The 288,358-nt window shown below is 41.8% G+C and overlaps 2 protein-coding genes and 1 pseudogene across 2 annotated transcripts; 1 reads left to right on the forward strand and 2 right to left on the reverse strand.

The window, feature by feature from the left end:
- Positions 1-11,756: 11,756 nt before the first annotated feature.
- Positions 11,757-175,825, forward strand: fbxo11b (F-box protein 11b). The gene is made up of 23 exons (XM_072580606.1): positions 11,757-11,878; positions 71,027-71,154; positions 99,044-99,125; positions 125,408-125,552; positions 126,514-126,643; positions 130,949-131,032; positions 131,117-131,249; positions 132,073-132,179; positions 132,267-132,378; positions 134,400-134,506; positions 134,594-134,731; positions 149,789-150,006; positions 150,093-150,178; positions 150,263-150,357; positions 151,191-151,313; positions 151,401-151,486; positions 152,487-152,563; positions 152,676-152,819; positions 167,117-167,227; positions 168,837-168,944; positions 172,828-172,936; positions 173,035-173,133; positions 174,579-175,825. The coding sequence occupies exons 1-23, from the start codon at positions 11,797-11,799 to the stop codon at positions 174,706-174,708; spliced, it is 2,634 nt and encodes an 877-aa protein (XP_072436707.1). The 5' UTR covers positions 11,757-11,796; the 3' UTR covers positions 174,709-175,825.
- LOC140482626 (RNA-binding protein, mRNA-processing factor 2a pseudogene) lies at positions 81,962-84,221 on the reverse strand (annotated as a pseudogene).
- Positions 175,826-175,832: 7 nt separating the features above from the next.
- msh6 (mutS homolog 6 (E. coli)) lies at positions 175,833-195,412 on the reverse strand. Its single transcript, XM_072580605.1, has 10 exons — positions 195,056-195,412; positions 193,515-193,717; positions 190,592-190,773; positions 184,777-187,327; positions 182,332-182,612; positions 181,629-181,746; positions 178,676-178,765; positions 176,880-177,034; positions 176,516-176,715; positions 175,833-175,987 (listed from the first exon to the last, which is right to left on the reverse strand). Exons 1-10 carry the CDS (start codon positions 195,319-195,321, stop codon positions 175,906-175,908), a joined length of 4,128 nt encoding a protein of 1,375 aa, XP_072436706.1. The 5' UTR covers positions 195,322-195,412; the 3' UTR covers positions 175,833-175,905.
- Between the last annotated feature and the right edge of the window lie 92,946 nt (positions 195,413-288,358).

The following is a 288,358-nucleotide window of genomic DNA, read 5'->3' on the forward strand; positions in this document are numbered from 1 at the left end:
GTAAGGTTGTAGAAGTGTGTGGCAGTGTGACTCTGTTTCTCCAAATCGATAATCCTGGGGGCAAAGCAGTTATGGTATTGACCAGATTTAGTGGTCAAATCCTAGCATATCAATTAAATTCATTATGTGGGCTTGTGTGTTGGGGAATGGTGGGCTTGAAGGAGGATTCTGAAATTTCCATCATAAACTCTTTATTATTTCATATTAATTGTAAGCAAAAGGTAGGTATTAACTGGGGATTCACTTGTGCTCCCACAAATAGGAAAGACTCAGTCTGTAGTTGTTGGGTTATAGAGTGCGTGTCTTTAATCTGTATCTCATAAAATCATATCTCTGCAAATAAATTTAGTTTGGAGAAATTGGTTCCAGTTCTACCCTTCACCACTTGGCTTTCTGAAGTATAATGTTCATGCCTAAAATTTGAATGGCGCTAAATGATGTTTATGTCTACAGCACAGTAAAAGGTAATTCAGTCCAACTGTGGTTAAGGTGAACATCTATCTACTCTCTCCCTATCTAATTCTTTCAGCATACTTTCTATTCCTTTGTTCCTCATATCTATCGAACTTTCCGTTAAATACAGTCATGTTATTCACTTCAACAACCTCTTGTTATAACATGTTCCAGTCTATCCAACTTCCTTCTCTTTGAACTTACTATGTCTGAAAGAACAAGGAACTTTGTGAAGGAGGCACAGGATCTCTCCAATTCAAGCATTCAAATGCAAGATTGAGAACCTGGCCATGTACCAAGATGATCTCTGGAAAGGTTAGCCCTGCCATTAAGACAGGACTGCTCTTCACAAGAGACAGTAAATTAAAATGTACACTCAAAAGAATGTGCAGTGATTAATTTGTACTCCCACATCAACAGAAATAAATTTCCTGGCTTTTGACCAGCAACACCATGCACATTCCTATTGTGCTCGTGTAGTACTCAACATGCTTCCTCAAGGAGATGGTCCTTTCTTTGCTTTTGATGGGTCTGAAGATCGTACAAATGAAGGCACTTGGTTAGAAATGAAATGGCTGATTGGATCTGCATTGTGAGTCATTCTCCCATGTAGGTATTCAAAAGTAGCATGGGAAAGCAAGCTACAGGGTCTCTGGAAATGAAGCTTACACATTTCCGCTTCAACTATAGGGCAATGCTACATATGATGGTGGAAGTAGCTCAGCAGAAATATTGGTGGGCTGACCAGTAGAGTTGCAATAGTTGGTGATTTCAGTTACCCTCAGGGTAGACTAGGGAAAAGGTAGTGTGGAGCATGGAAGGGAAGAAATGGTTGCAATGTGTGTTGAAGAATGCTCTGGGACAGTACATTTTCAGTCCTATCAGGGAGGGTGTTGTGCTGGATCTGTTCCTAGGAAATGAGACAGGACAAGAAGGGGAGCATTTAAGACATAGTGATCAGAATGCAATATGGTTCAGTATTAATTTGGAAAAAGATAAAAATCAGTCAAGGATTAAGATCCCAGGCTAGGAAAGAGCACATTTGAGGAGTCTAAAAGTTGTATTTGAGCAAGTTAATGAGAAACACATTTTGGTGGATGAAACAGTGGATAAAAAAAATGAGACAATGTCAAAAGAGAGCTGAATAGAGTGTAAGCCATGTGCATACCTATGACAAATAATGGGGTATCCAAAACTAAAATATCTTGGATATCTGAAGATATTTGTGAGAAACTAAGGAAAACAAAGGAGACATATAATGCATACTGGAATAATAGTAAAAGCAGAAATCAGGAAGAGAATCTCAAATGTAGGAGAAAGGCTAAGGCTGGAATAGGGAAGGCTAAGGAAAAGCATGAAGAAAGAATAACAGGCTGCACTAAAGCAAATAGCGAAATTTTCTTTGAACATATTAATAAAGATAAGTGAAGGATAGAATGGGGCTCATAAGGAAAAAGCAGGCTGCTCACTGAAGCAAAGGATATGGCAGAGGTCCAAAATGAATATTTTGCTTCTGTCTTTACAAAAGTAAAAAATGGTGACAATGGCCGAGTTGAAAATGTGTGTGTTGAGCAACTGAGCAGTATAGTGCTAGATAAAGAAGAGATGCTAAAAAAGGCTGGCACTCCAGGTAGACAAATTACCAGGTCCAGGTGGGCTGCATTCTAGATTGCTGAAAGATGTAATGAAGCAAATTGTGGCATCATTGACAAAAATTTTCCAGTCCTCTCTGAACACTGGATTAGTTCCAAGGGATGAAAGGATTGCAAATGTATTACCATTGTTTAAGAAAAGGGCAAAGGATAACGTAGGAAACTACTGACCTGTCAGCTTGACATCAATTGTGGGATAACTGACGGAGGCCATATACAGGATAAGATGAAGATACATTTAGGGAAAAATAGGTTAACATCAGGCAGTCAATATGGCTTTGTCGAGGATAGGTCATGTCTGACAAATTTAATTGAATTCTTTGACAAGTTGATGTAGGCCGTGGATGAGGGTAATGCTGTAGATGTTGTATATTTGGAATTTGAGAAAAGATTTGATATGGCGTCACATGGCAGCTATGTTTAGCAAATTAGAAATGTTTGGGATTGATATATTTTGGCAACATGATTTTACATTGGCTAAAAGGTGGGAAACAGAGTGTAGATATATATGGGCATTTCTCACACTGGAAATGAGTTAAAAGTAGTATTTCCCAGGGATCGGTGTTGGGACCCTTGCATTTTCTGACGAGTATTTTGCATCAGTATTTACTGTAGAAAAGGACATGGAAAATATAGAATGTAAGGAAATAGATGGTGACATCTTGAAAAATGTCCATATTACAGAGGAGGAAGTGCTGGATGTCTTGAAACACATAAAAGCAGATAAACCCCCATGACCTAATCAGGTGTACCCTAGAACTCTGTGGGAAGCTAGGGAAGTGACTACTGGGGCCTTTACTGAGATACTTGTATCATCAATAGTCACAGGTGAGGTGCTGGAAGATTGGAGGTTGGCTAATGTGGTGCCACTGTTTAAGAAAGGTGGTAAGGACAAGCCAGGGAACTATAGACAGTGAGCCTGATGTTGGTTGTGGGCAAGTTGTTGGAGGGAATCCTGAGGGACAGGATGTGCATGTATTTGTAAAGGCAAGGACTGATTAGGTATAGTCAATAGGGCTTTGTGCGTGGGAAATCATGTATCACAAACTTGATTGAGTTCTTTTGAAGAGGTAACAAAGGGGATTGATGATGGCAGAGTGGTGGAAGTGATCTAAAAGGATTTCAGTAAGGCATTCGACAAGGTTCCCCATGGGAGACGGGTTAGCAAGGTTAGGTGACACAGAATACAGGGAGAACTAGCCATTTGGATACAGAACTGGCTCAAAGGTGGAAGACAGAGAGTGGTGGTGGAGGGTTGTTTTTCAGACTGGAGGCCTGTGGTCAGTGGAGTGCCATAAGCATCGGTATTGGGTCCTCTACTTTTCGTCATTTACATAAATGATTTGGATGTGAGCATAAGACAGATAGTTAGTAAGTTTGCAGATGACACCAAAATTTGAGTTGTAGTGGACAGCAAAGAAGGTTATCTCAGATTACAACGGGATCTCGATCAGATGGGCCAATGGGCTGAGAAGTGGCAGATGGAGTTTAATTCAGATAAATGGGAGATGCTGCACTTAGGGAAAGCAAATCTTAGCAGGATTTATACACTTAATGGTAAGGTCCTAGGGAGTGTTGCTGAACAAAGAGACTTTGGAGTGCAGGTTCATAGCTCCTTGAAAGTGGAGTTGCAGGTAGATAGGATAGTGAAGAAGGCATTTGGTATGCTTTCCTTTATTGGTCAGAGTATTGAGTACAGGAGTTGAGAGGTCATGTTGCGGCTGTACAGGACATTGATTAGGCTACTGTTGCAATATTGCATGCAATTCTGGTCTCCTTCCTATCGGAAAGATGTTGTGAAACTTGAAAGCATTCAGAAAAGATTTACAAGGATGTTGCCAGGGTTGGAGGATTTGAGCTATAGGGAGAGGCTGAACAGGCTGGGGCTGTTTTCCCTGGAGGGTCAGAGGCTGAGGGGTGCCCTTAAAGAACTTTATAAATTCATGAGTGGCATGGATAAAATAAATAGACAAAGTATTTTCCCTGGGGTGGGGGAGTCCAGAACAAGAGGGCATAGGTTTAGGGTGAGAGGGGAAAGATATGAAAGAGACCTAAGGGGCAACTTTTTCACTCAGAGAGTGGTACGTGTATGGAATGAGCTGCCAGAGGAAGTGGTGAAGATGAGTACAATTGCAACATTTAAAAGGCATCTGGATGGGTTTATGAATAGGAAGGGTTTGGAGGGATATGGGTCAGATGCTGGCAGGTGGGACTAGATTGGGTTGGGATATCTGGTCGGCATGGACAAGTTGGACTATAGGGTCTGTTCCCGTGCCGTACATCTCTATGACTCCATGACTCTATTTGGAGATGGATGTTGATGGCAAAATCTTTAAACTTGCAGCTGATTCTAAATTAGAGAGAATAGTGAATTGTGGGAAATGTGCTGAGTGTCTTCAGAAGGAGATTGATAGGTTGTCTTATAGGGCGGAGACCTGTGTTATGAAGATGTGAGTGTGCTGTACCCTTGGAAGAGTTAAAAGCTAGTAGAACTACCTGAAACAGCACCAATATTTCTGAATAAGGTAACAATGTAACACTTGGTTGAAAGCTAGATTCGCTGGTTGCCTGGAAATGACAAAACAGATTCGAATTAGGCCAATCAGTTTAAATTATACCCCCAAAAATATCAAATTCCAATCAAGTTTGAATTTGGTGTATTGACAATCTTAAAAGCCAATGACGTAATCCAATGCTGTGGGGATATACGACTGGGAAAAATTGAACAGTTGAGAGAAGAACTGCCAAGCCAACAGCCTCTGCAGACTGCCTGGAGAAGAGCTCTCTTAAAGGTGCCTATATCGATCAGTGACGTGTGAAGCATAATCCCTAAGAAGAAGAAAAGAAGACACAGGAAGCTCCAAATACAAAACTCGGCAGCTGGCTTGTTTTGAAAACTTAAGTTTTTGGTAAATCTTAATCAGGAGGGGGTTTTTATCGAACTAGTATTGTCGAAGGGAAGGTAAAAGATCGGTTAGAGGAAGGAGTTGTAAACAGTTGTTAGCTAATTATTCTCTGTTATACTTTAAGAAATAAAGTTGTAAATTTGTACTTTAAATTGTTCTTGGTCTCTCGAATTTTCACAGATTACTCCACAGGATAAATCTTTTCTGTGTTGCTAGTTTAAATTAAGCAGGAGGGTTTACCCTGTTTTGTAACATTTGGCAGTTGAATTTCAATGTAGAGAAATGTGAGGTAAAGCATTTTGGTAGAAGAAGCACAGAGAGATAATATCGGCTCAATGGTATAACGTCAAGGAAAGTACAGGAGCAGGTGGACCTCGGGTTTCATGTGCATGATGGTCTGAAGGTGGCCAGGCAAGTAGAAACACTTGTTAGGAAGGCTTACAGAAGTCTGGGGTTTATAAGTAGAGGCATGAATTATAGAAGCAAGAAGGTGATGCTATACCTCTACAAATTATTGGCCAGACCACATTTGGAGTATTGTGTTCAGTTCTGGGCATCTTATTTAAGAAAAGGTGTTAAAACCCAGAGGAAAGTTCAAAGGAGGTTGACTAGAATGATACCAGGAATGGGGGACTTTAGATGCAAGGAAAAATGAGAGAAACTGGGCTTATTCTATTGAAGCAGAGATTAGGAGGTGACCTTATTGAGCTGTTCAAAATTATGAACATTTTTGACAGGGTAAAGAAGGATATTTTGTTTACACTAGTTCATAGTTGGGGGTCACAATTTCAAGACTGTCGGCAAGACAGCTAGGAGAGAAATCAGGAGAAATACCTTTACTCAGAGAGACATGAGAATGTGGAATACACTGCCTGGGAGAGTTGTGGAGGGGGATTCCATAGAAGGTTTCAAAAGAGAGCTGGATACATATATTTGAAAGTGATGAAGTTAGAGAGCTGAAGAGATAGGGCTGAAGAATGGGACTAACTGGGTAGCTCTTTTGGGACCCAGTACAAACATGATGGTTTGGATGTCCTCCTTCTGTACTGTAAAGTTCTGTGATTACATAAAGCACTTTTGGAATATTGTGTGTAATTCTGGTTTCCTTCCTATCAGAAGGATGTTGTGAAACTTGAAAGGGTTCAGAAAAGATTTACAAGGATGTTGTCAGGATTGGAGGATTTGATCTATAGGGAGAGGTTGACGAGGTTAGGGCTGTTTTCCCTGGAGCATTGGAGGCTGAGAGGTGAGCTTAAAGATGGGGATGGATAGGATAAATAAACAAGGTCTTTTCCCTGGGGTGGAGGAGTCCAGAACAAGAGGGCATAGGTTTAGGGTGAGAGGGGAAAGATATTAAAGGGAACGATGGGGCAACGTTTTCACGTAGAGGGTGGTGCGTGTATGGAATTAGTTGCCAGAGGAAGTGGTGGAGGCTGGTACAATTACAATATTTTACAGACATCCGGATGGATATATGAATAGGAAGGGTTTGGGAGATATAGGCCAAGTGCTGGGAAATGGAATGAGATTAGGTTACGGTATCTGATTGGGAGAAAGTGAGGACTGCAGATGCTGGAGATCAGAGTCAAGAATGTGGTGCTAGAAAATCACAGCAGGCTAGACAGCATCCAAGGAGCAGGAGAATCAACGTTTCAGGCATGAACCCTTTCCTGATGAAGGGCTTATGCTCCTGCTGCTTGGATGCTGCCTGGCTTGCTGTGCTCTTCCAGCACCACACTCTCGATGAGGGTATCTGGTCGGTATGGAGGAGTTGGGCTGAAGGGCCTGTTTCTGTGCTCTACGTCTCTATGACTCTATAATTACAAAAATGTTGCAATGCAGGAGAAGAGCATTTGGCTTAGTGTGCCTGCAGATGCTCTTTAAATGAGCATCATAACTTGGGCACGGGTTAGGTCATTTAGGACTGACATGAGGAGATGTTTCTTCACCCAGACGATGGTGAATCTATGAAATTTTCTGCCACAGAAAATAGTTGAGGCCAAAACATTCAATGTTCTCAAGATGGAGGTAGGTAGAGTTCTTGAGGCTGAATGGATCCAAGGATATGGGAAAAAAGTAGGAATGGGGTACTGGGTTGATCAGACATAATCATGTTGGATAGTGGACTAGGCACAAAGGGCCAAATGGCCTATTCCTGCTCCTATTTTCTACATTTCTATGTTTTAGCAACATGGATTTTCCATATTATTGCTACTTCCCTATCTGCTCTCTCCATCCCTGAGAAGAAGCCTTTGTGAATCTTTGTTGCTTGACCACAAATAGAGTCGACCTCTTCGACTTTCCTTGGTCCAGTCGCACTTACTCGAAGAACCTAGGAGAATATACCTTGCAACAGAAATTTTCCAATGAAAATGTTCAGGGCCTAACAATCATTGGGCTGATTGAAAGAAACTTGAATGGGATTCAGCAGGTCTCCACAGATAGAAACATAGATGATAGGACCAGAAGTAGGCCATTCAACCCCTCAAACTGCTCCACCACTTGATATGATCATGAATGATCCTGAGCTCAATACCCTTATTTTGCCATCCCCCAGCAACCCTTGATCCTTTTAGCCCTAAGCTATATCTACTTACTTCTTGAAAACACATAATGTTTTAGCCTCAACAACTTTCTGAAGTAGTGAATTCCATAGGCTCACCACTTTCTGGGTGGAAAAATTTCTTCTCATCTCAGTACTAAAAGCTTTATCTCTCCTCCTTAAACTATGACCCCTGGTCCTGGGCTCCCCAAACATCAGGAACATCCTCCTTCATGTAATCTGTTGAGTACCTGTTAGAATTTTATAGGCTTCTGAGAGTCCACCCCTCCCCCATTCTCCTAAACGCTAGTGAATACAATCATAACCAACTCAAACTCTCCTTGTACATCAGTCCTGCCATCCCAGGAATCAATCTGGTAAACTTGTGCTGAACTCCCTCTATCGCCTTTCTCAGAAAAAGAGACCAATATTGCACACCATATTCCAGGTGTGGTCTCATCAATGCTCTGCCTAATTACAGCAAGAAATCCTTGTTCCTGAACTCGAATCCCCTTGCTATGAAGGTGAACATGCAGTTTGCCTTCTTTACTGCCTGCTACACCTGCAAATTTACTTTCAATGACTGTTGCACAAGGACACCCTGCTCTCATTGAACATTTCCCTTTTGAAATTTACAGCCACTCAAATAACAATGTCTTTCTATTTTTGCTACCAAAATTGATAAACTCATTTATCCTCATAACACAGCATCTGACACACACTTGCCCACTTACTCAGCCTGTTCAAATTACACTGCATCATCTTTGCATCCTCCACACAGCTCACCTTTCCACCCAGTTTTGAGTCATCTACACATTTTGAGATTTACATTTAGTTCCCTCATCTAAATCAGTAACATATTGTTATGAAGATGTGGGTGTACTGTACCTTTAAGAGAGTTAAACGCTAGCAGAACTACCTGACACAGCATCTAGTGTTCTGAACAAGATGTATGGAACATTTGGTCTAATAGCTCAATTAGCTGGTTGCTGGAGATGACAAAACAAATTTGAATTAGGCCAATCAGTTTAAATTACACCCCAAAAAATAACAAAATCCAATCAAGTTTGAATTTAGTATATTGACAATCTTAAAAGCCAATGACACAATCCGATCCTTTGGGGGAGTATAAGACTGGAAAAAAATTGAACAGTTGGGAGGAGAACTGCCAAGTCGTCAGCACGTACAGAATGCCTGAAAAATAGCTCTCTTAAAAGTACCTTTATCGATCAGTAACCTGTGAAACAGAAATCCATAAGAAGAAGAAAAGAAGACCGAGGAAGATATAAAGACATCTGGCTGGTTTTGAAAATCTGAGCTTTGGTAAATCTTAATCAGGGGTTTTATTGGACTAGAATTGTAGAAGGGGAAGGTAAAAGATAGGTTAGAGAAAGGAGTTGTAAATAGTTGTTAGTTAATTATTCTCTGTTATATTTCAAGAAATAAAGTTGTTAATTTTACATAAATAGTTCTTGGCCTCTTGAATTTTCACCAATTACTGCACTGGGTAAATCTTTTCTGTGTTGCTGGTTTAAATTAAGCATGAGCGTATACCCCATGTTGTAACAATATATTGTGAAAAGCAGGGAACTCGGAGCTATCTCTGCATTAGCCCACCAATTCATGCCTGGGAGAAAGTGAGGACTGCAGATGCTGAAGATCAGAGTCAAAATGTGTGGTGCTGGAAAAGCACTGCCGGTCAGGTAGTATCTGAGGAGCAGGAGAATCAATGTTTCAAGCATAAGCTGAAACATTCCTGATGAAGAGCTTATGTTTGAAATGTCGACTCTCCTGCTCCTCCTAACTGACTGGCTGTGCTTTTCCAGCACCACACTTTTGACACCAGTCAGTGCCTGCCATTCGGAAAAAGACCCACTTATTCCTCCTCTTGTCTGCTAACCAATTGGGCAGACAAAACAACATCCACCCCAAACAGACTCTCTTGGACAAAATTAAGGATATGTGGAAGTCAAGGCATTGGTCTTCTCGCACTTTAAATATCTGTTTCCTTATAAAATTGACAGATTAAGTACAGAATTGGCACATTAGTGGGTAACTACTCACCTTTCCGGGCCGAAAAGCAGTCATTTAGTTCTACATTTTCTTTCCAATTGTGTTTCCAGAGGAATTTCAAAACATCTGATTCAATGCTGATCTCAGAGACTTTAGGTCAGAAGCAATGATCAACAGCCCCCATTACCTTTCCTACATTTCTTCCAGCCAAGTAGTGGGAGATCTTCTATTGATGCCTGATTATGTAAGCTGCATTGGGCATTACAAACTCCAAATGGACAAATTCTCCCAAAGAGGCATTGTCAACACTCAGGGCTCATCCACACTAACTAAGCTGACTTTAGAAAATAGGGCAAGGTCTGCATTAGAGAAGGTGAACATTCATAAGTCTGAACACAATATATTTATAGCCTTTCCAGAAATGGAAACATTTTCTCTTTGACTGCCCTTTGATGCCTTTCACTGCATCTTAAGCCCCTTTATCATTTTCCTCCTCAGATTGTTGTTTTTATTGTCACAGCTATCATATATCAGTAAAATAAAAGTAAGATACAAGTGCTCTCAATTTAATACTTCTTGAAATGAACTTAATTTGTATTGTTTTGAATGTGTTACTTACATTGTCTCTTCAAAGATTTTGGTGTCTATACCCTTCTGATGTTCTGAACCCCTACCATTTTCTGTTTTGTAACTAACTTCTCATCTATTCTACTACCTGTGCCCTGACCTAGACTGTTCTGACCTCAGTCATGGATATGCCATATTAAGGGCCTTTTGAAAATACAAATATATTAATATTATAGTTGTGGCAGGTGTACAACTACCTTAAATCTTGGATTGTCATATATTTATCATATAGTAATCACTTATGCATTTTCTAAGAATATTTTTTGTTCACTCGTGGTTCATGGGCATCACCCATTTTTAGTTGCCATTGAGAAGGTGGTGATGAGCTGCCTTCTTGAAATGCTACAGTCCAAATGACTCACAATGCCCAGGGAATTCCGGGATTTTAGTACAGCGATAGTGAAGGAACAGTAATGAAAGTCACGACAGTGAGTGGCTTGGAAGGGAAGCGTTTGGTGTGCTAGGAATGGGAGATGTAACAGTTCTTCTTTTTATCTTAGAAGAAAAATACATTATCCAGGTGTCCAGCATTCACCTTGCACTGACAATTGATGTACTCTTTGAAGTGGCACATAAAGGTCAAGATGGAGTTATTTTACTTTTTGTCTTGTGTAAGTCATATTTCTGAAATGTGCCTCTCCACCTCTTTCAGTTACCCCATTCCATAGTGAGAATTATTTCGAGACGACCAAATATAATTTGCTATGAAGCACTTTACCGTACGCAAAGAGCCCGTGGAAAAAGCTGGTGAAACTCATGCACAGACGCTGCCAGAGACCTGCAGAGTTTCTCTTGCACTTTTTCTTCATATTTTCAGATTGTTAGCATCCGCAGTATTTTGGTTTTATTTTTCAGGTACCAGAAAAGGAAGGTGTGTGTCGGTTATAAGACCAGATCAATAATCCACACAGTTATCCAGTGCCTCTTGTTCCCAAATACTTGGAGCCAAAGCCCTGGACCGCGTCCCTCTCCATACCGCCCCCTGGCGCTAGCAACCTTAGCTGCCCAATCGCCGGAGAATGAGAAGCGCGTTTCTATTGGGCGCGGGCTGGGGGAAGTTTTGTAAGGCGGGCTGTGATTGGGTGTGGGCTGGGTTGTGATGCCGGAGCCTCGTTCCCATGCCCCGGTGGCTGCCTGGGCTCCGGACGCCGAGGGAGAGAGACATGGCAGCGGCTAGATCTGAGGGCGACTGTCTGGGGCCGGTCTGAAACCCGCCGCCGCCGCCGCTGCCGCTGCACGAAGAAGTAACCTGGGAGGAGTGGAAAGGCCGGCGGGGAAGGCCGAGACCACGGCGTCCGATCGCATCGAAGGAGAGTGCGGGCGGATTAGCCGCTGGGTAGCGGCCCGACGGAGGCGGATTGTTATTGGGGGAGAGAGCGAGAGGGAGAGATCGGTGCCGGCGGGCGCTTCAAACCAACATATTTCAACTCATAAATATTTCTCCACGTCCCGGCAGGAGGGAGGAGGAGGGAGGGGCGGCCGGAAATTTTTTTTGATATAATCCCACCGGCAACAACCCCCCCCCCTCCTCTCCTCCCCCCCAATCCCCCTCCTCCCCCTCCCCCCCCCCCAACCCCGGATCCTCCAAACCGCCTTCCGCAGGATGAACTCGGTCAGGGCAGCCAACAGGCGACCGAGGCGACTATCGAGGCCGCGCCCCGTGCAGGAGAGAAACAACGTCGCGGGTAAGGAGGCGAGAGCCTGGGGAGGGGGAGACACTGAGAGACCGTGTGTGTGTGTGTGTTTACCTCCCCCTCCCCCTCCAGCAGCGGGGGATGGGGGGGGGGGGGGAAGAGAGAAAATGTCCCGTTCCCCCCCCCCCCCCCAAAGGCTCCCCGTCCTCTCCCTCCCTCCCACCGCCAGTGCGACTGGAGAGACCGAGGCTTCCCCACCTCCTCGGACAGGCCAGGCCGCGCTTTGTTTGTGTCTTGGCATAATCCAGTGGTTTGGGAGCATGTTTGGTCTTTACACCACCACCACCTTCCTCCCTCTCTGCCTCTCTCTCTCTCTGGGGTGTACGTTGGATATAAAATGGAGCCGTCCGCTCGACACCTTTTTTTTTAAATGTTTATTTTTGCCAGAGATTGGGAGAGAGGGCCGAAGGAATATTTTGTTAATGGCTCACCGTTTTAAACATGTTTTAACTCAATATTTGAAAAAAAATTGATTGCACAATTCTTCCCTCTCTTCCCCCCCCCCCCCCCCCGCCCAAACAAAAAAACGTGAATTTGAAGAGTGCTGGACTGGATGCTTCTCTTTTTTTTAGATTGCCCCACTCCATTTGCCACTTTTCTCTTTAAATGATCTCTCGGTGCCTGATGTTTGCTGCGTAGTTGGGCTGAACGCGTGTTGTTGATAAGCGACCAACTGCAAGCCTGTCACTGTAACAAATGTCAAATACATATGGACTTGAAGTGGGTTTATTTAATTTCATTGGATGTTTTAAAAACCCAGTTGTATTGAAGTTTTCATTTGCAAAGTTGCTCGAGTTTGTGCTTTTTTTCATGACAAGGCCCTTTTGAGCAAACCAAAAACAGTCTTGTGTTTCACCACTGACCTCGAGGGGTATTGTATCCGCCAGTTACTTTTTACTCGATACATATCACTTGTATATAAGCATACTTAATTGCATTCGGTGAATTTAAATCTGTATGAAAACATCTTTCAAAGTGATTACAACACTCTTACCAAGTTATTGATGATTAGCATAATATTTCGTCAGGACTGTATCATGCTTGGTATGTACACTTCCATGTTATAGGAGAATGAAAGGTTCAGATTTGTCTATAATAACCAATGCTGATCAGTCTTGCTCACCAGATTGCAAAATCATGTCATGTGCAAAGTTGTAACATATTAAGTATAAAATAAACTGTATTAATTGTTAATTCATCTGACTTAAATATTAAGGCCCTACTTACCTAGTCATTTCATCATGCAGGTACTGAGTTAGCATTAACAATAAAGCTTAATCAAACATCCTACTACTATTTTGAAGATCTGGCTGAAGAGTGGCAGATAGTTTAATTTTGGTAAATGTGATATTGCATTTTAGTAAAACACATGAGGGCAGAACTTGTAAAAGTAGTGTGTTTTGTAGTGTTGTAGAACAGAGTTGGAGATAGCGAGAACTGCAGACGCTGGACAGTCTGTGGATAAAGAGTGGAGCTGGAAAAAGCACAACAGGTCAAGCATCAGAACAAGAGGAGACAACGTTTCAGGTTGGAACCTTTCGACCTAGTGGTTCAAGTACCTAATTCTTTGGAGTTCATGTCATATGTAGATAGGGTGGTTAAGTCATTTAGCATGCGTGCCTTTGTTGCTCGATCATTACGCAGAGGAGTTGGAATATTGTGTTAAGGTTGTGCACGATATTGATGAGATCTCTTCTGGAGTATTGTGTCCAGTTTTGGTTACCCTGCAGTAGGAAGGATATTAAGCTGGAGAGGGCTGAGAAGAGATTTACCAGGATGTTGCTGGACATGGAAAGTTTGAGTTACAGGGGAGACTGATTGGCTGGGACATTTTTCAATGGAGCATTGGTGTTTGAGGGGTGACCTTTTATAGAGTTTTATAAAATCATGAGTATAGATAAGGTGAATGGCAGATTTTTTTTTCCCCTAGGGTGGGGGATTTCAAGACTGAGGGGCATATTTTTAAGATGAGAGGAGAAAGATTTTTTAAAAAGTGAGTGAGCTCGGGCTTTTCATGCTGGAGAAGGAGGAAGAGAGGTGACTTAGAGGTGTAATAAGGTAATGAGAGGCATAGATAGAGTAGATAGCCAGAGACTTTTCCCCAGGACCGAAGTGGCTGTCATGAGGGATCATAATTTTAAGGTGATTGGAGGAAAGTGTAGGGGAGATGTCAGAGTGAGGTTCTTTACGCAGAGTGGTGGGTCTGTGGAATGCAGTGTCAGAGATGTTAGGGGCATTTAAGCGTTTGCTGGACAAGCACATGGACGGCAGTAAATTGAGGGGTGTGTAGGTTAGGTTGATCTTAGATTAAGATAAATGCTTGGCACAACATCATGGGCCGAAGGGCCTGTTCTGTGTTGTACTGTTCAATGTTCTATATGTTCTAAAGCCATGGGGACAGTTTATTTACACAGTGGGGTGAACTTCCAAAGGAAATGGTGGAAGCAGGTACAACTTTTGAAAGGCATTTAGGTAAGTACATGAATAAGAAATGTTTGGAAGGATATGGGTCAAGTGCAGGCGGGTAGGACTAGTTTAGTTTGGGATTATGGTCAACATGGACTGTTTGGAACAAAGGGTCTGTTTCCGTGCTGTATGACTCTTGTTTTCACTCGTGTGGATGGATTGGAGAAGCTGGGATTGTACTCCATGAACAAGAAGATGAAGGAAGATTTGGTAGTGGTTTTCAGAGGAGAAAGTGAGGACTGCAGATGCTGGTGATCAGAGCTGAAAATGTGTTGCTGGAAAAGCGCAGCAGATCAGGCAGCATCCAAGGAACCATTCCTGAAGAAGGGCTCATGCCCGAAACGTCGATTCTCCTGCTCCTTGGATGCTGCCTGACCTGCTGTGCTTTTCCAGCAATACATTTTCTGCTATTAGTTCTCAGAGCCATGAATATGGGCATAATGGCTAAAAACTTTTAGAATTGGTAGAAAGATCAAGAATCAGATAATCTGGATTTAGTGATTGGTAAAGAATCAAAAACAACAGAAAAATACTTGCACACACCTGAAATGCTCTGTGTGGTGGAGGTATATTTGACAAACAGGAAGAAAGCTAACCATCCGACTTGATGAGCACCAACTGGCAACCAGACGACATGAACCCTCTCCCTCATCTCTACACACAGACCAAGAAGGCCAACAAATCAACTATGATAAAGTAACTATTTCTGGGGCAAGCAAACCAGAGACACCCAAGAGAGTTCTTGGAAGCCTGGTTTCCTATCCAAAAAGCCATCAACAAACACACAGACCCAGTGTGCAAACCACTGCAGTGAAGACCCGCAAGTGACACGATCCGCAACAAACTGGACCACGCAAAAATGTAAGTGGATCAGAATACTGTGCTTCATAGAAGTTGCACTGATGTTGCTCAGCATGGTAACAAAACATCTGCACAATAACCCAGCAGCTTGGCGAGCTATCCAATTACCTTATCCACAACCTGAGCAGCAGATATCCTTGAAATCCGTGCAGATTTGATTCCAGCTTGCAAAAGGGAATTTAATGAACTTATAGAGAAAGAATATTTACAGGGCTATGAGAGTGAGGGTATGGGGTTAGCTAAATTATTCTTGTACAGAGCAGGGAGGGCTGAATGGACCCCTGCGCTTTAACTGTTGTGATGCTGCATCATGTCTTCCACATGAGTGAATGACAAGTTGGGCAGAAGTTTGAGTTGTTTTCCTGGTGGTATCAAACCAAATGAAGGCTTTCAAATGCTGGCTGGCATGCTTCTTCATGCATTATATATGGGACACTGTGAAATATGCATGTATTTAGGATATTGCATGATATAAGGGTTGAATGGTTGTTATTATTGAGTACTCTATATCTGATCTATCAAGTTTATCCATGCAACTGTACCCAAAACTAGGCAACCAAATTATATTGCAGGATTGCATTGTTAGTTTATCTTTTTCCAGCCAAAGCGGGTTAATGCTTTTGCTTTTATTCTTCCTGTGTGGAAAATTTAATGGAGCTTGATTCACTGACTAGTGACACTGGAATTAGCTTGGTCCTGGCAGCATGCATGTCTAACTGCTGAAATGAAGGACTCATCTATAAAAGGACTTTCCTATAAAATCATCGTCGTCTGTCTGTGAAAGATAATGGAGACAGCAGGAAATTCATTTGAAATGAGATTCCTTCATTTGGTTGTGAGCAAAGAGAGAGAGCGAGAGAACTTTTGTTGATGGCTGAGAAAGCTAATTTTTAAGAGGCAGCTCCTGCCATCAGTACAGCACATAAAGCTATCAGGTGTCATTGAGAGTTGTTTTCAGAACTGATGTCTGTTGCCAAGCTGCTGTATCTACTGGTCATCGTGGTTTTGCACACCAGGCCAGTGGAGATGTTTGCATTTTCCTGTTTAATCAGACATACTGAAAAGAAGTAATCGATGCTTAGGAACTCCTGGTCCTGTTCGTAATCAGCCTTGAAGCAGAACATTTGGAGCCAGGTGATCAGGAGGATCCTTAATCCCCACAAGACAGAAAGTCCTTTGATATGTGACTGTCTTCTATCCTGCTCATGTGCGCTGGAGTCAGTGAAGCTGCCACTGTTTGATTACAGACTTAGGAACTGTGCTTTTGAGAGAACTTTGCATTTGTTGCTTGGTCCTGTCAGGGTAGACTCATGATACACGGTACATCATAAAGATGGTAATTGTTGAGCTGCTTTTCTTAAATTGTGAATTAGTGCTATCATGGCCACACTACAAGCTGCTGAGAGCGTAGCTTTGGAAACCATCAACTTAGTCCCAAGGGTCAGGATGATGTTATTCCATGTGCTTTTCGTGAGTTGGCCAAAAGGGTGGTGGTTTTTTTAAAATCCCTCCAAGTTCTGCATCAAGGGATTGGTTGTAACCGTGAAAGCAGCGACCTCACATCCATGTGGTTGACTAGCACAGTACAGAGCGTAGAGAAGTTCCTTGATCAGGATGCACTGTTTCTGTCTTTGTTTTCAGTCTGATAGATTGTAGAAACTTGTTATTTGATCTAATGTGCAAGTCAACTCATATCTGCTGGGAAGGCAAAGGTCAGGTATGTGATGATGATGTCAAACAGAAAAGGGATTCGGGCATACCCTCTTGCACTCTGGTCCTCACTTTTGAAATGGTTGGCAGTAGAGCTATCAAACTCCAGAGTGCATACTGTCAGGGAAGGAACAGATGAAACAGAGGAACTTTGGACGTCCAGTTTTCCACAGAAGTCTTGTAGAGTCCTGCTGTATTGCCTTTGTCTCATGAAAGGCATTATGAAATTGTCTCATATGAAAGTAAGATAAAGAGGTACACCTTGTTCCCCACACGAGCTACAAGAGGTCATATCCCCTGGAGACTGTCAGCACTAAAACCAAATGCTACTTTTTGGTATGGGATGGCAGGATGTTTGTGATTAGCAGTACTGCCTTACGATGTCAATTCGATTTCAGCCTTGGTTGACTGTGGAGTTTGAATATTCTCCCCCTGTCTGTGTGGCTGTCTGCTAGGTGATCTGGTTTCCTCCCACAGTTCTAAGATGTGCAGGTTAGTGAATTGGCCATGTGAAATTGCTAGATAATTTCCAGGGCTGTGCAGGCTGGATGGGATTAGTCATGATAATAAGTAGGGATTGGTTGTGATGCTCTTTCGAGGGTCAGTGCAGATTTGATGGGCCAAATGGCCTTTTTCTACACTTGATGGATTCTATGATTCTTAGTCTGTAACTGGAATGGAGTCTTTTCAGTATGACCCCAGCAAAGTCCTTCCCTGTAATGTTGAGAATTGATTGTAGTTGTTGCAGTCTCCTCCACAATCTTTTTGTTTTTGTATAATTCTTTTAAGTTTGTATTTTTAAATAACTCATTGATTTCAGCCTTGCCTGACTGAATGGAGTTTGCACATTGTCCCAGTGTCTGCGTGGGTTTCCTCCCACAGTCGAAAGATGTGCAGGCTAATTGATTAGAGTTGAAAAATGTGGTGCTGGAAAAACACAGCAGACCAGGCAGCATCCGAGGAGGAGAATCGACGTTTTGGGCATAATTTATGCCCAAAACGTCGATTCTCCTCCTCGGATGCTGCCTGGTCTGCTGTGTTTTTCCAGTACCACATTTTTCAATTCTGGTATTCCAGCATCTGCAGTCCTTACTTTCTCCTAGCCTAGGTGATTAGCCTTGCTAAATTGTCAGTAGTGTCCAATGTTGCGTAGGCTAGGTGAATTAGCCATGGGAATTGCAGGATTACAGGTATAGGGTAGGGGACTGGGTGGGATGCTCTTTGGAGGGTCCGTGCAGACTTAATGGGCCAAATGGCACCTTGCTGCACTGCAGTGATTCTGTGATCTTGTGTGTAATTGAGAGCCTACTTCCAATGAAGAAAATCACGGTGTGATTATAGTTGGTCCCCCTGTTAAAACCTTCACATGTCAATCATAGATTTCTATTGTTATGGACAGTTTGGATTTTAGACGCAAGTTGATTTTTGTATAGTATCTCCCAATTTTCTGCACAGCTGTCTTGATTATGTACAGGTTGAGCATTGTACAGCTATTTGGGTGTCTGTTTTGCATTTGGTAACTTTTGTTTTATTTTGATGGTAGGTATAATCTCAGCTAAGTAGATCGAAAATCATCAGTCCTGTTTGTACAGGCTCTGATTTTACTAATTGCTGTTTCATAGATTGTGCTCAGCAACTTTCAAGCTTCATTGCTACTTCCTGGTATACCTTTGGGCAGCAATAATTCTGGCAACAGCGCTATGCAAAGTGCTGGGGTTTCGTGAAATGTATGATGGGCTGTCATGTTTGTAATTGGAAACTTCTAGAGAAATGCTTTTGCTCTGATTTGTGTGGTGTTGCATTCTATGCTGTGATGGGTGTGTGGAGAGCACTGAGTAGTTTATGCTTTCTTGCATTGATAATCTCAAGTTGGTGCCAAGATCCAGACCTTGTGTGATACCTTGTAAAGTCTGCCCTGAAAGAGGGTGTTGTCAACTCAAAGTTGATTCAGGTCACAAAGCTTCAATCATAATGGATTTTTCAAAAAAATGTTGCCCACCCCATGATGACCAGAAGTTGGACCATGAATCATTGTGCTCTGAAGTTACACAGGCTGAATAGCCTCCAACCATTTGAAATGGTGCCCAAATATTGTCAAGAAAGTTGTAAAAATGCTCTTTGTCTAAGGAGCTGGCATACAGAGTTAAGCACAAATGATGTTAACTGCACCTCCATTAAACAATAGCTGCAGGGAAATGAGGTGCTCTGAAGTTAATGTAGTCAGTTGACTATTAGCCAGTTGCTCCCTCTAAGCCTATGCCTTGCTCTTGGTCTTCAGTGCTCTTTCAATGCCAGTTGAAGGTGAGATTATCCTCCGGGAAAGAGCGTGTGTTGGTATTGCGGTTTATTATAGAACAGTAATGTTGACAGGAAGATAGTGCAGCTCAGTCAGTTAAATCTTATGAATGCTCAGTGAAATGTGGGTGGTTATTGATGCAAGGGGGCACATTCTCCACACTCAGGATTTCAAGCTAAGTGGTTATCTTTCTCTGTGTGGCATAGACATGGGTTTAGATGATGCAGGCTTGATGTTGATCTCTACCCCTCTCAGCCTGTAGGATGGTATCTAAAAGAAAGCCCATATGTCTTAAGGCCTAATTGGTTGCAAGAGTAGTTAAAAAGTGTTAACTTCAGAGAAATGTTAACAGCATATTGTAGTGACTAATGTTTTCAGTTATTGCATTAGCCATTAGCGTGTATGTTATTCGGTAGATCATACATATATTGGTTGTGGGTAATTGCACCCTTTAAATTATTTGAAAGATCTTTGAGTTCTTAAATGCACTTCAGCCCAATGCTCCTGATATTTGGGTATCCAGTGCAGAAGGGTTTAGACAAGTGGAAGGACCTCCTCTTGAGTCTACTGCTGTGCCTGGTCAAGTTGGCTATTAACAGGTCCAGACAGTGGGTTGTGGAAGGGGTCATTTCTGTTGACTGTCTGCCCCACCTCATTCATGCCTGGGTATCATTAAAGAGGAAGCAGTTCTCCGATAATTTAGAGAGATGTGGGCACTGTAGGATGTGGAGTGCTTTTTTTTTGTCCTTCCAGTTGCATTTCACTTTAGCTCATTCCCAGACTCTCAACCTGCCCCTCACTTGTTGATGGTTAGCATTGTTGTGAACAGACTTTGCATGTAAATATTCCATTGGCTATACGGATGATTCGCTGGTACCGGTCTCTAGAAAAAGGGTCAAATGTCGTGTGATGTGGTGAAGGGGTAAATTCAGTTGTGTTGTCAGAGTAGTTTTGTGTTTTTAAACAAAATTCTTGTTAACATTGAAAAGCATCAGCTGACAGGATTCCGATTCTACAAACTTGTCCCCCAGGTGTGGCTGGGTCCTCTTAGAGTGGACAAGGCATTCTCCACACCCCACCCTCTCAAAAGTCATTGCTAGTGAAACACACTCTAGCTTCTAATTCACCAGAGTCTCCTACTTCAGCAAATGAAGTGAAATTTAAAAACAAAACTAAATTGCTGGAGAAGCTCAGCAGGTCTGGCAGCATCTTTGGAGGGAAATCAGTGTTTTGGGTCTGCTGACCCTTCTTCAGAACTGATAGCTACAAAGAAGTATCTTATCGCCTCTTCATTTAATCCTTAACCCCTCTCCTACCTTCTGCATAGAGTCCAAAGAGAGAAAAGAACAGTTGGACATATAAAGGAGTGGATAATGGTTAGCCTAGTTGAACGAATAGCTACTAATGGCTACTATGAGTGGCTAACAATGTGTATGAGCAGACTGTGTGATAACAAGGCCTGGTGTCTGGGGGTTGGGGGTAAGGCCAAGGACAAGGACATGGGAATACGTGCTTCAAACTCCAAAATTGTTGAACTCCATATTCAGTCCAGAAGGCTGTAGAATTGCCAAGCATAAAATGAAGTGCTATTCTTCTTGCTTATACTGAGCTTTGCTGATGCACTGCAGCAAGCCTGTGACACAGATGTTGGCCAAAGAACAAGATAACATGTTGTGGTGGCAGGCAACTGAAAGTACAGGGTCGTCTTTGGTCACTTGGCCTATACTTCCTTTTCCCAATGTAGAGGAGGCTACATTGTGAGCAGTGAATGCAGCAGACTAGATTGAGTGAAGTGCAAGGTAAAGTGCTGCTTCGCCTGAAAGGTGTGTTTGGGCTCTTGGGTACTGAGAAGGAAGGAAGTAAGTGGGCAGGTGTTACTCCTTCTGCAGTTGTAGGGGAAGGGGAAGGTACTGTGTGGCTGCTGAAGGGTGTTGGGGACGGAGGGTGGGTGGACCAGGGTGTCCTGGAGGCAACAATCCTTGCAGAAGGCTGACAAGGGAGGGGAAGGGAATGTGTCTGGACATGGTGGAATGGTGGCTAATAGTCCTGTGGATGTGGATAATAGGTGAGGACAAGGGGGACCCTATAGCTTTTGTCGGAGGGAAGAGAGGGCGTGAGGACGGCTGTGTGGCAGGTGGGTTGGATCTGGCTGAGGGCCCTATCGACTGTGATGGGGAATTCTGGGTTGAGAACCAAGGTGGGCATTTTCCAAGACCCCCTTATTGAAGTTGGCATAATCATGTTGGTCGTTGCAAGATAGTGGCGGAGCAGGGTGCTCCAGCCGGAGCTTGTCTGCTCTGCCCATTCTTGTTTCTTCATTCTTCTGTCTCTTTTACTTCTTCTTAATGTTTTTTCTTTTTTCTCTGACTCACGGCAGTGAGCAGCAGCCTCCTCTATAGGGATCTCATGGCATGGTGTGGTGACCTTCTGTCCTCCTCCAGCGGCCTCCTGGTCTGGGGTGTCTGTCATAGTGTGGGAGCCAGAGCCCAGTGTGGTCTGTTGCACTGACCCTTTATTTCAGTAATGCTGGACATCTTGTTTCTGTATTATCTAAGATCTTGTCAGTAAAGAAGCTGTGCCTAGTACTTTTGTATCTAAGTCAGTGCTATAACTGGCAATGTAAAAGTGTTTCACTATACTCATTGAGTGTGTGACAATAAAGGTTGTTATATTCAGAACAGATTTGACAGAAACGGAAGAATTGAATTGATGCATTAGAGTCTTTATAGGAAGTAGGGTGTGAAAATGTATAGTCAAGGTAACTGTGGGAGTCAGTTGAGTTTGTAATGAATATTGGTAGCCAGCCTATCACCAGAAATGGAAACATGTTGAGAAAGGGAAGGGCAGAGTCAGAGATGGACTAGCTGAAGATGAGATCGGGGTGGAAGTTGGATGTGAAATGATAAACATTTCCAATTTCGAATGGGGGGAGGGGAAGTAGCACCAATGATATCAGTTTACCGAAGAAGGGTTATGGGTGGGGGCTGGAATAGGACTGGAACAAGGAACATTCCACTTACCCCACAAAGACGGGCATAACTGGGCTCTGTGCGGGTACCTATGACCACCTCTTTGACCTGAAGTGAAATTAAACCCCTCACTAGCCTTTCAAAACAACATAACACTGAGTAAACCCCATGGCTCCCACCATAGTAACAATTTATAAAATCCTTCACACACTGAATCTCCAAAAAATAATTCCGCTGTAAAATCCAACCAAAATAGAATAACCACTTAGTGTGGCACTGGATGCCCTTCATTTGTTATTAAAAGTAGTCTAGAAATCAAGTGCCCATTGGTTAAATGGTGAGGCCTCCTTCGGCCACATGGGACCTCAGGGTAGCTAATCCAAATGCTGGAGGAAAGGATACTCACATTGCACATAGTTGCCATTTCCTGATACATTCAATCAGACCTGCTTTCAAACCTTTCATCAAGTCTTAGGCTCCCTCCTGTATTCTCATGGCATAAACAAAACATAAAAATTGAAAAGATATAGCACAGGAATGGGGAACAGACCGTGCAGCTCTCTTTGAGTCTGCTGTTGTACGATCATGCTGATTCCCTGCCTTGGATCTATGTAATACAAAGTTTGTTGTTAAGTTGTGTGGAAATGCAGTCAAAGCGCCAGGAGTGTGTGTTTCTTTAATAAGGCTAGCTCAGAGTACTAAAGGAAACATGGGAGAGATGCTGAAGCATGCGAGGATAATATAAGAGGAGATCTAGCCATTTGGAGAAGCAGCATGTGGTGCTCTCAATCTACATGAACTCACACTTAGTGAGAATGGATTAGCTCTTTACAGAGTTGGTTGATGTTACAGAAATAAAGCCAGGGCTATCTCTTTTCAGTGAGGCACCACTGGTGCTTGATGGAACCTGACCAGTCCTGACAATTGGCTAAACCAGTTGTGTAGCAGATGAGCTGAAATTTGTGCCCATTTTACTTGGGAATGCAGTTGGATACAATTCCAGAGAGCAAACAGCTTGAAACTATCCTTTTAGGGACTGGAGCTGAAAATGTGTTGTTGGAAAAGCGCAGCAGGTCAGACAGCATCCAAGGAGCAGCAGGATCAATGTTTCGGGCATGAGCCCTTCTTCAGGAAGCCCTTCTTCCTGAAGAAGGGCTGATGCCCGAAATGTCAATTCTCCTGCTCCTTGGATGCTGCCTGACCCGCGCTTTTCCAGCAACACATTTTCAGCTCTGATCTCCAGCATCTGCAGTCCTCACGTTCTCCTTTTAGGGACTGGAGCATAGATGAGAGATTTGTGAATGAAAGCTGCAAGATTGCAAACTTGAGAGCTAAAGATACACAATTATAAGCTTGCAAATGCAGGTCTCTGTAATGGGAAAATGTCATTGTTGGGATGGTTGAAAAATAAAGTCAGATTCTTAGGGCTTGGATTGATTGGCCAAGGGGTTTCGCACCAAGCACTCACTGTCTGAATTGAAGAAGTCACAAATCAGCAGTGGGTTGGAATGTTCTCTACATTTCCTGAATGAATGCAGTTTCAGTAACGTGGAAGAAGTTTGATGCCATCCAGGACAAAGCAACCTGCTTGATTGTCACCCCAATCATGATCTTCACATTTATTCAATATCATTACACAGGGGGATCCGTGTGTGGCATTTACAGTAACGCACCAAGCTGCCTTTGACAGCATCTTCCAAATTAATAACCTGTAACACCTAGAAGAACATATAAATCAGGTGTAATGAAAACAACAGAACTTGTAAGTTTCCCTATGAACAGGTGGTCTTGACTTGAAACTACATCGTCTTTTTCTCATTACTGTTAAAATCCTGGAATTCCCTAACAGCACTTGATATTGTCACACTATGGCAACTGCAAGACAGAGGGTGGTGGTGGTGGGGGGTTGTTTTTCAGACTGGAGGCCTGTGACCAGTGGAGTGCCACAAGGATTGGTGCTGGGTCCACTACGTTTTGTCATTTGCACAAATGATTTGGATGTGAGCATAAGAGGTATGGTTAGTAAGTTTGCAGGTGACACCAAAATTGGAGGTGTAGTGGATAGCAAAGAAGGTTCCCTCTGATTACAATGGGATCTTGATCAGATGGGCCAGTGGGCTGAATGATGGCAGATGGAGTTTAATTTAGATAAGTGCGAGGTGCTGCATTTTGGGAAAGCAAATCTTAGCAGGACGTTTACATTTAAAGGTAAGATCCTAGGAAGTGTTGTTGAACAAAGAGACCTTGGAGTGCAGGTTCATAGCTCCTTGAAAGTGGAGTCACAGGTAGATAGGATAGTGAAGAAGGCATTTGGTATGCTTTCCTTTATTGGTCAGAGTATAGAGTACAGGATTTGGGAGGTCATGTTGCGGCATTGGTTAGGCCACTGTTGGAATATTGCGTGCAGTTCTGGTCTCCTTCCTATCGGAAAGATGTTGTGAAACTTGAAAGGGTTCAGAAAAGATTTACAAGGATGCTGCCAGGGTTGGAGGATTTGAGCTATAGGGAGAGGTTGAAATAGGCTAGGGCTGTTTTCCCTGCAGCGCTTGAGGCTGAGGGGTGCCCTTGTAGAGATTTGTTAAATCATAAGGGGCATGGATAGGATAAATAGAGTCTTTTTTTCCCTGGGGTGGGCGAGTCCAGATCTAGAGGGCCTAGGTTTAGGGTGAGAGGGGAAAGATCTAAAAGAGACCTAAGGGGCAACTTGTTCACGCAGAGAGTAGTATGTTTATGGAATGAGCTGCCAGTGGATGTGGTGGAGGCTACTACAATTGTAACATTTAAAAGGCATTTGGATGGGTTTATGAATAGGAAGGTTTTGGAGGGATCTGGGCCAGGTGCTGGCGGGTGGGACTAGATTGGGTTGGGATATCTGGTCAGCATGGTCAAGTTGGACCGAAGGGTGTGTTTGCGTGCTGTACATCTGAGAGTAGCTTACCATTACCTTCTCCAGAGCAATTAAGAATGAGCAATAAATATGGATTTGATTAAATAGAGTTTTTAAAAAAAACTGAATTGTAATATACAGGGAAACTAAGGTAGATGAGGTGATGAAAATTTCTATTTTAATGTTGTTTCTATCAGATTCATATTTCAGCAAGGCAACTTGTGTTTCTCTGACTGGAATAATTTCAGAATAATTGTGCCGATATTGCACGCGTGCAAACATATTGAGAAATGTTTTTGTCCTAAACATATTAATTCTTTGGGCTTAATACTTGGGAAGATTTGAAGACTTTCAGTATTTTCACAACAAGATTTATATTGCTTTCTGTTTGTCTTTGCATTCTCTTTGTCCTGTATTTGTCGCAACTTAATCCAATAGAGAAATGTCTCCACTCTGCAATAGAGTTGATTTAGAACCCCTTTTTTTGTGTAAATGTAATAGCTGGCCGAACCCCAAATTAGAAATGTAAAATGTCATTTAAATTTGATTCTGTTGTGATTGTAGGAGTACGTAGAATTTAAACTTGTGTGTGTCACACATGTTCCAAGAACATCACAGAATTTACCTTGAACTAACAAATAATTCGTTAACTTAGCAATACAGTGCCATTGGTGCAATTTTGCAATATGCTTTCATCAATTACTGTAAGTTACCCATGCCATTTAACTTTGGAAACCTGGATGGCCATCAAGGTTTGCAAGAAGTTTATTGAAACAGGCCTTAATACCTAATGCATATAATTTTACATTGGAAATTGCTGAACTGAAACCTGAAACCTGTTTGGTGCAAAAATGACAGGGTTTAATGCTTTATTTAAAAAAGGATTACATTACATCTTAATTCAAAAGGATAACAAAAATATTAGGATAATTTCATGTTGGACTTGTGTGTGGGATGAGAAAACCTTTGCAGGTTTATTTAGGTAAGTATTCCTTCGAAACAAACCGATCTTGGGTTCAATTCTGGTCATTACTCAGAAGGGTGTTCGGCCTGTGAGAGATCTCTCTACCTTCACGCCAAATAAGTGAAAGAGTCTATTATAACTAAAGAATTTGAGAATTAGTTTCACAGATACTGGTGCAGTTATGTCAGAAAGGGATATTTGTATATGTTCCGACAGATGTGTTAAAAAGTACGCTGTCATGCAAGATGTGAACGCAGATATGTCAAATGATTTTATCTGCAGTAAAATGCTCAATTCAAGTTATGTTTATAATTATAGGTGCGTGTGTTTTCATGTCATGGGAATTCAGTGCAACCATCTTTTGAAAGTGCTATGGAAATATTAATGCAGATGAGAACCCTGTGGAACTTCAACAAGGATAGTTTTTTTCACATAACCTTTTTGATAACAATAGCTGATTGGATGTGTGAAACATGACCCTGTAAGGATTTCATGATCTGTAGTACATGGTGTAAACTTATCAGCCACTCTTCAATTTGATTTCCTTTCCACAAGTGTGATAGTGATATCTTGTCAAATGTTGCATTTCAATATATGTCGTATTAGTGAGTGTTGAACAGGCTCTATTGTTTCACTTAGACATGGAAATATTTTGAAGTGTTATGGAACAACAAAGGATACAAGACCCCTGTGCAGACCACTGGTGTTGTAATTATGATGAACCATTTAAGTAGCATTAGTGCTGAGGTTACTGTCAGAGATTTTAGTTTTAGTTCACAATTTGATCTTGAGGGTAAATCCTGCAAGTCATGACTATGATATTATCGAATTTGATGTTAGGATTGAGATGGAGAAGGGAGATTTAAGGCAAATTTTAATGCAAGGAGAAAGGATTTGATCACAGTAAACTGTGCTAAAAGGCATTTAGACACTGACTGAATTTACATGATTAGAAATATTTAATACAATACAAAAACGGTAAACACTGTGAGATGATAAAGGCTCTGTTTGTATAGTTAAGTGTGGCCTACAAAGGAGTTGAGGCACTATCAAAGGAAAAGGAAAGGCTTAGACTAATAGTGATAAATAGTTATAGAAAGTTGCAAAGACATGCAAAAGAATTAGTATATAGTACAAAAAGGATAATTAAACAAAGCTTTTGAGAGATACTATTGCCAAAAGCATTTTAATTATAATAAATGGATGCGTGGTAAAAGGGTTTGTGGGTCTATTAAAATAAAGACACAGACCAGACCAATGTGGAAAATAAAGAAATGGTAGACTTGTTAATTCATTCCTCATCTGTTGTCACAGTGGAGAATGGATATAATAATTGATTACAAAGAAACCTAACAAAATAAGTCAGAGTATGGGAACTTTGTAGATGTAATTATTTTTTCAAAAGGTTGCACTGAAGGAAGCATTTTGAAGGGTTTAACAGGTTTAATTCCAAAGTATTGAAAAAATATTGATTAAATTGTAAATGTATGGTTCAAAATATCCCCAAAGCCTTTTGGATTCTGAAATTTTGCATTTGGATTGAAAGATTGCAAATGTCATTTACTTAAGAAGTGAACATTATAAATCCAGTTAATTCATTTTGAGTATGGGAAGTTCCTGTTCATTTTAGACTAGCTGTGCACTTGAACAGGCATGAGCTGATTAGGAAGTTTAGTTAAATGTTTTTGACACTAGCAAAATGAAGGATGTTGTCTGTCATTTTTTTTTGTCATGGACTATCAGAAGCGTTTTTTGATGGCACACCAGTTTTTTATTAGTGATTTTTTTTTTAATCAATCTGTTCAGACAAGTCATGACACACCACTGTTACAGGTTGGACTTGAACCCAGCATTCTGGCCCAGAATAGGGACAACTGTAACTGTGTCATAAGTATTACTAAATAAATGAAAGCAGTGAAGTGGAAACAATCCTGTTATATGGGTTAGTAGTTGATGGGAAGTGAGATAGGTGAAGGGAATGCGCTCTGGATGGCTTTGACAGATGGGGTTATAATGTTGATCATGTCTTTGTGTATTAATGACTTGGATGAAGTTGCAGAGAGAAGACTAAATTAGGAGGCAGGAGTAGTAAGTAGATGGGAGCAGGAAATTACATTAACAGGTGGAACGTACAAAAAAAATTACACAGTTCAAGGGTTCAGATTTTAGTTTTAGTGGTTTTCTGGAATTTTTTTAAAAGGCAGTCAATAAAGTAAAAACAAAAGAATTGCAGATGCTGGAAATCTGAAACAAAAACAAAAATTGTTGGTTCAGTTCTAAAGAACAGTCACTGGACCTGAAATGTTACCTCTGCTTTTTCTCCACAGATACTGCCAGACCTGTTGGTTTCTCTTCTTCTGTTGGTTTCTGTTTTTTGCTTTGATAAAGCGTGATACATAATCTTAGTTAGTTCCTCCTAGCTGTACATGAAATATATTTTATTTTCTGATCAGGATATGCAAACGTTAAGTCCTGTGTAGTCCTAATGGTTAGTAGTTGCTACTTTCCTAGAGTCATCGGGATGTACAGCATAGAAACAGACCCTTCGGTCCAACCCGTCCATGCCGACCAGATATTTCAACCCTATCCAGTCCCACCTGCCAGCATCTGGCCCATATCCCTCCAAACTCTTCCTATTCGTATACCCATCCAAATGCCTCTTAAATGTTGCAATTGTACCAGCCTCCACCACCTCTTCTGGCAGCTCATTCCATACACATACCACCCTCTGTGTGAAAAAGTGACCCCTTAGGTCTTTTTATATCTTTCCCCTCTCACCCTAAACCTACGACCTCTAGTTCTGGACTCCCCAACCGAGGGAAAAGTCTTTGTCTATTTACCCTATCCATGCCCCTCATAATTTTGTAAACCTCTATAAGGTCACCCCTCAGCCTCCGATGCTCCAGGGAAAACAGCCCCAGCCTGTTCAGCGTCTCCCTGTAGCTCAAATCCTTCAACCCTGGCAACATCATTGTAAATTTTTTCTGAACCCTTTCAAGTTTCGCAACATCTTTCTGATAGGAAGGAGATCAGAATTGCACGCAATATTCCAACAGTGGTCTAACCAATGTCCTGTACAGCCGCAACATGACCTCCCAACTCCTGAACTCAGTACTCTGACCAATAAAGGAAAGCATACCAAACGCCGCCTTCACTATCCTATCTACCTGCGACTTCACTTTGAAGGAGCTATGAACCTGCACTCCAAGGTCTCTTTGTTCAGCAACATTCCCTAGGACCTCATTCAATCCCCTAGGAAAGGGGATGAAGTTTCTTGCATATCTGGTCGGTTTAATGCTTCTCCAGGAAGAAGTACGTTGACTATGTGGAATATGTTGACCACAAGGATCTGTGTAAATGTGCCTCTGCTTGGAAAAACAGTGATTTTACATTTCAGTGTCCTGAATAATCACTTGCTCTTTGAGCAGAACTTAAACCTTTCATATCATCCATTTAGAGTCATATAGCATAGAAGCAAATCCTTTGGTCCAACTTGTCTGTGGCAGCCAGACATCCCAATATGACCTAGTCCCATTTGCCAACATTTGAATCATATCCCTTTAACCCCTCTTATTCATATGCGAGTCGAGTGTGTGGTGCTGGAAAAGCATAGCTGGTCAGGCAGTGTGAGAGGAGTGGGAGAAGTGACATTTCGCGCATAAGCTCTGGATGTAGGTTTGCTCGCTGAGCTGGAAGGCTTGTTTTCAGATGATTCGTCACCATACTAGGTAACATCTTCAGTGAGCCTCTGGCTGAAGCAGGTGATGTAGCCCACTTTCTATTTATATGTTTAGGTTTCTGACATCATTTCCTATGGTGATGTAATTTCCTGCTCTTTTTCTCAGGAGGTGGTAAATGAGATCCAAGTCAGTGTGTTTGTTAGATTTCCGGAATTCTAGGAATTCTCATGCGTGTCTCTTTTGGCTTGTCCTAGGATAGATGAGTTGTCCCAGTCTCAGTGGTGTCCTTCCTCCTCCATATGTAAGGATGCTAGTGAGAGTGGCTAGTTAACGTTAATGTATCCTGGTGGCTAGTTTTCTGTCTGTTTGTCCAATGTAGTGTTTGTTACAGTTCTTTTGAGATATTTTGTTAATGACATTCATGGGTTACACTACCAGTGCTTCATCTGGAGGCTCACTGAAGATGTTACCTAGTATGGTGACAAAACATCTGAAAACTAACCTTCCAGCTCGGTGAGCAAACCTACATCCAGAACCTCTACCTACGATACAAATCTCAAAACTCGCGAGCATAAGCTCTTCATCAGGAATGCTTCATTTCTGATGAAGAGCTTATGCTCACAATGTTCATTCTCCTGCTTCCTGGTTGTTGTTTGATTGGCTGTGCTTTTCCAGCACGACTCTTGACTCTGATGTCCAGCATCTATAATCCTCATGTTCTCCCTTGCTATTCTAGGTTTGGATTTCCTTTTTTTTTCCATGAGGTAAAAACAATGACTGCAGATGCTGGAAAGCAAATACTGGATTAGTGGTGCTGGAAGAGCACAGCAGTTCAGGCAGCATCCAATGAGCAGCGAATGATGAAGGGCTTTTGCCTGAAACGTCGATTTCACTGCTCGTTGGATGCTGCCTGAACTGCTGTGCTCTTCCAGCACCACTAATCCAGTATATTCTTTTCTTTTTCCCCCCCACCCCTGGGAAAAAGACCCTGGAAATTTACCTTAGCCATGCTCCTCATGATTTTATAAACCTCTATAAGGTCATTCTTCATCCTCAGATACTCCAGGGGGAAAAAAGCACCAACCTATTTAGCCCCTCACTATAACTCAAACCCTTCAGTCCTGGCAACATCTTTGTAAATCTTTTCTGCATCCTCGCCTGTTTCATCCCATCCTTCCTATATAAGGAAATTTGTGTGCAAAACCAGTTTAGAAAGTTATCATTAGGACACTTTTCTTGCCTTGTGCTAATGCTGCAGCTCATTTATGGCATTTGAATAACATTACTGCAAATGTAGCCCTGCTGTTTTTGATAAATTGATGCTTCAACTTGCTCAAATATCCCTCAAAATGTGTTTCCAGTGGTATAAAATTTTGGGGAGTATTGCTGTTAATTTAATGTACTTGTGTCCCTTTTTCACTTTACTTTAGAGGTTTGATTAGGGATAATCAGCATTTTTTTTTCCCCAGCAGGAGATCTTGGCTGACAAATCTAGTGACCTATTTCAAGGAGGTGACCAAGTGGGTAGATGAGGGTAGGGCAGTGGATGTAGTTTCACAAAAATTTCAGCAAGGCCTTTGACAAGGTCCTATATGGGAAACCGATGAAGGGAAAAACAATAGGATTGAGAGTTACTTGGCATGTTGGTTCTAAAATTACTTTAGTGGCAGGCGATAGATGGTACTGGTAGAAGGCTCATTGAGTGACTGAAGCCATGCATGCTAAAGTGATGGCATGCTAAAGGGATCACTTCTGGGTCCCTTACTGATTTTTGATATTCATAAATTATGTCGATGAGAGTGTGGAGGGATTGATAAGTTGCAGATGATGTAAAGCTTGTCTGATTGGATAACCGTGATGAGGAAGGTTTTAGTTTACAAGATGATATAAATGAATTGGGTGGATCAGTGGCAAATGGAATTTAACCTTGACAAATGTGAGCTGATGTACTTTGGAAGAAAGCACAAGACAAGGAAGTACTTAGTCAATGGCAGGATACTAGAAACTCAGAGGAATATAGTGATCTTGGCGTGCTTGTCCACAGGTCCTTGAAGTGGCAGGACAAGTGAATAGGGTGGATAAGGCATAGGGGGCGTAGATTTACAACAGCAGGGAGGACATGTTGGACCTGTACAAAACTTTGAGTAGAACATTGCTGAAGTAGTATGTTCAGTTCTAGTCATCACCCTATTGGAAGGATGTGATTGCATTGGAGGGTTTGGGCAAGAGATTCATCATTATGTAGCCTGTAATAGAAAACTTTGGCTAGGTAGAGCGGCTGGATAAGCTCAATTCATTTTTTTCAGAGCACGGATGATTGAGAGGGAACCCCTCGGGGGTATATAAGATTGAGGAGTGTGTACAAGGTGAATCAAAGCAGCTGTACCCTTGGTTGAAGGATCAAAAACCAGGAATCATAATTTTAAAGTGAAAGGCAAGAGATTTAGAGTGGATTTGAGGAAAAACTCTTTTTCTCCCAGAGGGTGATGGGGATCTGGAGAGATATTCATAAGGAGAGTAGTTGAGGTGGGTAACCTCAGAACCTTTTAAAAAGTACTTGGTTGAGCATTTGCAGTGTTATAATATTCAAGGCTATGGCCAAGTGAGGGAAAGTGGGGCGAATGTAGATTGACTCTATACCCCAAAAATACACAATGAGCTGGAGGGCCAAGTCTGTACAGGAGAAAGTGAGGACTGCAGATACTGGAGATCAATATGACATGAAATGTAATCCAATTCAGTCAGATGTCTTCATGATGATGATGGTAGTGTTCAGTCTTTTAATGAGAGTCAAGTAAGGTAATGGCAAAAACTACTTTTTAGGGGCTGTTAGTTTTTGCTCCTTATGTTATTGGATAACATGGACACTTATTTTACCCTCCCTGATTGCCGTATGTCCCCTTCCTTCTTTTAGGCACTCATATAAACCTTTGCTTATCAATCCTAATATTCCCTTACGTAACATAGTGTCAAATTTGGTTTGATAACATTTGTGAAGTGCCTTGTAATGTTTTAAAATCTCATAGAATTGACATTTAAGATACTGAAGTCACTGTTTGTGTGCGTTCTTCTGATGTTTTTTCTATCAACCCCATTTGTTCCTTTTTCTGTGGCATTGGGTACTTTGCACATTTGCACACATAGTGGTATTTCAGCTCAGATGATTATTAATTTGACAAGGAAGTGTCATGACATCACGTGGGGATAGTTTGACTTTCTTTTCTCTCCCTTCTTAGTTCAAGTGCGCTGTTCAAATGAGATCAAATTAGAATTTGATTCAAATCTTGAATCTACTTTGTATGCTTTTAGTAATATATCGAATGATGCTATATCCATTGGGCCTTTTAGCAGTGACGTGCTGCTTTTTAATTCAATATTTTTGCTTGTAATGTTCATTCACCATTTTATAGAACCATGAGTTCTTATCAACTATACCGGAGTATTAATTCTATGAATTGTCAGAAGTATCCTATGGTTGGTCTGATTGGAGTTCATTTTGGACAGTAATGAAAGATTGCAGCTGACTTAATTCATATTTTTGAATTTGAACTCTGCTAACAACTTAGAGAAAGAAAGCAGAAAATTATCAGGTAAGTTCAAGATAAAAGCTTTATCCAATACTCCCTTTTTATTGAAAAAATGCTGTACTTTGTTACTTTTTTAAAGAATTTAGTAGGTCTTAAATCATGAACTTTTGAAATATTAGCTACCTAGTCTGTAATCATTTGGGAAATAGCATGATTATGGTGAGAGTACCCAGCCATAAATGCATGAACAAAGCATTTATACTGTTAAATTGAAATAATTATCAATATTTCGGATCAGCTGTTACATATCTAATATGCTTTAATCTTTTAATACAAACTAAAAATCTTCCATCACTTATTAACTCTAGATTTTTGCTGCAGTTGTCTTTCTGATATTAAATGCTCCATTCACTGTAATCCTCTTCGTGAAACACATCCTGGTTTGATAGTCACCATCCTGGTAAACTTGGTGGGTTTCTTCTTTTCTCCCTGCATCAGTTTAAAACTCATTGTCCTTATCTTTAGATCCCTGCATGGAAATTATATATCTTCCACAGATATTTCTCTCCCACCACTAATTTTTGTCTTATGAGTTGTTAGCAAGTAGTGACAGAGCCATGAATGATCCACTGTCCTTTCTGCAACGTCTTCCCCTCAAATCCCTAGCTGTTTTCTTTTCTCTGTCTTTAAGAACTGCCTTGAAATTCAGTGTTAATAAATCATTATTGGCTCATGGGCATTTCATAGAAGGCCATTTGCAGTTCAGAGTTGAAAATGTGTTGCTGGAAAAGCGCAGCAGGTCAGGCAGCATCCAAGCAGTCCTCACTTTCTCCATTTGTAGTTCATCCCTAATTCTTAAAGGAAGTCATGAACTTCCAAAGTTCTGTTAAGTACAGGATTTTGACTTTGTGATGACAAAGCATGAATAAATCTCTAATTTAGGATAGCTTGTGACTTGGAAATAGTTTCGTTTTCATGCGCTTGCTGCCCTTTTCCTTCTTGGTAATGAAATTTGCAAGTTCAGCAAATGAATTGAAGAATGTTTGGCAAGTTGTTAGTATGTCTTGTGGATCGGATAAAGCTGTAGCGATAATGTGACGATGATGAAGGGGTTGGGTTAATTGCCATTCAGTTGGTTTGCCTTGTTGTGGAAGATGTTAAGCTTCTTCCAAGTTCTGCATTTGCAGCTGAATGGAAAGATATTTTCAGTTGTGCCTTTTGGAGAGACATTGGGAAACCGAGAGTGATTCATTTGCCACACATTATCCAACATACTTTTGTATTTGCAGTATTTATGTGCTGGATCCTGTTGAGTTTCTGGATAATGGCAACTTGCAGGAAATTAATAAGAACACAGCACTGGTTATGCCATTTAATGTCAAAGGCAGATGAATAAACTTGTTAGATGCTGGTCCAGTACAAATGTTACTTTTAATGATTAACCTGAATGTTGTCTACGTAATACTGCAGGCAAGCACAGACTGCTTCATTATCTGAAGAGTTAGCAACAGAATGGAGCCCTGTAATTTTTCAAAAGTGGGGACGCTTTTTACCTTAGATGGTGCTAAGGTCATTAATGAAGCAGCTGAGCATGGTTGTACCTATAATATCGTCCTCCAAATGTGGTGGAGCCAAGTATTTGATGTCCCAGACAGTAGCAAATATCGCTGTACAAAATGAGATTCTGGCTTCTGGGGTGCTCCTTTTCTATCTCTACCCTCATTGTATTTGTCCTTTTCTCTCTCTCCCTCTCTGTCCTCCTCCTCCCTCTCCCTCTTTGTTCTCGTCTTCTTACTCCCCCTCCCCCTCTCTGTCCTCCATCTCACCATCTCTATTCTCACACTCACTCTCTCCCTCTATTCTCCACGTCATCATCCTCCTCTCTCTCCTTATGTTCTCCTGCCCCACCCCACTTCACCTTAACCTAACATCATTGACTTGAGTTTTATCAGGGTTGCTTGATAACACCCTCTGTCAAAGCTGCTTCTATATCAAGCTGTTACTTGTACCATGTCAAGAATTTAACTATGATGTAGAGGTGCTGTTGTTGGACTGGGGTGGGCAAAGATTTTTAAAAATCACACCCTAGGTTATAGTCCAACAGGTTTATTTGGAAGTACAAGCCTTTGAAGTGCTGTAAATGTAAATTCTCCCCACCCCACCCCCCCCACACCCCCACACTCAGGTACACACCCTCTCGCAGACAGATACTTGATCACATTCACGCACACACTATTAAGCATGCACATGCACGAGCTCACAATCACACTCTATTTCCCTCTCTCCCCCCAACTCCCTCCCACACATGCACACACCCACCCACCCCCCCAAATGTGCACACTTATACGTCTATGGGGTGAATTTGTATTTGCAGGTACATTCTATTTTGTTAAAAAAATACACAATCTGTAGGCAGTCAGCCTGTGTGATGTTTTAGAAATTCCTACTTTAAAAATCGAACCAGTCTGACTCAAGGTTAGATTACAGACAGATTCTAACCTCATACCCGTTAATTTATTGTCTGAGCTGAGGTGCCCCCTTATTTCTAATAAAACCTTGAGTTATCTCAGGACTGTGACTTGAAAGAAGTTCTTGGATTTGCATATTAATTACTGGAACCTGCATCCCCATTTACGAATGTGTATAGGGTATGAGCAGGTAGGGAAAGAGTTCAGTTCTGAGTTTTGTGACACAAGAGGTTCAATTAAGCATGACTCAGATCAGATAAGAACTTACAGTTAATAATAGACACTGGAGGCAAGGGTAATGGGTTAATAGGGTGGAAAAGCATAATTACATAGAGCCATTTAACAATATTGGAAACAATCAGCATGTGAGGTCAGTTTAACAAGGTGAAAAGTCAGACCTTGCAGGAAATGCTTCCAAAGTGCTTCCCTCACTACTTGCAACTTGTCATCATGGAATTGAAGAGTTACATTCCTTAATCAAGGCTACCATTGTTGGTGGTGGAGTCATTCCTCACATTCACAAATCCCTGATTGGCCAGAACGGACAACAGAAACAGTGTTTGATGACAGAAGCTTCCTTTTTAGTTTATTATTCTCAGGATTCCATCTTCAAATAATCAACTGTAGAATGTCAGTGGATCTGACTGAAAAGCCACTGCAATTCTGAAAATATGATTGCAAGAACATTTTATCTCAATATTTGGGGCAGGAAGGGTGGTCTTTTTAAAAATAGAGTTCAATAATCAAACTTCCATGTGTACTAGTCTGGGAAAGCCAAATCTGGGACATATCGCCAAGGTGGAACCATATCTAAGTGACCTGAAGTTGTTTTCTGGTTACCACCTTTTCATAGCACCCTGTTGCAGTGTTTTAAATGGAGGAAGACCTCACCTCTTATATTACTTTTATTTTTGAAGTAGATTTAAATCTGTATGATTGGTTCTGACTCTTAGTTCTGTCTACGGTGTATGAAGTTTTCAATAAATGTATTAAATGTCAAAAAGATCTCAATCAATTCTCCCAGTGTCAGGCCTATGTGTCTGCTGGGATCAAGTATAACCTTGGTGGCACCCATCTCAGTGCTGCAGGAAACTTGTATGTTGATAGCCTGCTCTCCAGCATTGCCATATTGATGTATAACCACACACGTATACAGAAATCAAGACTGAATTCAATTTTGTCCAGGCCATCATCTTTACCACCCTGCGTCGTGGTAAAGTGTGATCGTAGGACATGAGCTCAACATTGTAATTTCAACTTCACTGGTCCGGACATGTTTCTCATGAGGATGGCTACAGAAAATGCAAAAGCAGATCTTCTATGAGGAAGTATGTTGATTCAAATTACATGTGTGTAGTGTGTAAGCAATATGAGGGAACCCTTAAGGGAAAAATAAGCTTTATGTACTTCTGCTTTGCAGGCCAGCCTTCCCTTTGTAAAATACTGTAACTAACAGGCCCACGTGGAGACTTAGCTCAGTCTGTTTTAATACCCAAAGAAATGCCAGAGGTGTTACACTGTCGGAGTTTCACCCAAGTACCAACAATGATACTATGAATCGCCAGTTTGTGAACATCTGTGCCAGTCCTGTATTGGACTCTGGCCGACCTGAAAGTGATGATGGTGATCATTTAGTTTCAGCGTACTTCAACAATGTCGATTCTACCCTGAGAGGTGTCTTGTTAAGTTTACATCAACACAGCAGTATTTATTAAAAATATGTTTTGGGGAAATGAGCCAAACAAATCCATACTGATTGTTATTTTGTTTTTCTGGAGACAACACATGTTTAATTGACCGTATCTCTCTTTTTTAAGGAATTATTAAAGAATATCATTTTTAGTTTCCATGGCTTTTAATTCCTGATTGTTCACTCTGAACTTTTAAAATTATTTAATAGTCCAAATTAAATTTGTGGTACCTGTTCTCAGTGTCTACATGCTGGACAATTCTGCACTTGCGTTTTTTTTTACAGGCGCACTGATCAATACTTCAAATTAAGTAGAATTTTAAACATACCATGGAATTTAAACAAAGAGAAAATGAGTTATTTCTAGTGTCTTGAGCAATGTTTATCGACATAATGAGCATTCATCAAAGAAGATTATCTGGTCATTTATCAATTTTGTACATTGGCTGATGTGTTCTCTCTTACAAAATGGACAGAAATACATCTGCAAAAGTAATACATCAGCTCTAAAACAAGTTGTGATATCTAGTCAGGAAGATGTTTTCATTAATCGGGCTTTTTTGCTGAAACAAAGGTAAAGACGGAAGGCAGTGCATGGCAGAAAGATTGATGTCGTCATACAATGGGTTGGTTGTCAAGTTCATGAGTCATCACATCCAGAGAAGGTGAATTCAAAAATACTGAGGGAATTGAGTCAGAAACTATGGAGGCGTTGACCATAATCTTGCAATTCTCTTCAATGAAGGGTTAATGCCAGAAGATTGAAGAATTGCAAAAGGCCCACCCTTGTTCACAATGAGGTGCAAAGATAAGCTCCAACTACATGCCTTCAATGACATAACAATTGGTTTGTCTTTGAGGGTTTTAAGTTGATAATTTGGGGCTCAATTAAATGTCATGTGGACAATGTGGATTAATTAAGGAAAACCAAGATGGGTTTCAGGGCAAGTTGCATTTAACTTTTTGAGGTAGCGGTGGGTCAATGAGTGTAATACAATTGATGTGAGATATAAGTTTTGATAGGTATTTGAAGAAGGCTTGCCAACAAAGTTATGGAGTCTGTAGCAGAATAGTTACGTAATTGTCAGTGATGGGTATTGGAATCCTGTAGAGACCAAGAACTTAAAAAAAAAGGTATTCTTGTGGCACCAAAGCAAATGGGTGGACAAGATTTCACTTAAAAACTTTTACTGTAGCAGCCAATTAAAATTTACGTAATTCAAATATTAAAAGTTGAAGGATATTTCAAATAAAAACTGAATTAGTTTTACTTGGGATACAACTGTGCCTCATACTTAGAAGCAGTCACATAGCTTTCTTAACAAGTGTAGGACAAGATGTTTCCAATTGTATGTTTGTTATGTAAGACTTTTGATTTCCTCCTGATTGTTTTGGCTCTTGAGTTGCATTTATCAGCAGTTTTGTTCCATCCAAAGTCTGTGTACTGACGTGGTGTACATTTATGAATGCTTCCTCACTTGTACCAACACAGCCCCGATGAACATATCTGGCAGTTTGTCAACTTTGTGTGTATGTTAACTGATGGGTACTCCGTTGTAAAATTTAACTATATCAGCAAAAGTTAAATAAGTTATGATATCTGGTCACGGAAAATGCTTTTCTTAATCAAGCTTTATTAATCCTTCACCATCCTTTCTGCCCAAGCTTTGCTATTCTGACTGTTCACTACTCTTTCCAAATATGTAACGCAGTCTCTGCTCTTAGAGATCAGCTTTCAACACCAGAATCTGCTTGAAGATTGCCAAACACACAGCATCAGACAACCAAGCCCACTGTAGTTAACTTTACCTATCTGTTGATTTTTAACTCTTCATCCCCATGACAACACCTGATTACAACAGCATTTCTTGGAGCCAAATAATGTAATCTCAAAATAAATCATCCTCATTCAGAATTTTCCCCATCCAACTTTTTAAAGGGAAATTGCATTAAACAAAATACATGTGTTTCCCAAAACAGATTATTTTCCAAAGCACATTGGTCATCACACAGTGAAGGGTAGTGGTGAGTACTTTTTGTTTTTATTGGTAAGGATTAAATTGGGAGGGGGGGGTCCCCAGGGGTTGGTGTTAAGGATGCTAGTTAGCTTGATATATATTGATGAGTTAAATATTTGTGCGTGACGAATGTTCAAGTGCTGTATGTAATGAGGAGGTTAGTGATAGACTTCATGAGGACAAGCTAAAGCAATGGGTGAAAACATTGCCAATTGTACTTTAATGCAGAGAAAGATGAAGTAAATAATTTTAATGGCAAGATCAATGGCAAAATAAAACCAAGGATATTAATGGTGCAAGAGCAGAGGCATTAAGGAAGTGCATGTATAATCTTTGGAAATAGTGGGGCAAGTTGAGAAAGCAATGGATGGGACACCATATCAGCAAAACAAGAAAGCTGTCAAATCCTGTATGAGAACACCTTGTTTTCGCCACACCTTGGAATACTGTCTACATACTGTACTCAGAAAAGGTGGGGTGACATTAGAGGGTACAGAATGGGATGATTTCAGATTTGGGAAGCTGGACCCATTCCTTGAAGAAAGAAAGATTTAGGAGGAAATTTAACATTTAAACAGAGTAGCTGGGCAGAAACCTTACAGTTAGTGGGGGGTCAAGAATCAGAGGGCATTGAGAGGATTTGATGGAAGAAGCAATTGGAAACTGAAGAAATCATTATTATGAAGTGCTGAGGATTTGAAATGCCCTGCCTGAGATTGTGGAGGCAGACTCACTAGAAGTATTGAGAAGAGAATTGGATAACTGTCTGATGAGAGAAAATATAGGGTCTGTGAGGTGAGGTCAGGTGAAATGGGATGAGATGTGATGCTTTGAAGAGAGCTAGTACATAAACCTTGGCCTCCCTTTGTGCGTGCATCTGGAACCATAATGTCTTAGCAGGGAGGAAGGAACAAAGTGCTGTTCCCCAGGAGTCTTTTTAACTGTATATTCATATTAATAATTTGAGTGTATAGCACTATATTGGAATTAGTAATAGTTTTCAAGAGAAAGATACGAATAGTTATGAGTTGTAAATCTACAGCAAGAAAAGGGCCTTTGGACCACTTTGTGTGTCAGTCAAAAACAACCATCTGACTATTCTAATCCCATTTTCCAGAACTTGGCCCATAGTCTTGTATGCCTCGGCATTGCAAGAACAGATCTAAAGACTATTAAAATGTTATGAGAGTTTATGCCTTAACCACCCTTACAGCTGGTGCATTTCAGATTCCCACCACTCTGGGTGGGAGGGAAAAAAAATTCCTTGCATCTCTTCTGAACTTTCTAGCCCAAACATTTTAAATTGATGCTATGAACAATGGTTGGCCAGATCTAATTTTAAAATAAAATACTATAAAAATTAAGTCTTCAAGGATCTGGTCTTTACCATTTCCAGTGAATATCTGATGCCTAGTCACTTGGGGGTTGATGAATTTGAGTGGAATAGATTTTCTAGACTGGAAGAATGGGAATTGGAACTGATGAAACAGCATGTAAGATAGTAGGGAAGCCAAGATAAGAGATTCGCTGTGGATCCACTGTTCAAAATGCCCTGTGCATTGCAATTGATGTATTGAGTCCCTGAAACACATTTCATTAAATTCAAACCTAACAGTCAATAACGTATTCCATAAGATTAGGAAACAAAGCTTTTGAAAATTGCGATGTGGTTAAGTGGTGAGCACACTTTATGTTGCCAAAGACTAGATGCTGATTTCTTTTGACCAACATCTCATTTTAACAGATGTGCAAATAACTAGGTAAGAATATTGGTGGTTTTGAGTGAAATGGTAGTAAGGTGCAAAAATTTACTTATGGAGGCATGTGGGGAGCTGGTTTGCTGTAGGGCACAAAATTAATGCTTCAGGCAAAGATATTTTCTAACCAACCAGTTCGCAGATGATATTGCAGCTCTCTGGAGTAGGTGGGACTTGAAGCTAAACCACTACCTCCTGAGATGGGGCAATACCACTGTGTCACAAGAGCCCTAATTGATGCTATCCCAAATGATGTCAGAACATATCAGCTGCTATATCACAGTTGCTGAATGTAGACTTCCCTGACTCAGCAATCTCTTCAGCTAAATGGCATTTTAGTTGTAAAGATCAGCTGCTCTCCAGTGCGCACGTCAATGTTGAGCTGTTGTGCAGCCTTCTGAAAAATTAGTAAACTGAGCAGATTGTGTGGAAATTATAAATGGAGACATGAGTTGATAATTGGCAGTGAGTTGGAAGATACAGAAAGGATACCAAGAATGGATCCTGGCGGAATGTTTCTTGTGTTTTGCAGAGATCTGAGGGCATAACTTTATACTTAATATGTTAATGAGTTGAATAAAGAAACTTGTACTTCCAAGATTACAGTTTACTTAATGCAGACACAATCAATTGTATGGGAGAGCATTGTAGTTTTGTTGTTTAAGATTTTTGTACTTACTTAACATTGGAACCAATGTTTTTCTTAGGCACCAACCTTCCTGGGTATGTTGATGTCAGTTAGTTGGGAATGGTTGTGTTTTTTTTTTGCTTGGGGTAGGAAAGTGGAAGGAAGAGCACGTACCTTGATTTGTTGTGGTTTATCTCTTAGATTAGATTACTTAGTGTGGAAACAGGCCCTTCGGCTCAACAAGTCCACACCGACACTCTGAAGACAACCCACCCAGACCCATTCCACTACATTTACCCCTTCACCTAACACTACGGGCAATTTAGCATTTACACATTTTTGGACTGTGGGAGGAAACTGGAGCACCCGGAGGAAACCTACGCAGGCAGGGGGAGAATGTGCAAACTCCACACAGACAGTTGCCCGAGGCGGGAATTGAACCCGGGTCTCTGGTGTTGTGAGGCAGCAGTGCTAACCACTGAGCCACCATGCTGCCCATATGGCAAGAGACCTGTTTAAACTGGGACAAAAAATGCCTCCTGCCCAATCCCATCTGTAAGAGGTCTGTGTAAATTGAAAAACAATCCTGGTTTGCTTACATTCTAATTGGAAAGGCACATTAATTGTAACTTACTCTCCTGCAGGTATGAGCAAACTTGAGTTTTCAACGTGAACTTAAAATAACATATTTAAAGTGAAAGAAGTGTTATTCAGCCCATGATGGAAAGGCATAATTTTTAAGCTTAGTGTATGTCAAATTTGTAAGAAGTCATATTTCCTTTTGGAAATGTAACAAACACCTTCACTTGAAGAGGAATTAGCATAAGATGTTGGAACCGAAGTAAGTCATTTGACCTATCAAATCTGTTGTCATTAATTGAAATCATGCCTGATGTGATCCTCAAGGCCATTTTCTTGCCTTTCCCCATGATTCTTGATTGCTTTACTAAATAAAAATTGATCTACCTTACCCAAGAATATACTTAGCCCCTTCAGTAGAGTATTCCATAGACTCACTACCTTTTTGAGAGAATAAATTCATCCTCATCTCTGTCTGTCTTAAATGGATTGTCCCATATTTTGAGATTATGCCACCTGGTCCTAGACTCTTTCACAAGGGGTGACTGTCTCACTGCATTGACTCCTTTAATCCCTTAAGAATTTTGCACGTTTCAATATGGTTGCCTCTTCAAATTTCTGACACATGTGGGTTCCATCTCCTTAACCTCTCCTCATAAGATAGTCCCTCCACACCTGGGTTCAACTTAGTGAACCTCCTCTGGACTGCCTTTAATGCCAATAATTTTCCTTGGATAAGGAGATCAGAATAATTCACAATATTCCAATTGTCTAATTAGAACCTTGTATAGCTTTAGCAAGTCCTCCCCACTTTATACTTAATATGTTAATGAGTTGAATAAAGAAACTTGTACTTCCAAGATTACAGTTTACTAAATGCAGACACAGAATCAATTGTACGGGAGAGAATTCAAAGAGAATGGAGAATAAAAGATTAACATTCCACTTACCTATCTTTATTATCCACTGAAGTGCCATTCTTCGTACCAAAGTGCATAATCTCAGATTTTCCCAAGTTTGTTCCATCTGCCTGAGTTGGGACTGAGATAAGGTGGGGGGAGGGGAAATGAGAAAGCTGGAGAAATCTGCATTTATCCCTTGTGGTTGGAGGGTTCCCAGGCGGAAGATGAGGTGCTCTTCCTCCAGGTGTCGTGTTGCCATGGTCTGGCGATGGAGGAGGCCAAGGACCTGCATGTCCTTGGAGTGGGAGGAGGAGTTGAAGTGTTCAGCCACGGGGCGGTTGGGTTGGTTGGTGCGGGTGTCCCAGAGGTGTTCTCTGAAACGTTCTGCAAGTAGGCGGCCTGTCTCCCCTATGTAGAGGAGGCCACATTGGGTGTAGCGGATGCAGTAAATGATGTGTGTGGAGGTGCAGGTGAATTTGTGGCGGATATGGAAGGATCCCTTGGGGCCTTAGAGGGAAGTGAGGGGGGAGGTGTGGGTGCAAGTTTTGCATTTCTTGCAATTGCAGGGGAAGTTGCCGGGAGTGGAGTTTGGGTTGGTGGGGGGGGGTGTGGACCTGATGATGGAGTCACGGAGGGAGTGGTCTTTCCGGAACGCTGATAGGGAAGGGGAGGGAAATATATCCTTGGTGGTGGGGTCTGTTTGGAGGTGGCGGAAATGACTAAGGATGATACGATGTACCTGGAGGTTGGTTGGGTGGTAGGTGAGGACCAGTGGGGTTCTGTCCTGGTGGCGATTGGAAGGGCGGGCTTCAAAGGCGGAGGGGCAGGAAGTGGAGGAGATGCGGTGGAGAGCATCATCAACCACATCTGAGGGAAAATTGCGGTCTTTGAAGAACGAGGCCATCTGTGTTGTTCAGTATTGGAATTGGTCCTCCAGGGAGCAGATGCGGCAGAGGCAAAGGAATTGGAAATATGGGATGGCGTTTTTACAGGGGGCAAGGTGGGAGGAGGTGTAATCTAGGTAGCTGTGGGAGTCGGTCGATTTATACTAAGTGTCCGTGTTTAGTTGGTTGCCCGAGATAGAAATGGAGAGGTCTAGGAAGGGGAGGGAGGAGTCTTAGATGGTCCAGGTAAATTTGAGGTCGGGGTGGAAGGTGTTAGTAAAGTGGATAAACTGCTCAGCCGCCTCGTGGGAGCACGCGGTAGCGCTGATACAGTCATCGATGTAGCAGAGGAAAAGGTGGGGGTGGCGCCAGTGTAGCTGCGGAAGATGGATTGTTCCACATATCCGACGAAGTTTCGGTATTGGAATTGGTCCTCCTGGGAGCAGATCCTCTATTCAGGCTAATACCCTCCTTCCAATGCCGTAGACTACTTAGGAAGATAAGCCCAACTCTTAGCAAACCCCTCTGGTAACCTAATATATTACGTCCCACTTGTTACTTCATTAGAGAATTCTAATGAATTTGTGAGACCTGATTTTTCTCTTCATGAGCCATTTGACTCTGCTTGGTTATGTTATGTTTTTCCAGAAGCTGAGGATTCTTGGATGATTACTAACAGTGCATCCACTATCTCCTGGGATGCATCCCATCAAGATCTGGGAACTTATTAGGCCCATAAGTTTCCCAAGTATGATTCTCTTCTGATTAGTTTTATTTCTTCTCCTCATTTTGCCTCTTGGTTATTTAGAATTTTTTGATTACACTAGTTTTCATGATGGAAAAGACGTAGTAGCCATTATGTATTCAGCCCCTCTGCCAGGAACCCTGCAACTTTCTGGACTGAATATTGAGTTCAGTAATTTTAGGGCCTGAACAACACCTCCCATGTCTTTATCCCAACCCATACATACTAGGCCTTATCATCATGTGGGCTACGACCACAAACAGCCCATTGTCAGCCACTAACCGTCATCATTCATTCTCCCAGGCTGACCTTTACCAACTTCTTTGTCTGCCCAACTGTTTTTTTTTCTTTGGGTTCCATTTTAGATTAGATTAGATTACTTAGTGTGGAAACAGGCCCTTCGGCCCAACATTTCCACACCGCCCCGCCGAAGCGCAACCCACCCGTACCCCTACATCTACCCCTAACCTAACACTACGGGCAATTTAGCATGGCCAATTCACCTGACCTGCACATCTTTGGACTGTGGGAGGAAACCGGAGCACCCGGAGGAAACCCACGCAGACACTGGGAGAATGTGCAAACTCCACACAGAGTCGCCTGAGGCGGGAATTGACCCGGGTCTCTGGCGCTGTGAGGCAGCAGTGCTAACCACCGTGCCGCCCGTTTCACCAACTGTTTACTCTTTTCTCCCTCCCCTCCCACTCCTTCTCTTGCATATAAACCAATCTTTCCATTATTAGTATTAGTTCTGAAGAGGGGTCGCTGGACCTGAAATGTTAACTCTGCTTTTGTTCCACAGAGTTTTTCCAGCAATTTCTGATTTTGTTTCCCTCTGCCATTTCATGGTTCCCCCTTAAGTGGCCTATGTTCACTTGGTCTCTATCTTCCTTTTTCAAGTGCCATCTTCATATTACTTGTGAGTTTTCCTTAAAGTTTATTTTCTCTCATTATTTGATCATCTTTTGTTGATTTTCAAAACTTTTCCAATCCTCTGTCTTAACACTGATTTTTGCTATGTTGTACATTTATTGTTCCATTTGATGCTGTTGTGAACTTGCCTGATTAACAAAGGCTGGCTTGTCCCTGTCCTTAGAATCCTCCTTTTTCACTGGGGTTTATCTTGGTTGTGTGGCAGGAGCTGGTGACTCAAACTTATGTTGTCCTCAACTGCCTTTTCTGCTAAAGTCCTTTTCCAGTCTACTCCAGCTGACTTTGTCTTATTCTTTTGTAATTATTTAAGTTAAGCACAGTTATTTCCGACCCAAGCTTCTCCCCTTCGAGCAGACTGCTAAATCCTACCTTGTTATAATCGCTGTTTCCTAGGGATTGTTTTACTCCCAGACCATTTATTAGACTTGCCTTGTTGCACATCACCAGATCCAAAATAGCCTGATTCTTGGTTGGATCTGCTACCTATTGTCCGAGGAAACTGTTCTGAATCTACTTTTGAATTCTTCCTCGTGGCTACCTCTACCAATCTGATTTCTTTAATCTACATGAAGATTAAAGATATCCATGCTTAATGTACCGTCATTTTTACACTCCCTCGTTATCTCCTGATTTATTTTTTGTGCTACCATATCGCCACTGTTCAGGGACCTATAGACTACTCCTACCAGTATGTTCTTTTCCTTGTTATTTCTGGATTCTACCTCTCCTGATTCAAGATCCTATCTCGCTGTCTCAGTTATGCCATCCTCTGCAAGGTATGCCACCACCCTTTTTGATTTGGAAAAGCACGTACCTGAATATTTAGTAGCCAACTTTGCCTTATAGATTTTATGGAGACATGGTTACAAGATCATACACATTAACCTCTCATTGTGTTGTTAATTCATTTTTTTTTTGTTTCGAATGCTATCTGTGTTCAAGTGAAGAGTCAGAAGTATTACTCACTTTTTTTTATAGTTGGACCCTATTTAGTGCAACTTTTCTGTTTATGTGCACTATCCTGCTCTGGGTATCATTATCCAAACAGTTATCCTGTAAGACCATAAGACATAGGAGTGGAAGTAAGGCCATTCGGCCCATCAAGTCCACTCCGCCATTCAATCATGGCTGATGGGCAATTCAACTCCACTTATCCGCATTCTCCCTGTAGCCCTTAATTCCTTGTGACATCAAGAATTTATCAATCTCTGCCTTGAAGACATTTAGCGTCCCAGCCTCCACTGCACTCTGCGGCAATGAATTCCACAGGCCCCACCACTCTCTGGCTGAAGGAATATCTCCACATTTCTCTTCTGAATTTACCCCCTCTAATTCTAAGGCTGTGTTCACAGGTCCTAGTCTCCTCACCTAAAGGAAACAATTTCCTAGCATCTACCCTTTCCAAGCCATGTATTATCTTGTAAGTTTCTATTAGATCTCCCCTTAATCATCTAAACTCCAATGAATACAATCCCAGGATCCTCAACTGTTCCTTGTACGTTAGACCTACCATTCCAGGGATCAGCCGTGTGAATCTCCGCTGGACACGCTCCAGTGCCAGTATGTCCTTCCTGAGGTGTGGGGACCAAAACTGGATACAGTACTCCAAATGGGGCCTAACCAGAGCTTTATAAAGTCTCAGTAGCACAACGGTGCCTTTACCCTCTTGAGATAAATGATAACATTGCATTCGCTTTTTTAATCACAGACTCAACCTACATGTTTACCTTTAGAGAATCCTCGACTAGCACTCCCAGATCCCTTTGTACTTTGGCTTTACGAATTTTCTCACCGTTTAGAAAGTAGTCCGTGCTTGTATTCTTTTTTCCAAAGTGCAAGACCTTGCACTTGCTCACATTGAATTCCATCAGCCATTTCGTGGACCACTCTCCCAAACTGTCTAGATCCTTCTGCAGCCTCCCCACTTCCTCAGTACTACCTGCCTGTCCATCTAACTTCGTATCATCGGCAAACTTCGCTAGAATGTCACCAATCCTTTCATCCAGATCATTAATATATAACGTGAACAGCTGCGGCCCCAACACCGAACCCTGTGGGGGACAGCTTGTCACCGGCTGCCATTCCGAAAAAGAACCTTTTATCCCAACTCTCTGCCTTCTGTCAGACAGCCAATCCTCAATCCATACCAGTAGCTCACCTCGAACATCATGGGCCCTCACCTTACTCAGCAGCCTCCCGTGTGGCATCTTATCAAAGGCCTTTTGGAAGTCTAGATAGACCACATCCACTGGGTTTTCCTGGTCTAACCTACTTGTCACCTCTTCAAAGAATTCTAACAGGTTTGTCAGGCACGACCTCCCCTTAATAAATCCATGTTAACTGTAATGCTGTTGTATGTCTTGCTTTGGAAGTCTGTTTTCCCCCTCCCAAAGTTTTCTCTCTCAACTCTCACCAAATTAGTTCAAAGTCCTTTCTAAAGGCCCAGTTGTTGGATGTGCCATGGCACTGGTCCTAGAGTGAGGCACCTGAGGGACAAGTTTTTCACACAGGGTAGTTTGTATGTGGAATAAACTGCCAGCGGATGTGATAGATGTAGGTACAGTTAGAACATTTAAAAGGCATTTGGATAGGTACATGAATAGGAAAGTTTTGGAGGAACATGGCACTCGTCAAGTTTTGATAACTTGGTCAGCATGGATGAGATGGACCAAGGGGTCTGTTTCTGCATGACTCTGACTCTGAACAGTTAGGCGCTTAATGCAGAACCTCTTTTCTCGTCCCGTCAATGTCACCAGTACCGACATGGATGATGACTACTAGATCCCTCCCCTACCTCTCCAAGTTCTTCTCTAACTCTGGGGAGATGTTCTTAACATTGGCTCTGGGCAGGTAACACAGACTTCAGACTGACTGCAGAGAGTATTAACAGTCCCTGTAATTATACTGTCTTTGCCACTACTGCCTAACTATCCCCACTCCCCACCCCAACTTCAGTGCCTTCTTGCAGTCCCCACTCTTCTCCGCACTTCTTCCAAGAACCTCATATCTATAGGTCAGTTGTAGGGGCCAAGACATTTCAAATGCAATCCCCTGCATCCTTAGACTTGCATCACCTGAAGTGTGTCTCGCATCTCCTTAATTACAGGCCAGATTTGAATTACCTGGTCTGAATTGTGTAACCATCCCTCTGGAGTAAAGTGTCTATGTAACCTTCCCCTTCCCTGCTGTGAGCAATGTCTACAGCTGAGACTCCACCTCCTTAGTTTGGATCAGAAGTTTCTGAAGCTGCAAACACTTAAGAGATGTGTTCGTTTTGGATTACCTTGATGTTTTGCAGCATCCACATTTGCAGCACCACGTCTCTCATCCTGCCATCACTATCACTTTAACATTAATTTATAAATTAATAACTCTAGATTCTCTGCTCTTTATACTTTATAAAAATATGCAGTAAAATCACTAATATTAATCTTACAATTAGCCAGCTGTTTTTAAGAAAAGAAAGCTCTTTTATCTAAAGATGAGAAATATTCATGTCTTCTTGCCAGTTTGCTTCTTTCCCTGCACTTGTGGTTTGTGATGATGCTGTGCTACTGTTCTTACTGTAAGTAGGTGCCTCAATCCAAGTCTTTTTAACTTCTCCCAGTTACCTATTGTTCTGGAGCATTTCCTTGCAGTAACCCTTAGTTAAGGCACCTCTGTCCCCCTTTTGCATTGAATTCCCACTTGAATCAAGTTTCCATTTCACTCACTCAGCCTTCTGTACTCAACTGAAGTTTCCCTCATACTGAACGTAAACTTTTTTTTGCTTAGTTTCTAATTATGTGTTTAAGACTTAATTAGAGATAGCATTTTCAGGAAAAAAAACCTTCCAATCATTTGTTTTCATGACTAGCTTTTACATTTTGCTCTCCTGTACCAATAGTTTGATCTTCAGAATCACTTAATACTCAGTGGTCAGATGTTTTGTGGGATTGACTTGGAAATGATTTATTTGTTTTATCCAACATACTTTCAACAGATTTTTAAAAAAAGATTTCAGCTAGTTAGCCTGTACATGTACAAAAATTTAATTAAGTTGCCATTATTTCATTTGTTAAGAGAATTGTCTTTGCAGAACCAAGCTTCCTGTGAGTTTCATAATAGCTGACAGCTTTCAGATTATCAGAATGTTAGCAACACATGAAGAAAAAGGCAGCATATTATTCAAAAGTCACCTCAGAGATCAGCTTTCTCAGTCACAGAATCATGGAATTGTTACTGTGCAGAAGGAAACCTTTTAGCCCATCGTACCCACACTGGTTGAGTTACCGAGTGCCATTTCACCATATTCCTGCAGAACATTTCTATCGAGATAATTATCCAGTGTCCTCTTGAATACCTCAATTGAACCTGCCCTCCACATTTCCTGCAATACATTCCATTGCTTTTTACCACTTCACCCTTGCTTCCTTTGCACGTCCCTTTTAATCTGTCCTTTTTAATTTCTTTTATTAGCAGGAACAGCTTCCAGATACTCTCTCTATCCCACTCATGATTTGAAAACCTCCATCAAATTTCCTCTCAACTTTCCCCCACATGGAGAGCAGTACGACTTCTTCAATTTACCCGTATAATTGAAATTTCTCATTGCTAAAACCGTTCTTGTAAATCACTTCTGTACTCTCTCCAATGTATTCACATCCTTCAATGGTACCCATAACTGTACACCTTACTCAAGCTGAGATTTTACAAGTATCTTGTAAAAGTGTGATATTGCCTATTTGCTCTTGTGCTCGATGCACCTGTTAACAAAGCTGAGGATATTGAAGGCTTTAGATGAGATTCCCTAAAATGTGGAAACAGGCTCTTCAGCCCAACAAGTCCGCACAGACCCTCTGAAGAGTAACCCACCCAGACCCACTTCCCTCTGACTAATGCACCTAACACTATTGGCAATTTAGCATGGCCACTTCACCTAACCTGCACATTTTTAGGCTGTTGGAGGAAACTGGAGCACCCAGAGGAAACCCACACAGACACTGGGAGAATGTGCAAACTCCACACAGACATTATCCAAGGCTGGAACTGAACCTGGGACCCTGGTGCTGTGAGGCAGCAGTGCTAACCACTGAGCCACCGTGCTGTCCCCACTGACCCACCGTGCCACCTTTACTAACTGCTGTCTTCACCTGCCTTGCCACCTTCAATGGTCTGTGCATATATACACCTTAATCTCTCTGCTCCTGCACCCTATTTAGAATTGTGTCCTCTATATTGTCTTCTAATGTTCTTCGGACCAAACTGGATAACCTCCCACTTCTCTGCATTAAACCTCATGGCATTGTTTTTATAAACTTTGGTCATAACTTCCTGGGTTAAGTTAACACTAAGACCTATTTGTATTTCTATTGATCCCAGAATTTACAGACAAAACAGCAAACTTTATGCATTCATTTTAATTAATGTGTAGCTTGTGCAGATAACTTGAGAAAAAGTATCATCATAAAAATTGCTCGGCTCCAGAAATCCTTATAGCCTTGGTTCAAACATGAGCAAAAAGAAATGAATTCTAAGGTGAAGTAAGAGTGACCTTGACTTCAGGTGGCACTTTTGTGTCATAGATAAATTGAAGACATTTGGAATTGGGGAGATAGGAAAGGAGAATTAGGGCATTGGCAAGGGGGATCAATCTGTGCAATGGCTGGACCAAACCTAACACAGAGCAGCATGGTTGTGGTTGTTAGAGGTAAATCATTTCAGCCCTTTTCAATATTCCTCAGGGCAGCATCATTGACCCAACTATGTTCAACTGCTTACCCAATGATCTTGCTTCCATCGTAACTTCAGAAGTACTAGGCTTTGGCTGATGAGTGACAATTCACATCACTACATTTTCAGGTGATAAATTTCAACAAGAATCTAGCTAGCTCCCCTTGACATTCATCAGCATTATCATTGCAGACCACAGGGTAAGCTGAGAAATGAGAACAGAATTCCTAACTGACTGGACATGCTTATATGTCCCTCTACAGCAGATTATGGCCACTATGGTGGACAGTTGTTATTAGTTTGAAGTTGCAGCATTCGTTCCGACTAGAATTTTGGAATACATATATGGTACTGTGTTTTAGAGAAAATCCATGGTTATGTTGATCATAGAATAATTTCAATCTAGAGCAAAGAGATTCAACAGTTCTATCTAGGAAAATGATCTCTATCTCAAGGATAGATTTGGTAACTGGGTTGCATTGTTGGCCAATGAATTGGAGACAGGGCTAGATTTGCCACAGGCTTCTTAGTAAACTTTTACATTTTGAGCAAGAAAAGTTCCTTTAAGCAAGAGTTAATTTGAAAAGCTGACTAGCAAATAGTGTACAGATCCTATTTAGAGTCTGTATGAACATTCCAGTGAACTTACAATTCTGAGAGTGAACTCATTGGTGTGCAAGTGCGGATGTTACCTCCGATTCTGTCACCACAGAGTCCCAGGGGACAAGGTGTTGACTGAATGGTAGGTTAAGGAGAGAGATCAAGGTAAATCTTACCTCATGGGCCCGTCCATCTCTCGCAACCGGCATTCAGGCAATCACTTATTCAGTCTGCCTAGAAGCTCTGTATATGTTGGAATCCCACTACTGCCACCAAACGTTAGGTTCTTTTTCTTGCCACTTCCCCATAGTCACATGCCACTCGAGACACAATGTAGTGATTTGATTATTTCCATAAACAGTGATTTAGATCATTCCTTAGGTGCCTTGCAGGTTGAATGTCAAAAACCATTACTTTGCCATCTCCAGCTGTTCACATAGCCAGCTTCTGCTATTCAGAGTCAATAAGAACATTGTAGTTAAAATTCTAACCACATCCTGCAGTTTACAAAAAACATTTACATCAAATCTCGCCATTGAGGAATTATCTAAGTCACATTATTTCTGGAAATAATCAAATCATTGCATTGTGTCTTGAGTGGCATGTGACTATGGGGGGTGGCTGGGGGTTGTCTTGTTAGCATTACTGACTGTGATGAAAAATTTTGTATAAATGAAGAACTGGTCCCTTTGTTAAGGGAGATCTCTTGACACGGCTTTGCAAGCATTGCGAAGTGTGTTTGGGGTTCCTCCAAAGCTTGTACTTATTAAATTTTGACTGTTCACAGAAGTTGGCATCAAGTGTGTAAGAATCTCATGAAAAAGAACCTAACCTAGGGAAAAGACCTGGCTAATCACCTTTTCTGTGCCCCGCGTGATTTTATTAACATTAATAAGGTAACCCCTCAACTTCCTATGCTCCAGTGAAGAAAGGGTCGTGATCTATTTTTATATTTTGTGCCCTCCGTTCCTGACAACAAGCTGGTCAAACTTTTCTCCACCCTCTTCAATTTAGTAATATTCTTCCAAGAACAGGGCGACCATAACTGAACACAGTGCTCCAGCAGTGGCCTCATCAACATCCTGTAAAAGCTGAACATATCCCAACTTCTATACTCAAAGGTCAAAGTAAATGACTACTGTAGCAAGACCATCTCATTGCTGAGTGCAAACTCGGTTTGTATTTTAATAGCAGTCATTTGCCATAAAGGAGAAGGAGGAAAAACTTGAAATTTCTGCTTGCCAGTACACTCTGGTTAGCTATGAACAATGTCTGTGCTCATTGGCCAAGATGTTTGCTGATGGCTGCAAGGTCTATAAATGGCCCATTCTTGTGTATTGTTGTTTATACTATTCTCATGCTTATTTTTTTGTTGCTAGCTCCTGAACAACAAAGCTTTTAAAATGCTGTTCCGCGTGTCATGGTGTGAATTAAACTTGGAGCCTATTAGTTACTAATTTAATATCGTAAACTCTGTAGCTGCCCTGAATAGTTACATGAGTGCCCCTAAATGGGTGATTGTCCCTCACTATTTCTGTCCTGGCAGGCGATACAACTGGAAAGCAATACAACCAAACCTGTTACTGTTTGTGCCTAACATCCATATTTTTGAGCACCCATTGATTACTGAGACCAATTAATGCACCCCAGTTAGTTCCAGGATTGAGACTTGCTGAATCAGCACAGACAGCCAGTTGAACTTGGGGTGTTCTGGATTGTGCACCTCTCCACTGTGGTATTCTTAGATGGTAAAATTTTTATTATTAGTGTTCAGCATCTAGTGTATTGTACTGCAATCAATGTCTAGTTCATGAAGTGTATTTCATGTTGTGGCTGCTATTTTTGTCACATTGAAAAGTAAACCTGGTTACATTTGTACTTGCATTTGCACATTTGATTTCTAGAGTTAACCTGACTATTCAGTAAATTTACAAAGTCAAATCCTGCTTGTGTCATCTAATCACCTGTTAAAAGATGTTATTACCACCTCCTGGAACAGGTGGGGAATGAACCCAGGCTTTCTGCCTTCAGGATCGGGACGCTATCGTTGTGCCACAAGAGCCCATTTACTCCAAGCTTTAAGCATGTTGTTTTGGCTGGTATTTAAGTGCACAATTAGGTGAGGGCTATTGTGTTTTTTTTACAATGTGACATTCGGCAGCAATCATGTACGTGTAATTGAGTGGGCATTAAGAATCTCCTGGCATTATTTGAAGAGGAATATGGAGTTCTCCAAATATTTTTGGTGAGGTCCTTAGCCATTGGTTTCAAAATATTGATCAACTGGGCTTTATTTGATTGCCATTCTTAGGAGCTAGCAGTTGCATCTTGGCTATTATAATTGATTGATCCTCATAAATTGATTGTAGAGTGCTTTGGTTGTCCTGTAGGCCTGATGAGGTGTTATATAAATCCACTTGTACTTAAGGGACCAGTATTTCCTTGAAGTTAGTTTTTTCAAAATACTTTTTTTGCTGAACCTTCAGCTGATAACTTTGAAATGTATTGTGGTTTCAAAACTGCAAATTAAACTTCCTGTGGCTCAACCAGCTGTTGAGATGCTTTACAAATTATTTTTGCATGATCTTTCAGAAATGACAGTGTTCAATCATTGTAGGTAACATGTTATGAACTGTAAAATGCGAATTTTTAGTTATCAATTTACTGTTGGGAGGTCTTGTCAGAAAATGTGTTGGGATTAGATTACTCCAGAAATTCAGTTGCCAGAATAGTTTCTTGGGAGAATTACTTGAAGTAAACCATCTTGTAGTTTTGGAAATGCATGCATTGCATCTTTGTTTGCAGGCTAACTAAATAAAAGCTGGACAAAATGGCAATTAATGATGACTTCAGTTCTGACTGTTAAGTTATATGTTAAAATGCCATAAATTTGCATAAATTGACATTTTTGGCTAGTTTTCTTAATTTGCATATTTTTATAATTATGGTGTTAACTGTATCTATGCTTTGCCAAAATGGCATATCTTGTTCATTGGGCTGTGTTTTGCGGATATAACTATTTTCTTTGCAAGTATTTTTTGTAAAAAGCTAACTGTAGCAATTGACAATACACTTAACTGTTTTGACAGACTTAATGTAAGAAGCTTGGTAATCCGTTTGAGAATCCTTTCCTGGCAATTACAGATATTCTGGACACCAGTGTTTCCTGTGGCACTTGGTGTAATCTTTAGATGTTGAAATGCTTACACAGAGCTGTTTTAGAGGACAAGTTGAATTTAGCAGTCTTATTTCTCTAGGCTAGTAAATTGGTCTATTCAGGCCCATTAGCTTACTCTACCATTGAGTAAGATGCTTTGCTGACTTGATGGTAGCTTCCATTCCTACCTACTGCCAATAATCTTAGATTCTTGACTAATAAGTAATTCTGTGTACTGCTGTTACAAAGTATTTAATGCTAGTTTCACTGCTGTCTGGAGGAGTGTTTCAAAGATTCATGACCCTTAAGGTAAATTCATCTGCCTTAAAAGGGAGATAGTTTAAAAACAGACTATCTCCTAATTCTAGTCTGTCTTAGATTGAGAATTATCCTTTTAACATCCACCGTAGCAAATTCTTTCAGGATCTTGTGTTTCAATAAGATCTGTTACTGTCCGAACCTCCAAAGCTTAGATGCAGCACGTTCAACCTACCCTCATAAGTTAAGCAAACCTCTCCCCAACTCAGATACCAGTCATATTTACCTTCTTTGAACTGAATTTAACATATTTCTATCCTTTAAGGAAACTATAACTGGACACAGTGCTCCGGATGTAGCCTTGTCAATACTCAATGTAACTGCAGCAAAACCTCTCTGCTTTTATTTCAAAAAGGATGGCATAAAAATGACAACGTTTCATCTCCTTTTGAATGCTTGCTGTAAGTGTATACCAACTTTGTGAGTCATGTACCAGACACCCCATGTCACTTTGTACCTCTAGAGTTCTGCATTCTTTTTCTGTTTTAGTAGTGTACAATTCTATTATCTGTGCCAAAATGTGCAAGTTCATGTTTAGCTACATTATACTCCATCTGGCAAATCTTTGCCCTTCACTTTACCTTTCCAAATCCCTCGCACAACTTATTCTCCTTCCTACTTTCATATCATCATCAAATTTCTCAAACGTGCTTTCAGCCTATGCATTCAAATTATTGGTAAGAATACTAAATATTGAAGGTGCCAATATTTTTGTAGGACAACACTTCTCAAATCCTGCACCCTGAAAATGGCCCATGTTATGTTCAACCTATTCACTGACCCATTTTGTATTCATACTAATATGATTACCACTATACAGTTACCCCTTGCTTTACAGAGTAACCTTTGCTTGCATGTTGTTAAATGCCTTCTGGATACTGAAGTTCAATCCAACCACTGGTTCCCCCTTCATCCACATTATTTATAATTTTCTCGAAGAGCTTTTAAATTAGTCAAACATGATTTTCCCCTCTCAAAACCATGTTGACTCTGTCTGATAACATGAATAACATCTTTATTCACATTATTTCCGGAATTTTATTTGTATCCTCTACAGTAAAGTTGGACAAAAAATATCTAATCAATTTACCTGCCATTTCCCCATTTAATATTAATTCCCCAGACACTCAAAAGGACTAATACTCCATCTTTTTCCTTTTTTGAAGACCTGTAGAAGCTCTTAGTATCTGTTGCTATATTTCTAGCAAGCTCTCTCTTTATTATACCGTACTAATCTTTTAGACATTCTTTGTTTATATTCTGTCTTCTGACTTGCCTGTTGTCATTGTCAGATAAAAAGATATTTCAGTTTGGTATTAAACATCCTTTGTTAATAGTACTGTTGTTTGTATGGTTCAGGTACAGTTTAGTACTGTATACATTTTACAGGTACTAATGTTTCTGGCAGAAGCTGTTTGTATCAGTGCTATATTCGTAGTTGGTAACTGGGATGTGTTTTGTGGGGACTTAGCAAATTCTTTTCCTCATATTTTTAATCAGCTGTTCAGATCTGTTATGACAGCTCTGGAGCAGATGGGACTTAAAATCTTGGCTCATCTTGGTTGGATTGGTGAAAATGTAGGATGCGAATGCAGATGTTCTGACATCTTAATGGTTCAATGTTACTATGAGACAACCTATTCCTGACTCCTAGGCCCAGTGTTTTTGTTTTGATATATGTGCTTCTAGTAGATGGATGTTAAGGTGCATCAAAAATCATGTATGCATTTTCATTTACTGCATCTGGCAGAATCCGTTTGAGCCTGCTGAGTATAGCTAATGCTTTGTTGCTAGGCAACAGGTTAAGTATGCATATAGCGAAGTTGGAACGAGAAATTGATGATACCATTCGTCATTTTATCACCCTTCAGGGCCTCCATCCCTGAAGGCCTGAAAATTTAAGCAGCAGAATAAGTGCAGTCTAATGTGGTCGCCTCGTTTCTGAAATACGCTGGGATCTGTGCAGATTCTACAAGGCAAGGTGTGTTTCAGTCCCATTTCAAGCTGGCTTTTTCACTGCAGGTGAATGCTGATGATTAACATCTGTGATGGCCCCCACCTGCAGTATCCATCATTAATACCTATTTGAGGTAAGAATGTTCCTAATGTGCCAGTTTTTAAAAACTGGAACAGGAACAAAAAAAGGAACTTGAGCTGATGTGGAATATGAATGCTCATTTTTCTGTTTCAAAATTACCTACAACTTGTGTGAAAACTGCAGTTTCAAACATTTGTATATCAGCACAGGTAGCAGTTATTACCCATTTATTGTTGCCTTGAAAATATAATGGACTGTTACCTTTTTGAATTGCTGCAGTCCAAACGGTTATCGAGTACTAGTGATACAGCATGGAAACAGATCCTTTTGTCCAACTAGTCCATGCTGACCATGCTCCCAAATTAAACTCATCCCACATGCTGCGTTTAACCCATTTCCCTCCAAACCTATCCTATTCACGTACTTTTCCAAATGTCTTTTAAATGTAACTATCTGTGTCCACCACCTCAGCAGTTCATTCCACACACAAATCACACTGTTTAAAACAAAAAAGTTAACCCTTAGTCCTTTTGAAGTCATTTTCCTCTCACCTTAAAAATATGCTCCCACCCTTGGAGAAAGACCCTTTCTATTCATGATTTTTAAATCTCTATAAGGACACCCCTCAATCTCTTACGGTCCAGTGAAAGAAGTCCCAATCTATCCAACCTCTCCTTTAACTCAAACCCTCCAGTTCCAACAATGACCTTGTATATCTTTCCAATTTCCATATAGTAGGGTGACCATAACTGCACACAATACTCCACAAGAGGCTTTACCAATATCCTGTACAACCTCAACATGATGTCTCAACTCCTACTGAATGGTCTGAACAAGCATATTAAACTCCGCCTTAACCACCCTGTCGACCTATGATGCAAATTTCAAAGATTAATATACCTGAAACCCTCAGTCTCTGTTCTACAACACTACCCAGGACCCTATTGTTAATTGTATAAGTCCTACCCATGTTTGTTTTACCAAAATGCAATACCTCACCTTTTATCTAAATTAAATTAATTGTCACTCTTCGGCCCATTGACCCAGTTGATCAAGATCTCTTTGTAATCTTTTGAGAATCTGCTTCAGTGTTGACTATAGCACCAATTTTGGTGTCATCTGCAAATTTATTTACCCCACTTCCTCTATTCTTACCTAAATGACAGACAAAAGTGGATCCAGTACTGATCCCTGTGGGACAGCATTTGTCACAGGCCTCTGATCGGAGAAACAACTCCACCACCACCCCTGTCTTCGATCGTCAAACCAATTTTGTTCCAACTGCTAAGCCCACCTTTAATCATACGTGATCCAGTTTTCCTAATTAGTCTAATCAGAACTGTGTCCAAGGGTTACTGACATCCATGTAAACAAGAACTTATCTTATAAATGTATCTTTGAAACAAGTTGGCTTTATGCACTGCTTCTGAACGTCAAATAATCACCCACATCGCTGTGAGTATGGTGTCAGTATTCAACATGTTTTTTAGAACTCCTCGATAGCTCTTAGCCGCTACTATTATTGATGCCAAATTATTTGTAGATTTCAACAACTGAATTCAGATTTTATAAAAATTCATTCAGATGTCAGCTTGTCTGGATTGGCCAGAGTTTATTGCTCACCTCTAATTATAGAGGTATAGAGATAAACAGCACGAAAACGCACCCTTCGGTCCAACTCCTCCATGCTGACTAGATATCCTAAATAAACCTAGTCCCATTTGCCAGCGTTTGGCCCAAGGTCCTCTTAAACCCTTCCTACTCATATACCCATCCAGCCTTTTAAAGGTTGCAACCCTCCAACCTTGCAAATCTTTTCTGAACCTTTTCAAGTTTGGCAGCATTCTTCCGACAGCACGGAGACCAGAGGTGATGGTGGTGGTGAGTTGTTGACTTGAACTGTTGCAGCTCAGTGGAAGAAGAACATCCACAGTGATGATAAGGAAGTCGACATGATGGGATTTCTGGTTATTTCAGACTGCTGAATCATTAATCCAGTATATTACCTGTATGTAACTATACCCCAAAATTGCGGTTTTTGTATTTTGGAGTGAAAAATCATTTTTTCCTGATATGTGTAAAACTCTTTACCAGGGGATGCTTTGGTGAGATCACATCTCTCTAATTGTGTGCCATTTTGGTTTCCTACCTAAGAAAGAATGCACTTGCCATGGAATGGAGCTCTCCAAGTTGATAGTGGGAATGATAGGGTTATCTTAAGAGGAGATGTTCATTTCATTTGGCCTGTATTCACTAGAGTTTTGAAGGATGGGAGGGGTTCTCATTGCAACATACAAAATTTTTAACTGTCCTGGACTGCTCAGATGCAATGAGGATGTTTTCCTTATCTGGGGATTCTAGAATCAGGGGACACAGTCTCAGGTACAGAGTAGACATTTGAGACTAAAATTTCTTCACTGAGTAGTGAACCTATTGACTGAATACATTGAAAAAGTGAATTTATTGCATTTTAAAGGCATCACAGGATGTGGGGAGTAAACAGGAATTAGAGTAAAACATTGAGGTAGATGATCAGACATGATCTGATTGAATGGTTAAGCAGGCTCTTAGGACCAAACGGCTTGCTCTAGTTTCTATGCTTGTTAATCAGTGTACAAGCAGTTTGAAAGAGAGAAGGCAAAATCGGATGTAATGGTGTTACAGTTAAATAAAGGTAATTATGAGGGCATGATAGAGGAACTGACGAAAATCAACTGGAAGCAGAGCCTAACAGGGAAGACAGAGCAAAAATGGCAGGAGTTTGTAGGTATAATTGAGGACACTGTACAGAGGTTCATCCCCAAGAAAAGAAAGATTATCCGGGGAGGGATTAGACAGACATGGCTGACAAAGGAAGTCAGGAAATGTATCAGAGAGAAAGAGAGATCCTATAAAGTGACCAAGAAGAGTGGGAAATCAGAAGATTGGGAAGGCTACAAAAACAAACAGAGGATAACAAAGAGAAATAAGGAAGGAGAGGATCAAATATGAAGGTAGGCTAGCCAGTAATATTAGAAATGATAGTAAAAGTTTCTTTCAATACAAAAGAAACAAAGGACAGGCAAAAGTCGACATTGGGCCACTTCAAACTGATGCTGGAAGGCTAGTGATGGGAGATAAGGAAATGGCTGGAGAACTTAATAAGCGCTTTGCGTCAGTCTTCACAGTGGAAGACATGAGTAATATCCCAACAATTAAAGGGAGTCAGGGGGCTGAGTTTGGTTGCCATTACAAAAGAGAGAGTGCTAGAAAAGCTAAAAGGTCTTAAAATTGGCAGATCTTCTGGCCCCGATGGGCCACAGAGTTCTGAGGGAGGTGGCTGAGGAGATAGCGGAAGCATTGGTTAAGATCTTTCAAAAGTCACTGGAGTCATGGAAAGTCCCAGATGATTGGAACATTGCTGTTGTAACCCCCTTGTTCAAGAAAGGATCAAGACAAAAGATGGAAAATTATAGGCCAATTAGCCTAACTTTGATTGTTGGTAAAATTCTAGAATCCATTGTTAAGGATGAGGTTTCTAAATTCTTGGAAGAGCAGGGTTGGATTAGAACAAGTCAACATGGATTTAGTAAGGGGAGGTCGTGCCTGACAAACCTGTTAGAATTCTTTGAAGAGGTGACAAGTAGGTTAGACCAGGGAAACGCAGTGGATGTTATCTACCTAGACTTTCAAAAGGTCTTTGATAAGCTGCCACACGGGAGGCTGCTGAGTAAGGTGAGGGCCCATGGTGTTCGAGGTGAGCTACTGGTATGGATTGAGGATTGGCTGTCTGACAGAAGGCAGAGAGTTGGGATAAAAGGTTCTTTTTCGGAATGGCAGCCGGTGACAAGCGGTGTCCCGCAGGGTTCAGTGTTGGGGCCGCAGCTGTTTACGTTATATATTAATGATCTGGTTGAAGAGACTGGTGGCATTCTAGCGAAGTTTGCTGATGGTACGAAGTTAGATGGACAGGCAGGTAGTACTGAGGAAGTGGGGAGGCTGCAGAAGAATCTAGACAGTTTGGGAGCGTGGTCCAGAAAATGACTGATGGAATTCAACGTGAGCAAATGTGAGGTCTTGCACTTTGGAAAAAAGAATACAAGCATGGACTACTTTCTAAACGGTGAGAAAGTTCATAAAGCCAAAGTACAAAGGGATCTGGGAGTGCTAGTGAAGGATTCTCTAAAGGTAAACATGCAGGTTGAATCCGTGATTAAGAAAGCGAATGCAACGTTGTCATTTATCTCGATGGTTGGAATGTAAAAGCAGCGATGTGCTACTGAGACTTTATAAAGCTCTGGTTAGACCCCATTTGGATTACTGTGTCCAGTTTTGGTCCCCACACCTCAGGAGGGACATACTGGCACTGGAGCGTGTCCAGCGGAGATTCACACAGATGATCCCTGGAATGGCAGGTCTAACATACGAGGAACAGCTGAGGATCCTGGGATTGTATTCATTGGAGTTTAGAAGGTTAAGGGGAAATCTAATAGAAACTTAGAAGATAATACATGGCTTGGAAAGGGTGGACGCGAGGAGACTAGGACCCGTAGGCACAGCCTTAGAATTAGAGGGGGTAAATTCAGAACAGAAATGCAGAGACATTTCTTCAGCCAGAGAGTGGTGGGCCTGTGGAATTCATTGCCGCGCAGTGCAGTGGAGGCTGGGATGCTAAATGGCTTCAAGGCCGAGATTGATAAATTCTTGATGCCACAAGGAATTAAGGGCTATGGGGCGAATGCTGGTAAGTGGAGTTGAAATGCCCATCAGCCATGATTAAATGGCGGAGTGGACTCGATGGGCCGAATGGCCTTCCTTCCACTCCTATGTCTTATGGTCTTATGACACAGCTCATCTTGCTGGCAGATAGGCTACTGTTTAGTCCATTTTGAAATTACAGGGATGGGTCACAAGTTGCACCATCGTTTATGCGTGTGGTTTCAGAAAAGGGCCTCTATTTGATACTTTGCTGTGGTTGATCCTCCTCATTGCTAGGCAGCAGCTGACATTGCATGCAGATATGCATTGCGTGTACCTGCTGGTGGAAATGTGGCAATTTTGAGCTCTTCTCTACATCAGACATCCTCAGTGAGGATATACACTAGAAGATTTCAAGGATCCTGCCAAAAGTTACTGTGAAATGTACAGAAAGAAGAGATTGTCTGGAACATAGACCAATCAGATTTTGGTGTTTGTGCAAAGAGCTAAGATGCCTTGCTAATGAAAGATGTTATGGTTATAATCCTTAAGCAAATCTGAACAGGAGTCTCTGTATACATGCAGGTTTTGGTTTTGGATTTGGTTTAAATGTTCGAAAAAAAACATGGACATTTGGGGTGGAGGCCAAAAAGGTAAGCTGAGCATCAGTTCCTTGGAATTTAGAATGTTAAGGAACTATTTGAAGTTTAAGGCATTAATGAGAATAGGACAAGAAAAAACAGTTCTATTTGTGCTCATTGGGGAGTGGTGAACTATAAAGCATGGTTAATACTAGATACTACGTTCAGATGATTCTGAATTTCACTCCGAATAGTGGAAGCTTGGAATTATTGGAAACTACTTAATTCTCGATTAATTATTTCAAATCTGAGATTTATTTTGTTAACCTAACATTGAAGAATGTGAGACTAATGTGAGTTAAGGGCCCATGATCTAATTAAATGGCTGAACAGATTGTAAGGAGTAAAATGGCCTTTACTACTTTTAGTATGTGCGAGAGTCTTGAGCAGTAGTGAGAAGTAGTGATTTGAAGCCTTATTTTCTGTTTATCAATGATATGTGGTGTACATCACAGCACAATTCCTTGTATTTTTGCACTTTTTTTTTCGTTTTTCCACAGTACATTATTCCAAACACCTACCCGGTGACATGAAGTGTCTGTCTACTGTGCCTATGGAAATTGGAATTGTGTTCAGCACCTTATTTCTATCAACATAAATGCTTTTAAAAAAAGTTTGCTTCAGGGAGAAATTAGTTGTAAAGTGCAAGATAGCCATAGAGTGAGGAGAAAAGAGAGATGTCCATCTTGGAAATTGAAAAACTAGGAGGATAACAGTCAAGTGATGTCAAAATTGCGTTTGTGTAACTCATTTCTATACTTTTTATGGGCTCTATGGATCTTTTATGAAGAAAAGTTTTAAAAAATTATTTTTGTGTGTCTACAATCAAATTGCCATAGTCCTATTGGACCGCAGGGCTGTGCTGTCATTTGAGAGAGGTGGCTGGTGGTGGTTTAACTTGAAAGTCATCATTCCTAAAGTGAGGGGAAAGCTTAAGGGGAGAATCCTTCAAGGTAATTTCAGCTGCTGTGGGAATCTAACCTATGCTATTAGTATGTAATGCAAACCAGCCGAGTGAACTAATTTCAGGGTAACTGAGACTGACAGCACTTGGACAGAGTGTTAGTGAAGTCTCGAGAAGAAAAATGAAATAAATGGCCAAGATGATTATTTTGGAAATGTTTTTGGGTATAAATCTATACTCGTATGTTATTCATATTAATCCAGGTAACTTGGCTTTGCTTCTTTTTGCATGGTTAGTAAGCTGGTCAAATGTACACTTGTGTTTCACTGGTGCTGTTGTAAGTGGAGCAAGTGATCAAGGGAATTTTCATGTGATCAACTTCAGTGTGTCAATAGTTTCACATATCACTCTTCCATAAAATGATAGGTAGACTCATTCGGAGTATAGGAGAAAGGGAGAACTGCAGATGCTGGAGATCAGAGTCGAGAGTGTGGTGCTGGAAAAGCAAAGTCGGTCAGGCAGCATCTGAGGAGCAGGAGTCCGAAACATCAATTCTTCTGCTCCTCGGATGCTGTCTGACCTGCTCTGCTTTTCCAGCACTGCACCCTTGCATTTGGAGTATAGTCAGCCTTCACATTTGCTCCCCCCCCCGCCCCACCTTGCATTTCTGCATGACCAATTGACCTCTAGTTCCAGTGATCAAACCAACCTAGTGTGGTGGTTCTTTAAGAGGACTGTAAAGTGTGGATCAAAACTATTTCTAAGTGTGCCCATGTTTTACCTTTTCAATGCATATTTTCAATCAACATAAGAAATTGGAGCAGGAGAAGGTCATTTGGCCTTTTCAGCCTGCCTAGCCATTCAGTATGATAATCATTGATGATCTAAATTGGTACCCTATTCCTACTTTCTCCTTTTTGATCCCCTTAGCCCTAAGAACTATATCTAACTCTATCTTGAAAACCTTCAATGTTTTGACCTCCATTGCATTCTGTAGCAGACATTTCCTAGGTTCATCATTCTCTGGCTGAAGAAATTTCTCCTCCACTCCCAAATAGTCTATCCTGTCCCTGTAATTCCTTGTTCTGGACTGTCTCTTGTCATCAGGACTGTCATGCATTTACTCTGCGTAGTCTTCTCATAGAATTTTAAGTTTCTAAGATCAACGCCCCCAATTTTTAAAATCTCCAGTGAATATAGTCCTGTAGTCCTAACCAATCCAATCTCTCTCCATATGACAGTTCTGTTATCCCAGGAATCAGTCTGGTAAATCTTCACTGCACTCTCTAGGTAGCTGGAATATCTTTTCTCACATAGAGACCAGAATTACCCACAGTACTTCCAGAAGTGATCTCATTAAGGCTTTGTGCAATTGCAGGAAGAAATCTCTGCTCTGTCCATGAAACCTTTTACTATGAAGGCCAGTCCATCATTTGCCACCTTCACTGCCTTTTGCATCTGGGTGCTTTCAGTGATTGGTATGAGGATACCCAGATTTCCTTGCACCTCCCGTTTCCCAATCTTTCTAATCATACAATCTTCCTTCCTGCTTTTGCTATTAACTGTGCAACTGTTTCATAGTGGTGCTGACTGTGGGACTCACTTCTCAAACTGCTTCACTGTGATTTTAAAAAGAAGTGCAAATTGCTGGAGAAACTCAGGAGGACTGGCAACATCTATGGAGAGAAAGCAAAGCTAACTTTATTCCATTTCAAAAATATACTTTATTCATAAGTCTTTATTTACATAATCACTATAGTGCTTCGATTCTGTACAATCTTTTCATATGTAGAACAAACAAAACCAAGGCATTTCTTTCTTATGCAAGACTATATTTACATATGTCTGAAACACCGGGAGGGCCCAATAACTGAACAGACCCAGAGTTAACTTTGGTGGAAAGTCCTTAGCTAGTGATCTTTATCCTTAGCAGCGGCTGCCCCAATCTTTAGTCCCTCCCACAGCACATAGTCCTGGACCTTGGAATGTACCAGACTGCAAAACTCATTTGAGGTTAACTTCTTTAACTGGAAGACCAATAGGTCCTGGGCAGACCAAAGAATGTTTTTGACCGAGCTGATAACTTCCAGGCACAGCTGATGTTCCAAGGAACAGACTGTAGAGCACAGAGTCCTGTGTCATGGATCTGCTCAGGATGAACCTTGACAAGAGCCACTGCATCTCTCCTTTGGACTTTGTAAACAAAGGCACATTCCAGAATGAGCAATATGACAGTTTATCCTATAAGGTGGCCATCAGGGTGAGGATGGTATTAAAAACATCTCAACCCCCCATCCCCACCCAAAATCCAGAGTTTTGTACATGATGTCATTGTGGACATGGCCCATCTTAGACCTCCAGATGAAGTGGATGGTCATTTGGGTGACTCTAACAGTGTGCAGATTCTGGGAATGGGCCAGACCTGCGCCATGTACTACAACAACAACGCAAAAACCTCACACCTCATGACCATGTTTTTAACACACAATGGAGAGGGAGCGGTGCTCCCAAAAGCCCAGTTTCTGCCTCATCTGATGATATGCTCCTCTTGCACTTTTGCGCATGCCCCAGCTCCTCTTAATCATATTTCCAGTCCCTTCAGGTAACCTGTCCTAATGGTGAAGGGAGTAAAGGATCGATTAACCTTGTTACTAAAGAACATGGCCTCACTCTTGATTTATCTGGCACCTAAACTGGTCACAGCTGCACATGAGTTTGTGCACTGACAGTGGAACTGAGCAAAAAATGGTGACTTTCCTCCATGTATAGGGAGGCTTTGACCTGCAGGACTCCGCTGCCTGGAACAGTTACTGCCCTTGGCTTGTCTCCTTCCTAAAGGACTCTGGGAAAAGGGTCTATAATGCACAAACAATGCACGAGAGAGTGGGCAGCCCTGCCTGACTCCTGATCTGACTGGGAAGCCATCTGATTCCCTCCCATTGATCGACACTGCATTACCCATGTTGATGGCGCTCAGTTGAATGCATTTGTGGACTCTCTCCCCAAAGCCTATTTTGGAAAGCATGTCCCATGTGTAGTTATGTGATAGCCTGTCAAAGACCACCACCTGGTCCAGGCTGATGAGGCAGGGGTCCACCTCCATGTCCTGCATATAGTCCAGTGACCCATCAGTATCACATTTACCAACCTGGTACACTGCAGTCTGTTGTGGACATTTTACCCACATTGGACTGTGATGCTGTCTATGGAGCACTCTTCTCACAGCGCTTCTTTGCGATCCTGGTACAAGATTGTTGCCTTCAAGAGAAAGAACATCAGTTTCTTGATGTTGAAAGCACTTGCATGTTTGAGGTAAATTACTTTTAAGATTTTGCCAAGCTCTCAGATTTTTGATTAAACTTAACTGAGCTGCACTACAGCTTGCCCTCAAATTTATTGTCACAGGACAATAACTGGTTAAAATAAGGGCATATTTGTGTTCTGTTTAAAATTTGCAAACTTACAGAACTCCATATTTGCCTTTGTGAAAAGGGTGAGAGTTATTTGCCTTTTGACCATTGGGATGCTTTACTGTGTTAAAAGCAATGTATGTCCTTAATGTAATTTTTCTATGTATTTTCAAAAATTGGATTCTCCAAATGACTTGCTGGATTAATTTACCCGTGCAATGCATTTGTCACTGATCAAAGGATTCCCAGGCCTCCGCTTAGGTTGCTGATTTTTGCCTTGGTGTCCCTAGCAAGAACACTTCCTGTTCCCAATGGCAATCTTTGTCAGAAGAGTTCTGTGAATCAGCATCTTTTTGTTATTGCCAATCAAAAGCTTGCTTTCTGGTTAGTGGCAGATGAAGTTTAATTCCGATAAATGTGAGGTGCTGCACTTTGGGAAAGCAAATCTTCCCAAGGACCTATACACCTTAATGGTAAGGTCTTAGGGAGTGTTGCTGAACAAAGAGACCTTAGAGTGCAGGTTCATAGCTCCTTGAAAAAGTGAAGTTGCAGATAGATAGGATAGTGAAGAAGGCGTTTGGTATGCTTTCCTTTATTGGTCAGAGTATTGAGTACAGGAGTTGGGAGGTCATGTTGCGGCTGTACAGGACATTGGTTAGACCACTGTTAGAATATTGCGTGCAATTCTGGTCTCCTTCCTATCAGAAAGATGTTGTGAAACTTGAAAGGGTTCAGAAAAGATTTTCAAGGATGTTGCCAGAGTTGGAGGATTTGAGCTATATAGGGAGAGGCTGAACAGGCTGGGACTGTTTTCCCTGGAGCGTCAGAGGCTGAGGTTTATAGAGGTTTACAAAAACCTTATAGAGGTTTACAAAATTATGAGGGGCATGGATAGGATAAAGAAGCAAAGACTTTTCCCTGGGGTCGGGGAATCCAGAACTAGAGGGCATAGGTTTATGGTAAGAGGGGAAAGATATAAAAGAGACCTAAGGGGCAACCTTTTCATGCAGAGGGTGGTACGTGTATGGAATGAGCTGCCAGAGGATGTGGTGGAGGCTGGTACAATTGCAACATTTAAGAGGCATTTGGATGGGTATATGAATAGGAAGGGTTTGGAGGAATATGGGCCAGGTGCTGGCAGGTGGGACTAGTTTGGGTTGGGGCATCTTGTTGGCAAGGACGGGTTGGACAGAAGGATCTGTTTCCATGCTGTACATCTCTATGACTATATGCCCATTTTCAAACTTGGTAATTGCAGAAGCCCCAAATATACTCAGTAAAATTGTGCAGATATTTGGGAACGTAACGTATCATTTTGTTGGATATACTCTCTGGAATTTAAGTGGAACAGTGGTGCTTTCAGCAGGCTAATGTTTTGTGAGTGTTAGCTTTAAGTTAATGAGAGAGCTCCAAATATAGGAATGGCAACCTTTGGCTTTTTGATTTAAGTAACTTTGTTATAAATTGCTTTTCTAAAACGTTGTCTTCTAGATACTAATTTTTTAAAATTCTAAATTCATGATCATTAATGTTTATTATCTCTATCATTTCAAGCACAGACTGTAAAAGTATCATGTATCCATCATTACCTCTGAGATACTTAAAAATATTTGAAAAATCTTTGCATTTATGTCGTGCGTTTAATGAAACAAAATGTCTCAACTTTTACATCTGCAAATACTTGCTGGATATCATTTAACTATGGTTGATATTTTTGATTTATTGCTATCTATGCCAGTGCTCTCCAGGCCAACCACCTATATTTTACCCACCATAAACCTGAATTCAACCAAAGTTTTGCTGTCTGTATCATTTTTTGAACCAAATTCCATTCACCTATCACCCTTATGAGAATTGTCCTGCTACAAGCTTTTTTTTTATGCTTTGAAATGTTTCATTACAATAAAAGTGCTACATTATACTGCATTAATGCAAGTTTTTTTCAAAGATTTTGCTAGATATTGTGGAGGTATTGGTGCAAGATAAATGAAACCTTTGTGGATTAATGCATTCAAAATTTTACAGCCATGATATGGTGCACTTGAATTCCAGAGGTGCGTACCATGCTCTCAAGATTTTCTTCCAATCTTGGACAAATCTCTCCTGTCTGACATCCTCACTATGCCCTCCCCACCAAGTTTTACCTCAATTCATCAGTACTCCTTTATTGTCCTTTACAGGTAATTGTTTTGAGTCCTCCTTGAATAAATGTACAGCTTTCCTCCTGCTGTCTCAAAATGTTTTCCAAAAGCCTTTCCAAAGCATCCAGTAAGATCCTTTCTAAAACCTGCCTTGAGTCATATTATTAGGCGGAAGTGGATACTGCAGATCCTGGAAATCAGAGTGGTGCTGGAGAAGCACAGCAGGTCAGGCAGCATCCAAGGAGCAGGGAAATTGATGTTTCGGGCAAAAGCCCTTCTCCAGCTCCACTCTGATCTTGATTCATAATATTGGTCAATCCCCCCCTCCCCCTTAACATTTTCATATTATACAGCATTATTAGTTTTTGGTTATCTCGGAAGTACAGTGGAACTTGTTCTAACATATTTAACAGCAATGTACATTGGCATAATACATTCATTTACTTTAAAGTAAAAATTAAGCTTTCTATTCTTCCTGCCTCCTTTTCTCCCCTTTTCTTAAAAAAAAGTTGTGAATATGCACAATAGACCTCAAACATAGTACCTTTGCAAAAGTTGGTTAAAAATATGATTGTATCTAGTCGGGATTAATGATGATTGAGATAATTTGCTGTTAAGTGAATTACCTAGCAGCTGAAATCCTTGTTAAGTATCGTGTGATGGAACATTACTGGTCAAGAATCAATTGCTGTTTGTGATATTGGATTGTATTTGTCAACTCAGAATGCTGCAGCATGATAGGATTCATGCTAGTCTTTTTGAAAAAGTATTCAGTACCATTCTCTGACTCTTTTCCCATGGCCCTGCAATTTATTTCCATTCATATAGTTTGCTAGAACAAAAACAGAAGTTGCTGGCAAAGCTCAGCAGGTCTGGCAGCGTCTGTGAAGAAAAATCAGTTAACTTTTCAGGTTCGGTGACCCTTCCTAAGAACTGCTGAGAACTCTGATATTTCTTCACAGATGTTGGCAGATCTGCTGAGCTTTTCCAGCAGCTTCTGTTCATGTTCCTGATTTACAGCATCCGCAGTTCTTTTGGTTTTGTCACATATTTTTCTAATTCGCTAAAGCTACTATCAAATTAGTTTCCTTTTCAGGCTGCGCATTTCAAAATTTTAATTCATATGTTGAAAGTTACTTGTTACTTTGGTTCTTTTAGTAGTTAACTTTAAATTTGTACCATCTGGCTTTGAGCAAAAATGAGCCATTGGAAACCATTGTTTCTTAGTTAGACTTAGACTTAGCAAACCCTGTTATTGTTTCAAACACTTCTATCAAAATTTAGTCATCTCTGTATAAAGAACAATCCTTTTTTTGCAGTTGAAATCCCTCATACTTGGAACCACTTTATTACATCTTTTATTACATATTTAAGGCCAAATATTTAAATATAAATTTTTGTTGAAGGTGTTGTTGGGTTTTTAAGGGGTTCTTAGAATATTTGCTCAGGAGGCAATAGTTTTGCTGAATTGATATCAAACAGATTGACTTGTATGGTGCAAAGGCCCTTGAAGGGCTTAAAACCCATTCTTATATGATTTGTGTAAGACTCAATTTTTTTTTCCTTTTCGTTCTTAGATGAGGATGTCCCTGCAGACATGATTGCAGAAGAATCAGGACCTGGCGCACAAAACAGCCCATACCAGCTGCGGAGAAAGTCACTACTGTCTAAACGAACAGCCTACCCTACAAAGAATAACATGGAGGTGAATCACTTAATCGCAGATTTAGAAAAGTGTTTTTTTTGTCTTCTCTACCACTGCAAAAAAAACTTGCATTTATTCATGTTTTGTCTACGCAAGTACGGCCAGTGCAGTGACTGTATTAAAAGTTGCTATTTTGATATATTGGCCAGAAAGAAGTTCTTGTAGGGTGAGGTCGACATTGTCTCTCATTTATAGTATATTTTGTTTAATTTTGTGAGAGAATTAATGGAGGTTTACAGAAATGTGTTAGGTATTGATTCATACAGACTTTATTTTGAGCTCTGCTTGAAATCCATGCGGGACATGTGGTGAAATTGACCCAGCAGGAAGCCAGTTGCCTGCAAAAAATGAAACCTGCATATCACTCATTAGAATTTGCCCATGAGCATTGAACTGAGAAGTTTGAATAAGAGCTACTCCTCCAGTTGCGGAGCATGTCCATTAGGTGCGCCCAAGTTGGGGAAGAGCAGTTGCTATTGATGAATCTGGGGGAAGGTTGGTGAAATCAGTGGCAGGAAACAGGAGGGGGGGGGGAACCAATGGCTGCAAAGATGAAATCGGTTGGGGGAGGCTCGTGGCTGCAAAGGTTGTGTAGTGGGGAGAAATGTGTAACTGCGAAGAGGTAGTAGATAAATGTGATTCTAAATTGGGCATGAGGTATTAGGAGAGAAGTGAGTGACTGTGAAGGTAAGAGAGAGGGTTGCTGCTCAGAGCAATCTGTTAGCAAAGGAATGCTTAACTAACTGTAAGTTAGGAAATCTCAAGTCACTAATAAATTCGTTGAAAATTTGCTTTTTATGCAGTGTGAATTATTGAAAAAATACATTTGCTGACTTACAGCTTTTGTCTTGTGCCAGTTTGAATTTTGTGGGACCTGAGAAATTTAAGCTGGTGTTGTGGCTGTATGTTGAATGGAAAGGGGATCAACATTGATATTGGTGATTTCTTATAAAAGTTCTGAGTGTCAAAATAGCCCATATGTCAATATAAATACAGGAAATAATGTTATAATATAATTGCATCTCTTGCCTAATAGAGTTAGTGAGAATGACGAATCTCCCACCAGAAAAAAAATTATTTTGATCTTTTTGTCAAGTAGTACGTTCTGTTGCTATGCAAATAATCAAACTCTTCAATTTTTGCAGCATAAATGATCAGAGTTAAGGAGTAAAACTCTTAATGAATCACATTGAAAGTATATTAATTTTGTAGAGTAGGCTTGATCTTTATAAAGTTAAGTGCCTTGAAAATAACACAACAAAAACTTTAAATTGAATCTTAACCAGTTTAAAAAAAATCCCATGTTTAGAATGTGCATATTTTGGAATGATATCAGCTATTTACTTGAAAGGTGTAATTTCAGCCTGCAAAATATTTATTCAAATCTTTCATTTATAGCGCTGCACTAAAATCTTCCAGTCCACTAGGTTAGAATCCTCCATTGTTGATTTTCTTTGATGCTGTGATATTGAGGTTGTGGTGTCTAAGCAAATCAAGGGTTAAGGGCTTCGGTAGTAAGCCCAAACTTGTTGTGATCATAGTGTGGTGGAGCAGGCTGAACTGGCCAGAGGATTTGCTCTTGTGCTCTTCTGTCCTGGAATGACATATTTCTACTGGGGGTCTGAGGATTATGTATGTAATACTTGAGTAACTGCAGCACCATATTTCATGACATGATTTTCAGAATCTTGAATACTTATTGCAAATGTGTTCTAGTGAATTGAGGTAAATTAACTATTCTGCTTAGGCTATAAGCAGAGGGTGGCACGGTGGCTTAATGCCAGGTGTTAGGTTCCCTTCATGAGATTCTTACACGCTCGATTCAACTACAGTACGCCTATTTCTGTGAAGAGCCACGATTTATTTTGGCAAGTACAAGCTTTTGGAGAGTCACAGCACTTTTTTGCGATGCTTCTGGAGCATGTCAAGCAAGGCTCACTGAATAAGGGAATAGTCCTCCCTTTATACAGGGTTATACAGTCAGTGATGCATGCAAGGCACAACCCCTGCCACTTCCCCCATAGTCACATGCCACCCAAAAACAATGTAAAATGATTAGATTATTCCTTAAAGCAATGTGTGATTCAGGTTACTCCTTAAACTACAGCATTTGCAGGCTATGATTAGATTAGATATCCTGCCTGTATAACAGAAAAATATAGCATTCAATTTCTTTCATGTCAGCAGAACAAATTAATCCTTTAACATCTCAAAGGGCCCCAGTTTGATATCATTCTCATGTGACTTTCTACATGGCATTTGTATATTTTCCCTGTGTTTGTGTGCACTACCTCCGGGTGCGTCTCACAGTACAAAACTGCAGGTTAGGTGGATCTGCCATGCTGAATTGCCTGTAGTGTTGAAGGATGTGCAGGCTAGGTGGATTAGCAATGGGAAATGTAAAGTTACAGGGACAGGGTAGGGGTATGAATTTGGGAGGAATGCACTTCAGAGGGTCAATGTGAACTCGATGGGCGGAATGGCCTACTTCCACACTGTAGGGATTCTATAATTCTATGATTGTAATCTTTAAATGTTTAACTTTTGTGATCACTTTGTTAGATGTTGCAATGGTTTAATATGATCCAGCCATATGAATAAAGTGCTCTGCATCTTTCAAGAGATGTTTAATCTTTCTAAGTCATGATTTGGAGATGCCGGTGCTGGACTGGGGTGTACAAAGTTTGAAATCTACACAACACCAGGTTATAGTCCAACAGGTTTAATCGGAAGCACTAGCTTTTGGAGTGCCGCTCTATCATCAGGTGGTTGTGCTTCCAGTTAAACCTGGTGAACTATAACCTGGTGTTGTGATTTTTAAATCTTTCTAAGGGTATCTAAAGTTTGACAGACTGGACTAATTTGTCTATTTTAGGCATTGGTTATATCTCTATGAAATACATTTGTTTTCTTGTAGTTTCCTGAATTTTCGTTTTAATTGACTCATTATTTAAACTGTTCTTTGCTGTGTAGTTGTGGGCACTTATTCTTCAGTGAGGCTATTAATGCTTTGGAGAGGGTGCAGCAATTATTTGGTACAATAACAAGGATGAAGGATTTCTGTAATATGAAAAGACTGCCGAAGCTAAGACTGTTTTTAGAGCAGAGAAGGTTCTGAAGAAATTCAGTAGAGGTGATCAAAATCTTGTGTTTTGATTTAGCAAATAAGAAACTGTTTCCAGTAGTAGAGGACCTCATCAAAGGATACCACTTGCAAGAGATTGTTAGAAGAATCAAGCATGACACGATAGGAGCAATTCTTACATAGTATCTAAAATCACTGCTGGTGAGATCGGATTTAGTAACAACTACCAAGCTGAAGCTGGAGAAACTGTTGGTAAAGCTTGCAAGCCTATGTGAAAGAGCAGGAGTCTGGTCCTAATTGCGTAGCTCTTTTTAAAAACCAACATGCGCACACAATAGGTGAAATGGCTACCTCCTCCAATTTTACAAAATAGCATAGATTAAGGCTGCTAAAGGGGCATTCCTCTTGTGTCTTATTCTCTGATAAAAGTCTAATGGTTAATTCATGCTATAAAGATTGGACCTTTTGGCATTCTTGATGTATTATGTTTTAAAGAGAATTAAGTACTACAGTACTCAGTGGAACATGATTCTGTGGTGTAATTTGTTGTGAAACTGTATATTGAAGTTTGCAATTCTTGTGTTTTCCTTGTGTGCAAGATAAAATAAAAACCTTTGACAGCATCCTCCCTTCTCAGCAACTTTGGAATTAGGTTTTCATGTTAGGTTAAGATTCCATTTCAGTTCAGGTAATTTTGCATTGGACATGTCCATTGCTCAGTGCCACCACCTAGCTTTAAAAAGATGCATAGCACCAATCCTTTCTATTGAGTAACACACAACTGGTGCTTGCATTTCAATGTTGAATCATGCTGTACAACAGTTTGCTTTCATATATCCCAAAGCTCTTCGCAGCAGTATTGTCCAGCAACATTTGTGAGCCAGAGTGAAATAATAGGATTTAAAAATCTACTTAAAGAAACATTAAAGTAGGGCTTGGAATTCAAGGAATGTCATAAAGGGAGAGGTAGCGAGGCCACGCGTTAAAGAACAGAACGCTAGAGTTTAGAGCCTATTCAATTAAAGGCATGACTGTCATTGTCGTATTGATAAATTGGAAATATGCAAGAGGCCTAAACTGAGTGAATACAGATTTTTTTTTCATCACGCTGTATAACTCTACATTTTGTCTGATAGTCTTAGATGCAGCACTTTAAGTCACTTCCTTCTGTAAAGGGGCATTCCACTATCTTGTTCTCCAGTAGAAGACTAATGTTTAATGCATGCTATAACTACTGGACCTTTTGGGATTCTTGATGTACAGATCTTTGGGGAATCTCAATATTATGTTTGAAAGGGAATTAAATACTAAAGTACTCAGTGGAACTTGAGCATGTGGTGTAATTAATTTTAGTTTGAAATTTGCAATTCTTGTGTGCAAGATGAAAATCTTTTGACAACATATCTCTCTTCTCAGCGACTTTGAAATTGGGTTTTTGTGCCATATATAAACACTTTACCGCAAAGGTAGAAGTAATTACTGAGTTGGGATGGGTTGTTGTTGATAGAGGGAATTATGCACATGTATGACTATTTTAACGTTCTGGGGCATTAGTGGACAGATGGTCAATGTAGGACCAGGGCTATTGAGGAATGTGTAATGAATAATGGATTTGATCAATCAAATGATCAGATGGGGAAATCTTATGACTCAACTGGGATTGGATATTGAATTAAAAGACTAACCGGTTGCAAAGCTGTCAAGAGGTAAAGGTGGCTGTTACCATCTTGTGGAACCTGTTATCACAACTGTAACAAGTAGATACAAAATAGATGGCTAAGGTTGGATCTAGAAGAGACAATGTGTCAATGGAGGCAACTCATTGAGCCAGGTGATCCCCCCCCTAGCAAAAAACTCGGTCGCAAAAAAGGAATGCGTCTACACAGTGGGATGGATAATGAAGGAAAAGTTCTGAGGAGGATGATCTCATCAAAAACTACAAAAAGAGGAGAAAGACTGAGGAGATACTGAAAATGTAATTTTATGCATTTTGAGATTAAAGTGTTGTGATGGGCAGAAATGTGGTTGAGGGAGTTCAGATCCAGAAGTTGCAAAGCGAGAGTGTTAAGTTTGAAAGGAAACATAATGCCCAAGACTTGAGAGGTACAGGAAGTTTGAAATGAGTTAGTATTTGTAAGGGCAGAAAGGTCAATGTTCCTTTTTTGATGGGGCAATAATGATGAATTTAAAAGTGATGCAGTGCCTGAAGAGAGAGAGAGAGAGAGAGAGAGAGAGAGAAGTTTGCAATGCCAGTTAGAGTGGCATAAAGGTGATCTGAGCAGTTTGTGGTAATAGACCAGCTGGACTGACCACGTATTTGCAGTGGCTACAGGAACAAGACAGAGGCTAGGCATATTGTGGCAAGTAACTAGTCTTCTGACTCCCGAAAGCCTGTCCATTATCCACAAGGCACATGTCAGGAGTATGATGGAATCCTCCCCACTTGCCTGGATGAGTGCAGCCCCAATAACAGTCAAAGAAGCTTGACACCATCCAGGACAAAGTAACCTGCTTGATTGGCACAAGCGTCTACTCCCTCTACCACTGACGCTCAGCAGCCATGTGTACTATCTAAGAGATGCACTGCAGAAATTCACCAGAGATCCTCAGGCAGGACTTTCCAAACCCACTTCCATCTAGAGGGACAAGGGCAGCAGACATATGGGAACACCTCCACTTTTTCAAGTTCCCCTCAAAGTCACTCACCATTCTTTCTTGAACATTTATCACCGTTATTTCACTGTCGCTGGGTCAAAATCCTGGCATTCCCTCCCTCATGGCGTTGGGGGGTCAACCTTCAACTGGTGGACTGCAGTGGTTCCACAAGGCTGCTCACCACCACTACCACCTTAAGGATGGGCAATAAATGTTGGCCAGCTAGTGATACCCATATTCCACAAAATGAATAAATTTAAAAAAAAAGGCTTGAGAGCAAGACTTGGTTGGCTTAGGAAAGACAGGATGGAAGATGAGTGAAAAAGAGGATAAAAGTACTGATTCATGTGATTTTAGTGTGAGAATCTCTGGTTTCATGAACAGTGGGGTTGAGGTATGATCATCTTCAGCAAAGAACATGAACAACTTCTATTTAGGAGATGGAAGAAGAGATAAAGATGTTTGCAAGGAAAAGCAGAAGGTTATATTCACATTCTAGTAGCAGAGTTTTGACACAGGAAAACAGGGCCAGATCATGCTCACTGTGACCCAGTTGAGTTTGTCATTTTTTACTGTTATAATTTGTTTGGAAATCGCCTTCATTTTTTGTTCTGGTAATGCAACTATGTGATTTTGCAACCTAGATGCCTTATTAAAAATTGTTATATTTAAGCCATTTTACAGGATAGATTACCTGTGAGTAGCAAGATAATGGCTATGTCATAGAATCATACAGCATTGAAGCAGACCCTTTGGTCTAACCAGTCCATGCTGAGCATAATCCCAAAGTAAGGTAGTCCCACTTGCCTGCACTTGGCTTTCCAAACATTTTTATCCATGCACTTATCCAAATGTCTTTTAAATGTTGTAACTGTAGGTGCATCCACCACTTCCCCTGGAAGTTAATTCCACATATGAACCATTCTGTTGTTTAAGAGAAAAAGTTGCTCCTCACGTCTTTTTTAAAACTTTCTCCTCTCACCTTAACATATGTCCCCGAGTCTTGAAATCCCCCATCCTAGGGAAAAGACACTTGCAATTCACCATCCTATACCTGTCATGATTTTATAAACTTCTAAGTCTTTAACCTTTTTTATGCTGTGATCAAATTCTTAGTGTTTAACTGGAAACCTATTTCCTTCAATCTTTAAAAGCTTGGGACATGGTACAATGCTACGTGACAAATAAACTAGCATTTGCACTTAAATTTTAGGAGCGTGTAATTTGACTGTGTAAATTGAGGATTTATATTACATATGTGTATTTTATCTTGGCTTTTTCATGATATTACGACCTTCCTATTAATGACAATGCTATTACATAATGTGGATTGATGATCACATAGTTTATTTGAACCAAGGCGATGCTGTTTAACAGGGCAATGCCCTGTAACTTTAAGTTGCAGCAGCAATAATTTGTTGTCTATTAGAAGTTGAACTATATCCAGATAGGAGCTACCATTGGAAAAACCCACAAAAGTAACAGTACTATTCTATGACAGCACATTGTTAACGTAACATTCATTCAGATGTGTTTTTTTCTTAAGTTGATGTGAACCTGTCTTGTTTACGCCCAAGAGGCTGCAGGTTACTTTGGCTTATTTTAGGGAAAAATATGAAAATGATGGTTTGGCTGATAATTTACGGAGGGAGATCTTTGTGAAGGCTCTGAACTTGTGGAAAGATGACTGATCTAAACATGGCTGTGAACCTTAATTTCTGCAAATGTCAAAAATCTCTCCGTTTCTAAAAATGGTAAGATCATAAATAGAGGTTGATACACTTGTGTGTCTGCAGAATTCATGAGGTTAATTTTGGCTAAACTATATTCTGTTCTGTAGCATGCGCTATTTTAACAGTCTACCAGGATATCATTGAAACTGTACCTGTTAATTGCTTGTAGGGCCTGTTGATACAATTTAGTTTTGAAGATAATGAAAAACAGAATATATGTGCTCCAAGTCTTTTAAAATGCATGCTCTAAGACTGTGCGACTTATTTGCAATCCTATATACTCATCTCTGTTGTAATTAGGACATTAGACTCTGCCTATTCAGGATTTTCTAAAGCCGCATGAGAAAAAGGGAACTGTGGTCTGGAAAGAAAACACATGTATTGCTGCCACCATGTGAAACTTAAGAGTGGCTATTTATCATTTCATGAGATGTGTCTAATATCGTGTTGCTTACAATGAAGATATGAACAACATGCAGTAGATTTTTAAAAAAAAGTAAATTCCCAAGAACTTTATTTCTGCAAGTAATTACAGTTACTGAAAGTGTATATCTCAGGATCAAATCACTTTATCAATAAAAGCAGTGTTTTTGATTTTGAGTTCTCTTTTGTCCTAACTAAGTTCTACACTGATCTCCATACAGTTAAATGCATTTTAAGACAATGGGAAGGTTCAGTGGGCATAACCTGGTATGACACACAGATAGACAGCTGATTCAAACAGCATTTTTACCTCTCTGTTCACAGCACAGTAAAATTAAATCCTTTAAAGACCTTCAATAGTTGCAACAATCATTATTTTGAATAACCAATCCCAGACTTGGACAATATTTAATTCCAGATCCTGGTTTGTATCTCAAATAAAAAAATTAATAATTTATTAAATAGGCAATCTCTTTAGAAGAGAAAAAAGACAAGGTAATCTAATGAATGTCTATTCCTCAAATCTGAAACTTTTGTTTTCAGCCCCCATTCTCTCTTGACTGAGAGACAAGCAAGCACAGTTAAGGGATAAACAATAGAAAATAATAAAACTGGCCAGAGTTCTTAAATAGTAGCATGATTTTCTGGAAATGTTGATCAGGGCACCATTTCAGTTTACTTAGGTAAATGTTGTAATATTTAGCTTTTGGAAGACTGAAAGAGTAGAAAGCTGTTGAGACAGGGAGCTTTCAAATCATTATGCTGTGTCATCAGCAGCCAAACTCCTCATCACAGAAAAAGTGCAAAAAAGGCAACTTCTGATTATCTTTTCCCGAGATCTCGATTATCGTTCAGCACTTACTGTTTGCTTGAAAATATGGTCTTGGAATCAATTTCCAGGTACTGACCTAGTTAATGACTGACTTCTGTCTATTTAAACACAACATTTTTCCTGAGGATGCATTGGAGAAGCTGGGATTATACTCCATAGGCAAGAGAAGTTGAGGAGATTTGGTACTGGTTATCAGAATCATGAGTATGGGTATAATGGCTAGAAACTTAGAATTGGTGGAAAGATCAAGAATCAGATGACACAGATTTAGTGATTTAACGAACCAAAAACAGCAAGAAAATACTTTATACATCTGAAATCTCCTGCCTGAGGTTGCTGTGCCTTTAGGAACTCTTTAAACAAAAATCAGCCTGTAACTAACCTTCTCCCCTGTCCTCTCAAACAAAACCTAGTTTGGTCTGTTCCTTTTCTTACCACAGTGTTTCCCAAAGTCCACAAATTATCTTTAGCTCACCATTCTCAGTTCACAGCTCCAAGGCAAATTTAATGAAAGAATAAAGGTAATGAAAAATCTACAAGAGGTCGAAATGAGCAGGTCTTCCACTATGAAAGCGTTTTAACTGCCAAAACTGCATGTTACCCTTTAATTTTTTTAAAAGCTGTTTAAGAGAGCAATTTTCTTGGGTAATTTTAGCAGGAAATGAGTTGTTTTTGTTGTCTTCTGGCTATTACATAAACAAAAGAGAAATTTTCATGGTATGTTGTTGTGGAAAAGTTGACTGTACTTTAAATGTGAAGAGGCACATAATCTTAAACTTTCTTTTTTGATAAGTTTATAATAGTGAAGTGAGGAGTTTTTTATATTTATACTGTGATCTGTCTCTTAATTAACTTTTAGTAGTAAGCATCGATATTGAGTTATCCTGGAACAGTGTTTTTGAGGAATAAGACTGGGCTAATGCTACATTTTGAGCAAAACGTGTTGATTTTAGGTAACTTCTGAGTCTTAGATTGTTGAAAGGACAGACATGACCTTTAGTAGGGTGGTCTGCTCTTCCTGCCAGATGTTGGAGATCAGGGAAATTTTGAAGGTCCTTGGAGGGAAAGTCCCTGCAGGATGTGTGTTTGGTTGTGAATCCTATCAGATTGCATAGAATGTTTGGAGTGGGAGTTAGTGGCGATGAGTTTACAAGAGCAAGGGAGTGTGCTCAATGGTAGTTTCAGGAAGGTGGAGACACCACAGATAGAGTCGGGTACATGGTTGACTGCTAGGATTGATAAGGTGAGGTAGTCAGGTAGTATAGAAATCTCCTGTGGCTATCCCCATCTCAAACAGTTATGCTGTTTTGGATGCTCTTGGCGAAGCTGGCCTCTCAAGGGACTATTATACTGACACAGGTTTCTAGTACCATAACTGGCTCTACTGTAATGAGGGATATGTTGGGTTCCAAGCAGTTGATTTGAAATAGGAGACTCTTGAGTCTGCGGCACAGACATTTCTGCAGCCATGAGCAAGACATCAGGATGATATGTTGCCTCTCTGGTGCTGTTAGCTTCCTCCTTGAGATTATTACATGTTTGATGCAACTGCATTACATCAGCTTATGTGAACAGCCACAATTTACTTGAGCAAGTACAGGCTTTTGGAGGGTCACTTAACACACTTTGTGATGCTTGTGGAACATGTCAAGCGAGGCTCTCTGAACAAGGGAACTGTTCTCCCTTTGTACAGAGTTTTACATCGCAGTCAGTCATGCATGCAAGACACAACCCCCTGCCACTCCCCCACAGTCACATGCCACCCAAAAACAATGTAAATGTCAAAACAATAGTTACAGAGTGTGATTAGTAAAACACCCCACTCCAGGACATCCAATTTCTTACATGTCAGCAGAACAAATTAACCCTTTTACCATCTCAATCCCTCCTTTTTATCATTCCATGATAACTGACACAAAGACTACCAGTTTATTCATAAGCATCTGACAGCCAGTATTTAAGCAAGTTATTGACGCACAACATACAATGATTATAACAACAAGAGTTTCTATTCCATGCAATAGATAGGATCCCCAGGATCCTCCCATGTGGAAAAAAAAGTGTTCACCAGTAAAGTTCTTAAATCCACAGATCCACTTGACCACTGCATTCCCCTCCAGGTTGTGTGGAAGCGAGCCAGTTACCAAAGTCTCCTTCAGTAAAGTTCAACCTGAAAACAAAATTCAGTCTGGCTCTGGTCAATTCTGAGGTGTACAGTGGATAGGGAGCCCAGGCCTCTGGAGATGTAAGGATCAGTGCTGTTCCTGCAAGATCATAGGGGTCCTGTGCAATGAAGTGTGCTCCCAAGGCAGAGTGCATAATTGTGGGGTTAGGTTTAGCCATCAGTTTGCTTTTCACCATCTTTGTGTTTACTGTTGCAAATTCCAAATGGGAGAGTCTGAGAATTTTCAGGATCAAATTGAATGCCGTTTAATGCATTCTTTATTGGTTCTACTCCCACTCTGCTATCAAATGTAACAAAGCCAACTGGCTATTTTGATGGTAGCTTTATCAGTGAACCTTCATATCCCTTAAATGGTTGAAAGAGCAGGTAAAGCTCACGTGGTTTAATATCCATTGGAAGGCTGCTGACAAAAAGCCTTCACTGTTGTTAGCTTCATCACTTTTTTCCTGCTCGTGACTCGGAGCTGATTGAATCCGTTGTGTCCTCCTACTCCGGGCAGGCGGTGCTGGTGCTGGGAGAGCAAGAGGGATTGCCAGAATGGGTGTGATATGTTCCAGGGTCAATTGTCTATCAGAAGCACTGAGCAAGGTTCCGAGGAACGTGACTTGGTGCTGAGTGTGCAGTGGGTAACATTTCCAGGGGGCCGGATTAGTGGAGTGAGACTTGGATCAGGTTGTGGAGGGGTGGGTGATGGTTTGAAGATGTGCTTTACCTGTGAATTGAGAAACCTCAGAGACCATGTTAACTGCTGAAAGTATCTTTGCATTTCCTCTCCCATTCTCTCCTTGCCAAGGTGTGTACCAGTATGAAGACAGTTGATAAGCATTGTTAACAAAGCATCAGGTATACAAACTTGGTGAACTGGAGTGATCAGAGGTCTTTTGATGCAGAGTGTGAACACTTGAGTCTTCCATATTTGTTTTCTCTGGGTCTGGGCATCCCCCTGTAAATGCTGCATAGTGACATGTCTGGTATGCCTGTTGTTTTCGAGGCAGGTGATCGATTCAGCACCTGCCGATTCATAGAGAACACAATAGAATTGCGGTCTTTGGCAGCTCGACCAGCTCTGGCATTGCCAGTGCTGATGTCCGTATTGTCCATTACATGGGCAGCACATTTAATTATGGAAAATTGCTTGAGGAGGAGGATGGCTTTGAGATGATTTTGGACATGTCGTGAGTTCAGAATAGGTGTCCCTGAGGAAGTCAGAAATCCATGTTGTGACCATAGCTGGTCATCTGTGTCAATATTTTGAAACATGATTGGCAGACTAGACATGTCAGGAGGTACCTCCATTTTATTCCCACCTGATAGTCGGGCTTGGCGTTTCAACCCTGATTCCTTATTTTGCCTCTCTGTTTTTCTCCACTCATATCATAATCCTAACACTAACTCTTCAGCATCTACCAAGGCTTAGGGTTTCCCTCATGATCGCACACTCTAATCCCTCTTTGGCGTGAGTTATTGGCCTGTTTTGATTTATTCATTATTTCCTCAGCAGTCTTCCTCCACGCAGACATTAAAGTTTTCCATTTAGTCCCCGCATTCCTTTTCCAAATTGCCTCCTCTGCTTTTAAACATTTATCGATGTCCCAAAGTCTTCCTATCGGCCAAATTTCATTTCCCAATTTTTGATTTAAACATCCTGACAGGTGCCTGAACCGTTCCTAATTTTTGGGGTCATCCTGATGAAAAGGGGTTCCGACACCTGACTTATCCAGTATCTGTCCCTTTTTAAAGTCTCAACTTCCTGACTTATCCTTGTATACTAGTCCAGTGTCCTCAGTCTCCACATCCACTTCAGAGTTCTGACCTTTGCGTGGGGGATTTCCCAGTAACTGGCCTAAAGCAGTGATTGAGACGGACACAGTAGTTATCCTGTACCTTATGTGCTATATTCCGGGGCCTCAAATCCCACTATTAGTGGACCCTAGCCTCTGAATTTCAGGGGGTCTGTAACCTCCCTTTCAAATAACTTATAGTTCTGAGAATTCTAACCTCCAAATTCCAGGGGGACTCAAACCTCACTGGGAGGAACTGGTTGGCATAAGTTATCTCTGAGATTCTGTCACTACAGAGTCCTCTGGGATGAGGGGTCGACTGAGTGATAGGTTAGTGAGAGAGATCAAGGTAAATCTTACCTTGTGGGCCCATTGTCTCACATTACCGTCACACAGGCGATCACTTATTCAGTCTGCTTAGAAGCTCCATATATGTGGAATCCTAGTCTCATTGCCAAATGTTAGGTTCCCTTCTTTAGATTGTTACATGCTTGATGCAACTACAATACGCCAACTTCTGTGAACAGTCATGATTTATTTCAGCAAGTACAAGCTTTTGGAGGATCACAGTGCTCTTTGTGATGCTTGTGGAGCATGTCAAGCGAGTCCCTCTGAATAAGGGAACCATTCACCCTTTATATAGGATTTTACATCACGGTCCGTGATGCGTGCAAGGCACAACCCCCGCCACTCCTCCATAGTTACATGCCACCCAAAAACTATGTAAAGTGATTAGGTTATTCCTTAAAGCAGTGTGAGATTAGCTTATTCCTTAACGCAGTATTTACGGAGTATGATTAGATTGTCACATTCTGCCTGCAAGACTGAAAAACGTGACCCCCGGGACATCCAATTTCTTACATGTCAGCAGAACAAATTAACCCTTTAATGTCTCAGTGCCAGAGTCAGGCATGTCTCTGATGGTATGTGCAGAATATTACGAGAGGGGATAGTAACTAGCAGGAGATCATTGTTCATGGTGGGGATACATCTGATGCTGGTATAGTTGAGGTGAGGAGCTAGTCAGATAAGGGCATGCTGGAGCAAGACAGAGAATGAAGTGAAACTGATAAATTAAACTGCATTTATTTCAGTGCAAGAGGCCTGACAGGTAAGGCAGATCAACTCGGGGAATAGTTGGCATCATGGGATTAGGATATTCTAGCCGTTAGAGAAATGTGGTTCAGGGAGGGGCAGAACTGGCTGCTTAATGTTCCTGGGTGCAGATGCTATAAGAGGAGGTGGGGAGAACAAGAGAGGAGGAGGAGTAGTGCTTTTGGTTAGGGGTAACATTACCGTTGTGCTTAGGGAGGATATTCCTGGGAGTACATAGTGAAGATGTTTGGGGGAAACTGAGAAATAAAGGGGTGATCACCTTGTTGGGATTGTATTACAGGCAGGAATTTGAGAGGCAACTACGTAAGGAGATCTCAGATATCTGGAAGACAAATTGGAAGTGTAGTGGACAACGAAGAAGGTTACCTTGGAGTACAACGGGATCTTGATTAGATGAGCGAAAGGGCTGAGTGACAGATGGAATTTAATTTAGATAACTGTGAGGTATTGCATTTTGGGAAGGCAAATCTTAGCAGGACTTGTACATTTAATGGTAAGGTCCTAGGGAGTGTTGCTGTACAAAGTGACCTTGGAGTGCAGGTTCATAGCTCCTTGAAAGTGGAGTTGCGGGTAGATAGGATAGTGAAGAAGGCGTTTGGTATGCTTTCCTTTATCGGTCAGAGTATTGAGTGCAGGAGTTGGGAGGTCATGTTGCAGCTGTACAGGACATTTGTTAGGCTACTTTTCGAATATTGCTTGAAGATATACAAGGATGTTGCCAGGGTTGGAGGATTTGAGCTATAGGGAGAGGCTGAACAGGCTGGGGCTGTTTTCCATCGAGCGTCGGAGGCTGAGGGATCACTTTATAGAGGTTTATAAAACTGAGGGGTATGGGTAGAGTAAATGGACAAGTCTTTTCCCTGAGGTGGGGGGAGGGGTGGGCTTGTCTAAAACTAGAGGACACAGATTTGCAGTGAGAGGGGAAAGAAATAAAAGAGACCTAAGGGGTAACTTTTTCACACACAGGTGCATGTGTGGAGTGGGCTGCCAGAAGAAGTGGTAGAGGCTGGTACAATTACAGCATATAAAAGGCATCTGGATAGGCATATGAATAGGAAGGGTTTGGAGGGATATGGGTTTGATGCTGGTAGGTGGGACTAGATTGGGTTGGGATATCTGGTTGGTATGGGCGAGTTGCAACCGCAGTTGGGGAAAATCGGCAGGGTGAGACAGAGGCTAAACCTAGCACACGTTTCTATCATTGTGCTAATGGCTGTCTTGAGAGCGATTCAAGAATTTTGTGCCTTTCACACTATTTGTGTTCTCTTGGTTGATATTTGTGTAGCTGAAGTCCCCTAACTATTGTTGCCTTTTCATCTGCACTGAGGTTTGTTTACACGTTTGATCCTCCAGCTCACTCAGTATTTGGGGATCTCTTGTGCACACACATCAATGTGTGGCTGTCTTTTGTTATTTGTGGTCTCCTTTGATACTTCATTTAGTTTAACATCCCTCCTCACAGTTATAAATGATTCTTGAGAACATAATGCTAACCTTTTTTTTATTCCCTTCTCTATCTTGCCTAAAATTCGTATATCCAGAGATGGTAAACTGCCATCTTCGCTTCGAATGAAGTCAAATTTCTGTGATAGTATTGATATTTTTTTCCCCTAAACTTGTGGGACTTGTGGTCGCTGGCTTGGTCAGCATTTATTGCCAGTCCTGAGTTGCTGTTGAGAAGGTGGTGGTCAACTGCCTTCTTGAGCAAAAGCAGTCCTTGTGCTATAGGTAAATTGACAATGCTCGGAAGGAGGGAATTGGAGGAATTTGACTCAGGAACACCAATATTCACATTATACATTAACGATCTGACAAAGGAACTGAGGGCATTGTTGCCAGGTTTACAGATGACAGATAGATGGAGGGACAGATCGTGTTCCAGAAGTGGGGAGGCTGCAGAAGAATTTGGGCAGGCTAGGAAAATGGGCAAGAAGTGGCAGATAGAAGAATAGAGGCGTAGAGTATTTTTCTAAACCAGGAAAGACTTTGGAAATCAGAAGCACAAAGAGACTTGGAAGTTCTAGTTCAAGATTCTCTTAAGGTTAACGTACAGGTTCAACGGTGGTGAGGCAGTAGAAGGCTCTGGTCAGACTGTATTTGGAATTTTGTGAGCAGTTTTGGGTCCTGTATCTAAGGAAAGAAGGTAAAAACAATGACTGCAGATGTTGGAAACCAGATTCTGGATTAGTGGTGCTGGAAGAGCACAGCAGTTCAGGCAGCATCCAAGTAGCTTCGAAATCGAAGTTACTTGGATGCTGCCTGAACTGCTGTGCTCTTCCAGCACCACTAATCCAGAATCTAAGGAAAGAAGTGCTGGCATTAGAGGGGCTCCAGAGGAGATTTATGCGAATAATCCTAGGGATGAAAGACTTGTTGTATGAGAACTTTGAGTCTGTATTCAATGGAATTAAGGAGGATGGGGTGACATTTGTTTGAAACAGAGAATACTGAGAGGCCTGGTTAGAGTGTATGTAGAGAAGATGTTTCAATGAATGAGAGAGACTGGGACCCAAGGGTACAGCCTCAAAGTGAAGGGATAACCCTTTTGAACTGAGGTGAGGAATTTATTCAGCCAGAACGTGATGAATCAGCAGCACTCATTATGACAGAAGGCTTTGGAAGCTAATTCATAGGTTCTTGATTAGTAAGGGGTTCAAGGGTTACAGGGAGAAGGCAGGGGAATGGAGTTGAGAAACAGATCAGTCATTACTACTGAATGGTGTAGCAGACTTGGGGGGCCGAATGGCCTAATTCTGCCCCCATCTCTTCCAAGTCCAGGGTGGTGAGTGGCTTGGAGGAGAGATTGTTGGTGGTGGTCTTGCTATTTATCTGCTGCCCTTCTAGATGGTAATGGTTGTATGTTTGGAAGGTGCTGTCTAAGGATCCTTGCTGTGTTTCTGCAGTGCATCTTGTAGATCGTATGTACTGCTGTTGAGTCAATGCTGGAGGGAGTGAATGTTTGTGGATATGGTGTCAGTCAAGGGAACTGCTTTGTTCAGGAAAGTGTCAAGCTGCTTGACCAAAAATGACTGCACTCATCCAGTCATGTAGGGATTATTTCATTACACTCCTGACTTGTGCCTTATCGATGGTGGACTGGTTTTTGGATGTCAGGAGGTGAGTTACTTGGTGCAGTGTTTCTCATTGCTGACTGCTCTTGTGGCTACACTATTTATATGGCTAATCCAGTTCAGGTCCTTGTCAGTGGTAAACCCCAGAGTGTTGATAGTGGGAGATTCAGTTGTGGTAATGCTATTGAATGGGGTAGTGGCTAGATTGTCTGGCCGTTGTATAGCATGAATGTTATTTTCCAATTGTCAGCCCAAGACTGGATACTGTCCAGCTTTTGCTGCATTAGGACATGGACTACTTCCCTATCTGAGGAGTTAATAATGGTGTTGCACGTTGTGCAGGCATTGGTGAACACGTGCACTTATGGCTTTTATAATGGACAGAAAGTCATTGAAGTAGCTGAAGGTGTTTGGCCAATGACCCTACCCTGAGGAACTTGAGACTTTGCAGGGATGTCAGGGCTGATTTTGTCATGGTTGTTTCTGGTGCCTGGGTTGATACCAGGAGGTCCATCCCGGTTTTGTTTCATTCTTCCAAACTTTGTAAAAATTGGTAGAACTGAATGGCTGATTAGTCCATTTCAGAAGGTAGTTAAAAGTCAACCACTTTTTGTGATGGGTCTGAAGTTACAGGTTGTGCAGACCAAGTAAGGACAGTAGTTTTTCTTCCCTAAGAGCTGAATTCCAAAGGTGAAGTGAGAGTAACTGCCCTTGACATCAATGGAATTTAATAGAGTGTAGCATGAAGGAGCCATTGTTTAAACCAAGCTTGTAATGAGGTCAGGGTTGATGTAACTCAAACTGAGTGTCTGAGCAGGTGCTGTTTGATAGTCCTGTTGATGACACCTGCCATCACTTTTTACTGATTGTAGAACCCGTGTAGCAGTAACATCCTTTACGATGTGACCAGCTTGATCAGTAGTTCTGCTGTTGAATCACTCTTGGTGGTGGCCATTGAAATCTCCTACTTCGAGCATATGCTGTATCAGTACCAACCTTGGTGTTTCCTCCAGATGTGACTCAAAAAGATTATTTGATTCAATAGCTGAGGAATGTGGTGCCAGTCAAATGGACTGCTTTGTTCTGGATGATGTCGAGCTTCTGCAGTGAAGATGGATCTGGGCTCATTCAGGCAAGTGGAGAGTATGTGGCAGTTAGCAGGAGGTTTCCTAGCTTGTGTTTGACCTAATTCCATGAAAGGTGATGGTGTCCAGAGTCAATGTTGGGGTCACTCAGGGCAACTCCCTTCCAACTGTATGCCACTGTTTCCCCACCTCTACTGGGCCTGTCCTTTTGGTAAGACTGTCCATGTACAGGAATGTTGATGGTGATCATGTTGTCTGGGATACTGATTGGAAGATATTCACTAGTATGTCAGCCTGTACTTTGACTTGTCTGTGAGATAGCTTTCCCTATTTTGGTACTAGCCCCTGTATGTTAGACTTTGTAAGGTTGACTGGGCTGATTTTGTCATTGTTTCTGGTGCCTAGTTTGATACCAGGAGGTACACCCAGTTTCATTTCTTTTTCCAGACTTTGTAGCAATTAGTAGAACTGATGGCTGGATAGTCCATTTCTGAAGTAGTTAAGAATCAACCATATTGTTTTGGATCTGAAATTACATGTAGTCCAGACCAGGTAAGAACAGTAGGTTTCCTTCCCTAAAAGAAATTAGATAGGTATTTCTGACAGTCGACAGTAGTTTCAATGTATCCATGGAGCAGCATGCTGGCTCAGTGGTTAGCACTATTGCCTTAGTGCCAGGAACCCAGTTTTGATTCCCACCTTGGGTGACTGTCTGTCTGTGTGGAGTTTGCACATTCTGCGTGTGTCTGCGTGGGTTTCCTCCAGGTGCTCCTGTTTCCTCCCACTTTGAACTCAGTGCTGAGATTAACTGTCGGTCAGAAGCACTGAGCCAGGTTCCCAGGAACCTATCACAGCACAATCCAAAGATGTGCAGGTTAGGTGAACTGGCCATTAGGCTAAATTGCCCATTGTGTTCATGAATGCGTAGGTTAGGTGCATAAGTCTAGGGGAAGTGTAGAGTCTTAGGGTCATGGGTCTGGGTGAGTTACACTTTGGAGGGTCATTGTGGACTTTTTGGGCGTAAGGGCCTGTTTCCATATTGTTAGGATTCTATTCTAATCTGTGTACATTAATTCTAGATTTTCCTATGTTTTGCTGACATGTGTCTTGTTTTTATTTGTTATAATACTTATTTGTGTATATAACTTAGTGCTGCTGATTGTCTGTCCTGTACAATTTTTAACCTGTTTCTGACTTTGTGTCACTCATTGAGTTCTGCCTCCCTTTCCCTGCTCTGAATTTCCCCTCTAGTTTCCATCACCCTATCAATCCACTTCAAACTTGCCTAGCAGTACTAACAAATCTCCTTGTGTGGGTACTTAGCATGGAACTGTTCAGGTGTCCAGCTACTGCAGGTCCCATCTTCTACAAACCAGCGTATTATGACAGCTTCATAGCTTGTATTCAGTCACTCATTTCCCTATTTCTGTGCCATCAGCATATGGGACTGAGAGTAATCCTGATACTATTGGTTTCAGGACATTATGACTGTTGGTACCAATAGGATCTGGTACTCTGGACATGACTTCTGGACGTGACTTATGATCTCAAATGATAGTGCTAGCTGGATCCCAGACTGAAACCTGGCTCAATGGATCTTTTTTGAAGTTTTAGTAAATGCAGAGGTCGTTCACTGACACATAGTTGCATTAGTCTATAGAGTTTTTTAAACAAAAGTTCATTGTCAGTTGATAATGAAAAAAGACATAGTTATCTTGATAAAACTGACAGCTTGAAAGATTGTAATAATCGCAACAAAATAAATTCTCATTCCATTTCTCAGTATACACACTGTCATGGATACTCAAATCTAGAGAAGTTATCCCTCTCCATCTAACGCTTAAATTTGACTTTTATTGATTCTGTCCAGTTCTTGACTCTCAAATGCAATCAACCAAAATGGAGAGCTTAGATTTCCACAGCTCAGTCGCACACCGATCTACCAAACATACTCAGTATGGATGTTGCACAAACTACATTTTTCTAAAGAGGTAGTTGCTTTCCCTCAAATTTCCCTTTTCTTTTTCTAAGAAAAAAAACAGGTGCAACACAGCAATGGCAGTTAGTCATTTCTGCAGCATAGATGTGTGATGCGTATTGAGATCTTGTAGAATCCCAGACATAATCGATACTGAGGGAGCTGGCTAGGAAATTGAAGATTACAATGGGCAATTCGTCTACACCAAAGTTTCCCTTTAAATTGAAAAGTTTGGAGGATTCCCTGCAGTTAAGTAAACAGTTATCAGAAAATGTTAAACTATTAACAACCTTGTGTAAATTCTGGGTAACTAATATTGAGTGCACAACTTTCCACATCCATATCCCCAAACGCAATATCCCCAACCTTGGAACTTGGACTGATACTGTCTGCCCCCCAAACCCATTCTCCCTTTCTTTCTCCCTCACCGCGCCCCCCCCCCCCTCTTTTCCCCTTCCCTCCCTCCCTCTTTTTCCCCCCCACCCCACTAACCGTCCATTAACAGTTCAGGAGTCCATTCTCTAACACTTTGGGTTTTGATGTAGAGGTGCCAGTATCAGACTGGGGTGGACAAAGTTAAAAATCTCTCAACACCGGGTTACAGTCCAACAGGTTTGTTTGGAAGCACTAGCGTTTGGAGCGCTGCTCCTTCAGGTAGCTGTGGAGCAGGTTCATAAGACGCGCAATTAATAGCAAAAGATCTCACTGGGTTATGTTACTGTCTGACATAGTAGGTTACGTGATGTGCCACTGTTTTGAAATGCAAACTCTCAAAATGATATTCGCATATAATTCAGATCCTTTTTTCTCATAAATGAGAGCAGTGCAGGGATTGGAAAGGGGAATTGTCATGTAGAAATTCACTGCAGAAAAACAAATTGGCTAAAGGTTGGATGGATTAAAGAAAATTAGGGAGGGAAGTAGAATGAGCATATAAAGAGAAATCTTTTCAGGCTGTTCACTGTATGATGTAATTTTTAAAAGTAATTAATTCATGCGATGCCACTGGCGAGGCCAGCATTTTTTGCTGTCCTGAATTGCCCCAAGGCATATTGCTGTGTCTGGAGTCACGTGTATACCAGATCCATTTAAGACAGCAGGAGTTGTTACTGGTTTCTCACATGTAATACATGTACCATTGTCAACCAATTCTGTCTTTGCGTTTCACATCTTGATTGGGAAGAATACTAACAGCAGATGCTAGATGTCCCAATGTAAATATCATGCCCTTGTTTCAACTCTGCGTGTTCAGATTTGAAGGCTGTAAGCGTTAAGAGTAGGGAAAGAGTTAATTTTTTGTAGGTTTTCCACCCACAGAATTACAGGAAATGATTTCTTTGTCAGATGAGTGTAAACCAGTCCAGGCAGGGTGATGAGGTTGAGAAGTGACTGGTAGGGGTTAGACGATCTAAAGCTTGCACTTTAAGATTTACAACAGAATTCCTGAATTTGAAGTTTTATTTTCAGTTTCATGCTGTCAGTATTTTGTAGGCCCGAAGGAACAAATTCAGGATTTGTTGTCTTCTATGTCTGTTGTACTCCAGTGTTGAAGGTGAGTTAAAGAACTGTCTTTTGAAAAAAACTCTATGCTGTACAGGTGTTTATTTTTAGGTTACTTTTATTTTTTTTGTTTTGCTTTGCTGTTTTTCCTCGGACCGTCGCTCGCAGTAGAAAGTAGAATTGGGCAGGGAGCATTTGGAGGCCTTCTGATTCTGACCAAAGCATTATTATTTATGTAACCTGGGACTGAGAGTTTGGGTAGGCTATTCAAATTTACGATCCACCAACCTAGCTGTTAGTCATTAGGGGTGATTTTTGTGTGCTAAATGCATTGAGATCGTAGAAACCTTCCTTATAAGCGCATTTGAAATTTCACTATCAGGCGCACAGTTAAAATGAATATTGGTCATGCAACTGAATTCATTCCAGCTCAAGTTGCTGAACAGCCATCAACTGTTGTTCATGTACAGTATTTCCCCCGTAACTGTAGTTGGCTTGATTTGTAAAGGCAAAACGGTGCATATTATAGCAAATGGAAATCATATTTGAAGTGGAGAAAGTTAGTCATGTGAATATTGTTTGAAACAGCTAGCCTAGGCATCTAAAACTTAGTGTCGCCTGTTTTGTAACTCCAGATGAAACAAGTGAAATTGCCACAGGATCTTGGTTTTTAACCTGAAGTGTACCATTCCTATAGATCTTATTTATAAGAGAGCAATTGTTAAGTAAGTTTGTCAAGGCAGCTGTTTTGATGTCTATGAAGAGTTGCAGTACACCACATGTGATGTTGAGGGGAATTCCAGAGTAGAGCTGAGGTGTGAACTGAGTAACTGCCCTTGACATCAAGACTGCATTTTGATCAAGTGAGGCTCAAGGACCCCTCGCAAAATTTGAGTTGATGGGAATGAGGGAAATCTTTCTGCTGGTTGGAGTCAGACCTGGAATGAAGAAAGATGATTGTGGCAGTTAGAGGTCAGTTGTCTTAGCACCAGGAGATTTCTGCAGGGGTTTCTCAGAGTAGTGTCCTTGGCCCAGCCATCTTCAACTGCTTCAATTACCTTCGCTCGATCGTAAGGTCAGTGATCCACATCTGGAGCGCTGTGAGCAGATATGGTCCTCTTAATTAAGGAAATATGTAATTTAATTGGAGGCAGTTCAGAGAAGGTTAACTAGGATGATCTCTGGTATGGAGGGATTGTCTTCTGCATGAAGGCTAAACAAGTTTGAGCTCTACTCATTGGGGTTTAGAAGAATGAGAAGTAATCTCATAGACTTATTTAGGATTCTTAAGGGGCTTTACAAGATAAATGCCAAGAGAATGTTTCTCCTTATGGGAGAGTCTAGGACCAGAGGACATAATCTCAGAATAAAGTGCCAATTTAAGATTGCGGTGAGGAGGATCATTATCTGAGTTGAAAGTCTTGGGGACTCCTTGCTACGGTGTTGTGGGGTTAGAGTTCTTGTACATAATTACAGCTGAGAGAAGATTCTTGATCTGGAAGGGAATAAAGGATTCTGGGTAGAATGCCAGAAACTGAAAGTGAGGATCAGTCATGATCTAATCGAATGGTGGCGCAAGCTCAAGGGGCTGAACAGCTTGCTCATGGACTTGTTTCTCATGATATTACAAAGTGGGATGGTTGTTGATGACTGCAAATGTTTAGCACCATTTGTGACATCTTAGATACTGCAACAGGCCATACTAAAACACAGCAAGGTCTGGACAATATCTTGGTTTCGACTGACAAGTAGCAAGGCACATTCATGTCAAAAAGTGCCAGGCAATGACCATTTCCAACAAGAGAGAATCTAAACCTTGTCCCTTGAAATTGATGGCATAACCATTGTTGACTCCTCCATATCAACACCCTGGGGTTACCATTGATCAGAAGCTGAACTGGACAATTCATATCAGTACTGTGGCTACAAAAGCAGGCCAGAGAGAGATGAAGAATTCCTGTTGTGAGTAACACTACCTAGCTCTCGAATTCCTGTCCACAAGTCAGGAATGTCATGAACTACTCCCCACTTTACTGAATGAATGCAGCTGCAGCAACACTCAAGACGCTTGACACCATCCAGGACAAAGCAGCCTGCTTCATTAGTGCCACATTAACGAGCATTCACTCCCTCCACCACTGGCACCTAGTCGCAGCACAAGATGCACTGCAGAAATTCACCAGTGTTCATTAAATAGTACCTTCCACAGCCACTACCATCTAGAAGGATTAGGGCAGCAGCTGCAGTAGAATGCTACCAGCTGCAAGATCCCCCTCCAAGCCACTCACCATTCTGGACTTGGAAATGTATTGTCATTTCTTCAGTGTTGCTGAATCAAAAACTTGGAATTTACTCTCTCTAATGACATAGTGTATTTTTAATTCATTTATGGGACGTGGACTGAGCCAGAATTTATTACCGTCCCTAGTTGCTGTTGAGAAGGTGGTATTGAATTGCCGCCTTGAACCACTAGTGTCAACACGAAGTGGAACTGCAGTGGTTGAGAGAGGCCAGCTCATCACCACCTCCAGGGCAGCTGCCTCCATGTCTCATGAATGAATAAAGAAACTATAATATATTAACGTTTCTGTTCCTCCTAAGTGTGTTGACTTATTTAAGGCATTCATAGCACACTCTTTTCATCCTTTATATAATTATTTTTGAATTTGCCTGTTCATAGATGTTATTATGCACCTGTGGGGCAGGTAGGCTTTGAACGCACATCTCCTTGCCCAGCAGTAGGGATGCTACCACGGTGCCAAAATAGCGCACTTGAGCTTTATGTAGGTTTAATCTACTTCTAAACATTCGTGCGAAGTGGGTGTTAATGGCTCTTTAATTGTTGAGAGTTAACTACATATGGCTTATGAGTCTGGAATCCAGGCAAGTAGCAATTGCAGCTTTTATTCTTGAAAGAAGCATATTAGTGGACCAAATACAATTGACAGTGATTACTTAATCGCTTATCAATGAGCTTTTTATTCTATATTTTTGTGAAATTCAAATTTTACCATCTGTCATGGCGTTAAACCATGTCCCCTGAACATTACCCTGAGTTTGGCATTACTGTTTAGCGACATTGCCATTATGCCACTGCCTCCCTTGAAGCCTCCTTATCGCAGGCTGTTAAGAGTGAAGTTCTACATTTGTTCCCCAGATGTTATCTGGTCAACTTCCTTTCTCAATTACATGATTTTTGAAAATGAAACTTCGAAAAATGAGAAAAACAGAAGCAATATTTCAGTGCAGTCTGATGTGGCTTATTGGAAAATATTGTTCCCTAAATTTCAATTGGAATGACTTTGTCAATAAAATTCTGTTAAATATTATAGATGCAAAAAGCAGGTGCATCAAATCTAGATGGCATCAGCATGATACTTATCAGAGTGTTGTTTCTCTTGTTACATTTCATATACTTCTGACGGCATGAATTAGGGAGATGAGCCAAAATATTGTCAGAAAGTAACATTTATTAAAAAATGAGGTCATTTCATGATGTCTCTGCAGAGCAGACATACTGGTCTGCCATCAGTTAGGCAAGTGGGTCATGAACTTATCTGCTTGAAAAACCCTTCCTCGCCCCTTTAAATTGTGCTACTGTATGATTCTTAGTGCCAGGTGTGGTGCTTTCATAATGCTTTTAAGGAAACCGTTATCTATTTATAGGTATCAGTGAGATGTATGTATCTGCTACTTATTTCAGAACCTGGCCCTCAGTAATATGGTATTTGACAGTGATAGAAGGGAACTATCCAATAGAACTTGCAAAACAATTAGGTACTGTAATGCGCTGTCCAAGGATCTCACATTAGACCAATTATTCATTTACAGAGGATAAGTAACATTAGGCTTTATTTTTGTATTACTTAGTCATATCAATTTAAGGCACATGCTCAAAAAAGCTCTAAGTTAGACTAGTGATCCTGTCAGATTTGTGTAGCAATTGGTATTACAGAGCACTCTTACCTCAGCTGCGGGTGATCTCTTTCTTTTTGTAAATGCACTGGAACGTTAGGTTTAATGGAAAGAATACAAAGAGAAAAACATCGCTTACATTTTGGTGCATTGAGTTGTTGTTGTCTGGCAATTGAAGCACTCTCTCCATCAGCCATTGGATTTGTGAGGATTTGAAATGTTTAGGAATGAGGATGTATTCTTGGGACTGTTGGGCAGTCACTTTTGCTGAGATCATCGACAATGACGTAACGGTTCAATGAGCCTGATACTAATGATTTGCATGTTCTTCATCGAGTGAATACATTGTCTGTCACACTGTCATTACATGTTATTTTATGGTGTCGTCCTGTTTTCCCCCTCAGTTGAAGCAAAATACTCAAGACAGTAGTTTTACCACCTTCATCTTTATTCCGGGCCGTGGAGGGAGAGCGAACAATCGTTCGTGTGCAGAGACATGAGTTCTCGGTCTTCTCTCTCAAACAGCAGTTTCTGAATTAATTATAGTCATTTTTATTAGATTAGATTAGGTTACTTAGTGTGGAAACAGGCCCTTTGGCCCAACAAGTCCACACCGACCCTCCGAAACGTAACCCACCCAGACCCATTCCCCTACCCTAACACTTCGGGCAACTTAGCATGGCCAATTTACCTAACCTGCACATTTTTGGATTGTGGGAGGAAACCGGAGCACCTGATGGAAACCCACACAGACACTGGGAGAACGTGCAAACTCCACACACCGTGTCACCGGATGCAGGAATTGAACACGGGTCTCTGACGCTGTGAGGCAGCAGTGCTAACCACTGCCACCATGCTGCCCCAACATGGTGAAGGATTCTGATATTCATGTTGCAAAAAAGATTTAAGAAAAAAAGGGTAAGAGTTAAAACAAAAGATTCACAAAGATGGTAAAGCCAAGATACAGATATTGGGGAATACTATTCATATGAGGGGGGAGTCTTTAGGACAGGAGGATGAGAAGTACTTAGCAGGTTAAGCTTGAGATGCTTTTTGTTCTTTCATGGATGTAGGTGCAGCTACAAGGCCAGCACCTGTTACTCATCCTCAAATACCCTGAAAGGAGGTCATTTCAGAGGGAGATTAGCAGTCAGCCTTATCGTTGCCGGTCTGGAGTCAATGTAGTTCAAACCAGGATCTCTCTCCCTAAAATGCATTACTGAATCAGATGAAGTTTTACAACAATTGATGATAGTCTAGTTAATAACAGCCATGAAACTCTTTATAAACCCAGGTTTAATAATTGTGCTTGAATTACAGGGAGGAATATCCAGATAAGACAACATCTTGATTGGGTGACGGTTACAATCAGCGGGTATCAATAGTAGAGATTAAGCTACCTGCGGTTAAACAATGAATGTTATTAACCTTAACTGGCTGTACATAATGAATACTTTTCACTTTGTTAAACTGACCTTACATACTGAATGATTTCAACATTGTTAAATGGCTGTACATAATGAATGTTTTTCCACCTTGTTAACCCATTGCCCTGGCCTCCAGCACCCCATTGTTAACTATACGTTCTTATCTGATCTGAGTCATGCTCAGCTGAACCTCTTGTTTCACAAAACTTAGAACTTAACTCTTTCCCTACCTGCTTCTACCCTATACGCGTTTACAATGGACCCTCAAAAAGTCTCTACAAACTCTAGTTTGAAGAATTTTCAAAGTTTCAACACTAATTAGAGCTCTAGTCTTTTGACAAATCTTCAAATTTTAAAAAAAAACCTGATTGCAGCTGGGCAAGAAATGTAAAAAGCGGCTGCTCCGATCACCTGCCAGTACTACATCCTATTCCGTATGGATTGTTGAGACACATGCAGATATGTAAATTGAGTGTCTAGGATTTAATAAAGTTCCTTGACAACTACAGATGGGAGCTTATTTGACACTGAAATTCCACTGCCTCAGATGGAACATGGTTTATTGTGTAGGCCACTTGAAGGTCCGAGGTCGAATATCCCGGAACGCTGAAGGGTTCTCCACATGGGAAGGAACACTTCTGTCTGTTGATTATTGTGCAGTTTCACCCGTTCATCCATTTCACCAATGTCTCAGGGCATCCTTGCCTGCAATGTATGGGATAGACAACGTTGGCTGAGTTGAATGAGTACCTGCCATGTACATGGTGAGAGGTGGTGACATGTTGGTGTCATTCTTTCACCATGTTGAGTGATATTTGGCTTTTTCTGTTATCCCATCCAATAGTGCAAAATTCTTAATCAAAGAAAAAAAAGTAAGCTTAATAACACCAGAGCATTCTTAAGTGTCTGCTAACTCTCTCAGCCAAAAATTCTAATGTAAGTATAGATTTTAATTTGCAAATACGGAGGCCTTGTGTTTAATGTAAAACAGTACAAAATGCTATTCTCACTTGTGGGAGTAGAATATGGACTGAATTTGGAAATGCTAGACCTTTGTATAATTGTCGCTGCAACTGAGTTATTACCTTTTTCCCATCTCTTAGGGTGCTTCCACTTCAAGTTCTGAGCATTTTGGTCATAGAGCTAAGCGTGCAAGGCTGTCAGGAAAATTACAAGACCTTCCTGGTAAGCGAATTCTTTATCATTAACAATTTTTTTATTTAACTGAAGGTTTAAATGTGTTTTCATCATACCTCATTATATTTTTTAATCTTATCTTTTTTGGTGAGGTTTTGTGTGAGTAGTTTTTTTTCTGTGATCTGCAAAAAATGAAAAGAAGGAGGAAAAGCATGATCCAAGTTCAGTTGAATATTTGACATTTTTTTGCAGTCATGCAGAATTTCAAGCCCCTTGGCTTAATATCTGATCTTGGCAAATACTTGTTGGTGCATTGGTGTTATTTAGGTTATAGAATTCTGTGCCCCGAGACTCAACATGGGAGCTATTATTTGGAAAGTTCATCTTGTGTTGTCCAGTTACCATTGCTGGAAAGTTGCGTGCTTGTATTCTTCTCATGTCTCACTTAATCAAATTGGACATGGGGTCTCAAAATCCAAGCAAATATAAAAGTTTCAGAAAATGGGAGATTGATTCAACTCATCACTTTTGAGGGTTAACACATCTGCAATAGAAATGCAGGAAATGTTGAAGGAAACACAGTTGGAATTGGTTGCAAAGATATCTGATTTATAAATATGAATTTTAACTTATGGAACAGTTTTTCTATGTCAGGTTTGAAAAAATTGATCTAAATATTTAGAACTATCAGTCAATATTCGACTGTCCCAGTGTCGTCTTATTCTGAAAAGGCCAGTTTAAGAAAAAATCATGTTTGGACATTGAAATCCATGAAAATCATTTTTTTTGGCCTTCCTAAAAACTAGTAGTGTATGTAACTATGGAGTGTAGAGTTTAGGATAGGATACAACTAAACACCTATATCAGCTAATCAGAAACTAAGTTGGGAGCATGCATTTGCTCTATATAGCACACAGATTATTAAAGCTGCTTAAGTAATGCTTTTGTATCAGTGTTATTAAACCAGAGACTTGTGGCCTACAAATCTGATTCTCACTATTCGTTTGAGAGTCTAGATTTTGATGGAATCCTACAATATTTCTACTGATCCTGTGCTCTGTTTGAAGTGAAATACATCATTTGTATCAATTAATGCTTTGAACAGTACATTAGTAATGTAAACTGTCCTGAAGGTGGCTTTATAAGTATGCACATGAAATTAATGGAGTCAAAAAATGTCTTTGTTCAGTTGCAATATTTTAATTACTTCCAAGTATTATAGACTGCAGGTATTTTGAAGGAAGGATATATAATTGAAAATGGACTGCCGTTCTGTAAGCTGTTGTTTGCCATTAACTGACAGTTTGCAAGTTGCTTTTCTTGGCTGAATAATTTCTGCCCCAGAATGCATCTCATTTGGCTTTCAGTCCAAAATGTGTTTTCAAATAAATCTATCCTGGCCTGTTTCCGATTTTGCAGAAATAAATTCCTCTTGCATTGTTTTCAATCCTAAGTTAGTGGCTTTCTAATTCTTATGGAGAAAGTAAGGCCTGCAGATGCTGGAGATCAGAGTTGAAAAGTGTGGTGCTGAAAAAGCAAAGCAGCTCAGGCAGCATCCCAGGAGCAAGAGCGTCAATGTTTTGAGCATGAGCTCTTCATCAGGAATGACGGAGTGGCCCGAGGGGGCTGAGATAAATGGGGCATGGGGGAGCTGGGGCTGGGGGGAAGGTAGCTGGGAATGTGATGGGTAGATTAAGGTGGGAGTGATGATGACAAGTCAGAGCGGAGGATGGTGCAGATGGTTGGGAAGGAAGATGGATAGGTAAGACAGTTCAAAAGCTCAGTGCCAAGTTTTCAGGTTGCATCTGGGGTAAGGTGGGGGGGAGGGGTGATTACGAAACTGGTGAAATCACATTGAACCTGTGTGGTTGGAGGTGAGGCATTCTTCCTCCACATGTCAGGTGGCTAGAGTTTGCCAGTGGAGGACGCCCAGGACATGCATGTCCTTGGTGAAGTGGGAGGGGGAGTTAGTGTTTGGCCATCGTAAAGCTGTTTAGTGTGTATGTCCCAGAGATGTTCTCTGAAATGTTCCACAAGTTGGTGTCCTGCCTCCCTAATGTAGAGGAGACCATATCGGGAGCAATGGACACAATAGATGACGTGTGTGGAAGTACAGGTAAATCTCTGTCAGATGTGGAAGGATCCTTTGGGGCCTTGGACGAAGGTAAAGGGGAAGGTGTGGGCACAGGTTTTGCACTTCTTGTGGTGGCAGGAGAAGGTGCTGGGATGGAGGGTGGTTTGGTGGGGTCATGGACGGAACAAGGAGTTGTGGAGGGAATGATCTCTGGATCACAGATAGGGGTGGGGGAGGGAAATATATCCCTGGTGGTGGGGTCTGTTGATAGGTGGAGGAAATGGTGGAGGATGATGCGATTTATCCGGAGTTTGGTGTAGAAGGTGAGGACCGGAGGGGGCTTCTGTTCTTGTGATTGGACGAGTGGGGTTCAGGGGCAGAGGTGCAGGAGGTGGAGGAGATGTCGTGGGAGGGGAACTTGTGGTTCTTCAAGGGGGAGGCCACCTGAGATGTTCTAAGGTGGAACTGGGCCTCCTGGGAGCATATGTGGCAGAGGCAGAGGAATTGCGAATAAGGAACAGGAGGTAGGTGGGAGGAGGTGTAGTCCAGGTAACTGTGGGAGTTGGTGGGTTTGAAGTAGATATCAGTGTATTGCTACCCTTTTGGTTTGGAGGAAGTGGGATGATTCGAAGGAAAAGTTAATTGAGGGTAAGGACCAATTCAGCAAATTGAATGAGTGTGTCAGTAGAAGAATACTAGTTAGGTTGGTGGAAGAGGAAGAAACTGAAGGCTTGGAGGCCTTTGTCATGGAGGATGGATGAATAGAGGAACTAGATGTCCGTGGCAAAGATGAGGCATTGGGGGCTGGGAAACAAAAATCATGGAGAAGGTGGAGGGTGTGGGTAATGTCCCGAATGTATTTGGGAGGATCCTGAACCAAGGGGGAACAGGACGGTGTCAAGGTATGCAGAGATAAGTTAAGTGGGGCAGGAGCAGGCTGACACAATGGGTTCGTGAATTTGGGTATGAGGTAGAAACGGGCAGTGCAGGGTTCCCAGACTGAGGTTGGAGGCTGTTGCTCAGAGATCTTCTGAGGTGATGAGGTTGTGGATTGTCTGGTGATGGGAGGTGAAGTTGTGTTTGAGGGACCAGTAGGAGGATGTGTCTGCAAGTTGGCACCTGACATCAGCGGTGTAGAGGTTGGTGCGTAAAACTACCAAACGTCAAACCAGCAGACAAAGTGGGCGCAGTGGTAGTTTGGCTCACTGACCTCTACACTGCTGAAGCCAGATGCCAACTCGTAGACGACACCTCCCATTTATCTCTCAGCCCTCTTGGCCCAACCCCTCATTCCTGATGAAGAGCTCATGCTTGAAACATCAACTTTTCTGCTCCTCGGATGCTGCCTGACTGGCTGTGCTTTTTAAACACTGCACTTTTCATTTCCGATACTTATCCCTTTTTGTTTCATTCTCACCCAGAAGTTGAAAATATTTTCCCTCATTTCATCTATTGAACCCTTTGTTAATTTTGAAAGCTGCTTTTTTCTGTTTTTAAAAAATAACATTCCAACCTGCTTGGTACTGCTAAACAATTGAATGCTTTCCATTCTGATAACGTGTTAGGCCAGGGGTTTGTGATAGTATACCTACCAATGTTCTCCTACTCCTCTCAAACAACAACTTCTGGAATCTGTATTTGTGCACAATCAAATGGTGGAAATCCAGAAGAGGTTGACAACAAATCCATCCTTCTGCAGAAGATGTGTTGAGATACTACCATCAATATAAATGGATTCCAGAAATGATTCCACTCATACTATTGGTCTCTTCGCAGGAACCCTTGATCAGTGAGGTGTAATTAGGTTTTTTTGTATCCTGCAACATTTTTCATTACTGCTGAACATTTTCATTGATGTGAAGAACAAGTTTATACTGGATTGAATCTCAAATTTCTTAATTATAAGATCATAAAATGTAGGAGCAGAAGTAAGCCATTTGGCCCACTGAGTCTAGTCTATCATTAAGTGGCTAATCTGACAGTCATAGAGATGCACCTCTAATTCATTTACCTGCCTGTTCCCCAAAACACTTGATTCACATAATGATTAGAAATAGGTTTATTTTTGCCTTGAATATATTTAATAACTCAGCTTTGATCGCTCTGTACAGTAAAGAATTCCACAAATGTACCATTCTCCAGGAAAATAAATTCCTCCTCATTGCAGTCTTCAATGGACGACCCACTTACTCTGCAAATCTGCTGCCTGGACGTAGACTCTCCCTCAGAAGGAAATTATCTACCCTGTCATGACTCTTAAGTATCATCTATTTCAATAAGGTCTGTTTACATTCCAAACTCCAGTGACTACAGCACCAAATCTACTCAACCTTTCCCCATCAGAAAATCCCTATGTACCTCTGATCGAGTCAGTGAACCTTCTCTGGACTGCCTCCAATACCAGTACATCTTTCCTCCGATAAAGTGCCCTCAAACTGTTCACAGTATTCCAGAAATGGTTTGACTAGACCCTTGTATAATTCTAGCAAGACCTCCCTATTTTATACTCCATTTCCTTTGAAATAGAGGCCAGCAATACGTTTACCTTGAATAAAAATGAAAAACTGCAAATGTTGGAAATCTGAAGAAAGAACACAAAGTGCAGGAGAAACCCAACAGGTCTGCCATATCTGGAGCAACCCAGGCTTGTGGTCAGCAGAATTCATGGCCAGCCACACAACCCCCTTCTTTTTCCACCTTGCCCTACAAACATCTGAACACTAATAAAGAGTGGGCCATTCAACCTTCTGAGCCTGTTCTGCATACACTCCAGTCATGGCTGATTTAATTTTAACCACAACTTTACATTCTGCATCAAAGATTGAGGGCAGCATGGTGGCTCAGTTCTGTGTCAGGGACCCAGGTTCAATTCCAGCTTTGGGTGACTGCGTGGAGTTTGCATGTTCTTGCCATGTGTGCATGGGTTTATGCTGGATAAAGTGGTTTCTTCCTACAGTCCAAAGATGAACAGGTCAGGTGGTTTGGCCCGCTGAATTGCCCTGTTGTGTCCTGGCATGTGCAGGCTAAGTAGATTAGTCATGATAAATGCAAGGTTACAGGGATATGGTGGGAGGCTAGGTCGAGGTGGGATGCTTTTGGAGGGTTGGTGTGGACTCAGTAGGTCAAATGGCCTCTTTCCGCAATGTAGGGATTGTATGATTCTGCAATTTCTATGATTCAGCATCCACTGCCTTTTGATAAAGGGAATTCCAAAGAGTCATGGAGACATATAGCACCGAAACATACCCTTCGGTCCAACTCAACCATGCTGACCAGATATCCTAACCTAATCTAGTCCCATTTGCCAGCATTTGGCCCACATTCTTCTAAACCCTTCATATTCATATACACATCCAGATGGCTTTTGAATGCTGTGATTGTACCAACCTCCTCCACTTCCTCTGGCAGCTTATTCCATATATGCACCACCCTCTGCATGAAAAAAATGCCCCTTTGGTCCCTTTTAAATCTTTTCCCTCTCACCCTAAAGCTGTTCTCTCTAGTTTTGGGGTCCTCACCCTGTGGAAAAGATTGTGTATTTACCCCATTCATGCCCCTCATGATTTTAGGAATCTCTGCAAAAGTCACCCCTCAGCTTCCGATGCTCCAGGGATGCCCACAAGACAACCCTCAGCTACTGCCTCTCAGTCACATGACACTCAAAACAATGCAGTGACCTGATCATCTCCAGAAACAGTGTAATGTAAATCATTCCTTAATGGCCAGATCTGTTGCAAATTGTTTTTTTGTAACTGTAGGGTGCAGTCAGAATTTTAATTGCAATGTTCTAATTGATTCTGAATAGGTGATGATGCACATGGCTCTGAATGACAAGGGATGACGATATAAATTCACTCTGAATGACTAGGAAATGGCCATGCAAATAGCTCTGAATGGCAAGAGATGAGAATGTAAACTCCTTACTTTCTACCTGTAAGACAAAGACATGCCACCCACATTCAGGACATCCAATTTCCTGCAGGTCAGCAGAGCAAATTAACCCTTGAATATCGCATTCCCTCCTTTATCATTTAGGCACTACCAGCTTAGAATCAAGAACAAAGAAAATTTACAGCCCAGGAACAGGCCCTTTGGCCCTCCAAGCCTGAGCCGATCCAAACGTACTGTCTAAACCTGTCCATCAATTCCCAAGCATTTGTATCCCTCTGCTCCCCACCTACTCATGCATCTGTCCAGAAGCATCTTAAATGAATCTACTGTGCCTGCCTCTACCACCTCTGCTGGCAACACATTCCAAATGCCCACCACCCTGTGTGTGGAGTACTTGCCGCGTGTATCCACCTTAAATTTTCCACCTCTCACCTTGAAAGCATGACCTCTTGTTATTGAATCCTTCAGCCTGGGAAAAAGCTTATCTCTATCCACCCTTTTTCTATACCAGTCATGATTTTGTAAACCTCAATCAGGTCCCCCCTCAATCTCCTTTTTTCTAGTGAAAATAAACCTAACCTACTCAACCTCTTTTCATAGCTAGCACCTTCCATACCAGGCAACATCCTTGCAAACCTTCTCTGCACCCTCTCCAAAGCATCCACATCCTTTTGGATCGGCCGCATTTAGAATATTTACAGTTCTGGGCACCACATTACCAATGTCTTGTACAATTTTAACATGACTTGCCAGCTCTTATACTCCATATCCCGTCCAATGAAGGCAAGCATACTATATGCCTTCTTGACCACTATTCACCTGTGCAGCAACCTTCAGGGTACAATGGACCTGCACTCCCAGATCTCTCTGCCCATCAACTTTTCCCAAGGCTCTTCCATTCATAGTATAATTCGCTCTAGAATTAGACTTGCCTGAATGCATCACCTCACATTTGTCTGGCTTGAAAGCCATCTGCCACTTTTTCGCCCAACTCTCCAGTCTATCTATATCCTCCTGTATTCTCTGACAGTCCCTTATGCTTTCTGCTACTCCACCAATCTTTGTGTCATCTGCAAACTTGCTGATCAGCTTATTCATAAGAGCCTTACAGTCAGCACTTAAGCAAGTTATTGACACACAACATGCACAACAAAAATTACTAGTCCATGCAGTAGATAGGAGAATCCTGTAAATCCTGTGTGGGGGAAAAAGTGTTCACCAGTGAAGTTCTTAAATCCACAGTCCTTAGTGACCACTCCACCCCCTCCATGTTGAGTGGGAATGAGCCAGTTATCCAAAATTTCCTTCAATAAAGTCCAATCTGAAAACAAAATCCAGTATATCCTTGCACACCACTGCACGGAGAAATCTGAATTCTTGGATCAAGGCAGTTAAATACTTAACAAAACTTATGAGATTTCCATTTTTGTGGAGATCCTTCAGATGGAGGATACCAGTGCATCGGAGTGTAAAGTGCGGCAGCTGCCACAGCAGGGTAGGTGAACACAGCATTATTTGCTGTTTCTGCTCCCTCTCTGCTGTCAAATGCAACAAAGCCAAATGGCTGTTTTGATGTTAGCTTGATCAGTGAGCCTTCATATCCCTTAAATGATCGAAAGTGAAGGTAAAGCTCGTGTGGTTTAATATCCATAGGAAGGCCACTGACCGAAAGCATATGGACCTCCTCTTCACTGGTGTCAGCTTCTTCACTTTTCGTGCTCGTGACTGGGGAGCTGATTGAATCAGTTGGATCAGGTTGTGGAAAGTGGGTGGTGGTCCAAAGGCATGCTTTACCTGTGAATGAAGAAACTTGAGCGACCATGTCAGCTGCTGAAAGTATAGTTGCATTTCCTCTCTCATTCCTTCCTTGCCAAGCTGGGTATCAGAATGAAGAGAGTCACACACTTAACTACACCATTGTGTCTGCCTATTTCAACATTCTCACTTGCCTTGAAGTCCATTACTCTGTTTGCTATTTATGACCTTACCAAGTTTTATGTAATCTACAAAATGTCTGAATTGTACTGCTCAAACAATTCAGTCACTTACAAACAACAATCAATGGCCCTAAAAATGAAACCCTCTGGGGATCCCATTCGGGTTATTCAAAAATTATTTTCCTTTGACAAATTAATACTTGGCTAATGTGAAAGCTGTCAGGAGAAGTATTTCAAAAATCTGGAACAGCAAGAATACAACAAAATATTCTCTGTGCTTCAGCCGTTGAAGAGGCAGTTTCAGTTCAGATTCAAATACCAAATATCCATGGCAAACAAATGTGAAATATATTAAAATATGTTCTCCAAATGAAGCTTCCTAAAAAAGACAGTTGGAATTACAGTGGTTACAGGCCAGTAATTGTACAACTTTGTTACAGACCAACATTCTTTGAATTTACAACATGAATTGGGACAATGAATTAACAATAATTGACAGACCTGAAAGAGTTCAGCCTCAAGTTCTAATGTTTTCTAAAATCTTAACATGACATTAAAATTAAAATGCACCCTTCGTTTTGTTAACACTCTGCATTTAAAACAAAAACAGCAAAGATATTTTAACACAATACTCTCATTTGGCTAAAGCATTACCACTGACACAATTGTTTTTTGAAACAGGCATTGTAGAATTTCAAACAACTCAGGAGCTCAAGGCCCTCAGTTTGTTTGACAGGTTGCATGTTTGATAATTTTAAAAAAGACCTAATGTCATATAATATTCATGTCAAAACAAAATCTGCCTCATTACATAACTCACAAAACACATTGAATTGAGTTCCTAATTCAAAAAAGGCAAAACAGTTATGTTGAAGTTTTCTGAATCAGTATTTTAACAAACCAAAATATTTAAATATCAAGCACTTTCAGTATGGCATAATTTATATTGAAACTTCCTTTTTCCACCAAAGTACAACCTTAATTTCAGCGTTCCTCATTATTGTTTTGAGATCCCTTAGCAGAGGCTAATCACCATACTCTCAGGCATCCAATTTCCTGCAGTTTGTCAGAGCAAATTAACCCTGTAAATCTTTTCCGAACCCTTTCAAGTTTCACAACAACCTTTCAATAGGAACGAGACCAGAGTTGCACGCAATATTCTAAAAGTGGCCTAACCAATGTCCTGTACAGGCACAACAACCACCCAACACCTGGACCCAATGCACGGGCCAATAAAGGTGAGCATATCAAACGCTGCCTTCACTATCCTGTCTACTGTAACTCCACTTTCAAGGAGCTATGAACCTGCACTCCAGGGTTTCTTTGTTCAGCAACACTTCCTAGGACTTTAGCATTAAGTGTATAAGTCCTGACCTGATTTGCCTTTCCAAAATGCAGCACCTCACATTTATCTAAATTAAATGCCATCTGCCACTCCTCAGCCCATTGGCCCAACTGATCAAGATCCCGTTGTATTCTGAGGTAACCTCCTTCGCTGTCCATTCCATCTCCAATTTTGGTGTCACCTGCAAACTTGCTAACTATATCTCTTATGCTCACGTTCAAACCATTTTTATGAATGGCAAAAAACAATGAACCCAGCACCAATCCTTGTGGCACACCACTGGTTACAGGCCTACAGTCTGAAAAGCAACCCTCCACCACCACTCTGTCTTCTACCTTTTGAGCCAGTTTTGTATCCAAATAGTTGGTTCTCCCACTATTATCATCTAACCTTGCTAATTAGTCTACCATGAGGATCCTTGTCGAGCACCTTACCGCAGTCCCTATAGATCATGTCCACCACTCTGTGCTCATGAATCCTCTTCGTTACTTCAAAAAACACAATCATTAATGAGACACCATTTCCCACGCACAAAACAATGTTGACGATTATGAACAACCCTTGTCTTTCCAAATACATGTAAATCCCTCCAAACAATGTGAGGCTCACAAGCCTCTAGTTTCTTCGCTTTTCCTTACCATCTTTCTTAAGGAATGGTACTATATTACCTAACCTCCAGTTTTCTGGCACCTCATCTGTGTGGCTATTGATGGGGCCCAGCAATCACTTCCCTAGCTTCCCACAGAGTTCTAGGGGACACCTGATCAGGCCCCAGGGATTTATCCACCTTAATGCATTTTAAGACGTCCAGCACCAACACCTCTGTAATATGGACAACTTTGAAGGTGTCGCTGTTTATTTCCCAACATTCTGTATCTTGCATATCCTTCTCCACTGTAAACACAGATGCAAAACACTTGTTTAATATCTCCCCCCTCGTTTGTGGTTCCACACAATGGAGGCCTTGTTGATCTTTGAGGGAAGGTAAAAACAATGACTGCAGATGCTGAAAATCAAATACTGGATTAGTGGTGCTGGAAGAGCACAGCAGTTCAGGCAGCATCCAACGAGCAGCGAAATCAACGTTTCGGGCAAAAGCCCTTCATCAGGAATAAAGGCAGTGAGCCTGAAGCATGGAGAGATAAGCTAGAGGAGGGTGGGGGTGGAGAGAGAGTAGCACAGAGTACAATGGGTGAGTGGGGGAGGAGATGAAGGTGATAGGTCAAGGAGGAGAGGGTGGAGTGAATAGGTGGAAAAGAAGATAGGCAGGTCGGACAAGTCAAGGAGTTAGTAACTGAGCTGCAAGTTTGAAACTAGGATGAGGTGGGGGAAGGGGAAATGAGGAAGCTGTTGAAGTCCACATTGATGCCCTGGGGTTGAAGTGTTCCGAGGCGGAAGATGAGGCGTTCTTCCTCCAGGCGTCGGGTGGTGAGGGAGCGGCGGTGAAGGAGGCCCAGGACCTCCATGTCCTCGGCAGAGTGGGAGGGGGAGTTGAAATGTTGGGCCACGGGGCGGTTTGGTTGATTGGTGCGGGTGTCTCTGAGATGTTCCCTAAAGCGCTCTGCTAGGAGGTGCCCAGTCTCCCCAATGTAGAGGAGACCACATTGGGAGCAACGGATACAATAAATGATATTGGTGGATGTGCAGGTGAAACTTTGGATGTGGAAGGCTCCTTTAGGGCCTTGGATAGAGGTGAGGGAGGAGGTGTGGGCACAGGTTTTACAGTTCCTGCGGTGGCGGGGGAAAGTGCCAGAATGGGAGGGTGGGTCGTAAGGGGGTGTGGACCTGACCAGGTAGTCACGGAGGGAACGGTCTTTGCGGAAGGCGGAAAGGGGTGGGGAGGGAAATATATCCCTGGTGGTGGGGTCTTTTTGGAGGTGGCGGAAATGCCGACGGATGATTTGGTTGATGCGAAGGTTGGTAGGGTGGAAGGTGAGCACCAGGGGCGTTCTGTCCTTGTTACGGTTGGAGGGGTGGGGTCTGAGAGCGGAGGTGCGGGATGTGGACGAGATGCGTTGGAGGGCATCTTTAACCACGTGGGAAGGGAAATTGCGGTCTCTAAAGAAGGAGGCCATCTGGTGTGTCCTATGGTGGAACTGGTCCTCCTGGGAGCAGATATGGCGGAGGCGGAGAAATTGGGAATACGGGATGGCATTTTTGCAAGAGATAGGGTGGGAAGAGGTGTAATCCAGGTAGCTATGGGAGTCAGTGGGTTTGTAAAAAATGTCAGTGTCAAGTCGGTCGTCACTAATGGAGATGGAGAGGTCCAGGAAGGGGAGCGAGGTGTCAGAGATAGTCCAGGTAAATTTAAGGTCAGGGTGGAATGTGTTGGTGAAGTTGGTGAATTGCTCCACCTCCTCACGGGAGCACGAGGTGGCGCCCGCACCAATCAACCAAACCGCCCCGTGGCCCAACATTTCAACTCCCCCTCCCACTCTGCCGAGGACATGGAGGTCCTGGGCCTCCTTCACCGCCGCTCCCTCACCACCCGACGCCTGGAGGAAGAACGCCTCATCTTCCGCCTCGGAACACTTCAACCCCAGGGCATCAATGTGGACTTCAACAGCTTCCTCATTTCCCCTTCCCCCACCTCATCCTAGTTTCAAACTTGCAGCTCAGTTACTAACTCCTTGACTTGTCCGACCTGCCTATCTTCTTTTCCACCTATTCACTCCACCCTCTCCTCCTTGACCTATCACCTTCATCTCCTCCCCCACTCACCCATTGTACTCTGTGCTACTCTCTCCCCACCCCCACCCTCCTCTAGCTTATCTCTCCATGCTTCAGGCTCACTGCCTTTATTCCTGATGAAGGGCTTTTGCCCGAAACGTTGATTTCGCTGCTCGTTGGATGCTGCCTGAACTGCTGTGATCTTTGAGGGAACCTATTCTCTCCCAAGTTACTCTTTTGCCCTTAATGTATTTGTAGAATTTCTTTAGATTCTACTTAATCCTATTTGTCAAAACTATCTCATGTCTTCTTTTTGCCGTCCTGATTTCCCTCTTAAGTATACTCTTACTGCCTTCATACTTTTCTAAGAATTCACTCAATCCCTACTATCTATACCTGACATATGCTGCTTCCTTATTCTTGACTAAACCAGCATTCCCTATACCTACTAGCCTTGCCCTTCACCTTAACAGGATCAAACTGTCTCTAGACTCTTATCACATTGCTGAAGGCTCCCTTTTTCCAGCCATCCCTTTACCTGCAAACATCTGTCCCCAATTAGCTTTTGAAAGTTCTTGCCTAAAATAGTCAAAATTGGCCACCTTCCAATACAGAACTTTGATTTTTAGATGAGGTCTATCCTTTTCCATCACTGTTTTAAAACTAATAGAATTATGGCCACTGCTCCCCTACTGACACTTCAGTCACCTGCCTGCCTTATTTCCTATGAATTGGTCAAGCTTTGCACTTTCTCTGGCATGTCCATCCACATACTGAATCTGAAAATTTTCTTGTACGTACTTAACAAATTCCTGTCTATCCAAGCAGGGACTTTGGCAGTCCCTGTCCATGTTTGGAAAGTTAATATCATACATTAACTACTATAACAGCCCTGTTGTTATTGTAGATAACTGAGATCTCCTTAAAAAATTGTTTCTCAATTTCCTGCTACTGCTGGAGGGTCTACAATATAATCCCAATCAGGTGATCATCCCTTTATTTCTCAGTTCCACCCTGGAACCTCTCTGGATGTGGTCCCAGGAGTGTCCTTCCTACATACAGCCGTAACATTATCCCTAATCAAAAATACCAAATTGCTATGATATCCCAGTCCCATGTTCCCAACCATGCCCTGAGTTCATCTGTCTTGCCTATTAGCCCTTTCACATTGAAGTAAATGCAGTTTAATTTATCAGCCCTACCTTGTTCTTTGTTTGCCCTGACTGTTTGACTTAGGCCATTTCCCAACTGTACCAGTACCAGACTGATCTCTTGCCTCACTACCTCCCAGAGTCCCCCACCCGGCTCGTTTAAATCTGCTGGAGCAAATCTCTCCACCAGTATATTAGTCCCCTTCCAATTCCGATGCAATCTGTCGTCCTCATACGGGTCACTTCTACTCCAGAAGGGATTCTAATGATCCAAAATCGTGCATCCTCTCCCATCAACCAGCTGCCCTGCCATGCATTCATCTGCTCTTATCCTCCAATTTCTACCCTCACTAGCTTGTGGACATCGGGAGTAATCCAGATATTACTACTCTCTAGGACCTTTTTAAATTCCTGCCTAAATTCCTATATTCTATCCTCAGCATTTCAGCCTTTTTTTTTTTCTTCCTATGTCGTTAGTTCTAATGTGTGTAATGACCTCCTACTGCCTCCTGTCCCTTTGGAGAACATCTGGACACTCTCCGCCATTTCCTTGATCCTGCTTCCAGGGAGGCAACACACCATTCTGATGGCTTATTGTTAGCTGCAGAAATGTTTGCCTGTGCCTCTTACTAGAGTGTCCCCTATCACAATTGATTACTTGGAACCTCGCATGCCCCTCGTGACATTAAAGCCAACCTTAGTACTATAGACCTCCCCTGAGAGTCCATTACGCCCTACATTTTCCAAAACAGTATACATGTTTGAGATGGGGATAACCACAGGAGTCTCCTGCACTACTCTCTCCTACTATCTTTCCTGGAGGTCACCCATGTACCTGACAATATAATTAGATTAGATCAATATCTTCAGTTTATATCCAAACCTGCAACTGCCATCCTTCACGCTCCCTAGCTCCGGTAAATTCCTCATTGCCTCCTAACTGCCATTCCAACTGATCCGTGCGATCCAGTAGGATTTGCAACCAAGCATACTTCCTGCGGATCTAATCACCAGTAACATGGAAACTCTCCCCAATCTTCCACCTCCAACAGGAATAGCACATCACTATACTAAAAACTATCCTTGCACCGTAACAATCTGTGGACCCAGAAAATAACAGTCTTACTGCTCGAAAAACACTGATCCAGGCTAGCTTAGTACTTAGCTTTCTTATATTTTTAAAGGTTGATCAAGAAACAGGTCTTAATAAAAATATATCAAAACAGAAGCCATTCTACTTACTATTGTAGATTTACAACAAAAAACAGTAAGATTACACTTCAAAAACTAGCCACTTAACTGCTCCCCTCCTGTGAGCTCCCCCACACAGGGTTCTCTAAGATGAGTTGTGAATTTTGCTGTTTATTTTAATTAGAACAACTCCATTGCCCAGAGATATTTTAAACCAAACAGCAAAAGCAGCAGCTATGCAGGTTACTGCTTAGTCAGGCAGTCCTTTTTCATTTGAATTACTTCCCATATGGTCACCACTTTTGTCTCCCTTCCTCCTTTTTAAAAGTGCTGTTGTTTTGATTCCTTTTTTCCGCCCACAAAGTTCCAAAACAGCGCAACAGGTTATAAGAGTAATTTTTGCTCCTAGAATTTGAGGAAATCAGCTCCAACACTTTTAAAAAAATAAACCTCAAAGGAGCAGCTCTTAGAGCCACAATTTTCTCCTATCCTCCATCTTGGATTACCCAGAATCTTTTTTTAGACTGAACCCTCTGAGAGAAGAAATGTATTTTTATCTCTGTTTTAAATGGGCATTTTTTTGAACTATGACCCCCGGTTCTAGATTGTCCCATGAGAGGAAACAACCTTTTAGCATCAATCCAGTCAAATCTGCTCAGGATCTTACTTGTAGTGATTAGTCATCTCTGACTTGAAGATACAGGTTTAGCCTGTTTGGCATTTTCTAATAAGGTAATCCACTCGTTCAAGGTATTAATCATATTATTATTATTCAAACTGCTTTCAATTCATTAGCATCCTTCTGTAAGTGCAGTGACTAATACTGTATATGCTACTCCAGATGTAGTCTTATCAATGTCTGTATAACTTGAGCATAACCTCCCTGTTCTTGCATTCTGTTTGCTTTGTAATAAACCATAATATTTTATTAGCTTTCCTGATTTAATTGCTGTACCCACATAATAACTTTTGTGATTCATGCTCAAGGACAGTCTGCTCTCTCTGCATCTCAGGACTCTGCAACTGCTCTTTTTCGATAATGTGCATGTTTTTATTCTTTGTGCCAAAATGGGCAATTTCCCACTTTTTTCGACACTGCTGTTTTTGCAAGATCTTTACCCACTCTCACAGTCTATCTGTATTTCTTCTGTGGGCTCCTTAAGTCCTCTTTACAGCTCCATTTCCCAGCTATCTTATGTCATCAAATTTAGCTATCATACCTTCATGTCTTTCATGCAAATGAATTGTATAAATTGTAAAGAGTTGAGGCTGCAGCACTGAGCTCTATGGCACACCACTCGTGACATCCTGCCACAAACCCACTTACTCCTCTCTTCATCCTGTTAACAAGCCAATATCTACACAAGTCAATATGCTATCCCCTACACAATGAGCTTTTATTTTCTGTTATAACCTTTGTACCTTATGAAGTGCTTTCTTGAAATTTAAATACAGTACATCCAGTAATTCCCCTTTATCTATAGCACATGTATAAAAACAGGCAGAGTTTAAAAGTTAGCAAATGTTTCTACAATTGAACAAGACTCTAATGAGGTTGCATGTACAGTTTTCATCCTCTTAGGGTTATAGAGATGTACAGCATGGAAACAGACCCTTTGGTCCGACTCCTCCATGTCAACCAGATATCCTAAATTAATCTAGTCCCGTTTGCCAGCACTTGGCTCATATCCTCGGCTAAACCCTTCCTATCCAGATACCTTTTAAATATTGTAATTGCACCAGACTCCTCCACCTCGTCTGGCAGCTCATTCCATACACTCACCACCCCCTGCATGAAAAAAATTACCCCTTTTTTGTCCCTTTTATAATTTTCACCCCTCAGCTTAAACCTATGCCCTCTGGTCTGGACTCCCCTACTCCAGGGAAAAGACCTTGTCTGTTTATCCTATCCATGCCCCTTATGATTTTGTAAACCTCTATAAGGCCACCCCTCGGCTTCTGATGCTCCAGGAAAAACAGCCCCAGCCTATTCAACCTCTCCCAGAAGCTCAAACCCTCCAACTCTGGCAACATCTGTTCAAGTTTCACAACTTCCTCTGATAGGAAGGAAACCAGAACTGCACGCAATATTCTGGAAGTAGCCTAGTCAATGACCTGTACACATAGTAGCCACAACATGACCTCCCAACCCCTATACTTGATGCTCTGACCATATGCCTTTTTCACTATCCCATCTACACTCTACTCAATTTTCAAGGAATTTGAGTGTAGTTGTGTAAACCTCTTTGATGTCCCCTCTGAATTCTCCACATCCTTCCTATAATATGGCAACCAGAATTGAACGCAATACTCTGTAAGAGTAACCTAACCAAAGTCTTATAAAGCAGCAACATGACATCCTGACTCTGATTCTCAGTTTCCTGACCAATGAAGTCAAGAATGCCATTTGCTGCCTTTAATACCCTATCTACTTAAGTGCCCATTTTCAGGGAGCTGTTGACTTGAACTCCAAGATCCCGCTATACATCAGTGCTGTTCAGCGTCCTACTATTAACTTTCTACTTTTCCTCAACAGTTGATCTCCCAAAGTGCAGTACCGCATACTTACCTAGATTAAACTCCACGTCCATTTCATAGCCCATATCTGCAACTGATCTATGTCCCGCTGTATCCTTTGACAATCTTCTACACTGTCCACAACTCCACTGATCTTTGTATCATCTGCAGACTTAGTAACCCACCCATCTATATTTTCATTCAAGTCATTGATGTGTATCACAAACAGCAGAGTTCCCAGTCCAAATCGCTGTGGATTACCCCTAGTTCTGGATCTCCAGCCAGAAAAACACCCTTCCACAACTACCCTCTGCCTTCTACATGCAAACTAATTCTGAATTCAAGTGGCCAAGTCACTGTGGATCCCATGCATCTTAATCTTCTGGGTGAGCCTACCATGAGAAACCTTGTCGCAAGCCTTACTGAAATCCGTATAGACCATATCCACTGCTGTATCCTCATCGATCACTTGTCAATTCGAAAAATTCAGTCAAGTTAGTAAGGCACTATCTCTCTTCCAAAAAGCTATATTGACTGTTCCTAAGTAGGCTATGCTTTTGTAAATGAGCATAATTCTTATCCCTAAGCATTCTATCCAATTGTTTACCAACCACTGATGTGAGACGCACTGGTCTATAATTTCCTGGATTATCCCTATTTCCTTCTTTTAACAGAGGAACAAGGTTAACTGCTAACTAGTCCCCTAGGACATTTTCAGTGTCTCGTGAGGTTAAGGCCCCAACAACATCCATCTTGCCTCTCTCAAATGGGATAGATATTATCAGGCACTGGGGTCTTATCTATCTTAATGCTCTTCAAGATACCCAACACCACTTTTTTTTTCTTGATCTCAAAATGCCCTGCATATGAACACACTTCACATTAATCTCCCTATCCTCCATATCCTTCTCCTTGGTGAATACCAACACAAATTATTCTATTAGGATCTTGCTTATATCCTCTGTCCCCAAGCACAAGTTCTTTTCTTTACTCTTGAGAGATCCTACCTTCTCCCTAGTTATCCTATTGTTTTTAAGATATGTAACGAATGCTTTGGAATTCTTTTGAACCTTATTTGCCAAGGTCACTTTATGGCCCCTTCTTGCTCTCCTCATTCCCTGGTTGAGTTCTTTCCTGCTTTCTTTATATTCTTTACGGCTCCAGTCCAGTTTTTGCTTCCTAAACTTTATATATGCGTTTCTCCTCGTGACTAAATTCACAACCTCACTCATTATCTAAGGGTCCCTTACATTGTTATCCTTGTCCTTCCTCTTTACTGGAACGTGCTGGTCTGGTTCGAATTGGTGACTTAGCCAACTTTTCCCAGAATGCTCCTCAGTGAAGTCTCTCTGCTGCCATCTAATGGATATTTTGAGAGATTGAGCAGATTAGGTTTACAGTGGAAACTGGATTATCTGAATGAGATACTATTTCGTTTGGATAATCGACTTTTCGGAAAATCGATTAAATGCCTTTCCTCTGGGGCTAGGCGTTATAAAGTCTGCTCCCTGTTCAGGTGACTCGCACCAACACACACTTGCTCGACACCCCGTCTACCCCCGTCCAGCATCGGCCCCCAACCTGGTCCCAACACCGCCCCCAGCACAAAGTGCATGAGGCCAGCCCCAACGCTGCCCGCACCCAGAAGCCCATCCAACCCTGCGACCCCATCTCCCTCCCCCCCCCCCCCCCCCATCCCCCCCCCCTTCCAGTCCAAAACCAACCCCCAAAATGGTCCAACCCCATCCCCATCCCAGTCCAACACTGTCCCACCCCAGCACAAAGCGCGCAAGCCCCCTTTCCAGGGCATCCGGACTGCACACCAACAAGACTGCTGCTGCAGCTGCCTTTGTGGGGTAAGTTTCCAAATAGCGCGTGCACACACAGCCACCACACAACTTTTTACTGCAACATTTTGACAGGTTCCATGTTTGCCCTGCACAGGACAATGTTGATGAGATTATTCCTGGGAAGCGGAGGTGGGGGGGGGGGGGGGGGGGGGGGGGAGGAGAGAGGTGGAGTTAGGGTACATCTCTCTGTAGAGCTCCAGGGACAGTGTGGGGAGAGAGAGGGGGCGGGAGGTCAGTCATTTAGCAACGGTGCCTGTTTAATCACCGTAAACAAAAGACAAGATCAGTATTAGAAACATGTCTTTGATGTAATGTTTCGGTTGGGACCTCGAGATCTCCTTTGAATAATTCGATTTTTGGATAATCGAGGTTCCTCTGTGCACACTCTGGAGTTTTGATGAATGAGAGGAGATCTAATTGAGGTATATAAGTTGCTGTAGGCGTTGGCAAAGTAGATGTAGTTTGAAATTTTCCTGTTGTGTGCCAATTTAGGATGAGAAGTCCAGGTTTTAGGATAAATTTAGCAAATTTAAATCAGATGAGGATAAATGATTTATTTCAAAGGATTTGTGGATCAGTGAAATTCTCTATTCCGATGTGTGCTGTATGCTGGGACATTGAATAAATTTGAGGAGGAGCTAGGCAGGTTTTTAATTACGTGTTAGGGAATGAGCAAGAAAGTGGAGTTGAAGATAAGATATGGAGAAAGTGAGCACTGCATATGCTGGAGATCAGAGCTGAAAAATGTGTTGCTGGAAAAGTGCAGCCGGTCAGGCAGCATCCAAGGAGCAGGAGAATCGACGTTTCGGGCATAAGCCCTTCTTCAGGATTCCTGAAGAAGGGCTTATGCCCGAAACGTCGATTCTCCTGCGCCTTGGATGCTGCCTGACCTGCGCTTTTCCAGCAACACATTTTTCAGCTTTGAAGCTAAGGTATGTCAGCCATGATTGTATTCAATGGTGAAGCAGGCTTTTGAGGGGTTTTAAAGAACTGAACTAAATTTGTTAAGCATGTTTCTTTGACAAGACTGTATTGGCTCTGCCTAATTACCTTGAACTTGTCCAAGCACCATGTTATAACAACTTTAATAATAGCTTCTAACATATTCTTTGTCTCAGAAGTTAAACAAACTGCCCTGTGGTTTCTTCCTTTCTGCCTCCATTCCTTTTTGAATTAAGGAGTTACACTAGCTAATTTCCAATTTAAAGAAACCTTCCCTGAATTTTGGAAAATTAAAACGAATACATCAACTATTTCACTGGTTACTACTTTTAAGGAGAAAGTGAGGTGGAATGTGCTAGAGATCAGAATTAAAAAGTATGGCACCTGAAAAGCACAGCGGTCAGGCAGCATCTGAGGAGCAGGAGAGTTGAGGTTTCGAGGTGCTGGGTGTCTTGAAACACCATAAAAGTGGATAAATCCCCAGGACATGATCAGGTGTACCCCAGAACTCTGTGGGAAGCTTAGGAAGTGGTTGCTGGGTCCCTTGCTGAGATATTTGTATCATCTATAGTCACAGGTGAGGGGCTGGAAAACTGGAGGTTGGTTAACGTGGTGCCATTATTTAGAAAGATGGTAAGGACAAGCCAGGGAACTATAGACCGGTGAGCCTGACATCGGTGGTGGGCAAGTTGTTGGAAGGAATCCTGAGCGACAGGGTGTACATGGATTTGGAAAAGCAAGGACCAATTAGGAATAGTCAGCATGACTTTGTTACTTCTTCAAAGAGGATTGATGAGGGTAGAACGGTGGACGTGATCTATCTGGATTTCAGTAAGGCGTTCAACAAGGCTCCCTATGGGTGACTGGTTAGCAAGGTTAGAACTCTGGAATAGTGGAAGAACTAGCCATTTGAATACAGAACTGGCTCTAAGGTAGAAGACAGAGGGTGGTGGTGGAAGGTTGCTTTTCGGACTGGAGGCCTGTGACCAGTGGAGTGCCATAAGGGTACACTGCTTTTCGTCATTTATGTGAATGATTTGGAAGTGAACATAGGTTAGTAAGTTTGCACATGACACCAAAATTGAACAGCGAAGAAGTTTACCTCCGAGTTCAACAGGATCTTGGATCAGATGGGCCAGTAGGCTGAGGAGTGGCAGATAAATGCGAGGTGTTGCATTTTGGAAAAGCAAATCAGAGCAGGACTTATGCACTTAATGATAAGGTCCTGGGGAGTGTTGCTGAACAAAGAGACCTTGGAATGTAGGTTCATAGCTCCTTGAAAGTGGAGTCGCATGTAGATAGGATAGTGAAGGCGGCATTTGGTATGTTTTCCTTTATTGGTCAGTATGGAGTACAGGAGTTGGGAGGTCATGTTGTGACTGTACAGGTCATTGGTTAGGCCACTGTTGGAATATTGCGTGCAATTCTGGTCTCCTTCCTATTGAAGGATGTTGTGAAGCTTGAAAGGGTTCAGAAAAGATTTATAAGGATATTGCCTGGATTGGAGGACTTGAGTTTTAGGGAGAGGTTGAATAGACTGGGGCTGTTTTCCCTGGAGCGTCAGAGGCTGAAGGGTTACTTTGTAGAGGTTTATAAAATGATGGGCATGGATAGGATAAATAGACATGATGAGGGGCATGGATAGGATAAATTTTCCCTGAGGTGGGGTCTGTTTCTGTGCTGTACATCTCTTTGACTCTACCTCATTTCTCGAATCAAACATAGTGAACCTCCTCTGTCTGCCTCTAGTAAGGAGACCAAAGTGTCATGTTCTTACTAATGTTACAACATGGAGGTCAAACCCCTTTGTTAATTGAACCAAATACCGTGAAAAGCTTGCCGCACCTCGTAATCTGTTAAAATATGAGTGACAGAGAACTCCTAAATTCCAGTATTTAACAAAAAAAAGTTTATTTTCTTAACTGTCATAGTGAACACTAAGCAACAATTGTCTGACCTCAACTCTATAAAAATAAATGCTGTTCCAATAACACACTTATTAAACATTACATTAACTTAATCTCAAGACCACACAGTCTCTGTCTTCAATCTTCCAGCTGCTGATCTCCCTGGGTCTTTTTTTTTCCTGCAAGTATGTTTTATGTGCAAAGATAGAGCATTTTCTAATTTCTTTGAGAGCAAGATGTTAGATGGGTAGTTAATTCTCTGTCTCTCTAGCAGTTGCTCTCAAATTTTCAAAATACCTGGTTTATGTTACCACCCCCCCCTCCCCCCATGACACATTAAATTCTTATAATTTGATTGGTTTCCAGGTATCAAAACAATAAAATTCAAATTCCATTGGTTTCTGGTATCCTGGGCATAATTTAAATTAATGGGTTAAATTTGAATTGTTGTCAAAACAGCCACCAGAACTCAAGTATCCTGACCTTTAGCTGGCAGCTGTGGTTGTATTTTAAATGCAGAATAGCACTTTTTCTATCTTAAAGTGACCAAACATGCTTTCAACTTCGTAACACTAATGCAAACAGAGAGATTGCTGATATCGAGCTGAAAGGGAGATAAATGCTGGGTCGGGTGCTAGTGAAAAGTTTAAAAGGTTGAAAATGGGTTGGCTGTGCAGGGAGCAAGCCATACAAAGCAGGGTCTCTGAGTGATGGGGGCAAGGGCAGTGAACATGGAGGAGAGTATGAGCATTCTGAAATTGTTAAATTCAGTGTTTAGTCCTGAAGGCTTTCAGGCACTCTATCTGACTCATCAAAACCAAGTCTAGTATAGCCTGTTCTTAGGTTGGTGCCATAACGTACTGATCTAAGAATTTGACCTTTCCTGAATTCCTTATCCAGGCTATTACTTTACAACTGATATTTATATGTAGCTTAAAGTCCCCTGATAAATGCTGTACTCTTTTGACAAGCTTCCATTAGTTTTTCCTTGATACCCTTTTGTCACTGAGAGCATTGTTGCGAAGGTTGCAGGTAACACAAAGCCAGTGTATGGTGAATCTATGGAACACGTTGCCACAGAAGGCTGTAGAGGCCAAGTCATTGAGTTTCTTTAATGCAGTGATAAGTTCTGAGTTGTTAAGGGAATCAAACATTATGGACAAAGGCAGGAGATTGTGCTTGAGAAACATATCAGCTGTGATCGAATGGTGAAGCAAACTGGGTAACCAAATGACCTAATTCTGGTGCTTTATTTTGTGGTTATGGTTACCATTAGGGAGCTTGTATCCAACTCCCACAAGTAACCTCTTGCTTTTATCATTTCTCATCTCTGTTATATTACTTCTGTATCCTGTTTTCCTGAATTAAGGTAATCCCCCTCTCTTATGTTAACGTCATCTTTAATTAACTGTGCTACTCCTCCACCCTCTCCTGGCTTCCTGTCCTTTCTAAATGTCAAAACCTAGGTTTTCCTGCGGGCAAGTCTCAGCAATGGCCATTAGATCAAACGTAGTTACCTTAATATGTGCTACTCGTCATTCTGTTTTGCCCTTATCCCCATTATTTAGTTTCAAACCCACATCGCTTCCTTAGTTAGCAAGAAGCCAATCCTAGTGCAGCTTAGGTGTAGACTGTACCAGCAGTACACATCTCACTTTCCCCAGTTTTGGTACCAGTGCCACATGTGTTAAGTTGTTTTACTCCTGAGGTTCCTACACACTTGATGCACCTGCAACACACCAACTTCTGTGAACAAGCAACCAAATTTATTAAACTCCATACAGTACAAGCTTTCTTGAGGAATCTTTAACGTACACCTCGCAGAGCTTACGGGGTCATGGCAAAAGCTCTCACTAAACAAAGGAAACAGTCTTTTCTTTATACAAAACTCTCAACATCACAGTTAGTACTGCCCACAAGCCAATCCCTCATCGTCACATGCCTCTGAAGTTACAATGCAGTGACTACCCCACCTCCAGAAACAATGTAATGCGAACTATCCCTTAATGGTCAAATCTCTCGCAAATTGTTTTTTGTAACTATAGGGGAGTAGTCAAATTCCAACTATAATGTTCTTATTGATTTCTGGATAAAAATGTAAATCATCCGAGTGGCGAGGAATGGCTGTCTAAACCTCCCACGTTCCACCTAAAAGACAAAGACACACCACCTTACCCCTGGGACGTTCAATGCCTTGCAGGTCAGTACAGCAAATTAACTCTATTGTCTCCCATGAACTGAAAATCATTTCTCTCAAATCCGTCTTTCAGCCATGCATTTTTCTTTCTAACCTTGTTTACCCTCTGCCAATTTCACATGGCTCAAGTAATAATCCAGAAATGATTAGTTTTGAGATTTTGCTTAATTTGGTGCCTTGCTCCTTGTATTGAGTTTGCAGGACCTCTTTCCTAGTTTTGCCTGTCGTTGGTGCTGACATTCTAAACCTCACAAAGCATAACAATTTTGTAAACTGTATGTTTCTAATATGCTTGTTGCATTTATCTCTTATTCACTGATAAATATTCTGCCCATCACAACAACAACTTGTACAGACCACATAATCCTCAAATGCCAATCAATATTTTCTGTCCTTTTTTATTTCTGATCTTAATCCAAGCCTATTCAACATGTTATTTTTTTCAAGCAAGGATGCTTTTACTGTTTCATCTCATTCTTGACATGAAATTAACCCCATCATGCTGGAGGAGGATTTGATGAGTTGGATATTCAATGACTGTGACCTGTTATCCATTTTGCCCATCTCTTCCAAATGTCAAGTATTGTGGAATATTTAATTCTTCACTTGAGTCCTCTGCAACTGCATTCCCAGAGTGGCTATTCGATCAACCCCATTAATTTGTATCTGTGCTCTTAATTTATTTATTTTGTTATGAATACTTAATACATTTAAATATAGTGCTATAAACTTTAAACCTGTTTTGGTGCTTTTCCCTGGCAACAGGATTTGCTAATGCTATATTTGTCTTTCTCATTCTGATCTGCTCTGCTTAATTTTATCCAAATTTCCAGTCTGTTCCACACCCTTGACATTTCTCTTATTGCTTCACCCTTTCTTGAATCCTTCCCAGACCGTTTTCTGCCCCCTGAATCTAGCCACCTATTTTGTCAGCATTCCTTATTGTTACAATATGGAGACAACAGCCAAACCAAATCAGCCTCCCTACCTCTGTATTTGCAACACAGTTTTTTAAAAAAATCAAAGCTTCAAAGACTCTAAATATTGAATGGTTCTGAAACAGACTTTTGAATAATCAGTACAGTGTTCCCCCTCCTCCACGTACCCACGGGGATACGTTTCCAGACCTACCACAGATAGCCGTGAACCCATTCATTTAAATGGGAAACTTACCTTCCTGGCAGCCCCGGTCCCTCATTCTGGATCGTTCCCTGTAATATGTTCAGGCCACGGGTAACTGACACCGTGGAAACTGGACCCGTGGATGCAGCAGTTGGCCTGTTCCAGACTTTGTGAATAGGTGATGATCGACACTGGGTTTGTACCTCAAACTAGGCGTAACAATTTATTCACAATATAGTAACTTTAGCAGAGCTAAGTTAAACAATGAAGTAAATTATGGTTAAGATTTAAACCTAGACCTCTTTAATTCGAACCTCAACTCTGACGCAAAGGTTGACGGTTCAAGAATAACTCAAAAGGGAAAAATAAATGTGATGTAACTGGCCATTTCACTTCAGTCTCCATGATCAGTAACATCATAGCATATGGGTTATTGTTTTGCTTGGTTTCTGATGACCGATGTGTGCAGCTAGCTTCCATTGTGCTTTGAGAAATATTCATTTAATTCTGCGATTCTATTCTGTGAGCTATCAATAAGTTGATGATGAGAGGACAATGAGAGAGCAATCAAACCTCTGAGCTCTAGCTTTTGTAGACACAATCCTTCTAATTCAAGCACAATTCAGATCTGACCTGTCCCTGTCAGACTCATTTTTAACCACAATGTCCCACTTAACATTCAGAATCTACTATATGCTTGAGTGTAAGGCCTCGATGGAGTTGAAGCATTTATGGAGTAGTTTTTATCTAGAAACAATCTGCAATTAACTTTCAGACCGGGTCTCGTGAACAAATGAGTTTGTCCTTTTTTGAAAAGAAGCTATAACTCAGGCCAAAGGTCATCTTTAGTTCTCAGCTCACAGTTCACCCCTCTGAACCAAAAATTGATTTAAAAAACAAATGAAAAATTGGTGAGAGTCCTAACAATGCTGAGTATTCTAGTTTGCTGTTTTTCTTGAGGCAATGATTTCCAAATGAGCAATAGACCCCCTCTTATTTTTAGGTTTGCAGAATCAGGCAGGGAGTGACATTTTGCCCAATTTATAACACTGATCCTGCTTTCCAACAATTTAATGTAATTAAGAGTACTTTTGAGGATGCTGTCAAAATGTTTTCATGAATTAATAGCTATGCATTTACTTAATGCTTATTTATCTTGGATTTAGTTAATTTTAAAAGTCTGGTAAGTGAAGGGGGGTTTTAATATTGAAGACTGGGTATTCGATGTATTTCCTTAAAAATAATCTGTAGGTTTTTAAATTCAGGAATGAAAGCGAGCACCACAGCAAAATACAAAAGTAAATGCAAGATCTTCATAAATAATGGCGCAAGCTTGTAGGGCTGTATGTTTTGCTATTGGTTTATGTTGTTATGAACTTTGTAAGCAGTACCCAAATAGCAGAATTTTGCAAAATACAGTTGATTCATATAAAGAAGTCATTAGAGATAGAAAGTGACACTGTTGTTGAACAAGAACAAGCACTTCAGATATGGAATGATACCCAAATGCATCTTTTGCATTTCACTTTTTAATAGCATCACCAGCAGAACAATATCTTCAAGTTAAACTACCAGATGAGGTCGTTATGAATATCTTCTCATATCTACTTGAACAGGATCTTTGCAGAGCAGCTTGTGTGTGTAAACGTTTCAGCGAGCTAGCTAATGATCCAATTTTATGGTAAGTAGGCTTTGATATTTCTGCAGCCTCTCCAATTTACTGAAACCTTTTGGTAAGTTGTTGAAGAACAGTGTTGCCCTGTTACACTTTGGTTACTCTTCTAGTCATTCATATTACTTCTGGCAGAGGTAAATGTGTCATAAATGCCATTGTCTTTCATGATCAATGTACCAAGTTGTACCTAATCCAGAGTACCCAAATTAAAAGCTAATGAAAAAATCTAATTCATTTGGCAAGCAAAAATGATAATTTGACTATTTCTATTAGTTTTGTAAAATTTTATTGAGTTCATCTTGAATTTTAAAAATATTTGGATCAGTAAAAATGTCGATGTTGGATGGGAATGTACAGAGTTAAAAATCACACAACACCAGGTTATAGTCCAACAGGTTTAATTGGAAACTCCAAAAGCTAGTGCTTCCAATTAAACCTGTTGGACTATAACCTGGTGTTGTGATTTTTAACTTTTTTCTTAGAGACGTGGTCCAAATGTATTTGGAATTGTGAACATTTTGGGTGGAACTAGGTGAATGATCACTTTGAGCTGTGCATATTTAAAGTCCCATGTTGTCAGTGAGGGCACCCTTCCATCATGTTGAATGACACATTATTGCTAAATTAGATCCAGAACAGACCAAACAACTCAAAACTGAACTTCCAAAAGGTGTTATGGATAAGTAACTGTGACAGCATAGGAATCATTCCTGAAACATACCCAGGTTTTAAACATGCTTCCGAGCCACAATAATTATATGGCTGGTCCATGCGCATTACATGTCAATTGCTTTTGCTGGGGGGGGTTTCCAGGGAAGCTGTTTACGTTGCCTCATGTTTAAGGTAATCATTGTCCTGGACTTGTGTTGATGCAGATAGTCCTGGATACTTAGCAGCTCAAGCCTGAATGTTATTCGTGATTTAGTCTTTCTTCATCTATAAAGTATAGAATAACTTATTCTTCCAGGAAACGATTATATATGGAAGTGTTTGAGTATACTCGGCCAATGATGCATCCGGAGCCAGGCAAATTTTATCAGATAAATCCAGAAGATTGCGAACATCCAAATCCTTGGAAGGAAAGTTTTCAACAACTGGTATGGTGTTATTAATTGCTGTCCAACTATGATTTTGTTTCATGAGTAAACTTTTGTGAGTATGGTTTTAGTTGATGAAGCTCTTTTCCCTGAAGAAAGGCTTAATGAGTTGAAGGCAGAACATCAATTGTGCCTGAGTTTGATTCTGTGCACTTGTACACAGCAGATATCATAGGGATGTGACATTGAAGGAGGTAAATGAAGTGCTTGCCTTCATAACAAGAGGATTCAAATACAGATGCAGGGATATATGCTGCAGTTGTATAGGGAGTCTCTTTACCTGAGATGGGGTGTCCTGGCTATGGAGGAAGTGCAACAAAGTTTTACCAGACTGATTTCTCAGACAGCAGGAGTGATCAGTGAAGACAGACTGGATTCGTTAGAACTATATTCAGAATTTATAAGAATGAGAGAGAATCTCATAGAAACAGTTGCTGGCTATCCTTGGGAAGCAAGGTGAAAATACTTGGTTAGGCAATGATTAGTTAGTTGAGAATAAAAAAAAGTCCATAGAAAGTAGCAGTAAGCCATTCTATTCTTCGACTCTGCTCCAACATTCAGTAAGATAATGGCTGATCATCCAATTCAGTAACATGCTCCTGCTTTTGATCTCCTTAACCCTAAGTACTATATTTAATTCATCCTTGAAAATATTTAATGTTTTACCCTCAACCACTTTCTATGCTAGAGAATTCCACAGGTTTGGCTCACTCTGGGTGAAGAAATTTCTCCTCAACTCAGCCCTAAATGGCCTACCTTTTATCTTTAGATTGTGACCCTTGGTTCTGGACTTGCCAGGCATCAGCAGTATTCTTGCTTCATTTAACCTCTCAAAGTCTGTTAGAATTTTATGTGCTTCTATGAGATACCCTCCTTCTTCTAAACTCTGGTGAATATCATCCTAACCAATCCAGTTTGTCTTCATTTATCACTCCTGTTGTCTGAGCAATCAGTCTGGTAAAACTGTATTGCACTTCCTTCATAGCCAGGACACCCTCCTCAGATAAAGAGACTAAAACTGCACTCCCTATACAATATACAAATATCTCTGCATCTGCATTTGAATCTTCTGGTTATGAAGGCCAGCATATCATTTGCCTCCTTGACTGCAACCTGCTGCACCTGCAAACTTAATTTCAGCAATTGGTGTACAATGACATCATGTCTTACATCCTATTATTCAACAAATTTTCAGAAATTTTTGTTGTCATGAATTACTTTCCCCAGAGCTGTTCTGCATTTGTTGTCATCGGGTGAAAAAGAGCAATCCGGCAGTGATCTTTTAGGTCTAATAAAATGTCATTGGCCTGTAGTTGACATCTAATTATGGATGCTGTCTGACCTGAAATGTTTCCACCATTTTTTTCCCAGTTTTTCAGTATCCACTATGTGCTTTTGTGACATTGGGAGAGTGGTTAAAGCTAGGATTCTGTAATACTTGTTCAGGTTACAGAAGTCTAGATGGAGGCAAAGGGAGTTATGTCACAAAATCGATTGGTAGACAGGAGGCTGGAAGAACATGGCAGACCAGGTAGCAGCAGGAGGTGGAGAAGTTAACATTTTGCCCTTCTTAAGGGCAGGTCTGCTGCCTGGCCTGCTGTGTTCTTCCAGCCTCCTGCCTGTCTACTTTGGATTCCAGCATCTGCAGTTCTTTTGTCTCTAACAACATAGCCTGTTACATCTATACCATTCAGCATTTTAGCATTCTTGGATCTGGTTCCTTTAATCCTCCCAATCTTCCATTGTCAACTTAGTTTCTTCAGTTGAAGAGCAGGCTCAGTTTTGAAATTTGGGATTGTATGCTCAGAGTTTGATGTTACTTGTAGCGTAGAGAAAGAAGAACCAGTGGATGTGGTCTGATTGGATTTTCAGAAAGTCCTACTCGTAAACAAAATAAGAGAGCTTTAGATTGGAAGGAGCATAGTAGTTTGGATCAAGAATTGGATAGTAGACACAAGTGCTTTTTCTCAGTTGTTAATCTTTGGAATCCTCTACCCAAGAGGACTGTAGGTGCCCAGTTGATGCATCTGTTGAAGTTTGAGATCAATGTTTTTTGTGTATTAATGGAATAAATAATATGAAATGCAGCAACTTTTTGTTTTAACTGGCGCTTTCGATAAACTGGCAAAAATTATGTGCCTCAAATACCGTGAAGTTCACATTCTGTTCACATAGTTATTTTTATTTGCCTCAGTGTAAGAATACTTTTTGTTCAGTTGAGTGGCCTGACAAAATGTGAACTGTTGATTCAGTTTTGAGTCAATTTGTTAGAAATATCACAATCTCCTTGTGATGTCCAAATAGTCAGTTATGTCTGAGTGAGAATGCTCTCTGCTGGTAAGTTTTATTTAAGGCAAAGTCACAATCGTTTTTGAGTGATTTATGCTGTAAATAATTAACAGCAATGTGTATACCCCCAGCATTGTGTTTCTGTTACTTAGTGTGTGTTTTTACATTGATTATGTGAACTGCTTGATGACCTGGGATATTTAATCAACTAGCACACTCCTGGTCCCAAAGGTGCCAGTTAGTAAAAGGTTGGCTGTAGGATGAGAAAGTGGGGTTGATGTCGAGCCGAGTCTCTATCGAACTTCGTATTCAACAATCTGATTCAAGTACAGAGCACGAATGGTTTGAAAATGTGATCTTAAGGCAGAGCTAAACAGAAAGAGAGCAAAAATGAACAGGTCATTCTTTGGATAGCCGGCTGTTACTCGTGGGGTACTGTGAGCGTCAGTGTTAGATCCACATTCAATATAATTTATATGGATGTGAGGATCAAATTATCTGATGACACCAAATTTAGGGTGCGCATATTGGAAGAAGAGTGCAAGGAGGCTACAAGAAGACTTGGATAAGCCAACTGAATGGGCTGGTACATGATAGATATGATCTAATGTAAATTAGTATGAAGTTGTCATTTTTTTCTTTAAAAACAGGCAGAATATTACTTTAGTGAGAGTTTGGGAAATGCAGGTGTCCAAGGGGATTTGGGTGTCTTGGTCTGTGAGTATTAAAAGTTAGCATGTAGGTGCAGCAAGCAGTTAGGAAATAAGTGGCATATTGGTATTCGCTTCAGGGGGTTTGAGTACAGAAACAAAAGTATTTTCTGTCGTATAAAGCCTTGGTGGAACCTCACCTGGAGTATAGTATACAGGTTTCGTCTCCTGAAGAGCATACTTTATGTACAAGGGCTGCAATGGAGGTTATGATTGCAGGATTATCTTGTGTCAGAGGAAACTGTCTTTATATTCTGCAAAATGAGAGATGATCCCATTGTAAATTCAATTCTTATAGGGTACGATGGGTTGGATAGAATAAATAAAATGTTCCCCTCAGTTAGTAACTCTAGAATATAATCTCATGATAAGGGGCAGGCCATTTAAAATTGACACGAGAAATTTCTGTACTCAAGCTGGTCAGGCTTTACAATTCTCTACCCTGAAGTCTGTGGAAGCTCAATCATTAAGCAGATTTAAAACAAATAAATAGGTTTATGCAGACTAATGACATGAAAGGATACAGGGAATAGTATGGGTAAACGGTATTAAGGAGATGATGAACCATGATCTGGAATGGCAGGGCAGGTTTGGTGAGCTGAATGGCCTTTTTGTGTTTGCTACTGCGCTTTCAATTGCTGAAGGTCAAAAAGAGGAGGGCATGATATTTTATGTAATTGACCAATGAACCACAGTGACATTGAGTGTTTTGAATTTGGAATTTGTTGCATAACAGAAATGTGGAAACAGTTTCAAAAATTGGATAACTATTTGAAGGATGAAAAATTATTTAGGATGCAAATGGAGCTAATAGGTTCTTTAAAGGTCTCAATGGGCTGAATAGATTCTTGTGTTGTTTGATATATTCTACAGAATGAAAACCAAAACTAATCAGCGAAAAACTCTGCCAGTAACTGACATATTGAACTATTTTGTATCATTTTTGACCACTTTGATCTATCAGAGTTTTCAGTTGGTACACAGGGACGTAGCAATCGAGCAGGAGTAGGCCATTCAGCCCCTCAAACCATATGTTAAGGTCATAGCTGATTTGACTAGAATCTCAAATCCATATTCCTGTCTACCCTGCTAATCTTTGCCTCCCCTTGCTTCACAAGTTTCTGTCCACCTCTGCCTTTTTTTCAAAAAAAAGTGCCATATTGAGCATTTTAAGACTCTTTGGTTGTTTGTTTTTCTCTGTCAAGAGTGTCACATCTGTAATACATGGCAGGATTCCATAACAAATGATCAGAATTTTTAACAGAAATGGTTGATGTATTTCATTTCTTGACTGTTTGAATTTTAGTATAAAGGAGCGCACGTAAAGCCTGGATTTGCAGAGCATTTTTACAGTAGCCCAGCAAGGTATAAAGGAAGAGAAAATATGTTGGTAAGGATTTTTAAAACTTTGAATTGTACTTACAGAATTGTGTGCTGTAATCTTTGGGTTAAATTGTGTTCATTTTCTCTATAGTATTATGATACAATTGAAGATGCCTTGGGAGGTGTTCAGGAAGCTCATTTTGATGGTCTTATCTTCGTACATTCTGGTACCTACACTGATGAGTGGATTTATATTGAATCCCCTATAACTATGATTGGTGCAGGTAAATATATTGATTTGCATTTAATTTTTGGCACTGCTGTTTGCAATATAGTAGTGCAAAATGTTAATTCTGCTAAGCAACGTTCTACGGAGCTGCAGAATTTGAAATAATGCTATTTCTCCCCACCCCATCTCAATGATTAATTTGGTTCTTGAAATGCAATTTAATGCACAATACTTTTGAATTTGTAAGTAGTGAACATTCAATGCAAGTTAAGATTTTTAACCTTGGTTCTAATTTTTTTCTAGAAGTATTATTTCTCCTTTTCTCTTCCCTTCCCCAAGCAATTGCCTGTCCAGCTCTATCTTAGGAATTTGTTAGCAAGCCTTTCCAGCATTCTGTGCTTGTCAGATGTTATGGCTGGTAGAGGCTCTTCTTCTATTCAGTAAGATCATAGCTGACCTCTGCATTCAACCTCACAAATCTATTGATCTCAAATCTTCAGTAGACGCATTAACTGAGCATCTCCAGTCCCCTTTGGTAGAGGATTTCAAAGATTAATAACTGAGTAAAGATGTTTCTTTCTTCCCTGTTGGTCCTAAATAGCTCACTGTTTTTCCTGAAACTTACAAGTCTTAATTTATGACACTTTTAATCAGCAGTAATGGCTGTTAGCATCAACCCTGTTGAACTTTGAATTAATTTTATATGCTTCAGTGTGCTCATTTTAGAAATGTTCTTGGTCTCTACCAAGTCATCACGGTGAAATTATTTGTCTCCATAATTGTCTATGGTATTTGTGCCTAAAAGATCATTAGTAGTTGAAAGTAGTGTTGAGATAATTTGAATAGTTCTATTAAAAACATTTTTAATACATTTTCAGCACCAGGAAAAGTTGCAGATAAGGTCATCATTGAAAACACTAGGGATTCTACCTTTGTATTTATGGAGGGTTCTGAGGATGCCTATGTTGGATATATGACAATTAGGGTAAGTACTAACAGCCATCATTTGACAATGTTTAGTAATCTATAATCTGTAAGCAATATCTTTATAGTATGTGCTTTTTTCTTCTAGTTTAACCCTGATGATAAGTCAGCCCAGCACCATAATGCACACCACTGCTTGGAGATCACGGTGAACTGCAGTCCGATTATAGATCATTGTATCATTCGAAGTACTTGCACAGGTTTGTGTCATCTTTGTTATTATGGTTTAACGTGGGGAGATTGAGTGTTAATTCTTTTTATAACCACTGGCATTTTGTATGAAGTTATATTGGAGTGCACATGACAAGCCATTTAGAAATATGTCCCTCGACAATTCAATGATAAAGGTGCTATTGATAAGTAAGAGTGTTTGAAAACAAAATTGAATGAGTGATATTGATTTTAATGTAATGTTGATGCATGGTAATTTGGAAAAATATGATGTGTCTCTTGCCTGTCTTATCACTTTTGCATTCCTATTGCTATGTTCTCATTTTGCTGCTTCCCCTGGTCTGCATAATTCTTTGTCCACATTTTTTGTGTTTTTCTCCTGTTTTCATTCCAGTCAGGTGGGTATGTTTGAAGGAGAGGGGTAATGTGGACTTGCAGTTTCATATTCTTGGGGCAAGAGTGGAGAAAAATCAGACTTTTCCATTTTCCCCTGTGAAATCCATAATCCACTCTTGTCCTTATCCACATTTGTGCCAGGCCCTATTTTTGTGTTGTGCTGTGAAGAGGGGAATAAGTTGAGGAGAAATGAACAACGATTTTTTGTCTTATTCTAAAATGGGTAACAATGGCTTCAAAACATCGCAAAGTAGTGAAATTGTCTGAAATCAGCTGCCAATCTGCCAAATTTAGTTGAGGATGGAGATCAGTAATGAAATAAATATGTCAATGTCCATCATTCCCATTCCTTGCTAGTTCTTTCTAGTCAAGAACTTAGTGTCTCTGCTGGTCTGGGATAAAACCTTTGAAAATGTCTGCTGTTGTACAGCATGTATAGAAGTTTGGCTGATTGATTCTGAGTGACTTTTTACCTCTTACACTGGGCGAAACACCAGACTTCTTGAATTATTGTTTTCCTTTAATAGCACATTACTTTGATGGATAGATACATTTATGATTTTGCCTTCCTGTCATTCTCTCTGTCATCAGCCCAACTGCTCAAGCTCTTTCTTCACAGTAGGCTTGATCCTTAGTTAATGGTGTGGTTTGTGGATACATTCAGGATCTCACATGTTGGAACCCGATTGATCCTGCGTGATTATCCTGATGTTTTTCCCTGTTACCCAGCTTCTTGATTATTGCCTTCCTTTAATGGCACATTGAAGAACAAAGTACATATGATTATGTAATTTGAGAGTTACTGTAATCTGTCACTCTGTTTTTGACAAAAAAACATATGAGGATAAAAACAAACTGGAGCTCTGGCATGATCAGAATACATTTTTCGATAAATTGTCATGGGTATCATTGCAAATAATACTTTATTTTAATTATTGTATTCAACCCATTCAGATCTTCTGGCTTCTGCACAGAACTTTATAGATTGATCAAATCAAGCAGCTCACCACCTCTGTAACTGAACCATTTAGTCTCACATAAGTCACCCATGGATCAGTATTCCAAAATCTTCCTAAGCTTTCTCCCACCATTTTCTACCCATAGAAGTTCAACCAAAACCCAGGTGCCAACATTCTGCTCTACTAATCCATCAACCCCTACCTATATTGTCTTGAGCCCAGTATCCAGATTTAACATTTTCATCCTGTTTTAAAGCCCTTCAGGGGCTTTCTCCTATTTGTCTTGCCCCACTCTCTTGTCTTCCCCAGTGTTCATTCCTCTGACTCTAGCTATTGTACCTTCCTATTTGTCCTCATCAGACCATTAGTGGCCAAGCGTTGAACAGGATAAAACCCATCCTCCTCTTCCTTTGTAATGCTTCATAAAACTCTCATCTCTGACCCAACTTTTGGTCACCCCACCCAAATATCTCAACGTTGTTGAGTCTTTTGGGATAATTTAGTATTTTCTAGGTACTTTCCAAATGCAAGTTGTTGACTATAAAACATACATGTATTTTCAGAGAATTGAAAAGAGATGAATAGTACCATGGATCTGAATTGTAAATAGTGTCTTACGTCATGTCTCTATTTATTCCAAAAATCATTTCATTGAAGTAGTTGCAATTGATTTATTGTAGAATTCTTTGTTGCAGTTGGCTCTGCTGTGTGTGTCAGTGGCCAGGGAGCATCTCCTACGATCAAACACTGCAATATTAGTGATTGTGAAAATGTTGGACTATATATAACAGATCATGCACAGGTATGATAATCCAAAACGCAACTTACTTTATTTTAACAACTTTGCTTTTGCCCATAGTATAGTTAGTATAATCTTTTTATTTTATAGGGAATTTATGAGGACAATGAGATTTCAAATAATGCTCTTGCTGGAATCTGGGTAAAAAACCATGGAAATCCTATCATCAGGCGAAATCAAATTCATCATGGGCGTGATGTTGGGGTCTTCACATTTGACCATGGCATGGTAACTCTTACTACTTTCAATAAGCATTTGGGAGTTAATGATTTGGGTATTTATTGTATTATGGTTTCTTTAATGAGTGTTCAGGCTGACAATTCAGCAGTTTAAAACTGTTCTCAAAGGTATATTACCATAGATGTTGGTCATTGCTATCAACTTTCCAAATCTTCTGTGCTATTATTTATTTGCTAATTAGTTGAATGTATTCCAGCTAAAAATGGAGCACCGAGAATTTCATTCTTTCAGAAAGATAGAGAGATATGTTGGCTGAATGGATATAAACTTCATAGATGAAGTTTAATGTAGGAAAGTGAGAGGTCATGCACTTTGATAGGCATGCCATCATTTACATAGGGAGAGACTCGAAGAAAGTGCAACACAGACAGATTTGGATGTTTTTGTCCATGAAACACACAATGTTAAAATTCAGATGCAGCAAATAATTGAGAAGGCACATAGAATTTTGGCCATTGCTGCTTAGGGGTTGAAGATAAGGATGTCTTGTTCCAACTATGCAAGGTGCTAATGAGGTTATAGCTGGAGATTACTCCAGTTTGGATCCCTGTGTTTTAAAAAGGATGTGTTCATTTGGATGCAGTTCAAAAGTGATTCACTGTGCTGATTCCTGGAATGAAGGGGTTGGCTTACTGAAGAATGACTAAACAGATTATTCTTTCTTTGTTTGAGTTGACAAGATTGAAGGGTGATCTTATTGATTTTTTTTCAAGATTCTGAAGAGTTTGACAGGATGAAAGCTGAGAAGGTGTTTCCATTTGTGGGGCATTCTTCAATAGAAACGTCATTACAGCTTAAAGGTTACTAATTTAAAAGTGATTTACGAAGGCATTTCTTGTGCCAGAAGGTGGTGAAACATTTGGAATTCTTTATCCCAGACAGTTGTGAATGTTCGAACATTGAAAGTATTTAAAGAGGAGGTGGATGGAGTTTTGAAATTTCAGGGAGGTGAGAGCTATAATGAACATTATACAAAAGAGAAATTCAGATCAAGGGGTTGAATGGGGCCAGCTCCTCTTGTTTCTTCTATTATGTTGTAGTGCAGATATCTATCATTACTGAAGTCAATTCTGGTACAAAACTTGAAAATTTTTGGTTGGTTATTGGTACTTGTCAAAATGGATGAGTTTCATTTTTTAAATTTTCTAAACAATCTGTTCGGAGATGTTATCACATGCCTATAGAGTAGGTGGATCTTTTTAATCAATCTGCTCTCAGATGCTCTTGCATACTTCTGGAGGAGGTAGAACTTGAACCTAGGCCTCCTGGGCCTAGGAACACTACCCTTGCATCACAAAAGCCCGAATAATGGATTTCATTAGAATTAGAAAATAGCCTACAGATGTCAAATGCTTAGTTTGTGTTTAAGTGATCAAAAGCATCTTTCTGGATCTGATCTACTTACAGTTAATGTTGATAGTGGTAAATGAAGTCTTCACTAGGTGACTTGTATTCTGTTTGTGCTGCCACTGTTAAGCTTCTCATATTTCAGTTCTAATATATCTCAAGTCAATTTGCTATAACAATACTTTATATCATTTGTAGAATGGCTGTGTTCTACTGTTGGAACCTGGAGCTTGTTTGCTGAGAATTTAACTGCTAATTCTTATTGTTTATATCTTTTAAACTTTTGCTTGACCATTCATTTTGTGCAATCTCTTGGAGAATTGTCGTAGTTCCAACCTTCTTAATCTCCTATAACCGTTAAACCATGTTTTTAATTATTCAGTAGCAATGCTATTGCCATGCTTGACATTACTTTTTCACCAGAGCCATTCATGTTTGTATGAATGGCTTATAACTAGGTTTTATCAGCATAAAATAGAGTTCTGGAGTTGTTTTATAAGAACCTAACAGTTTGGAGGAGTCCGGTACTTTCAAGCTTGCATAACCATTTGATAACATGCATGACTGATCTGGTTGTAGTCTTAACTTGCTTTCCTGACTACCCTATGTGCCCTTTGATTTTTTTTTTGTTACTCAAGAATCTTATCTACCTTTTATCTTTAATATCCATTTATCCTCTTCTGTTGCTGTCTCTCGAAGAGAATTTCATAGGCTCATGAACCTTCGAAGGAAAGCAATTCACTTTATCCCTGTCTTAAGTCTCATTTTTAAATAAATTGTCTGTAAATCTAATTTATCCTATAATGGGAAGTACTCAGTAACTACCCATTTATGTTCCCTTGCGATTATGTTTCTAAACTCTAGTTGGTAAAGTCCCAAGCTATCCAACCTTTCCTCATGAGCTAACCCTCTTAATCTGTTGTATGCACATTTGCTGAACTGTTTCTAATTAAAATATGGCTTTCTTAAGAAAGCCAAAACTGAACACAGTAATCTAAATGTGACCTCATGAATGTTCTGTACAACTGTTGCAAAATTGCCCTACTTTCTTTCACATTTCGTTTCTGACGCAAGAAACAATAGCATTTCATTTGACATCCTATAGTTGGGTGATAGAATACTCTCCACTTGCCTGAATGCGTGCAGATAAGCTGAATTGTTTTCTTTTGAAGAGTAATGAGTCTATGAAATTCCCTTCATATAGGAATAGAAGCTGGGTTAATAAATATTTTTAATACATTTGAGCGATTTAACACCATTCAGGACACTGCAGCCTGCTTGGGTGGCACCCTATTGATCGCCTTCAACTTTTGTTCTCTGTATCATAAATGTACAGTAGCAGCAATGTGTATCATTAACACAATGCACATATCAATCCTCCTCCAATAACACCTTCCAAATACATGACCTGTACCATCTAGAAGTGCAAGTGGAGTGTATGTATGGGAGCACCACCCTCTGCAACTTGCCCTTCAATCGAAACAGCATTCTAACTCAGAACATTCCTTCACGGGATCAGAATCCTGGAATTTCTTTCCTAATACCACTGTGGATGTACATATGCCTTGAGGACTGTAGTGTTTCTTAGAAGACAGCTCGCTGCCACCTTCCTAGGCAAGAATGGATGGATAAGAAATGTGGGCCAAGCCAGTGATGCTCACATCCCATGAACAAAACAAATCTCTTGTACTTGCATACTAATATTTTGAGGTCCATTTATCAGGGCACCTAGATACCTCTGTATCTGAGTTCTGTAATTTTTCACAAATTAAATATGTTTTTTAAGATTCTTCTTGTAATTATTACCATAACATACGCCATCTGCCATATTTTTACCCAGTCGCTTAACTTATCTATATTCCTTTGGAGTCATCTTATGTCACAACCTACTTTCCTATCTATCTTTGTATCATTAGCAAATTTAGCAATAATACATTCAGTTCCTTCATCCAGTTAATTGAATCAGGTTGTAAATAGTTGAGGTTCCAGCACTGATCCCTGTGCTATTCCATTCATGAGATCTTGCCAACCTGAAAGCTATTCATTTATGCCTGCTCTGTTTGCTGTTAGGTAACCAATCCACCTTCCGTGATAATATGTTAACACCTTTTCTTTGTGTAATAACCTTCCATGTGGCACTTTGTCAAGTGCCTTTTTGAGATGGTGAGATGTAATGAGTGGACTGCCACTGGGATCGGTGCTTGGGCCTTAACTATTTCCCAATTATATCAGTGACTTGGATGAAGATGCTGAATGCATGACTGCTAAGTTTGCTCATGACGCCATAAACAATTGTGTCCACAGGATGTCCTCGTCCATGTTGCTTGTTACTTTCTCAAAAAATTAATAATTGAGTCAAATTTGATTTCACTTCCCTGCCTGCTTTTGTTGAGATTTTTATGTGCCCTGCTAGATATTTTCTTCTCAACAGTTCAGAGATGCTACTACACACCTCCTGGAGCAGGTGGAACTTGACCCCAGGCCTCTCAATGCCCTGCTTATAACAGCTCCGACATTTGAGCAAGTTTACAAGTTGTTGTTTTCCAGTCGTCTTGAAACAGTGCAACACCTAGCCTGGAGTAACCTATATTTGCATTGCTTTTTCTAGTTGTCTTAAAGGTCCCCAAATGCTATGGGTTTTCCCATCCGAAGTACCTTTTTTAGATGTCTTGCCTTTCAATGTTATCCAGAAATTTTATCTGCAACTGCAACTGCTTTTGCATAGCATTTTTAAAGATACTGATCTGTTGGATTTGCCTATACCAACTTCAATTCACCACTATTAATCTTCCACAATATTACAGCTTTCTTTTCCCTCTGTGGTTCTGTACATAAATAGAAAATACTTTGCATTCTTGTCCTAAATTGAATTAATTGAATACATTTAAATGTTTATTGTTATTGATATTCTGATTTGCCTACATGTGTATTCTGTTAAATGCTTTGATGTTTTTGGATATGATAAGACAGCATGTAAAAACAAGTCTGTCTGTATCTGTTTCTTGCTGTGAGCACATGCTTAGTCTAGTCTATTATCGTTGAATAGTTTGCTGAATGCTGTTTGTGACTGCAACAACTACATCAGTATGTTTATTGATTGGAAGGTAAAGTTTGCTCAATCTTCAAAGTATATATTGATGTGCACGTGTGAATTGGCAAATCTGAAGTGCGTTTGCCAAATACATTGGATGCATTCAATTTATAATGAGCTTCAATTTTAGCAAAATGAACTCTTTCTTACCCAAGTGATTTCTTCAAATTACAAGAATCAAAAGACGCTATTTGGTTTTTGCATCATCCTGAGGAGCTAGTGGTTTATCAATTTTTGTAATCGTACCAATTGTTAATTCATTGCCTTGTCTTAATGATTTGAGGCAAATGGCCAAACCTGTGAAACAAATCATTAATCCCTCTGGAGTCTTCTCATCTACATCTGCAGTCTAATTATTTAGCAGTTAGCAATGTTTGACAGACCTGGAGTCCTGGTACTAAAGAGCATGGAAGGAACTCTTGTGAAGCAGTGGTAGGGTCCCTACCCCTGAGCCAAGAGACCCGGCTTCAAATCCTACCTTCTCCAGAGGTGTGTATTAACATGTCTGAATAGGTTAATTAGAAAAATAGGTTTAAAAAAAGGGCAAGGAACGAAATGTCTGAATTTCACTATCATGTACCATTCCCCCATCAATGCACCATTACTACGATATATAGAGATGTACAGCACAGAAACAGACCCTTAGATCCAACTTGTCCATACTGACCAGATATCCTACCCTAATCTAGTCCCATTTGCTAACACTTACCCCAAATCCCTGTAATCCCATCCTATTCATTTACCCATCTAAATGCCTTTTAAAGGTTGTAATTGTACAAGCTTCCACCACTTCCTCTGGTAGCTCATTCCATATGTTAGATTAGATGCACTACACTATAGAAACAGGCCCTTCAGTCTGACAGGTCCACACCAATCCTCCGGTGAATAACCTACCCACACCCATTCCCCCCCACCCTATATTTACCCCTGTTTTAGCAATTGAGCATGGCCAATTTACCTGATCTGCACATCTTTGGATTGTGAGAGAAAACCGGAGCATCCGGAGGAAACCCACGCAGATGCGGGGAGAACGTGCAGACTCCACACAGACCGTTTTCTGAGACGGGAGTCGAACCTGAATCTCTGGTGCTGTGAGGCAGCAGTGCTAACCATTGAGCCACCATGCCGCCCCTGCCACATGCACCACCCTCTGCATGAAAAAATTGCTCTAGTGTCCCTTTTAAATCTTCTCCTCTCTTATCCTTAACTAATGCCGTCTATTTCTGGACTCCCCCACCTCAGGAAAAACACCTTGTCTATTTACATTAGCATGCCCTGCATGATTTATAAACCTGTATAAGGTCAACTCTCAGCCTCCGCTCCAGGGAAAATAGCCTCTGCCTATTCAGCCTCTCCCAATAGCTCAAACCCCTCCTACCTTGGCAAAATCCTTCTAGATATTTTCTGAACCCTTTCAGTTTCACAACATCCTCCCTGTGGGAGGGAGACCAGAATTGCATACACATTCCAAAAGTGGCCTAATCAATGTCCTGTACAGTCACAACATGACCTCCCAACTCCTATACTCAATGCTTTGACCAATAAAGGAAAGCATATCGGATACCTTCTTCACTATCCTATGTACTGGCGACTCCAAGAACCTATGAATCTGCATTTGAGGTCTATTTGTTCAGCACCACTCCCTAGGACCTTTCCATTAAGTGTATAAGTCCTGCCCTAATTTGCTTTTCCAAAATGCAGCATTTACCTAAATTAAACTCCATCTGCCACTCTTTGGCCTCTTGGCCCATCTGATCAAGATCCATTTGTACTCTGAGGTAACCTCCTTCGCTGTCCACTATATCTCCAATTTTGATGTCACGTGCAAACTTATTAACTATGCCTCTTATGCTCACATCCAAATCATTTATATAAATGACAATAAGCAGTGGACCCAGTATCGATCCTTGTGGCACACCAGTGGTCACAGGCCTCCAGTCTGAAAAGCAACCTTCCACCACCACCTTCTGCCTTCTATCTTCGAGCCAGTTCTGTATCCAAATGGCTAGTTCTCCCTATATTCCATGTGATCTAACCTTTCTAACCAGTCTACTTATTGAATACCTTACTGAAGTCCAGATAGATCACTCATTCCTGATGAAGGGCTTTTGCCTGAAACATTGATTTTTCCTGCTCCTCAGATGCTGCCTGACCTACTGTGCTTTTCCAGCACCACATTAATCTTGACTCCATATAGATCACAGATCCATATAGATCTTGCCCATCACTCTGCCCTCATCAATCCGCTTTGTTACTTTTTTAAAAAAACCTCAATCAAGTTAGCTAGACATGATTTCCCACACACAAAACCATGTTGACTATCCCTAATCTATGCTTTATTTAGGTTGGAATTGTATTTGCTGTGGAAATGCTCGTGGGTTTTGCCTCTTGAAGTGATGCAAGGATTGAGGGAGCTTCCTGAGCTGATATTAAAGAAACTGTTCCTTTTTATTTCTGCTTTTTTTAGCATTCCTCTTGTCATTGGTAATGATTTATTCATAAATAGAAAAATAGTTTTTCAGTGAGGATTGATGGTTACTTTTACCCCTTTCTTTACGATCGCATTTTCTTAATGAATCACTTAATTCTATGATTTAATACTTGATGGCTCCTCAACAAATTCATCATTGCCCCTTTCATTTTCATTTTCTTTCATCTATTACTCAAGATATATCTTTGTAATTTAAATCTGTACATAATAGGGTAATATTGGTTCTGGTACACTTGATAACCTTGCTGTACATTTACAATATGTTGATTCTAGCTGAAATTGAGTATTAGTGATATGATCAACAAAACTCATTAATCCAGAGAACAGCTATGTTAATATTTTCCAGATTATTCATTTCATGCTGCTGAAGAAGGCAGATTTTGACTGTGTCCATGGAGGTTTAAGTGAAGATGGTTAGCTGAGTGTTTCAATCTTAACTACATTTTAAGAAAGTTTGAACTCCCCCATAACTAGGGGAACTTCTCTCTGCCTTGTGGAAATGCAAAACACAGATTATTCTTATTCTGCTGAAGGAGTCTTGATATGGTGTCACATTTAAAGTCTCAGAAAGATTACAATTACCTTGAGCATTCGTATGGCCTACTTTTAGTTACCATTCTTATTTTTTTGAATTATCTCAATGCGCAGTAATTTGACTCTCAAATTCTGGCTTGTTACACATGCCATACTTGGCAATATAGCAGAAACTGAAGCAGTGTTAGTTGATAACACAGTTAACCAAGAATTCTTGAATTCTGCATCGACTTAATAATTTCTCCAAGTGTTATTGCTCATGAATTAGATTATAAAATTGTCAGTTTTTATCCGGATGTGTTTATCATTTATCTTTTGCTTCTGAAACCAGTTCTTTGCCATTTCTCTTATGCTAGTAAAAATGTCAGTTTGTAGCCTAGGCCAGTTTGCCAGAAGGAGGGGCAGGAACAGTGGCCATAACCACTGCCAGCCTGGTTGACACTTCCTTTCCCCTCTCTGCCACAATTGAAGCATATTTAAAATCAGGTTATGGATATCATAGGTCCTGTCCAAAATTAAATCTGGGTAAATGAAAAGTATGGAAAAAAAAAGTTTTTAAAAAAACTGTGCATGCACCTTTTTTTAAAACCTTTTTGTACTTTTTATTCCCTCAGATTTAAACAGTTTGGTACTGCAACTACATTGCAGGTAAGTGGATTTAAAAAAAAGACTTAGTTTGCTTTTAGGAGAAACAGGTAAACAAAAGATGCCCTTTTTTTGGCTGTTGCTGAGTTTCTTAAAGATCATCATGTACTTAGTGCTTTTAATGTAGAAAGTGCCTTCACATAATATGAAAAGAAGTCACTTAGGATAGGTGATTGCCCGAGTGTTTCATTTTTTTTTTAAAAAGGGAATTTTTGAATTTGATTAAGGTGTAGCAATACATAGGTTTAGAAGAAATTTAAATATAAAATTAGGATGGTGTAAGACTGATACTTCTGATGGTGTAGTGCAGTAAGGGTGATAGATGTTTAGTTGGACATAGATGATAACCATGCAACTAGCCTTTTAGGGATTTGAGGGCAAAAGTTAAACTTTTGAAATTACTATACCAGGGAATACGAATTGTTTTAACTGGTGATCAGAAACAAATATTAAATTGTAGATAAAGTTGAAGGTTTTGTAAAGCAAAAAGGTGGAGGCAGCTCATCCAGAGGCCTGACACTAGTGTGAACCATTTGGGCCAAATGAGCTTTCTCTGCATTGTCTCTTCAGTTACATAAGTTGATCATTGGAGAAATGTAGAATGAACTTGGTGAGAATTAACGTGGCGACCACTGAATGTGAAAATAGGCTGTTTTGTGAAAGGCACTAATACAAGTGGTCTGTCTCATTCAGCTATCCTGTCAGTTTCAGTTTTTTTTAATGAGTTTACTATCTTTCCAGCTTTTTTGGATAGGTGCTGTTTTGGTCCAGAATAATTATTGGTTTTGCTGCTGGTTTTTTCCTGCAGATAACCTTATTCAACAGCATGATTTCCAGACTCATTAATAAACTTAATAACAAAACAAATGAAGCATTTTCCACCAAGGTTGCTCTTTCTACAAACAAAAGGAAATTGACTTGTTGATACTGTCTGAAGTTCATAAACTCTGCACTCATGCTAAAACTGCAGTTATTTTGAGCTAAAGGAGTTTCAGTTTACTCACCCACAAGTTGGAAACATTCTAACATTAGTTTTCTCAGAGCTAGTTCCAAGTTCCATGAAGGACATCATGAAAAACATAAGAATTCCAGGTGTTTACCATAAATTCAAGATCACACTAGAAATTTCTCAGTGCCATCTTGCCAATGGCGTGCTTAAGGAAAAGTAGCATCAAGAACCAACAGCAATTTCAGGCAGTGTCAGTGATCTACTAGCACTAAAGAGATGGTAAAGCTACCAGCATTTCATACTCAACCTGAAAACTGGCAAGATCCAAAATCTACATTGATTTAGTCTAAAGCTCTTTGAGACACTATATACCTGTAAGGGTTAAATCCAGGTTGAACACGAAGCCGACATTGCACTATCTGGTTCAATCTGAGTGAGTTGCTGAGAAAGGTGATAGAGGCAGTGACTACAATGCATTTGTTCCTGGTGATGTGCAAAAACATTTGATGCATTTGGGAGTTGGTTAGTTGATTTGTTAAATTGAGAGTGGTGATGGAGAGTTAATGATGACTACTGCCAGTCTATCCAGGAAATGTTAAGCTAGATGTTTGTATAATAGTATAGAGAAGCAGTCTGTAGATAACAATAAGGACCGAATAGAAATGTAACCTTGGAGTTCACTGATCATGCAGGATGAGCCATTACAGGTGATGTAACAGCTACACTGAAACCGATTGAATTCGTACAAGGGAAAAGAACATTGACATTGGGTGGCCTGATCAACCACCTTGATGTTTGCAGAGAAATTGAAGAGGAATAACATGATGTAATAGAACAGGACAGTACAAGCCTTTCGGCCCTTGATGGTGTGCCAGCCTTTTATCCTACTCTAAGATCTAACCAACATATACTTCATTGTATTATCTTCCATGTGCCTATCCAGGAGTCGCTTAAATGTCCTTAATATACCTGACTGTACTACCACTGCTGGCAGTGCGTTCCATGCACCCAACACAGTGTGTAAAGAACCTACCTCTGACATCTCCCCTAAACCTTCCTCCAATTACCTTGTGATAGATATTTCTGCCATGGAAAAAAGTCTCTGGCTGTCCACTCTATCTATGCCTCTCAACATCTTGTACAGCTCTATCAAGTCACCTCTCATCCATCTTTGCTCCAATGAGGAAAACCCTAGCTCCCTCAACCTTTCTTCATAAGACATGCCCTCCCGTCCTGGCAACATCCTGGTATATCTCCTCTGCACCCTCTCTAAAGCTTCCAAATCTTTTCTATAATGAGGTGACCAGAACTGAAACAATAGTCCAAGTGTGGTCTAACCAGGGTTTTATAGAGTTGCAGCATACCCTCACGGCTCTTCAACTCCAGCCTTCTGCTAATGAAAGCCAACATACATACGCCGCCTTAACCCTTAGGTGGCAACTTAGAGGGATCTGTGGACATGGACTTCAAGAACGCTCTTCCTCCATACAGCCAAGAATCCTACCTTTAACCCTGTATTCTGCATTCAAATTTGACCTTTCAACGTGAATGACTTCACATTTCTCCAGGTTGAACTTCACCTGCCATTTCTCAGCCCAGTTCTACATCCAGTCAATGTCCCATTGCAATCTACAATAGCCCTCCACACTATCCACTACTCTACCAAACTTTGTGTCATTGGCAACCTTACTAACCCACCCTCCCACTTCCTCATCCAAGTCATTTATAAAAACCAGAAAGCAGAGGTTCCAGAACTGACCCCTGTGGAACATGACTGGTCACCGAGCTCCAGACTAAAAACTTTCCATCAACTGCCACCCTCTGTCTTATATGGGTCAGTCAATTCTGTATCCAGACAACCAGAATTTCCTGTTTCTCGTTCCTCCTTACTTTCTGAATGAGCTGATCATGGGGAACCTTATCAAATGCCTTGTTAAAATCCATGTACACCACATCCACTGGTCTACCTTCATCGATGTGTTTTGTCAAATTCTTAAAGAATTTAGTAAGGTTTGTGAGGCATGATCTGCCCCTTACAAAGCCATACTGACTATCTCTAATCAAACTATAGTTCTCCAAGTAATCTCAAATCCTGTCTCTCAGAATCCTCTCCAATACTTTTGTGCATCACTGATGTAAGACTGACTGATCTATAATTCCCAGGATTATCCCCATTCCCTCCCTTGAACAAGGGAGTAACATGTGCCACCCTCCAATCATCTGGTGCTACTCCAATCGACAGTGAGGATGTAAGGATCATCGCCAAAGGTGCAGCAATTTCTTCCTTCACTTCCTGTAGCAACCTTGGGTATATCCCGTCTGGCCCAGGGGATTTATGTATCCTATCCTTAGGTTTTTCAAAACTTGCAGCACCTCCTCCTCCTTAACGCCAACCTGTTCTAGTATATCAGTCTGTTTCACGCTGTCCTCAGAAAAATCAAGGTCCCTCTCAGTAGTGAATACTGAAGCAAAATAGTCATAAAAGACCTCCCATGTTTCCTCTGACACCAGGCACAAGTTCCCTCCACTATTCGTGATTGGCTGTACTCTCACTCTGGCCATCATCTTGTTCTTCACATAAGAATAGAATGCCTTAGAGTTTTCCTTAATCCTACCCACAAAAGCTTTTCCATGCACCCTTCTAGCTCTCTTAAGTCCATTCTTCAGTTCCTTCCTAGCCACATTGTAACCCTGTAAAGCCATGTCTGATCCTTGTCTCCTCAACCTTAAGTAAGCTTCCTTCTTCCTCTTGACTAGATGTTCCACATCCCTTGTGACCAAAGGTTTTTTCAACCTACAATCCCTTCCTTGCCTCAGTCGAATAAACCTGTCCTGCACTATCAGATAGTGCTTCCTAAACTATCTAGTTTTCTGTCGTGCATTTCCCTGAAAACATCTGTTCCCAATTTAGGCACCCCAGTTCCTGCCTAATCGCATTACCATTTCCCCTCCCTCAATTAAATACTTTCCCATACCGTCTGCTCCTATCCCTCTCCATGACTACAGAAAAAGGTCAGGGAGTTGTGATCACTATCACCAAAATGCTGTCTTACCAAGAGATCTGACACCTGACCTGGTTCGTTGCCAAGCACCAAATTCAATATGGTCTCCCCTCTAATCGGCCGATCTACATATTGCATCAGGAGCCCTTCCTGGATACATTTGATAAAAACTGCTCCATCCGAACGTCTTCAATTTAAAAAGGTTCCAATCAATATTAGAGAAGTTAGTCACACATGACAACAACCCTGTTACTCCTGCACCTTTCTAAAACCTGCCTCCCAGTCTGCTCCTCTGTGTCCCTGTTGCTATTGGGGGGGGACCTTGAGAAAACTCCCAATAAAGTGACTGCTGCTTTCCTGTTTCTGACTTCCACCACTCTGTAGACAAGTCCTACTCAACACCGGGCTGTGCATCTCTATGACTCTATGACCTCCTTTCTGCAGCTGTGATACTACCCCGATTAGCAATGCCACTCCTCCACCTCTTTTACCTCCCCTATTCCTTTTGAAACATCTCAACCCTGAAACACCCAACAACCATTCCTGTCCCAGTGATATCCAAGTCTCCGTAATGGCCACAACATCATTGTTCTAAGTACTGATCCATGTTCTGCATTCATCACCCTTCTTCCTGATACTACTTACATTAAAATAGACACATGTTCAACCCATCATACTGACTGCACCTTTGCCCTATCAAGTGCCTATCTCTCGTCACAGACTTTCTGCATGGCTGTTCACTACCTACTCCATTATCTGATCTGTAGTTCAGGTTTCCACCCCCCTGCCAATCGAGGTAAAACCTTCCTGAAGAGCTCTAGCAAATCTCCTGCCCAGGATATTGGTGCCCCTCCAGTTCAGATGCAACCCATCCTTCTTGTACAGGTCCCACCTTCCCCAAAAGTTTTCCCAATGATCCACATATCTGAAGCCCTCCCACATACACCAGTCCTGCAGCCATGTGTTCATTTGCACTCGCTGTCTATTCCTAGCCTCACTAGAACGTAGTGCCAGTAGTAATGCTGAGATTACTACTCTGCTCATCCTGCCTTCTAGCTTCCAACCTAACTCCCTATATTCTTTTTTCAGGTCCTCTTCCCTTTCCCTACCTATGTCGTTGGTATTAATGTGTGCCATGACTTCTGGCTGCTGTCCCTCCCCCTTCTTAAGAGGGAGGGAGTTGCATCAATATTTTTGGGTGACATCTGCTATTGGGCAGACTATATCCTGAACTGAATGTATTCTAACAATGAACGTTAGAAGGGAAGGCTGAGTTTTGGGTAAAAATGTGTTTAGAATGTTTGTTGGAGAAGGGAAAAGAAATTTGTATTTTTTGCAGCACTTTTATGACTCCAAGTTGTTCCAGCGTGCTTTGCTACTAATGAAGTACCCTTCAAGTGTACTCAGTTGTAATGTGGAAAGTGTGATAGCTGATTAATGCACAACAAACTCCGACAAACAGTAATTTGATAATGGCCAGATAATCTATTTTGCAGATCTTGACTTGAGGCAAGTCTTTACGTGGATTCTGAGAAAGGACTCCCCTATTCTTTGAAGGGGTGTCTTGTGATGATTCACACTCATAGTAGCGGCGTACATGTTACACCAAAGGAAGGATGTGGAGGCTTTGGAGAGAGTGTAAAAGGGTTTAACCAGGATGTTGCCTGGATTGGTGTGACTTAACTACAAGGAGATGTTGGACAAACTTGGATTGTCTTTGCTAGTGTCAGAGGCTGAGGGAGCAACCTGATACAAGTATATAAAATTGAGCAGCATGGATAGGGTGGATAGTTGGAGTCTTTATCCCAAGGTGAAAATATTCTGGAACATTGGTATAATGTCAGAGGGGCAAAGTTCAAAGGAGATGTGCAAAGCAAATTTATTTTTACATAGAGGATGGTAGTACCTGGAAGGCGTTGCCAGGGAAGGTGGTAGAAGCAGATGTTCTCAATCAAATGGCAGAAGATGGTAAAGAGAAAAAGAAGCAAAAGCGTTAGAGTTAGAGGACGATGGGAGTTGGCTATGTAAAATAAAAATCTAGTGGTTGGAGATTGGATGCACGAAGGAAAAGTAAATTTTGAATTTCACTGGTGCATAAAAGTTTGTATCATTTCTGGATTAGAGATATAGGGAAGAATGTTGAAGGGGGTTCAAGAGAAATCTAAATTGGCATCTTGGATTACTTAACGAGCAGGGTAAATTTTGCTTTCTCTTAATTTGTAAGTTTCTTGTAAGCTTAAAGTGACTAAATTTTAACACTTGTGTCAGTGAAAATTTAATTACTTTTATTGTGGCTGTATTTTAAATATGGTTTGTTGGCTCCTCTCAATGTATTTGTTCAGCCAACTAGAGGAAGAAGGAATGTTGTCTGTTCTAGAATGTTGTCTGGCATGTTTACATGCCAGGTAAGCATTTTGATAAGCCAATACTGAACTGCACTTCAAGATTTTTGCGTTTGTCAGGAATTGAATGTGAATGGTGTTGTAAAAGCGTGGTTGTACTAATGGTTTTGTATTTGGTTAATTCTTCATTCAACAGGTAAATATTGAAGTTGAATGAGGGCAATCTTAAGTTCTGATCAGGGTAAAATTTTGTGCCTACTGAGAGAACTAGCAGAGGTGTGTCCAACTTTATCATTATGTTGAACTTGATGTGTTCAGTGGAATTTCAATTGGTGTATTAAAATTGAACCATTGTGCACAAACAGTATTCTGCAAACTTGTATAAATACAGTATCTGGAGGGAAGGTGGAGGAGATTTCACAGGAACCTTTTTAAAATCATTTGAGGGTGAAATGGAGAGTTCAGTTTCCATAGTTTTCTAGTTTAAATTTAAAGATGTCAGTGAGGCAGCAATTAAATTAGTAATGTTGATACTGCACCTATCTAGAATGTGCATGGCTCCCAATTTTCATTTAATGAATTTTCATTTGCTATGTTAATTTTGAGCATGAATAATTGTGAAATCTTGATTTTCTTTATTTCAGGGTTACTTTGAAAGCTGTAACATTCACCGTAATCGAATAGCTGGTTTTGAAGTGAAGGCCTACGCGAATCCTACAGTAGTGAGATGTGAAATTCATCATGGGCAAACAGGAGGAATTTATGTACATGAAAAAGGACGAGGCCAGTTCATAGAGAACAAAATCTATGCAAATAATTTTGCTGGCGTGTGGATTACATCCAACAGTGATCCAACTATCAGGTATGCTTTTGCACATCATTATAGTTATTGAATGAAATGTATACTTTCTCAGTGTTTTCATGTATTTTCTTTGTTTATGTCCTTAGGGCAAATGCCATTTTTAATGGAAATCAGGGTGGAGTTTACATCTTTGGAGATGGCAGGGGTCTCATAGAGGGAAATGACATTTATGGTAAGGTGAATATAAACATTTTAGTTGCTTTTGTTTTTTAATCAATGTACATAATTGTTTAAAAATATGCATCTTGTATCCTAGGAAATGCATTAGCAGGAATACAGATTCGAACAAATAGTTGTCCAATTGTACGTCATAACAAAATTCATGATGGCCAACATGGAGGTATCTATGTGGTAAGTCTGCAAGTTTGTTTTTTGGTCTGATTGTTGGGTTCAGGAGGCTTCAGATATGAGTTAACAAAAAAAATTATGATGGTCATAATTTTGCTTGATTAGTTTTAAAAAGCTTTGAAACTGAAGGCTAAATTTATAATTGCTTGTTAAGTATCCTGAATTCTTTAGCTTGGCACTAAGACTAGAGTCTTTTCATTAATCAATTTGGTTAACCTGGTCTCAGCTAGATTATTAACTGTCAAGTAGACCCTTGAAATATATATGTTTTATATTACTATTTAAATGCAAGTTGTTCAAAGTATAAGATAAAAGCTTCATGGTGAAATCCGAAATATAAATACAATAAATAGGTATACAACTGAAATTTCTTTTAAATCAGATTCATCTCCCTATAGTTTCAAATTGATTTGTATATTGGGATTTTCTTCTGGTTCTCCAGCCTGAAACAGCTGCATTTAATTTTTAGATGACCTGGTAATTTTGATTTTCAGGCAGACAAATAAATATCCTTAGTGTGATTCTTTTTTTCTCTCTGTATTTGCAACCATTATTACTGTAAAATGATTTACCTGTTGCCATGGTGTCTGATATTCTTTTAAGGGATTTTGAATACTGAGAAGGCAAAAAAAATCACATTTGGAAATCTCAGATCACTTTAAAGGAGGAAGACTGTCAAGAAAAACCAATTTGTAGTATTCTACAGGAGTTGAAATAGGTCATGTGTAACATCTAAGGAGAAACTGTATTTCAATATATGTAGATTGTGAAATGGTGGGAATAGACCCATGTTGATTTGTATTCAAAATGCTAAAAGTTGAACATTTATTGTTTAGCATGAAAAGGGACAGGGTGTAATTGAAGAAAATGAAGTATACAGCAATACCTTGGCAGGTGTGTGGGTAACAACAGGAAGTACACCAGTGTTACGGAGAAACCGAATACATAGTGGCAAGCAGGTATGTATCAATTCATGTACATGTTTGATTAGATCTTGAAATTCAGCTGTATTGACGATATTCATGACAGAGTGTTTGTTTTATAAGGTGGGTGTTTACTTCTATGACAATGGCCATGGAGTGCTTGAAGACAATGATATCTACAATCATATGTATTCAGGGGTTCAGATTAGGTAAGAAAAATGTTTGCCTTCACTGGGGTTCTCGCTTCAGTATCTAACTTTGTCTTCTGTCTTGGTGCTCTCTTAAATTGTGATGGTGTATGGTGGCTGTCCTCTTGTATTGCCCAAACAGCATGGGCAATGATGTGTGGAGCAAATCAGATCAATCTTGTCCCTGTCCACGTCTGTATATTAGGGTAAAGTTCTGGTACACTCTTCCTAACAGAATTAAGGGGATACCTTCATACTGCGGTGTTTTAAGACGACAGTGAGGGCAGTCAGGGATGGTGAATAAAAGCTGATCTTGCCAGTGAAGTCCACATCCTACATATTGGATAAAAAAATCTTTTATGCGCAATTGCAGGATCTGTGGCTGGGTTTTTTTTCCTCTTAGATCATTTCCTACTGTGACTAACAAACATGGTATGTGTTATGGATAGAATTGTTGTTATGCATAACTGTTGTTATGCAGATTTATTTTACATAGGTTGTATGCATGTCAAAGAACAAATTGAATAGAGCACAGAAATTGGCAATATTTTTAACTTGAATTGTAGCTTTGTATTGAGCGTTACCATTGGTTGGCGAAAGCATTTTTTTGTAGTTTGACTTTGTTACCTTTTCGAGATCTGTTCTGCAGTCTGCACAATTGGTACCTCAATTCAAATGGTAATGTTTCGAGGAGAGGCAGAAATCTTTCTAGGCCTGATAGCATTTGAAATGAGATACAAATTTTCAAGCTAGAAGTGAAGTTATGGATTTTATTGAGGCTTCAAAACAATTTGTGCTCGCCAAGACTCTACACGGTGTCGTAATGGTGCAAATTCTGATTTTGCAAGTTTAGAATCATCAGAGGTAATTTGTCAAAACAAGTTCCAAAAAGGATACAGTTATTATCCAGTACTTGACCCAGTCAGAAAATGAGCACCAGTTGGGAGTTTAATTCTCTGAAGTATTTCATGGCGTTGTAAGACATTAATCTTTAGAATAGTTTAAAATTTGTGATCCACAGAACTGGAAGCAACCCTAAGATTCGGCGCAATAAAATATGGGGAGGACAGAATGGCGGCATTCTTGTTTACAATTCTGGTAAGTGTCAACTTTGGCTGCAGGTCTTTTGATTATTGTTTTTTCTGTTCTGTTTTATTTTCTCCTCAATTTCAGATCCAAGTGAAATTATTTTTGATGTCAATTAATACAGGTCTTGGGTTTATAGAAGATAATGAAATATTTGACAATGCAATGGCCGGTGTTTGGATTAAAACAGACAGTAATCCCACACTCAGACGGAACAAAATCCATGATGGCCGAGACGGGGGTATCTGCATATTTAACGGAGGCAGGGGTAAGGATTTATAGCTTAAGATTAAAATAATTTGTACAGTTTAGATTCCCAAAGGTTAAATGGGGAAATGGACAGTCTGTGTGGAACTAAGCCAAAAGGACCATGGTCCTGGTTTCATCCCTGCTGGTGATAGTTAATATCAGCTGGCCAAATGAAAAGGTGCTAAATTTACTTCCATATCCTTGGACCAAACAAAATCAAAAAGGGGTTTTGTTGGTAATGATCCAGTGATCTTAGTGTATGAATGCATCAGGTGTAAATTTGATGCCCTCACAATTGAGGTCCCTGATAATTCTGTCTCGATCCTTTGAGCATTGGCCATTTGGGTGAGGAGATGAGGACTGTTGGCACACATGGAGCCATACATGACTGACAGCAGCAACCTTCTAACCTACACCACATAAGATTTCTGAAAGATAGTTGTACATTTAATTTTAGTTAGTGTTATGAATTTAAAGTAACATTATTCAGTGAAGTGAATAATGTAATCTTTAAATCAAGAGATCCTGATGCTAAGGGAAAAAAATAATTATATGAACTTCGTCCAAATATAGTGTGGTCAGATCCATTGTAGAGTAGTAGTTGATGAACATGGACTAAATTTTAATGCAGATTCTAGAATTAAAAAGGGAGTCATTGTATCGTGAAGATTTACTTATATAAAATTATTGTCTTTCCAGGTTTCTTAGTTTTAAAGTAGTCTTATTTCTTCTGACTGTAGTCTGGCGAATTTATTTGATAAATCCTGATAGCACTATCAAATTAACAAATAATTTGGCTCGCATTACATTGTTGAGGTGATTGATAGTACATGTTTAATCTTTGGTCGTCTTGATCAAGTAGAAATTTTACGTCTGTTCATGTTATTGAGGAAAGTTAGGAGTTCTGTCTCTTGGCATCACTGAAACAGATTATCTATACATTAATTTCTTTATATTTGTTACTTATGCGACCATACACTTTGCACATTTGGCTACATATTGGTGATTATCAAATTCAACAATCAAAGTTTACAGTATGGTTATGTACTGGGGTCATGGTGATTGCTGTATGAATGCATGATAGTTTTGGAAAAGATAAAAGAAGAATAAATTTATGGTCAAGATGAGATCAGTGGTTGAAACGCACAAATGTCAACTCCACTAAAATTGTCAACGTTTTAAGTGAGCATTCTCTGAAATTAATCAAAAAAGAGTATTTGTTACCAGTTTACATTGTAGACATTTTCAAAGTTGCTGGTTTACAATGCTCCTTTACTTTGAATAGATATAGCTGTACTTATTCCTTAATTGCATTGTTCATATCTTTCATTGCATACCATGAATGTGATATTCATCATGATGTAACTGAAGAATAATTTGAACAAAAATGTTCCTGTAGTCTTCACTGTTTTATTTTGTTTGTGATTCCTGAGCAGTGATAGATGATGTTAGTTGGATGAAACTGAATGCTCCTCCATTCATTTTTGAGTCTATTGTGTTTATCCAGTATTCCAAAGTCAGATATCAGGAAGTAATTTTGAGGTGCATTTCAATAATAACTTGCGGTAAAATATCCCAGAATTCTTCACAAGAATATATTAAGTAAAATTTGACATTGAGCCACCTAATAACATATGAAAGCAATGAACAAAAACATAATCTGAGAAATGTGATGAAGCATCTTCAGAGATTCAGAGTGTCTTTGGGAGTGAAATACAGATTTTGTGGCTTTGGCAGCAAAAGATATGGCTGCCTGTGGTGGAGCAATTAAAACTGTTTGTGCAAGTCAGATTTGGATGAGTCCAGAAGTCTTAAAGATGTCGGGCTGAAGGAGACTACAGAAATAGGGGAGGGAAGAGAGCACAAAAGTATTTTTTTCTTCTTTAAAACTGAGAATCTTCAAAGTTAAGGCATGCTGGACCAGGGGTCAGTGTCGATCAGTGAGCACAGTAGTAATGTGTGACTGCTGTTATGATCCCAGCTTGTGTTACTACTGTACTACTGGATAAGTTAGATCCCAGAGTAAAATCTGACTTAATGTGACAAGATTTCATTGAAACTTAAACCGAAACAAATCTGACCAGGCGTCAGATTTGGTTGTAACAATAAAACAGAAGTTTATCTCACTAGACAAATAATAAAACAAAAAGCAAGCTATTCTAATGGCAGTTTGACAGATTTCAGACGCATGGCAAAGTGCCATCTATTCCTCAAATCGTAAAGTCACTCAAAATGACAGAGAAGAATTCCCTCCCCTGTCCAAACTGTAGGTTTGACTTAATTGCTTTTTCCTTCCCTCAGACATTTCTTGCCGTGTGAGCTGAAAAGTCTCTTCCTTGAATCCTCACACCACTGAGATCTTGGAATCTCTCAGCTTTGAACAACCAGTGTAGATTGCTGACCAAACAATTTGAGTCTGGAAGTTTTCACAAACTGAAACCCTTACACTTAGTCCCTTCCCTGCTGTGAACAACTCCTTGTTCTAGGATAAACTTTTCACTCATTCGACTTCAGTCATGTCTCCTTCAAGTTGAACTCATAAGCTTGTAACTGAGTTTAAAGAAAACTTATTAATTCTAGCTTCTGCTATGCTAATGACTTCATGCTTTTTCTCTTATCGCAACCTTACACCAGGCCTCCAGTTATCTACTCTCTGACACAAACTGGTTTAAGATCATGATTCTGAAAAGACTAATCTAACTAAGTATGAAATTCCTTCATCCAAAAGAATATCTGTATGCAACTAGCTTGAAATCCAAGACCCGACCTCAAAACTAGAGAACTGACTCACAGCCCTACTCAAAAAAACTTTAGAAATCTGGAGAAATAAATAAGACCAACATCCAAAAAATGAAACCAGTTGGATGCAACACATCATGCTTTTACGGATTGCCCAAAATTCACAAACCAGGAGCCCACCTTCAGACCCATAGTCTCGCTACCTGGAACACCAACTTACAGATTGGCCAAGTAGCTACACCAAATCTAAAACACTTAGTAGAAGAATCTCACAACTCTATCCACTCCACCCAAGAATTCCTGAAACCCATCAAAGACCCTACAATAGATGAGGATGAAATAATAGTCTCCTTTGATGTAACAGCCTGTTCACATCAATCAGCATCAACTTGGCCAAAGAAACACTGACTACACTATTAGATTACCCAAAGACATACAGCAAACACCACCAATGTCATCAGCAAGGACAGTATTGTCAAATTAGTGGACCTATGCCTTACCACCTACTTCACCTTTAACAACATAACCTACAGACAAACCAGCGGAACACCCATGGGATCTCCGATATCAGGGTTCTTAGCAGAGACTCGAACAAACAGCTATGCCAACCATCCAACCCAAACTTTGAGTTCACTGCGTGAATGACACCTTTGTCATCACTAAACGAAACAAATTAGAGGAAACCTTCAAGACCATCAATAATACCCTTACTGGCATAAAATTCACTAAAGAGGAGGAAAACAACAACAAACTGCCGTTCCTAGATGTCACAGTAGAGCGAACAGTCAATGGGGAACTTCAAACCAAGGTCTACAGGAAAACAGTACATGTGACCAAATATTGAACTACAGAAGCAATCATCCCAACATCCACAAATGAAGCTGCATCAGAACATTATTTCAACGAGCCAACACACACTGCAGCACAAAGGAACTACGCAGAGCAGAGGAATATCACCTATGCCGTGTATTCAAAAGGAATGGGCACCCAATGAACACAGTCCGCCGATTTTCTCAACAACAAACCCAAACAAGCAGACAAAACACGTTCAGAAACCCGAGCCACATCCCCTACATCAAAGACGTCTCGGAAATGACTGCCAGACTACTCAGACCTCTTGGTATCATGGTCGCGCACAAACCCACCAACACACTAAAACAGCAGCTAATGAACTTGAAAGACTCTATACAGACAACAAGCAAAACTAATGTAATGACATCACCATAGGAAATGGCAGCACCACAGGAAATGACATCACCAACCCAAACATATAAATAGAAAGCAGGAAACCTCAGCTGTGCTTCGTCCAGAAGCTCACTGAAGATGTTACCTAGTAAGGCAACGAAATGTCTGAAAATTAACCTTTCAGCTCAGTGAGCAAACCTACATCCAGAACCCTAACCTGAGCTACAAATTGTCTCAAAACTCGCTGACATCCAAGATCTTAAAGATCCAAGTTAGTTTTCTTTATTACAGTCCTTTATCACAGAGAAAGTTTGAGTTATGGGATAGTTGAGTTTCAGCTGAGTTTGTGCTCATAGGTAATGTTAGTTGGCCTGTGGAGTATGAGAATAAAGTCTGTAGGAAACAAAGACTTTTGATTAAGAGCTTAACAGCTGATAAGTTGAACCATTAGTGGATTTGGATGTTGTTGGAACTTGAAGTGGGTGGTCTTAGTGATGGAATAGATACGTATTCGTATTTTAATCATCAGTGATATTGGCAAACTCACTGTTAACTTAGTTCATTGTTTATAATTATGGCTTGTTGGATTGCAACCAGAATTAGTGACAGCAATTGATGGTATTTTCACGTGTTTTTTCTGGGTACACTAGCAGCAGCATTCCATTCTTTGGAGTACTTGAGTGATTTGTTCTAAAAATGTGACGAAGAGTACACATTGGTCATTAGGTTAGGTTCATCTGGTCTTAGCTTGAATGAACGCTTAGGCTTGCTCAGCTCAGCTCCGTTTCACTGTGGTTCAGAAATTCAAGTTAACTCCATATAGAGGCAGAGCAATGATGTGGGAGGAGAAAAGCCCAGAAGGATATCTGTTATTGCACTGCTTCCTGCAGTTGAAAGATCTAGGAAGCTATTTCTTATAGTTCAGTAACTCCCCTTCAAAATTTTTCATTGTCATTTAAAAAACTTAATGTTTAAAGTATTGTTTTCTAAACTGTAATCAGTTGGCTTCTTGTCAAATTATAATTGAAGAATGAGGAACTTCCGGCACTAAAGAGTTCCTCATGCAATTTTAATTCAGTCTGGAATTTAAAATATATTGTTGATAAAGGTCTCATGTAGAATGTTACAGGTCACTTGTATAACTAGTTAACTCCATTCTAGAAACAAACTAACAACAAGAAAGCAGCAAGTCTGCAGCTGACCTCAGAAGTAACGATGTATGCTTAACTGAATCTTTTGAAAAAGGAAGTTATTCTTAAGTTACATTTTCAATTGGAGATTTCAGTATAGGCACATTTGAAGGAGAAAGCAAGAGTGATGTGAAAGCTGAAATACTTTACAGATGGTACTGCAGTGATTAAACTCCTGGTTAAAATATAGTATTTGAAGTATTCATTAGAAGCCCATTCATACTTTACCAGTTGTGTTGTACTCCAGCTCCTCCCCATGTCTCGTCACTCTGGCTTTATCCAGCTTTATAGAATCTATTTTTAAAAATCAATATTGCTCTTGATTGCATTTGTAACCAGGAATGTTGTACCATTTTATTCTGTACATTGCAGGCAAATTGTGTTTCTGCATGCGACTATTATAATGAGTTGAATTGTAGTTGATTCCTGAAGTTGTCAGTCTCTCAAACATCATTTGATTAAGATGACTAGTTCTGAGATGTGATGTAACATGCAGCATTTTTGATTTGTTGATTCCTAAAGTCCATCTGTACTGTCCTGACACATTCATAATGGAATTTTTGACTGTCATTGAATGGCAATCAATTTCTCTCATTTAGTCTATAACCATCAAACATGTGGTGAGGGAAATGCACCAGTGGAGGATTTGTTTGGAACTGTAAATCCAAAGTAACGTGTTCCTCCCAGGCCTGTTCTGTCTCAATTTAGACATATGTTTATATCCTGTTGTGTTCTTCTCTAAAAGAAATTTGTCTACATTGCATTTGAATGAATCACCATTTTCTTTTGTTGTCTTCAGAGGAAGCCATTTCCTTAGATTTACCACTTGCTGAATGAAATATTGGCCCACATGGGAGCTAAGGAGCATGTCCGTTCATTACAAATTTTCACTTGTCCTGAAACTTATTTTCCCATGAAACACTATGGATGTGAGTCTGTACTAAATGATGAAGCTAAAAATGTATGTCATTAATTGGTGAGATAAGGATTGGAAAAGGGGAATGAGTGCAAAGGAAATCTGATCAATTAAAGTAAAACCAGATACAGAAAGAAGTAAAAAGCATGAAAGAAAGATTGGAGTAAGGAAGAAGAGAAAAGAAGAAATAAGACAAGTGACAAATGAAAATAATCTGTTTCCTAAATTGTGGCTGTTGATTAGAATTGCAAGAATATGCATTTCATTTTGAAAAATGTCCTACCACGGTCAGGCACTCGTCCTAATAATTTGACGTAACTCGTGAGGAGACTGAGAACGAGGCATTATTTGACAGTCTAAAGAGCATAACTTGGGAAAAGGAATCAAAATTAGGCTGTATGGCCCTTTAACCTTGCTCTGCCGTTCAGAAAGAGCTTGGCTTTAACTCCACTTCCCTGCCTGTTAGTCTGAACCCCAGACTCCCCTCCAGAATCTATATATCTTGTGCTTTGAATATAATTCGATGATTCTGCCTCCATAGCAACCTGCGGTAGAGGGGTCTGAAATTTTCACATCTGTATCATAAATAGCTGACCATGGAATTTTACATGATTCAATAAGGTAAGAGTCATAGGGATCCACAGCACAGAAAAAGATCTTTCTACCTATCACATTCGTGCGGGGCAAAAACAATAGCTATTCTAATTCCATATTCCAGCAGTTGATCTATAGTCTTGTATGCCTTGGCATTGCAAGTGCCCATCTAAAAATTTCTTAAATGTTAAGGGTTTCTGCCTTGCCTCCACAACCCTTCTAGAAATTTCCAGATTCCCATCACTCTTTGGGTGAAAGTATTTTTCCGCACATCTCCCCTTAAACTTTTCTCCCTTACCTTAAATCTATGCGCATGGCCATTGATTCTTCCAGTTTCCTCTGTCTCCCCTATCTATGCCCCTCATCATTTTATATATATCAATCATGTACCCTCTCAATTTCCACTGCTGTCTGATCTCTCTTCATAATTGAGACTCTTCAGTGCAGGCAACATCTTGGTAAGCCTCCTCTGAATCCTCATTTGTGCTATCACATCCCTCGTATAATGTGGATTCTCGACCTGCATACAGTCCTCTACCTGTGGTCTAACTAACATTTTTATACAGTTCCAACATGAACTTGTTTCTCTTAAACTATTCTCTTAAACTAACAAAGCCATGTATCCCATATGCCACTTTAATCACTTTATTCACCTATCCTGATACATGTATGTGTACATGTACACCAAGGTGTCTCTGATCATCGGTGCTTCCCTGGTCATACCATTCATCTCAGACTCCCTTTATTTGTCCTGTGTAAGTGCATCACCTTACATCTATCCCAATTGAATTCCATTTCTCAGCTTACCTACATTCTCTTGCAGTCTGAAGCTATCGTCCTTCCTATTTAGGAGCCCATCAAATTTTGTATCATCTGTGAACTTACTGATCAACCCTCCTTCATTCAAGTCTAAATCATTTGTATAAACCGCAAACAGTGAGGGCCCTAACACTGAACCCCTGTGGTACTACACTAGGCACAGACTTTTAGTTGGAAAAGCACCCCTGTACCATTCCGCTTTGCTTCCTGCCACTCTGTCAACTAAAGATCTAATTTTCCAAATTTCATTTAATCCCATGGGCGCTTACCTTTGTTATCAGTCTTCCATGATAGGACCTTATCAAGAGCGATGCTGATGTCCAAGTAGATTATGTCAAAAGCATTGCCCTCATCTACACACCTGGTCACTTCTTCAAGAAAAATCATTCAAGTTAATTCCTGTCTCTCCAAATGCAGATTAATTCTGTCTCTCGATTGCTTCCAATAGTTTCTCCACCAGTGAGATTAGACTGACCTGCCTGTAGTTTCCTGTATTATTCCTTGCTGCCTTCATGAATAAGTGTATCACATTGGCTGTCCTTTTGTCCTCTGGCATGTCTCATGGCCAGAGAAGAATTGAAAACTTTTACAACTCTCCTATTTTCTCTGTTGCCTCCCTCAACAACCAGGTGTGCATTTTATCTGGCCGTTGAACTTATCTACATTTAAATCTGCCAAACCACTCAGAACATCCACTTTGTCTGTGCTAATTTATTTAATTGTATCACAGACCTTCTCCCTTATTTCTAAATCCAGATTGTCCCTCTCACTAATGATGCAAATATCCATTTAGGAGCCTACCTATATCTTATGGCTCCATGCTGAAATTATCATTAGTCCTTAACGGGCCCTACTCTTTCCTTCATTATCCTTTTACAATTAATTTACTTATAAAACGATTTGGGATACTGGCAGTTAAACTAAAGGAAAATCCTTCCATGTCCCCTTTTTGCTCTCCTAATCTCCCTTTGGAATGTGCAAGAAGGAATTTTATACTCCTCTCGTGCTTCTGCTATTTGAGCCCTTGGTTTCTTAATCTAGTGCTGTATATCCTTCAATTTCCAGTGTTCACAGGGTCGTCTTTTCTCCTTGTAAACTCTCATTATATATGCTCAATCTGCTCAAACGTTCCTCATAAGGTAGCCCCTTGATTCCAGGTGTCAACTGAGTGAAATAAAACAAAGAACTGTGGATGCTGGTGATCTGAAACAAACAAAAACCACAACTCTTTGGTTTATTTCTCAGGGTAATGGTTTGATGAGTCAAAGTCCAGCTGCCTTATTTAAAACACATCCTGGTCATCAAACTGGTACATAGGTAGAGGTGTTGCCTTAAACTCCTCTTGTACAGTATAAATCCTGTTTTCCTTTTTTTTTGCAAATTGCACTAATAAGTATGAAACTAAAAGCTTTGACAATTTTTTTTTTCAACAATATTCAAGATTGTAAGTAGTTGTCGATCCCAGTGGCACCTGACCAGTTAAATGTATCAGCTTTTATTTTTGAATCTGTTTTCTATTAGTTGGCCAATCTTCAACTTATGCATGATTGCCCCAGGACCGTGAAATCTGTGTGGTAACTTCTTTTTGTGGCAAATTATCAAATGTCTTTTGGAAATCCAAACGTACGTTATCTAGTGGCTTCCCTTTATTTGCAATGGTCGTAACATCGTTTTTAAAAAAAAAAAACTTTTTTAACTCTTAATAGATTTGTCAAACACTATTTCCCTTTCACACAATCAGTATCATTTAGGTTTCATGTGATTTTCTAAATATTGTGCTTCTACTAATGGGTTCCAGCATTTTCACAATGATAGATTTTTAGGTTAACTGGCCTGTAGATTCCTCCTTTTTGTCTCCCTCCTTTCTTGAATGGAGAGTTATACAGCATGGAAACAGACCCTTCGGTCCAACCAGCTCATGCCAACCATGATCCCAAACTAAACTCCCACCTGTCTGCTCTTGGCTTATTATCCCTTCAAATATTTCTTATTCATGTACTTATCCAAATGTCTTTTAAAAGTAACTGTATTCTTATCTACCACTTCCTCTCGAAGTTGATTCCACATGTGAATCTCTCTCAAAAAAAAAGCCCCTCAAAAATCTTTCTCCTCTCACCTTAAATGCCCCCAGTCTTGAAATCTCCAATCATAAAGAAAAGTCATCTGCCATTCACCTTCTCCTCGTGTATGGTCATCCCTCAGCCACCTACGTGCTAGTGAAAAAAGTCCCAGCTTATCCAGCCTCTCCTTATAACTCAATCCCCTTCTTCTGAACCTTCTCTAACTTAATATCCTTCTTATAACAGGGACAGCAGAACAGGACGCAGTACTGTGGAAGAGGACTCACCAATGTCCTGTACACCGCAACGTAACGTCCCAACTTTCATACTCAAAAATCTGAGCAATGAAAACAAGTGAGCTTGAACACCTCCTTAACCACCCTATCAACTTCAAAGAGTTGTGTACCTGAACCCTTGGGTCTCTGTTCTATAACATACCAAGGCCCTACTTTTAATTGTAAAATTACATTTTACCAAAATGTAATACCTTATATATATCCAAATGAAACTCCATCTACCTCGCTCCAGCCCATTGACCCAATTGATCACGATCTCTTTGAAATCATAGATAACCTTCTTTACTGTCCACTATACCACCAATTTTGGGGTCATCTGCAAAATTCCTAACCATGCCACCTTTATGCTCATCTGGATCATTTTTATATAAATGACGAACAAAAGTTGACTCAGCACCGATCCCTGTGGAGCACCACTAGTCTTATATTTATTGGTTTTATATTTATAGTTCTTCAATTCGCTGGAACCTTTGCAAATTGTAACCACATTTCTGCAGCTGTTTTATGATCTTAGGATACACACCATCAGGTACATAGGACTTCCCAAATACCAAGTTTGCAAAGTGCTTTTTTCTAGTGGTAGTTTTTTTTAGATTACTACTTAAAACTCATGATTTTCCTATTATTGGAATGCTTTTAATGTCATTTACTGGAAAGACAGAAAATATTTATGCACAGCGCCGGACATTTTCTTGTTTCTTAATAATTCTCATTCTTTGAGAGACGATGTTCAATTAATGGAGTCATCTCTTCATTTCAAGCACATGCAGAAAGTTTTGCTATTTGCTTTACGTTTGCTGCTGATCTCTGCTCACCTTTTTAGATGCCTTCTGGTTTCTAGAATGTTTCCAATCTTCTGGCCACCATTCTTCTTTCAGTTTGATACCATAGTACTTTAAGTAGATATGGATGGTGCATCCTTCTCGAGTCTTTTTTTCTTCCTCAGTGGGTTATATTTTTAAGAATTATGAAATAGTGCTCAAATATCTGCTTCTCAGGCTCCTTACCATTTTAGTCTGTTTTCCCTGTCCACTTTAGCCAACTCTGCCTTCATGCCCTTGTAATTACCTTTTTTTCAGTTTAAGACACCAGTTTCAGATTTTATTACACAACACATGTTAATCATGTGGAACTCTACCTAGGAGGGTAATGGCAGTGGTGGAATTGAAGGTTGAAGAAGGGAACAGGATAGCCATTTTTCACAGAACTTCTGGGATAAAACATGGAATAGATTTTTGAGATTGCTCCACAGTGAGCCAGCATTGACTTCATTGGCCAGGTGGCCTTTTTTTGTAGTGTGGTGACTCAATTACCCACGTTTTTCATCCTCAAACTGAATAGGAACTTCATTGTTTTGATGACTCTTCTCTGGAATGACCTTTTACTATGATACCATTAATTTATCGTAACTCATTACGTATTACATGATTTAAAATGGCTTGTTCCATGGATGATTCCACAATCTATTGTTCTAAAAAACTGGCCTGAATGCATTCCATTGACTCTTACTCAAAGCTGCTTTTGCAAGTTTTATTTGTTCAGTCTCAAAGCTTAAAATTGTCCATCACATTGCAGAACCTTTCTCAAAATCCTTCATTTTAGTAAAAGAATTGTACTCTGTCTGACAAAGTAACTGCTATTTGAGGATGGATGAACTGTTTCACCAGTGACTTCTTTCCCTTGCTATTTCTTTATTTTACCCGAATTGATTCTACATATCAATCATTTGCATAATGATACTTTCTCATGACTGTAGTGATCTCATCCTTTATTAACAAATCTGATCAAGTTATTTTCTGCCTATCCTTCTGAAATTTGAGGATCTCTGAATATCCAGTTTCCATTTTTGGTCACCTTGCAACTGTATCTCTAATTGCTATCAGATAATATATATTTATTTCTCTTTGTCACCAGTCTCATAAAAAGTGCTCCATACATTCAGATAAAGAACATTTAATGTAGTTGCTTTACTGTTTTAAATCTAATCTGATCCTATTTGCAGTTGCAGTCTTATTTTTGTACATTCTACTGTTTGTCAGTTGGTTTATCGTGATCTGTATCTTTACCTGCACTATTGCCTTGTCCTTTCTCTAACTTGCTGAAATTCTCCCCTCACCTTAGTCCTCCAAGCATACCTCTCCCCTTTTAAAAAAAAATCCTTTAACGGCTTTACATACTTGATTTGCTGGGACATTGTTCTCATCAGAGTTCAAATGCAGTCCATCCAATGGAGCAGATCTTTGCACCAGTAATGATGTCAGTAGCCTGTGAATGAAACCCATTTCTGCCACACCACTCTTAAGGCCATACATGAAATACTGTATTTTTTAGAATGCATGGCAATGTGCTTGTGGCTCAAATAGCAATGTACAGATTACTACCTTTTGTGATTCTGCTTTATAACTTAGACCCAAGTTGCTCATACAATTTTGTGCAGAACCTGTGTTCTTAAATATCAGTGATCTACGTGGACCATGGGAATTTTCCACCATCTTATTCATTAGTTTTCAGCTCCAAGGGGAGCAATTCTTACTCTTGAGTGCAGAGAATTCTCTATCCCTCTAGTTACATAGTTCTGACTACTATTATTTTTTTTTTTACTTTCCTGACTTGAATGCCCCCTTTTTCCATGGTTATTGTGCTCATTGAGCCTGCTGTAGCCCATACAGGTTGCAAGAACCCTCTACCTGTTGAAGTACAAAACAGAAACTCTTCCTCCTGGATTCCCATGCCTGTTTCAGTTTATAGTCGTATGTCCTCTGAGCGCATTTTAAGTATTTTACTTAGTGTCATTGCTTCTTGGAACAATTTGGTTCAGATACCACTCCCCTCTCTTGTTCATCAGTATAAGCTCTAACCGTGGAGTGGTATAAATAGTGCCAACAACTTGTGAAAGTTTGTGTTTCACAGGGTACTTCTTTCTTGCTGTTAGTCATTGGATGATTTACATATTATTCAAAACTAGTGCATTATACTGTTGTTATTTTGCAGTAATTTAAAAAAAAAATTCACCCCTCAAATGCAGGTCCTGCCCTCTGGTCTTATTGTGGAGAAAATGAAACAGTTTATCATTGTCTATACTATCTACGTGTAATTCAGTTTCCTGTAGCTACTGATCATTTGGAGAACTCTCCTGTAACTGCTCAATACCTGCATTTCTTATATTGCACGTAGTGGTGTGATGTTTCAGCTACTATTCATAAAAAGTCGAAAGATTACCCACTATTACAGCTCAGTGTTGATCTTGTAATACCTCTAAATATTAGCTTCAGTTACTGCCAACGGGCATTGTCGCAACACCTTTAGTTTGTTGTTCAGGATCCTTATCATCATTTATATTGCAATTCTCTACATTAATTTAACATTAAGGGAAAGTGGCCACAGTACTTCAAGAAGGCAGCTTGGTACCTTTTCAAGAGCAACATATTTGTAATTTGCCAACCTCATTAGCTTTGTATTATCTTGAAATTTAGCACATGCTTAGAATTGCGAGTGTTCATCATTTATGAAACTGAATGGATCATTAAATCTTGAATTTTTGTTTGATTTAACTTTGAGGTTTGCACATTTTGTGGAAGTGGGTTTTGATGAATTAAATTCTTCAAAGCATTTCCTCTCTGTTACCCAGAAACAAGTACAGAGTTTGTGGGATTTTATTGCAGATACCAATTTCTTGAGTCAGTGATGGGTAATATCCTGCAATTAATATGAATATAAATATAATTGCTTCGCAAAATGGCAAGATTTGGTTTGGAATTTCAAACTGCAGCTGAACTCTTATGAAAAGCAATTACACAATTAACTACTGACTTGATATTTTTGCAAAAGAAACATGCTGGAAATCTGAAACAAAAGTGGAAGTTGCTGGAGAACCTCAGCATCTGTGGAGAGAAAACAGAATCACCATTTTGGATCCAGAACTCTAAGGGTCATTGGACCTTGAACATTGACTGTTTTCTCTGCACAGATGCTGCTAGACCTGCTGATATTTGCCAACAATTTCTGTTTTTGCTTTGTATGTTTTGCTATCTACTAAAATGGATTATAGAGGACTATTTTATGCTGAAAATACACTTCCAATAATGATACTTCCTGATTAAAATCACTTGGTGTTTCTCTTCCTGTGTGAAGAATTTTTAAAGCTTGTTTGAATCTTTGAAGAGACTCAAAGGTTTAAAAATCACATTGTTTAAGGTGTTGATGGTAGCCATGATGTGGAGGTGCTGGTGTGGAACTGGAAAGGACAAAGTCAGAAATCCCAAGACACCAGGCTATAGTGCAACAGTTTTATTTGCAATACCTAGCTTTCTAAGTGCTGCTCCTTTGTCAGGTGTAGACTTCACCTGATGAAGGAGTAGTGCTCTGAAAGCTTGTGATTTCGCATAAACCTGTTGGACTATAACCTGGTGTCATGTTACTTCTGGGATTGTTTAATGCCAAGTAGCTTGTTTTATTGCCGCTGATAGATTTTTGTTATATTAGTTATATTGCTTTCCCTCTTTCATCTCTTATTGTAGGACTCCTTGAGGAAAATGATATCTTCAGGAATGCCCAAGCTGGTGTTCTTATTAGCACAAACAGCCATCCAGTATTGCGAAAGAACAGGATATTTGATGGGTTTGCAGCAGGTCTGTAACTTTTAATCAAAGCTTGTGTCCATGTAATGTGTAAATAACATTATTTGATAAATTTTCTTCCAATTGTTGTGGTATTACATAATGTGAGAAATGGAATGGTTAGTCTTGAAAGTGAGAAAGGCAACACGATCACTCATATGCGGTTTGTTGTATAAAGACCATGATTTTGGTACAGTCATGACTGGCTTGTGCTAAATGCGTACATTATGTTGAAATTCTTTCCTCTCCATTGTAATAGTTTGGTTTTGAATTGTATGTAAAACACTCGATGGAAAAAGCTGTTGGCCATTGCTGACTGCAAGCAGTGTGGTTCTGATTGAAGGTATTTTTGATGTGAAACAAGCCTTTTTATTTAAATTCAAATATCAAATAAATCTGTCACCAAGCCTGATCTATTAAAATTAATGCAATTTAATTGTCAATTTATAAGGTTTTTGCTTGCCTTCCACCTGTTATCGTTAACAGATTTTACACGCACCTTTACTTTTTATATTTTACGTATTTTTAAAAAACCAAAAATATAAAAACAGAATTGAAGTTTTATGGTGCAGATGGAATAATCTTTTCGCACTTTTGTCTCAAATGGGAAATGAGCTTGTAGATGTTGCTGCTGTGAATTTTCAAGTTTTTTAATATAACTGAAAATATACTCCAGAACAAGCTGGAAACTGGCTTGATGTGAAAGTAGCAATTGATTTATAACTGGCACCCATAGCAGTCAATATAAAATTAATCAAAATGTCTGTAGTTTGCACTGTTGTTTCAAACTTGACAGTATGGTGCTACTTTTACCAACGGTGTTTATAAAAAAAAGTCAAAGTTTTCTAGCAGGATGGTATTTGATTCACTTCGTCATTTGTTTTCCTTACCCACATGTTATAGAGTAATAAATGTTGTTACGTGCTAACCATTCAGTTGATGCAGGACCATCTGTGTTGCAGGGTGAATCCCCCTGACCTTTGCTAGTTTCTCAACACCTCTGGGATGAATGAAGTTAATTAAATGTATTTATACAAATAGAATATTAACTTATGTCGATTGTTTTGGGGCCTGACTTTTAGTGAGAGAAGTTTTTGTTTTATTGAATGCCATGGTTGTGAATTTGTGGATACCTGCAAAACGGTTCTTGTGTAAAATGGTAGGAGGGGCAATATTTGGCATTTCCCATGGAGTGCGTGTTTAGTACAACTATGCCAGCTGATGACAAGAAGGAAACTTGAGCTAGCTGGGTGGCTGGAATACCAACGTTCAGATCCATAGACACAGGAGTCCAGGAACTGCAGGCATCAATGAAATTGACTTTTTTTTAATAAAGGGGTTCCATTCCACAGTTAGCATTTTTAATTGTTCCACCAAATGTTGGATCAAGATTTTCACCCTAACCACCACCAAGGTACTTATCTTGACCATCGGATATATATTCATTGTCTTCCTCCCCTACACCACTGGGGACAGGCTCTACCTGGAGCATAATGGAATTGGTATTGGATCAAGAAATTTTACCTCAGCTGTGTTTAACTATTTAGGTTTAAAGGTGTCCTGAAGTAGTTGTATAACCTTACAAGTCCAGCTATATGTAATCATTGTCCTTCTTTCATAGGCATTGAGATAACAAATCATGCTACAGCTACTCTAGAAAATAATCAGATATTCAACAACCGGTTTGGAGGGTTATTTCTGGCATCCGGCGTGAATGTTTCAATGAAAGGTATAAAAACATATTATTAAACTTTGCTATTGGAAAACCATTTGATCTTACTGATGGTATAATGTAGATGACTCTATTTATTATCTACATGGAAAAAAAAAAGAAAAACTTGCACCAGTAATTATGATTGGAGGAGAGCAGCAGTCTCCCCTAATTGTGCACTGTCACAAATGTCGCACTACCACTCTGTCCCTGTAACTATTTGAAAACTGTATGATTGATGTCTTGGTAATGTTTTATTTGCTGTCTTCCTTCCTCTATCCTTAAAGTAACTTAGTAAGTGCCTATTGGGAAAAGACCCTATAGGAGACTTAACCTTGCAGTGATTCATAATCCCTCTTTTAAAGCTGAATAGAATACCCATAGCTCACTGACCCATCGACACTATCAATTCACTTAACTTTCTTCATGGTAATTAAGGCATGTCTGAAACAATTAATTGACCCCAGGCTGCCTTGAGTTTGTCCTTGAAGCATTGACTGAGTGAAACACAGTTCCTTCATTTCTCATCCTTACAATTATGTACATGTCCATATGGATTCTCTGCAACAGCAATGCAGTCAGGACCACACCACACCTTTTCCCCATAACCTAAAAGTTTTCTCCTCAGATAATTATCCAGTTACCTTTTGAACTTTGTAATTAAATCTGCATTTGCTATACTCTGCATTCCAGATTCTAATGGCTGTGTGTAAAAGAAAATTATCCTCATGTTGCCACAAAATGTTTTACTAATCGCCTGACATCAGTGTCATCCAGTTCTTGCCAGCAGGAATAGATTTTGTTTCCCCCCGTGATTAATCTGTCATTTTCTAAATATTTAGAAGTCTTCAAGCTTTGACTCAGCAAATCTGTATATTAGCAATCTAGTCTGGGTTGGTTAATGTATCTCCATGGAGTGTGTGTGTAGCCTTAGACGAACACACCATACCCTATGTGAATGTATAGATTCAACAGCAGCTTTCATGTTCAAACGTACATGCATGAACTCTGCTCCTCTGAACTGACAACTTATAATGACGACAAATGCAGACAGTTTTCGCCATCATCACTGCAAGTCTGATATGATTCCTGTATCAAACCGTATGTTTAATCTCCCTGAAAAGGTTGCTGGTAAGACATTTAATCATGAACCCTTTGGTTTGGAATTTCAGGCTATGTTCTCACTTTCAAGTAAGAACAAGCTTTATTAAAAAGCTTTGAATAATACCAGTTGAGCTAAAGAAAGAAAAGTGGCTTGAAGGTACTAATTTGGCAGGTTGCCCATAGTTCTATCAGCAAAGGAGATTAAGTCATGGAGTGTAATCCTTCTGAAGCTACGTTGAGAAACTTATTCCATGATTTTGAGGCATAGAAGTAATTCATGAATGACGGACCACTAATGCCCATACATGCAATAATGTTGCATTTAAATGAGTTCTGATAAATTCTGATCTTGTAAGAATGTTGTAACTTATATAGACAGTGTCTGATCACGAGGTGCTTTGTCTGAATAGAGTTTTTTGTGGGTTGCTTCAAGGTGTGATTAAGCTTTCTGTGAAACTCTATAATCAGTCAACCTTTGGGTCATTAACTGTATAGATTCATGAGTTAGATTCATTCATTAGATATACAGCTGCCAGTATTCCAATAAGTCAATCCATCCAACTACTATCTGTAACAATGCTTCATGAGCTCCTGTCCCAGACACACAACATGGGATTGTATTTAGATTATGGTCATGTAAACTTGTGTGTAGCTTCAGTGATTCCACGAACATATCTAATAGACGTTGGAAACAGCCTAAGGAATTAAAATGCATGAGGTCAACCACCTGCAATCCTCCTCCCACAAAACTGCTGTCCACCTAAATTCCTACCTGGTTCCCAAGCTAGCTCATCTTGTAAATATATCCTCCCTGCTTAAAATCTGTCATCCCTTACCCTTGACCAAACTAGTGCACCATCTCCAACATCCCTATCTTCACCAAAGTCAGTTTTTGTGTTGTTGCCTTCTCAAACTTCCCAGAACACTGTTTGAATTCTCCCAAGTTGCATTTCCAACCTACAATAGCAACAAAATAGCTCTTCTCGAAGTCCTATCTTACGTCCAAGTTAATTGATAACAGATAAGTGTTATCTATTAACTTCTTAGCATTTTTGTAGCATTGGCCAGGGTTTGTTACCACTGTATCTGGGATATAAATTGGTTCCAATCTCTACTATCTTAATCACAGCCAAGCAGTCATTTGCAATAGCCTTTCATGCTCCTGCACTACAGTGACCCCTGCTCTATCATTGGCACCTTTTTCTATTTATCATCCATATGCTGCTATTGAGCAACATGGAATTAGTTTCAGAACAATACCTTCATCTCTCTAAACTCCTCCACTGCTGAAATGTTGGACTGCTCAACTGACATCCGTACTGGACAGGCAGAAATATATTCGAATTAAATATTGGAAAGACGCAGTATTGATTTTGGTTTCCACTCAAAATTCTAGTCCCTAGGTAGTGACTTTTATGAGGTAATGAGCAAGTTGGACATAGACCCAGCGAACATGATCTATTAGATTTCCAGAATGTCTTTGACAAGGTGCTGCACAATAAGGTAAGAGCCCATGGTGCTGGGGCAAGGTACCGGTATGAACAGAGGATTGGCTGACTGGCAGAAGGCAGAGAATGGGGATAAAGGGATCATTTTCAGGATCACAACTGGTGACCAGTCGAGTTCTGAAGGGTCAGTGTTGGGACCACAATTGTATGTTAATGATCTGGAAAAAGGGACTGAGCACTTTACGGTTAACATGCAGGTTCAATTAGCCATCACGAAAGCAAATGCAATTCAAGAGGTCTAGAATATAAGAGCAAAAATGTATTGCTAAGACTGTAGAAGGCACAAGTCAGACCACATTTGGAATTTTGAGAGCAGTCTTGGATGTGTAGTGTTGGAGGGAGTCCAGATGTTGTTTACAAGAATGATACTAGGGATATGAAAGGCTTGTCATGAGTAGTTTAGGACTCTCATTCTGTACACAGTGGAGGTGAGGAGGGGAAGAAATCACATTGAAACTTACAGAATACCAAGAGGCCTGGATAGAGTGGACATGGAGATTGTTTCCACAAGTAGGATAGACTAAAAGCAAGGGCATGACCTCAATGAAGGAACAAGTCTTTATAATGGACATGAGGAATTTCTACAGCCAGAGGGGAGTGAATCTGTGAAGGCCAAGTTATTGGTATATTTGAGACAGATCTTGATTGCTAAGAGGATCAAGATTTGATGTAGAGGTGCTGGTATTGGACTGGAGTGGACAAAGTTTAAAAAAAGCACACACCAAATAGTCAAATAAACCTGTTGGACTATAACCTGGTATTATGGGTTCTTAAACTGTGATCAAGAATTCGAGGGAGAGGGTGGCAGTATGGGCTTGAGAAATATATTAACCATGGTTGAATGGCAGAGCAGACTCAGTGGGTCAAATGGTATAATTCTGCTCCTATATCTTATGGTGACTCCAACTCTCTGCCTATGCCTTAACTTCGACCAAGTTCTATTCATTCCTTTTTATCATGTTTGAGCACAGTTTAAGCAAAGTATTCCCACAGAGGGCAATAACTAAAGGGCTTCAACTCCGCATCACTGAAAGAATCAAGTTTAAAAAAAAGGTAGGGGGAAGGAATATTCAACTAGAAGGTGGTGGAACCATAATTCTGAACAGTTTCTTAAATCCGAATAGTAACTTGATGTCATAACACATTGAGGAAATAAAAGCTGTAGTTCTCTCCAGTATTAAGAAAGTCGAAATCTGACCATGTGAGTGAAGGAAGAGCTAATATGCACTCGGTAAAATTCTACTTTAGCCACACAATCATATAAACATGGTGCTTTTTCTTCCTTTAAGACAACAAAATAATGAACAATCAAGATGCAATTGAAAAGGCTGTTAATAGGGGCCAGTGCCTGTACAAGATATCAAGTTACACAAGCTACCCAATGCATGATTTTTACAGGTAAATTACATGGCTCTTGCATATCTATTTATCTAACAAAAGTGGAAAGCAGCTTATTTTAAATAACTTTTAATTTCACCTGTCTTTTCAATCACTAGGTGTCACACCTGCAACACGACAGATCGTAATGCAATCTGTGTAAACTGCATTAAGAAGTGCCATCAAGGACATGATGTGGAATTCATTAGACATGATAGGTCAGTACTGTATAGGAAACAGAGTAATTAGTGTGAACATCATCCATAATTTTCAGTCTCGGTTTTGAGGTCCTCCGTGTCACCAGACTGTATGTTGTCACTTAATATATAACACATCTGTCATAGCAGTATTCTTTTCCTTCAAGTAGTAGACATGTCTTTTGGGATTTAGCATAGATGGTTACCCATGTGTTTGAAATTTGATATTCAGCTGGCCTGCTATTTCTTTTGGGAAGAAAACCAATGTTACTTCCTAAACTAAACAGCGGTGAAGTAGAATACAATATGTCCATGAGAACACATTTAGTTTTCTTAGCTACTGTGTAAATTTGAATTATTTCAAGCTCACTCTGAAGTGTGAGCATCAAAAGGTAGTTGCTAGAACACCACCATCTTTTGTAAGGTGCTGTAGGAGAAAATTGTGTTATGAAAACATTTTGCTATAATGCTGCTAACAAACTAATTAAATGACCATGGCATTTCCAATGGTACCATATTAGCTGATAATCCTATATTAATATCCAATACATACATTCTGTAGTATCTTCAGTCTCAAAACATGTGCAGGTTTAACTGGAGGACATTTGTTCATCTGTTCAGCATGAACATATTGCTGAATTAGTCTAACCATTTGCTTAATACCATGAAGTTATAGCATACTGACAGCATGACAAGCCTAGCCTTGCTCTGTTTTCATCTTCTTGTCAGTGTAAAGGTATGGCAGTGAGTTTCTGCCCTCTTCACCACCTCCATGACTGAAGGAGGGGTATATGCAGATTCAGTGTAGCTAGTTAGAATAAAGGTAAACCGATTAAAAATTCCACTTAAAGTGAATAACAAGGTTTGTAACTGTAGAATACAAAGTTTACAGCATGTACAACTTTAGTCATTGCCTGTTTAGTCCAAAACTTTACTATTACTTCAAATATTTACTTTTTCCTGATGGATTCATTGGGCTGTCTCAGCCATCTTTGTTACAAAGGATACTCCTGAACTGTCTGTGATCATTTGAAATTGATTTTGTTGCTAATTCTCCAGTCATAAAATCTCTTTTCACCATTCTAACAATTAAAAACTCTGAAATCTTTATCTTCATTCAGTCTACTTCAAGATGAACCCAGGTATGGGACAACGTATTCAACAGCTCACCTGCTCGTGAAATAATTTGTCGTCTTCGTCGAAAACAAGTGGTTACTGTCACTTTAAATTTATGATCAGCTGAAATGAGCTTGTGATTATACAAATTGGATTAAGATCACTGCACAAATACACAAAAATGCATTTTGTCACTAAGTTCAGAACAATATATATAGTGGGAATGTTGGTTGTGCAGCACTGCGATTATAAAAATCAAATTTAAACACAAGTTCATGGTTTACTTGGTCATACACTTAAAATGGGAGATTGTAATATAAAATAATTTATTTTCTCCCCTCTCATTTCAGATTTTTCTGTGACTGTGGTGCTGGAACACTTTCAAATCCTTGCACATTAGCAGGAGAACCCACACATGATACAGACACTCTCTATGACTCTGCACCACCAATAGAGTCCAATACATTGCAGCATAACTGAGAGTTTGTTTTTCCTGCCATTCTAATCAACAGTAACTCCATTTGTATAAAAAAAACCTAGGGGGAAATGGTCATTTGCCCAAATCTTCAGGAAGAATCTGAATTTGTACAGCTGGTGTGCCTGTGTGGATGGCACTAGAGTCTGAACTCTGGTGTTCTGATAGTGAAGGAGTAATCTGCTAACTCAGGATCAAGAGAAGGCGCTGGGCATGAATAGCATTATGACAGATTAAACAGCCAGCAGTGGACTACCCAAGGGACAAAATGCTAACGCTGATTCTGTACCCTAAATGCCAACTTGTGAAGCTGTCTTCTCTGGACAAATAGCATTGAACCATGGAGCTGACAAGGAAGACTGTTGCTGTTGGAAACAGCATGGAGTGACAGGTGTTCTACAGCACCTATGGACACTGGGTACTGATTGGGTTGGTGTATGTATGAAAAATGTGATCTAGCACTTCTGCATTTGATTTTTTTTTTAAAAAACGAAACATTTATTCAATGGAGACAACTGATTTTAATGCTTTTCTCATGTAGCTTTTTTTTGTAATTTCAAGCAAAACCTTATTGTACTTGAATGTGTCCTGTTTTGTTAGCAGAACTAGAGACTTGCTGTAACTATACTCATGTCCCAGTATCTTATTCTTTCTATGAAAGAGAAAAGATAACACTAAATCGATTGTATCCCACAACTATTGATTTCAATTACAGAACATAAATATGTTCTTTTTAAAGTTATTTCCAGAAGTCAACATAAGTGCTTTCATGAGACTGTACAGGGAGGGATTAAGGGAAAGTAAACATCTGAAGTGATACCAGTATTTGAATTAGATGCCACGTCATTAAAACATGCATATTGTTACAAAAGTAACTTCTGGACAGTGCCATTTTGGTAATGCTTCTTCTCCCTGTAATGAAGCAGCTAGTATATATGTATATATATACTCAGTCTCCCTTTACTAGCTTTTCATTAATGCGTATTGGTGACAGTGGGTAAAATCAACAGCTTGAAAGTGTATGCATGTACCATAACATCCTAGACTTAATATATTGTGGAGCATTCAATAACCATTATGTAGATGATAGGTAACAATAAAAAGGGTTTAATTTCCTAGGAAGAGAGTCTTATCATTTTAAAATAAACTTTATTAGAACATAATTTCAAAAATCATGTCTTTGAATACACTTGCTACTGTTTTCAGATTTCAGCAATCTTCTGCAGTATCGGCTTTAGGGTAAGGAAGTTAATATTTGGGTCTTCAACCAAAAAGCACATCTCTCTGGAAGTGAAAAGAAAAAAAAGAGTTTTTGAAAACTTAGTGCTTAGATGTTAGAACTTCAGATATACTACACTGCACTATAATCTACCATTTATTAAGTGAGCTAAAAGATCCTCTCTTACTTAAAAACAAAAAGGGTATCAATTCTATGATTATCCTAACATGGTCAGCCCTGCCTGTGAATGATGCCTTTGAAAAGGGAGATATTAAATGAAAACATTTAGCATGTTATGCTGATTATGTAGAAACTTAAGTGAATATAATGCTATGCTTTTAATTCCTTCACATCTAATCCACAGTGGAAAAGTGAACATTATTAGCACTACTGCATCTTAAAAACCAGCTTAGGAAACAGGATATCAACCCTGGAGGTTGAGCTGAGCTCTTTACAATTAATTCCTTGCTAAAGTAGTTTTACCACTGTTTCAGCTTGATGAAATTAATGTGTATGCATTAGTTGCCCAGTAATTAGCAATTCAGATAATTACAGTTAAGTTAAAACAAGGTTTAATTATTTTCTACACATACTTGAAAAGTCGGAAGGAAACTGTAGTCTTCTCAAATTCTTTAGCTTTCTTGTGACCTTTCTGGATAATTTCCTCAGGAATGTTTGCAAGTCTTGCTGCATTAAATCCATAACTCTTCGGACAAGCTCCTTTGATAAATTTATATAGAAACGTGATCGTTTCTTGACTTGGATCTTCGCACTCGTTCTCAACCATGCAGGCCTATAAAACAGTCCAGAGAATATTATGGAGCCAAGTATAAACTTAACATTTATTTCACTAGGCATGCAGGTTTCCATGCAGTTGATTTTTGCAATTTTTCTAACAAAAGACCAGGTTAAAATAAGTATGAAATATTCCAACTATATTGAGTGCCATGTGCTTACCATATGTCCTAAACTGACTGCTGTGGAGCAAGAGAAATCTTCCACAAGGGAATGGTAGTGTGTAGAAAACAAAGTGCGGCACTTGATATTTTCAGCAAGCTCCTTCACTACTGCACTAGCAATTGCTGTGCCGTCATATGTTGCTGTACCACGGCCTGGAGTAAAAATTCAGAATATTAAAAATTTAGAACGCTTCAGTCATATCTAACAAACTAGCTGACTATATATAGTTTGTAAAAGTAACAAATTATGAAAAACCTTTTCTGGTCTGACTGTCCTAAAGTGCATCTCAAACCTAGATGTTTATTTTAATTTACTCAGGTCATTTGCAACAGCAATAGGGCTTAACACGTAATGTGGTCATCCTCCAGACCAGTTGGTTCCTACCCAAACCATCCCAATTCAGTGAGGGATTAGCAAAATGGAGCTAGGATGCAGAGGTTAGACTGGGGGGATAAAGCAGTTTCCACTGGCCCATGGTTATTAATGACCAGTTAGACAATGTGCTATCCCTCCAAAAACCCTTACCTACAGACTATGCCAGGGGTGTGCAACTTTTTTCTAAATGTGAAGAGCCTTAAGAAAATTGCCAAAAATATACTTCCTAGAATTGCAAAAATATATTAAAGTTAGGTCATCAAATGCTTTCTCATTTAATACTTTTTATAGTTTTGTCAGTAAAACCAGCATAAACATTTTCCTAACAAAGACAACTTTCCACACCAGATTAAATTTAACTGTTAAAAACAATGTTGCAGCCATAAAACTTTAACTATAACCAATGTGTAGACATGACAGTTTTATTAAGCTCAATGCTGTTTTTTCATTAAAATCATTTGAAACTGTGAAATTTGATTATTAACCTTTGATTCTCATGGGAAGATGGTGTTACCTCATTCTCTACCTGGTATTTCTAATTGTTTCCCCCCCACTACAACAGATAAAGGTTGGACCTACAAATGAATCATGGTCTCTTCATACAAATATCAAATGGCAACTAATATTCTTCCTGATCTCCCATTGGAACAGTACTACATAAAACCAGAAAGAGCATACAGCACACCACAAAACATTTCACAGGAAATGAAGGCAACACTGCAGCCAATTTGCACAAACAATCTAAATTGTTTCAGTAATGCCAGGCTGCAGGGTTAAAAAGGGAAATGGCCATCACTGAGCCAAGGATGCCATGTCTCTAGATTTCTAAACTTGTATCCATTTTACTCTGCTCACGAATAGCTAGCAAATATTTGTTTCAAATAACTTCAATAAGACCATGGCAATAATTTTCCTCACAAACATGTACGCCATCCACAAACAGCAGGAAAAGAAAGATTTCGGATCTAAAGTGCCAGCTCCTTCTCAGGAGTCCCTATAAAACCCACAATATTTCATTTTATAAAATGAACAAGATATGACATTTTACAACTGAAGAAACCAAATCAATTCACCAATATGGATTAGAACAGTGATGGATGGATCCGAGTGATCACAAAAGACCTTTTGATGTACTTTCACATTACTGTTTATTCTTATCATTTCCCCAGATCACCTCTATTGAAAATAACCACAATTCCTCTCCACCTGGTGACTACAACCAACCAGTACTCAATTCTTGCTTTGCTGTAGTCCCAGGAAACAAAGAGCAAACACCATTTTAAATGCTCAGTGAAAGCATTTTGATTTGTTCTTAAGACAGCTCATTACATTCAAACACAAAGTGGCACCAGCTCCTTAAACATGTGAGAAAACCATCACAGATTCAGCAGATACTTTAAGTATATGCAAAAAATTACCCAATTCATCCAGAAGCACAAGGGAATGTGGAGTTGCATGTTGCAAGATACTGGAGGTCTCGCTGAGTTCCACAAAGAAGGTGCTTTCACCTATGAGAATGAAAGGTTTAATGTTACTTCAGACACTACTGCACATGGCCCAAGGAGAGGCTTGCTCCAATGTAGTTCACTACTTTCTGCACAGCTTTTTCTAGACATTGTGTTGAACCTAAAGATAGTTCATCAGCTTTCATCCAGCAGCTATTTGTGCCAATAAGCTAACTGATCACTATCTCACGTGTGGAGACCATCAATAAAGTTAGCCTTCGTGAACCGCACCCCAGTCAAATTTCTATTCAAGTTTTCTGTTGGATATAAACTGAGCTTCCAGAGGATCTGAAAGTTACAGCAATAACCTGGCTACAGCCATGCAATTAAATAATGCAAAAACTTGTGGCTTAAAATTTAGCCATTTTTAATCAACATACACCCTTAAAGAAGCCAAATATAGATGCACGTAGATTACTGAAAACGGTTCTTAACTCCAGATTTTCTGTTATTTACTGTTATCACGACTCAGCAAGGCAGCAGTGCAAGTATAAATGCAAGTGCTCTCTGAGCACTTCCACTCAATTGTAATAACGGGTTTATCTTAGTACAAAAGAAAAAATGCTTAGCTTCAGCAAAAAAGAACTGCAAACATTTGATAGCAATTTGGGCAAAACAATTCTGCACCCTTTTAAAAGGGTGCTATGTAATGAACCAGACTATAAAAAAATCTTAAGGGAACACTTAGGAAGTAGCGATCATAATATGGTAGAGTTCAGTCTGCAGTTTGAAAGACAGAAGGCAAAATCGGATGTAATGGTGTTACAGTTAAATAAAGGTAATTATGAGGGCATGAGAGAGGAACTGACGAAAATAGACTGGAAGCAGAGCCTAGCAGGGAAGACAATAGAGCAAAAATGGCAGGAGATTGTGGGTAAAATTGAGGACCCTGTATAGAGGTTCATCCCCAAGAAGAGAAAGATTATCCGGGGAGGTATTAGAAGTCAGGAAATCTATCAAAGAAAAAGAGACATCCTATTAAGTGGCCAAGAGCACTGGGAAATCAGAAGATTGGGAAGGCTACAAAAACAAACAGAGGATAACAAAGAGAAATAAGGAAGGAGAGGATCAAATATGAAGGTAGGCTAGCCAGTAATATTAGAAATGATAGTAAAAGTTTCTTTCAATACATAAGAAACAAACGACAGGCAAGAGTAGACATTGGGCCACTTCAAACTGATGCTGGAAGCCTAGTGATGGGAGATAAGGAAATAGCAGGAGAACTTAATAAGTAATCAGTCTTCACAGTGGAAGACATGAGTAATATCCCAACAATTGAAGGGAGTCAGGGGGCTGAGTTGAGTATGGTTGCCATTACAAAAGAGAAAGTGCTAGAAAAGCTAGAAGGTCTTAAAATTGATAAATCTCCTGGCCCCGATGGGCTACATCCTAGAGTTCTGAGGGAGGTGACTGAGGAAATAGCAGAGGCGTTGGTTGAGATCTTTCAAAAGTCACTGGAGTCAGGGAAAGTCCCGGATGATTGGAAGATCGCTGTTGTAACCCCCTTGTTCAAGAAAGGATCAAGACAAAAGATATTCTAGAATCCATCGTTAAGGATTAGGTTTCTAGATTCTTGGAAGAGCAGGGTTGGATTAGAACAAGTCAACATGGATTTAGTAAGGGGAGGTCGTACCTGACAAACCTGTTGGAGTTCTTTGAAGAGGTGACAAGCAGGTTAGACCAGGGAAACCCAGTGGATGTTATCTACCTAGACTTCCAAAAGGCCTTTGATAAGGTGCCACACGGGAGGCTGCTGAGCAAGGTGAGGGCCCATGGTGTTCGAGGTGAGCTACTGGTATGGATTGAGGATTGGCTGTCTGACAGAAGGCAGAGAGTTGGGATAAAAGGTTCTTTTTCGGAATGGTAGCCGGTGACAAGCGGTGTCCCGCAGGGTTCAGTGTTGGGGCCGCAGTTGTTCACATTATATATTAAATGATCTGGATGAAGGGACTGGGAGCATTCTAGCGAAGTTTGCCGATGATACAAAGTTAGGTGGACAGGCAGGTAGTACTGAGGAAGTGGGGAGGCTGCAGAAGGATCTAGAGTTTGGAAGAGTGGTCCAGGAAATGGCTGATGGAATTCAATGTGAGCAAATGCGAGGTCTTGCACTTTGGAAAAAAGAATACAAGCGTGGACTACTTCTAAACGGTGAGAAAATTCGTAAAGCCAAAGTACAGAGGGACCTGGGAGTGCTAGTTGAGGATTCTCTAAAGGTAAACATGCAGGTTGAGTCTGTGATTAAGAAAGCGAATGCAATGTTGTCAATTATCTCAAGAGGGTTGGAATATAAAAGCACCGTTGTGCTACTGAGACTTTATAAAGCTCTGGTTAGGCCCCATTTGGAGTACTGTGTCCAGTTTTGGTCCCCACACCTCAGGAAGGACATACTGGCACTGGAGCGTGTCCAGCAGAGATTCACAAGGAATGGTAGGTCTAACATGAGGAACGGCTGAGGATCCTGGGATTGTATTCATTGGCGTTTAGAAGATTAAGGGGAGATCAATAGAAACATACAAGATAATACATGGCTTGGAGAGGGTGGACGCTAGGAAATTGTTTCCGTTAGGCGAGGAGACTAGGACCTGTGGACACAGCCTTAGAATTAGAGGGGGTAAATTCAGAACAGAAATGCGGAGACATTTCTTCAGCCAGAGAGTGGTGGGCCTGTGGAATTCATTGCTGCAGAGTGCAGTGGAGGCCGGGACGCTAAATGGCTTCAAGGCAGAAATTGATAAATTCTTGATGTCACAAGGAATTAAGGGCTACGGGGAGAATGCGGGTAAGTGGAGTTGAAATGCCCATCAGCCATGATTGAATGGCCGAGTGGACTCGATGGGCTTAAATCAATCCCAAAATGTCATCTTACCTGACATGATTCTATCAGATGCTCCCAGACGTGTGAAAACTCTGTCAACGGGGTTAAATTTGCAGCTCTCAGCAGGCACGTAGCACCCCAGTTGTGCCAGGATGATCAGGAGTCCAACCTAGTTGAGAGGGGGTAAAAAGGGAGTCAGATCTCTGCTATACGTCTTTCACATCACTCTTCTACGTTCTACACCTCAAATGCATTCTGTTCAACTTCGCATCTGTTCTGCTATTATTCTAAGACCATTCCTCAAACTGCAGGAGAGAATTAAAAACAACTTTTGGTTTAAAATTCAGCCATTGTATACACTCTCAACCCAAAATTATACACTGGGGATTCAAATCTCTAGGTATTAAAGTACTCGCTGCAGACTGACAGAATGCTCTGCATTGTCAGCGGATAAGTCTTGGACTTGAAGCTGAACCACGGCTTCCTCTGCCTCCTTGTTTGGAAGTTTAAAAAAAAAAATCACATGGCAATATTCTGGAAAACAAGAGGGAGCCCTCCCCTCTTTGTTCAGCCAATATTTAGCCTCCAACTAACACTGGAACAAATTCACTGGTCATTACACTGCAGGAGTTTGCAGTGGGCAAGGTAAGACTAAACACTGAAATGACTACACTTCGAAAAAGGTACTTCATCAGCTGATCTAAGTTTAAAGGAGCTAGATAATAGAAATGTGCTGGATGCTGCAGGTTCACACCTGTCTCATGAGTGTAGATTTGCCTCCCATATTAGGGCCTGTCACAAGCAGGCAGGAAGCCTGGTTGTTACTGGGACCGCCGTCCAAATCGTCAACGTCCGTGCAGCCAATGAACACATCATTCGGGATGAAATCCCCAAAAAAGGTTTTTAAGACACATGGGTGGCGTGAAGCTCGAAGCTCTAGGAACGGTCGCGCGTCATCATCAGCAAGCATTACGACAGGTCTGCACATCGGCCCATCTCCAGTCTGACTGTAGTGTGTTAGGCTCAACAAAACATCTGCAAGAGTAAGACCACTGAGTTGAAGGCAAATTCTGAAGAACCATGCAAGAGTGACAATGCAATGAAATCTGTAAGAATCAAACCTTCGTACCATTTCCTGGTGGCAAAGGAGATTTATATTAACAATTGAGCTGCCAGAAGTGGTGGAGGAGGCTGGTACAATTACAGCATTTAAAAGGCATCTGGATGTGTATATGAATAGGAAGGGTTTAGAGGGATACGGGTCAAGTGCTGGCAAATGGGATGAGGAGGAGGTTGGGATATCTGGTCAGCATGGACAAATTGGATCAAACGGTCTGTTTCCATGGTGCACAGACTCTAGGACTATGTGAAGATCAACACACAATGTCGCGGAAGGCAGCCATTCCCCTTGACTTTGCTGCCCTTTTCCCCTATCATCCGACACCCTTATTGAAGTCTGCCTTGAAAACACTCAACAATTCAGCCTCTACAGTAAAGAGCTTCACAGGTTCAGCATCCATCTTACATACCCGCCCGCTTATTAGAGATTATGCCAACTGGTCCTAGACTGTCCCATAATGCAAAGCCACCTTTCTGCATTTACCCTGTCAAGTAGTCCCTTAAGAATCTTATATCAATAAGGTCACCTCTCATTCTTCTATATTCCCGCAAGTTCAGGCACCTCCTATACCTTTTTTCATTTAAAAAAAAAGGTCTTTCCATATTTGGTATTATCAGAGTGAACCTCCACTGGGCTACCTCCAATGCCAGCATCTTATAATGAGATCAAAACAGTTTTCAGTATTCCAGCTGTGGTCTAACCATGGCCTATTTTTATGCTCCATTTCTCTTGCCTTCCCTTATTACCTGAATTTGTACACTAGTTATTTGTGATTTATAGACCAGGGCTCCCAAATTCCTGCACTGCGGCATTTTCCACTTAAATAATATTCAGCTCTTCTTCCTGCCAAAACGCACGTCACACATTTGCACATTATATCCTAAGTTTCACAGACAAATCGGCATAATTACCAATACACAGCACCCAAAGTTATCATTGCTTAAGTTACTAATTAAATTGATTTATAAGCAGAGATTTCCTTCTTATAGAAAATATACTGGGATTTCCATTGACCAGAAACTGAACAGAACACAAAGGCACCGTACCGGTGCCGTCTAAAGGGCACCAAGCGCCTGTGCAGTCACAATCACACTGGCTTCGGTTTTACAGAGGCCGTCTCAGATTCATAACTGCTCTGAGATAGCACGTTTCAGCCAGCTTCCCAAACGGAGGGCTGACAGAACATGGCAAATCCCTTTCTGAACACAAAGCAGTATCTTGGAAGAACTCCAAGTGATCCCTGAGGATTCCAAAATATTTACAGCACATTCCAAATGGAAGACATTGCAAATTTAGCAGTTGGAAAGAATTTCCGTTTAGACCAGCAATAGTATAAATTACCAATTGAAGTGTCGAATTACTCAACCAATAGCAACAAAAAAAAATAAATAAACACTGGGCTGTCTCACACCTACACACCATGGGTGCTGGGGAAAAATAAGCACTACCGCAGTTAGGCGGTAGTGTGGGGTTTAAATATAAAAAAAGAAATTAAAAAAAAATAAAAAGAAAGAACAAAAAAAAAACAAACTGGGCTGGGCCAGGCCTGGGCTTATAGGAGACTGAAGGAGTTTGATCTGTTTGCAATAGTACCATGAGAAGGGTGAGATAGGATCAGTTTGAGCAAGACAGGTTGGGGATTGTAGCTGCTCTGTCCTGTCAGGTACCTCCCAGTGCTGAGGAGTGAAGCAGAAATCACAAACCACCAAGGGTCAGTGAGGTGTTCAGCTCATCCTGTAAAATAGTGAAGAGACAGTTGCCCCAAGCGGAGAGTGGTCATCAAGGCCAATATGGGGACGTGGTGGCAGAGAGAGAGAGGCTGGGGTGGGAGCAGAGTGGGGTCGTTCGAAGAGTACGAAATGCAACCAGAAAACGGCTCTGGAAATGGAGATACTTGGGCGAAAACAACTGAAATCAGCAGAAACTCGTTAGAGGTCAGTCCTTGGAAAAGGAGGCAGCCAGTAGGCAGGAGTTTTTAAGATGCAGCTAAATGGACATTGTGCCCCTTTTTCCTATTGGCCCATGCGATTTCTTTAGCCTTCCTTTTGACTGAGTAAGAGGCAGCACAAGGACACTCACCAAGGACAGCCATACAGTCAACGGCTGCCTGCCAGTTTTTGTAATTCTTGTCAAAGTTGTAGAAAAGCCTCCTCATGCAATCCTGAAGAGCACTGTCCCGCCTCTCCTCAGCATTGTTCATTGTATCCAACAGCTTCTCGATCGCTTTAGTCCAGTAACGTTTGTAGCCCTTTTTGGTCGACTTCAGCTCATAATCCTCCGGCACGCGGCGATCAGCGATGTTTTCGGGAACCTCCAGCTGATAGCGATTGCGGCCCGAGCCCCAGTAAACCATACTGCGGCAGCAGAGCCTCACACGCTGCGCCTCCAGGTATTCCTGCAGCTCGCGCTCCGTCTGCTTGATGTCGGCAAGGGCCTGGTCATAATCAGGGTCAAAGCCAGCTTTTGGAGTGATGACTCCAGTGTTCCTTGCCTTCTGGTGGTCAAAAGCTGTGTCCCACCTCTTCAGCTCAGCGGAGAGATCAGGGAAGAGGCCTTCGGCAGTGCTGCCTTTCAGATTGACAATCTGTCTGAGTAACTGAGACCGGAAGGCAGCCACAGACGGCTCGACAACCCGCAGAACCTCTTGGAAGACTTTGAAACCTTCCAGGGAAGACAGGAAGTCGGCGATTTTCTTCTTGCTGTAGCTGGTCTCTTCATAGAACACGGCGCGGCTGTCGGGATGGTCCTTGCTTTTCAGCGGTGACCCGACGCTGTGGATGCGGCTCAGGAGTCGCTCCAAGTCGGGCACCTTCTTCAGCAGCTCGACGAGCTCCGCGACAGTGCTGGGCACAGCCATGAGATCCTCAATGGCATTGAGCCGGTCCTCAATGGTGACAGGCTGGCACAGTGGGGCACACAGCCACTGTTTCAGTAACCGCTTGCCAAAGTAAGTGCAGCAGTGGTCCAGCTGCTCCAGCAGGGTGCCCTCACGAGTGCCAGTGGTGGCATTCTGCAGCAGCTCTAGGTTGGTCAGGGTGACGCCATCCAGTACAAGGCGCTGCCGCCCCACAGCGGGGCGGGTAGGGGACCCCTTCGCGCAATCGGTAGACACATCCACAGGAGTGTACTCCTCGAAGTTGGCCATCGACAGCAGCTCCTGGTCGACAAGGCACCGCTTGAGGTAGAAGACACAGGCGCCAAGGGCTGAGAGGGCCAGGTCATAGTCTTCGCCTGGGGTGAGGCCGAGAGAGTCAGTCTCGGACACCATCGGCCGCAGAGCGTCAGGCAGAGGGACCCCCGGCTCCTTCACTTCGCTGAAATAGCCCTCCTCGGCCAGCACTCGGAGGGTTTTGGAGGCGTCCCAGAACTGGGAGGCAGGCTGCAGGCCTTCCTGCAAGGCCGAGCCCAGGCAGCCTTTCAGGATCTTCCTGGTCTCCGCCGACGGGTTGCCCCTCTCGAACAGCACCTGCACCGGGGGGTGATGTGCCAACAGGGTCCGCAGGCGGGAGCAGTGCCGGTCGTCCACGAACTGGCCCACATGGAACTTGCCGACGGATGTGTCGACGAAGCAGACTCCATAGGAGCAGGCCTGGCCAGCCGGCTCAGTGCTCGCTGCTGCCTCCTTAAAGCACAGCAGGTACTTGCTGCAGCTCTCGGCTGCGCTCCCGTCCAGGACGCTGTACGTCTGCGTGCCCTTGGTGATGACCCGGCAGACCTCGCGCCGGACCACCCGGTCAAACTTGGTCGGGTGATGCAGTGACTTGCAGCGGGCCTCCATCATCTCAGGCGTCTCCGTCTGCTCCACCCGCGCCACCTTGTAGCCCTTCTGAACCAGGGCATCCGAGAAACGGCCAAAGGCAATCTCGGGGAAGCCAGAGTGCGCCCAGCTGCCTTTCATGAATGACAGGCCCAGCTCGGTCACGCCGGTGACGGCATCCATGTGGTACAGCTCGTAAAACTTGCCGACTTTGTAGAAAATCACGGTGTCAAACATCTGGGACTTCAGCTCCCACCACCGCCGCATGCCCGGGGTGCACCTGCACAGGAAGTCGTCAGGGACGTACAGTGTGGACGGGTCATATTCAGGCTCACCCTCCTTTCGTCTCTTAGCGTCCTTCCTCTTGCCTGGTTTTAACCACTCGAGCTTCTCGTGGTCCCAGGTGGTGGCTGGCGAGGGACTGCCCGCTCCCCCACTGTTAGACTGGCACTCGAAGGTCTCTGGAGCAGAGAAGGCCGAGAGTCTGGACTTGGTGCTTGAGGACACTGCTGCCGTCGCCGCTCTCTTGGGCACCTCCGAGGGGGAGCTGGAGGCGCTTTTCTTCCTGGCCGTGCCTCCGCGTTTCCGCTTGAATGGTGTCTTGATTGGACTGTCGGGGTCAGTCTCAGGATCCGGCTCACTGAGCTCCTTCTCGTCGACCCCGCTGCTGCATTCCTCACTACTCCCGTCATGTTGCTCCGGCCTGAACTCCTCCTCGGAGCTTTCCGCGTCACTGTCCGACTCCACCACCAGCCGCCGCCTCTTGGCTTTGGTGCTGGCCGATCGTGTGGTCCTCGACCTCTGCCCTTTCACCTTCTCGTCCTCGCTGTTATTTTCTTTATCTTCCTCGCTCGCTGCTGACTGGTCAGTCACCTGGAAAGGAACATTGAGGATTGACTCAATTCTCATCTTGACCCCCAACCCTCCGGCCTGTCCAAAGCAGCCCCACCCCCACCAACAGCCTGGTGCGACCAGTCAGCAAAACAGGAACAGGGGCAATCCAGCCCAGACTAACGGAACAGAAACTGTCAGATGGGCAGAATCACCTGTGTGAAAGGGAGTCTCAGCAGTACAAAGCAGCCAGAGGCCACGCCTCATATTGCTACCGATGACAGAGGTAGGAATGGGGAGAAGGTACTGAAAGTATGTTTCGGAGACACCTGGGGAGGAGGTCGAAAGGCAGGCTCTCTGAATCAGTAATCTCTGAATTCCTCCCAGCCCCATGTACAGGGAACAGGGAAGCCAGCGAACAAACACATGGCTTCAAAGCCGATATAGGAGGGTGGGTTTCAAGACAGATTCTGGAGAAGATGGGGCCACGCAGTCTTTACCTGAACAGAACCAGGATAAATATCCACGCAGGCAGATTTGTTCTTGTTGGGGAGACTTTAAACCTGATGGGCGAGAGGCATGGTAACCAGACGGGAAATGGGAAACAGAAATCTAGTGAGCAACTCAAAGGGAGAAGTTCAATATTGTACAGCGCAGGGATATGGTAGCATTAAAAGGTATTTATGTAAACAGGAGAGTATAGTGAACAAAGCCAGTGAGCAGAGAGCACAGATCAACATGCAATAGTATTGCAGAAACAGAAATGCAGCTTAAAGAGAGGTAAAACATCCTGAGGATGGGGGGGGGGGGGGGGGGGGGGGGGGTGGAATGGTCAGGCGGGATAAAAGATGGGGTAAGAAAGTTTGAGGCATTATTAGCTACATTATCCAGCTAGCAGGAAGTATGCAATAGCCTCATTTAGTATATGGGTTCAGCCCAGAACAAAAAAGATGGCAGTCACATTGGGAGGTGTGCGCCATAGAACCCCAATAAGGGCCAGTTCGAGGAGCAAGTGTACAGACTAATTTCTGAGCGCAAAAAAAAACTAAGAACTGTGGTCACTTCAACGACACAAATATCAACTGACAGGCACAAAATTCTTCAACACTGCTTGATAACATTTTTTTAAGCGAACACATGAGAAATCCAACAAGAGAAAAGGTAGCTAAGTTCAGTCTCAGGAAAGGTGCCACGTAGGAAGTAGCAATAGTGGGGGACCATTTTGGAGATAGTAGTCATAATACAGTAAGATTTAGCATCATTAGAGGAAGTGAGAAAGAGAGAGAAACAAACATTCCAAACGGAGGGAAGGCAAACTATAGAAAGCTGAAAAATGATCTGGCAAATGTCAACTGGGTACAGATACTTCAAGAAAGGTCAGTAGCAAATCAATAAGAAACAGCCAAAAGTGAGATTCAGCGAGGACAACGTTGACACAATCGCACAAAAGATTCTGCTAAATCCAGAGCTCTGTGGTTATCCCAAAGCATACAGAGTAAGATCAAGCTGAAAAAAACGTTCATGAAACCTCAGAATACAGGAAGTACAGGGTGAAGGGACACAGGAAATTAGGAGAACACAAAACAGGAAGTAGTACCACTGATAAAATTAAGCAAAATACGCATGTATATTAAGAGCAAGAGCTGAGATTAGAGAATGGTGCTGGAAAAACACAGCAGGTCAGGCAGCATCTGAGGAGCAGGAAAAATCGACGTTTCGGGCAGGAGCCCTTCATCAGCAGGGAGCATTGAGAAATTTGCATTTGCAATCCTCACTTTTCGTCTAAGGCAAGGGCTGAGCCCATAAAAACATATGCATGACTAACAGGATGTGGGCAGGTTCTCAATTATTGTGTCTCTGTCTTCACAAAGGAGAAAGATGTTGCCTGCAATCTAGCCAAGGAGAGGGAAATGGGAAACAGAAAAATAAGACGTCCAAGAAGGGAGTACTTGAGGGTCTGACCACCTTCAAGGCAGATCAAGGTTGTCAGAGGAAGTAGATGATTCTCTGAAGATTAATTTCCAAACCTTACCGGGTGCAAACACTGTTCCAGGGAACTGAGGATTTGCAAACATTGCACTATTATTCAAGAGTAACGCAAGGGCTAGGCCAAATAATTATAGTGGGTAATCAACCCAGATGATGGACAAATTACTGGGGTCGGCAGGGATGTAGTGCTGGAACTATATTGGAGACTGGTTAGGCTACAGCTGGGGTCAGTGTACCATTCTGGTCAGCTTATGCAGGACAGGATAAGACAGGATACAGAGGAGATTTACATGAATGTAGCCAGACTTGAAAATTGTAGCTGTGAGGATACATTAGAGATGCTAAGGCTATTGTCTTTAGAACAGAGGAGGCTGAAGGGTGATTTAATCGAGGTTTATAAAATAATGAGGGGTTTGGATACAGTGGACAGAGCAGACCATATTTCGCTGTGGAGAGATCAGTTACCTGGAGCACAGATTTAAGATGATCAGGTGAAGGATTACAGAGGACACAGAGAAGCTTTTTCACCCAGTGGATGGTGGGGGTCTGGAATTCATTGCCCACTTTGGAGCTTGAGGAACTTAAAAGGAACCAGGATCTGGATCAGAGCCTGAAGTGCTTTAACCTGGAGGCCATTGCCCAAGGCGCCAGGAAACAGGTAGCTAGGCTTTCCAGCCAGCGCAGAGTGGGCCGAATGGCCTTTCTGTGCCATAAGCTTGTATTGTTTCAATGGAGTCCAGCTGCTAGTTGTCCAAAGGACAGCAATCTCTACAACTTGGCATTCTGAGGCAGAAGGGTAAAAGAACGAACAAACAGTGGAAACATTCAGTGTCGGAAACTGGAACACATTTACTGGAAAGTGGCAAGTTTAATACGTTGGGGAGAATACAGTTTGAATAAATTGACCTGTAAGTTGCTGGACCATAGCCTACCCTTCGATACTGGCACAAAGTGATAGAGGTATTGGGAGGGCTGGTGTAAGAGATGTTCAGTGTTGTTCGCATGAGTGCTTCAAGTCACATGATACATATATTCGCATGGAGCTCCAAGTACAACTGCAACTAAAACAATCAGATTACTTCAGGATCAGTGACTGTTCGAGAGACAGAGGTAGCAGCACCTCATGTGGTCACCCAATCTGAAAGGGCAGGAATTCCCATCTTTTCACCTCCAGTGAATTTCAGGGCACTGCTGCCTAGCTCAGATCAACTCATTTCAGCACTGGCTAGAGGAATCAAATTTGGGAATGTTCCCTGCTCAAAAGGGGCTGGCTTCTTTCATTCTGAAGAAGTTTAATTGAAACCATTGCTCATTTACCTGCATTTCCTGCTCCTCCTCCTCCTCCTCCTCTGGTTCGGAAGGTTCGGTACACACAGCCAATTCCAAACGTTTCTCTCTCGATTTCGGAAAAGCAGCATCTGCGAGCTCCACTGCCCTGCGGATTTCAGGTTTCCCACTGAAATAGATGCCACCCCTCTGAGCCTCCTTACACCCCGGACCTGCAAAAAGAAATACAAACCTGAACAGCCATACAGCACAGAACAGGTCGTTCAGCCCACATAGAGTCATAGAGATGTACAACATGGAAACAGAACCTTTGGTCCAACTGGCCCATGCTGACCAGATATCCCAACCCAATCTAGTCCCACCTGCCAGCACCCGGCCCATATCCCACCAAACCCTTCCTATTCATATACCCATCCAGATGCCTCTTAAATGTTGCAATTGTACCAGCCTCCACCACATCCTCTGGCAGCTCATTCCATACACGTACCACCCTCTGCGTGAAAAAGTTGCTCCTTAGGTCTCTTTTATATCTTTCCCCTCTCACCTTAAACCTATGCCCTCGCGTTCTGGATTCCCCGATCCCAGGGAAAAGACTTTGTCTATTTACCCTATCCATGCCCCTTATAATTTTGTAAACCTCTCTAAGGTCACCCCTCAGCTTCCGACGCTCCAGGGAAAACAGTCCCAGCCTGTTCAGCCTCTCCCTGTAGCTCAAATCCTCCAACCCTGGCAACATCCTTGTAAATCTTTTCCGAACTCTTTCAAGTTTCACAACATCTTTCCGATAGGAAGGAGACCAGAACTGCACGCAATATTCCAACAGTGGTCAAACCAATGTCCTGTACAGCCACAACTTGACCTCCCAACACCTGTACTCAATACTCTGACCAATAAAGGAAAGCACACCAAAGGCCTTCTTCACTATCCTATCTACCTGCGACTCCACTTTCAAGGAGCTATCAACAAATACAAAAAAAAAATCGAATCCCATTTTCCTGCACTTGGTCCACAGCCGAAGCCCTGGCATGTTAAGTGCTTTTCCAGATATTTCTTTAACATTGGGAGAGTAGCTGCCTCCACCACGCTCTCACACAGCCTGCTCCTTGTTTATATCACCCTCAGGGTAAAGCGTTTCCCTCATATCCCCTCACCTGGTGCGCTCTAGTCTTAGACATGTCTGCCATGGGAAGAGATGCTCAGATTTACTCTGTCTATACCTCAATTCTGTAAACCTCAAAATAAATCCCACCCAAAGGCTCAGCCTCCTCTGCTGTAGGGAAAGCAAATCCAGCCTGTGTAGTCTGTCCTCAACTGACACACTGCATCCCAAACACCACCCTGGTATATCTCACCTATGCTCTCTCCAGTGCAATCATGTCCTTTCAACAGTGTAGCCACCAAATACCACCCCTCTGAGCCTCTTTACACACCAGAACTGCAAAACCAAAAAACGTTCACCTGCTTACAGGTGCTAACCTGAGCCATACAGCACAGAACAGGTCCTTCAGCCCACGTGTCTGTGCCAATCAACAAACACCAAAAATGGGGCCTAACCAATGCTCCGTAAAGTTGCAACAAGAGTTCCCTGCTCCTATACTCTAGACCCTGGCTAATGCAGTTACTGAATCATGTATTCTAATGCAGCAAAACCCTCCCAAATGTTAGGGAAGTTTGGAAAGGAAGTGACCTGATTCCCATTGTGTATGCATGTCAAACTTAGATGGAGCAAAGGGCATTACAGGCAATTGCCCAGGGGTGAAAGCAAGTGGACCATTCACCAGAGAGACTGGAGGTGGAGTTTGCAGCACACCCTGTTTGGTGGGAATGGAATCAGTGACAGACCGAGCAGAATGCTTCTGCTCTTTGGCAATGATGAGGTGTGAAAATGTCTGGCTCATTTACAACGTGATTAAATAATCAAGGGAGCTGAGGCAGCATCACATGCAGGGACTGGTAAGCAAGGAACTCATTCAGTACTAAAAGCCATGCCTTAAAACCCCCATATGCCTCCACCTTGAGAATAAGTGTAAAGGGATGGTGCAGGAAATGTGTCAGCATCATTCACCAACTATAATATATAACCTCATATCACAGGAGACAACATTTAAAAAAAAACATTTGGACAGGTACATGGATAGTAACAGGTTAGGAGGACATGGGCCAAACACCAGCAAATTAGACCAGTTCAATTTAGGAAACCTGGTCACCATTGGGACACAGGGTCTGTTTCCGTGCTCTCTCATTTACCAAATGAATAAACATATTAAACTGTGGGGAATATCACAAACAACTAAGGCCAAGCTCAGATACAAATACCTACCAATGGAAATGCAGCACAGTAACAACTGTGTTTCTGATTTTGTTACCAAATCACTAGAGTTTATAATCGTTGAGGGACTTATGCGGTTTTTCACAGGTTTTCAGGAAAATCTTTTCATAATGAGACTGACTAGCACCTAGTTTTCACACCTGGGAATTCCCAATGTTCGAAAGAATACAAACCATGGAAACACAGTGATGACCTTATAGTAAAGATTGGAAGTCAGGTCAAAAGGTCAAACACAACCCATTCTTTAGAACCTCATCTGCAAAATCTACATTGACACTACTGGGACAAGGTTTGCAGAGTCACACCAAATTATTCTTGACATGAACTGCAGAATTAATTTATAAAGGTGTTTTGATAGAAACTGCTTGGGAAGTACTGCAGCCTTAAACTGGACTTCTCTTTGCAGAATTTGAAGATTTCCAGTGGTTGATGGGGGAAGGGGCGGCATGATAAAGAGACAAAAGGCCGAGCTACTATTTTCTAGGATCTACCTCTTGTTGATGTTGGTGTTGCACTGAGTCAAATTGACTTACCAGTTATTTCCCCACATCCTCATCTGGTCAATCACTGGCAAGGCGTGCTAAATCTCGACAGAAACTGGAATTTAACTCCGTGATCTCTTACCTGTGTACGACCTGACATACTTCACACTAACCCAGCCTCTTGTTGGAGGATCATCAAAGAACTGGACATGAATACGGAGAGACTTCCCTTTGCCCCTGAGATACTCCTCAGCAGTTGGATGGTTATACACCAGGCTTGGCCACCACGGATACCCTTCCAGTTTGGCCCACACCAGATCTCCCGGAGCAAATTCACAAGCTTGACTGCAGGAAAAGAGAACAGCAGAAAAATTCCTCAGTGTATCAAATCCTTTTGCTGGGGTAACTCATTTCCTGTACTATTACCGCTGCCCTGGCCCAATATCGACTCACGCTGTTACATCTGCAGGGAACAATCATTGCACTAAAAATGAAACACGAGTGGACATAAGGGACGAGACACCATGAACAGTATTCAAGGCTCCCAAACCACACCACATTCCCAAGTGGTCAGCTGCAGACGCTGTACAAAGGCTTCGAAAAGAGCAAGTCGCTATGTAAATAAAGGTGACTTCCTGCTGCTTCTATCTTTTCAAAATATTATCAGAATTACAATCTGAAATGGCGATATCCGGTACACCCAAAGGGCAGGGGGACTGGGCACCACCCAGTCCACCCAAAGGGCAGGGCACCACCCAGAGGGCAGGGGGACTGGGCACCACCCAGAGGGCAGGGGGACTGGGCACCACCCAGTCCACCCAAAGGGCAGGGCACCACCCAGAGGGCAGGGGGACTGGGCACCACCCAGAGGGCAGGGGGACTGGGCACCACCCAGAGGGCAGGGGGACTGGGCACCACCCAGAGGACTGGGCACCACCCAAAGGCAGGGGGACTGGGCACCACCCAGAGGGCAGGGGGACTGGGCACCACCCAGAGGGCAGGGGGACTGGGCACCACCCAGAGGGCAGGGGGACTGGGCACCACCCAAAGGCAGGGGGCTGGGCACCACCCAGTCCACCCAAAGGCAGGGGGCTGGGCACCACCCAGTCCACCCAAAGGCAGGGGGCTGGGCACCACCCAGTCCACCCAAAGGCAGGGGGCTGGGCACCACCCAGTCCACCCAAAGGCAGGGGGCTGGGCACCACCCAGTCCACCCAAAGGCAGGGGGCTGGGCACCACCCAGTCCACCCAAAGGCAGGGGGCTGGGCACCACCCAGTCCACCCAAAGGCAGGGGGCTGGGCACCACCCAGTCCACCCAAAGGCAGGGGGCTGGGCACCACCCAGTCCACCCAAAGGCAGGGGGCTGGGCACCACCCAGTCCACCCAAAGGCAGGGGGCTGGGCACCACCCAGTCCACCCAAAGGCAGGGGGACTGGGCACCACCCAGAGGGCAGGGGGCTGGGCACCACCCAGAGGGCAGGGGGCTGGGCACCACCCAGAGGGCAGGGGGCTGGGCACCACCCAGAGGGCAGGGGGACTGGGCACCACCCAGTCCACCCAAAGGGCAGGGCACCACCCAGAGGGCAGGGGGCTGGGCACTAACGACCCTAAACGGTAGCTCCCACCCCCCGCTAACCACCACCAGGCCAGGCCCCGCCCCGCCCGTCCCCGGCAGCACTCACCCGAGAGCCGGAGGCCCCGGGGCCGCCTGCTTCTTGCCCGCTTTCCTCTCTCCGCCGGCGAACAGCGGACTGACGGTGGGGGAGGCAGCCGCAGCTCGGCACCTCTTGGCCGGCCGGGCCCCGGTGCCATTCTCCCGGGGGGAAGTCTGGGCTTTAACCTTAGCGGGGGGACAAGAGGCTTCAGGGCTGGCCTTGGCCGCCGAGGAGGAGGCGCTGAGCGGCGGAGATTTCGGAAAGAAGCTGAACAGGGTGCTCTGCCGGGACATTCTCCCCGTCCCAGCTCCAACCGGCCTCAGATTTGGCGCTGGCGGGAAAATGGAACACCGGGTCACAGGAAGGAATCCCAAATGTTGCCTCCACCAATAGCAGCCCAGCTCCCCTTTCCCGCCAGCGCCTGTCCCCGCCCCCCCTTGGTGTTTCAAGGTGAAAGAAGAAGCTGATTGGTTGCACTCATTGCCCTGCGCACCAGTTTGGAGAAAGGTGCACTCGTGTATACATTGCAATGCCCTGCCCAAAGACAGAGCCATGGCAATATTGCAGCACATTTCGCCTACTCTGACCCTGCTGGACAGACCAGCCCATTCTAACCTTCCTATCCAGCACTTGGTTCATAGCCTTAGGGGATTACAGCACTTAAGTGCAAATCCAGGGTTTCCACCTCGATCACCAAACCAGCCAGTGAATGCCAAATACCCACCACTCTCTGGTTAAAAGATGTTTTTCCTTATAGCGTTACATAGAAAATAGGAGTAGGCCATTTGACCATTCGAGCCTGCTCCACCATTCAATTTGATCGTGGCTGATCATTTGACTTGATAACCCCTGTTCCGGTTTTCTCTTCATAGTCTGTGATTCCATTAGCCTAACTCTTTCTTGAAAATCTTTGGCATCAAGCACTTTCTGTGGCAGAGAATTTCACTGGATCACTACTGTCTCAGTCCTGCGTTTACCCATCCTAGTCCTGTTAGAATTTTATAGGTTATTATGAGATCCCCGCTTATTTCTTTAGTCCTAACCAATCCAGTCTTTCTTCGTACTCCAGTGCTGCCAAGAATCAGTTTGGTAAACATTTGTTGCACTCACTCAATAGCCAGAATTTCTTTCCTCAGGTAAGGAGACCTTATCTCCTCATGCCCCCTCTGATCCTTCTCCTCATCATTTTACATTGCATTCCCTGTTAATTGACCTCACTATGAGAGGAAACAAATCTTCCCTGTCCACTCTGTCCAAACCTCTCATTATTTTGTACACATTGGTTCTTGCCTTTATCCGTTCTGGCATAGATTATAAGAACAGGGATGTTATGTTGGAGCTGTACAAAATTTTGGTTAGGCCACAGCTGTTGTATTGTGTGCAGTGCTGGTCATCACATATATGAAGGAAGCGATTGCTTTGGAGGGGTTCCCCTTGGTGACAACAAGCGGCATAACTTTAATGTCTGGAAAAGCACACCCGGTCAGGCAGCATCTGAGGAGCAGGAGAGTCAATGTTTTGAGCATAAGCTGTTAATTAGGAATTTTAAGGTGAAAGGCAAGAGGTTTAGAGGGGACTTGAGGGAAAATATTTTTGCCCAGAGAGTGGTGGGAATCTGGAATGCACTGCCTGGGAGAACAGGAGAGACAGGAAACCTCACCACCTTTTAAAGGGACCTGGATGAGCACTTAAAAAGTCAGAACACTCCAGGCTAAGGACCATGTGCTTTAAAGTGGGACTAGTGCAGATTAAGAGTGGTTTTGTTTGTGAGGATCAATGGGCCAAAGGACCTCTTTTTGCACTGTATGATTCCATGATTGATTAAGTTAAGCTGATTCCTTGGCTCAATGTCTATTAGTGGTTCATCCTGAGCGGTTTCCCCTGGCAATTTATTTTCTGTCAGGGGCACGTCCCATGTTTCCCTCAGCCCTAACAGCAGCATCATTCTGACCCTCACACTTGCCATCTAACCAGCTAATTAATTATACAATCTATAAGGGGGAACCGGTCAGCTCAGTTGGTTCTGTGGTTGGCATGTGGTTCAGAATACTCAGTTCAGTTCCTGTTCAAGCTGAAGTTAAAAGGGGACCTCCTCCTCACTCTGCCCAGGGAAGTGGAGGGTAATGGTAACTCACAGCTAACAGCATCAGCACTTACTGAATGAAGTTCCAGGCAAAGTACCCATACAGAATGGATGTAAACATGATTTCTGGATCCTACAATCCATTATGAAGAGCCCATGGTGGAGCTTTGAAACAAAGTTCCCTCCATGGTTTGCCTCTTTTAAGTTTTTGCCCTAGGTTCCCCAGCATCATCAACGTGAATCAGTGCTACAGGTCATGGTGCCCCTTTTGAAAAAGAATGCCAAGACAGTATCCTGGCTGATGGATAAAAAGAGGAATGTCAGACATTTTGACACTCTTGACAGCTGGACCAGTGTGAAGGACTTTTGACGTGTTAATAAAATGGTGACTTGGTGATGGGATACCAGCCTCTCTAGAGTTATTCCAGTGGCAATGAGGGTAAAGCACGTTCCTGAAGCAACTTGTTTGCAACAGTCATATTTGAGTTGAGGAAATAATTTCTGGCATCATGTGTTATTTGGGAAGCTTGACTTGTTCAATCCTGCCATTGAAGACTGGGCCCAGTATGTGGAAAGAATGCATTAGTTTTTCTGGGCATATGACTTTGAGGCAGATGAAAAGCAATGAGTAATTCTCCTGACAGCTTGTGGACCCACAGCTTTTTCAGTTATTAGGAGCCTCAGTTTCTCTGAGGCACCAGATACTAAATCTTCTTAAGAGTTGATGGATTTAGTTAGTGGACATTATGACTCCAAGCCCAAGAGACCTGTGACTTTGGTTTAATCCTTAATGAGATGCTCAGACACCATTTGGTATGTGGGATCAATGATGTAACCATGCAAAAGTGCCTACTAGCTTGAAGCTCAACTGGACTTCAAATAGGCACTGCAACTGGCTTTATCATTGGAAAATGCAGCAAGTGAGTTACAGGATGGAAGTGAACACTGTCGCCAGTCTGACTGAGCTTGGGGCACACCACTTGAGTGAATGCAATTGCATAGCCACACTCAGGACATATCCTGAACAGAGGGAGTCTAGGTCAGAACACAGCAAAACCCCAAACAAAACCAAGCCACAGATAAATGGTTAAAATTTTTTACAGGATCAGGACTGGCAAGCCATTGTAATTACTGCTGATATGTGGATTCGAGACTAGGAGCAATGAAGTACTAGTTGACCTAAATTGAGTAAGAGAACCCACAGGCCAATATCCAGGAGAGTTCACACCCTGGAAAGTCCACTTACATCTGGTGTGGAACAGTTACATTGCTTAGCAACATCCAAATCAGAACTAATCAAAATAAACATCTGGTTAAATGGTCACCTGGTTCAAATGGAGGTTGATACCGGCTCTGACATTTCAGTGATCACTGAACCAGACTTTGACAAAATTCACCCTGGACTCCAACCCTACTTTTCTGCAGGACTTTGGTTTGATTGAGAACCTGTACCAGGGAGCTTTAACAGATTAAGGGTACAATGCTGAGAAAGCAAGTTGTGAAGAGGACACAAAGAGCTTGCAAAGGTATAAACATAGGTTAAGGAGTGCACTAAATTTAGTAGTCAGAAAATATTTAATTCTTCACCTTGTTAGGGGGGGGATGACAAAAAAAGATAAAAAAATCACACAACACAGGTTATAGTCCAACAGGTTTAATTGGAAGCTCAAGCTTTCGGAGCATCGCTCCTTCGTCAGGTATAACTGCCTAATGAAGGAGCGGTGCTCTGAAAGCTAGTGTGCTTCCAATTAAACCTGTTGGACTATAACCTGGTGTTGTGTGATTTTTAACTTTGTACACCTCAGTCCAAATCATGACAAAAAAAAGAGAATTTTTCAATGTAGGGACACTGCAGAATACTGCAATATAGGTAGAACAGTACAGCATAGAAACAGGCCCTTCGGTCCACCACATCTGTGCCGACTATCATGCCATTTCTAAACGAACTTCATCTGCCTACACACAGTTTGTATTCCTTTATTCCCTGCCTGTTCATGTGTCGGTCTAAATGCCTCTTTAATGTTGCTGTCATCTCTGTTTCTGCCATTTCCCTGGGGGAAGCATGGTGCAGACATCTGTGCTTGCTTGCAATGAATCACCGAAGGCTAGCAATGAAGGTTCAACAAATATTTAAAATAGCAAATTGAACATTGGCCTTTATTTTCAATGGAATGGAGTATAAAATTGGGGAAGGTTTGTTATAACTGTACAAGTCATTGATGAGAACAAGCCTTGAGTACTATGCACTATTTTGGTCTCCTTATTTTAAGATGGGACATACATATATTAGAAGCAGTTCAGGAAAGATTTTATGGTCTTGATTCCTGAGATGAAAGGACTGTCATTGTCATTTTTGTTAATGGGTTGCAAATATTGCTGGCTGGCCCAATATTTATTGTCCATCCCTGATTGCCATGGAATGGAGTGGCCTTCCAGGCAATTTCAGAGCACAGTTGAGTCAACCATATTGTTGTCAGTCTTGAGTCTTGTGCAGGCCAGACCAGGTAAGGATAGTAGATTTCTTACCCTAAAGGACATTAGTGAACCAGATGGGTTTTATGATAATTGGCAGTGGTCCCATGGTTGCCATGAAGACAGTGTTTTTGAGGAAATGTTGAACAGGATGTGCCCATACTCATTGGAGTGTTGAAGACCGAGAGGTGATCTTATCAAGAGGGTGTAACAAAATAGATACTGAGAGAACATTTCCCCTTGTGGGGAAGTCTAAAACCAAAGGCATCAGTTGAGAATAAGGGGTCTTCCATTTGAGATGGAGATGGAAAAGAATTTCTTCTCACAGAAGGTGGTTAATCTTTGGAATTCTCTAACCTAGACAGCAGAGAAGGTTGAATAATTCACATGTATTCAAGACTGGGTAGAGCAGACTTCTGAACTACATGTTGGTCAATGATTAAGGAGTCAGTTAGTGAGACCATACCAAGATCAGTCATAGTTTTACTGAATGCTGCAGATTGAGGCTTGAATAGCCTAAATCTTATGTTCAGACAGAATGGACAGTTCCCATTGGTTATTCTGGTTCACTTGCTTGTTAGTGGTTGGCGTGGGAAACATAGAGTCATAGAGATGTACAGCACGGAAGTAGTCCCTTCGGTCCAACCCGTCCATGCCGACCAGAAATCCCAACCCAATCTAGTCCCACCTGCCAGCACCCGGCCCATATCCCTCTAAACCCTTCCTATTCATATACCCATCCAGATATCTTTTAAAAGTACAATTGTACCAGCCTCCATCACTTCCTCTGGCAGCTCATTACATACATGTACCACCATCTGTGTGAAAAAGTTGCCCCTTAAGTCTCTTTTATATCTTTCCTCTCTCACCTTAAAACTATGCCCTCGTGTTCTGGACTTGCCCACCACACAGAAAACACTTTGGTCTATTTATCCTATCCATGCTCCTCATGATTTTATAAACCTTTATAAGGTCACCCCTCAGCCTCCGACGCTCCAGTAAAAACAGCTCCAGCCTATTCAGCCTTTCCCTATAGCTCAAATTCTCCAACCCTGGCAACATCCCTGTAAATCTGTTCTGAACCCTTTCAAGTTTCACAACATCTTTCCAATAGGAGGGAGACCAGAATTGCATGCAATATTCCAACAGTGGCCTAACCAATGTCCTGTACAGCCGCAACATGACCTCCCAACTCCTGTACTCAATACTCTGACCAATAAAGGAAAGCATACCAAACGCCTTCTTCACTATCCTATCTACCTGCGACTCCACTTTCAAGGAGCTATGAAACTGCACTCCAAGGTCTTTGTTCAGCAACATTCCCTAGGACCTTACCATTAAGTGTATAAGTCCTGCCGAGATTTGCTTTCCCAAAATGCAGCACCTCGCATTTATCTGAATCAAACTCCATGTGCAACTTCTCAGCCCATTGGCCCATCTGGTCCAGATCCTGTTGTAATCTGAGGTCATCCTCTTTGCTGTCCACTACACCTCCGATTTTGATGTCAACTGCAAACTTACTAACTACACCTCTTATCTTCACAACAAAATCATTTATATAACTGATGAAAAGTAGTGGACCCAGCACCGATCCTTGTGGCACTCCACTGGTCACAGCCCTCCAGTCTGAAAAACAAACCTCCATTACCACACTCTGTCTTCTACTTCCGAGCCAGTTCTATATCCAAATAGCTAGTTCTCCCTGTAGTCCATGAGATCTAACCTTGCTAACCAGTCTCCCATGTCAAATGCCTTAATGCAGTCCATATAGATCACATCCACCACTCTGCCCTCTTTGTTACTTCTTCAAAAATCTCAGTCAAGTTTGTGAGACATGATCTCCCACACACATAGCCATGTTGACTATCCCTAATCAGTCCTTGTCTTTCCAAATACATGTACATCTTGTCCTTCAGGATTCCCTCCAACAACTTGCCCACCACCGAGGTCAAGCTCACCGGTCTATAGTTCCCTGTTTGCTTACCACCTTTTTAAAATAGTAGCACCACATTTGCCAACCTCCAGTCTTCCGACACCTCACCTGTGACTATCGATGATGCAACTATCTCAGGAAGAGGCCCAGCAATCACTTCTCTAACTTCCCACAGAGTTCTCGGGTACACCTGATCAGGTCATGGGAATTTATCCACTTTTATGCGTTTCAAGACATCCAGCACTTCTTGCTCTGTAACATGGACATTTTGCAAGATGTCTCACCATCTATGTCCCTACATTCTATATCTTCCATTTCCTTTTCCACTGTAAATACTAAGACAAAATACTCATTTAGTATCTCCCTCATCTCCTGCGCCTCCACACAAAGGCTGCCTTGCTGATCTTTGAGGGGCCCTATTCTCTCCCTATTTGTAAAAACCCTTTGGATTCTCCTTAACCCTATTTGCCAAAGCTATCTCATGTCCCCTTTTTGCTCTCCTGATTTCCCTCTTAAGTATACTCCTACTGCCTTTATACTCTTCTAAGGATTCACTCGATCTATCCTTTCTACACCTGACATATGCTTCCTTCTTTTTCTTAACTAAACCCTCAATTTCTTTAGTCACCCAGCATTCCCTATACCTACCAGCCTTTCCTTTCACTTTAACAGGAATATACTTTCTCTGGACTCTCATTATCTCATTTCTTAAGGCTTCCCATTTTCCAGCCGTCCCTTTACCTGCGAACATCTACCCCCAGTCAGCTTTTGAAAGTTCTTGCCTAATACCGTCAAAATTGGCCTTTCTCCAACTTAGAGCTTCAACTTTTAGATTTGGTCTATCCTTTTCCATCACTATTTTAAATCTAATAGAATTATAGTCGCTGGCCACAAAGTGCTCCCCCACTGACACCTCAGTCGCCTGCCCTGCCTTATTACCCAATAGCAGGTCAAGTTTTGCACCTTCTCTAGTAGGTACATCCACACATTGAATCAGAAAATTTTCTTCTACACACTTAACAAATTCCTCTCCATCTAAACCTTTAACACTATGGCAGTCCCAGTTTCTGTTTTGAAAGTTAAAATCCCCTACCATAACCACCCTATTATTCTTACAGATAGCTGGGATCTCCTTACAAATGTGTTTCTCAATTTCACTCTGACTATAAGGAGGTCTATAATGCAATCCCAATAAGGTGATCATCCCTTTCTTATTTCTCAGTTCCACCCAAATAACTCCCCTGGATGTATTTCCGGGAATATCCTCCCTCAGCACAGCTGTAATGCTATCCCTTATGAAAAATGCCAGTCCCCCTCCTCTCTTGCCTCCCTTTCTATCCTTCCTATAGCATTTGTATCCTGGAACATTCAGCTGCCAGTCCTGCCCATCCCTGAGCCATGTTTCTGTAATTGCTATGATATCCCAGTCCCATGTTCCTAACCATGCCCTGAGTTCATCTACTTTCCCTGTTAGGCCCGTTGCATTAAAATAAATGCAGTTTAATTTATCAGTCCTGCCTTGTTCTCTGCTTTGTCCCTACCTGCCCTGACTGTTTGACTCGCTTCTATTCTCAACTGTACCAGTCTCAGATTGATCTCTTTCCTCACTATCTCCCTGGGTCCCACCCCCTACCTTACTAGTTTAAATCTTCCTGAGCAGCTCTAGCAAATCTCCCTGCCAGTATATTCGTCCCCTTCCAATTTAGGTGCAATCCGTCCTTCTTGTACAGGTTGAAAAATGTGAATCCTTCTTCCATACATCAGTTCCTCAGCCATGCATTCATCTGCTCTATCCTCCTATTCCTCCTATTCCTGCCCTCACTAGCTTGTAGCACCGGGAGTAATCCAGATATTACTACTCTTGATGACCTCCTTTTTAAATTCCTGCCTAACTCTCTGTAATCTTCCTTCAGAATCTCAGCCTTTTCCCTTCCTATGCCGTTGGTTCCAATGTGTACAACAACCTCCTGCTGGCCCCTCTCTCCCTTGAGAACATTCTGCACCCTCTCTGAGACATCCTTGATCCTGGTATCAGGGAAGCAACACACCATTCTGATTTTTCACTGCTGGCCACAGACACATCTGTCTGTACCTTGAACTAGAGAATCCCCAACACAATCAATCTCTTGAAACCCGATGTATTGCATTCAAGCCAGTCTCAATACCAAAAACTTGGCTGTTCATGCTATGTTCCCCTGAGAATGGATCACCCCCTACATTTTCAAAACAGCATACTTGTTTGAAATGGGGACAGCCACAGAAGACTCCTGTACTAACTGCCCACCTCTCTTACCTTTCCTGGAGTTAACCCATCTATGTGACTGTATCTGCAACATTTTCCCTCTTCCTATAACTGCCATCCATCACATGCCCTTGCTGTTGTAAATTTCTCATTGCCTATAACTGTCTCTCCAACCAATCCATTCGATCTGATAGGATTCACAACCAACAAATGGCATTTTCCAAATACATTGCCATTGGTGAGTTGTCAGTTGCATCTGTTGTTAAAATCATTTTCCATGAAGTTAATCTCTAGAAACTCAAGTGCTGTCACCATTTAATTTGCTGTTAAACCTCCAAAAATAAGATTGTGAATTCCTGCCTTCAAAGTAACAAGAATCATGCTCCATTTCTGTCAGTGTAGTTGACTTTACGACTAGTTCCCTATAGAGGGCGCTATGGTTAAGGAAATGGCCTTTTGCCATGGAGCAACATTTAACAGCAATCTAAGTTGAAATTTTGGTTCCTACAGGAACAACTCCTTTAACTCCTTGCTGCAATTTTTAAGGTTATTTGCTTTAGATAATTTTTCAACATTGACCATTTTGTCCAATAGCTGACACCTACAGCAGCTCTGTTTCTGTAATTGCATTCCACAAGAAACAAAAAGTGAAACAGGGTTATAAGTTGCTGAACTCGAAAGTACCTACACACAGACTACGTGGAGAGACTTTGCCACCTCTCACAGACTCATCAATCACCTCATGCACCAACCCTACAGCAAGCGCCACAACCTTGAATTTAAGATGGAGTCCACACTCTCAGCCTGCACCCAGAATACAGCAGTACAGTTACGGGACATTGCCAAACAGGCAAGGCAACACAACTATACCACATACATGCAAACCAAGAACAAGAAACTGGAGAAACTTGGCATCATCACCAGCAGTAGCTAAGCCCACCCTGGCATCACAGTGGATAATGTTATCACCGCAGGGAAGTCGATTGTCAACTTATTGGACCACACCCTTCAACCAGAAGAGATTGAAGTTCTTAGCAGGGGGTCTACATTTCTGCCCCATCACCAAAATGGACCCCATGGTTCTTGCAGCAGACACGGAGGAATTCATCAGATGAATGAGACTCCAGGAATTCTTTCAAGATGCCAGCAGTGAGCCCACCGAGGAACGGGAACAGTCATCACAGGGATCCTTAGAGGAGCGACCAAAGAAGGAGTCACCTTAGACCCCACCGGAGGACTGCTGCCCTGGGCTTGACGTGTATGGTCAAACCATCAGGAAATAAAAAAGGCCAGATTCATCAACCGCACCCACAAGGTAGAGCAAAACATCACCCAATCATAATGCAATCCATGCTCTCAAAACCAATCACGACATTGTCATCAAACCAGCAGAAAAAGAAGGAGCCATCGTCATTCAGAATAGAACAGATTACTGCAAGGAAGTGTATGACAACTGAACAACCAGGAACACTACAGGTAACTACCGGCTGATCCGACCAAAGAGCACACCAGTGAACTAAACACATTGATCAGGACTTTGGATCCAGTCTTTCAGAGTTCCCTGCACACCCTCATCCTATGTACTTCTCATGTGAGTGACTTCTACTGCCTTCCAAAGATACACAAAGCCAACACACTAGGACATCCCATCATATCAGACAATGGGACCCTGTGTGAGAACCTCACCGGCTATGTTGAAGGCATCTTGAAACCCATTGTACAGGGGACCCCCATCTTCTCTCACGATAGTACGGATTTCTTACAGAAACTCAGCACCCATGGACCAGTTGAACCGGGAACAATAGACGTTTTAGCACTCTACACCAGCATCCCCCACAATAACGGCATCATAGCAACAGCCTCAGTATTCTAACCAAGAACTGCCAACCTCCAAACACCGTCCTACAACTCATTCGCTTTATCCTCGACCACAACATTTTCGCCTTTGACAACAGTTCTTTATTCAGAGACAGGGGACAGCCATGGGGACCAAATTTGCACCCCAATATGCCAAGACTTTCTTGCTGCACAGGACCTCCAACCAACACAATATACCCGGTATATTGACGACATTTTCTTCCTCTGAACCCATGGCAAGGAGTCACTGAAACAATTACGCAATTATATCAACAAGTTTCATCCCACCATCAAACTCACCATGGACTACTCTTTAGTATCTGTCTCATTCTTGGACACATGCATCTCCATCAAGGATGGCACCTCAGTACTTCACTCTACTGTAAACCCGCAGATAACCTCACGATGCTACACTTCTCCAGCTTCCACCTGAAACGTATTAAAACAGTTATCCCCTACAGATAAGCCCTATGCATGCACAGGATCTGTTCGGATGAGGAGGAATGTGATGAGCACTTGGAAGTACTCAGGGAACCCTCATATGAACGGGGTACGATGCTCAACTCATCGACCGCCAGTTCCAATGTGCCACAGTGAGAAACTGTAATGACCTTCTCAGGACACAAACACGAGTTGCAACCGACAGGGTACCCTTTGTTGTCCAGTATTTCCCAGGAGCTGAAAAACTACGCCATGTTCTTTGCAGCCTGCAACACGTTATCAATGAGGATGAGCGCCTCACAAGACCTTCCCCACACCTCCACTTCTTGCCTTTAAACAACCACCAAATCTCAAACAGTTCATTGGTCACAGCAAACTGCCCGGCTTTTAGGACAATCCCATACAACCTTGTCATGGTGGACGCTGCAAGACATGTCAGAGTGTCGACACAGATACCACCATTATGCGTAGGGACACCTCCCACCATTTACGTGGCAGGTACTCGTGTGACTCAGCCAACGTTGTTGATCTCATACGCTGCAGGCAAGGAAGCCCTGAGGCATGGTACATTGGTAAGACCAAGCAGAGGCTACGGCAATGGATGAATGGGCACCCCACAACAATCGATAGACAGGAGTGTTCCCTACCAGTCAAGAACAAAGAACATTACAGTGTAGGAACAGGCCTTTCAGCCCTCCAAGCCTGCGCCGATCCATATCCTCTATCTTAACCTGCAGGTTAATTTCTACAGGTCTGTATCCCTTTGCTCCCTGCCCATTCATATATCTGTCTAAATACATCTTAAATGGTGCTATGTTCCTGCTTCTACCACCTCTGCTGGCAACGCATTCCAGGCACCCACCACCCTCTGCCTAAAGAACTTTCCACGTATATCTACCCTAAACCTTTCCCTTCTCACTTTGAACTTGTGACCGCTGGTAATTGAGTCTCCACTCTGGGAAAAAGTTTATAACTATCCACCCTGTCTATGCCTCTCATGATTTTGTAGGCCTCAATCAGGTTTCCCCCCCCCCCAACCGCTTTCTCTCCAATGAAAATAATCCTAATCTACTCAACCTCTCATCATAGCTAGCACCCTCCATATCAGACAACATCCTGATGAAACTCCTCTGCACTCTCTCCAAAACATCCACATCTTTTTGGTCATGTGGCGACCAGAACTGTATGCAGTATTTCAAATGTGACCAAACCAAAGTCTTATACAATTGTGACGTGACCTGCCAACTCTTGTACTCAATACCCTGTCCGATGAAGGAGAGCATGCTGTATGCTTTCTTGACCACTTTACCGACCTGCATTGCCACCTTCAGAGAATGATGGACCTGAACACCCAGATCTCTCTGTACATCAGTTTTCCCCAGGACTTTTCCATTTACTGTATAGTTCGCTCTGGAATTGCATCTTCCAAAATGCATTTGTCTGGATTGAACTCCATCTGCCATTTCTCTGCCCAACTCTCCAAACTATCTATATTCTGCTGTATTCTCTGACAGTCCCCTTCACTACCTGCTACTCCACCAATCTTATTGTTATCTGCAAACTTGCTAATGAGGCAATCTATACCTTCTTCCAAATCATTTATGAATATCGGAAACAATAGTGGTCCCAGCACGGATCCCTGTGGGACACCACTGGTCACAGGTCTCCATTTTAAGAAGTTCCCTTCTACTACTACTGTCTGTCTCCTGTTGCCCAACCAGTTCTCCAACCATCTAGCTAGAACACCCTCGACCCCATGCAACTTCACCTTCTTCATCAGCCTACCAAGGGAAACCTTTCAAACAACTTACTAAAGTCCATGTATATGACACCTACATCCCTTCCCTTATCAATCAACTTTGTCAACTCTTCAAAGAATCCTATTAGGTTTTTAGACCTGACCTTCCCTGCACAAAACCCTGCTGCCTATCACTGATAAGGTCATTTTCTTCCAAATGGGTATATATCCTAACCCTAAGTATATTCTCCACTAGCTTCCCTCCCACAGATGTGATCTATATGGACTTCAGTAAGGCGTTCAACAAGGTTCCCCATGGGAGACTGATTAGCAAGGTTAGATCTCATGGAATACAGGGAGAACTAGTTATTTGGATACAGAACTGGCTCAAAGGTAGAAGACAGAGGGTGGTGCTGGAGGGTTGTTTTTCAGACTGGAGGCCTGTGACCGGTGGAGTGCCACAAGGATCGGTGCTGGGTCCTCTACTTTTTGTCATTTACATAAATGATTTGGAGCGAGCATAAGAGGTACAGTTAGTAATTTTGCAGATGACACCAAAATTGGAGGTGTAGTGGACAGCGAAGAGGATTACCTCAGATTATAACAGGATCTGGACCAGATGGGCCAATGGGCTGAGAAGTGGCAGATGGAGTTTAATTCAGATAAATGCGAGGTGCTGCATTTTGGGAAAGCAAATTTTATCAGGACTTATACACTTAATGGTAAGGTCCTAGGGAGTGTTGCTGAACAAAGGGACCTTGGTGTGCAGATTCATAGCTCCTTGAAAGTGGAGTCACAGGTTTATAGGATAGTGAAGAAGGCGTTTGGTATGCTTTCCTTTATTGGTCAGAGTATCGAGTACAGGATTCTGGATTAGTGGTGCTGGAAGAGCACAGCAGTTCAGGCAGCATCCAAGGAGCTTCAAAATCAATGTTTCGGGCAAAAGCCCTTCATCAGGAGTTGGGAGGTCATGTTGTGGCTGTACAGGACATTGGTTAGGCCACTGTTGGAATATTGCATGCAATTCTGGTCTCCTTCCTATTGGAAAGATGTTGTGAAACTTGAAAGGGCTCAGAACAGATTTACAAGGATGTTGCCAGGGTTGGAGGATTTGAGCTACAGGGAGAGGCTGAACAGGCTGGGGCTGTTTTCCCTGGAGCGTCGGAGGCTGAGGGGTGACCTTATAGAGGTTTACAAAATTATGAGGGGCATGGATAGGATAAATAGACAAAGTCTTTTCCCTGGGGTCGGGGAGTCCAGAACTAGATGGCATAGAGTCAGAGTCAGACAGTCAGAGAGATGTACAGCACAGAAACAGATCCTTCGGTCCAACTCCTCCATGCCGACCAGATATCCCAACCCAATCTGGCCTCACCTGCCAGCAACCAGCCCACATCCCTCCAAACGTTTCCTATTTATATACCCATCCAGATGTCATTTAAATGTTGATATTGTACCAGCCTCCACCACTTCTGCTGGCAGTGCATTCCATACACGCACCACCCTGTGTGAAAAAGTTGCCCTGAGGTCTCTTTTATACCTTTCCCCTCTCACCCTAAACCTATGCCCTCTAGTTCTGGACTCCCCCACCCCAGGGAAAAGACTTTGTCGATTTATCCTATCCTCAACCTTTGAACATCTATTCAGGTTCTAATTCCTGATTTCCATTCTCTTCAATATCTGAATTTTTTTGTGAACCCTTTATACAGAAAGTTTCAACCAGCCACATATCCAAGTTGTCTTTTGCCAGGCTGAATCTTGGATTAGATTGGTCGTCTAAGAGTGTTTCCATGATGTAAACATTCTAATATTTTTCTGAGAGATAAAGCTTATTTTCATTCATTTATGAGACGTTGACTTCACTGGCTAAGCCAGCAATGCCTTCCCATCCCCAATTGCCCTATTGAAGGAAGTAATGAACTGATTTTTAGACTCACTGAATATAAAAATATCCACAGTGTTGTTAAAAAAGGAATTTTAGGATTGTGACACATTAACATTGAAGGCGCAGCAACATGTTAGGATTAGACGTGGCTTGGAGGGCAACTCGCATGTGATGATCGGTTTAGGGTGAGAGGGGAAAGATATAAAAGAGACCTTTGGGGCAACTTTTTCATGCAGAGGGTGGTACGTATATGGAATGAGCTGCCAGAGGATGTGGTGGAGGCTGGTACAATTACAACATTTAAGAGGCATATGGATGAGTATATGAATAGGAAGGGTTTGGAGGGATATGGGCCGAGTGCTGGCAGGTGGGACTAGATTGGGTTGGGATATCTGGTCGGCATGGATGGGTTGGACCAAAGGGTCTGTTTCTGTGCTGTACATCTCTATGACTCTATGACTCTATCACTGACATCAGGCTCACAGGACTGTAATTACCTGGATTATCCCTGCTACCCTTCTTAAAATAGGGGACAATATTAGCAATTCTCCAGTCCTCTGGGACTTACCCCATTTTCATGAATACTGCCAAGATATCTGTTAAGGCCCCAACTATTTCCTCTTTTGCTTCCCTCAGTAACCTGGGATAGCTTCCATCTGGTACTGGGGACTTGTCCACCTTAATGCCTTTTAGAATACACAACACTTCCTCCCTCCTTATGCTGACTTGACCTAGAGTAATCAAAGATCTATCCCTTACTTCAACATCCGCCATGCCCCTCTCCACGGTGAATACCGATGCAAAGCACTCATTAAGAATCTCACCCATTTTCTCTGACTCCACACATATCTTTCCTCCTTTGTCCTTGCGTCGGAGAACATTTCAGCGGTCCAGGACATTTGACCTTGGACCTTTGGGTGACCATCCTCCAAGGCAGACTTTGGGACAGGCAACAACGAAAAGTATCAAGATTAGAGGTGCTGGAAAAGCACAGCAGGTCAGGCAGCATCCGAGGAGCAGGAAATATCATGAAGGGCTTTTGCCTGAAATGTTGATTTTTCCTGCTCCTCTGGTACTGCCTGACCTGCTGTGCTTTTCCAGCACCTCTAATCTTGACTCCAATCTCCAGCATCTGCAGTACCCACTTCTGCCAATAATGCAAAGTGGCCAGGCAGAGGCTGATAGCCAAGTTTGGTACCCATGACGATGGGCTCAGCTGGGATTCATGCCACACTATGGTGACCCCACTGCACTATAGACACACACACACACTCCTACAGATCCATACACTCACACAGATCCTCTCTCATACACAAGCTTTCTCTCATATATTCACACATACACTCCCACATTCACACCCAAACATGCACCCTCTCACAGATTTAAGCCCCTTTACACTCACACGCACACATACACATACACACACTCTCTCACAGACACTCATACCCCCTCGCACACACACCCACATGCATACACACAAAAATAAGTTTGGGGGTGAATTTGTATTTGCAGAATTACATTTTACTTTGCTCAAAACCTGCATGAATCCATGTAAGATTCTGTAGATCCCTGTTTTATATTATAATCAGTCTGAACATTGAGGCACAGGCAGCCTCACACAGGACACCTCACACCTTCAATGCATTATCTGGGCCAATATGGCACCTATTGTTAAAGTTCACTTGGGAATGTAACTTTAAGAAAGTTCTGGGATTTACCTATGAAAGAACTGAAACCAACATGGTCATTTTAAAAGATGAGAGACTTAATCCAGGTCTTTTTCAATATATAATTTCAGTTACATCACACTGTAAACTTTTGCTGTAAACTTTGTGTCCTATGAGTTTATACTCCACAGCCACCTGATGAAGGAGCAGTGCTCTGAAGGCTAGTGCTTCCAAATAAACCTGTTGGACTATAGGTAAAAACAATAACTGCAGATGCTGGAAACCAAATTCTGGATTAGTGGTGCTGGAAGAGCACAGCAGTTCAGGCAGCATCCAATGAGCAGCAAAATCGACGTTTCGGGCAAGAGCCCTTCATGAGGAATAAAAAATCCTGTTGGACTATAACCTGGTGTTGCATGATTTTTAAGATTGTACACCCCAGTTCAACACCGGCACCTCCAGATTAAAACAAAAGTGGTATTGGTCATCCTTTACTTTTATCATCATGAAGACTTGCGGCAACACAAATTCGAAGCTACCTCAGAAGATGGACGAGGACTGGATGAGTCTGACTTTTATGTCTTCCCCAATGATGCTGTCAGACCATCCAACTGGCAAGATCTGCAACCCACTCTTGTCAGTTGTGATGAGTTCTTCTGAAGTGTTAATTTATCTTTTCTAACCCTGCGATTATGTAACTGCGGTGTATTTCTACCTTTCCTGCCTTCGTTTCAACTTTTCAGAATTTGAAATCTAAACTTTTCTTGTCATCTGAATTTGTTTCATAAATAAGTATGATGTTCTCTGAATGATGCCCTCTGAAGAAAAGGGACTGAAAATATTTTGATTTCTGTTTGCCTTCACAATTTTTCTGTCCGTGTCAACTCCCTTAAGAAACAATCAGCTGCAAAAATATTTCTGTAACAAATTCATTGTCCACTGGTGAACAATTTTGCAGGAGACGGCCACCATGCTTAATCTTTGCTACTCATCCTATTTTGCAGCATTTTCAATGAGAAGCATAAGAAGTAGTTTTAATATTCACTTTAAAAATCAATTGACAGAGAGTTGACTTCAAGGGTGCAAGAATGGAGCTGAGTAGAATAGTCTGGAAAGATGTTGAAGGAGAAACTGTAACTCAACAATGGGCTATTTTTAAAAAGGTTTAGATTTAGATTTAAACCTTATTTTCACATGTACTCAAGTACAGGTGTACAGTGAAAAGTGTATAATGTCGCCACACACAGCACCGTCTTATGAACAAAGATACCTAGGTACAAAGATTTAGGTGCAAAGTAGTAAAAAAAACCAAAGTTTAACAAGTTAAGCATATCTTCATAGGATAAGTAGAAAAATACAGAAATAAGGTGATAGTTAACATTAAAGTCCTTCTTAATCTAAACTCGAAAAATAAAGGAATAAAGTTAAAAGCAAAATCGTCTTTGAATTCTTTGCTTACCTCGCTGTCCGGGAGACCTCAGCTGCCTGTTCTCGATGTCACCAACACAGATACCGGGGGTGCTCCCTCCCTGCACTGCTCATTTGGCCACGGTCTGGGAAATTCTCTCAAACAGGATTGGTAGGACAAACAAGTCCAGAGCTCTTGGCCGACAGAAGGAGATTGAAATGAAGATACAGAAGTGGAAGTGTGCTTATGCGTTTTGGTGAAAATGGCATCAAGTCGATAATACAATTTAGAACCGAGAAAAATACCAACAGTTCAGAGGGGAAGTGAAAAAGTTAATGAGAAGCAAAGAGAAAAGACTGGCAGCCAACATAAAAGAGGTATGCCAAAGACAGGAAAGGCATAAAGAAACGGTAAAAACATGGAGTTGGGTTGATGAGAGACCAAAATGGGGTTTTACACATGGAGGTAGAGAACATGGTTTAGGTATTGAACACTTTGCACCTGTCTTTATAAAAGGCCATAGCAACAAGGAGGAAACTCTATTCCTGGAAGAATTCAAAATTGATAAGGAAGAAATGTTGGATGAACTATTGACACTTAAAGTCAACATGACATCAAGAAGCATCCAAGGATATTGAAGGAAATGAGAATGGAAATTGCAGAGGCACTGATCGTGATCTTTCAATTTTCACAAGACTCAAGGATGGTGCCAGATACCTGGAACATGTCAAACATTAAGGTCTTGTTCAAGAAAGTTTGTAAGGATAAACCCAGCAATTACAGACCAGTCAGTTTAACTGCAGTAATGGGGAAACTTATCAAAACAATTGGTTGGGATAGAATTAATAGTGACATTTAAAAAGATGTGTGGATTGGGAAGAGACAACATGGATTTCTGGAGGGGAAATTGTGCTTGGCTATCTCGATGGCATTTTTAAGGAGGTTAACAGAAAGGCTAGATGGGGGTAATGAGGGTTGATGTAGTGTACATGGACTCATTTATGAGGAAAGTTATGGACCATGGTACAAAAGGGACAGTAACAGTGTGGATATAAAATTGGCAGAGAGATAGGAAACAGACCGTAATGGCTAATGGGTAGTTCTTGAACTGGAGGAGGATTTATTGTAGAGTTCCACAGGGATCGGTATTAAAAGTCCTGCTTTTCCTGATATATAGTAATAATCTCGATCCTGGTGAACAGGGACAATTCAAAGATCACAAATCATTAACTGTGACGATGTAACTGTCTGACTCTGTGATAGTGTGGAACTCCAACAGAACATTAAAAAGTTACTGGAGTGGGCAGATAGGTGTCAGATGAGGCTCGACGCAGAGATGTGGGAAATAATGCACTGGGATAGGAAGAACACCAAGTGGCAATATTTAATATAGCATAAGTCAAAGTCCTGGCATCCTTGAGGAAGCCCAGCGAGGACTTCTGGCCTTCTCGAGGAAGGTCAGAGCAGACTCCTGGCCTCATTGAGAAACCCCAGCAGGGACAGACTTGATGGATTCCTGGCCTTGGTAGACACCCAGCCTTGATGGACTCCCAGCCTTGATAGACTCCCGGCCTTGATGGACTCCCGGCCTTGATGGACTCCTAGCCTTGATGGCCTCCGGCCTTGATGGACTCCCAGCCTTGATGGACTCCCAGCCTTGATGGATTCTGAACCTTGAAGGACTCCCAGCCTTGCTGGACTCCCAGCCTGATAGCCTCCAGCCTTGATGGACTCCCAGCCTTGTTGGACTCTGAGCCTTAATGGACTCTGGCCTTGATGGACTCCCGATCTTGATGGCCTCCAGCCTTGATGGACTCCCAGCCTTGATGGACTCCCAGCCTTGATGGGCTCTCAGCCTTGATGGACTCCCAGCCTCATGGGCTCCCAGCCTTGATGGGCTCTCAGCCTTGATGGAATCTGAACCTTGATGGACTCCTGGCCTTGATGGATGCCAGCCTTGATGGACACCCAGCCTTGATGGGCTCTCAGCCTTGATGGACTCCCAGCCTCATGGGCTCCCAGCCTTGATGGACTCCCAGCCTTAATGGACTCTGGCCTTGATGGACTCTGAACCTTGATGGTCTCCCAGCCTTGATGGACTCCCAGCCTTGATCGACTTTGAGCTTTGATGGACTCCAACCTTGATGGACTTCCAGCCGTGATAGACTCCCAGGCTTGATGGGCTCCCAGCCGTGATGGGCTCTCAGTTCTGATGGACTCCAGCCTTGATGAGCTCTCAGCCTTGATGGACTCCCAGCCTTGATGGACTTTGAGCTTTGATGGACTCCAACCTTGATGGGCTCCCAGCTGTGATAGACTCCCAGCCGTGATGGGCTCTCAGTTCTGATGGACTCCAGCCTTGCTGGACTCCCAGGCTTGATGGACTCCCAGGTTTGATGGGCTCCCGGCCTTGATGGACTCCCAGCTTTGATGTACTCCCAGCCTGATGGCCTCCAGCCTTGATGGAATCTGAACCTTGATGGACTCCTGGCCTTGATGGATGCCAGCCTTGATGGACACCCAGCCTTGATGGCCTTCGGCCTTGATGGACTCCCAGCCTTGATGGACTCCCAGCCTTGATGGATTCTGAACCTTGAAGGACTCCCAGCCTTGCTGGACTCCCAGCCTGATGGCCTCCAGCCTTGATGGACTCCCAGCCTTGTTGGACTCCCGACCTTGATGGCCTCCAGCCTTGATGGACTCCCAGCCTTGATGGACTCCCAGCCTTGATGGGCTCTCAGCCTTGATGGACTCCCAGCCTTGATGGGCTCTCAGCCTTGATGGACTCCCAGCCTCATGGGCTCCCAGCCTTGATGGACTCCCAGCCTTAATGGACTCTGGCCTTGATGGACTCTGAACCTTGATGGTCTCCCAGCCTTGATGGACTCCCAGCCTTGATCGACTTTGAGCTTTGATGGACTCCAACCTTGATGGACTTCCAGCCGTGATAGACTCCCAGGCTTGATGGGCTCCCAGCCGTGATGGGCTCTCAGTTCTGATGGACTCCAGCCTTGCTGGACTCCCAGGCTTTATGGACTCCCAGCCTTGATGGACTTTGAGCTTTGATGGACTCCAACCTTGATGGACTTCCAGCCGTGATAGACTCCCAGGCTTGATGGGCTCCCAGCCGTGATAGACTCCCAGCCATGATGGGCTCTCAGTTCTGATGGACTCCAGCCTTGCTGGACTCCCAGGCTTGATGGACTCCCAGGCTTGATGGACTCCGGCCTTGATGGACTCTGAACCTTGATGGACTCCTGGCCTTGATGGCCTCCAGCCTTGATGGAATCTGAACCTTGATGGACTCCTGGCCTTGATGGCCTCCAGCCTTGATAGCCTCCCAGCCTGATGGCCTCCAGCCTTGCTGGACTTCTGACCTTGATGGACACACGGCCTTGATGGACTCTTGGCCTTGATAGACTCCCAGCCTTGATGGCCTCCAGCCTTGATGGGCTCTCAGCCTTGATGGACTCCCAGCCTTGATGGACTCCCAGCTTGATGGACTCCAGCCTTGATTGACTCCTAACCTTGATGAAGCTCATTGTGGACTTTCAGTCTCGAGGTGAAGCCCTGCCTGTAATACTGAACTTTTACCTTTTATCACTTTTATAATTTATACCTAAGATTTGTATCTAGGTATCTTTGTACCTAAAATGGCACTGGAAATGTCAACTTTGCATAGTTGTTGTTGTACTTATGTATCCCTATACTTGAATAAATGTGACTATAAACTTAATCCTAATTCTAGTTCTAATTCTAATTTGAAGAAGAGTACAAGAGCAGAAGGACCTGAGTATATATGTGCACATTAAACACAGCAGGACAGGTAGTGGGAAGAATACAGAATACAGTATCCTGTGATGATGCTGCTCCTTTAACAAGGTTATGTTGTCATTTGCTTTTTTTCAGAGCGGTTGGAAAGACATAGATTCTGGGGTGTTTACTGTGAATGGGATTTTGGGCCAATTTGATTATAGCTAACAGATACTGCCTCAGGCAAAAGGTTTTCAAGTTTAAAAATAACCACTTGTACAATGAAAGGAGAGTGGCCAGTTTTCCCAGCTCAGCTTTTCTCTGGTCTGGGTTGGGTTGGTTTGGTTTGGTTTGGTCTTAGCTAGCAGTCAGTTTTTTTTTATGCTGCTGGTCAAAGAGAGAGTTACATTGAAGAGTTTCGGCAAGACTTCCATGCTGAATCTCTCTGCCATCTCTCTCTTTATCCTGTAAGACTCTGTGTTTGATTTTACCTTTTTTACCAAAGGGTATGGATGGGGATTGTTGCAGGAATTTGGAACAGAATCATTAAATTGGGATAGTCTGTGGGTTATTAGATAGGTTAAGTTATTCTGCATGCTAATCTCTTTTGTTTGTATTACATTCAGTACTCTGTAAATAAATTGTTTTGTTTAAAACTGTGAGGTTTTGTCCAGCTGCATCACTCCTGGAATACTGTACATCTGCTCAAAACAACTAAAAATGTTAGAGTCTGGGCTACCTTCTTGAAATGTTATGAGGGGGTCAGTAACAATCTCAGCTTTATTAGTAGAATCTTGAAGTACAAGAGCAAGGAAGAGATGTTGAACTTGTAAAAGACACTTGTTAGACCTCAGGCAAAAGGTTTTCAAGTTTAAAAATAACCACTTGTACAATGAAAGGAATGGCCAGTTTTCCTAGTACAATGTTGGGCATTGCATTATGGGAAGGACATGAACACATTGGAGAAAATGAGAAGAGATTTACAAGAATGGTTCAAGGAATGAGGGACTTCAATTATCAGGACAGATTAAAGACATTAGGACCGTACTCTTTGGAGAGAAGAAGGCAGAGAACAGAGAAAAGGAAAGGTAACATTTCAAGTCTGGTAACTTTCATCTGGAATGGAATGCTCTGTGTAGAAATCTTATATCGAAAATATTTCATAACTATTCCCTTCGGTTTGCATCCATTACTCAGGGGTAATTTCATAAAGTCTACCCTGTATTCTTGAATATCACTGATAAATACTTGTTTCCCTCCTGTTATGTCCACAATAACTGCTGCCTTTGACTAAGGAGATCTTCAAAGTGTTTAATCACACTGGAGGCATTTCATCATGTTTTGGAGATATTTCTGTCTCAATACAGCTTGCTTTGTTTCTTTGATTAGATCAGACACCAGTTCAGTCAATGTATCACAGTGACCTGCTGCTTATCTTACTCTGCAATGTTTCAGGTTGAGATCATGCTGTGCAGTTTGTGACATCTGCCTGAAACTGGTTAATGTAGACTGCACAAGCTGCTACTCAGAATCCAGCAAACACAAATCAGTTTTCCAGTTGCACACAGTGCTTCTGATCCAGGAGAGAAAACTATGCTGAGCTGTGGATATCAAAGTGATTTATTTTGCAATATTTTACAAAAATCTGTCAAAATAATGTTTCCTACAAGTCCCTACATTAAATGTTATAATTGCACACTGAAATGGAAATTGCAGAGAGAACTTCATTTACACCTCCTCCATTTAGAAGATTTTTAGAAAGTTTATAGTACTGAAGGAGATGAATCAGCCCATTGCATTTGTGGCAATTCATTGTTAGAGCTCAGTTTAGTTTCAACTGGTTTAGCTCAGTTGGTGGGAAAGCTGGTTTGTAATACAGCATGAGACCATCAGTACAAGTTCAGTTCCCATACCAGCTGAGGTTATCATGATGGGGTCTCCCCTCAATGTGAGGCATGGTGACTTGCAGGTTAAACCAACATGAGTTATCTTTGTCTCTAATATCAGAATAGCTCTATGGTCTGATAAGACTATGGTGACTCTACCATTCCCTGTTAAAAGCTAATGTTGATTTTGCTTTCACTACTGATGTACTTTGTGGTTTTCTGTATGTTATTCCACAAAATGTATACCAATGAAAATTGGTTCTTGAGTCAGATATCTTAATTAATGACAAAACTAATTATGTTGCTACAATATCCCAGACTTGCACATATAGGGTGGAATTTTGTCCTTTGCAGTTTAAGTGCTGTGTTGAGTGAGATTCTTGGCACCGTGTCCATTGTGACTCAGAGTAACTTTTCTATTGTAATCTTCTACTCTTTCACTCTATAATAGGGGAGACAGTGGGTTAACAGTAATCCTGTTGGCCTTGGAATCCAGGCGAATACTCAGAACTAAGGATTCAAATCTCATCGTTACAGCTGATAGAATTTAAATATGATTAATAAACCTGGAATATCAAGCCAGTTTCAATTATGGTAATCACAAAGCCATTACCAAATGCTTCAGAAGCCTATTTCATTCATTTGTCCTTTTGGGTTGAAGATATGCTGTCCTTATCTAGTCTGGCTGACATATCATTTCAGACCCACAGCAACCTGGTTGACTCTTAACTGTCCTCTGAATTGGCTCAGTAAACCACTCAGTCCAAGGGCAGTTAGGACAGACAACATATATTGCCAACAATGCCCGTGTGCCAAGAAAGATAAAGAAAGATGATCCAATTTGGCTGCTGAGTGTCTGTTCCATGGGATCACACAGCAGGAGAGGCTGGGAGGGTGGGCTCACCACTGCTAGGACCTTCTGGTATTCATGCTGCAGCTGCACACTACTTCAGACACTGCACTCCAGGAACTGGCCCTCACTCTCTGATGCTGCACTATTATAATACTGACAAGAAAGCTTGCACCCTGCTTCATGAGCAGGATCCTAGAGGTCCTGGTGGAGAAGAGGGCCATCCTGTTGTGTTTGCAGACTGCCACTGGAAACCACAACACCAGATGCAACCAGCCTGGATCCGGACTCTAACCCGGATTCCGGGTGCAGGAAATGCCCAGCAGTCCAGGAAGGGGGTCAGTGGTTTTTTGGGCCCCACAAGGGTAAACATAACCACCTTCTCTCTGCCACCTGGCACTCACAGGGGCACCATTCAGTCTAACTCTGCCACTGCACGTGACTCTCACATCCATCGGTCGAAAGGATTTTGCTTTCACCTTTTGAACTGTGGATAGCTACCGAGCATTCAGGAATTGCTGCCTTTGGGCCATCCTGTATGTATTGCGGATGGCAGCTTTTTTGTTTACTTACATTTCAGGGGTCAGGCTTGAGCCTTCCTGGTTCACTGACTCTGCCAGGAACCCCCCACATACGTTCGAGACACCACCCACGCCCTCCACCTCCTCCAAGACTTCCGGTTCCCCGGCCCCCAACGCCTCATCTTCACCATGGACATCCAATCCCTCTACACCTCCATCCGCCATGACCAGGGCCTCCAAGCCCTCCGTTTCTTCCTCTCCCGACGTCCCCAACAGTACCCTTCCACTGACACTCTCATTCGTTTAGCTGACCTGGTCCTCACCCTTAACAATTTCTCCTTTGAATTCTCCCACTTCCTCCAGACCAAAGGGGTAGCCATGGGCACTCGTATGGGCCCCAGCTATGCCTATCTCTTTGTTGGCTACGTAGAACAGTCCATCTTCTGTAGTTACACCGGCACCACTCCCCACCTCTTCCTCCGCTACATTGATGACTGCATCGGCGCCACCTCGTGCTCCCGCGAGGAGGTTGAGCAATTCATCAACTTCACCAACACATTCCACCCCGACCTTACATTCATCTGGACCATCTCTGACACCTCCCTCCCCTCCCTGGACCTCTCCATCTCCATTAATGATGACCAACTTGACACTGACATTTTTTGCAAACCCACTGACTCGCACAGCTACCTGGATTACACCTCTTCCCACCCTACCTCCTGCAAAAATGCCATCCCATATTCCCAATTCCTCCAGCTCCACCATATCTGCTCCCAGGAGGACCAGTCCCACCACAGAACACACCAGATGGCTGCCTCCTTTAGAGACCGCAATTTCCCTTCTCACGTGGTAGAAGATACCCTCCAAGGCATCTCATCCACATCCAGCACCTCCGCCCTCAGACCCCACCCCTCCAACCATAAGAAGGACAGAACCCCCCCTGTGCTCACCTTCCACCCTACCATCCTTCGCATAAACCAAATCATCCACTGATATTTCTGCCACCTCCAAACAGACCCCAGCACCAGAGATATCTTTCCATCCGCCTTCTGCAAAGACCGTTCCCTCCGTGACTACCTGGTAAGGTCCATGCCCCCCAACAACCCACCCCCCTCCTGGCACCTTCCCCTGCCACCACAGGAATTGCAAAACCTGCGCCCACACCTCCTCCCTCACCTCCATCCAAGGCCCTAAAAAAACATTCCACATCCATCAAAGTTTTACCTGCAAATCCACCAATGTCATTTATTGCATCCGTTGCTCCTGATGCAGTCGTCTCTACACTGGGGAGACTGGACGCCTCCTAGCAGGGCGCTTTAGGGAACATCTCTGGGACACACGCACCAATCAACCACACCGCCCTGTGGCCCAACATTTCAACTCCCCATCCTACTCTTCTGAGGACATGCAGGTCCTGGGCCTCCTTCACTGCCGCTCCCTCACCACCTGACACCTGGAGGAAGAACGCCTCATCTTCTGCCTCGGTACACTCCAACCCCAGGGCGTCAATGTGAACTTCACCAGTTTCCTCATTTTCCCTCCCCTCACCTTACCCCAGCTCCAACCTTCCAGCTCAGCACTGCCCTCATGACCGGTCCTACTTGCCAATCTCCCTTCCCACCTATCCGCTCCCCCCTCCTCTCTGACCTATCATCACCATCCCCACCCCCATCCACCTATTATACTCTTTGCTACCTTCTCCCCAGCCCCACTACCCCCCATTTATCTCTCCACCCTGGAGGCTTCCTGCCTCTATTCCTGATGTAGGGCTTTTGCCCGAAACGTCGATTTTCCTGCTCCTCGGATGTTGCCTGACCTGCTGTGCTTTTCCAGCACCACACTGATCTAACCTCTGAATCATGATGGTCGACATTTGCTGGAGCCATCGTAGCTACCTAATAACCTTTTCAAAGATGAACAGGGTTCCACCTCATGCTGTCCAAGTTTAAACACAAAAATAGTGCCCTCAAGAGGCCCAAGGTTCAGTTCAGAGTCAGGAAACTATCACTGGGTAAGGTTGGGGGTGGGGGGGGAGTTGGTGGTGCGGGGAAGGTGAGGGGAGGTGGTGTGGTTCCCCACCAGTTTCCATCTGCTTCATTCCTTTCTGGCCCTGTAATTCTCATTCTAATGTTTTGAACTGTAAACACTATTCCTCTCTCTCTCACTTTTGGTGTTGGATTTCTGCAGGGATCCTATATCTTTGACACAAACATTAGCACTGTAGCATAAACCAGAGTTATTGCCAATGAATAATCAGAACAACCATCTCAAAAAATCTAGTTTATAAGTCATCTACCTCAGGGTCTGTATTTGATGAGCTTTTCTACAAATAAAAGCAGACAGGCAGCCTCCGAATTGGTACTGTACATGATTTTAGGTTTGGACACTTAAGGTAACAGACTTTACATGTCTGAGTCTAATTTGTTATTATATAAAGAATATTGGCAGCAGTTGCCTCCCTATACCGTACACTGCACTGCCTAATGCTTTAACATAAAGCCAGAACAGAAAATGCAAAGCAGCCAAATCAACATCATTATGCAGGCTGTGTTTACACTGGAAATAAGTCTTGCTTTGAAACCTAAAGCACTCAGGGTGCATAGTGAAGATCCCAAAGTTAAAACAATGATTTTGCTTCAAAAGCCGTGATTGGTAATTGGTTGTAAAGGATCTGGGATGTCTTGCAAATAGTGACAATCTTTCTTCAGTTGTGTAAATTTAGCCTTTCTGTAAGGTCAAAGGAAGTGAAGGAACATGTTGACCGTAATGTGGGTGTGGCATAACATGCACAAGAATTGATCAGTCAGGGTGTCATCTGAATATTTGCCAACGGACATGGGCATTGGGTGACTATCACCTACTCCAGGGTACCCATTGCCCTTGCAAGGATCTGATTCTCTTCAAAGATTTCAAATTACATAATCTTACACACTTTATCTACACGAGTAAGTAAGAGGATTAGACATCTCTGGAGAACTGGCCTCCTGTCTCCCCAGATCCTGTCCATCATCTACAAAGTCCAATTCAGGAGTATGATGCAATACACTCCATTTGCCTGGATAAGTGAGAAATTTCCTCACTGTTTTTAATTGCTCAGTTATCATTTATTTGTGGCATGTAACTTCTGCCTTCTATTGTGAAGATAATATTCAAGAAGCTTGACCATTTTCAGACAGCACCTTCCAAACCCACAACCACTTCCATTGAAAAGAACAAGGGTAGCAGATACATTGGAACACCACCCCCTGCAAGTTTCCCTCCAAGCCAGTCAACGTTAAAGCGGCACGGTGGCTCAGTGGTTAGCACTGCTGCCTCACAGCGCCAGGGACCTGGGTTCAATTCCCACCTCAGGCAATTGTTTGTATGGAGTTTGCACATTCTCCCTGTGTCTGCGGGGGTTTCCTCCGGGTGCTCCGGTTTCCTCCCGCAGTCCAAAGATGTGCAGGTTAGGTGAATTGGCCATGCTAAATTGCCCGTAGTATTAGGTGCATTAGTCAGGGGTAAATATGGGGGGGAGGTAGGTTTCTCTTCGGAGGGTTGGTGTGGACTTGTTGGGCTGAAGGGCCTGTTTCCACACTGTAGGTAATCTAATCTAATCCTGACTTGGAAATATACCACAGTGTTGCGGGATCAAAATCCTGGAATTCTCTCTCCCAGGGTGTTATAAGTTTAAGTGCAGTCGTTCAAGAAGGCAGCTCATCGCCACCTTATCAAGGGAAACTGGAAATCGAGAAAATGCTGCTCTAGCCAACGATGCCCACATCCCATGAATGAGTACGAGAAAATAAAATGTCACAATAATTACAAATCTTCTTTACCATGCTTGCTAATTTGACTGTTCCAGTCAATATGAAGATTAAAGTCCCCCATTATAACTAAATTGCCTTTGTTACAAGCTCCCATCATTTCTTATTTAATGCTCTGTCTAATGATATGGTTCGGGGGCCTACAGATGATTCCTATAAACTGTTGAACGTCTGCAGTTCTTGGAATCCTACAGTTGTTTCAAATCACACACAGTATTACACTGGGAACAGTCTATTGTTCATAATCAGACACGAACAGAGAGATTTACTCCACTGATCCATGTCACTTTAAAATAGCCTTGCAAATAAGCTAATAATGGCGGCAGTATAAGCAGTGTCTGGGCTCCTCAGCCCGGGGCTCATCCATTCTATCCATTTTTTCTTTAGTTTTTTTCTTGTACATCCTCTCTCTTTTATTTTAAGTTTTTCTTTTAGCGTTTTTGAAAAATGTACTTTAGAGCAGCAATACAGAACAGACTTAAGGCACGGAGAAGAGCTGGCTGGAGGCTCAAGTGGAAATGGGACAACCAGCACACCCAGAGTGGGGAGCCAGCAGGGTGGAGGCCTGAGGGGAGCAGAGACGTGGGGCCTGAGGCCTAAGGGGCAAGGGGACGGTCAGTGGGACTGGAGACCGGAGGGGAGAGGGACAGTCAATGAGGCTGGAGATCCGAGGGGAGTGGGACAGTCAGTGGGGCTGGAGGTCTGAGGGGAGAGGGGATGGTCAGTGGGGCTGGAGGCCCGAGGGGAGAGGGGATGGTCAGTGGGGTTGGAGGCCTGGGGGGAGTGGGATGGTCAGTAGGGCCTGAGGCCTGAGGGGAGAGGGATGGTCAGTGGGGGTGGAGGCCTGAGGGGAGAGGAGATGGTCAGTGGGGCTGGAGGCCTGAGGGGAGAGGAGTGGTCAGTGGGGCTGGAGGCCTGAGGGGAGTTGAAAGGTCAGTGAGGCTGGAGGCCCGAGGAGAGAGGGGATGGTCAGTGGGGCTGGTGGCCCGAGTGGAGTGGGATGGTCAGTGGGGCTGGAGGCCTGAGGGAAGAGGTGATGGTCAGTGGGGCTGGAGGCCTGAGGGGAGAGGGATTGGCAGTGGGGCTGGAGGCCTGAGGGGAGAGGGGATGGTCAGTGGGGTTGGAGGCCTGAGGGGAGTGGGATGGTCAGTGGGGCTGGAGGCCTGAGGGAAGAGGTGATGGTCAGTGGGGCTGGAGGCCTGAGGGGAGAGGGGATGGTCAGTGGGGCTGGAGGCCTGAGGGGAGAGGGGATGGTCAGTGGGGCTGGAGGCCCGAGGGGAGAGGGGATGGTCAGTGGGGTTGGAGGCCTGAGGGGAGTGGGATGGTCAGTGGGGCTGGAGGCCTGAAGGGAACGGGAGTGGTCAGTGGGACTGGAGGCCTGAGGGGAGAGGAGATGGTCACTGGGGCTAGCAGCCTGATGGGAGAGGGGATGGTCAGTGGGGCTGCATGCCTGAGGGAAGTGGGGACAGCTAGTGGGGCTGGAGGCCTGAGGGGAGATGGACGGTCAGTGGGGCTGGTGGCCAGAGGGGAGTGGGATGGTCAGTGGGGCTGGAGGCCTGAGGGGAGAGGGACGGTCAGTAGAGCTGGAGATCTGAGGAGAGCGGGACGGTCAGTGGGGCTGGAAGCCTGAGGGGAGAGGGACGGTCAGTGGGTTTGGAGGCCTGAGGGGAGAGGGGTGGTCAGTGGGGTTGGAGGCCCAAGGGGAGAGGGGATGGTCAGTGGGGTTGGAGGCCTGAGGGGAGAGGGACGGTCAGTAGAGCTGGAGATCTGAGGAGAGCGGGACGGTCAGTGGGGCTGGAAGCCTGAGGGGAGAGGGATGGTCAGTGGGTTTGGAGGCCTGAGGGGAGAGGGGTGGTCAGTGAGGCTGGAGGCCCAAGGGGAGAGGGGATGGTCAGTGGGGTTGGAGGCCTGAGGGCAGTGGGATGGTCAGTGGTGCTGGAGGCCTGAGGGGAAAGGGACAGTCAGTGGGGCTGGGGGAGAATGGTCAGTTTACGAACAGGGACAGTTTTTGGACTGGGGACTAGTGCAGCTTGTGAGCCAAGTCAGACCACATGTAGAAGTCCCCGGTACTGATCTACGCCAGGCCCTTTATAGAAAGACTGTAATGTTTAACTTTTCAACTTTATTTCTTATTTTTCTAACTTATATTATGAATAACTGTAAGGTATTTCTCTTTTTGTAACTTCAGATTTGTCAGTACTTTGACCCTCAGGTGGTGCCATCTGGCGTGACATTGTAAACTTTTCACTGTACTCCTGTACTTCTATACCAAGTGCACACGACCATAAAACAAATTCTAATCCTAAAATACATCTGCAAAGGCACTAAAGGAGTGATGGTTCTCTGGGACTGAGTTTCAGTAAATGATGGCGATGGGAAACTGTTTCAATATTTGTGTTAAGAGCTTTTTAAGTGTAGTGTTGTCTGGTTGTATTCTTTCTTTTGTGTATCAAGGCTGTAGTGTGGTGTTAAAGAACAGCTGCAGCTGCGTGTGAATATGCTTCAGTAACTAAGTACCATGGTGACTAACTATAACATTCAAATAAGATTGATCAATTTCCATTTATGGGATCAAACTTGACCAGTATTATCATCAGCTGGGATTATAAAACATTACAATATGATACAATTGATAGACAACAGTTGTGATCAGATTTTCTTGGTTCAATTGCTGATATACACATAATTTTAGAGAAAAGTAATACCCCAAACCATTTTTCCCACTGCTGCTAACTTATGTTCTTTACTCAAACCTCATTTTCACGCTTTTTCACCTTAAGGATCGCACTTACACCTTTTTGTTTAATAAAAATTGATTTTGTAGCTTTCCTAGAAATAGGTGCGAAAACAATTAGCTAAATTCATACTGAGAGTCAGGAACAGGTTGACTTATTTACAAGGCAACCTAACATGATTTCTGAAGAAGTGTTACACAGGATTTGAAACATTAATTCTGTTTCTCTCTCCACAGATACTGCTGGACCTGTTGAGTTTCTCTAACATTCTCTATGTTTGTTTCAGATTTCTGGCAATCGTTGTATTTTGTTTTTATTATACTGTAGTGTGAATTATTATCTGTTTGAAGTTAAAAATCACACAACACCAGGTTGTAATCCAACAGGTTTAATTGGAAGCACTAGCTTTCGGAGCATCGCTCCTTCATCAGGTGCTCCTTCATCACAACCACCTGATGAAGGGGCAACACTGAGAAAGCTAGTGCTTCCAATTAAACCTGTTGGACTATAACCTGGTGTTGTGTGATTTTTAACTTTGTACACCCCAGTCCAACACCAGCATCTCCAAATCATATCTGTTTGAAGGCAGGGTGCAAAAGATTTATATTTGTCTGTCTCAAAGCTAACCTGATTCTGACCATCATTATAAAATTATTAAACTGAATGTATTGCAAATGTATCACATCTTGTGAAACTGTATAAAATAACATTCAATGATACTATTCATATGGAAATGCTGAAAATAGCAGGATGGGAAGGCAGCAGAATGGAAATGGTCAGCTATCTTAACTGTTACGTTGATGTTTCATTGCCTCATTAGTTACTGCTAAAATGTCAGCTTTGAAAGAGTTTGGTAAATGGCATTGTAAGATACTTTAACTTTTACTGGTGAAAGCAGGACAGAACCATGTCAGTGTGACATTTAACTATATTGCTTGGTCTGTGATTGGAGCAACTCTTACAGCTGCAATTTTATCCTGTCCTCCATCTTGGATTATCCAGGGAGTCTACAATAAGGGGACGTAGTTTCAAAATAAGGTGACTCCCATTAACAATTGAGATGAGGAGGAATTTCTTCTCCCAGAGGATCATTAACTTAAGGAATTCATTTACTCAGCGAGTAGTGGAGGCTAGTTTATTGGTAATATTCAGGGTTTCAGTGAGACAGATTCTGGATTGACAAGGAAATCAAGCATTAAGTGGGGCAGACAGGAAAGTGGAGTTAAAACCATAATCAGATCAGCCATGATCTTTTTGAGTAGTGAAGCAGGCTGTAAGGACTAAATGGCCTATTCCAGCTCCTGTTTCTTAAGAAGGTAAAATTGCCAGTCTTATCAGATCCTAGGGCTGCTCTGTCTCTATATATAGAGAGAGATGGCTGGTAGTGATTTAACCTGAGGGTCACCACACCTCAGACAAGGGGAGAGGTTAAGAGGGAGAATCCTTCATGGTGACCTCAGTTGGTGCAGCAATTGAACCCATACCATTGGCTTCACTCCCCATCACAAACCAACCCCCACTATTTCTTATATCCTAATGTTAGCTGAGGTGGGACGGAAGCATTGTGCCTGCAACATTCTGACCACTTTTGTGAAGTTGAATTTGTTAAAACAAGTTGAAACATATTGTCTTCTCGCAAATTGGCAGCAGGATAACTTGCAACAGGGTTCCATAACGATGCACACAGAGGAGTGGAAATACTTCACTCATTTGAAAACAAGCTGCAATGTACAAGCTTAAATGAAAGCTCTCTTTAATGTTTACAATGTTAACTCTATGCTTTGATTCTACATGTTGACCTGTGCTACTGAATCAAAACTCCCTATATTAACTAAATGAAAAACAGTATAACAGTTGGATACAAGCGCTTTTCATTTCATTAAAAGAATAGGAACCACTTCCTCATAATTTAGTGACCACATTCACAGATGGCATAATGTTCCAAATCAAAACAAATCATCACAAGTTCATTAAAAGCATAGAAAGATAAAATATATTAATGAGACTGAAGTTAAAACAACCCAAAACAGAACAATGAGGAAATACTTACACAATTTCAATTTAAATTAAGTTTAAATAGTCTCGTAGGTAGGTATTGTAAAAAGAAAATATCCTCATTCCAGACATCTGTCTCTTCAAATTGATCCTTTTCAAGAAATAGATCACTTAACAGGAAGAATGTGAGGACTGCAGGTACTGGAGATCAGAGTCGAGAGTGTGGGGCTGGAAAAGCACAGCAGGTCAGGCACCATCCCGATGAAGAACTTATGTCCGAAATGTTGATTCTCCTGTTCTTCGGATGCTGCCTGACCTGCTGTGCTTTTCCAGCACCACACTCTCAACACTTAAAGAATAAATTATATTCATTTGTAGTTGCATTTTATATCTCCAGTCCATAAAATAATAAGACCTTAAGATGTAGGAGCAGAATTAGGCCATTTATAGAGTCATCAAGATGTATAGCAGGGAAACAGATCCTTTGATCCAACTCATTCATGCCAACCAGAAATCCTAAATAAATCTAGTCCCATTTGCCAGCATCTGATCCATATCCCTCTAACCCTTCTTATCCATATACCCATCTAGATGCCTTTTAAATGCTGTAATTGTGCCAGCCCTCACCACTTCCTCTGGCAGCTCATTCCATACAAGCACCACTTTCTGCATGAAACAGTTGCCCCTTGGGTCCCTACTAAATCTTTCCCTTGTCATCTTAAACCTATGCTCTCTAGTGTTGGATTCCCCCACCCCAGCGAAAAGACCTTATAGAGGCTGCTCTACCATTTGATCATGGCTGATAGGTTTCTCAATCCCATTCTCCTCTCTTCTGTCTGTAACCCTTAATCCTTTTACTAATGAAGAACCTGTCTATGTCTGTCTTAAAGACACTCAATGATTTGGCCTCCACAGCTTTCTGCAGCAATGAATTCCACAGAATTACCACTCTCTGACTAAAGAAATTCCTCATTATCTCAGTTCTAAAGAGTCATCCCTTCACCCTTGGGTTCTAGTCTCTATTAGCAGTGGAAACAACTTCTCCATGTCCACTCTATCCAGGCCTCTCGGTATTCTATATGTTTCAATCAGATCCACTTTCATCTTTCTGAACTCCATCGAGTTCAGACCTAGAGTTCTCAACTGCTCCTCATATGACAAGCCCTTCTCATAAACCTCCTCTCGACCCACTCAAATGCCAGCACACACTTCCTGAGATAAGAGGCCCAACGTTACTCACAATATTTCAAATGTGGTCTGACCAGGGCGTTATGCAGCCTCTGCTGTACATCTCTGCTCCTGTATTCTTGTCATCTTGAAATGAACGCTAACATTGTATTTGCCTTCCTAACTGCCAACTGAACCTGCATGTTAATCTTTAGAGAATCCTGAACTAGAATTCCTAAGTCCCTTTATGCTTCAGATTTCCGAAGCCTTTCCCCATGTAGAAATTAGTCTACACCTCCTACCAAAGGGCATAACCTCACACTTTCCCACACTATATTCCATCTGCCAGTTCTTTGCCCACTCTCTGAACCTGTCCATGTCCTTCTGCAGCCTCCTCAATTCTACGTCCCTCCACCTATCTTTGTCAATTTCTAAATGTAGCAACATTCGGTTCTTCTGTCCAGATTGTTTATATGTGATGTGAATATTTGTGGTCCCAACACTGACCCCTGTGGAAATCAACTGTCACCAGGTTGACATCTTGATAAATACCCCTTTATCTCTGTTTTCTGCCAGTCAATCCTTGATCCATGCCAGGAACTTGTCCCTTACACCATGGCCTCTCGACTTGTTTCATAGGTTCCTGTGCAGTACCTTATCAAAGGCCTTCTGGAAATCCAAATGGACCACATCCACTGCCTCCCCTTTGTCTAACTTCCTCGAAGAATTCTAATGGATTTGTCAGGCATGACCTCCCCCTGATGAAGCAGTGCTAATTCATTCCTATTTTACCATGCACTTCCAAGTTCTCCGCAAGCTCATCCCTAATTATACTATAAAAGCTTACCAACAACAGAAGTCAGGCTATCCAGCCTTTAATTTCCTGCCTTCTGCTTCCCACCCTTTTTAAGCAGCGATATTACACTTGCCATTTTTCAATTCTCTAGGACCTTCCCTGGCTCCAGTGATTCCTGAAAGGTCACCCCCAATGTCTCCACAATCTCTTCAGCTACCTCCTTTGGAACTCTGGTCCATCTGGTCCATGTGAATTATCCATTTTCGCACCTTTAGACTTTTCCAGCACCTTCTCCAATGGGATAGCTACTAAACTCACCTCTGCTCCCGGCTCTCTTGAAGTTCTAGTGTGCGACTGGAATCTTACACTATGAAAATTAATGCAAAGTATCTCTTCAGATCCCCTAATGGTAACCATTATCAATTATCATAAAAGCTAACCTGATTCAGCAATGCCCTTGAAAAGCTGTTGTCCTTACCTGGTCTGGCCTACATGTAACTTAAGACCTACAGCAATAGGGTGTCTACCACAGGATGCATTAGCCAGGGCTAAATGATCCTACAGATCAAAGCTCTGCAGTTCTGTCACATCTAGTTGTGAATGGTGGTGAACAATTATACAAACAGGAGGAACAAAGGTCCACAAATATCTCCTTCCTCAATGTTGGGAAAGCACAGCATTTCAGTGCAAATGGCAAAGCTGAAACATTTACAATAACCTTCAGCCAGAGGTTGGAGCACCCAGAGGAGCTCACACAAACACTGGGAGAACATGCAAACTCTGCACAGACAGTTTCTCAAGGCTAGAATTGAACCTGGGTCCCTAGCATTGTGAGGCAGCAGTGCCAATCACCGTGCCACCCAAATCGGGGTGCTCAATAGGCCAGAATTGGAGGAATGCAGACATTTTGGTGGGTTGTATTGCTGGACGAGGTTACAGAGTTAAGGAGGAATAAGAACATGGAGAATTAATGCATTCTCATCAATTTGTTCAGATGCATTATGACATATCACCGGAGCAGGTGGGATTTGAACCCAGGCTCCTGACTCAGAAATATGGACATTACCTCCACACCACAAATGTCCTTCTTTAGGAATTTCTTTGAATACCTGGAAATGCTAGTTCATACAACTGAATAGCTTTACCCATCATCAAATCACTTGTGGCAATTTTCACCTATCAGCCATTACCCATTAAATCACTCGTTTTTCCAATTGTTCAATTAATGTACCATGCCCATTCATTGGAGTTAATCACAGTGTAAGCATAGTTAGCACTCACCCACATCTTTATACGACTGTAATGTCGACTGAATTCTCTCCTTTGATTTGATTTATTATTGTAACATGTACCACAATACAATGAAAAGTAATGTTTTGCCCGCTAATTTGACCAATCCTACCTTGCATATGTACAACAGAGTAATAGAACAGAATGCAGAATATAGTGTTACAGCCACAGAGAAGGTGATGAGAAAGATCAACTCTAATGTATGAGAAGCCCATTCAGAAGTCTGATAACAGTGGGGAAGAAGCTGTTCTTTAAATCTGTTGCAATGTGTTTTCAAATGTTTGTGTATTTTACCCGAAGGAAGAGGGTGCACAAGTGTATAAGTGGGATGAGGAAATGTCTTTGATTGGCCTCTTTCCCGAGGCAACTGGAAGTGTAGACAGAATCAATGGAAGGAAGGTTGGTTTTTGAGATAGACTGGGCTACGTTCACAATTCTCTGTAATTTGTTGCAGTCTTGGGCAGGGCAGGTGCCATACCATGCTATGATGCATCCAGATAGAATGCTTTATATGGTGCATCTATGAACATTAGTAAAGGTCCTTGTGGACATGCTGAATTTCCTTCACCTCCTGAGGAAGTAGAGGCATTGGCGTGCTTTCTTGACTGTAGCATTGACAAGGGCAGAACTGGATAGATCATTGGTGATGTTCACGCCGAGAAACTTGAAACTTTTGACTCTGTCTGCCTCAGCACCATTGATGCAAACAGGGGCGTGTGTTCCTCCCTGCCACTTTCCAAAGTTGATGAACAGTTCCTTCATTTGTTTGTCATTGAGAAAGAGATTATTGTCTTTCTACCATGCCACCAAGCTGTCTATCTCTTTCCTGTCATGTGTCTCATCATTGTCTGAGATCCAACCCACTCCGGCAAGTGTCATCAGCAAATTTGTAAATGGAGTTGGAGCTGAATTTGGCCGCACATTTCTGAGTGTACAAGGAATAGAGTAAGGGCCTGAGTATGCAACCTTGCAGGACACCAGTGTTAAGGGCTATTGTGGAGGAGGTGTTGTCACCTTTCCTTACTGATCACAGTCTGTGGATCAGGAAGTTGAGGATCCAGTTGCAGAGGGGAAAGCAGAGTCTTAGGTCTTGGAGTTTGAAGATGAGTTTTGTTGGAATTGTGATGTTGAGGGGGGAGCTAAAGTCAGTAAGTAGGAGTTTGATGTAGGTGTCCTTGTTATCAAGATGTTCCAGTGATGACTATAGGACCAGGGAAATGGCATCTGCTGTGGATCTATTGTGACGGTGGCGTACTGTAGCAGATAAATGTAATCTGAGAAGCTGGAGTTCATTTGAACCATTACTTCACTTGGGAAGCAGTTCATCATGATGGATGTCAGATGCTAATTATGCTAATTATTATGGGTAGACTTGAATCAGTGAGCAACGCTGCAGTCTTTCAATGTTTTAATGTGCAGTGAATGTTTGTATTATTCATCACATTTGACGCACTGTTTATTATCAGCTACATCATCAGACTACCAAGAATAGTCCTTCCTCTCTGAATAGACCTTCAGGTAAACAGAAACCAATTGTACTGACAAATTGTCAGTAATTTCATGTGTGTTTGCCAGCAGTTATTTTGACATTAGTCAGTCATCTATGATGTGTACATTAAGCTATAGATTGTCAATATCTAGAAGGATTTCAAGCCCTCTGAGTTGACCAAATTTTCAATATATTTATTTTGCGGACTGTGAAGCCCTGAAGTTGGACAACACTGCTGTAATAAAGCTGTCAAGATATAGTGAATTTTGTTATGCAAAGTAACAATAAACAGCTGTATTATAAAAAATGAATTTCTACATGAAAGAAAGCTCCATGCAATTAATGGGGCTTCATGCGGAGCCACAGCTCAGAGTCCGGCTGCCCGATTCACTTAGTGTCTGATTTTCCAAAGTTGAATTCAAACAGGCTGAAGTAATATGGCTGCACCTCACTTAAATTCTTCAATCACATTTTAAATGTACTGACCCCATATCTCATGGATTCAACACTCAGAGCATGAGTGTTGCCCAATAAACAAGGCATATCAAAGTCAGTGAGTCTTCACTCAAACAGTCCTCTTAAGGAGAATAGGTGAATCAGATAAATGCAAAGTGCTGCATTTTGGGAAAGCAAATCTTAGCAGGACTTATACACTTAATGGTAAGGTCCTAGGGATTGTTGCTGAACAAAGAGACCTTGGAGTGCCAGTTCATAGCTCCTTGAAAGTGGAGTCGCAGGTAGATAGGATAGTGAAGAAGGCATTTGGTATGCTTTCCTTTATTGATCAGAGTATTGAGTACAGGAGTTGGGAGGTCATGTTCCAGCTGTACAGGACATTAGTTAGGCCACTGTTGGAATATTGCGTGCAATTCTAGTCTCCTTCCTATCGGAAGGATGTTGTGAAACTTCAAAGGGTTCAGAAAAGATTTACAAAGATGTTGCCAGAGTTGGAGGATTTTAGCCATAGGGAGAGGCTGAACAGGCTGGAGCTGTTTTCTCTGGAGCATCGGAGGCTGAGGGGTGACCTTATAGAGGTTTACAAAATTATGAGGGGCATAGATAAGATAAATAGACAAAGTCTTTTCCCTGGGGTCAGGGAGTCCAGAACTAGAGGGCATAGGTTTTAGGGTGAGATGGGAAAGATATAAAAGAGACCTACAGGGCAACCTTTTCATGCAGAGGGTGGTATGTGTATGAAATGAGCTGCCAGAGGGAGTGGTGGAGGCTGGTACAATTGTAACATTTAAGAGGCATTTGGATGGGTATATGAATTGGAAGGGTTTGGAGGGATATGGGCCAGGTGCTGGCAGGTGGGACTAGATTGGGTTGGGATATCTAGTCGGCATGGATGGGTTGGACTGAAGGGTCTGTTTTCATGCTGTACATCTCTATGACTCTAAATAATCTTTTCAGGGGTTTTTATATTGTTTCTGGATTTTACTGCATATGTAAATTCTTCTTGTTTTTTTTCAGTCAACAATTTTCTCATTATTTTGAAAAAGGGTCACTGGACCTGAAATGTTAACTTTGATTTCTCTCCACAAATTGCTGCCAGACTTGCTGGGTTTTTCTAGCAATTTCTGTTTTTGTTTCTGATTTCCTGCATCCACAGTTCTTTCAACTTTCTCATTGTTCTTGGCTATCTTTAACTTTAAGCACAGGCCACATATGTTACAATTTTAATTGTACTGTTGTAATGATAGTGTTAACTTATAAGAGGTTATAGTTTAAATTAACATAATATTGATAGGAAAAACTAGGCCAGAACTGATGCTCTGATTTTGTACAGCTATCTTTCTTCTTGAAGAAAGATTACGAACTGTAAAATTAAGAAAATGAAACTGAGGCAAAGCTAAACCTGCTAATTTAGAAGAATCATTTCAGAGAGGTGCATGAGCTCTGCTGGTCTTCATCAGAAGATTATTTTCACTAAAGCGCTTTCTACTGCTATCCTCCACTGCCCCAGAACCTTTCCCTAAATCTTCTGAAAATGATGCTCATGTTCTGGTGTCCAGGTAACAGAACACAAATATTCTCCAATCAATGGGTGCCAGCTTGGGCCCAGGATGTTGGTCTTTTAACATCACAGAGGGCGATAGATGATCAAAAGCAAGGGACAAGGCTAGAACACCTATGTGTATTTTCCATCAGGAATTACCAAGGGAGAGGATTCTGATACTTCTGATGTACTGGAGAGTCTATCTGTATTTTCAGCAGATAAATAGCTTGGTCTCAATGGCAGGTTGTTAAAGAGGGTGCGAGGGGATTTGACAAAAGGGCTTGCTATGATTTTCTAAACCTCTTAGATACAGGGAAGAGGATTGGAAAGTGACATATGTCTCACCTTGATTGGAGAAAGATTGTGTCTATGAGTGTATAAAAACAGTCCTGGAGACTGTTTCGATCTCTGTAGATGCTGTTATACCTTTAAGTTTTCCAACACTTTCAGTTTTTATTTCAAATCTTCAGCATCGACAGTATTTTGCTTTTATTTGAGTGGGTAAGGGACATCTTTCTCCTGTGTTTATTCATGTAACCGATAAGATGGGTGGAACTTTCCATCCTGAAGTTAAAATATGGCATTGAGCATCACATGTGCCAATGTGCAAAGCAAGTTACCTCATATGTTTATCTGCCTCTCAACTCATTACCTACACAAGCAAGATGTGTGAGTTACTTGGCAAATTGTGTGGGGAGTGAGCCAGGGTCTCTCTCCATTGGCTGGACTTTTTGAGATTGAAGGCTTGGCCCCATATTTAAAGGGTAGCTGGACCTTATTTTAGATCCTTCAAGCTAGAAGCTTCCCTTCAACCTCTGGTGGTCATCTCCATAAGCTCAGAAATGCCTGTCAAGAAATCTAGATGGCTTTGAGGGTACCTTTTGCTGCCCTCCAGATACTGCTAGATGGGAGTGAAGGTCCATCCTCTTCCCAGGTAACCTCATCCGGCCGCCCTGCCATAGACCCTTCAAGCCTGGGCAGAGATCACAGCTCAAGCCACTCTCTCTCACCCGCCACCACAAAAGAGGCAACAAGAAGGGCCAGAAGAGAAGTCAATGAGCCTCATTGCTCTCCTCTCTGCTACCTCACACTCACAGGGGCACTCACTCTGCCATTGCACAGGCATCTTGCAATGTGTTGAAGTGATATGTAAAGATTCTCAACCATTTAAGCAAAGGTCCATCAAATTGGTTAAGCCAGATTGGTACTGTTGTTGTGTCAATGGAGCGACCGCAGTGGAACATATCCCAGCAGGAAATTGTACTCTTCTCTTCTTGAACGTACGTGAAGGCAAATGCATTGCTCAACGTAAGCCACTGTGCATTTTTGCCAACTAATTCTTTGTCTTGTCTTCTCTTCTGTAGGTACTAGAGGTGCCCAGCACTCTGCCCAATGAAGGAGCTCAGAGCACCAGCACCACTCTGAGGAGAGGAGCAATGAAACCTTAGAGAATGTTTAAGCAGGCTCCATCTAATCAGAAAGTGCTCTCATCTTGGTGGGTACACCATCTAGATTAGACTCAGGGACAATTTGGTAAGCCCATCACTGACACAAATGTTAAGCAGTCCGTACAGGAAGTATAACTGCAAGTCTCTCAGAGGATTGCTGGTGACCAGGCAACTGCTCGGGCCCGCACAGCAGACCCTGCAGACAGAGGCAGGAGTCTGTCAGTGCCAAAATTACACTGGAGGCTGGAACAAAAAAAATGGAGGAGTCATCCATGCTTCCATTACTGTGGTGTCTCCAGCAGGCAAGCACTTCTGCTGCCCGCATGGAAAAGCTGGAGATCCTGGTCCAGCGGATCAGGGTGGTTGCTGAGTATGAGCTCAGAGTTGCTCTCCATCGCTCCTGCATTGGGTGCTCAGCATCATTGGCAAGGCAGCCAGGGGAATGAGGTACCGTGACCTCCCTCTAGGTGCCCATCTTCTGAAGGAGACAGGATGGTGCCAATGGGCAGCCATGGTGAAGAACAATGACAGATGGGGAACAACATCTCAGGACATTGCAGAAGCGTTCTGCATGCTCACCATACCACAATTGTTTTACTCCCAGCAGCTCTGGCCGAAGAGATCAGCTTGCTTTTGTGCAGGAGACTCTTAGTAGTAAAGAAGCTACACCTATCACTCCCCTCCACCCCAAGAGAACCCACCCTCAAGGTCACCAGGGCATAAAGCGGCAGTCAGCAGGTTCCCTCCATACCAGCCGTGGATTTTGGGATGGGGGTATCCAGAAGTAATGGAGATAGAGAGGAAAAACAAACCTTCAGAAGGCACAGTGACAACACAGATGTTTAACTATTGTTAACCATTTGTATGGATTGATTCACTTATACTTTCCAACATTTGTTGTAGTCTTGCTGTCCTAATAAGATGAGATAATGATAGCTGAAATGAAAGATATGGAATATCTTCAACCAGCTAAAGGATGAGCTGTGGTTTCAATCACCACATCTTTGTACCTGTCCCTTGGGCAGCAAGGTCACTGATGGAAGCTAGCCTCATCCATCAGGGAACAACACACTTATATGTTGGGAATTTCATCAAGGTGCCACAAATAAATTCCAGGAACACTGCAAAGGACTGGAAGGGAAATAGGCCTTCATGATCAATTCAGTTTAGTTATAATCACAAAAGCATTAATCTGGTATTATATTAAAATGTTTCACCATAGCTATGTAGGTTTTAAGATCATGAATCCATGATTAGTCTCACGTGACTAAGAAATGCACTGTGCGATCTTTGAACTGAATGAAGGGAACAACATGCCAGATGTCCCTATTTAGCATATTTTCAAATTATGAGGACTTGTGACCTTCAAGGTTCGATAATATGCTCTTAGCTCATTGAATCTTTAATGACTATAGTGGTCTGTTCCACCCTCCAGGAGTACCCAAGGACAGGGGTTAAAATGCCAGTTTCCACTCCACTGGAGTGTACTAGTGGGACTGAACACTTACATGTGTACCAACCTGTGTCTGAGCATTAATGTGCTGTGAAATTCAGAGCTGAAGAGCTATCTTCTAGTTATGAGTGTTACAAACTAGTTTAAAAAATTACGGTGATGGAACTTTTTTTATATTATATTTTTATTAACATTTTTAAATATTACAACAAATACAAAACAACACAATTCAAAACAGTACAAAAATAGTACAAACCTAAACCCAAATAATAATAAAATAAAATTCCCCAACCCACCTTCCTATACAAATGTATAAACATATATAGAGAAGTATAAAATTTAAAAAAAACCTAAACTGGCTATTTAACTAACTAAATAAATACCTAACAAGAAATAAATAAATAGTAATAACTCAGCCCAGCCAAACAAAACACTCATACATTCACAGTTCCTCCTCCCTGGATATTGGACTCATGAAACACAATTGTTACGGCTATATAAAAGCCCTTGTTAGTGTGGCAGATAAATCTGTGTCCAGGTATTTCAAAAAGGGTTGCCATGTCTTGTAAAAATTCTCAGTTTCGTGGTGTACCATATTTGTGAGAAAATCCAGGGGAATGTGCTCCATAACAATCTTCTGCTAACCCTACAGGCCTTGGGGTTTTTTGGATATCCAACCTAGCAAGATATTCTTCCTTGCACAGAACGTAAGAATATTGAAAAGTTTTTTCTTATGCACGTCTGCAGGAAATACAATGGGTAGGCCCAAAAGGAGAGAAATAGGGTCCTTCCCCACCCCTACACCTAAAATCCTCTCCATTGCACCCACCACAGTGCTCCAATATGTTTGAAGCCTGTCACAAGACCAAAGACAATGGGTAAGAGTACCCGTACAGACCTTGCACTTGGGACATACTGAAGATACCCCTGGTTTAAATTTTGACAAACAGTCTGGGGCTAAGTGGACCCTGTGGAGAATCTTCAACAGTAAAGTATGGGTCCTATTGCAAATTGATATCTTCCCTGCATTCTCCCAAATATCCTCCCATGCCTCTGAAGAAACTTCAACACTCAGCTCTCTTTTCCACATCTTGCAGAGTCGATCAGAGTCATCTGAGTTGGCACCCCCCAATTGGTGATATAAAATACTGACAGAGAGTGTACTGTTAGCCCTCAGTACCCCTCTTTCTATGTCAGATTTGTAGGGATCAGTCAAAAGTGTGGTCTTGTTTTGAATAAAATCCCTAACTTGAAAAAAACGAAAGAGGTCTCTATTAGGTAACTCGTCCTTCCGTACTAACTGGTTGAAGGACATCATTACATCTCCCTCAAATAAATCACCCATCCAAGATGTACCCCTAACTGCCCAACGTTTAAATCCTGAATCTATCATACCCGGTTGAAAACCCAGCATACCCACTAAAAGTGTAAACAAAGATGTTTTGCCAATATTACTTTTCCTCTACTGAATTGCCCTCCATGCTTTAACAGTATTGATAACTATTGGGTTCTGGCAATATTTCCTAACTGTCCTCACCTTGTCCAAAAACAGCAAACTGGTAAGGGGGCACCTTGCCTGGGAGGCTTCGATATCTAGCCATATTGAAAGAGGGTCCCCACAAACCCGATCACTCACGTAGGTCAAAAGCGAGCTTAATTGGTAATTTTTAATGTCTGGAAGGTCTACTCCCCCCAATCTGTGAGGCAACTGCAGTTTGGCTAATTTAATATGGGGCCGTTTATGGTGCCAGATAAAGGAGCTGAACCAACTGTTCAGACTCCTGAGTGTTTGCTCATTGAAAATCAGGGGGAGCATCAGTATAGGGTATAGAAAACGAGGGAGAGTATTCATCTTAATAAGCGCTATCCGACCCAACCATGAGACTGGAAGTGCTTCCCATCTTTGGAGATCTTGTTTAATATTTTCAAATAATTGAGTAAAATTGGCTTTGAACAGCCAATCCAGAACCCCCCTGTGACCACCTAAATGGGAATCTATAGTCACTCTCAAGAGCCAACTCTTTCATATGACCACCCATAGGCATAGCCTCTGATTTAGCAAAATTAATCTTATGCCCTGAAAAAGCGCCAAATGCGTGAATGCATTGTATCAGGCAAGCACTGAGACTGCTGGATTTGTCAAGAAAATTAGAACATCATCTGCATACAGTGAGATCTTATGCAATTTTGACCCCACTTCTGGAGCTGATATATTGAGATCCCCATGAATGGCCTCTACCAACAGTTCAATCACCAACGTAAAAAGTAATGGTGAAAGGGGACAGCCCCGCCGGCTGCCCCTAGAAATATTAAAATTGCTTGATCGTACCCCGTTAGTAATGACCGCAGCGAGAGGTACACTGCAGAGAACCTTTACCCATCTTATGAAAACTTCGCTCAGACCAAACTGGTCTACAGTATAGAAAAAGTACAGCTACTCAACTCAGTCAAATGCCTTCTCTGCATCTAAAGAAATCACCAATCCCTGTATTGACTGCTGTTGGCATGCTTGAATTACGTTAAGCAGCCTCCTAACATTATTGGAGGATCTGTGACCCTTTATGAAGCCCGTCTGATCCTCTTTAATAATAGAGGGTAACACAGTCTTAACGTGAGAGCCTTAGAGAGAATCTTAAAGTCCACATTTAAGAGCAAGATGGGCCTGTATGAAGAACAGTCTTCCGGATCCTTCCCTTTTATAAGGATAAGTGAAATATTGGCCTCTCTTAGAGATGGTGGGAGACAATCATGACTGTATGAATCATTAAACATATTCAGCATCGGGTCTGACAGTATACTTATAAATTTCTGATAGAATTCACTGGGAAGTCCGTCAGGTCCGGACGCCTTTCCACTCTGAAGCTGCCTCACAGCTTCCTGCACTTCTTGCTCTGATAACGGGGCATTGAGAAAGGACTGTTGTTTGCGAGTCACACCCAGGAACTTCAGATCTCTAAAAAAGGATTCCATTTTGGCCTGACCCTCCTCACAATTCTCAGACTGATATAACTTAGAGTAGAATCTCTGGAATGCCACATTAATCTTTTTAGAATCGCATGTTAGGTTCCCAGACCCTTGCCTAATCGCTGTAATGGTTTGTGGGGCACTTCTCTTTCTGGCAAGGTATGCTAAGTATTTGCCCGGCTTGTCACCATGCTCGTATAAACTTTGCTTTGCAAAAGCCAGCTCCTTCTTTGCCGTCTGCATGAGCACGGAATTTAGTGCAGACCGCAGTGCCATAATCCTCTGTAGTTTGACCAACGAGGGTATGTCAAAATAGGCCTTCGCGGCTGCCTTCAACCGTGCTTCAAGGAGATGTTGCTGCTCACCCTTCTGCTGCTTCCTACTGGTGGAATATGAAATAACTAACCCCCTGGCATAAGCTTTGGCAGTTTCCCAGAGAACAGATCAGCTATCAACCGAGCCTATGTTGATGTCTAGGAATGCCCGAAATTCCCTAGAGAAATGCTCCACAAACTTACTGTCCATGAGAATAAAGGGGTCCATTCACCAGTACCTTGAATCCATTGTAACATCTTTAATCTTAACCATGAGGTACACTGGAGCATGATCAGAGATGGCAATATTACCAATCGTACAGGATGCCACCAGATCCAGGGTTACCACAGGGGTCAGAAAAAAATCAATCCTCGTGTGGCATCTATGTGGATTGGAGAAAAACGTGAAATCCCTACCTGTAGGGTGGAGACACCTCCAGATGTCCACCAACCCTAATTCCCCACACAAACCCAATAACTGTTTAGTTTGTGCAATCGGTATCGAGGGACCTTTAGGTAACCTGTCTACTGTGGGGTCCATGAGGCAGTTAAATGTCCCCCTATAATGATGTGCCGAGACTTGAGACTTATCAGTTTAGAAAAAGCATCTACCAAGAATTTAAGAGGATGAGCTGGGGGACAATAAACATTTAAAATACCATATTCTTCCCCATTTACCAAGGCTTTAAGAATTACAAACCTCCCGTATGTGTCTTTAACACATTCCAACAATTTAAATGAGAGATTTTTCCGAACCAATATAGCCACTCCCCTACTTCTGGTATTAAGTGATGAAAAATAAACTCGGTCAAAGCCATTCTGCTGTAATTTCAGATGCTCCTTGTCATCCAAATGTATCTCCTGTAACAAAGCAATATCCACCTTCTCCTTTCTAAGCCTCAAGAGTACCCTCTTCCTCTTAATTGGTGAGTGACTTCCCTTGATATTCCAGGTACACCATTTAATCAAATCATTGGCCATAATCTTCTGCAATTACATTTAAATTCCAGAGAGGAGGAACCTGAAACACAAATTGCTGAGCCTTAGTGTCACATGGTCCACCAAATATAAAAACTACATAAACTAAAACCACTACATTTAACAAACATACAAAATTATTAAAAATAAAAAAAACAACAAAAACCAGAAAACAAACCAACATATAAAGCGTCAATAGCGCTGAGTAGGGGAACTCACCCCCTGCCTGGAGGGGGCAACTACCCATCCCGAACTGCCCATAAATAGGCATCTAACCATCTCAACCACCTTCACTTCTCCCAGCTAGAGCTGCATCGCAAGCACAAGCTAAAAAGAATAAACACCCCATAGAATATCAATATTAAAAAAAAAAATCTTTTATAAAAAAAGGGGAAATAAATACCCCACCCATCCTTTGGTATGTCCTAACTTAGAAATTTAAAATGTACATCTTAACCACCAGACATAGCTTGAACCAAATTATTATCAATAGACGAGAAAAAAGGGGGAAAAACAAAGCTCCAACCAGATTTCCTCCATTTCTTTTACAGAATGATAAACACATACCCAAGCAACAATATTTATACATACTACAATTGTTTAGATTAGGTTAGTTTGTCCACAAAGTCTCTTGCCTTCTCCGATGTGTCAAAGAGATGCATGGATCCATCTAAGGTGATCCGAAGCACTGCCGGATATCTCAGGGAGTAATGAATCCCAAGCTCCTTCAATCTTCTCTTGACACCATCATACGATTTTCGTTTCTGGATCACCGCTGCTGAAAAGTCCTGAAAAAACCTGATTTTAGACCCCTCGTAAATTAGGGCCTTTGGATCCTTTCCCTGGAGTCTGCAAGCCTCCATGACTCTCTCCATATCCCAGTAATGATGGAACCGCACCAGGAAAGGATGAGGGCATTGAACCAGACCCGACCTCCGCGCTGCGACTCGGTGAGCCCTCTCTATTTTCAATCCTCTCATGCCAGTCCCCAAGTCAAGGAATTTCGGAAGCCAATCTTCAACAAATTCCGTAGGCCGCTCACCTTCCTTACCCTCAGGCAGACCAATGATCCGAATGTTTTTTCTCCTGCCCCTGTTTTCAAGATCATCCACTTGGCCACGCAAAATACGAACCTGCGTCTTCGGGGCTTGGATCTCTTCCTTGAATGAATTGGCATCAGCTTTCACCACTGTGACCCTGTGCTCCACCTCATCCGCCCTCTTCTCCAGGTCTCCCTAGCTGCTGCTCATGCTTCTGCAGCATGAGAGAGACTGGAACCAGCTTCTCTTCAATCTGTTTCCCCAACATCTCGCGATATTTCGAGAGCTGGTTCACCAGGTCCTGGAGAGTAATCGGCTCCGAGGCTGCTGCAGGCTGAGCTGCAGACCCGGCCTTGGATGCTCCTCCTCCCTTTTTGGGCATTTCTGGACAGCTGAAAATACAGGTAAGTCAATTTTTAATTGTTTCTTGGGGCACCACAATCTTTCCAACGCCCCAAGAAATCCTGATGACCTGGGTTGGGCGGGTTAAAGGACCGTCCTGCTCTTGCTGCGATGCGAAGCTCTGCAGTGTGATCTTCTCAGATCGCCGCCATCTTAGATCCCCCAGGCTGATGGAACTTTAATCATCCTACAAAACCATGAATCTTGAAAAAAACCCCAATGTCAATACTACTAGTAACTTCCTCTGTAACAGCCACAAATATTTCCTTTTCACAAGCAATTCAGAGTGTAAAGGGGTATGTGGCAGGTACTCATGTGACTTGGCCAACATTGTTCACTTCATAAGCTGCAGGCAAGGATGCCCTGAGGCATGTTACACTGGTGAGACCAAGCAGAGGCTACGGCAATGGTTGAATGGACACTGCACAATAATCAACAGACAGGAGCGTTCCCTCCTAGTCGGAGAACACTTCAGTGGTCCAGGATATTTGGCCTCAGACCTTTGGTGACCATCGTCCAAGGGGTCTTCAGGACAGGCAACAATGCAAAGTGGCTGAGCAGAAACTGTTAGCCAAGTTTGGTACCCTTGGGGATGGCCTCAACCAGGACTTTGGGTTTATGTCACACTACAGGTGACCCCAGTACACAGACACACACACACACACTCTCTCATAGACAGTCAGACATTCCTACAGACACACATGCACACACACACTCCAACAGATGCAGACGCTGTCTCATACACAAGCTCTCTTTCATATGCTCACACATACACACCCACACACGCACCCTCTCACAGACTTATACCCCTTTACACTCACATTCACACACGTATACAGACACTCACACCACCTCACATACACACACCCACATGCACATACACACACATACACACACAGACGCACACCCACAAGTTTGTGATGTGAATTTGTACTTGGAGAATTGCATTTTATTTTGCTCAAAAACTGCATGAATCCATGTAAGACTCTGTAAATCCCTTTTTCTTTGGTTAGAATCAGTCTGAACATTGGGGCACAGACAGCCTCACATAGGGCACCTCACACCTTCAATGCATTATCTGGGCCAACATGACACTTATTAGAACTTAGAAAAGTACAGCACAGAACAGGCCCTTTGGCCCACGATGTTGTGCTGAGATTTAATCCTAATGTAAAATATAGTAACTTAACCTACACACCCCTCAACTCACTGCTATCCATGTGCATGTCCAGCAGTCGCTTTAAAGTTCACTTGAGAATGTAACTTTAAGAAAGTTCTGAAATTTACATATGAAAGAACTGAAACCAACATGCCCATTCTAAAAGATGAGAGACTTATTTAACAATCCAGGTGTTTTTTAATATATAATTTCAGTTACATCACACTATAAATTTTTGCTATAAATTCTGTGTCCTACGATCTTATACTCCAGAACTACCTGATGAAGGGGCAGTGCTCCAAAAACTAGTGCTTCCAAATAAACCTGTTGGACTTAAACCTGGTGTTGTGTGATTTTTAACTTTGTTCACCCCAATCCAAAACTAGTTCCTCCAAATCGTGGTCTAATTTGACGCATTTTAATGGAATCTGCAATCAGTAATGTTCACAAAGTAAACATCTGTTGTTGCAGTGAGGCTTCGTTTCTGAAGCAGACTTTGTAATTTAGCCTTTAAACTGGCTGCGATATCTATCACATTATTTATAGGAAAAGATCAATGGTGAATTGGCTGACTCGTTTGCAGTCTGGAATGAAGTCATTAGCTATCTTCTGAAATAAAGTTGTGCCTACTGCCTGCATCTTCCACATTACAGCTTCTGGCTAATAAGAATTGTAACTGATAATGGGTTGCAGTGCCTATTGATTTTATTCCTCAGATGTGCTCGATCAGGCTGCAAAATGTGCAATGCGAGAAACGTTTGTTACTTTAACCCACACATTTTCGACCTTAATTAGTCTGTTCAAACAACAATAATCAGTTTAAAGTGCAATGGTAGTGGGGAAGGTTGAGCAAAATGAGACAAAAATGACTTGGGTTTGGCTAATATTAACTGCTTAAAACCCAAATTCTTTCACGGTAGGAAATAACAGATCATTCCCTCGCGTTGCTGAGTAATTCGCAGCATGACTTACAGTTGCCTGATGTACAAAAGCATCATCTCTTGAACATGCTGCACAATGCTACCATCATCAGCCCCTTCCTCTCACCTTCATTGCTGAAAGCATTGCAGGGCTCATGTGGTACCATAGTAGGGTGGTTACTTTTGAACCCAGCCAATCCTGGGTTCAAGTCCTGCCTGCACCAGAAGTAGGCAGCAACATTGCTGAACAGTTTGATAAAGCATTAGAAGATCTGTAACAGGAAAATGTTAATTTGAATAAGATTTTTAACTTATTTGAAATAGCCACTGAGTTATACAGAGCTGAAATCTGGCCCATTGGGTCCAACATGTGCATCTATATTAAAAATCGAAAGAACTGCAGATGCTGGAAATCAGAAACAAAAATAGACACTGCTTGAAAAGCTCAGCAGATCTGACAGCATCTGTGAAGAGAAATCAGAGTTAACGTTTCAGGTCCAGTGATACTTCTTTCAGAACCTGGGCCCGAAACATTAACTCTGATTTGTCTTCACAGATGCTGCCATATCTGCTGAGCTTTTCCAGCAACTTCTATTTTTGCAGCTAAGAAAATGTTGGTTTTTATGCAGAAGATAGGGTGTGGAGAGGGGGTATGGGGTAATCGATGGGTGGAGATAGAGCCCAAAGAGACTGAAGAACAGATGGACAGACAAAGGAGTGGATAACATTCAGGGGAGGAGGCTGATTAGATCTAGTGGGGACTCTTAGTGGCTAACAATGGGTTGTGTGTAATAGCGGACCATGTGATAATAGGGCTTGGTGTGTGTGGGTTGGGGTAAGGATATCTATCTATACTGATTGATCTATATTGAATGCATCTATTTGATTAATGTCAAACGCATCCTCTCACTGTTTCCCTTAAACCTCTCTCTACAAAAAATGCCCTTGTTACTTGGCTCAATTTTACTGGGTTTGAATGACCTTACTGGTAACCTAAGGTTGGACTGAGACTTGTCTAAGTTTTAACTTATTTGACTTTCAAAAGAAGAATCTATCAATATGAAATAATGTAAGACTCCTGACTGTTTCTGTTAAAGAAAAAAGGACCTCTTTGTTCTTTCTGTTAACCCCTCTACTTTAGTAACAAGGGAAATTGAGCTACAATCCCTAGTGAAGAATCAGAGAAACTGACTGGGAATTTCTCCTTGTGGGTTTCCTTCATCTTCTCTGCACTTGTTTTCATCTTAGCATCTTTTTATTTAGTTAATTTCTCTCCTTATTCTTATATAACCTTTGGTGATAGTGTGTACACTTATTACTAGAAAGAAAGCTTGTTTACTGATTTATTTTAACATAAATTACTACAAATTAAAAAGGGCACCTGCTGAGCAATATTAATTCAGTTCAGTGACTACATTGTGGACTGGTGGTCATGACTTCATGAACATTAATAAACTTGCACAGTGAGAAAATAATTGGCAAAGTTTAACATAAATAACCGTCAGATAGTACATTTTGGTCCGAAGAATAGGGAGGTTACTTACAATTTGGAAGGTGCAAGTAGAGGTGAAGTAAAGGGACACTAGGATCTTGGAATACACCAGGCTTTATTTCTAGAGAAATGGAATTGAAAAGTAGGGAAATTATGCCAACTAAGTGTTGAATCTTGGTTAGGTCACATTCTTTACAGTTCTGACCACCACATTATAAACAAAAGAGAGAGGGCGTGGAGCTGGTGCCAATTATATTCACAATGATAATACGAGAAATGCATGCATATACATATCAGGAAAGAATTGACAGTTTGGGTCTCTTTGCTGTTGGAAAAAAATGGTCTGAGGGATTGGCCCAATGGTTAAATTTAAAATATGGATGCAGAATGAATAACGCCTTTTGTTGTGATCACCATACCTAGAGATCAGCAGCGTAAGATGGTCACTTAGAAATCCAATAGAAAAGTCTTTACACATGGAGTGGTAAGAATGTAGGTGTAGTCAAAGCAAATAGTATCTATACAATTAAGGAGAAGCTAGACAAACAATAGCCTGAGAGGAGAATAGATGGTGGTGATAGTAGATTTACATGTGTTACACAGAGGAGGTCAACACTCCTCTGATAATTAAAACCAAGACACCCAGAGAAGATCAACGAGGTAAAAACAATGACTGCAGATGCTGGAAACCAGATTCTGGATTAGTGGTGCTGGAAGAGCACAGCAGTTCAGGCAGCATCCAAGGAGCAGCGAAATCGACCTTTCGGGCAAAAGCCCTTCATCAGGAATAAAGGCAGAGAGCCTGAAGGGTGGAGAGATAAGCTAGAGGAGGGTGGGGGTGGGGAGAAAATAGCATAGAGTACAATAGGTGAGTGGGGGAGGGGATGAAGGTGATAGGTCAGGGAGGAGAGAGTGGAGTGGGTAGATGGAAAAGGAGATAGGCAGGTAGGACAAGTCTGGACAAGTCATGGGGACAGTGCTGAGCTGGAAGTTTGGAACTAGGGTGAGGTGGGAGAAGGGGAAATGAGGAAACTGTTGAAGTCCATATTGATGCCCTGGGGTTGAAGTGTTTTACATTAGATTAAATTAGATTACAGTGTGGAAACAGGCCCTTCGGCCCAACAAGTCCACACCGACCCGCCGAAGCGCAACCCACCCATACCCCTAACCTAACACTACGGGCAATTTAGCATGGCCAATTCACCTGACCTGCACATTTTTGGACTGTGGGAGGAAACCGAAGCACCCGGAGGAAACCCACGCAGACACGGGGAGAATGTGCAAACTCCACACAGTCAGTCGCCTGAGGCGGGAATTGAACCCGGGTCTCAGGCGCTGTGAGGCAGCAGTGCTAACCACAGTGCCACCATGCTGCCCGTGCCGAGGCGGAGGATGAGGCGTTTTTCTTCCAGACGTCTAGTGGTGAGGGAGCGGCGGTGAAGGAGGCCCAGGACCTCCATGTCCTCGGCAGAGTGGGAGGGGGAGTTGAAATGTTGGGCCATGGGGCAGTGTGGTTGATTGGTGCAGGTGTCCCAGAGATGTTCCCTAAAGCGCTCTGCTAGGAAGCGTCCAGTCTCTCCAATGTAGATGAGACCGCCCATGCCCCCCTACAACTCACCCTCCCATCCTGGCACCTTCCCCTGCCACCGCAGGAACTGTAAAACCTGCGCCCACACCTCCTCCCTCACCTCTGTCCAAGGCCCTAAAGGAGCCTTCCATATCCATCAAAGTTTTACCTGCACATCCACTAATATCATTTATTGTATCAGTTGCTCCCGATGCGGTCTCCTCTACATTGGGGAGACCGGCCGCCTCCTAGAAGAGCGCTTTAGGGAACACCTCCGGGACACCCGCACCAATCAACCACACCGCCCTGTGTACCAACATTGCAACTCCCCCTCCCACTCTGCCGAGGATATGGTGGTCCTGGGCCTCCTTCACCGCCACTCCCTCACCACCAGACGCCTGGAGGAAGAACGCCTCATATTCCGCCTCGGAATACTTCAACCCCAGGGCATCAATGTGGACTTCAACAGTTTCCTCATTTCCCCTTCCCCCACCTCACCCTAGTTCCAAACTTCCAGCTCAGTAACTGTCCCCATGACTTGTCCGGACTTGTCCTACCTACCTATCATCCTTTTCCACCTATCCACTCCACCCTCTCCTCCCTGACCAATCACCTTCATCCCCTCCCCCACTCACCTATTGTACTCAATGCTACTTTCTCCCCACCCCCATCCTCCTCTAGCTTATCTCTCCACCCTTCAGGCTCTCTGCCTTTATTCCTGATGAAGGGCTTTTACCCGAAACGTCGATTTCGAAGCTCCTTGGATGCTGCCTGAACTGCTGTGCTCTTCCAGCACCACTAATCCAGAACCCAGAGAAGATCGCCTTGCCTTGTGATCTGTTAAAGTGACTTAAACGGAAAGAGACTCCCTGATCTCCACTTTATTAGTAACAAATGACAATTTATTTATTCAACTCTAACAATAAACAATTTAACAGAATTACTATCAAACTGGACAATTTTTCCCTAAGTGCAAACTATTCCCTAACACAACTAAATTCTACTGGAATGAATGCTGTTCAAAGAAACATAAGTCCCACCTGTATAAGTCCAATTAATAAGAAAATTAAAACTTAATCTTTCCAAGTTCACACAGTCTAAGTTCTTCTCCACCTTATCTTCAATCTTCCTTCTGTTGATCTCATGTCACAAACGCCTTTCTTCTGACGATTCCCCGGTAAGGATTTTGAGCTGGAAATACTGTGGTACCTCTGATGGATCTTTTTAGAGAGCTTAAAGATTTCTGTGTGAGCCTGATACTTACTCTTCAGGTGATAGTTGGCTCTCTATCACAATTTTCAAAATTCCCGGTTTTATATATTCCTGATGATGCAACAAATTCTTACAACATGATTGGTTTCACCGTCAGTTTTTAATATTCAATTGGCTTTGAATGGCTGAGTGTGTGGTTAAATTAATTGGTCAAATTCAACTTGTCGTCAACACAGCAGCAAACCTCAGGTATCCATTAACAAAGCCAACTGTTAGATGTTTCCATTTTAGAACAGCCTGTTCCCTTCACTGCTGAACTCTAAACTTAAAGAGAATGTTTCCTCTTAAAGGAAACACATTCTGCTTTCCCTATCGTTCTACCCAGCTCTGTAACACATGAGAAAAGATGGGAGGAGGTTCAAGTGGTATGGATTGGTGAGATAGAAAGATCTGTTTCTGTTCCACTGCTCCAAAGTAGATAACATCTTTCAAAATCTTGACAAATGCTTATCAAGTCACCTCAAAGTGATTTCAAAATCAAACAAATTATGTTTCTGATACTTTTCTTTATGATTTAAATTCTCAACAACCAAGGATAGAAATTACCCATTTCCACTAATTCTTGTTTTCTTTCAACTAGTGAGGAGAGAGGTTGTCCAATGGGTTCACTGCCAAGCTGTAAATCCCTCAAACTCTCACCAATGGCAGGTAGTAAGAGTGGAGAGACTCCTAGTCGCCACGTGGTGGAATAATAATTGCAGCTTCCATCATCATTTTTTTTACAATTTGGTGATAACGACACAGAGTTTGGTTCTGACTGAGGTGGATTTAGTACCTGCCTCCTCCCCTACCTTTGGGGGGAGTCATAGTGCTATGAATTGGATCTGCTTTTGGTCAGAGACCAGAACAGATATACCCATCTTTGATACCATCAGCTAAATTTGGTCTATTTTTAAGCATAGTCTAGGACAATTTATGTTTCAAAATTAACTTTCCAACGCAATTTAACACTTTTTATCAGAAATATTACAGTATTGCATTGCTAAAAGCAACACATAAATAGTAACCACCTCTGATACTGAAACTTTTTCCAAGAAACTATTGCCAATTCAGTGCCAAATGTCTCTGTTCCTTTTAAGAAGTCTTGAATCTAAAACATGCAAATTGGTCTTTTTTGTTAAAGAAGCTATTTTAATGCCTTTCTTGCACATCTCTCTAAGTCATGAATTTTGAATTCTGTTACTAACTCTGGAATATAAAGTGAATCTCCATGAAAGTGACCAATTGTCTCTGATTGTTGGATAGAACCACATGGTTCACTCAGATCTTTTTGATGAAGGAAATCTCCCAGCCTTGCCTGCTGTGGCCTACTTCTGACTCTAGAGCCGCAGCAATGTGGTTGACTGCCCACTGGAATGCCCTAGCAAGCCTCTCGGTTCAAGACTAACCAAGGATGGGCAACATATGTTGGCCTTGCCAGTGATGCTGATATCAAAGAGAGGATGTCTTTAAAACAAAGGATGTCACAAGCAAAAACAGAAATTGCTGGAAAAGCTCAGCAGGTCTGGCAGAATCAGAGTTTACGTTTCGCGTCAAGTGACCCTTCCTCAGAATGACATGAAACATTAATTCTGATTTCTCTTAAGAGCTGCTGCCTGAGCTTTTCCAGCAATTTCTGGTTTTGTTTATGATTTACAGAATCTGCAGGTCTTTTGTTTATTAGACAGGATGTTAGAGTTGTTTTGCATCACTATCTCTCCTTCTAAATTTTCTTTCTGTTTATGTGACAATATTGAGCTTGTTCATCCGTTTAACTTTTACATTCTTAATCTCCAAAAGCTAGAAATACATACTCTTCCTCCTTAATTGTGCTTGAGCTTCACTCTTGAACTGGGTAGTCCATATGTTTTTGGTATACTCAGAGAGCTACTAAGGAGGAAGGGTGTTCCAGGATTTTGACCCAGTGGCAATGAAGGAACAATAAAGTAATAAAATTTCAGTTCTGAATGGCGTGTGACTCGGAAGGAAACTAGCAGGTGATGGAGTTGCATTTCCACCTGTTGCCCTTGTCCTTCTGGATGGTATAATCATGAATTTGACAGGTTATGTCCAAGTAGCCTTTCTCTGTTCTTGCTGTTGAATCTTGTGGATACAGGCAGTATACCGATAATGGATGGACAGAATGCTTAACTTGATGAATGGTGTCCAGTCAAAGTGAGCAGAATGATGTCGAGCATCTTCAATGTTGTTGGAGCTTCACTCCTCAAGGCAAGTGAAGAGTATTCCATCACACTCCTGATTTGCGCCTAGTAGATGGTGAACAGGCTTTGGGGGATCTGGAGGTGAGATATTTACTGCAGGAATCCTAGCCTCTGACTTGCTGTTGTTGCCACTGTCTTTCTGTGGATTTTCCAATTCAAGTTTTGGTGAATGGTAATCCCAGATGCTGATGATATGGGATTCAGTGATTCAATGACAGAGAAAGAGGGTCAGATTCTCTTTGTTGAAGTGGTCACTCCCTGGACTTGAAGTAGAGGTAAATGCAACTAGCCACTTTTCACCCCAAGCCTGAATGGTGTCCAGATAGTGCTGCTCTTGGATATGGACTGCTTCAGAATCTAAACAGCTGTGAATTAGGGTGGCGTGGTGGCTCAGTGGTTAGCACTGCTGTCTCACAGTACCAAGGATCAGGTTCAATTCCAGCCTTGGGCGACTGTGTGGAGTTTGAGTTTGCATATTCTCTCCCCTTGTCTGTATGCATTTTCTCCAGGTGCTCTGGTTTCCTCCCACAGTCCAAGAAAATACAAGTTAGGTGGTTTGGCCATGGGAAATACAGGGATAAAGTGGGATGCTCTTTGGTGGGTTAGTGTGGACTTGATGGGCTGAATGGTCCGTAGGGATTCTGTGATAACAAGAGACATGTAATCACAGTTTAAATCCTGCTTCTAATCTTAAGGTAGAGGAAGGCCTTTGATTTAGCAGAAGAAGATGGTTATGCCTGGAACATTACCCTGAGAAACTCAGGATCCTGAAACTAATGTATTAAGTCACTGACAACCGCGATCATTTCCCTTCCTGCTCTGACTACAACCAATGGTGAGATTTTCCTTTGAGTCACACTGACTTTAATTCCTTGATTTCCTACTTATTCAAAAGCAATCTTGATATCAAGTGCAGTTACTCTAGTCTCACCCCTGGAATTCAGTTCTTTTTCCACATTTTGATCAAGACTTTAATACTGGTTGTAGTCAAATAGTCCCAATTAATCCAAATTGATCACTGTGGGGGCAGGTGTCTCAAGAGTTAATGCCACTCTGCAACAGTTTTGCAAAACTTCCATCTTCTGGATGTTTGAGGTTAGATTGATGGGGCAGAAACTGCATTTGTTTTGCTTATGTGGGCAGAATACATTTGGGAAATTTGTATTTTGTTGGGTAGGAGCCAGTATTAAGGAGGAAGGGGTGACATATTGAAAATGTCACTGAACTAGTTATCCAGAGGCTAATGCTTTGGGGACATAGGTTCATAGTTACCATGACTATGGTATTGTCCCTACTTTGGGCCTAGATTCAGGTCTCACCTACTCTAGAGGTGTGTAATAAAACAGATTAGTTTCAAAGATAAATAGAATGCAACATTTTAGCCACACAGGAACAACTTGACTAACAGTGCAGCAAATTGTAGAGCACGATAGTGTCATATAGCAGAGAAACAAATCTTTTCATCTAACTCATCCATGAAGACAAGCATCTGACCCAGTCCCATTTGGCCCATATTCCTCCAAAGTCTCCCTATTCATATACCCATCCAGATGCCTGTTAAATGTTGTAAATGTACTCGCTTCCTCCAGTTCCGCTGGCAGTTTGTTCCAGACACACACCGGTCTCTGCGTGAAAATGTTACCCCTCAGGTCCTTTTAAATCTTCCTCTTCTCACCTTGAACTTATGCCCTCTGGCTTTGGACTCCCCACCCTGGGAAAAAAAGGCCTTGGCTATTCACTCTATCCATGCTCCTCATGATTTTATAAACCTCTAGAAGGTAACTCCTCAGCCTTCAACACTCCAGGGAAAAGAATTGTCCCAACGTATTTTGCCTCTTCCAATAGTTAGGGCCCATAGCCTTAGCTGGATCTAGTGTGTTCAGTTCTTCCTTGATCCCAATGGAGTGAGTTGAATTGGCTGAAGACTGACATCTGTGAAACCTTGGAAGGATGCTAATTCTTTTCTTGTGAGTCAGTCCATGGCAGAGCCTCTAATACTCAGTGTGAGATTGGTTAGCTTGGGTGGCTGGATTGCAATGCAGAGTGATGCCAACAGTGTGGGTTTAATTCCTACACTGGCTGAGATTACCATGAAGGACTCTCCTTCTCATCCTTTCCATTCATCTGAGGTGTGCTGACCTTCAGGTTAAGCCACAAGCAATCGTCGCTCTCTCTCTATGAGAGATACGGTTTGGTTAAACTACATATAGTGACTTTTTTGTCCTGCTCTCGTTTCACCAGGTTAGCAGCTCATGAGGTAGACCACCTGATTATCTGGTTCAATAATGTTGCCTTACAGGTTACTATTAGTCAGGTCATCAGGAGAGCTCTCCTGCTCCTCTTTGAGTCATCGGATTGTTTTACATCCACCTGAAGCAGCAGATGAGAACCTCAGTTTAAACCACATTCAAAAAGCACTGCCTCCTGTAGTTCTCTCCCAGTATTGTGCTTTAAGGTCAGGCTGTGTTATATCAACATGTCCTAGACTAGGGCTTGAACCCATAAATTGCAAACTCAAGGATGAGAGTATTGCAATGGGTCCAAGATTGAGAGCATGTTTGGGGTGTTTTGATCACTCATTTGTTTCCTTTCACAACACTTTAAGCATCTAACTCTTAAACCTTTGTTTCATTCACTTTTTTGATTTGTGCTTGGTTTGTTCAGAAGTTGCACTTACCGAGAAAGAGTTTATTTGTTGCATAGCAATTTTAGCTTGAATTTTTATTTTAGAAGTTAGTTCTTGGGATATGAACATTGATGGCAATTATCACCCATTCCTAATTGCCCTTGAGAAGACTCTGCTGAATCACTTTGTTGAAGTGCTGCAGTCCATGTGCTGTAAGGATCAAATAGATTTATCCAGGATGTTGTCAAGCTTCTTGACTGTTTTTGGAGCATACCTTGTCCTGGTTTCTCTATTTCTGACTATTTCTTGTAATTATGTACAAGATCATCAGTCCATTGCTCAGGTCCATCATGTTTCATTCCTGATGAAGGGCTTTTGCCCAAAACGTCAATTATCCTGCTCCTCAGATGCTGCCTGTCCTGCTATGCTTTTCCAGCACCACTCTAATTTCGACTCTGATTTCCAGCATCTGCAGTCCTCACTTTTGCCCAGGTCCATTATGAGCTGGACAAAATATGCATTGAATCATTTGGACTACTTAAGTATCATGATTTCAAAGGACTCATCTTTGATTTTTTGCTTGTTTTTAATGGAAAATGATTGTTTATGTTTTCTCTTAAGTACAGAATTACACCAAATAAAAATGCAGTAAGAGGTCATTGTAAGTAAATGAGCAGCTGTAAGTCTACCATAATCAAACCTACAAAGAAAATAATTTATTAGATGAAAGATTGAGGAGAAGGATAATGCTAAAAAGGGAAAGTAACAATGCAAAATGCATCACACAAGGTATGGACCTGCACAGAGTGAACCAGTTTCTTTCAGTAGCTCATAGTGTGTGACCCTTTATGCGTTTTATTCTGATACTTCATCTTGCATTCACTACAATGCAAGGGAGTCACAAGGAATATGACTGTTCAATTTATACATACGAATGCACAAGTGTGTTTCCTCTCAGTCCAAACTTCCTCGAGGTCAGATTGGAAACGTTGTCATTCCGAAACCAAAGATCTGTGTGGCTGTGTGGGTGTGTTATATTAGCACTGGAGAAGCAAATGGACAGCAGAGTGCTGTAGCAAGTACAGTGTTGTTCTGATGGTTTTTCTCTTGCTCTGCATTTAATGTCAAAGGGGAAAATTCAGTATCAGGCTTCCAGCAGAACTGGATTCCACTCCATTTCCAGCATGCAATCCATCAGAGAGTTTACAATAGAGATCCATCAGAATCCTATCTTGATCCCAGTTGAATTGTACATCATGGAACCACTGAATTATGTAATTTGAAGAGCATGTACAAGCTGAATAAAAAGAAGCAGGACCCAAGCAAAATGGCAGGATCAATAGAAGTGGATGCTTCCGCTCCTATTTCTGTTGTATCGATACAGTCTTGTAAACATGAGCCTTATTATTTGTTAGAAACCCTTCCTTCTATGATTGTGATTCACAGAAAATTCAGTCTGACATTATCTGAAGATCTGCCAAATTAGTAAACATTATTTGATGCAGCTAATCAACTCACAATAGACAATAGGTGCAGGAGTAGGCCATTCTGCACTTCGAGCCAGCACCACCATTCATTATGATCAAGGTTGATCATCCTCAAACAGTATCCTGTTCCTGCCTTATCCCCATAACCCTTGATTTCACTATCCTTAAGAGGTCTATCCAACTCTTGAAACTTTGCCTCCACGGCCTTCTGGGACAGAGCATTCCATACACCCAACATTCTCTGGGTGAAGAATTTTCTCCTCAACTCTGTTCTAAGTGTCCTACCCCTTATTTTTAAACTGTATCCTCTGGTTCGGGACTCACCCATCAGCGGAAACATGCTTCCTGCCTCCAGAGTGTCCAATTCTTTAATAATCTTAAACGTCTCAATCAGATCCCCTCTCAGCCTTCTAAACTCAAGTGTACACAAGCCCAGTCACTCCAATCTTTCAGCGTAAGATAGTCCCGCCATTCCGGGAATTGACCTCATGAACCTATGCTGCACTCCCTCAATAGCCAGAATGTCTTTCCTCAAATTTAGAGACTAAAACTGTGCACAATACTCCAGGTGCAGTCTCACCAGGGCCCTGTACAGCTGCAGAAGGACCTCTTTGCTTCTATACTCAATTCCTCAGTTATGAAGGCCAGTATGCTATTAGCCTTCTTCACTACCTGCTATACCTGCATGCTTGCTTTCATTGACTGATGTACAAGAATACCTAGATCTTGTTGTACTGCCCCTTTACCTAACTTGACTCCATTTAGGTAGTAATCTGCCTTCCTGTTCTTGCCACCAAAGTGGATAACCACACATTTATCCACATTAAACTGCATCTGCCATGCATCTGTCCACTCACCTAGCCTGTCCAGGTCACCCTGTATTCTCCTAACATCCTCCTCACATTTCACCCTGCCACTCAGCTTTGTGTCATCAGCAAATTTGCTAATATTACTTTTAATACCTTCATCTATATCATTAATGTACATTGTAAAAAGCTGCGGTCCCAGCACTGATCCCTGCGGCATACCATTGGTCACCGCCTGCCATTCTGAAAGGGAACGTTTATCACTACTCTTTGTTTCCTGTCAGCCAACCAATTTTCAATCCATGTCAGTACTTTTCCCCCAATACCATGCGCCCTAATTTTGCTCACTAACCTCCTATGTGGGACTTTATCAAAGGCTTTCTGAAAATCCAGGTATACTACATCCACTGGATCTCCCTTGTCCATCTTCAGAGTTACATCCTCAAAAAATTCCAGAAGATTAGTCAAGCATGATTTTCCCTTTATAAATCCATGCTGACTCTAACCTATCCTTTTACTGCTATCCAGATGTTTCATAATTTCGTCCTTTATAATTGACTCTAGCATTTTTCTCACCACTAAGATCAGACTAACTCGTTTATAATTCTCTGTTTTCTCTCTCTTCCTCCTTTCTTAAAAAGTGGGACAACATTAGCCACCCTCCAATCCGCAGGAACTGATCCTGAATCTACAGAACATTGGAAAATGATCACCAATGCATCCACGATTTCTAGAACCACCTCCTTCAGTACCCTGGGATGCAGACCATCGGGTCCTGGGGACTTATCAGCCTTCAGACAAAACAGTCGCTCCAACACCAATTCCTGCCTATTATAAATTCCCTTCAGTTCAGGTCTTTCAGCCTCTACTACATCTGGGAGATTGCTGGTGTCTTCCCCAGTGAAGACAGATCTAAAGTACCAATTCAACTCTTCTGCCATGAATTTGTGCTCAAGCTTGAATTCGTGCTCAAAAATAACTTAATTGACAAGAAGTAGAGAAGGCAAGGGAATATGCATCCTTCCTATCATGTTTAACCAGTAACTATGACTTGCAAGGCCCAGTTGTAATAATGTATTGCTAACTAAAAACCAAAACAGCAGCTTTCTTTCTGTAAACATGAATTATGCAGCCTTATCAAGGTGAGCAATAACTTATTTTGTGCTTGTTCAGATGTTGCTGCATCAGCACTATTATTATCACTGGAGCAAAGTAATGATCAAGATAAAGAGAGCAATGTTTAAGACATTTCCTATTAATGTTTGTGGACTTGCTAAATCCCAGGCTTATCATACAGTGCAGCTGGGTAGATGATTGAAGCTTTAATGCTGAAAGCACTGAAATCCATGCATTAGATTCAAATGCTTCAGACATTTCACTTCAAAGGTCCCTTGTATTTCTTTGTTTTCCTGGTCAGATTATTAACAAATTGCAGATATTTAAGTCAAATAGGTATTTATTCTAATTATATAATTGCTGTCTTTGGTCCAATAACTCTTTATATTACATGTGATTCACGTACTGCCTAGGACATAATTATTAACGTGCACGACTTTGTTTTCACTGGAGAGAAATACTTTATTAGATGATAGCTGTGAATATTTAAACCATGTCACATATAAATTACGTCAAAATTGAATATACTCTTTTGAAGTCCCAGCTTTAATCAGCTTTAATGGAACCCATTATTTAACATTTTGTAGAGATTAAAACATTCAGAAATGTAACAGCATGAAGAATTGCACTAGTGTACGGTTTTATATGGCAAAAAAGAAACAAACTGATTATAAAACTAAAATATTGTAACTGAATTCTCAAAACTGTTCAATTATAATTTATAAAAGAGAATATTAGTATCTTGCCATAATAAGCAAAAGTGCATATGTATTTAATGAAATGATCATACAATTTGGTAACTGTTATGAAATATTGAACATTAAATAAATTATTTGATTCAGATTGATTGATACGTAAACTGCTAACTGACTCACCTTGACACTTTTTTTTTCATTTTTGGCAAATTGTACTCATGAAGGTGAGGGATGTTAATTAGCACTGAGGAAAGGAACAGAACACCTTCTACTCCTGATATTCAGAGTTATCATTAAACACATTTGGAGCTAGCACTGCAAAGCCGAATGTAGAATAATCACTCTTTATTCTCTGCTTATAAAGTGTTTTTGGCTGTAGCCTTCAAAAACATCATTGGTTACTGTAGGCTAGCCCAAGGGTTTGCCTTCAGGGGTCTACAGACAGATATAGTGAAGCTTTCAAAGTGGCATAAAAGTTTAATCAATGTTCCAATTAATTATCTTATTTCTCAAGATGTATATAATAACAGATCTTGGTTTGCTGACTGAGGATTTGTGCACCAATTACCTAGAATTAAAGCAGGTACAGCATTTCCAAACCTCACAAAATTCAAATGTAATGAATTGGTGGCACGGTGACTCAGTGGTTAGCACTGTTGCTTCACAGCACCAGGGACCTGGGTTTGAATCCTGCTTCAGGCCACTGTGTGAAGTTTGCACATTCTCTTTGTGTCTGCGTGGGTTACCTCTGGGTGCTCTGCTTTCCTCCCACAATCCAAAGACGTGCAGGTTAGGTGGTTTGGCCAAGCTAAATTGCCCCATAATGTCCAGGAATATGCAGGATAGGTGGATTAGTTATGGGGAATGTAGAGTTACAGGGGTAGGGGTGGGTCTGGGTGGGGTGCTCTATGGAGTATCATTGTGGACTCAATGGGCTGAATGGCCTACTTCCACACTGTAGGGTTTCTATGGTAATTCGCCTGGGGTGATACACTGTTGCATTGGATTATCTCTGTGTAAAAAAAACACCAGTAAACTGTGTGAGGGGCAAGGCACATATTGGATAGGATACTGATGATTTCCCTTTTCTGTCAACAGTGGAACATTGGACTTCCCAGGATGTTAGGTCACACTAGTACTTCTTACAAAGGTGTGTGAATCTGTGGGATTTATTACCCAGAGTGCCGTGGTTTCTGGGACTTTGAGTAAAGTTAGGCAAGAGTCAGGCAGATCTTTAATGAGTAGTGGGTTGAAGGGCTATGGAGAGTGGACAGGAAAGTGGACTGAGGTCAAGATGAGATCAGCAGTGATTGTACTGAATGGCAGATTGGCTTACTCCTGCTTCTAATTCTTATGTTCGTATGCAGTCTGCTTATAACTGTCACTACAGCTTTTAGGACGAACACGGACTTTCCTTTCACAAAAGTTCAGGTTTTATGTCATCATCACAACACAATTGCTGAGGTAGCCCGGAAGCTAGCACAACGTCTTTATTCCATATCAGTCAATAGTTTTACTGTTATTCTCAAGCAGTTCTGCCCCGATTGGATGTTGCTGGGCAGACATGGCAATTCTCCTGGAACCCATGGCTCGTGAGTTTGGTGTGGAATTCTGACATGTTAGTTGGACAGAAATGAATCAAAACATTTATCTCTGCAAGTGTATCTGCAGCTGAAGATACACAGGGGCTTCTGAATCAAAAGGGCTGATATTAATTCCCCCCATGATTGGGCAGGAGAGGGTTAAGGGTTAAAAATGGTAAAAATACCCTGATTCATCATCTTAGTGTCTGGTGCCATTTTGATGAGAACCAATCACATGACATGCTTGGGTTATGTTTGGAGAGGCTAGTCGCTTCATCATACTGGGCAGAAATGTGGCTTTTTTGAGACAAAGTGTGGAGGCAGTTGTAAAAGTAAAGGGACTTCTGCTCAGGGGTGGGGTGGGTTTTCCCTTTTGGTTATACTCTTTTCAGTTCACCACATATTCATGCACGGGTAAAATGCCAAATTTTATGGGCAGCTGGGCAGGACATTGTGAAGCCTATCGAGACCCTCCAGGCTTCAACATCCAAGCATCACGTTTCAAAGGTACTCGGACACCACTGCCCTCTCTGCAACATGGGCTCATCAGCAATCTTCAGCCCGAAGAAGTGCCGAATGGATGATCCATTTCGGCCTGCTCTAGTGGTCCCCAGTGTCATGGAGACCAATCTTCAACCAATTCGATTCACTCCACGTGGATACTGCAAAGCCAATGGGCCCGGCCAACATTCCAGCAACTTCACCAAAGTCTAGTGCTCCACAATTTGCTGCTCCCCTGACCAAGCTGCTCCAGAAGAGTTACAATGCTAGTATCCATCTGACAATGTGGAAAATTGCCCATGTACATTTGTACGCAAAAAGCAGGACAAATCCAACCGGCCAATTATTGCCCCATCTATCTACTTTTGATCATCAGTGAAGTGCTCACCAGCACAGAGACACTCCCTTCTACTGGGTGATCTCCTGAGAATAGGCTCAGGATGACACTCTGGTGATCACTGAGACAGGCCCACAGTAAGAGAAGCAAGAAACAGCTGAAGTCTCTGACACAGAGAGGGCTGCTGGAGAACACGCTCCTGCTGAGCTCGGTATTGGTGACCAGTCCCACAACTCAGGTATTATTGAGCTGATGGAGATGCAGAGGCAGTAGGAGAATGTCTGGCAGAGGTGCCACAGCTCAGGCATACATTGGAGTGAAGGACATAAGAGAACTGTCCACATTCTGTCTGATATTGTGGCTCTGCAATGCAAATGTATGGCTTTCTCCATGGAACTGGTACAGGCTGCTGAGAAGGACCAGGTTCAGCAGAACAGTTAATGCCTGGTGGCTATACACTACATGGACCTTCACTCCATTGCTTGAGCCACATTCAGGGTGTACCAGGGGAATTTTCCATATTATTGGGTGAACCACAGATGCTTTCATTCACAATCTCAGAAAGAGGGACACTGACCACCTTCCAGGTCCCCAGGCTTTCAAGGAATGAGGGAGTGCCATTTTAGACCAACACAGAGGAGGAGTGACAACCGGACATCCAGGGACTGTCACCTCAGAACATTGTGGATGTACCCTCCTACACCACCTCCTCTCTACGAGGGACTCAAATGCCCCCAATAGGTCAGGCTGAGGAGTTCGCGCTCTCACACAAACATACACATACATGCACTCACACAAACACACATACACACACACACACACCACCCTACGTACACAAGCACGTACACACAAATACGAACACACACACCCCTATGTACACAGGCACACACCTACGTACACATCCATGTACACACACATGTATACACACACACGCACACACTCACATACACGCACATGCTCACATACGCTCACACACATATACACATACACACACACACACATGTACACACATACACACACGCACACATACACACAAGCATAAACACGCACGGTCTCACATGCACACACATGTATACATGCACACACACATATACACACATGCACACACAAACATGTACATATGCACATAAGCACATACGTACACACACACACACGTACACACACACCCATGTACAGACTCACGTGCACGCACATACATATACACACATGCACGTAACTCACGTATACACACACACGCATGCACACATGTATACACACATGTACACACACACACACACACACACACACACACACACACACGTGTGCACAGGTGACCCCCCCCACCTCCAACACCACTAGGGGACAGTCAGCATGTATCTGAGGTAAAGCAGTGAACAGGCTTCCTCAAGCTTATCTGTGGTTGCTGAGGAGGCACCAGATGTAACGGTAGAAGAAGAAAGATTAAACAACATTGATATCACCTTGGGTTCATAGGTGGCAACCTTCTGTACAGCACAAATGTCAAACTTCTTTTACTGCAGAGAACAGACAGCTGTTGAACCTGCAGAGAAAGGATGGCTTCTTCCTATTTTGATCAGAGCCCCAAGCTGGGGCCAATCACACAGTTGTTGGCAGGCAGAAGGCTTTTGTCATTGATAACTAGTCACTCATTTACAGACCAACTCACTATTTATTAGCAGCTGAATCACCATTTGTTCTTACTCTGGACTCCAGCTCTTTTGTAAACTACACTTCAACCACTACGTGGATGAGCAGCCCTTACAATGGGTATAAGGTTACTTGTTTTCCAAAAAGTGCAGCAATCCCTCAACAATCCTTGCTTTCTTTTTAGAAACAGTTCTTTTCCATTTCAGGTCAGAAGCAAAATTTGAAAAGAATAAAAAGACACGGTCTTTACAGTAAGGTATGAAGAAGCGCCAGCGAACTTAGAAGCAATGTCATCAGGAAAGAAACTCTCTGCTCTCTAGAGTTATACCTAGTATATAGAGAGATGGTTGTGGTTATTGGAAGTAAATTATCTGAGTTCCAGAACTTCACTATAAGCATTCTTTACTTTGGTGTTCTTATCCCAAGTATCTTTAGCTCGTTCACCATTCATCGGTGATCTTCCTTCATCACAAGGTCAGAAGTGGAGATTTTCACTGAAGATATTCAGCATAACTTGCAACTCCTCAGATGGTGAAGCAATCCATATTCGTTAGCAGCAAAACCTGGATAACACACAGACTTAGACTGAAAAGTGGCAAGTAGCATTCAAGTGCCAGGCAATGACCATCTCTAACAAGGCAGAATCTAACCAATTCCTTGATGTTCACTACTATCGCTGATTCTCCATTATCAACATTGGGGTTACTATTGACCAGAAACTGAACTGGGCTAGTCAGATAATACAGTGTCAATAAGAGCAGGCCAGAGGCTCAGAATACTGTCTCAAGTAACTCACCTCCTCATTCACCAAAGCCTGTCCACCATCTACAAGGCACAAGTCAGGAGTGTGATGGAATACTCCCAACCTGTACCAGTAAGAGTCATCACGGCACAGTCCTTGAGGAGACATAATCCCATCACCACATTGAGAATAACCTCTATCGTATTGTGTGACACTATCACTGTGCTAAATGGGACAGACTTAGAACAATGTAAAAAGTGTGGCACTAGAAAAGTACAGCTGGTCAGGCAGCATCTGAGGAGTAGGAGAGTTGATGTTTCAAGCATAAGCTCTTCCTCAGGAACTATTCGGAGGCCTATAGAAAACGCCCAACACGGGTGGTCTCTCCTTTCCTGTTTCTAACTTCAGCCCATATTATCTCAGTAGATGAGTCCTCAATCGTTCTTTCTGCTGCCATAATATTGTCCTTGACTAACAATGCCACACCACCCCTCTTTTACCATCTCTCTGTTCGGACTGAAACATCTAAATCCCAGAACTTGCAATAACCATTCCTGACCCTGCTCTATCAGTATCTCCGAAATGACCCCAACATTGAAGTCCCAGGTACCAATCCATGCTGCAAGTTCACCCACCCTATTCTGGATTCTCCTGGTGTTGAAGTAGACACACTTCAAACCACCTTCCTGCTTGCCGGTGAACTCTTGTAACTTTGAAACCTTATTTCTGACCTTACTACTCTCAATGACCTGGACACTGGAACTACAATTTAGGTTTCCATCCCCCTGATGAATTAGTGTAAACCCTCCCGAAGAGCATTAGCAAATGTCCCCCCAAGGATATTGGTACCTCTCTGGTTCAGGTGTACATCATCCCATTTGTAAAGGTCCCATCTATCCCAGAATGAGCTCCAATTATCCAGGTATCTGAATCCCTCCCTCCTGCAGCATCCCTATTGCTACCTGTCTCTCCCTATTCCTCATCACACGAGCATGTGGCATGGGCAACAAACCAAAGATAGCAACTCTGTTTGTTCTAGCTCTAAGCTTCCACCCTAGCTCCCTGAATTTCTGCCTTAAATTCCCATCTCGTTTCGTACCTATGTCGTTAGTACCTATGTAAACCATGACTTGGGGCTGCTCCGCCTTCCCCTCAAGGATCCTGAAAACCTGATCTGAGACATCATGAACTGAAAATGTGTTGCTGGAAAAGCGCAGCAGGTCAGGCAACATCCAAGGAACAGGAGAATCAACATTTCATCATCAGCCCTTCTTCAGGAATGAGGAAAGTGTGTCCAGCAGGCTAAGATAAAAGGTAGGGAGGAGGGACTTGGGGGAGGGGCGTTGGAAATGCAATAGGTGGAGGGAGGTCAAGGTGAGGGTGATAGGCCGGAGTGGGGTGGGGGCGGAGAGGTCAGGAAGAAGATTGCAGGTTAGGAAGGTGGTGCTGAGTTCAAGGGATTTGACTGAGACAAGGTGGGGGGAGGGGAAATGAGGAAACTGGAGAAATCGGAGTTCATCCCTTGTGGTTGGAGGGTTCCCAGGCGGAAGATGAGGCGCTCTTCCTCCAACCGTAGTAGGAAGGGGAGGGAGGAGTCTGAGTTCAGCAGGCTAAGATAAAAGGTAGTAGACCTTTCCATTTCCATCTCGGGTGACCGAATCAACACGGACATTTACTATAAACCAACCGACTCCCACAGCTACCTAGACTACACCTCCTCTCGCCCTGCCCCCTGTAAAAACGCCATCCCATATTCCCAATTCCTTTGTCTCTGCTGCATCTGCTCCCAGGAGGACCAGTTCCAAAACTGTACCACCCAGATGGCCTCCTTATCAAGGACCGCAATTTCCCCCCAGACGTAGTCGACGATGCCCTCCACCGCATCTCTTCCACTTCCCGCTCCTCCGCCCTTGAGCCCTGCCTCTCCAACCACCACCAGGACAGAACCCCACTGGTCCTCACCTACCACCCCACCAACCTCCATGTCCAACGTATCATCTGCCGTCATTTCCGCCACCTCCAAACGGACCCCACCACCAGGGACATATTTCCCTCCCCTCCCCTATCAGCATTCCGAAAAGACCACTCCCTCCGTGACTCCCTCGTCAGGTCCACACCCCCTACCAACCCAAACTCCACTCCCGGCACCTTCCCCTGCAACTGCAAGAAATGCAAAACTTGCGCCCACACCTCCCCCCTTACCTCCCTCCAAGGCCCCAAGGGACACTTCCATATCCGCCACAAATTCACCTGCACCTCCACACACATCATCTATTGCATCCGCTGCACCCGATGTGGCCTCCTCTATATTGGGGAGACGTGCCGCCTACTTGCGGAACGTTTCAGAGAACACCTCTGGGACACCCGGACCAACCAACCCAACCACCCCGTGGGTCAACACTTCAACTTCCCCTCCCACTCCACAAAGGACATGCAGGTCCTTGGACTCGTCCATCACCAGACCATGGCAACACGACGGTTGGAGGAAGAGCGCCTCATCTTCCGTCTGGGAACCCTCCAACCACAAAGGATGAACTCCGATTTCTCCAGTTTCCTCATTTCCCCTCCCCCCACCTTGTCTCAGTCCCAACCCTCGAAGTCAGCACCACCTTCCTAACCTGCAATCTTCTTCCTGACCTCTCCGCCCCCACCCCACTCCGGCCTATCACCCTCACCTTGACCTCCCTCCACCCCCTCCACCTATCGCATTCCAAATGCCCCTCCCCCAAGTCCCTCCTCCCTACCTTTTATCTTAGCCTGCTGGACACACTTTCCTCATTCCTGAAGAAGGGCTGATGCCTGAAACGTCGATTCTCCTGTTCCTTGGATGCTGCCTGACCTGCTGCACTTTTCCAGCAACATATTTTCAGCTCTGATCTCCAGCATCTGCAGTCCTCACTTTCTCCTCTGAGACATCATGAACCCTGGCACCTGGGAGGCAACACACCGATCATGAGTATCTCTCATTCCCACAGAACCACCTATCTGTCCCCCTAACTATGGAGTTCCCAATGACTAATGGTCTGCTCATCCCCACCCCCCTCCCACCTTCCTTTCCCACAGGACAGACACTGTGCCAGAGACATGTACCCCATGGTTAACCCCTTAGGGTCTACTTGCATGCCAAATAGTATAGAGAGGTGATTGGCAGAGCTAAGGGGTCCCAGAGCCAAGGTATCAGATCTAAGCTTTAGAGTCCTGACACATCTAGTCATGAATGATGGTGGATGATTAAACAACTCACTGGAGGAGGAGTCCCCACAAATATTCCCATCCTCAATGATGGAAGAGCCCAGGGCATTAGTACAAAAGATGATGCTTAAGCATTTGGAACATCTTCAGCAGGACGTACTGAGTGGATGATTCATCTATGCATCCTCCTGTGGTACCCAGCTGCATAGATGCCAGTCTTCAAGAAAAACACTCCACAAGATATCATGAAATAGAGTCATAGGGACATAGAGATGTACAGCACGGAAACAGACCCTTTGGTCCAACCGGCCCATGCCGACCAGATATCCCAACCCAATCTAGTCCCACCTGCCAGCACCCGGCCCCCCATATCCCTCCAAACCCTTCCTATTCATATACCCATCCAAATGCCTTTTAAATGTTGCAGTTGTACCAGCCTCCACCACTTCCTCTGGCAGCCCATTCCATACACGTACCACCCTCTGTGTGAAAAAGTTGCCTCTTGGGTCTCTTTTATATCTTTCCCCTCTCACCCTAAACCTATGCCCTCGCGTTCTGGACTCCCCGACTCCAGGGAAAAGACTTTGGCTATTTATCCTATCCAGGCCCCTCATAATTTTGTCAACCTCTATAAGGTCACCCCTCAGCCTCTGACACTCCAGGGAAGACAGCCCCAGCCTGTTCAGTCTCTCAAACCTGAAGCTGTAGCTCAAATCCTCAAACGCTGGCAACATCCTTGTAAATCTTTATTGAACACTTTCAGGTTTCACAACATCTTTCTGATAGGAAGGAGACCAGAATTGCATGCAATATTCCAAAAGTGGCCGAACAAATATCCTCCCAACTCCTGTAGTCAATAACCAAAAGAGAAAATGCTAGGAAAATCTCAGCAGGTCTGGCAGTATCTGTAAGGAGAGAAAAGAGCTGACATTTCGAGTCTAACTGACCCTTTGTCAAAGCTTTGACAAAGGGTCAGTTAGACTCGAAATGTCAGCTCTTTTCTCTCCTTACAGATGCTGCCAAACCTGCTGAGATTTTCCAGCATTTTCTCTTCGGGTTTCAGATTCTAGCATCCGCAGTAATTTGCTTTTATCCTGTACTCAATACTCTGACCAATAAAGGAAAGCATACCAAACATCTTCTTCACTATCCTATCTACCTGCGACTCCACTTTCAAGGAGCTATGACCCTGCACTCCAAGGTCTCTTTGATCAGTCCCTAGGACCTTACCATTAAGTGTATAAGTCCTGCTAAGATTTGCTTTCCCAAAATGTAGCACCTCACATTTACCTAAATTAAACTCCATCTGCCACTTCTCAGCCCATTGGCCCATCTGGTCAAGATCCTGTTATAATCTGAGGTAACCCTCTTCACTGTCCACTACACCTCCAATTTTGGTGTCATCTGCAAACTTACTAACCATACTTCTTATGCTCGCACCCAAATCATTTACGTAAATGACAAAAAGTAGAGGACCCAGCAACGATCCTTGTGGCACTCCCCTGGTCACAGGCCTCCAGTCTGAAAAACAACCCTCCACCACCACTTTCTGTCTTCTAACTTTGAGCCAGTTCTATATCCAAATGGCTAGTTCTGAGATCTGACCTTGCTAACCAGTCTTTCATGGGGAACCTTGTCGAATGCCTTAACAAACTCCTTTTAGATCACATCTACTGCTCTGCCCTCATCAATCCTCTTTGTTACTTTTTCAAAAAACTCAATCAAGTTTGTGAGACATGATTTCCCATGCACAAAGCCATGTTGACTATCCCTAATCAGTCCTTGCCTTTCCAAATACATGTACGTCCTAAACCTCAGGATTCCCTCCAACAACTTGCCCACCACTGACGTCAGGCTCACTGGTCTATAGTTTCCTGGCTTGTCCTTACCACCCTTCTTAAAGAGTGGCACCACGTTCGCCAACCTCCAGTCTTCCGGCACCTCACTTGTGACTATCGATGAATCAAATATCTCAGGAAAAAGAAGGAAGCATATGTCAGGTATAGACAGGATAGATTGAGTGAATCCATAGAAGAGTATAAAGGTAGTAGGAGTATACTTAAGAGGGAAATCAGGAGGGAAAAAAGGGGACATGAGATAGCTTTGGCAAATAGAATTAAGGAGAATCCAAAGGGTTTTTACAAATAAATTAAGGACAAAAGGGTAACTAGGGCGAGATTAGGCCCCCCTCAAAGGTCAGCAAGGTGGCCTTTGTGTGGAGCCACAGAAAATGGGGGAGATACTAAACAAGTATTTTGCATCAGTATTTACTGTGGAAAAGGACATGGAAGATATAGAATGTAGGGTAATAGATGGTGACATCTTGAAAAATGTCCATATTACAGAGGAGGAAGTCTTGAAATGCATAAAGGTGAATAAATCCTCAGGACCTGATCAAGTGTACCCTAGAACTCTGTGGGAAGCTACGGAAGTGATTGCTGGGCCTCTTGCTGAGATAGTTGTATCATTGATAGACAGAGGTGTGGTGCCGGCAGACTGGAGGTTAAATGTTTGAAGGCGTTGGATACCATAAAGGCTTTGGGTGCTGACAACATTCTGGCAATAGTACTGAAGACTTGTCCTCCACAATCACCAGCTAAGCAGTTCCAGACCAGCTACAACACTGGCTTGTGCCCAGGTATGTCCTGTACACAAAAAGTAGGACAAATCCAACTCAGCCAATTACTGCCTTATCAGTCTCCTCTTGATCATCAGTAAACTGATGGAAGGTGTCATCAACAGTGCTGTCAAGCAGCACCTGCTCAGCAATAACCTGGTCAATGACACCCAGTTTGGGTTCCACCAAGTCCACTCAGCTCCTGACCTCATTACACCCTTGGTTCAAACATGGACAAAGGAGCTGAATTCCAGAGGGGAGGTGAGAGGGTCAGCCCTTGACAACAAGGCTGCATTTGACCGAGTGTGACATTGCAGAGCCCTAAAAAAACTGGAATCAATAGGAATCAGGAAGCAAACTCCCCACTGGTTACAGTCATGATTGTAGTTTTTGCAGGTCAGTCATCTTAGCTCCAGGACATCTCTGCAGGAGTTTCTCAGGGTAACGCCCTTGGCCCAACCATCTTCAGCTGCTTTTTAAATGACCTTCCCTTCATCATGAGGTCAGAAATGGGGATGTTTGCCGACGATTGCACAATGTTCAGCACCATTTGTGACTCCTCATATACTGAAGCAGTCCATGTTCAAATGCAGCAAGATCTGGACAATATCCAGACTTGGGCTGACAAATGGCAAGTAACATTTGTGTTGCACACATGGAAGCAATGACCATAAGAGATAATGTAACTATGCCCCTTGACATTCAATGGCATCACCATCACTGAATTATCCTACTATTAACATTCTAGGGGCTACCATCAACCAGAAACTGAACTGGACTTGCCACGTAAACATAGAAGAGCAGATCACAGGTTATGAATATTGCAGTGAGTAACTCACCTCTTGACTCCCCAAAGCCTGTTCACTACTTACAAGCCACAAATCAGGAGTGTGATGGAATATTGTCCACTTGCCTGGATGAGCACAGTTTCAACAACACTCAAGAAGCTTGACACTATCCTTAGAATGATAATTAGGCTTATTGTCACGTGTACTAAAGTACAAAAGGACAGTAGTGTAGTGAAATGAATAACTGTCACCACACAAGGCATTCACCTTAGGTACAAAGTACAGTACCTAGATACCAGGACAAAGCAGCCCACTTAATTGACACTACATCCACAAGCATCTACTCCCTCCACCATCGACGCTCAGTAGTAGCAGTGTGTACTGCCGACCAGATGCACTGCAGGAATTCATTAAAGATTCACTAAAGAGTAAAGCAAGTAGGAAGAGTTAGTAACTTGGTGGGTGATTTGACTGAAGTAGAAATCTGTGTGTAGTGCCTAACTTTACAGAGGATGGAGATGAAAGATATTTCAATTTAACTGAAAAGAAAGCTGTGAAGTTGAAATGGATAAATGATTTTTGGATCTTGAAGTTACAGAGTACCCTAAATGGTACAGCTATGAATATGTATATCCGTTTGTCAAAAAGGCAACCTGCAGTCTATGAAACTGTCAAAAGGCCAATATTCAATACTTATGAATTTGTCCCTGAGGCTTATTGGGTAAAGCTTAGCACTATAAGAAAGAAACTAATCAGATGTTTATAGAGTTTGCGGGATGAGAAGAAGATTCATAGTTCCTTGAAAGTTCAGTCGCGGGGAGATAGGATAGTGAAGAGGCATTTGGTATGCCTTCCTTTATTGGTCAGTGCATTAAGTACAGGAGTTGGGAGGTCATGTTACGGCTGTACAGGACATTGGTTAGGCCACTTTTGGAATATTGTATGCAATTCTGGTCTCTCTCCTATTGGAAGGATGTTATGAAACTTGAAACGGTTCAGGAAAGATTAACAAGGATGTTGCCAGGGTTGGAGGAGTTGAGCTACGTGGAGAGACTGAATAGACTGGGGTTGTTTTCCCTGGAGCATCGGAGGCTGAGGGGTGACCTTATGGAGGTTTATAAAATCATGAGGGGCATGGGTAGGAAAAACAAACAAGGTATTTTCCCTGGGGTGGGGGAGTCCATAATTAGAGGGCAGAAGTTTAGGGCGAGAGGGGAAAAAATTTTAAAGGTAGCCTTTTCATGAAGAGGGTGAATGGAATGAGCTGCCAGAGGAAATGGTGAGGCTGGTACAATTACAACATTTAAAGGGAATCTGGATGGGTATATGAATAGGAAGAGTTTAGAGGGATATGGGCCAAGTGCTGGTAAGTGGGACTAGATTAAGTTAGGATATCTGGTCAGCATGGACAAGTTGGACCAAAGGGTCTGTTTCCATGCTGTAAATCTCTATGACTCTATGACTCTAAGTGATGTGGGATCAGTAATTTGAATAGTTGAAGCTACAGAAAAACATTAGGAATATGAAACCACAGCCCCCCTGCAGATGTATCAGTCGATAATGAAGCTTTTTCTTCCTGTAGCACCCACACAGATCAGTAATCAAAAGAATTTAAGCAAAATCACCAACAGCCCTGTGTGATCTCACTGTGCCATTGATGTTTTCTCCATCTGAATTCATATTATTGATTTCAATGGATACTAATATACTCGGGGAAGGTTATCAAGGCAATGGGTTATATGACAAATGGGAGGAACCTAGAAGTGCTAACGATCAGAGGGACCTTGTTGTGTCTATGCATAGATCCCTGAATGTGGTAGGAAATGTAGATAAGATGATTATTAGCTAAGGAAGGGAACACAAAAACAAGGAGATTATGCTAGAACTGTATAAACCAATGGTGAGGCCACAGTATTGTGTGCAGTTTTAGACACAACACTACAAGAAAGATGCAATTACACTCAGGAGAGTGCAAAGAAGATTTATCAAGATGCTGCCCAAGTTGAAGGGTCTGAACTATGAGGAAAGATCGGAAAGTCTGAGGCAGTTTTCCTTGGAGCAGCAAAGTTTGAGAGGGGACCTGGTATGTAGAATTATGAGGTGCATGGATAAGGCAGATAGGAAAGCACTTTTTCTATTAGTACAGCAGTCAAAAATTATGGGGCATAGAATTATGGCAAAATGTGGAAGGCTAAGAGAGAAGTTGAGAAGAACTTTTACCATGCAGAGCATGGTCAGAATCTGGAACTCACTGCTTGAAAGGTGTTTAAGTCAGAAACTCTCATAACAGTTAAACAGCATTTATATATTCACTTACATTGTAATAGCCTCCAGGGCTATGGGCCAGGAGCTGGAAAATAGCATTAGTGTCTCAGATCTTTGTTAGCCAGTGGGGAAATGATGGACTGAATAACCTCCTTCAGTTCTGTATGTGTCCCTGAGTTTGAGAACTAAGACAACATCTCAAACTTAGAAAAGCATGAGAAGTACTTCACAGTCGTGGCACCAAACAAGACTGACACCAAGTCAAAGCTGGAGACATGAGAAAAGGTGACTAAAGCTTTTAGGATCTTAATAGAGAAGAAAGATGCAGACACTACTCCTACAACAGCGATGTCACACCCATTACATCTTCACTTTGGAAATGTTCTCCGATGCTCTTTAATGTGGATTATTTTGTGTAACGTTAAACTTTTCCTGAAGTCTATTGAGTTTAAGTTACAACATCAAACAGAGGAAAGCTATTTCTTTACAAAGACTAATAACTATCTCTTGGGACCAGAATCATCCCTGGTTCAGGGCAAATCGGGACAACTGACCTGGGCCCCACAATTTAGGGAGAACCCCTTGCGAAGCTATAACCCAGGAGAAGGTGATCTTTGAGGAGGCGAAAATGGCACCATGTGCCTTTTCATTTACTTTCCAGTTTATTTGGAAGATAGCATGGCATCATTAACAGAACACCATGGAGTCCCAGTGACAGGGACAGCGCAGTATGATTTGCCCCAGAGTAGTGCGGCCTGAGGAGTATGATTTGCCCCAGAACAGTGGGGCCTGCCGAGTATGGCTTGCCCAGTCTGTACATGCCTCCAGTTGTGCTTAGGATAAGGATATGCCTGAACCTGGAGATTTGCCATTTTAATTCCTGAAAATCATTTCACAACTTTAATTAAAACTCCATCTGAGATGCACCTGAAATTGAGGAATTGAATAACTGTGTGTTGCTGCCTAAACAGAACATGGGTGGCAATGTCACAGAGTCACATAGTAAAGAAACAGACCTCTCAGTCCAACTCATCCATACCACTGAAGTTTCCCAAACTAAACTGGTCCCATTTGCCTGCGATTGGCCCATATCCCTCTGAACCTTACACATTCATGACCTGTCCAAAGATCTTTTAAATGTTGTATTGTACCTTCATTTACTATTTCCTCTGGCAGTTCATTCCACGTATGAACCACCCTCTGTGTAAAGAGGTTGCCCCTTAGGTCCCTATTAAATTCTTCTCTCACCTTAAAAATATGCCCTCTAGTTTTGAACTCCCCTACCATAGGTAAAATAAACCTCTATAAGGTCACCCCTCAACCTCTTACGCTTCAGTGAAAATAATCCTAGCCCATCTCCTTATAACTCAAACCCTCCAGTCCTGGTAACATCCTTGGAAATCTTTTCTGAACCCTCTCCAATTTAATAATATCCTTCCTATAGCAGGACAACCAGAGCTGTACACAGTATTTCAAAAGTGGCCTCACCAACATCCTGTACAACCTCAACATGACATCCCAACTCCTTTCCTCAATGGTCTGGGCAATGTAGGCAAGCATGCCAAACACCTTCTTTACCACCCTGTGTGCCCATGATGCTCCTTTCAAACTGAACCCCTAATTGTCTCTGAATATACTCCCCAGTGCCCTACCATTAACTCGATAAGTCCTGCCATTGCTTGTCTTACCAAAATGCAACACCTCGCATGTATCCAAATTAAACTACTTCTGCCACTCCTCGGCCCATTGACCTAATTGATCAAGATCTCCTTGTAATTTTAGGTAACTTTCTTCACTGCAAACTCTACCACCAATTTTGGTGTCATCTGCAAACTTAATAACCATGCTTCATGAAGTGCTAAAGAACTGGAGGGTGGCTACTGTTGTGCCTTTATTTAAGAAAGGCTGTAAAGACAAGCCTGGGAACTATAGACCGGTAACCCAGACATCAATGGTGGGTAAGTTGTTAGTGGGGATTCTGAGAGGCAGGATTTACATGCATTTGGAAAGGCAAGGACTGATTTTTGATACTCAGCATGGCTTTGTGCATCGGAAATCGTGTCTCACAAACTTGATTGACTTTTTTGAGGATGTAGCCAAGAAGACAGATGAATACAGAGTGGTAGGTGCTGCCTACACGGTCTTTACTAATGCCTTTGACAAGGTTCTGCATTATAGGTAGTAAAGTTAGATCAGATGGGATTCAGGGACAGCTTGCCAATTGAATACAAAATTGGCTTGACAGTAAGAGACAGAGGATGGTGGCTGTGTGCCTTAGGAAATGAGGAGTCCTCCATCCCCAAATGGCAGATACAATACAATTGCTACATTTTGTAAAATACTGACCCGCTTGGGAAGTATCCTATCCTGCACTGTCTGTTTATCAGGACTATTTCAGAAAAGACGGCCAGTGAGCAGTGTGTTACACTGAGATTAGCAGGCAGGATTAAGTATGTTTACACAAACAACAATATGCATAGCTTGAAACATAGGTGGAATGAATAAGACATAACGCAAAGTTGTGCTTCACATTTGAAGCCTGTGAACAAGTCTGGTAACATGCCCCTGTCTGTGTGTTGCCCATAGGGGACTGAAAGCCAAGAGAGTTCAGTGCTGAGCTCATCAAGTTTACAATGAGTACACAAGTTACACCTTCACTACCATATTACAGAAGAGAACGTGCCTTGGTAAGATCACTAAATTAAAAATCCAATGTTAACATGGTCATTTTTTTCCCCCTTTTATTTAACTTCCTGGAGGTAATGATTGCTTGCCAATGTGATTTCTGCTCTTGTTGAGATCAGTTACATGTAGGAGCTGCATGATTTCTGCTCTTGTTGAGATCAGTTACATGTAGGAGCTGCAGCAGGGAGCACCCACTGTCAATGAAGACAGCATGAGGAAAATCTTTGCAATCACTCAAAAATGTCCTGAAGTCAAGTAGAGACCACTGTTAGGTTACTGAAACAGCTTTTTGTGACAGGTAGACTGCCAAACCTGCTGGGTAGTAATGAGATTCTCATCATTCAGTGAACAAGATTCGAATGGTTTAATTTAATCTCAGCATCACTGCAGTTTACTCACAATTTGACAGACTGATGTGCATAACCTAACGATAAATATTTGTATTTTTGAGACTAAACCATTCAGGAGCACTTTTAAAAGCTCATGAAGCCATTGTTTTCTCATTAAACAGGAAGTTACTCTACTTTGTCAGTCTTGTATTAATGCAGTAACATTTATTATCTATTTTATTATTGACATAAATATCATCTGACCGTCCTCCTCTGAATGTTACTGTAGTTTCCTCCTCTCCTGTGATGGTGGTCTACAGGATATGTAAAAAGGATTGTTTTAGCCAAATGAAGACTGAAAGAACTGACGATGCTGGAAGCAAAATAAAAACAGAAATGGCTGGAAAAGCTCAGCAGGTCTGACAGCATCTGTGGAGAGAAGCCAGAGTTAACATTTTGGGTAAAGTGACTCTTTCCCAGAGCTGATTATTTTAGCTAAGCTGGCAGAACACACCTTCATGACAGGTGTGACTCACCCCCAGATCTTCTGGTAGAGAGGTAGGAATATTACCACTGTGTGATAAGACTCCTTAAATTTTATTGAATCAACCAGTTTGAATATGTAATGCAATACCTCAGGTTGGATTTGAACTTGAACCTTCTAGATTAAAGTTATCGATACTATCACTTAGAAAATTCCAAAATCACACAACACCAAGTTATAGTCCAACAGATTTAATTGGAAGCACACTAGCTAGTTGTCACCTGATGAAGGAGCGGCTCTCCGAAAGCTAGTGCTTCCAATTATACCTGTTGGACTATAACCTGGTGTTCTGGATTAGTGGTGCTGGAAGAGTTCAGAGTGCATTGATGCTGCCTGAACTGCTGTGCTCTTCCAGCACCACTAATCCAGAATCTGGTTTCCAGCATCTGCAGTCATTGTTTTTACCTAGTTGATTATAACCTGGTGTTGTATGATTTTTAACTTTGTACACCCCAATGCAACACCGGCATCTCCAAATCATTAGAAAAGTCCCTTTCTTATCTCCTGGACATATATGCAAAATTAGGAACATCTGTCTGGGCAGCTGGTATAAGGAGGCACCATCAGATATTAGAGGGCGCCATACCTAAACTTGATTCCTTCTGCTAGATGTTCCCACAACTTTCCACCAGGGGTCACAAGTTGTTTACTTCATATTTCTTGCTCAGGGACAATTGAGGGTATCAGTTTCCCAACCACTGCTATGATTGGAATTAGCTAATTCCAGGTCATGAATTCTGATTAAGATTAGGCTCAAACCTAGAACTTTCCCTCCACAAATACCCTAAGTTATGTTGTGTATTTGTGTCACTGTTTTCTCGCTACATAACTATATCGTGTTTTAGAATGTAGTTACCTTATTCTGGGACAGAAAAAAACTGGAGAGCAACTGCAATTTTAATGTATTTTTTTCAGAATGAACAGTATTCTTTAACCCTTTAATGATGATTTGCATCAACACGAAGTGGCCACTTGACAAAAGCATGAAGAATAATTTATCAAACATTGAATGAAAAAGTACACTGCCTTTTAACCATAAATTATTGAACATAAAAGCTATGAAAGGAAATAGAATAAGAATAGGCAATGGGGGAGCAGGATGTTTTGAGAAGGCTATAGTTCAAAGGAAGCTGCAGAAATACAGTATCTGGATATGAGATGAAAGATATGTGGCATTTAATATTGAGAAATGTAGTGCAGTGTAAGCTACTGCTAAAAATAGTTTGCACATCATTTTGAGAAACTTCTGATAAGGGTTACTGCCCACAATATAAGACACTATTGAGGTTAAAAAGGACAGGAAAGGAAAGATGATTTGAAAAGAAGAACTCACTTTTGATCCTGGTAGCCTCTGGAAATGGAACATTTCAGATTGTGACACTCAACTTCTCATCATGCTGTGATGCATTAGGTGTCTAACATTAACTGGGAAGGATAAATACCTCAGCGAGTGACCACAGTGATAGCTTCTGCTGGTGCAATAGGCCTCAGAAACCGACCAATCCGAGCTGCTCCAGGATCTTAAAGGAAAACAGTCAGAAACTGGAGAGGGCTTAGAAAGGACTTACCAGGATGTTGCCAGGAATGGAGGGTTACGTTATAAAAATAGTCTGGAAAGGCTGGGATTTTTTCACTGGAATGTCAGAGGTTGAGGGTTGACCTTATTGAGGTTTGTAAAATCATGTGGGGGAGAGATAGTGAATGATAAGGGTCTTTCCCCTAGACGGGGGAGTTCAAAACTAGGGGATATTATTTTAAAGAGAGAGGAGAAAGATTTAAAAAGCACAGGAGGGGCAACCTTTTTACACAGAGAGTGGTTTGTGTGTGGAATGAACTGCCAGACAAAGTGCTGGATTCAGGTACAGTTACAGCATTTAAAAGACATTTAGATAGATACATGAAAAGGGAATGGTTAGAGGGATATAGGCCAAACACAAGCAAGTGCAATTAGTTTAGCTTGGGAATGTGGTCGGTGTGGACGAGTTCAACCAAAGGGTCTGTTTCCATGTTGTATGATTCTCTGACTCTAAGATACAGGATTATGGAAGATAAATAAGAATAAATAATTAATATTAGCAGAGAGTCCCAGTGTCACTACAGTCATAGAGTCATAGAGATGTACAGCACGGAAACAGACCCTTCGGTCCAACTTGTCCATGCTGACTAGATATCCTAAATAAATCTAATCCATTTGCCAGCACTTGGCTCCTTCATCAAGTGGTTGTGGAGAATAAGATTGTAAGACACAGAATTTATAACAAAAGTTTACAATGTGATGTAACTGAAATGAAATATTGAAAAAGACCTGGATTAAGTCTCTCATCTTTTAGAGTGACCATGTATGTTTCAGTTCTTTCATATGTAAATCCCAGAGCTTTTTTAAAGTTATATTCTCAAGTGAACTTTAACAATTGTCGGCCCAGATAATGTATTAAAGGTGTTCTGGGCCGACAAGCCACCAATTCTTAAAGTTCACTTGAGAATGTAACTTTAAAAACAAAGTTCTGGGATTTACATATGAAAGAACCAAAACCTACATAGTCATTCTAAAAGATGAGAGACTTAACAAACAATCCAGGTCTTTTTCAATATATAATTTCAGTTACATCACACTGTAAACTTTTTGCTATAAATGCTGTGTCTTACAACCTTATTCTCCACAACCACCTGATGAAGGAGCAGCGCTCTGAAAGCTAGTGCTTCCAAATAAACCTGTTGGACTGTAACCTGGTGTTGTGTGATTTTTAACCAGAGTTTACTTGTGGAGAGAGGAGGAGAACTTCTTCAAGGTAGGTCCAGGGACAGTTCTTCAGAATTGGATGCGAGGTCAGCTTGCAGTGATGAATACGAGGTCAAACTACTCCTGCCAAATAGGAGCAGATTGTTCAAGTCTTGAAACAAAATAATTCATCAGAACAGAATCAAACACAAGTTGTTACAATTGAAGTACTGGAGAATGAAAAAAAGGAATGCATGCCAGTTACATAATAAAATTAGATATGGCTATATTTTCCACTGAGTTCAAATTTTAAAAAGGATGGTTACTAACAACAGTTCAATAAAAGATTTCTTTTTTTCTATACAGGCACAGAGTAAAATTTAAAAAACAAATAATTGCTTCAAACAACATGGAATGATGTGTACTGAAAGCTCTGCGTTCTGCAACCCCAATACCTGTATTTCTGTTGTGAATGAGCTTCCAAATTTTGGGAAGAGTAATTTGAACAGGAGGCGGTGAGTACAATGGATGACTGAAAAGTGATACAGGCGATAGCTTCCCCTTTGCTGTATCAATAACCTAACTCAGCAGTTTAATCTGGGCATAACTCAAACACAGAATTTTGAATTGCAAATCCTTTTGCTTTGCTGGATGTGATCACAGAGAATCAATTAGCCACGAGCCTGCTCAGCTGCTCTACTCAGTTTGCAATCCCATTTTAAGATGGAGGCTTATTTTAGAATTAATTTCCATCTTACCCTGAGGATGCAAATTGGTGTGGAGGAAACCATCAGGATTAATTAAAGAGCTTTGAACTCCAATTTCAGAAGAGCTGCTCACTAATTGCTTGCAGCACTATCACTTTTGGGCTTGAATACAGACCTAAACAAATATCTCCACAAATCTTGACTCTCTGGAGTCCTACACCAACAGATACTAAGGATAGCATACAGTTACAGGAGAGATGTGCTTTAGCTGAAAGTTAGATCTGGTAAGAAACAGCAAAGAATTCATTTTACCTCCTTCAGATTCTTTGAATATAATTTTATGAACCATTCTCTCTACCGTTATTTTTCGTTCTAAGTGCTGAGGGAGAAACCAACCCAAATCGCGGACTTGGTGGTGATAGCGAGTGGCAGAGCAGTGTAAATGTCTCAAAAAATTCAACTGCAATCTGAGACATGGAACTAGGAGACAAGCAGTCTGTTGCAAGTATGTCCATCCAATGATACAAACCTGCAGCAAATTTGGGAAGAATGTATACAATGACCCAGGAATAAAATACTTTCTGAACAAATTATACTTTTGCTTTGAAGGCTTAATAATGAATGGAAATACTTACTTGCCCTTTTAACACCCCAACCCCACCCTCCATGACATAATTGTACTTTAACTTATTTATTCAAGGCAAAGCGAGTTGCTTGGACACAGGAGATCAGTTATTACTGTCAGCTGGCACTGTGATGTATGAACATATGATGTATGAACATGTATTTCCCATGGTGTTAACTAAACCATAACCTGGAACAAGAAATGAAGACAAACGTTACACTTCCATGCTTATTGAAGTCAAGAAGGCTATTGAGGAGCTGCCTCCCAATCTTTCGAGGATCAGCAAGGTTGGGAAATGGCTCTTCATTGACCACCCAGTGGGTAGCTATGCCATTTTGGCTCCCACCACTGACAATACACCCTGGTGGCATGAAGAGGTCAAGTGTTCTCCTGATGCCTTTCCTTGCTGCATTACCAGCCTCTCCATCTCTCAGTCTGTCGCGATAGCACTGAGAAGATTCAACCCTGTAACTCAGAGTTTTATGTTACTTGGTTTCATTAATATTCCTTCACTCTAGCTACATGATAATACCAATGTAACAGAATTCAAAACTGAGATACCATTATTTCCTCGAGTATGACCCATCAGAGAAGGTTTGGATTTGCACTTGGTCTTTGTAGCTCCTTAATATTTACTTACCCTCCTTATTAGCAGCCTTTCGGTGGTCCCGAATATAATTGCAACAAATTCTGTTCACTTCAATCTCTGTATTTCGTAGGACTGGATTGTCAGGAAGGAGGATCATATTCTTGAATCTTAAATAAAACTGATATGATTGAATTCCTTTATATTATTTCAGTGCTGTACTAAAAAATTAAAAAGTACATGTACAACTGTACTGTGCAAGTAAATTTTGGTCAGAACTGTTCCAACGTGGTTAAATGATTATAAATTCTGAAAAGTGAGTTCTTATGTTTCTGCAAGATTTCTTAAATAAGGCCTGGCTCATTCTTCATCTCAAGATGCCTCTGCCCAGCTGGACAGCCTCAGCCTGCCAGCCCACTTCACTTTGAGAGTGGTCAGAAAGCTAAATCAGCATCCATTTCTTCAGGGAACAAATTCTATCTCACTCAGAAACAGCAGAGTTGATGATTCTTCTTTGGTCCCACCAATCTGTATTGAGAAGTGAAACCACTCCTTTCACAGGTCCTGTGTTGCCTAACAGTCTCTGTGTGAGCAATCAACGTATTCTCTCTCTTTTTGCCCTACTGTGTATTTCCAACATTTTTAATATTTATTCCACTATTTTGCTCATGTCAAAAATGAATGGCTGAACTTTCTATCAGAAACAGTGTAAAGCACAGGAAGAGTCCAATCTGAACTGTCGGTACCTAATAGAAGGTGTGGAGTTGATGTCTTACTAACATGTCTTACTATGGCCCAGCCTCTGAGTCAGAAGGCTAGGAGTTTAAAATTTCATTCGGAGGTTTGAATACAAAACATGGCATGGGCTGGTGAAGCCTGGAACAGGAAAAGTTGGACTCTCTTTAAGTTATCTTTCGTTATTTTGTATTTTATTTTAAGTTTATGAGAACGGCTCTAATTCATGGTGACAGTATAACTTTTTTGCTGTATTTTATCTTGAATACACGTGACAAGAAAATGATTCAATGATTCAATGAATTGCATAAGAATGTAAAAACTAGGAGCATGAGTAAACCATCTGGCCCATTGAACATGCTCTGCATTCAATACCATCATGGCTGATCTTTTCGTGGACTCAACTCCACTTGCGCACCTGATCACAAAAACCCTTAATTCCTTTACTGTTCAAAAATCTATCTATCTTTGTCTTAAAACCATTCAATGAGGTAGCCTCAATTGCTTCATTGGGCAGGGAATTCCACAGATAAAAGTTCAATGACCAGAAATGGGGATTGAACCCACATGGACATACATCCATCGGATCTCAAGTTCAATGTCCTAACCACTCACCTATCTTAGTCAGAGATTAGTCTGAAGGGATTGTTTCACTCCCAGAAATGCATGAGGCATTAAACAGACCCCCTGACCTCTCAGGTAAATATAGAAGATACCATTGCATTATGGGAAGATGTTTTCTCCTGGTCTCTTGGACACCATTCATTCCTTGACCAAATCAATAAGACAGCGACTATTTGCTCTGTGCGAGTTAGCTGCAGTGTACCTGAAGGTTCTTCAGTGTTTGTAAAATGGTTTGGCAATTGCTGAGATCCTGGAATGTGCTATATCAGTGCAAGGTTTTCATATTTCTCCTTTTATTGGATGGTGTTAGAACTTGCAGCAGACATTTTGAGTGATGGATATTCAAGCTCAGAAACAAGAATGATTCTGCCTGAATTGACAGCCTATATTGCACCCAACTTGCCATTCTTTGCCTTTTGAATATACTGTATGTTCAAAAGTAGAAATAAAATAAATCCACTCTTTTATGTCTGAAGATACTGTGGCAGTAAGATTAATAGACATCTTGTTATTATTAAATGATTGGTTCTGTTGTCTCACTGTTATTTGTTAATATACCAATTATAAAGTCTTCATGAACCAGAATGCTTAATTTGTAATGCATAGTTCTATGCCTTATGAGGTAGCATGTCTCAGACACACTAGAAATGCATAACCAATTTTGTTCACTCAAACATTTCTGCCTTTGGATGTCCATGAATTTCTATATTTTCCATCTCTAATTCCTGCAAGTGCATTGAATACATTTTGCAAACCACATCTAATTATTTCATTCCACATGGAGTAGGTTTATAATCTGAGTCATGTTGCCAATCCTTTGAGGGTGGTAGCTGTTTTCTGGAAACTTTGTCAGTTTTAGTTAGTCTTCTAGGTTGGCATGTGTAGAGAGGTAAGGTTTGTTTAGGTGTTTCCAATGAGCTCCAAACTGTCAAGCCATATCATGCCATTATATATATGACCAAAAAAACAAATTTATATCTTGCACATTGGCAGAGATGATACATTTATCTCACACCTTAAAGTTGCAACATCCTTGCCAAGCACAAGGTTTTAAATGCAGCCTGTTACTGAGTCAATATGAATTTTACCATGGCAAGAGGGAAAACAAAATGTTGTTTCATTTACTGTTATAATTCGATAACATTTTGTCCCCACTTTTTCTTTGAATCCCCAAATGGTTGATGATCTGGTCTCCCATCTGCTGAGTGTTTTTCTGCCTTCTATTCAAAAAGAAGAATTTGATAACTGTTTCTGTTATGAAATCTATTTTAATTATTGTTAGCTCAAATGCAGGTGCTTGTCTCTGATTCAAAAGCTGCTCGGCTGAAGTCCGTTAACGAAGCAGATAATCTCGATTCACATTTCATTAGAGTTTTGAAGGGGACATTCAGAAAAAGCCAGGGAACCATAGACTTGTGAGCTGATGTCAATGCTGGGTATGTTGTTAGACAGGCTTCAGAGGGATAGGATTTATATATATTTGGAAAAGCAAGGACTAATTAGGGATAGTCAACATGGCTTTGTGCGTGGGAAATTGTTTCTCACTAAATTGATTGAGTTTTTTGACGAAGTGACAACGAAGACTAATGAAGGCAGAGCAGTGGACATTGTCGCTATGACCTTCAGTAAGGCCTTTGACGAGGTTAGGCATGGTAGACTGGTTTGCAAGATTAGGTCACATGGAATCCAGGGGGAGCTAACCACTTGGATACAAAATTGGCTTGAAGGTAGGAGACAGAAGGTGGTGGTGGAAGTTGCTTTTCAGATGGAGGCCTGTGACCAGCTTTGTGCTCCAAGGATCAGTGCTGGGTCCACTGCGTTTTGTCATTTCTATAAATTATTTGGATGTGAGTATAGAAGGCATGGTTAGTAAGTTTGTAGATGATACCAAAATTGTAGTGAACAAGATTATCTCAGAGTGTAACAACACTTTGATCAGATGGGCCAATGGGCTGAACAGTGGCAGATGAATTTTAATTTAAATAAACGCAATGTGTTGTATTTTGGAATGGCAAATCAAGGCAGGACGTATACACTTAATGGTAGAGTCCTGGGGAACATTGCTAAATAAAAAGAGACCTTAGAGTGAAGATTCATCATTCCTTAAAAGTGGAGTTGCAGGTAGAAAGGGTAATGAAAAAGGCATTTGGTATGCTTTCCTTTATTGGTCAGAGCATTGTGTACAGGAGTTGGGATGTCATGTTGCAGCTGTACAGGGCATTGGTTAAGTGACCTTTAGAATACTGCATTGAATTCTGGTCTCACTGCTACAGGAAGGATGTTATGAAACTTGAAAGGGTTTTGAAAAGATATACAGGGATATTGCCAGGGTTGGAGGATTTGAGCTATAGGGAGAGGTTGAATAGCTGGGGCTATTTTACATGGAGTGTTGGAGGCTGAGGGTGACCTTATAGATGTTTGTAAAATTTCTGAGGGGCATGGATAGGATAAATAGACAAGGTCTTTTCCCTGGAGTGAGGGTGTCAAAAACTAAAGGCCACAGGTTTAAGATAAGAAGGGAAAGATTTAAAAGGGACCTAAGGGGCAACTTTTTCATGCAGAGGGTGGCGCATGTATGGAATGAGCTGCCTGAGGAAGTGGTGGAGGCTGGTACAATTACAACATTTAAAAGGCATCTGGATGGGTATATGAATGAGAAAGGTTTAGAGGGATATGGGCCAAGTGCTGGCAACTGTATCTAAATTAATGTAAGATATCTGTCAGCATGGACGGGTTGGACAGAAGGGTCTGTTTCCATGAAGCATCTATGACTCTATGAATATAACATAGTGAAATATGCTGTCTTACTGATCTGAAATTAACTCCAGGTCTGGCGTGCATCTTCAGGTACAAAGATCTCATTGGAACGAATGAAAAATTAACCAAGTGGAATATCTGATCAAGATTTTCATTTGTTCTTTGTGTAATCACGCAGTGTGCACATAGAGAGCTGTGTTTGTCTACCTGCCACACAGTGACTGCACTTCCAAAATACTGCGTTGGCAGTGAAGTGCTTCAGGGCACCCAGAAGTGTGAACTGTTGCTTCATAAATCCAGATTCTATTTTCCACAGATAGTTTTGTGGCTTATTTTCTCACTCTATGAAATTCTACAGCATTTACTTCTTCCAACTACTAATCCATTGGTAGCCTGTTATGTTTCTGCCAGATTCACTTATACATATTGACAGCAAGAGTGTGTAGTTCTCAGATATAATCCCTTCCACAATATTTATTTTGTTAAGACTTATGCTCCCAAAGCATTTCAAACATAATATTCTGACACGTTGGCTTTTTCTGCTTAGTTTCTCTAGTTTTGCTTTTGTAAGAAAAGCACTTCTGAGGTTTTCATATTAACCTCAGCTCGGACAGACTAGAGCTCCAATGAGGCTGATAGGGTTTATCCTACCCCTTGTTAGCAGGGTTTCCTACCCCTTACTGACAGGGTTTCCTACCCCTTGTTAGCAGGGTTTCCTACCCCTTACTGACAGGGTTTATCCTACACCTTGTTAGCAGAGTCTCTCTTACAAACGGTGACCAGTGTTCCCAGTCATCTGAGGTTGCTCTTTGTGGGGAAAACAAGGAGAATTCAAACCGGAATGGAGAAGTTTACTGCATACCTTGTTTGGCCTGAAGTTCCTCTGTATCAGGCGAAAGTGAGGACTGCAGATGCTGGAAATTAGAGTCGAGAGTGTGGTGCTGGAAAAGCACAGCAGGTCAGGCAGCGTCCGAGGAGCAGGAGAATTGATGCATCGGGCAAAAGCCCTTAATCAGGAATTCTATTCTCCTGATCCTCGGATGCTGCCTGACCCACTGTGCTTTTCCGGCACCACACTCTCGACCGTACTCCTGTATCACTTGGGCTATAAGGTGTAATGTAAAGAAATTTATCTTAGGGATTCAGGATGACTTGTCACCATCCATCTGGCAGGTTCCTTAAAGCTCAGAAAACCCGGCTAACAATAATGAAGGCAGGCAGTTTCCTAATAATATTGAAATATCATATCCACTTCCAGTGAGAAGATTTTTACTCTTCGCCCTCTCTCCTCTGTTAAAACTGGAAGCCAGCTGGTTCGGTTCCTCATCAGAGTTTTTAACCTTTGTCACGACACAAATGCATGCACTTTTGAGAGTTCAGATTCAGCCTCTATCTCCAGTATGATCTTGTATCAATACGATGCAGGCGTTGGAAGTGTTACTATCAGATATTGTCTGCTTCTGTCCCTTAGACAGGACAGAGGCCAATAGTTAAAAACTTGGCTTGGAGAACAGTGAAATTGATGGGTTGAGCTTAAGGGTGTTGAGGTCTGTCAGGTTTATGGATTTTTATGGGTTTTTTTTAATTAGGTCCTATACATAAATTAGTCCAGCTGCAAATTGTTAGGACAATCTCAGAGCCAGGCCTGATAGCTCAAGTGTTATCAGATGGGCCTGTAAAATGTTCATCTTGAATTCATGTTGGTGTTAGGTTTGACCATGTTGCTGTCAAAATCTTGTTTAGTTTATTTTGTTTATTGTCCATTGTAAAATGTATTCTTGCATTTCACCAAAATATATATGTATTATATTCTCAACAAATCTTTTATTCAAATCTCCCTCAAGCCTTTTTGTGGAACAAACTGAGGTTGTGCAGCTCACTTGCAATTTGATATAAAAACAGAAAATGCTGGGAAGACTCAGCAGGTTTTGCAGCATCTGTGGACAGACAGGAGAATGGAGTTACTATTTCAGGTGAATTATCTTTTATAAGAACTGAGGAAGGATAGGAATGCAGTAGATTTCCAATCAGTGGAAGGGGGTGGGGAGGGGGATGTGGAAGAACAAAAGGGAAAGTCAGTTATTATGTACAAGATAGGAGAGATCAAAAGCTTCACTGTGCAGAAGTGCAAAAGCAAGTCAGAATGTGTAAAGTGAAGAAGCAAAAGATGTAATTACTGGAAGCGTGAATGGTTGAAGTGTAGAATGAAAAGTAAAGAAATACATAAACAGATGAGTGGCATGGTGGCTCAGTGGTTAGCACTGCTGCCTCACAGCACCAGGGATCTGGGTTCAATTCCAGCCTCGGGTGACGGTTTGTGTGGAGTTTGCACATTCTCCTCATGGTGCATGGGTGCTCCAGTATCCTCTCACAATCCAAAGATGTTCAGGTCAGGTGAATTGGCAATGCTAAATTGCTCATAGTGTTCAGTGTGTGAGCTGGGATAAATTTAGGGGGATGAGTTCCTCTTTGGACAGTCGGTGTGGACTTGTTGGGCCAAATGACCTGTTTCTCTACACTGTAGAGACTCTACTATGTGATTAAAAAGGAGGAAAAACATCTGTAAAAGCACCCAAAGCAAAACCCATCTATAACAGGACAGGACAATGGGCAGCAACTAGAGCTAAGTAACTTCGTTGCTGATGCCCTTGAGTACAGGATTTGGGATGTTATGTTGAGGTTGTACAGGATGTTGGTGAGGCTGCTTTTGTGTCCCGTTCTGGTCTCTCTGTTATTGAAAGGATATTATTAAACTGGAGAAGGTTCAGAAGAGATTTACCAGGATGTTGTTGGGAATGGAGGATTTGAGTTAGAAGGAGAGGCTGGGACTTTTTTGACTGGAGGGTTGGTTGAGAGGTGTCCTAATTAAGATTTATAAAATCAGGAGGGGCACAAACAAGGTGAATGACTGATGTCTTTTCCCTAGGATGGGGGATTTCAAGAATAGTGGGCATATTTTAAAGTAAGAGGAGAAGGGGGCATGGGGGCAATTTGTTTTTACACAGAGAGTGTTTCATGTATCGAATGAAATTCCAGAGGAAGTAGTGGATGTAGGGACATTTACAACATTTAAAAGATATTTAGGTAAGTACATGAATATGAAACATTAGGAGTGACATGGGCCAAGTGCAAAGCAGTTTGGGATAATGGTCGGCATGAACTATTTGGGTCAAAGACTCTGTTTCCATCCTGTATTACTCTATAACTCTATAACTGGAAAGCACCAGGGAGCAAAGTGACTGAAAATCTGGAACAGTGTGGACACCAGTCCGAGGAAAGAGACATCGTGAAACAAACTCTACCACAACCAGAGTCTCTGAAGCACATGGAAAGCCCGCTACCGTCCAGGAAGTGACAAGAGTGATGTAGATCGTTAACCAGATATAGGCGTGCT

This window comes from Chiloscyllium punctatum, chromosome 11 (assembly GCF_047496795.1).
Source record: "Chiloscyllium punctatum isolate Juve2018m chromosome 11, sChiPun1.3, whole genome shotgun sequence".
In the NCBI taxonomy this organism is placed as follows: Eukaryota; Metazoa; Chordata; class Chondrichthyes; order Orectolobiformes; family Hemiscylliidae; genus Chiloscyllium; species Chiloscyllium punctatum.

What these genes read in the sequence shown, in the direction of transcription:
- msh6 (XM_072580605.1), bottom strand. Translation starts at nt 195,321, where the DNA reads ATGTCCCGGCAGAGCACCCTGTTCAGCTTCTTTCCGAAATCTCCGCCG. An exon ending in TGACTGTATGGCTGTCCTTG is followed by an intron (nt 182,613 to 184,776) that starts GTGAGTGTCCTT and finishes TTACTCTTGCAG; the next exon opens with ATGTTTTGTTGAGCCTAACA. An exon ending in GTTTCCTTCCGACTTTTCAA is followed by an intron (nt 175,988 to 176,515) that starts GTATGTGTAGAA and finishes TTTCACTTCCAG; the next exon opens with AGAGATGTGCTTTTTGGTTG.
- fbxo11b (XM_072580606.1), top strand. Translation starts at nt 11,797, where the DNA reads ATGAACTCGGTCAGGGCAGCCAACAGGCGACCGAGGCGACTATCGAGG. An exon ending in GGAGAGAAACAACGTCGCGG is followed by an intron (nt 11,879 to 71,026) that starts GTAAGGAGGCGA and finishes TTTCGTTCTTAG; the next exon opens with ATGAGGATGTCCCTGCAGAC. An exon ending in CATATTTAACGGAGGCAGGG is followed by an intron (nt 152,820 to 167,116) that starts GTAAGGATTTAT and finishes CTCTTATTGTAG; the next exon opens with GACTCCTTGAGGAAAATGAT.